Source organism: Hemiscyllium ocellatum, chromosome 24, assembly GCF_020745735.1.
Source record: "Hemiscyllium ocellatum isolate sHemOce1 chromosome 24, sHemOce1.pat.X.cur, whole genome shotgun sequence".
Taxonomy (NCBI): Eukaryota; Metazoa; Chordata; class Chondrichthyes; order Orectolobiformes; family Hemiscylliidae; genus Hemiscyllium; species Hemiscyllium ocellatum.
The window spans coordinates 39,983,796-40,243,459 of record NC_083424.1 but is presented as its reverse complement, the minus strand read 5'-3'; the positions used below and the strand labels follow the sequence as shown (position 1 = coordinate 40,243,459).

Here is a 259,664-nt window from a genome sequence, read left to right as displayed (position 1 = left end):
TCTTGGGGAATATGTAAAATTGTCAAAGTTAGGAAAATTGGGTCAGATGACTTTTATTTTTTTAAATGTACCTTTTCTTTACATTTGAAAGTGTACTGACGTTGCTTGACAGTCACATTGTGCAACAATATGCAAATCCAGTTCACAAGGCCTACTTCCTGTTGTCACAATTTGAGTACAATTTATCTGAATTCAGTGCTACTTAATTAATATAACATGACAATTCAATTTTAGTATTTTAGTGATCAATTTTCCACTTGACTTTTCTATTGACATGGTTCGATTTTCTGAACTTTTCTTGAGAGATAAAATGGCTTTGAATTACCATTTATGGACTGTAATGTTTATTTGTGTCAAAATTTATAACAAAGATTTTCATGTATTGATTTCTAATGGAAAAATTACGTAAAGCAAATTGATAGTTTTATGACAGAAAAATCCTAACGGTAACACCATTGTATCAGAGCTGCTGTAATGAAGATTGTACATTAACCACACAGTTTGCTTCATTACATCATATTTTCAGGTATTTTTGATACCTAACATATACTTAAATCCATGAATTAATGGAGTAGTTATCACTGTTTCATATGCAGTTTTCAATGGCCTTGTTCACAGAAGTCAAATAAATGGTATTTCACACTCTGATCATTATGGGACTTTACACTATAGATGGTGGTGACCAGAATGAATCCTTGACAATTTCTTTTGTTGAGGATGATTTTCCCATGTGTAATTATGCTGTTAGTTTTGGCTGTGGGTTATGTGTCTTATCTTTGGTGATTTTCTCTCAGTACTGAAGTTGATTGGTTGATCAGTAGAAGTGGTGCTGGAAGAGCACAGCAGTCCAGGCAGCATCCGAGGAGCACTAAAATCGACGTTTCAGGCAAAAGCCCTTCATCAGGAATAAAGGCAGTGGGCCTGAAGCATGGAGAGATAAGCTAGAGGAGGGTGGGGGTGGGGAGAAAGTAGCATAGAGTACAATAGGTGAGTGGGGAATGGGATGAAGATGATAGGTCGGGGGGGAGGGTGGAGTGAATAGGTGGAAAAGGAGATAGGCAGGTAGGACAAGTCATGGGGACAGTGCTGAACTGGAAGTTTGGAACTAGGGTGAGGTGGGGGAAGGGGAAATGAGGAAACTGTTGACGGCCACATTGATGCCCTGGGGTTGAAGGCTTCCGAGGAGGAAGATGAGGCTTTCTTCCTCCAGGCATCTGGTGGTGAGGGAGCAGTGGTGAAGGAGGCCCAGGACCTCCATGTCCTCGGCAGAGTGGGAAGGGGAGTTGAAATGTTGAGCAACGGGGTGGTGTGGTTGATTGGTGCGGGTTTCCCGGAGATGTTCCCTAAAGCGCTCTGCTAGGAGGCGTCCAGTCTCCCCAATGTAGAGGAGACCGCATCGGGAGTAACAGATACAATAAATGATATTAATGGATGTGCAGATAAAACTTTGAAGGATGTGGAAGGCTCCTTAAGGGCCTTGGATAGAGGTGAGGGAGGAGATGTGGGCGCAGGTTTTGCAGTTCCTAAGGGGCAGGGGAAGGTGACAGGATTGGAGAGTGGGTTGTAGGGGGCTGTGGTCGTGACCAGGTAGTCACGGAGGGAATGGTCTTTACGGAAGGCTGAAAGGGGTGGGGAGGGAAATATATCCCTGGGGTCTTTTTAGAGGTGACGGAAATGTTGGTGAATGATTTGGTTTATGCGAAGGTTGGTAGGGTGGAAGGTGAGCACCAGAGGTATTCTGTCCTTGTTACAGTGGAGGGGTGGGTCTGAGGGTGGAGGTGCAGGATGTGGACGAGATGCGTTGGAGGGCATCTTTAACCATGTGGGAAGGGAAATTGTGGTCTCTAAAGAAGGAGGCCATCTGGTGTGTTCCGTGGTGGAACTGGTCCTCCTGGGAGCAGATACGGTGGAGGCGGAGAAATTGGGAATACGGGATGGCATTTTTGCAAGCGGTAGGGTGGGAAGAGGTGTAATCCAGGTAGCTGTGGGAGTCGGTGGGTTTGTAAAAAATGTCAGTGTCAAGTTGATCGTCATTAATGGAGATGGAGAGGTCCAGGAAGGGGAAGGAGGTGTCAGAGATGGTCCAGGTAAATTTAAGGTCAGGGCGGAATGTGTTGGTGAAGTTGATGAATTGCTCAATCTCCTCACGGGAGCACGAGGTGGTGCCAATGCAGTCATCAATGTAGCGGAGGAAGAGGTAGGGACTGGTGCCGGTGTAATTATGGAAGATCGACTGTTCTACGTAGCCAACAAAGAGACAGGCATAGCTTGGGCCCAAAAGTGTACCCATGGCTACCTCTTTGGTCTGGAGGAAGTGGGAGGATTCGAGGGAGAAATTGTTAAGGGTGAGGACCAGTTCGGCCAAACGAACGAGAGTGTCGGTGGAAGGGTACTGTTGGGGACGTCGGGAGAGGAAAAAAATGGAGGGCTTGGAGGCCCTGGTCATGGCAGATGGAGGTGTAGAGGCATTGGATATCCATGGTGAAGATGAGGCATTGGGGGCCGGGGAAACGGATGTCTTGGAGGAGGTGGAGGGCGTGGGTGGTGTCTCTAACGTATGTGGGGAGTTCCTGGATTAGGGGGAATAGGACAGTGTCGAGGTAGGTAGAGATGACTTCAGTGGGGCAAAAGCATGCTGAGACAATGGGTCGGCCAGGGTGGTCAGGCTTGTGGATCTTGGGAAGGAAGTAGAACCGGGCATTGCGGGGTTCCCGGACTAGGAGGTTGGAAGCTGCAAGTGGGAGATCGCCTGAGGTGTTGAGGTTCTGTATGGTCTGGGAGATGATGGTTTGGTGATGGGGGGTGGGGTCATGAAAGAGGTGTCCTCAAGTTGGCATTTGGCTTCAGCAGTATGGAGGTCAGTGCGCCAGACTACCACTGCGCCCCCTTTATCTGCTGGCTTGATGGTGAGATTGGGATTAGAGCAGAGGGATTGGAGGGCTATGCATTGTGAGGGTGAGAGGTTGGAGTCGGGGAGAGGAGTAGACAGGTTAAGGCAGTTAATGTCCTGGCGGCAGTTGGAAATGAAGAGGTCGAGGGCAGGTAATAGGCCAGCGCGGGGTGTCCAGGTGGATGCAGTGTGTTGGAGGTGGGCGAAAGGGTCCTCGGAAGGTGGGCGGGAACACTTCAACCCCAGGGCATCAATGTGGACTTCAACAGTTTCCTCATTTCCCCTTCCCCCACCTCACTCCAGATCCAAACTTCCAGCTCAGCACTATCCCCATGACTTATCCTACCTGCCTATCTTCTTTTCCGCCTATCTTCTTTTCCACCTATCCACTCCACCCTCTCACCCTCCCTGACCTATCACCTTCATTCACTCACCTATTGTACTCTATGCTACTTTCTCCCCTCCCCCACCCTCCTCTAGCTTATCTCTCCCCGCTTCAGGCTCTCTGCCTTTATTCCTGATGAAGGGCTTTTGCCCGAAACGTGGATTTTACTGCTCCTTGGATGCTGCCTGAACTGCTGTGCTCTTCCATCACCACTGATCCAGAATCTGGTTTCCAGCATCTGCAGTCATTGTTTTTACCCCCTGATCAGTAGAAGTGACATGGGAATGCTGGTTTGATCAGCAGCCCCTTCTTTCGATCTCTTCCGTCCCCTTTCTCTCTCACTGGCAGTTTTGGTGATTAAAAGGTCTTGATGTCATTTTTAATGATGGATAGTGGGCGGCACGGTGGCACAGTGGTTAGCACTGCTGCCTCACAGCGCCTGAGACCCGGGTTCAATTCCCGACTCAGGCAACCGACTGTGTGGAGTTTGCACATTCTCCCCGTGTCTGCGTGGGTTTCCTCCGGGTGCTCCGGTTTCCTCCCACAGTCCAAAGATGTGCGGGTCAGGTGAATTGGCCATGCTAAATTGCCCTTAGTGTTAGGTAAGGGGTAAATGTAGGGGTATGGGTGGGTTGCGCTTCGGCGGGTCGGTGTGGACTTGTTGGGCCGAAGGGCCTGTTTCCACACTGTAAGTAATCTAATCTAATCACCATTTCAGTCATGATTGGTCATTAATTACCCATGTGTCAATGTTAATACAGCAGGCCTAATTGAAGGTTTGACATTGTCTTTGAAACATTTTCTATGTATAGCTGCTCCCATCACTACATGTCTGAACGTGTTCCCTGATGTCAGTCTGTGTAGTATTTGTGCAGTCTTGAGACAGACATGATCTATGTCATAACCATCTCACTGATGATGTCAGATTATCATAACCTGTATTTGGTATATCTATATCTTGGAGGGTACTCATATTTAATCTTTTGTCCTCCCACTTGATTTGCAAGATTCTCATAAGTTAGATCTGATGATGCTCTCTCTGCGGGTTGTGTTCTGGGCACTATAAGATTTGAACATTTTAGCAGTGTAGAGAAACATGGGAAGAACCACTGCCTGATAGACTTTAAGATTAGAATCAAGTCTGGTATCACAATTCCTGAAAATTCAAGTTTGTAATTTCGCATGGCCCGAGCTTGTATGTTGGATTTGATGCTGTATTGCTTCATCAATGTCAGTTTTTTGGACAAGATAGCTTCCCAAATATAGGAAATAAAGGATATTTCCTCAGACTTCACTGTGTACCTCAATTAGATTGGATTTGGAACATTTGCTGTGGGATGGTAGAGAATGGTGGTCTTTGTAGTGTTTGTGGCATGTTCAATGCTCTTGTGGTTCTATCAAAAAAACAATTCTTCTCCTTATTTTGGTCTGCAGCACTCTGGGTTTGAAGACCTTACTGTTTTTATATGTTATTATCACATTTTAGAGGTGCCAGTCAGTACCAAGCTGCAGCGTTACTGCAAAAAGATTGAAAATAGAATTCATGCGGTGATATGCTCCTGTATGATGTCTGTTTTGAAAGGGAATAGGACTGTGGTGGAATCATTGAATTGTACTGTTATTTGCATATGGCCATATGGGAGAGAGATGATGTTTGTAAATTTAGCAGGGCATTAATGTTACTATAGCACCTTCTAAAATACAGTTTAATTCAATAAGTTGAAAACTTTAGTGAGATTGAAGAAAGCCATATACAAAAGGACATTTGCTTTCTATACTTTTTCTGAAGATGTCTTCCTGTGAAGAAATGTGAATTATTCCTATGACAGATCAGAAACCTCAATCAGACTCTGGAAGCATCTTCTTTGCAATTGGTGGGAGATGATTAAGAAGCATCCTAGCTTGGATTTTCTACCAGTTGGAGGAATTCTATGCTGTTATATGTTTTGGATAGTATGACTCCTTTCTTGAAGATTGTATCGTTGCAATCATCTAGGTCAGTTGAAATTTCTGAATTCTGTCAGAGCTTCACAAAGAAGCCCATGTACCCTAGAGATTAGTATATCTTTGCTGTATTTCAGTGCTGTCATAGTGAACTTGTTAGGACCAGAAGTTTTGTCGTTTTTCATTTTATTTCACAGGAGTTATTACTAAATTGGATATTAGATCACCATCCAATTCTTATGAATGTATCTTATGGAAAGTTGCATGTCCACTATGATTGAATAGCTTTATAAAGTAACACTTAGTGAATGTCAACTGTCCATGTCTTTGAGAACAGCATTATTATTATGGATCTTACCAGTGTATTGAGGCTTCATGGACCTCTTTGATGCCTTGTAAATGGTGCATGTGACAAGTTAAATTTCTTTAGCCTTCTCTGTCCACTATTTGTTCAAATCATGGCTTCTTCTTTGATCTGCACTTTGACTGTCTGGTGGGCAAGTGTTTCTTCTGCGGTCCAATGGTCAGATTTGGAATGATGTCTGTATTGCTCACATTAAAGCAGTCTTCTTGCCTTTGTATGTCCAAGGTTTTCTTGGAACGTATGATTAGAAATGGATTTCAACAATTGTGAGGTATCTTGGACATTGCTCAATAGTGTGACCAATTTTTCCTGTTGTTTCAGATTGATTTCATCTCGAAATTCATTGAGCTTGTTGAGATTTCACAGTGCAGAGACCTCAAATTATTTTGCATCTTTAATAATCCATGACATATCCAATTGGATATCCACATTCACTGTGATCTTATTTTTAATATAATCATTTCAAATCATCCATACGGATACCTGAATGATACTCTATTTTGAATGAAATAAATATTTTATCAAATAATCCATAATGTATTATAATAAATTGGTGTACATTTATGATGGACAATTTCTTTAATGTCAGACAGTCTGAATTACATATCAAATTTGCTCCGTATATGGTTTCTTATTTAGGCAGAGATAGTCATTTTGTAATTTGAGGGAAGCCTGCAGCTGCACATTTTTACCACTAGATTGAGCTTCAAAAGATCTACAAGCTGCAGATTCACATAATTGTACCCTGGCAGAACTAGCTCAGGGAAAATTATTTGCTTCTAACTTTGAATGGGAAAATCCACGGATAGTCCATTAATTGTTACAAAGAGAAATACACACTGAGTTTATTCAAATTAATTAAAGGTAAAGTCATCATAGACTTACCAGTCCACAGGTCTCCTCCCTCATTAAAGGTTTAACCTGAGGGTCACCATTCCCCGCAATGAGACAGGTTGAGAAGGAGAATCCTTCATGGTAACCTCAGAATTGAAGCCACACTGTTGGAGTTAATCTGGATGTTAAACCACCTGGTCAGCCAACTGAGCTAAATCAACTACCTCATCAGATTGATTAGTTACCTGGTAATAGACCAAATAGACTCACAGACTAAAATGTTGCATCACGTTGCCAAGAGTCAGTTAACATTACGATATATAATTAAGTATGGAATACAACATCTTTGCATATATGCCATTCTGGATTTGCTGTTGCTCATAATAAAATAATAATATTTCATAAGAAGAGGAGCTTGTGGCTGTGTAATACATAACATGTATTTTTTTAAGAACACAATATCTTTAATTAACAACACATTGAGTAAGTTCAAAATTTAATTTCTGGTCACGCAGTGTGCCAAAAGCTAAGCCTTTTGATTTTTAATATAACTTCAGCTGTTACAAACAATCGTTGGCAGGTTTTCTTCTTTCAAACTAGGACACAAGAGCATAGCAGGAAAAGATTATGATTGACAAAAGGTTCAAGCTGCTCACATTTAGCAGTCTGTTCATTTTGATGAATGGGAAATCTGAGTAGTTTGTCTGACTTGTGATAAAGGTTTCTGCACACCAAATTCTTATATCCAGGCATTAAATCAGAAAATCTATCATGCTGACTGTCATATTTTCTGTTCAACAAGAAGTTTTTTTTCTACTTTCCAAAGGACTGCCTTTGTTTCTTCATAATTCTTCAAAGTGTAGTAGAGAAGTCTAAGCATGGCAAAGTGTGTTGGACAGGAAATGCATAATGTGTCAACTTTAGTCCATTACTCATCGATGAGTACAAAGAATCTCAAAAAATACAGATGTGAAAAAAAATGACTTTAAAACGTATGTAAAAAGACTGCTATGTAGCATAACCTAATTAACCTCAACCTTCCAACCCTGTGTACCTTAAGTCTATATTGACTTTTGAGTTCCCATATTCAAAATCATGGTATAATGGAAAGTGCCCATATAAACTTGTAACACTCTTATTGTATCCTCTGATCAGTGATGGCAATCATACTCCACTGATAGATACAAGTAATTATATTGCAATTTAGAGTCATAGCATCGTAGAGATGTACAGCATGGAAACAGACCCTTTGGTCCAATCTGTCCATGCCAACCAGATATCCCAACCCAACCTAGTCCCACCTGCTCGCACCCGGCCCATATCCCTCAAAACTCTTCCTATTCATATACCCATCCAAATGCCTTTTAAATGTTGCAATTGTACCAGCCTCCACCACTTCCTCTGGCAGCTCATTCCATACATGTACCAACCTCTGTGTGAAAAAGTTGCCCCATAGGTCCCTTTTATATCTTTCCCCTCTCACCCTAAACCTATGTCCTCTAGTTCTGGACTCCCCCACCCCAGGGAAAAGACTTTGTCTATTTATCCTATCCATACCCGTCATAATTTTATAAATCTCTATAAAATCATCCCTCAGCCTCCGATGCTCCATGGAAAGCAACTATAGCCTATTCAACCTTTGCCTTCAGCTCAAATCCTACTACCCTGGCAACATCCTTGTAAATCTTTTCTGAACCCTTTCAAGTCTCACAACCTCTTTCCGATAGGAAGAAGACTAGAATTGGATGCAATATTCCAACAGTTGTTTACATAAGCTGTGTAATTTATATAATATTTACAAAAGAATAAAATATAGGAAATGTGCAACAATTAACAGCTGTATTTATTATCTTTTAAACCAAAGACAGACGAACATATGCACAAACACATATTCTGCAGCCCTTCGATCTTTTTGTCACCTTGTCTTTTATTATCCCTCTCTGGTAAAAGTTGGTGGATGACACAGGAGGCTGAGTAGGGATAAGAGCCAAAACGGTCACAATCTGTATTCAAGACACAGTTGTGAATGTGAAATTATTAGCCTTGAAGGTGATAATTCTTAAGTTGATGTAAATTACAATAACTGCTTCTGCTACTTCCTTCTATACAACCTGATTTACACAATTGTGGTATTTGGTCTTGATGTATTGATCTTTCTCTTCTGGCTCTCACTTCAACTCCAAAGTTGCAGCAGAGAATATGGAAATCGTCTCTCTTGTGGATGGTTAAGATTCTGATTAAAACCCATTTTGCATACTGTTCTCATAAAGTCAGTCATACCGTCATAAGGGTAGCTCAGTGGTTAGGACTGTTGCCCCACAGTCCCAGGGACCCAGGTTTGACTCTACCCTCAGGTGACTGTGTGGAGTTTGCACATTCTTCGCTTCTCGGCCTCTTGGCTCGGAATATGTGTAGTTCCTGAGGACCAGGGGAAGAGATTCTGCTCGAGAGCTGCAGGTTCGACGCTGCGAACGTGCGCTTGCGGGGGAGAAACCACAGGGATCATGTTGCAAGTCGTCGGAGCTGCTGGAGACCATCGCTGGATCGTGATTGGGTGTTGGAGGATCGTTTGGTTGTACTGACCTGCTCTTGGTGGATCTTTATGCTGGCTTCGGACTAACGCCAATTCAGGTACCAGCCAACCTCAAAGCTATGGCCTCAGCAGCTGCTCGCAGCCCTGGCCAGGGCATTTGCAATGCAGTCAGGGTGACTGTGAAGAAGGTGGAGGAGCACACAGCAGTCGATCGGACGGTGTTCGTGAAGAAGATTTTGCTGGAGTGCTGAGGGTTTGAAGCAGCAGAGTGTGAAGATGAGCAGCTCCTGAAGGTCTTCAAGAAGAAGGAAGAGGAACCTCTGTTCTCCATCTTGTTGGTGGTCCTGTTGTGTGTGCTACCTGCGCAGAGCAGTCGGGTTGTAACAATCCAGATGTACAACCCTTACGTCCCAGAAGCAGATGTCCTGACCTTCTTGAAGAGATATGTCCAGGTCAAAGGAGGGAGTACCGATGTGGTCGATCCTTTTGGGATCTGGACCAGCAAACGACAGGTCAGGGTAACCCTGAGGGTCGATGCCAGTGGAAACATCCTCCACCACCCTCCAGCTTTGCCATTGGAGGAAGCAGAGGTTACCTGACATACGCAGGGCAGCCGAAAGTGGCGGCGGACTGTAAGGTGACCGTCTGCCGAAACTGCAAGCAGGAAGGCCACCCGACCAAGGAATATAAGGAGGCCAAGAACTGTAATCTGTGCGGAGAGGCGGGCCACATGTACAAGGCCTGCCCAAGAAAAGGAGCCTCCACCTACGCACAGATGGCCGGAGGTGGCAACACGAGCCGTGGACCCACTAAGACCAGCAAGGTACCACAAAACAGCATGGAAACGGTGTCTGAAGGCACCCAGAAGGAAGGGCATGTTGTAGCGGAGCAGACGGCAGACAGCGGGGATATGCAGCAGCCGATCCAAGCTCCTTCAAGACAGATGGAGGAAATGTAAGAGGAGGGATCAAAGGAGGGCAGAGGATTGGATTACTGTCAAAAACCAGAAGAGGAAACCTCCCAAGGGCCCCAAAGCCACCCACCGAAGGGGAAAGCGACACCTACACAACGAGGATACAGGCAGCTCTTCCGATGGTGAGGACGGGCACAAGAAGGGTCCTCCCCAGAGGAAGAGACAGAGCGCCGTGGAGAGAAAGGAGGGCAGCACCACCCAAGAAGGAAAAGACGATCCCTCTGAGGGGATGGGTAAAGGCCTCCCCCTACCGAGTGAGAACCAAGAGGTACCCACCGGCCCACAGCTCCAGGTAACTGGGAGCAGCGGTCCTGTGACAGCCCCGCTGTCAAATGGAGAAGTGGACGGTGCGGACCCTGGGCTCGACAGGAAGACACCAGAGCGGGGAAATGGCTCCAGCGTGGAGCCGGACAGCTACCTCAGCCCTGGGAAGGTCCAGCAGTTTGCCGTCACCATGGGGATGCACAGAGCTACCCCAGAGGGGCAAGACCAGCAGCAAATGGACACTGTTAACCCCATAAACTATTAAAATTGGGTTTAAAATTGCCAGTATCAATGTGCGTAGCATCAAATCGGCTACGCGATGTGTTTCTATGATAGCCTTCCTGGCCAGCGTTAAAGCTGACCTCCTGTTTCTGCAGGAGTGTGGGATACCGCACCTCAGCAGCTACAGGAGATGGTCGAGCTTGTGGGCCCATGGTCCGTCAGTTTGGTAGGGGGGCAACGATAGCCGCGCCTCCGGCCTGGGTATCCTGTTGCGAGGAAGCAACTTCACCACCTCCGAGGTTATGGAGGTGGTGGGCGGGCGCCTTCTCGTCGCCGACGTTATGTACAGGAATGCTCCCCTCAGACTGATCAATGTGTACGCCCCAGTGGATAAGAGTGAACGGTTGGCTGTCCTGCATCAGCTTTCACTGTTGCTGGCTACGTCCAGGCCGGTCATTCTGGCCGGAGACTTCAACTGTATCATTGATGCAGATGGACAATCCGGTGGGGGGACAGTAAACCGGACACCACGCCCAGAGCCCTGATGGACACGGTAAAAGATGCCAAACTGCACGATATCTTCAGCATCCCTGCAGACGGAGCGCAGCGTAGATACACCTGGTCACGGACAGACGGGTCTATCTGCTCAAGGATAGATTACCTGTTTGCGTCCCGAACGCTCTCGGTCAGATCCACCGACGTCAAGCCGGTGTTCTTCTGTGATTACTGCCTCCTGCTGGCCGACTGTCACCTACAGGATGAGCAGCAGGCGGGTAAGGGAACGTGGAAGCTGAACACAAGGCTGTTGACCCCGGGAAACATTGAGGAGCTCAAGAGGGACTACGCAGGTTGGAGAACCGTGAAGCCCCTCTTTGATTCCCCAGCGGACTGGTGGGAAATAGTAAAAGGGGACATCAAGAGGTCCTTCATCCTCAAAGGTGTTCAGGAGGCGAGAGAGAGGCGGGGAAAACTGTCCCAGCTCCAGGAAAGTATATAGAACCTGCTCCTGCTGCAGACGTTGGGGGTCGATGTCGTGAAGGACCTGAAGGAGGTGAAGGGCCAGCAAGCCTCGGTCTTTGCCTCAGAGGCTTCCAAGATAATCTTCCGGTCCAGGGTCCGCTCGGTGGAGCAGAATGAGACGTGCTCACGTTTCTTCTTCCAGAAGGTGCACAAAGAGAGCTCCGTGCTCAGCAGCCTGAAGGAAGAAGATGGCTCGATAACGTCATCTCAGGCTGACGTCATGAGGATCAGTAAATCCTTCTATGCCAGTCTGTATGACGTGAAGCCAACCGACAGTGCGGCCTCCCAGTCGTTCCTGTCCTCTATCATGGAGGTCTAAGACAACAGAACACGCGAGAGGCTGGACCAGCCACTATCTCTGGAAGAGCTGACCAAGGCCCTCGAGTCCTTAACAAAGAATAAAGCTCCCGGAAGCGACGGCTTACCGGTCGAGCTCTATTCTGCTCTGTGGGACTTGATTGGCCAGGACCTGCTGGAGGTGTATGTCAGTATGCTTCGGGCAGGTACCATGAGTGAATCCATGAGGAAGGGCATCATCACCCTCATCCACAAGCGAGAGGGGGAGAGGGAGGAACTCAAAAATTGGAGACCAATCAGACGGTTGAATGCGGATTACAAAATCCTGTCAAAGGTAATCGCCAACCGGGTCAGGTCTGCTCTGGGGTCGGTGATTCACCCTGACCAAACCTGTGCTGTGCCGGGCAGGAAGATCGCTGAGAGTCTCGCACTCTTCAGGGATACGATCGCCTACGTGCAGGACAGAGGGTTGGACGCCTGCCTGATCAGCCTGGACCAGGAGAAAGCCTTTGACAGGATATCACACAGGTATATGAGAGATGTTCTCTCCAAAATGGGCTTTGGGGAGGGAATCTGCAATTGGATCAGACTGCTCTACACCAACATTGTCAGTGCAGTCTCCATCAATGGGTGGGAATCAGATAGCTTCCCAGTCAGATCTGGAGTCAGGCAGGGCTGCCCTCTCTCTCCTGCCTTGTTTGCGTGCTGCATAGAGCCATTTGCCGAGTCCATCAGGAAGGATGCGAGCCTGAAAGGGGTGACTATTCCTGGCAGTGGGGGCCTGCAGGTTAAGGCCTGTACATGGATGACGTTGCCGTTTTCTGTTCGGATCTGCTGTCCGTGCACAGACTTATGTGCATTTGTGACCAGTTCGAACGGGCCTCGGGGGCCAAGGTAAACTGAGGCAAGAGCGAGGCCATGCTCTTCAGGAACTGGGCCGACCAATCCTCGATCCCCTTCACCATCAGGACCGACCACCTGAAAGTGCTGGGTATTTGGTTCGGTGGGACTGGGTCGTGCGCCAAGTCTTGGGAGGAGTGTATCAGCAAAGTGAGGCAGAAACTGGGCAGATGGAAACGACAGTCACTCTTCTTCATGGGAAAAACCTGGTCATTAGGTGTGAGGCACTGTCATTGCTGTTGTATGTGGCACAGGTCTGGCCTATTCCCAGAACGTGCGCCGCTGCAGTCACCCGGGCCATCTTCTAGTTTATATGGAGTTCAAAGGTGGACCGGGTCCGAAGGGACTCGCTATACAAAGATCTGGGCAATGGGCGAAAAAATACACCCAATGCCACCCTCATCCTGATGGCCACCTTTGTGTGTGGCTGCATCAAGCTGTGCGTGGATCCCCGGTACGCAAACACCAAGTGTCACTATGTACTGAGGTTCTACCTGTCCCCGGTGTTGCAAAGGATAGGCCTGGCCCCCGCTGCCGCAGAACGCTCCAAGTAGTTGGACTGTTCCGTATCACCTGTCCATCGTGGAGAAGTTTATGAAGAAAAACACCTTTGACCACAAGTCCATCAGGAAGTGGTCAGCACGTAGTGTCCTTGAGACCCTTCGGGAAAAGGAGATGGCGGATCCTATCGAGCAGTTCCATGAGCAGACTGTCAAAGCCATTTGGCAGAATGCCTCATCGCCAGAACTTTCCAACAAGCACCAAGACATGGCTTGGCTGGTGGTGAGAAGGGCTCTGCCTGTGAGATCCTTTATGCATGCCCGGACTCTCAGTCGCACCGCACGCTGCCCTCGAAGCGGCTGCGGGGGGGACGAGACTGTCATACACCTCCTTCTGGAATGTGCCTATGCAGAGGAAGTCCGGAGAGGAATGCAGTGGTGTTTGTCGAGGTTCGTCCCGAGCAGTGCCGTGACACAGGACTCCGTGGTCTACGGCCTGTTCCCCGGGATGCACACCGAGACGAACATCAACTGTGTCTGGAGGATCATCAACTCGGTGAAGGACGCTCTCTGGGTGGTCCGAAACCTGTTGATCTTCCAGCTGAAGGAGTTGACCCCGACTGAGTGTTGCAGACTGGCACATTCCAAGGTCCAGGACTACACGTTGAGGGACGTGCTGAAGCTTGGGGCAGCTGCCGCCAAGGCGCGGTGGGGAAAGACCACCGTGTAACATCTGCCTGCCTAAGGAAGTACAGGGGGCCCATGCAGTCATTTGGGCTCTGCTGATGCCTCAGCTAATGATATGGGCATATGATTGAAAAATGTACAGACCTGTATAAAAATGATAAATTCTGATCTCTGTATGTTAATGTTTACATATGTATGGCATGACCAACTGTACAGACCATCAAATTATTTTATGAATAAAGTATATTTTTGAAATTAAAAAAAAGTTTGCACATTCTTCACATGCCTGCATGGGTTTCCTCCTGGCGCTCCGGTTTCCTTCCACAGTCCAAAGAAATGCGAGTTAGGTGGATTAGCTGTGTTAAATTATCCAGGGGTATCCAGAGAAATGTGGGTTAGGTGTGTGACCCATGAGAAATGCAGGGTTAGAGGGTTAGAGTAGGGGGGTGGGCCTGGGTGGGATGCTCTTTGGAGATTTGGTGTGGACTTGTTAGGCCAAATGGCCTGTTTCCACACTGTAGGGATTCTGTACAGTATGGAAACAGACCCTCCAGTCCAGTTCATCCATGCTGATCAAGTTTTCCAACTAAACTAATCCCATTTGCCTCTGTTTGGCGCATATCCTTCTCAACCTTTCCTATATATGTACCTGTCCTTGTAATTGTCCCTCATCTACCACTTCCAATGGCAGTCCATTCCACATATGAACCACTCTCTGTGTGAAAAAAGCTGTCCCTCAGATCCCTTTAAATCTTTCTCCCCTCACCTTAAATGTGTGCCTTCATGGGATCGTGTTCAAATAATGACCAGAATCGGTGAGTAGTGAAAATAGCCTCTTATATTCAGTAATCACAGCACATGCTCGAGGTGGCAATAGAATCCCAAAATACAGTTCTTACAAGAGCCCCTTTATAGACAGTTCTTGCATATATTAAAATTCCATTACTATAGTGTTACACTTTTTCACAAAGGTTTGAAAGGCTTCCATCCTGGGAGACAGGAGATGGGTTAAAACATGCGTTAAGTGCTGGCTGTTACTTCTGATATCTTTTCGGTTTGCTTGCATAATCAAGAGGTGCTAGTTCTTTTGTCTTTTAAATTTGTAAATGTTAGTAAAAATACTATAAATAAGAAAGGATATTAAACTGATTACTACAGCTACATTGTGAGATTTATATGCTATTTGCCGGTATGAGTTTCATTCATTCATACAATTTCATGGAAGCACTGTTTTGTCAGTTAGTTTCTTTAAAGGGATAATGGCCCATTTAAAAGGTAGTTAACTGGTACTTAATCTATTCAGGTCCAAGATATGGTTGGTAAGGGCTGATTAATATTATAATGTTTCGTGGAGACCTGTTGGGGATGGTATTGTTCTGTGTACTACAATTTTCAGAGGTAAACACTGCTTGTAGCAAGGGTTGATAAGATGTGAAAATGTAGTAAAATGTAGTGAGCTGGTGAGTCAGTTAATAAAGATAACTTGTAGCACAATATCTCATAACCACAATATCTCACACCTTCTCATTTTGAACTCCTCTACCCAAAGGAAAAGACCTTTGCTATACTCCTTATCAATATCCCTCATGATTTTATAAACCTCTAGGCATCATATGTCCAGGAGGGCAGCACTGCAATTCATTCAACTAAAATGAGGTTAAAGGGATTAGAATATCCCTTATTAGAATATCCTCTATTGTCACGTGTACTCAAGTACAGACATACAGGAATACAGTGAAAAGTTTTACCATGTCCCCTCTCATGGCTCCAAGTTAGATATAAGATTAGATTACTTACAGTGTGGAACAGGCCCTTCAGCCCAACAAGTCCACACCAACCTACCAAAGAGCAACCCACCCAGATCCATTCCCCAACATTTACCCCTTCACCTAACACTACGGGCAATTTAGCATGGCCAATTCACTGAACCTGAACATTTTTGGACTGTGAGAGGAAACCGGAGCACCCGGAGGAAACCCACGCAGACACAGGGAGAATGTGCCAACTCCACATAGACAGTTACCTGAGGCGGGAATTAGAACCCAAGTCTCTGGCACTGTGAGGCAGCAGTGCTAACCACTGTGCCACTGTGCCGCCCATAAAAGTGGAATTAAAAAGAAAAGTAGTTGCATTACTTTACAGAAATAAGACATAGTAAAACAGATAATCACAAATTACAAATAAACATTGCATTACAGGAGTTGGGCACAGGGAGTTTCACATGTGGTCTGACCACCCATGCCAGGCTCCAGCTCAACAACCATCCCCACTCTGCTCCAGGCCTCCAGTCCACTCTATACCAGCTCTCAGCTGCTTCAAGGTAAGTTTTAACTGGGCCATGTCAGCCTCTGCGCTGGGACTGCTTAACCCTCATTGGCCTTCCTTCAAGACTGCTTCACCATGCCAGCCTCCACTCCAGTACTGCTTCCCTTCAGCTGGCTTCTGCTCTGGGACTGCTTCCTCTCACTGGCTTCCGCTCCAGTACTGCTTCCCCTTGGTTGGCTCCCATTATGGGACTGCTTCCCCATGACTCCACGATTCACCTCCAAGGCTCACCAGCTCTTCTGTTCCCGTCCAGGTAAGTCAAAGTTATGAGTTGAAAGAATAGCGGGGAGTAGGAAAAGGAAGAGAGAAAGGTAAAGAAAGAAAAAAGAATGGGTGGGCCAGAGAAGCTCCAGCTGGAGTGTCTTATTCTGCCACCATCTTGCACAAATAATTATGAGTTGCAAAGGATTGCGTACAGGAGATTGAAGTGTGATCTGATTAAGATGTTTGAGCTGAGGTGGAAAACGCATGAGGTATTATAGAGATTTTGTTTCCTTTGATAGGGTAGTTTCGAAAAAGGGGTCATAACCTTAAAACTGGAGCTTGTTCCTTTGTTGATATTAAGAGAAATCTGAAACCCTCTGTGCAGAAAGGAACTGAGGTTCAGTCAGTCGAAGTTTTAAAATTACAATCAATCAAATTTTATTAGGGATTATGGAACTGAAAAAGATAGATAGAGTTAAGAAACAGAGCAGCTCAATGGCTCAATTGGCTCAAGGAGTTGAATGGCCTTCTCCTGCTTGATCTTGGTTTCCTTCCATTGGCAGGAAGCTTATCAGAACCAGTATCGTCACTTCAGATCTGTTTCCTTTCAAAAAGAAAATGGAATGTGTTAAAAGTGGATTAAAACAGAGAAGTATTTCGGCTCTACAACTAGCTCAATACTTTGACAACATCAGGAGAATTCGTTCTTATCTCTATGAAAGATATATACAGGAAAATTTGTAGTTGAGATAGTGTCAGGCAATGTATAATTTATATGACTGTACTAGTTTTCACACACTTTTGTGATCATGGTTTAATGATTTTGTCCCTTTCCTCGACATATAAATTGCAGAATTGGTACACATTGACATTCAACCTATGTGTTCCTTGCATTACTTTATGCGTTACTTTAGTAAATATTTTAGTGATTTCAAATCTTTGTATGATTCCAGAAAAGTGTGATTGCTTAAAAGGGTAATTAAGAGTAATTTAGAGTAATTAATCTGTAAAATTAAATTATGGGTTTTAAATTTACAATGGATTTATTGAAGATGTAAATTCATTTAATTTGCAATAAGTCGTAACCTCATTTTTAATCTCCACCAAAAAAATACTGTGCTTTTTTACCGCCAAAGCTTTAGTCTCATTTTCTCTCTTGCTAATCCTCTGCTTAAATCTTCAAAGATCTGATTCCACAAGAACTAGTCACTTATGTCTCATCTTTAGCACAGCATTTCACTCAGTTAGCTTTCTTTATGAGTGAACTGTGATTAATAGCAGTGGCAGGCTGTTTGTTTAAGGAAATTATCACAGTTGAGCCTGATCCTGCTCTGAGCAATTGCCCATATATTGTATGTGTAATTATGACATGGTAATCAGGAGGAGAACTCTAGCCAATTTTATTCTCCTGAACAAAAGGGCACCGAGGTAAGTTTTAGCGGTACTTCCTTCATCTGGAATTGGAATCAGCTAACTTAGCACAAAATGGGATCAAACCAAACACTTCCATGGGTTTTGTTTAACTCCAATATACCTCTATCCTTGATCCCATCCACCCCTCAGCTACCAAATCAAGCTAAATATGAAAAGGACAACCTTAATATCCCAATGATTACTGCGCTCTGTTTCCCCCATATATCCAAACCATTTGTCAAATCAGTTTCTTTTTCTCCCATGAAAGTGTCCACTACATCATTTTTTTGGATTAATGTTGCTTTATGTTCATGCTTCACACACACAATGAAGTTAACATGTTATTAAGGCTTCACTGAGTTTTTGAAGTTCCATTTAAAAAAATACCACTTTGTTCCATAGCCTTGGAATTATGTGACTCCAGTTGACACTACCCTCATAGATGTTGGTCAATGTCAGTACCAACAAGTTTTGTATGTGTCACAGTTGTAAATGACAGATAACATGACACCTGCTTTAACTGTCTTCCGGCAATGCATAATTTACTCTTTTGTGAAACTAATTCCATGCTCAGTTCACAGCTTTGATGTGATTATTTCAGTTTTTGGAAGGAAATTCCAGCCTATAGAATGTTAAATGTCAATTTGTTCAAATGTAGAAAAGACCTGAGGAGTGGTGCATTGAAGCACCTGAGAGGTGATAGGTGAGCATGATTAGGAATGCCATGTAAAATTTGCCCTTTAACATAAAGTGCTTAAAGCATGCTCTTCATTGACATCAACTTTCATAGCTCTACGTCCGGTAAAGTCAGAAATGATCCCAGTCACCACACCACAGTCAGCAATTCCTGTCTAAATATCAGATAGTTAGAAACTGCCTCTTTATTATTCTGCTTGTTGGCTCATCTAACAAGGTATTATTTTAAATGGTGGTAATATATTTGCAAATACCAAAAACTCTAATGTCAGGCAAGCAAACATTTTGAGATTTTGAACCCAGTATTTAGCAGATTATTGCCAACAATGCCAGGATTTTGAATGATGATCTAACTAGGCTGCTTCAAGTGAAGTGGTATTATTATCGAATTTTTAAAGTTAGGAAAGCAATGAAACAAAACAACAGAAGGTAATGAAAGAAACTGTAGCCAATTACATTATACTCCTTGTTTAGACTTGTATTCCTGGTTGCACTTCCTGTGCATATAATATTTAGGAACTAACACAGGGTAGACACTGTTTATACACCATAAACTGTTGATTATTAATTCTTCTCGATATTCAATTACTATTTAAAATTAAATAAGCAATACTTGGAGACGCAAAGTCCGTATGAATGATGGGGGTCGGGGAGATCACTCAAAATTTAATTGACAAAGGGAAGAGGATAATGAGATAAAGCACACCAATGCACAACTGCAGGTCATAATCCACCTACACATTTTCCAAAGCTTGTTTCCTGATCTCTCAGTGAGTCATACCCATTCTGCAGACAAGCAATGTCACTGAGCTGTGAATCACTTCATGTTGCAGTGCAGAATAATTGACTCAGTCAAATAAAATATGTTCCAGAGTGGGTGGGGTAACAGTTTGTATGATGGAACTAGTCATCTGGCAAAGAAAAATCTGCAAATACTGAACGTGGAGAAAATAGCAATTAAAGTTTAACTATCTCCTGAAGAAAAATCTTTGGGAAAGAACATATTTTTAGTACAAATGCAATTAGATTGGCATGATATAGAATCCAAGACATGAGTTATATCTAAGGTCATCTTGAGCAAGGATTAGCAGGAGTTGCCAAGCATGTCACAGTGCTAACATTTCCCCCATCTAAAACGTAACAATTGGCAAAACACAAATCTCTCAGTCATCAACCTCATTTTTTCTTGCACTTGTCTCTTTTAAAATTTTATTCCCTCCCTTCTCACCATGTTCTGGTGTGTACTTTGATGCGTACCAGTGCTGTATGAATGCTGTCGAGACAGTGGTGCTGGAAAAGCACAGCAGGTCAGGCAGCATCCAAAGTGCAGGAGAATTGACGTTTCGGGCAAAAGCCCTTCATCAGGATTCCTAGTTCCTCATGATTATAAACTGTTACCCCACCCACTCTGGAACATATTTTATTTGACGGAGTCAATTATTCTGCACTGCAACATGAAGTGATTTCTGATGAAGGGCTTTTGCCTGAAACATCAATTTTCCAGCTCCTTGGATGCTGCCTGATCTGCTGTGCTTTTCCAGCACCACAGTGTCAACTCTAATCTCCAGCATCTGCAGTCCTCATTTTCATCTGAATGAATGCTGGGCAGACTATTTAAAAGTGAGGCTTGAAAGTATTAAAAACAAATCACAGTTGAACGAGTCATTTTCTCAGTTATTGTCCACAGAGATTCACTGAGGAGCTGGAATCTGAGCCAATCTCAGCAATTCTTTCAGCAATATTTAGGAGACCTGCATTTGATTGAGTCATGAACAATGTCTTCATTCATTTTGTTTTCACTGCTTGTGAGGTGTTTATTCTCTGGATTAACCTCAATATCAAAATGAGAACTTAAGATTTTAGAAAACACAATTTCAATCCTAGATGTGATCTATTAGCGTGAGAGGGGAAAGATATAAAAGGGACCTAAGGGGCAACTTTTTCACACAGAGGGTGGTAAGTATATGTAATGAGCTGCCAGAGGAAGTGGTGGAGGCTGGTACAATTGCAACATTTAAAAGGCATTTGGGTGGGCATATGAATAAGAAGGGCTTGGAGGGATATGGGCCAAGTACTGGCAAATGGGACTAGATTGGGTTGGGATATCTGGTCAGAATGGATGGGTTGGACCGAAGGGTCTGTTTCCATGCTATACACCTCTATGACTCTATGACTCCAGTGCAACAGTAAATTATATCATAGACCACTCATGCACTATATCCCTCTATCATCATTTGTTATGGGTATCTCCATATGTAAAAGTAGAGCCGCATGGTGGCTCAGTGGTTAGTGCTGCTGCCTCACAGCACCAGGTTCGATTCCAGCCTCGGATGTCTGTCTGTATGGAGTTTGCACATTCTCCCCATGTCTGTGTGGATTTCCTCCTTCATCCAAAGATGTACAGATCAGGTGGATTGGCTATGCTAAATTACCCATAGTGTTAGGTGCATTAGTCAGAGGGAAATAGGTCTGGGTGGGTTATTCTTCAGAGGGTCGGTGTGGACTTGTTGGGCTGAAGGGCCTGTTTCCACACTGTAGGGAATCTAAACAAATCAATAAATGCCTGTTGCCTTAAAAAAAGAAGCATTGAAACTAAGGACTAGAGTATTATTTGAACATGAAATTAAGACTTTGCCAAAGGAACATTGGAACAGGAGTAGGCCATTCAACTAATGAGGCTATTCTACTATTCATTCAGTTCATGCCTGACTGGTACCTTAATTCCTTTTGTCTGCTTTGGTTTTATATTTCATAATACATTTGCCTAACAAATATATAGTAATCTCAGTATTGAAATTTCAAATCAACATAGCCTTAATCGCTTTTTGGGGGTAACGCTTTTGAGCTTTCAATTATGCTAACATTCTTGGACATTCTCAATAAAGGAAGTAATTTCTCTCTCTCCTTGCCTTCCCAATTATTTTATTGTTGTAAGCATTTCAGTTAAATGCCTCCTTAATCTTCTATTCTGGAGTGAATATAAATCTTGTGGATGCAACCTGTGTTTAATGGTAGAGTCGACTGTTATTTTTAAGAGAAATTAGATACATTACTAAAGCAAAGGCCTAAGTGGGAAATATAGTCATAGAGATGTACAGCACGGAAACAGACCCTTCAGTCCACTCCATCCATGCCGACCAGATTTCTCAACCCAATGTAGTCCCACCTGCCAGCACCTGGCCCATATCCCTCCAAACCCTTCCTATTCATACACCCATCCAGATGCCTTTTAAATGTTGCAATTGTACCAGCCTCCACTACTTTTTCTGGCAGCTCATTCCATACATGCACCACCTCTGCGTGGAAAAGTTGCCCCTTAGGTCTCTTTTATACCTTTCCCCGCTCACCCTAAACCTGTGCCCGCCAGTTCTGGACTCCCCCACCCCAGGGAAAAGACTTTGTCTATTTATCCTATCCCTGCCCTTTATAATTTTGTGAACCTCTATAAGGTCACCCCTCAGCTTCCGACACTCCAGGGAAAACAGCCCTAGCCTGTTTAGCCTTTCCCTATAGCACAAATCCTCCAACCGTGGCAACATCCTTGTAAGTCTTTTCTGAACCCTTTCAATTTTCATAACATCTTTCTGATATGAAGGAGACCAGAATTGCATGCAATATTCCAACAGTGGTCTAACCAATGTCTTGTACAGCCACAACATGACCTCCCAACTCTGTCCGATAAAGGAAAGCAGACCAAAGTCCTTCTTCACTATCCTACCTACCTGCAATTCCACTTTCATGGAGCTCTGAAACTGCACTCCAAGGTCTGTTTGTTCAGCAACACTCCCTAGGCCCTTACCATTAAGTCCTGCTAAGATTTGCTTTCCCAAAATGCAACACCTCGCATTTATCTGAATTAAACTCCATCTGCCACTTCTCAGCCCATTGGCCCATCTGATCAAGATTAGATTAGATTACTTACAGTGTGGAAACAGGCACTTCGGCCCAACAAGTCCACACCAACCCGCCAGAGCGCAACCCAACCAGACCCATTCCCCTACATTGACCCCTTCACCTAACACTACGGGCAATTTAGCATGGCCAATTCACCTAACCTGCACATTTTTGGACTGTGGGAGGAAACCGGAGCACCTGGAGGAATCCCACGCAGACACGGGGAGAATGTGCCAACTCTACACAGACAGTCGTCGGAGGCGACAGATCCTGTTGTAATCTGAGGTAATCTTTAGATTAGACTTACAGTGTGGAAACAGGCCCTTCGGCCCAACAAGTCCACACCGACCCGCCGAAGCGCAACCCACCCATACCCCTACATTTACCCCTTACCTAACACTACGGGCAATTTAGCATGGCCAATTTACCTGACCCGCACATCTTTGGACAGTGGGAGGAAACCGGAGCACCCGGAGGAAACCCACGCAGACACGGGGAGAACGTGCAAACTCCACACAGTCAGTCGCCTGAGTCGGGAATTGAACCCGGGTCTCAGGCGCTGTGAGGCAGCAGTGCTAACCACTGTGCCACCGTGCCGCCCAGCAATCTTCTTTGCTGTCCACTACACCTCCAATTTTGGTGTCATCTGCAAATTTACTAACTGTACCTCTTATGCTCACATCCAAATTGTTTATATAAATGACGAAAAGTAGTGGACCCAGCACTGATCCTTGGTCACAGACCTGCAGTCTGAAAAACAACCCTCCACTACCACCCTCTGTCTACTACCTTTGAGCCAGTTCTGTATCCAAATGGCTAGTTCTCCCTGTATTCTGTGAGATCTAACCTTGCTAACCAGTCTCCCATACCATACTGAAGTCCATATAGATCACATCTACCGCTCTGGCCTCATCAATTCTCTTTGTTACTTCTTCAAAAAACTCAATCAAGTTTGTGAGACATGATTTCGCACCCACAAAGACTATCCTGAATCAGTTCTTGCCTTTCCAAATACATGTACATCCTGTCTCTCAGGACTGCCTCCAATAACTTACCCACCACCAACGTCAGGCTCACTGGTCTATAGTTCCCTGGCTTGTCCTTACCACCCTTCTTAAACAGTGGCACCACATTAGCCAACCTCCAGTCTTCCAGCACCTCACCTGTGACTATCGATGTAGAACAGTGAGATTGTTTCTTGATTACTCTATTCACAAGTTCATATGGACATTCTGAGTCAAATGTGATCCATGTGTAATGTAAACTTCTATGGTAATAATAATATGGAACAATAGTACAATAGTGTTAAGTATTATTCCAGTTGAAGATATAACCAGAAGCCACTGTTATCAAAAACATTGGCTTGAAGGAACTTTTGATCTTTTATCATACAAAATTATTCCTTATGTTGTTTCATTTGAGTTTCTAACCATTGCTGCTGCATTTACACCAGCAAGGTTTCCTTCTCTTGCTTGTGATTTATAACATAAGTATTTTAAGTACTAAGAATATCTTGTTTACTTTTCAGAAACTCTAACGGTCACAGTGATTTAAATCTGGAAGAGCAAATTTATTTGGAGGACATTTAGAACAACATTGAACATGTCAGAAATGTGGAGTTTAATTAACTTTAAGATCATCATTAATTATGACATATTAGAGTCCCGGCTTCTCAAGTGCTATTTTATTCATTTCAATCAAAACCAGATAATGTTGGCGATACATAACAGGTCCATCTGGGTTCTTTAAAGCCAAAAGGGGATTTGATGTTTTAGATATTAAAATCACTCTTAAAGAGAGAGACAGCTGGTGAGATTTAACCTCAGGTGAGGGGACAGGTTGAGAAGGAGAATCCTTCTGGTAACCTCAGCAAGTGCAGGAACTGAGTGAACACACACTATTATCATCACTACATTGCAAACCGGCCATCAACCAACTGAGATGTATTTTATGTTAAACCTTAAAATAATAGTACTGAAAATACAATGAAGTGTCAAATCATTATTTAATTCACCACTTCTGCAATGCAGCATATATTTGCCAGTGCAATTTCCCCTTCCTTGTTCGGTTTAACATTTTCCATGTTAAATTAACATAATCTTTCTGAAAATAATAAAATGAGGAAATGTTATTCTTGGTGGCTCAGTGGTTAGACTGTTGCCTTAGAGACTCAGGTTCAAATCCCCCCTCAGGGGACTCTCCATGTGGAATTTGCACATTCTTCCCCATATCTACATGGGTTTCTTCTGGGTGCTCAGGTTTCCTCCCACAGTCCAAAGATGTGCAGGTCAGGTGGATTGGTCATGTAAATTGCCCATAATATCAAAAAAGCTGCAGGCTGGGTGGATTAGCGGTGGGAAGTGCAGAGTTGAGTTGGTGCATCTGGATGGGATGCTCTTCAGATGGAATTAAACTAAAGGAAGCGCATTTTACAAATAATTAAATAGACGCTTTAGTTTGAGAATATCGGCAAGTTTTATAAAGCAGAATACCTCTGATACATCAAGATACATCAAGCAGGCTTGATGAGCTGGCCTGCCTGTTTCCACACTGTATGGATTCTATGATTGCAAACATTTCATCTGAAAGTATCAGAGGTATTCTGCTTTTTAAAACTTGCCGGTAATCTCAAACTAAAGCGTTTATTTAGTTATATGTAAAATGTGCTTCCTTTAGTTTTATTCCATGGGCTGGCATAGTGGTTAGCGCTTTTGCTTCACAGTGCCAGGGACCTGGGTTTGATCTCAACCTCGGGTGACTGCGTGGAGTTTCCACATTCACCCTGTGTCTGTGTGGGTCCCCTCCGGGTGCTCCGTTTCCTACCACAGTCCAAATGGTGAGGTATGTTGGTCATGTTAAATTGCTCACAGTGTTCGGGGGTGTGTTGGTTAGGTGCATTAGTCAGGGGTAAACGCAGGGGGAATGGGTTTGGGTAGGTTAGTCTTCGGAGGTTCGGCGTGGACTTGTTGGGCTGAATGGTCTGCTTCCACACTGACGGAATTCTAATTCAATGTGAACGTTTAAAAGACCAAGATGATTTGGATTCGGTCCTGGTTCACTTCCTAAATAATCTTATAAAAATCTGTTAAACACTGATCATATTCGAGTTGGTTCAAAAGTAGCACGGTGTGTGAAACTCAAAGGAGAGAGTAAGGACTGCAGATGCTGGAAGCCAGAATCAATTAATGTGGAAAAGCACAACAGATCAGACAGCATCCGAGGAGCAGCTATACTCAATTCAAATAAAAATAACGGATCAACAGCCCAGTAAAGTTTACTGTACTTTTTTTCTGTCATCTTTGTCAACACTGGGGTTGCAAGTGAGCAACACATCATTGCAGTTGGATCACTGCACATCTGATGAGTCGTGCGCAGCAGGACAGGTCATCCGGAGGACTGCCTTGGCGGGGCAGGCTGTGACAGGAGCTGCCCTCTTGCCGCCCGCCTGGGTTTTCTTTGGCAGGAGGCGGCGCGTCGGCGCGGCCATATTGGTTGTGGCGAGAAAGCGTCAGTTGGGCTCGCGGCCGGGAGCGGTTGGTGAGTGGAGTAGGAGGAGGGAAAAAAAAGGCGGAGGAGGGGGTGGTGAGGGTTCCCGGTGTCGACAGCAGCCGGCCGAGGAGGAGACGAAGAGGTGTGATCAGCTGTCAGTCGGTGTGTCACCGCGAGCTGCTGGGAGGAGGAGCGGAGGGGGCTCCGATGCGTTTCCGCTTGCGCCGTTTGGCCTTCACCAGGAAGTCGAGGTGCGGCGGGTGTCCCGGAGAGGAGGCAAGTACGGGAGGGAGGGAGGGGAGGGGAGGTGGGGCTGGGGTAGAGCTGTTGGCCGGGAGGGGGAGGGTGTCACCCCCCCCCTCCCCAGGGGGGGTCGAGAGAGAGCGGCCTGTGTGTGAAGAGAGAGCGCGGACGGTGTGGGTGCTGCCACCTCCCCCTCTCTCTCTCCCCACCCTCGGGGCTGGAGTGGGGGGGGGGGGTGCTTTATTTTTGAGAGTGGGACCCGGGAGGCTGGGGACGGTGTTGGGGTGACTCACGGCGGTCGGGGTGCCGGCCTGTTCCTGTCGTCCTCCTTCCTCTCCCGGGGTGTGTGTAGCCGCTTCCTGCTCTCTCCATGTCTCTCTCCACCCCCACCCCCACCCCCACCCCCAGCCCGGGCAGACGGGGCCAGACGGTCGGAGTGCGCTGTCCCTGCTGTCCGTGAAGAGATGATGTCGGTGGGTTTGATGCACTTTTCCCTTCTCTCAAACTTCCCGGCCCCTTTTTGCTCGCTCTGTTGTGGGACCACGCACTGCTGACTTCTGTCTGTCTCTGCCTCCCTCCCTCTCCCCTCCTTTCACTTCACTTCTAATCAGCAGATTAGCCCGAGTCGGGCGGAGTCCCTGCACCATATCAGGAGAAGGTTATAATCTCCATGTGTTCCTCCCAATGCCCGAGCAGAAGCTTTATTGTTGTTTGCAATACAGTATTATTTGTATGTGCGTGCGCCTCGCCATCCACCCACCTCTCTCTCCCTTCTTCCCCACTCTCTCTCTCCCTCTCTGTATTGACGCACGGAGTTGGCAGGCGCGTCGTTTTAAATTCTCAGAAACAGCCCAGCCTTCTGCATGTTGCTGTCTGCTGGCCAGGTGTGCAGTATGCGGTTGCGTTACCCTCTATCCAAGACATCTGTGGCTGGATCCTCCTTGGACCTGCGCCCAGATACATCGGATTGCCCGGGTTTGCGTGAAATGAAATCGAGGACTGCAAGTCAGCATTTTCTCAGTGCTTCAGGAATCATGGCACTGTTTAACGGACTGCATCCATTAGGAGGTCTCCAGTTCAGTTGCCCTGTATTCCTTATGATCATAAGGTCAGATCATTAGATTAACTACCTGTCTTAAGGAATAATGCAATGCAAGAATGTGTATACAATTGATGTGTGGTGAACCCCAAACATAGATCTCTTTTCTGCAATAATTTGCAAGAAATCTATAATTTGTTCAGTTTTGAGAGAGCACTGAATCAGTTATCATTTGCCAACTGTTTATTATGTCAAGTTGAGACAATTCATTTTATCCATATCATAACTGCCACATTGAAACTGCGTTCAGGGACACAAGATTAAAATTTTTGCCATTTTGATGTGTGGTCATGAGTGCCTTTCAAGGAGTTTTTCCTGGACTGACTTTCAAAATTTAACCCTGGAAAGAGAAGATAAACCATGATAAAGCACCATATTCTGGGTATAACTATTAAAGTTTTTGTTATTGATTGCCATCAGTTTTAAAGTAGTTAGTAATGTTATTTGATGCACTCAGGGTCTCGGCCAAACTCTTCATGCTCCCTGGTGACTACTTTTCCTGACTTCTTGCTCTGAATGCTCATTAGAATTGGACCCAATCTCTCCATTATATATGCACACGTGGACATGATTTCTAGTTCATCACTGAGCCCTTTCAAATACGCATCCTTCTTCTAACCAGCATCTCATTCCAAAGATTTCACCCTCTCTTCACTCAATCTTCTTATCCGTTGACATCACCTTTTCAACCATCTACATCCTGTCGCTGCCCTGCTAAGTCTCTTTCCCCCACTAGATCCTAATCTATCTTGATTGGCAACCCAGGTAAGGAGCCTGGGCAATATACAGATGCAGAACACAATATTTGAAATTCCCATTTACTTTGCTACTGCAACCACCTTTTTTTTTCTGTTATTTAAAGACTGAATTACATTTGCCACCCTCTGCTTGTGTGAAGGTGGTACACTGGCTCCATTTAGGATGCCCTGCTAAATGTACTTTCTCATGTTAAACACACTTTGGGCTTACTACCCATAGCTTGTTGGGCAGTATCAGTCCAGAGCCTCCAGAGTGGGTAGCCTCACCACAGTTGTGCCTGCTGCTCCCAAGGAGTGGGAGCAAATCTAAATGAGTTCTACAATACCATTACAGTTAATGACCTACAGTCTTAGTACCCCTGCTTTAGAAAATACAGCCCTCATTGGGGAATGGTATCCTGTTGAGAGAGCATATGGGAACTACATGTAATTTATTACTATTACAAATACAATATGTAGAATTAAGCTTCCATTAATCTGCACCATGAATTCCAAATGATCTTAATGGCAATTATGAAGTCACAAATGTGCAGTCAGACTCTCTGAAATATTGTATAGGTATTTCAGATTTATTTATTATGTGATGTTTTTGCTTTACTCTTTTCCACACTCTTTGTTTAAACAAAAATGCAGTCTTTGATGACAAAAATTGAAACGCAGTAATAGACCACTTGATTCAAGATTTTGTCACCTTTCATTTTCCACATAAGCAAATAATCTGATCATATTAACTCCGCCTTCTCCATATCCTTTCACAGATTCCTTTGTGTGGAAAAAGGCCATTCAGCCCATCAAATCTGCACTAGCCCTCCAGATCCAGCCACCACCCTATCTATGTAACCCTGCATTTACTGTGGCTAAGCCACCTAGCCTCTGGAACCCTGGACATTACGGGTAATTTAGCATGACTAATCCATGTAACCTGCACATCTTTGGACTGTGGGAAGAAACTGGAACACCCAGAGGAAGCCCATGCAGAGATGGGAAAAATGTGCAAACTCCACACATAGTCAACCACTGCTCAAATCAGGCCAAGCCTTCTGGCACTGAGAGACAATAGTGCTAACTGCTGTGCCACCCCAGATCCTCCCCCCTTTTTCTCATTAACTTAGCAAACCTAATCTTGACTCTTGACATAGTTCCTACCTCTTGCTCCTCAGAAGCAAATTTCACCAATTTTCTCATTTCCCCTCCCACATTATCTCAGTCCCAAGCCTCCAACTTGGCACCACCCTTACCTGTCCATCACCTTTTCCCATCTATCCTCTCCACCCTCCTCTCTGACTTATCGCCATCTCCCCCACCTTCATCTACTTATTGCATTTTCCACCCACCTTCCATTTATCTTTTGCCGTCCCATCCCAATCCACAAACCTCTTGCTGATGAAGGGCTTGCGTCCAAAACGTTGATTCTCCTCCTCGGATGCTGCCTGATATGCTGTGCTTTTCCAGCATCGCACTCTCGACATAGTTCCTACCTCGAACCTCAATCTTCAAATTGTGGCACATTGAAATTTTCTTTCAAGTTTCTTGTGTCTCTGCCTTTAATAGTGATCCCTGAGCGAAGACGAGTACTCCACTTGCCAAGAATCTATCTCGTGCTTCTTTTAATTTAAATGTTCCAGATATGTTGCTCCATATTTTATTTTATTTTTATTTTCATTAAATGTTCGATAGTAAATCTTATTTGTGTTTCTAATACATCTGTGACTAGCTTTTTGCTGCTTTGAGCTAAGTACTATAGCCTAACTTTTAACCGAAGCTCAGTTGCTTTGCATTTTTGGGCATGGAGAAAGAATCAAAGTAACTGAGCTTCAGTTAATAGTAAGCATATAGTACTGTAATCTCATGCAACACGAGACACCAGGAAGCAAAAGTTTCCTCTTCCTAAATTATCCTAGCTCCCAAAAAGCTTTTTACCAATTTTGCATCTTCTTTCATAGACTTCCACCATTTAAGAGAGGAACAAAAACAGAAGTAGTTGGAGAAAGTCGGCAGGGTCTGGCAGCATCTGTAAAGAGAAAGCAGAGTCTACATTTCAGGTCCAGCGACCCTTTCCAGCTCTTTCTGTTTGCTTCAAAATTCCAGCATGTCCTTTGTTTTTGATTTTAGATTGGAAAATTAGATGAAAATCAACATTTTAAACAATTTGATGACATGTATGTAACAAATTCAATCTTGGTTGCATGTGTTCCGAGACTTGAGAAAACCACTAAATAGCAAGAAAGTGTTCTCATTGGCAGAAGGATTGATAACCAGAGGCCAATGATTTAAGGCAAACAAGAAAAGAACTGGAGAAAACATGCAGAATTGCGCATCTACACAGTTATCAGAGGTCCAGAGTGCGCCCTCTGTGACTGTGGTGTAGGCAGATCAGATAAGGCTTTCAGAAGAAATGAACATTACATGGACACACACAATTTGCAGACCTATTGATAAATGTAGATGTTCTGAATGAATTGACGTGCTTCTGCAGAGAGATGTGTGGACCTGAGGATGAACACCCTTTTGTGACATTTCTATTCTAAGATGACACAATACAACTGGAAGAGAAGCCAAATGTCAGTGTTCATTACAAATTATTTGCAGGTCAGTTTAGCAACGATGTTGCATGATTAGTGCACCCACCAAATGAAGCTAATCACAAATTGAGTTTAAATGTCAGTCCAAGGTACATGTATTTAATAAACCATAACATTAATCATACTTTAAATGGAAGCAAGTTTGGAGTTACAGAAGTGATGCGACTTGCGTTAAAGGTTCTTAGGATATTCAAATGAGCAACTCTAGCTGGTATGGCTATATAAAATATAGAATTTCATGAGAAAATGATGAGACTCTAACACAACAATTGTGATTGCAAGTGTGCATATCATACCCATTTCCAAATTCTTAAAAATCTGAGAAGCAGCAAATTCCATAAACAACATGTCTTTACAGTAGATCAGTGAATAGAATACAACATGATGTAAACTACATCTGGACAACGAAGATCCCACTTACATTGATTCTTTCTCCATGCCAGAAATGCAAAGTAAATGGGATCTTCGTTGCCCAGATTTAGTTTACATGTCGTAGTCTATCACTGATCTACTGTAAAGACATGTTGTTTATGGAATTTGCTGCTTCTCAGATTTTTAAGATTTTGGAAATGGGTATGATATGCACACTTGTTCACTGCTTCACCAAAAACAAATTACTTTTAAGTCCAGCTTCCTTGTGTAACTGAATCTGAAAACCCAAAAGTTTAGTGAAATGTTTTGAAAAGTTACATTACAATGTTTATAATACATGCTAGCACAAGCAAGTGATTCACATTCTGAAGGTAATCTTTTTGAAGACCTTCATTGACTAGGTAGTGAGCTATTGAGTTGATCTAAACTACTGCTTTTCTGTCAAACATGTTTTCTTTTTAATTTACACATTGTTCCATCCTCAAATCCCAGTGGTAATTGTACCTGCTACATTAGTGATTCATTTCCTGGTGATGAAATACTGAGTAAAAATATTAAGCACCGATTTGTTTACATAATGGGTGTTGTGTATCACGTTTTTGCAATAGCTGTACAGCTGACTCAAATTATCTGACTCTGTCTTGTTGGTACACTAAAATCATTCTCATTAAAATATATTATTTTTATTTGCTGAAATTAAGTGCAGTAATATTATTTGCTGAAAAAGTCTTGTTTCAAACTCTGTTTTACCAAGGGGTTATTCAGCAGATGCCCTTCAAATTTGTCCAATGTTCACATATCCTGAATTTGATATTCTGTTTAAGGCAGTCATGATAACTATGCCCTGATTTACTGTTTCCATAAAAAATCTAACTTTCAGTTATTAACATTAATAGCTTTTAGGTTTTCTATTAGAAATTTGACTAACTTGTGATTGTAAGTACTTCAGGCTTTTATTTAGCTCTTGATGGCTTAATGTTTAATATTTCCAGCATTCCTTTTTGTTAGCCTTTCCTGATGAATTTCTGTACACGTTTTATTAAGCACAAGTGTGTTTCAACAAGCATCCAAGGAAATTTTAAGATTTGTGTAATCAAACCAATTCTGAAAAGCCACGCTAAGAATTTTAATCTAAATGTGGAGGTAAATAATGAAAGTGGAAAACTAGGGCAACAGTAAACTGGGAGAAAAGAGCAGTGGGAATGTTTTAACTGTTTAAATAGGGCATGTGTATCAGGGTCCAATGCTGTGCTGATGCCAGACAAACAATTGTGAAGGAGATGAATATCATACCTCTTCTGATTTACCAAGAATTGTTTGAGTTTATTGCCTCATTTTTGCACTGTATATTTTGTTAACTACGAAAAGTATTTTGCAACAATGAATGAGTCACTTGAAATTGAAGCTTCTAAGGTCTTAAATTTTTGCTCTCATTTTCATGCTTCTGATTTTTTAAGTCATGGAAAAAGCATTGCAGTTTTTGCTACATGCAGATTTTGTTTTGTTGTTGTTGAATTTTTGAAACTTCCTAGGATTTGACGAGGTCAATGGAGAGAAAATATTCTCTTTTGGGAGTCCAGTATAAGGATTCATAACGTGTAACCCTCGAATGGTCTAGCTCTAATTTTGCCAGGGAGCTAGTGTCTCGGTGAAAGCTGAAATTGCTGTTCAAAGCTTATGGAACTAAGGTAGAATTTGGATATGTATCAGCTAATACGCATTGCAGGTGGTCAAGTGCAGTGAGATTGAATGAACTTCTCATAAGTATCTCAGAATACCAGTGTGATCAACTATGTGTGATTCTACAGTATGTTTTTTCTGATCTTGTATTCTAATGGGAAGTGGCCTGTCAGGATTGAAGGAGGTTTTGTTTCATGAGTTTGAACTAATGTTGGCTTTCTTGTTGCTCAACTTTTTTCAGTTTCATGTGAGTTCTTTTAGGATGGTGTTTTGTAGAGGGTTGTTTAGGATGTACAGTACAGAATCAGGCTTTTCTGCTCAGCCTGTCCATGGTGAACCTGTTGCTCCACTCAAGCTGCCTCCTGCCTTTCCTTGTCTAACACAGTATGAGCATAATCCTGTCTAGTCACTTCTCCCTTGATATCCTTATCTAGCCTCCTTTTAAATGCATCTGTTATTTTCTTCAACCATGCTGGGTGGTAGCGAGTTCCACATTCTCTCACTTTTTGGGTCGCGGTTTCTTCAGAATTTCCTATTTGATTTTTGAAACTGTTGTATTGATGGCTTCTAGTTGCACTATTCCCCATGAGGAAATATTCTCTTCATTCAAGAGGTTTTTAAAACAAGTTATACATTTTCTTTGTAAGAGGTGAGTAAGGCATAGCATGCCCTCTTGATATGTATGCTCCTACATTTGTGTTGAAAATATCCTGTAACATAAGAATGGACTTTTCTTTTTAAAAGAAATGGTTCAGGTGCAGTCAAGGTACTTTGAGGGGGAAAGGTGGGGTAAGAAAGCCAAAACTGACTGGATAATATGAATGATGAGCGGTTGAGGAAGTAGTAGAAAAACGATGCTTACGATGGAAGTGAGATTACTAACACGTGAGAATTGGGCTGAATATTAAACTTAAGGAAAGTAAGAGAACCATAAAGATGAGGGAATCGGAGAGCAAACTAGGAAACTCTTGGATTTCCCTTTTTAGATTGACTTACTCATAATATACATCAGTAAGTGTATATGTGGAGTTGAATTGGAACCTGAAAGGAGATGTGCACATGGAGGGGGAGGTAATGAATGAACACTTGCACTTTCATTTATCAAGCTAGACTGTTAAAGGCAGTAAAGGGAAGTTGGAGAGCACTATCCATTTAGGTCATGTAATCCTAGCCAAAATTGAGTCGCTTGGAACAATGTCATTTAAGGAAAGCCAATATAAACTACTTGACAGCAAATCGGATTGATGGAACCTTTTGGTGAGGAAATAAATGGTTGAGAGTAATGGGATTGATGTGATGTATATACAAGTCCAAAATGTTGAAGTGGTATTGTGGAGTGGTGGTCATGTCTTTGTCTCTGAGCTAGGAGGCCCATGTTCAAGTCTTACCTGTCACACAAAAATATTCCTGATTCTGTTGATTTAAAAACATGGAGCAGACCTATAGATATTAAATTATGCATCGTGTAATCTTACCAACAGTTTAAGCTGAGCCGTGTGAAATTTAAGGGATTGTGGAACCATGTCTAAAGGCTATTTCTGGATTGGAGGAAGATGTATCGTGGAGCTGTGGGATTGGTATGGAAACTAATGCTTTTTTGGTACAGTCATGACCTAGACTTGAGTCTACAGAACCTCATTTTCAATGTGCAGCTGGTAGACAGTACAAAAGCAAGGAACATTTTTTTTACAGATGCAATATTAGTTTGTCTCAACTGGAGTATTATCAAATTCTGGGCACTGTACTTTATGAATGATCTAGGTTTTTGAGCGAGGATGCAATAAACTTTAGAAACTGTTCCATGCGTGAGAAATTTTAGTTATGTGAATAGATTGGAGCCCTGAAGAGAAGATGTAATAGAAATTTGTCAAAATCATGGCCTGCTTAGACAGTGTACAGTGAAATGGTATGGTCAAGAACTATGGCAAAGCAATTTAAGATGAATGGCAAAGGGGTAATAGCTGACTTGAAACTTACTAATCAAGTGATTATAGTCTAAAGTTCATTTCCTGAGAGAATTAAGAGTTTGGAGATGGGAATGGAATGGGCCTCCTGGCTCAGACAGAGACATTACCACCACTCCACAAGTGCCATTTCAACACTTTGGACTTGTATATACATCACATCAATCCCATTACACCTAAAGCCAGTTTAGGTATAATGAATAGAATGTTGTGGTTCTGCTCGCCGAGCTGGAAGTTTTTGCTGCAAACGTTTCGTTCCCTGGCTAGGGAACATCATCCGTGCTGTTGGAGCCTCGTGTGAAGCGCTGCTTTGATGTTTCTTCCGCTATTTATAGTGGTTTGTTCTTGCCGCTTCCGGGTGTCAGTTTCAGCTGCAGTGATTTGTATATGGTGTCCAGGTCAATGTGTCTGTTGATGGAGTTTGGGGATGAATGCCATGCTTCTAGGAATTCTCTGGCTGTTCTCTGTCTGGCTTGTCCTATGATAGTGGTGTTTTCCCAGTCAAATTCATGTTGCTGGTTGTCTGAGTGTATGGCTACTAGAGATAGCTGGTCGTGTCGTTTTGTGGCTAGCTGATGTTCATGGATGCGGATTGTTAGCGGTCTTCCTGTTTGTCCTATATAGTGTTTTGTGCAGTTCTTGCATGGTATTTTGTAAACTACGTTAGTTTGGCTCATGCTGGGTATTGGGTCCTTTGTTCTAGTGAGTTGTTGTCTGAGCGTGGATGTTGGCTTGTGTGCTGTTATGAGTCCTAAGGGTCGCAGTAGTCTGGCTGTCAGTATTGTGGTGAATTCTCCGTTGGGTGTTCTCTCTACTAACACGTCTAGGAATGGGAGTTGGCTATCCTTTTCCTCTTCTCGTGTGAATCGGATTCCTGTGAGTGTGGCGTTGATGATTCGGTGTGTTTTTTCTATATCTGTGTTTTTGATTACCAAGGTGTCATCAACATATCTGATCCAGAGTTTGGGTTGGATTTGTGGTATGGCTGTATGTTCTAACCTTTGCATAACTGCCTCTGCTATGAGTCCCGAGACTGGTGATCCCATGGGTGTTCCGTTGATTTGTTCGTATATCTGATTGTTGAATGTAAAGTGTGTGGTGAGGCACAGGTCCAGTAGTTTAAGTATGCCGTCCTTGTTGATAGGTTCGGCCTCCTGTGTTCTGTTATGTATGTCCAGTAGGTTGGCTATTGTTTCTCTGGCTAGGGTTTTGTCAACTGAAGTGAACAGTGCCGTCACGTCGAATGATACCATGGTTTCTTCTCTGTCTATGTGTGTATTCCTGATGACGTCCAAGAATTCCTGTGTTGATTGTATGGAGTGTTTGGATCCGCTGACTAGGTGTTTCAGTTTTTGTTGTAGTTCTTTGGCCAGTTTGTATGCTGGTGTCCCTGGTAGTGATACTATGGGTCTGAGTGGGATGTCTGGTTTGTGTACTTTGGGTCGTCCATAGAATCTGGGGGGGGTGTTGCTTTCAGGTTTCATTCTTTGCTGGTCCGCTTTGGTTAACTGTCCGTTTTTTTGTAGATTCCTTAGTGTGTTGTTTATTCTATTGGTGAGTTGTGGTGTGGGGTCGGAATCCTTCATTTGGTAGGTGTTGGTGTCTGCGAGTAGTTGTTGTGCTTTACTGATGTAGTCTGATTTATCTAGGATGACCGTCATTCTGCCTTTATCTGCCGGTAGAATGATTATGTTTTTGACATTTTTCAAACTCTGGGTCAGATATGTTGATGACACCTTTGTAATCATCAAAAACACACCGAATCATCAACGCCACACTCGCAGGAATCCGATTCACACGAGAAGAGGAAAAGGATAGCCAACTCCCATTCCTAGACGTGTTAGTAGAGAGAACACCCAACGGAGAATTCACCACAAGGGTACACAGGAAACCAACACACACAGACCAAGTCTTAAACTATGAAAGTAACCACCGCAACACACAAACGAAGCTGCATCAGGACACTATTCAAAAGGGCCACAACACACTGCAGTACACCAGAACTGCGAAAAGAGGAAGAGGAACATCTATACAAGGTATTCGCCAAAAACGGATACCCACGCAACTTTATCACCAGATGCCTAAGAGATAGACCGAGGAACGAGGACATGCCACAACCAAAAGGACTAGCCACTCTACCATACGTCAGGAGCGTCTCAGAACTGACAGCCAGACTACTGCGACCCTTAGGACTCATAACAGCACACAAGCCAACATCCACGCTCAGACAACAACTCAGTAGAACAAAGGACCCAATACCCAGCATGAGCCAAACTAACGTAGTTTACAAAATACCATGCAAGGACTGCACAAAACACTATATAGGACAAACAGGAAGACAGCTAACAATCCGCATCCATGAACATCAGCTAGCCACAAAACGACACGACCAGCTATCTCTAGTAGCCATACACTCAGACAACCAGCAACATGAATTTGACTGGGAAAACACCACTATCATAGGACAAGCCAGACAGAGAACAGCCAGAGAATTCCTAGAAGCATGGCATTCATCCCCAAACTCCGTCAACAGACACATTGACCTGGACACCATATACAAATCACTGCAGCTGAAACTGACACCCGGAAGCGGCAAGAACAAACCACTATAAATACCGGAAGAAACATCAAAGCAGCGCTTCACACGAGGCTCCAACAGCACTGATGATGTTCCCTAGCCAGGGAACGAAACGTTTGCAGCAAAAACTTCCAGCTCGGCGAGCAGAACCACAACAACGGATACCCGAGCTACAAATCTTCAATCAGATTTTAATGAATAGAATGGCTGCATTGCGACACTCTTCAGTAATTCTGAGTAGATTAGATAACTTGCAGTGTGGAAACAGGCCCTTCTATACAAGTCTACACCGACCTACTGAAGCACAACCCACCCAGACCCATTCCCCTACATTTACCCCTTCACCTAACACTACGGGCAATTTAGCATGGTCTAATCTAGTCTAATCTAATTCACCTAACCTGCACATTTTTGGATTGTGGGAGAAAGCTGAGGAAACCCACACAGACACAGGGAGAAAGTGCAAACTTCACACAGGGAGTCGCCTGAGGCGGGGATTGAATCCTGGTCTCTGGCGCTGAGGCAGCAGAGCTAACCACCATGCCATCATGCCGCCCACTGTTCTGGTTATATTTTTGCACTAATTTATGACCTTTTTTCAAAACAAAATGTTGATTAGAATTGTATGCAGCACTGCAGATATTGCCTGATAAAGGTTTGCTTAAAGTGGGACATAGAAAAGCACAGCAGGTCAGGCAACATCCAAGGACCAGGAGAGTCCATGTTTTACGCATAAGCCCTCGATCAGGAATGAGACTTGCGGGCCAGGTGGCTGAGATAAATGGGAAGGAGGTGGAGCTAGGAGGAAGGTAGCTGAGATTGCAATCCTTGTATAGAGAGGGGAGGAGAACTTCTTCAGGGTAAGCATCCTTGGAAGAGGCTTCATAGTAAGGTTAAAATCCAAGAATGCCTACCTTGAAGAAGTTTTCCTCCTCTATACAAGGATTGCATTCTCAGCTACCTTCCCTGTAGCCGCACCCCTCCTGCCATTTATCTCTCAGCTACCTGGCCCACAAGCCTCATTCCTGAGGGCTTCTGCCCAAAATGTTGATTCTCCTGCTCCACGGATGCTGCCTGACCTGCTGTGCTTTTCCAGCGCCATACTCTTGACTGATCTCCAGAATCTGCAGTCTTCACTTTCTACTACATGAACTTATTTTCCAATTCTATACTTCAGCAATAAATTTTGTTGTTTAGTTTGATTTTTTTAATGACCTTGTCAACCCTGTTATGATCTCTTGAGACTAACTTATCGAAATAAAAATCCAAATTCCCAGTTGTTTACTCAGTGAAGTCACGAGGAAATTTTTTGTAAAGGTTAAAAGAAAGCAATAAATATTGGTAACTACTAATATCTTCTCAAATCCTCAATCAACCTAAATTTGAGCACGAATTAACAGACAAATCACTGTTGATAATTTCAAAATTGTTCCTTAATAGGTGTTAGAAACAAACATCTTGTGAATGGTTCAGGAGTCCATTGTATCAAGATTTGTTTTATCCCTCGGTCGTAAAATTCCTCAAAGCTTTCTCTTCCTCAGACTTTCAGTTTTTCATCTGGAATTTAGCCTGATTCTCAATTGACAGTAATACATGATATTGCAGCAAAAATACAAACGTTTGTAGAATCCTCCTCTTCTTGATGCAGTTCAACCAATATTATCTTCAGCATTTGCTGTCTCCTAGTTTCTAGATCGTGGTGGCATTGTCTAAGCTCGCATCCTACCTTTTCACGTAGGTTCAAGGGATTTTGATTTGTTTCCAAAGAAACAGACTGAAATGGAAAATTGAGGGTCAGTTTTCCCCCACAATCAAGTTTTCTTTAACCCTCTGACTTTGTAATGACGACAGATGTATATTCTATTCTACGATTGAGTGATTATATTGAAAGAATTAGGCAAATATGATTTGTCTCAAATTCTTGTTGGGAAGGTACTGGCAAGTTTCATTGACTGATACAGTCAAAGAAACATCAGTTCTGTAACAATGGATGGATTTGATCAATGTTAGGTTATGCTATTTGGAATGGAATATTCAAAAGGCCAATTTGGTCAAATCTGTTTGTGAATTTGTTGAAGCAAAAAGTGACTTGTGCCATGCTATGGGACAAGATAAAGAAATGCATTGAAGTCAAAAGTTCTGTTTTGAATTTTAGCATGCCTCAAACGAAATGGGAAATTCTGCATTGGCATAAGTGTATTTTATCAGGGATTTATTCAGAATTTCAGCGTTGTTGTGACTCCTTAACATAGTGAAGAAAAGAAAAAAAAGACAACAATATTTAGTACCTTTAACAACTTGAAAACAATGATGGGCAACTACACCTGTTCTAGCAATGCCAAATTGAGAAGCTGTCAGAACTGTTACTACAGCCATTTCACAGGGGACAAAGTGGGAATCAAACAGCCGGTTAGTTATTTTTTTCTGGGAAATTGAATACTTTTTGAGGTTGAAGTAATGACTGTAGGGAAGGGCATCCAGCTTAGTCTTGATTTTACAAAACTTTATTTATAAATACAATTTTGAAGAGACTTATTTACTTAAATTGCAACTCTGGAGTTTTAGATGAGAATTTAAGACTTTATTTAGGAAACCAAATACTTTGATCAAAATGAGTTTGTGTAGGATATGTTATGAAAATCAGTATTTGATGGAATTATAACTAGTACTAAAGAGGTGTTGAACTTGATCAAAAACAAAAATACTAATTTTTTTCTGTTTGAGAGAAATGAGTTGTATGACATGCAAAATTTTCATTTTTTTGGGCATTGGATTTTGAAATAGAGGCAGAGGGATTTGGGATTAGTCCTTTTGACAGTTTTGTTGAAAAGTCAAACTAATTCTGGAACAGTGACCTAAATAAGTAATTGCTAGATGGCATAGACTTCAGCCAATTGTCTTGCACAACCCACTGGTGTTAATGGATAAGCTGTTTATGCTTTTGAGCTTATGACAGGCATGCTAAGTACATCAAAGCTGTTAGTTTTTATTTTGACTTCAGAGCAGAAGAATAATGTTTTACAGCCCAGGTTAAACAAGACCATAGTTCAGTTCCAAAGAAAAGTTTTCTTTTTCCTAAAGAGTTTTTTATTTCACAGGGGTGGTCACCTCAGCACAAGTGATTTCTTTTTCCCCCAGATTGTTTCCAAGCCAAGAGAGCTTGTGCAGAAGTCTTCAAGTTCTTAGAACTAATAAATTTCAGGCCGTCAGAATTGAAAGGTTCATATCAACGGACTCTAAAGAAAGCATGAGAAAAGGGACTTCATAGTTCAAAGGGAAGAATCTGGAAAGTATCCATTTTAGTTAATGACTTAAAAAGCAGAATTGCATAGTGTTAGAAAACAGGTTGAAGCTCTTTACTTGAGATATTTGTAATCCTAGTGTTTGTTTTAAACTTTGTAATGTATATTTTTGTTTAGTAAAGAATATTTGCATTCTGTGACTTTCAGTAGCTAGCCATCACTTTAACAAATTACAAAAATTTAAATACATAATCTATTATACCAATTGTCATTCTAGCATCTTCGAGGAGAGAGAGGACTGCAGATGCAGGAGATCAGAGCTGAAAATGTGTTGCTGGAAAAGCGCAGCAGGTCAGGCAGCATCCAAGGAGCAGGAGAATTCATGTTTTGGGCACGCGCCTGAAGAAGGACTCATGCCCGAAACATCGATTCTCCTGCTCCTTGGATGCTGCACTCATTCTAGCATCTGACTTGTCCAGTGTTGTCATCAGCTGTGATCATAACACTTGTTTGTATAATTTGTGGTTAGTCCCTGTTGAAATTTTGAGAGTGTACTTACATGGGAAGTTTTTGTTTGGGGTTTAATTTGTTTATTCCTGTTCATCCTCGATGACTTCAAAGATTTGTTGAGGGATGTAGTAAGAGCTTAAATCTCTTTTTGGCCAATGGCACTTTGATGCTACATCTTGATTAATATATTCCCATTGCATTTGCAAATGAAACACTAGTGCTTCTAGACTTGCCACCGAAACTGGCTCACTTTGTATTAAAGTGCTGAAGTCTGTTTATATGGCATTCATGCCTTAGTGATTGTGCTTTCATGTGTTTCTGTTTCATCTTCCCAAACCAAGCTAAAATATGCTTGAATGTGTTTATGCAGTAGCCACTAGAAAACTCTTGCATTTTCATTGGCCTGCAGTTAAATACCACATTGTGAATAGACATGCATACAGCCTATGTAATGGAGTCTATTTTCAGCTACATAAAAGTTGTGTTATAGTTACTTGTGTTTTTGCAGAACTGAATTTGGGAAAAACTTGAGAGGAATTCTGTCAAAGTGTGGTGAGTGTGTGCTTTTAAAAGGCATAATTGATACAGTTAGCATTAATATATTAAGCAGGAGGTTTGATGAATACAGGAGGGAAAGAGAAATAGATCTTGGGGGCAAGGCAAAAGTTTAAGTGGGGAGAACCTTATTTGGGGAAGGATTAGCATACTTTGTTTGAACTGGATGGCCTAATTGAGCAAAGTTCAATCTAAATCACTTGTTAGGTGGCAAATAGATGATGGTATTTCACAAATATCCATGTTACATATGCAAGGTATTGATAGAAATCAAATTTGTAGGAAGTACTCCATTAATGACCATTATTACACTGGAATAAGTGGTGGGGTTGCATTTCAGAACATCAGTCATTGCCGTGTTCAATAATTATTTAAAACAACAGTACACAATATAAATATTTTCATGTGTTCATGTTAAACGTCATTTGGTTGTAGTAAACATCTTGATCTGAGGGTAAGCAAGTATTTAGAAATAAATGGAATTTGACGACATGGTTAATGTTTGGCCTGTTATAGCAGTTTCAACTGAAGCTTGATCCAACTTGTAAAAAATAATTGTGCCAAATTGTATTGGAATTTCTTCTTGCATGTCATGAAATTGTAGAATTGCTGTTTAAAATGCAAATGTACATATCAACTGCCATTTAAGTCAGTAAGTGGTGTCACAATGGCTGTTTAATAATATAATGTATGTTGCTGTTGGAGTTTTATATTAGTAGCGTTGGCATAGTAAAACACCCTGTTCATTTCACAGGAGTGGTGTCAAATTTAATTTGACACTGAATCTTTGAGTTATTAGAGCGATGAATTTGAGGGAAGTTTTGAGGATGTTGAGCTGGAAAAAGAGAATTCCAGAGTGTTGTCATTTGTATAAATGCTAAAGTTGAAGTTCTACAGGATCAGCTTTCTGATTGAGCTTCAAAACGCATGGGAGAACAATCTGTAACCCAGTGGTATTGTCACTACCTTTTGAAGTGAAGTCAAATCCCACCTATTTCAGAAGTGTCATAATATCTCCAAACAAGTTGATTTAGAAGATACCTAAAAGTAGGGAAGTCTGTACAAGAGCTTGAGGCAGTGTCTGGAGTATCACTTGCAATTTTGGTCTTCTACTTAAGCATGGACATATTTTCACTTGAGTCAGTGGAGAAAAGATTTGCAAGTTTAATCTCTGAGATGAAGGTGTTAGATTTAAATCACTGTAACTTAGAAGCATGATGTGTAATCTTATTGAAACATTAAGACTTAGAGGAAGCTTGATTAAGTGGTTGCTAAGACAGTGCTTCCTATTGTGGACAAGGGGCAGAGTTTTTAAAAAAAAAGTGGTGTCTCCTTTTTAAGATGGAGGTGGGCTATTTCTTTTATCCATATTATCAAGTCTCCTACTTTACTCGTGTGTTAGTTACATTCCCAAATATTACACAGCTTTGAAATTTTCTGGTCCCCTCTACCCAAGTCTAGGTCAATGAATGCAAGGTAAGCTAATGGTCCTGAAACCAAACATGAAGGACACCACCATATGTTTCTCCCAATCTGAAGTACAACTGTTTGCCTTACTCTTGATTTCTCTCCTGCAAGCCCATTTTAAATAAATAACTAACTGGTATGCAGAACTTAAAACATGGCTAAAAGGAGAGGTATGGATGTTGAAGCTTTTTGTCTTGCAGTTGTCAGAATCCTAGTCCTAAATAAGTGGAAAGTGAAAAGCTTTAAATACTAGTAACCGTTTAAACCAATTTTAGCCAATTTGTGTACGTAATCTAGTTTTAACGTTAAAAATATAGCACTAAGTAGTGCTGAGTGCAGTTGCATGACAGTTGTATGACAGTTGTAAATCTTGTATGCCCTCCAGTTAAATGTACAAGATCTTACAGCATTCCTTTTTGGTTTTTTGTTTGAAGAATTCTTTACACTTCTTTAGTACTTTAGTCAACATTTAATCCTTGAATTGTCACCAAAGTAGATTTTGAATTTGTCAATTTTGCTACTTAGGTTGTGTCATGTAAAAATTTGCTGACCTAGTGCCCTACAGGGCAGCACTGACTATATTTGAAAGGTGTTTTATTGTCAGTATTGTGGATCCAGGTGTGTTGTTGCAAAAGTTGCTGTATAACTGCAAATTTTCTAACTCGAAATTTAGTCAGGGAATCTGAAAATGAATTGGATGTTTTAAACCCTGTAACTCGTTCACAGTATTCAGTTCTTTTTTTTTATCTCTCATAATCTGATTATTTTACTTTTACTAAATTGTTGCAAACACAGAAGACTTCCTCCATCCCGTCCACATTCCTAAACTGAATTCAAATCCAAATTGTGCTGGGGATGGGAATTGGGAATTGTGAATGAAAGCCATTGTCTTGGCTTTCTAAGAATAAACTAACTGAGAGTCTCAATTTGCTAGAATAGATTTAACAAAGCTTTATAACTTGTCCTGTGTCAGTCAAGTTTTACAAGTGTATTTTGAATAAAGCTGAAAGCTTAACCTCTCATTAAAACTCCTTACCGTGTTGTCTAAAAATATTACACACGTGTGTTGTCACAACTGACTCTATGAACTAGAACCATAAGCTGTGATGTTTTGAGATGAGCAAGTTTCTCAAATTTTGTTTAATATTGTGTTGTCACAAGACTAACATTTCTTGGCCATTCTTAAATCTCCTTTAATGTCACTATGAATTTAATTTTCAGATAACTTCTGAAAATTATTTATGGTTAGCAGTTTTCACCAAACAAACGTCCACAGCACCACTGAGGTTCTTTTCTCACTCTGACATTTTTAAACAATGTTAACTATGCTCTGAATCCACAATACCACCTTTTGTATTGTTTTAATCCTGGGCTAATTAATAAAAGTATTTTTGTATTTATTTATTTTTAACAGCAAGCAAGCCTGCATTCCAGACTAGGTCATGACTAGAATGGGCCTGATTTTGTTTAGATCAGGGAGTGTTTAGCAAGATACCCAAAAGTAATTGGAGGAGGGAAAATTCCATACCACTAGCATGTGGAAGAACTGGTTGTGTTTCATTCTGTGTCCATTTCACATTTTTGAAAGTGTTTTAATCTGCAGTTTCTGCATACCTTCCTTTCCTATTACTTGGAATTGTGTGTAATGTACTAAAATTGTTTAGATATCTCTGCTGTACGTAGTCAGTCGTCAATCTATAGTCATTGCTTCTCCAATGATTAAATGTAAGCATATAAAGGGATGTCAGAAGCTACAGACAGTTTTAAGATTAATTTATTCATTTTTAAATTAATTCAGGTACCTTTTGTGTGAACTGCAAGATCCAAGAACAGCAACTATCCAAGAAATACACAATAAAGTCCTGATAGGGAACAAGTCGCTTCGGTGAATTATTTTTGAAGGTATGTTTGACTGCTTAAGAGTATTTTTCTGATAGTGAAAGGTGAGCAACCTTATGAGTTCAAAAAATTTGACATTACATTGTTGAAGTTGATCTTTAATGTCTGTATCTTAGACCCCAGTGTTTCAGCCCTAATCTCTGAAAGTGTACTGACCAATTTTATGTGCAATTTTTGCACAGATGATGTGATTATTTATGCCCACAGGCATTTCTTTACAGAAGAAAATCATACAAACCATGGTTTCAAATTAATTCCCACACTGATTAGATGCTACCAATTGGAGACAAATTCTAGCTAATTGAGACTGCAGTACTAAATATTCAAACCATATTTAAAGTACACTACAAAAAACAGACTATTGTAGAATTTTTTGTATATTTCTTGTTTTCAAACTAGATATAGTTATTTGTTCAGGCATCTACTTGTCTTCTAACCATTACATATTTGTGTATTAAACTGATGGTGACAATGATAAAATCATTGGAAATGACCCAAGCAAGATTTTCACAAATGTTTTAAAATTGGTTCTTTTTTTTAAAAAAACACAAACCTAATACAACCTCACACCTAGCAATATTGATTAGCTTTAAGTAAAGCCATAAGTTTTACTTTTTAGACAAAGTTGAACTTAATAATTTAAGAATAGAATAGAAAGGATGTCAGTTGGATTATTTTTCAGTTTTTGAAAAATATGGAACTTTTCTTTTTCATGAGGTGTGTTGATAAAGGCTAGTGCTTGTTGCTCATTGTAACCGCTTTTTATCTGAGTTGGTCACTAGACCATTTCAGTGGGCCTTTAGGTTAGATTAGATTCCCGACAGTATGGAGACAGGCCCCTTGGCCCAACAAGTCCATACCTACACTCCAAAGAGTAACCCACCCAGACTCATTCCTCATATTCATCCCTCACTATGGGCAGATTAGCATGACCAATTCACCTAACTTGCGCATCTTTGGATTATAGGAGGAAATCCACGCAGACACAGAGAATGACTGTATGGAGTTTGCACAGTCACCCAAGGCAGGAATTGAACCTGGGTTCCTGGCGCTGTGAGGCAGCAGGGCTAACCACTGTGCTGCCCATTAAGGGTCAACTACATTGCTGTAGGTCCGTTGTAGCATGTAGGCCAGATCAGGCGAGAATAGCAAATTCCCTTCCCTAAAGCATGTTCAAGAACCAGATTTTTTTTTTCCTTTATTTGTAATGACAGTTTCACGTCATTACTAATGCTAGTTTTCAGTGTCAGAATTTACATCCCAATAGCTGCAGTTGAGATTTGAACTGATGTCCCTAGTGCCTTAGCTTCAGACTCTGGGTGATACCAATTTGAGTTCAGTGGCTGCCCAAGTCCACTCTGCCACTATCTTCCATTAATGCTACAACTTTCCATGGATTAGCAGCATCAGTGCTTTTGTTTTTTCCAGCTCCCTCAGAGGCAGCTCTTTTCCTCCACAGTACCAGCGGTAGTACTTATTGTTCCCCAGCACCCATGTTGTGTGTGTATGCAGATGTTTGGACACAGTGATAAAATAAGTCTGTAAATCTTTATTTATATTCCACCACCAGGAAGAAAGGAGACACCCATATGGCCAGAGATCAACAGTGCCCTTCTCATGATCAAATAATGAAGGGGAGGGCAGGGATTAAATCAAAATAGACTTGGAGGGGGAAGTAATACACTCCCTAGAGTGCTCACCTTTCCCTGACAATCTCAATGTTGGTCAACATCGTGTGCTCCTTCTCCAGGGATACACGGGCTCTGACATAACCACGGAAGAGGGGTAGGCAATCGGCCCTAGCAACCCCCCTCCACGTCCCGTTGCCTGGACCTGTTTATGGCCAGTTTGACCAGGCCCAGGAGTAGACCCAAGAGGAGGTCCTCCGACCTACCCTCACCTGCACCAGGTGCCCAAAGATAAGGAACATGGGTCTGAAATGCAACCAAAAACAGAAAAACATTTTTAAGAAAATCAAAAAGGGAATGCAAATGCCCACACCCATTTTATACATGGTCCAAGGACTCCACAGTACCACAGAAAAAGTAGTTGGGCTGGGAGTCCATGAACCACTGAAATCTGTGGTTACAGGGGACTGCTGCGTGCAGCACCCTCCACCCCAGATCCCCAAGTGAAAAGGAGAGGACTCCTGTGTAGAGAGCCCTCCTCTGTGGATCCCCACCACCTGGTGGCAAATGGGCATGCCAAAGCGTGTCTGGGCAGTGGATGAGGTAGGAGAGGTGGATGGTGTGCAGCAGCAGTTGGTACAGGGCCCACTGTTTCATGTCCCTACAAGGGGCAAAACGAAGACTCCTAGAGGCAGCTCAGGTTGTAGGGCACAGGCTCCCACAGGACATATGGCACCTTGGGGCCAATGTGAAATTCCATCCAGACAGCAGCATCAGCATTCATGTAGTATATGGTGGAAATATTGTTAAATATATTAATTGCCCAAGCAAATTGCAATGACTACACTGGTAGAGTTGAAATTTGACCATTTTTATTTTGAGGTATGCTGCTGAATGGAAACTTTTTTTATTCCTGTGGTGCATGTGTATTAAAAGAAGTTGGAGGACAAAGCAGAATTTTGATTGTAGTCTTATTTTCATTCTCTCAGCAAGATCAAAATCTTGCTCGAGATGTAGTATTACTCTTGCTAACCAAAGATTGATGGGCGATGCTAGTTTGAGATAGAAGTCTAATTAGCGAGTTTTGACAAGATTTGTAGCTCAGATTAGGTTCTGGTTGTAAATTTGCTTGCCGAGCTGGAAGGTTCATGTTCAGATGTTTTGTCACTACTAGCTAACATCTTCAGTGAGCCTCCGCATGAAGCATTGCTGATGATTCCTGCTTTCTATTTATATGTTTATATCAGCAATGCTTTGTCCAGAGGCTCACTGAAGATGTTACCTAGTACAGTGACTAAACATCTGATCATGAACCTTCCAGCTCAGCAAGCAAACCTACATCCAGGAGTCTAACTATTGCAGTATGCAAGACCAGAAATTGAACTTAGAACTTCCCATTTCTTTGTTGCAACACTGGCTACATGATTGAATGTGTGCTAATAAAACTTGTGCTGCCCAAAAATAGTTGTGCACATTCTGCTCTATTTTATTCCACTTTAAATATATTTGGCTATTGCTTTTTTGTTAAAGTAGTGTATCTACTTCAACCAAAGAAAAGCTATTTAGTAGGAACATTTTTAAAAAAGCAAATCAACAAGAAATATTCAACTCATCCACATTGTTTTTGCTGCCCTGTCATGTGGTACCAACAAAAGTCTTATCAATCTAGAATCAACTAGTAATTAAATTTATCCTTTTACTGATAAGCAGGTTGAGGCTTGTATGGACCAGTGAACTTTCACTTCATAAAGCTGAGAAGCAGACCTATCAAGGTTAATGTCAGTTAATTGTTTCAAATTTACATTATTTCTGGTTCTACTTACATTTAAAAGATTCAGTGTAGATTTATGTTCAAGCCACAGTTTAGTTTGACCATTTGTGTGCCGAAAATAACTCATTCTTTATATTTGGTCAATCAGCAATTTATTGTTCCTGAATACCGCTCTCTTCATATTTAATACACAGTTCTCCCTTTTGAGTGAGGTTGCTGTTGTTGGCACAATATCCATGTCTGTATTTCAATTTTTTTACTGCATTGTGTTTGCAAATATGTTCAGTAACTCATTTTGATTAAATGTCCTTTTGTGCTGAACCTACCTAATATCTTAACTATTGCCTATTCTAGTACTACCTCTGTCCATTTATTCTAATACGTGATCTATTCTTTTTACCACATTGTCTTTCACCTTCAAAGGCTTTCAAAGTGATGGGGAAAAAAAATTAAATAATGAAACTAAACCCACTACCTGTACATGTAAAACATTCTCAATGAAAGAGATGAATTACTATCATAGTAGGTATGAGCTGGTAGGCATTACTGACATGTTACATGGTCACCAAGATGGAAATGAAAGTCCAGGATATTTGATCTTTAGTTAGGGAGGCAAATGGTAGAAGGTGAGGTGATCTCAGGATGGAATAGTATCTTGGAAACGCAAACTGAGAAATCGGTCAAGTGGATTTTAAACAAAAAACAAGTGACAGAAAACACAAGTGGAAGTAGTTTATAACCCCATTAAAAGCCATTTTAGAGTAGAAAGAACTGAAGATTAAGAAATTAGAGGCATTTATGACAGTTTATGCAGTAATCGTTTGATTTGTCCTATCTTATGGACTGGGTAAAGCAAATTTGAAGTAATTGTGCAAAAGATATTGTGGAATATGTAAACATTAATTTGCAGATGAATATAGTGTGGAAACAAGTCAGTGCAAACTAGAATTAATTAATAACTTGATAATGGTGCCTTCAGGAAATTGATTATAATATAAACTTCATATTGAGTTTGAGAATTACTTCCGAAAATTCAAAACTTCTGAATTTGGGTCTGAGTGGAGAAAACAAGGTATGAGGGGCAATTTGGCTAAGGTAGATAGAAAAAAAGTAGATTATCATAGTGTGATGAAATGGCAAATTAATTTAATGTTATCACAATAGATACTACTTCTGTTTGAAGAATAGACCATTGGGAAAAAAATGATCTCATCTGTGCTCAAGATTTGATTACAGGAAGATGCTTAATATAGCTAAAAAGCAATCAAATTGAGGATTGAAAAGGTTTGGAATTTGGCAAAGAAAAATTGGAGGTGGACAGTAAAGCAGGTTACATCAGTACAATGGGATCTTGATCAGATGGGCCAATGAGCAGAGGAGTGGTAAATGGAGTCTAATTTAGATAAATGTGAGGTGCTGCATTTTGGAAAGACAAATCAGCAGATCTTCTATATGTAAGGTCCCTGGGGAATGTTTCTGAACAGAGACCTTGAACTGTAGGTTCATTGTTCCTTGAAAGTAGAGTTGTCAGTAGATAGTCCAGTGAAGAAGGCGTTTGGTATGTTTTCCTTCATTGGTTAGAGTATTGAGTACAGGAGTTGGGGGGCCATGTTGCGGGTATACAGGACATTGGTTAGGCCAGTTCTAGAACATTGTGTGTAATTCTGATCGGGAAGATGTTGTGAAGCTTGAAAGGGTTCAGAAGATATACAAGGATGTTGCCAGGATTGGAGGGTTTGAGCTACAGGGAGACATTGAATAAGCTTGAGCTCTTTTCCCTCGAGTGTTGGAGGCTAAGGGGTCACCTGAGAGATGTAGAAAATTGAGGTGCATAGATTGTATATTTTATCCTACATTTTTTTTCTAGGTTGGAGGTGTCCAGAACGAGCGGGTTTAGGGCTAAGGGGGAGAAAGATTAAAAAGGGACCTGAAGGGATATTTTTTCCAGGCTGAGGGTGGTGCATGTATAGAGCTACCCAAAGTGGTGGAGGCTGGTACAATTATAACATTTTAAAACGCACCTGAATGGGTATATGAATGCGAAGGGTTAAGAGGGATGTGGGCCAACTGCTGGCAAATGGGGCTACATTGGTCTAGAATATCTGGTCGGATGGATTCGTTGGACAGAAGGATCAGTTTCCATGCTATAAATCTGTCTCTATGACTGCAAGTACCAGGAAATTTACCGAGAGAATTTGAAAGCTAATGAAGCTTAAGGCTAATTGTTGGAGCATCAAAAACATCTAAAAGGGAATAGATTGGAAAACAAATCGTGGATTCCTTGGAGGCAAGAGAGGTTATAGTGGGGTTTAAGAAAAGGGTAGGCATGAAATAATGGTCATGATATTTTGTATCTCTCTCCATCATAGAGAGACAGCTCCTCTGCCTTCTGAAATTGTGCCAGACCAATTATCCAGGATAATTGAGGAACTTGAGATATCGTCAGTCATAGGAAATTAGTAGTGTTAGACAAGTTAGAGGACTTCAAGTTTGTCCCATTCTCCAGATAATCCATTTCTTGAATTTCGTAAAAAGTAGCTGGATGCAGCAAGCAGACAGGTTGGGGAGAATGGGTTGACTGAAGGATATCTAAATTTTCAGTTAGATATCACCTGAGAGGTTAACAGAAAATTGAGGCGGATTGAAAATAATGACATAAGAATGAGAATCAGTTATAGGTAATTCAGCCCCTCAATTCTGCTCCATTACTCAAAGTTTGTGACTGATCTTTTCTTGGCCCAACTCCCATTTGCTGCCTGCTCTCCTAACCCTTGAACCCGTCACTATTTTAAAAATCTGTTGTCTCAAATCTATTCAGTGCCCCAGTGTGTCCTCCGCACCATGGAGTTCAATTAGGTGCAAAAATACACTGCAAGAAGGGCAAAAATGCCTACAAAGGGATTATAAACAAATCCAAGTCAGGGGCAAGAACATGTAAGTTAAATATACATTGGAACGTTGTTCATTCTGAAGTGGCCAAATTCACATCAGCAAAGTAGAATCACTTAAGTATCAACTGTCTGGGAAAAGCTGCTATTGAGAGGGACGTGTATACAAGAACCACTATCTATATGCAGCTATAGAAAGTAAATGGAATGTAAGACTTTATTACAAACTAAAATCTCTCAATCTTCTCAACATGCTAAAATTTCACTCTTCATCTATACGTTACACTATTAAATGAAAGGCTAGGGTTATAAGAGACAGTCTAACTATTAATTCTCATTGGCATTGGATGTGAACATAGAGGAATGGTTGTAAGTTTACAGATGACATCAAAATAGGTGGTGGAGTGGATAATGAAGAGTACAATGGGACCTTGATCAGATGGGTTGAGGTGTAGCAGATGGAGTTTACTTTAGATAAAAGTGAAGTGTTGCATTTTGGTAAGGCTATCCTGGGCAGGACATATTTACTTAATAGTAAGGTCCTGGGCAGTGTTGCTGAACAAAGACTTTGGAATGCAGGTTCATAGTTCCTTGAAAATGGAGTTGCATTTGGTATGCTTGCCTTTATTGGTCATTGCACGGAGGATCTGAATTGGGATGTCATGGGCTGTACAAGGCATTGGTTAAGCCACTTTTGGAATGTTGTATTGACTTCTGATAGAAAGGATGTTGTGAAATCTGAAAGGATGCAGAAAAGCTTTACAAGGATATTGCCAGGCTTGAGAGTTAGAACTGTCGGGAGAGGCTGAATAGGCTGGAGCTATTTTCTGTCGAGTGTTGGAGGCTGGGGGTGACCTTTTTACAGAGGTTTATAAAATAGTGAGGAGTAATACTAGGGTGAATAGCCAAGGTCTTTTCCCTAGGGAAGGGGAATCCAAAGCTAGATGGCATAGGTTTAAGATGAGAGGGGAAAGATTTAAAGGGGCCCAAGAGGCAACATTTTCCCACAGTTGTGTATGTATGTATGGAATGAACTGTAAGAGGGAATTCTGCTGTCTGGTGCAATTTGGAAGAACATTGGCCAAATGTTGGCAAATGGGACTAGATTAATTGAGGATATCTAGTCGGCTTGGACGAGTTGGATCAAAGGGTCTGTTTCAGTGCTGTATGACAGTGACTCTTTTATGTCCATGCTAAAACTCAGAATGTGTGCTACTGCCTTCTGAAACCTGCAAATTGACAATAGTTGGTGGCTTTACTTCATAGTCATAGAGATGTACAGCATGGAAACAGATCCTTCAGTCCAACCCGACCATGCTGACCAGATATTCCAAACTAATCTAGTCTCACCTGCCAGCACCCAGCCCATATCCCTCCAAACCCTTCCTGTTCACATATCCATCCAAATGGCTTTGAAATGTTGCAATTGTACAGCTCCACTATTTCCTCTAACAGCTCATTCCATACATGTACCACCCTCTCTGAAAATATTGCCCCTTAGGGGTCTCATATATCTGTCCCTGCTTCTCTCTCTCTTTCTTTCTTTCTTTCTTTCTTTCCTTCTTTCTTTCTTTCCTTCTTTCTTTCTTTCCTTCTTTCTTTCCTTCTTTCTTTCTCTCTCTCTCTCTCTCTCTCTCTCTCTCTCTCTCTCTCTCTCTCTCTCTCTCTCTCTCTCTCTCTCTCTCTCCCCCCTACCGCCCCACTCTCCCACACCTTTGCCCTCTAGTTCTGGACTCCCTGACGACAGGGAAAAAACTTTCTCTATTTATCCTATCCGTGCCCCTCATAATTTTGTAAACCTTTTATAAGGTCACCTCTCAGTCTCTGACGCTCCAGGATAAACAGCCCCACCCTGTTCAGCCTCTCCCTATAACTCAAATCCTCCAACACTGGCAACATCTTTGTAAATCTTTTCTGAAGCCTTTCAAGTTTTACAACATCTTTCTGATAGGAAGGAGGCCAGAATTGCACACAATATCCTAACAGTGGCTGAACCCATTCCTGGAGAAAGAAACAAAGTGTACTGAAGCTTCCGTGTCTGCTCAATAGCATTAGTGAAAACTTTATTCACAAGTTGATTGCTAGTTTCCCGGCATGACCCTGCATGGTAGTTAAGTTCTGTGGAGTAGTTATCCTCTTGACATTGCTCATTTTAAACAAATCAAGATGTTTTGCTGAATACGTTTTTAAAAAAAAGTCCTAGAATCTGATTGGAGATTTTCTGCAGATGATAGGAAGATTAAAAGATCTAAACTGAGATTTTTGCAAATGATCTTAATCCACTGAACAAGAATTTCCATTGTACCAGCACTCTTTCCCTAGATGATTTTGTACTGTGTGAAGTGGCCTCCTTGGGTCAATAACAGAACACTTGATAGATCACGGGTGGCACGGTGGCACAGTGGTTAGCACTGCTGTCTCACAGCGCCCGAGACCCGGGTTCAATTCCCGACTCGGGCGACTGACTGTGTGGAGTTTGCACATTCTCCCCGTGTCTGCGTGGGTTTCCTCCGGGTGCTCCGGTTTCCTCGCACAGTCCAAAGATGTGCAGGCTAGGTAAATTGGCCATGCTAAATTGCCCGTAGTGTTAGGTTAAGGGGTAAATATAGGAAATGGGTCTGGGTGGATTGCGCTTCGATGGGTCGGTGTGGACTTGTTGGGCTGAAGGGCCTGTTTCCACACTGTAAGTAATCTAATCTAATTCAGTAATCTAATCAAAAAGTTAAGATTGTACAAGATTAAGCAAAAACGTGTGATGGCCAATTTAGTGGTCAAAAATAGTGATAAATGTTAGGATTGTGAAGTTTAAGAATATATCGAAGGACCAAGAATCTAATGAGGAAATGAATAGAGTAGAAATACAATCTAGCGAAGAACATAAGTAGATTGTGAAAATGTCTACAGGTACATTAAAAGAAATGTTTAGCTAAGATGAATGTCAGGACATGGAAAGCAGTCAGGAGAATTTAGAATGGTGAGCAGCAAAATAGCAGAAAAGCGGAGTGTTTATTCAGAGCAAGCTTTCAAAGACTTGATGGAATAAGACGACCAAGTGGCTAGGAAGAATGTGATTGAAGGAAATTAATTGTACTAGAAAGATTAATGGGGCTGAAAGTTGATAAACCAGGACATGAAAAATGTTTGTAATTTATCTTCTGCATGAACCTCTGGTCTTTGTGGCAGTATTTTGTGAAACTGGTAGTCAATGCTGTGATCCACATTGGCATCCTGATCACAATGTGCTGAAGATCAGAGTGGTTGCACAGGTGTAGCTGGAGAGAATGCTGGACCTGATAGTCTATAATCAAGAGTTTTAAAGGAAGTAGCTTCAGAGATGATATGCTTTGATCAATTTCCACAATTTCTTAGATTTTGTAATGTGTCCCACAGTTTGTCAGCCTGAAAATGTTACCTGACTATTTAAGAAAAGAGAAAGGGAATGAAAATGGGGAACCACTGATCGATTAGCCTTGCAACGTTGGAATGCAAAGTTCTAGCATCCTTCATAAAGAATGCGTTAAATGGAAATTTGGATAAAAATGATCTGATTGGGCGCTTGCACTGATTTGCAAATGGAAAATCGTTGGCCAAGCTTGTTGAGCTTTCTTGATGGTAACAAAATTGATCAAGGGGTATTAGTATATGTGGCATATTTGGACTTTCAGAAGGCTTTTGAACTTCCCTCAGGGTGGTTGGTTAGCATGATTAAGGCACGTTGAACAGTCGGTAATGTACTGGCTTAGGTTAAGGATTAGTTAAAAAGAAAGCAGTAAGAATTAATGGGTTGCATTCACAGGAGCAAACTGATGAATTGGGTACCATAAAAATAAGTACTTCGGGGGCCTCAGCTATTTAGAAATGGGGACCAAATATTATAACTTCAAATTTGCAGATAAAACAAAGACAGACAAATGTTGGATAAAGGTGTAAAATGTTTTCAGGAGAATTTGGGCATGCTTAAGGATTTGGTAAGCACATGGCATTTGAATATAATGTTCAAAAACGAAAAATTATTCGCGCTGGGTGGAAAGTACTTTTTAAATTGAGGGGTTCAGAAGTGTAGATGTGTAAATGGATTTGGGTGTCTTTAAAAGTCAGTGAAGGCGAACATGCAGGTGCAGTAAGCTATTTGGGAAGTCTCATGAAGCGTTAGCATATATTGCAAGATTTGAGTAGTGACACTTTACTGTAGTTTTATTAGAACTTGTTTATACTATACCTGGAGTAGTTGTGTAGCTCTGGTCTCCTTCTCTTAAAGAAATTGCTGTAGAGGGAGCACAACAAACATTTGGCAGACTTGTTTGAAGACGGTGGATTTGGCCTGTGAAGAGAAGTTGGGCAAACCAAGCTTCAATTTTTGAAGAATGAGAGGCGATCTTGTTGAAATTCACAAAATCCTTTAAGGGGTAGACAGGTAAGATGTTTCCCCTGCTTGGGGAGACAATTTAAAAATAGGCGAATGCTGTTTAAGACTGAGATGAGCAATGTTTTAACTCAGGGTGGTGAATCTTTGGAGTTCTCTACCCCAGAAGGGAAGTTCACTCTTAGTATGTTCAAAGTGGAGACTGATGTATTTTGGAGTATCAGTGGTGCAAAAGATTGTGGGAATACTGTGGGTCAAAAGGCCTATTGTCTGATTAGTTAAGATTTGTATTAAATGACAGATCTGATGGGCTGAATGGCCTACTACTCTTCCGTTCTTGAATGGATACTGCTAGAAGCAGGTGACTGACAACGTAACTGTTTAAAACACAGGGCAAGATGTTTATTTTTATTAGATTTTCTGAAAAGTGTGTTCTCATAGTCTCTAAATCAAATGTAATGTATTTGTCTATGATCAAAAACACATGCTTTTACGAAAAGCAATGAAGTAAGCCCGAATGTGGTAGTGTCTATTTTATTTCTCCTTTATTGTTCAGGACATTTTTTTTTTCCCACAGTTGCTGCTTTAAAGGGCCATTTGTCGATGAAGGGTGAAATTTGTGATCCCAGTACCGATCATTCCAAGGCTTTGAGTGGCAAGAATGCCATCTTCAACACGTAAAGGGGCAGCAAGAGATCCTGAAATTTCAGAACTCTTCTTTAAAGAGGACCCAGAGGAACTGTTTGTTGACTTGCATGAAATTGGGCATGGAAGCTTTGGAGCTGTTTATTTTGTAAGTGAGAACCTTTTTAAACTCATCTATAGACTAGTATCTTTTGAATTGCCCAACACAATTAGTTTACACCACTTTCTAAAACTGTAAAATTGGTGAACAGTACTAGTTTAAATAGTTAATCCTACAGGTGCCTGAATATGACACTATCAACTAATTGGCAGCTTCTGCGTGAGTTTGAGGAACACTAATAATTCAGAATTCTGGGCACTTAATTACTATATGAATTACATGTAACTCACCTAGTATCTTTTTCATAGTCCTAGGGGAAGGAGGATGTATTGATGTTGAGAATAATCTCAACACTCTACAGAAATTATCAGAAAGTGTGGAAAAGAATAAGTAAAAAGGGCCTCCTATTGTTGATAGGAATGACAAATGTTTTTGAGAGGCAGATTAAGAGTTAAAACATTATGAATGAAATAACATATGGTTTATATTCCCATGGGAGGATTAGAAAAAGATTGACCAGAATGCTAACCTGGATGATGGACTTGGGTCATGCAGAGAGACTCTTTGGACCAGCAAAGGCTAGGGGGAGGGGGGCTGGTGGAATTCAAAGCAGTACAAACCTTGGTAACAGAAGCAGTTTCTTGTTTTCTCTAAGTGAATCGGTGAATACAGGGCATGACTTTTATTGATGTGGAGGTGCTGGACTAGGGTGGACAAAGTCAGAAATCAGATTATAGTCCAACAGGCTTCTTTGAAATCTCAAGCTTTTAGCACATAGCCCCTTCACCAGGACTGAAAGCTTGTGACTTCAAGTAAATTTGTTGGGCTATAAACTGGTGTTGAGTATTTTGAGTTTTAAAGTAATCTGTGAAATAACTAGAGAAATGAGAATTGTTTTTATACAAGGAGTTATGGTCTGGAATGCACTGAAGATACTAGCAATTGATTCAATAGTAAATTTTGCAAGTTCTTAAGATGTGAACACTAAGATGTTAAACTGTGAAGTTGCTATGATTGTAGGAAAAAACATAAAAGTTGGGCTAAAAGGACTGCTGTTTTATAGACCCTATTATAGAATAAGTTTGTTGAAATCAGAATTGCCCAGAATGTTGGATTTTGGATACCAACTAACATGGTTGAATTAATCTAGCACACTTGCATTTGCCCTACCTAGAACCTCTGCTCCCCTTTAACTGAATCCTTATCTTCTCGCATGTCCCATGACCAGTCTCTGATCACCAGAAGTTATGTTCTGTGATTGTGGTCCACTTAGGAATATAATGGGCAAATAAGTAACGAACATGTTCAGTCAAATGAAAGGGGAGGCCAGCTGCTGATAAGCTTCTGACAATCTTCTGGTCTTGCAGTGATTGGGTTTCTTGACACTCGATGCAATTGCCATTCTTGTATGGCATTCTGTTAGAGATGGGATTGTGGAATTGATTGGGGCAAACTTGATTTTATGCAATATGCCAGTCAAAATGAGAGGTCTTAACAATGGTGAAGCAAAGATGAAATGAACAGCAGGTAAGTAAGTGGAAAGAAAATCACCTATGTAGCATCATGAATGCAAATTGAATTAGCTAAGGAACAATTGAAGATGCACAGCAGCAGTCAACAGACCAATTGAATGTTGCATTATGATGCCAAAATATTTGAATGCAAGTTAGAGGAAATATTTGACCCAACTTTCTTTTGCTGGTATTCAGTTCTTTCCTGAAGGTTTACAACTGCTGGAGGTACTGATGAACAAGTTTTGGTAAATAAGCACTACTATTGAATGAAGGTTCCTTTTCAATTCATGTTCAAAAGATTTAATATGACTTTTTTTTTGTTGGATTTGTATTCAACGCAGTAATTGAGTTGTTTTAGGCCGTACTTTTGGAAAATGATGCTGGGGATGCCATAGATATGAATGTTGAAAGGGAAATGCCAAAAACATTGCAGTGTTTTTGAAACTTTGAACTGCATGGTATTAAAACAAATTTGGATATAAGTTTGGCTCAGAGATCGAGGCAGAGCATAATGCTGCTGTGGGGTTTTCTTGGCACTGCCATAAAGAGCATTGCTTTCCTTCAAGTACTTTGCAGAATGTACAGTTGACAATACCAACTTAAGTGACACATTGAATAGAGTTGGATCAAATTTGAGGTGGTCATAGACAGGTAAAATAAGCAGACAACTGCCAGAACAATTTACTGTAATGCTGAGAAATGTGAAGTGATGCTTTTCGGGAGGCATTGTAATCTAGAAGTGTAGGATTTGGGAGAGTGCAGGACAGTGTGGTGCGAGGATCACTGAAACTGCAAGTATGTTTAAAAACCAGTAGGACAAATTGATAAGGCAATTAAAAGAAGCTTATAGATATTTGGCTTTAAGCCAGGCATTTAATACACAAGTGGTCATGCTAAATCGATTGTCCTTTTTGACCATTGCACTTAAGTATGTTAAGGTCTTGAAAAGGGTTCAGAAGATGATTTCCATGGCTGGTGCTAAGCATGAACTATTGGAGAGGTTTGAGATTGGTGTCCTTGGAGCAGCGATTAGAGGTTCATAAACCAGGGGAGGGTTTAATAGAGCAAAGCAGGTGACCAAGGTTTTTTCTGCCAAATATGATGTTAATTAGAATTCATCAATATAAAACATTTGGTAAATCAACTCCAGTTGAAATAAGAAATCCCTTAATGTGAAGGGTTAAGGTTTGAAACATGTTACCTGAAAGGATAATGGTATCAGATCCCATAGGATCTTTTGAGAAAGCAATTGGATGCATTCTTGAAGATGAAATTTATAGAACTGTGAATGGGGAAAAAATCTGAGGTGTGAAATAAATTGGGTAGCTTTTTAAACAAACTAATGTTACTCTCTATATGTGGTCTGTTATGCTGTAGGATTATGTAATTTTGATTTGGTTTTAGTTTCACTGTGTGGCATCTCATTTTTCAGGTAGCCTGTTAACTCTTGTGATTTCCTTTTTCTTGTACTGACCAATCCAGGGTTGATCAGCTGGCTTAAAGATCAATGGTAGCGAGCCATTTACTGGGCAATAAAGTGGTGTATTGTGTATTATTGAAATACAATTCTGCAGATTGCCCACAAGCTGCAAGATCTGTTCTGAATTAATCTAGTTTTTTGTTTTATTACTATGTAATGTAGTTCATGAGATTATGCTGGTGACCAGTTGACCAGCATGGAATTGAAGAATGCGAAACAGCAAGAGGCCTCTCAACCCACTGTCTGTTTCTGCCCTATGCAAGACTTGTACAGTTACACCCACTCTGTTCTTTCCCCACTGTCCAGCATATGTTCCTCTCTCAAATATTTCACCCAATTGAAATTTGATGGATCGCTTTCACTATCCTAGCAATCAATTCCAAATTATCAAAATTACTACTTTTATTTTTCTTCCCCTCACATTGCATTTTCTGAACTCAGGAATCCCCTGTCAAAATTGCTCATTTCCTTCACTCCTGCGCAGAAGTGCTTATAGCATTCAACTCTTGGCTGAGTTTTTTTTTGAGGAACGAACATCAGTACCCAAAATGGTTTTCCAAAATAATTCAAAAGCGATTCATGAGCTGGAACTCAGTATGATTTAGATGGACTGCCTGGCATTTACCGATGCCTTTTCTGGTTCTAGTCTGTGGTGTATGCACCTCTCTGTGCTATTTACGGTTTTCTTAGCCTTGGCCTTGTGCCACATTGACTCCAGCTGAAACCAAAAGTTATTTCTGCAGCTGGTAGCACTTCCTGTCCATGCAAGGTTGTCCAGGTCACCAGAAGAACCAATGATTTGCTGCATGCTATCCTCGTGACTGAACAGCCCAATAATAGTCTTACTTCACTTGGGTTAAATTTATTTTACTTTGGTGTATTATATTGTATGAAGCAAAGGCCAAATAAAGCTTAAAATAATTGAGAATCTGACTAATAAGTTTATCAGAACATGTTATGTAGCACTATTAATTGCAATCCTCTTTCATCAAAGTACGTTCATTTCTCCATGCAACAAATTTCCACGTGAGACTAATTTGTTCCTTGCTCTGTCTCTATTGAGTGTAATCTCCTGATTGTGCACCCTTTACAGATTTCTATCTGTTCCACTCACAGAAGTTATGAGCAGTGTTTTTTTTTTCTCTCCCCTGCATGGTTTCCACATTTTTTTAGTTTTCATGTGCTTTTCCCTGCAGGTTTCGGATAATGGTTTCTCTGCGCGTGTTGCCTAACCTGCTCAGTACAGTGTATTTCCAACATTTTGTTCGTGTCCAAATTTTGTGGTTGACCATCTGGGTCAACCCCTCTCAAACTCTAAATTTTTCCAAACAAATATGTTGCTTATCTTGTATTAATTATTGCTTTTTTTTTTGTTGCACTCTCATCTGAGTTAGAATGTTCATTCAAATGCAAATTCAGAGATTACACAATTTGGCCTGAAACTTCAGTTATTATACTTGGAGGAGTATTGATTTAGCAAATCTGTCATTTTTCTAGAGGTTATTATGCTTAGGCTGTTTGACCCCTCAGTTTTTTTTATTTAAGAAATTGTACAGTGCAAATCATTGAAGTGATTAGGAGCTCTGAGCTCTGGTCTACAATTTTCCTTCAATATTATTCCTAAAAACAGATTTTGTATCACTTCTCATTGCAGTTATGGCCATTTTTTGTGCAGATTGACATTGGCTGCAGTGTTTTCCTATGTGTTTTAAATATGTTTTTTGTAAAGTGATGCAAAAACTGACGATTTGGCAGGTGTTATTGTAATTATTTTATTTTATTTTCTGTGCTATCTTACTAGCACTCCTCATTTAGTGGAAGAACATTTATCCAGCAATTTGTCTGCAACATGCCTGTCTTAATTCCTCCTCAAGCTTTCTTTTGGGTTCATTGACTTCCTCTCCTGTGAGAAACACTGCTTACCATTTAAAAATAAAAGTTCAGACTTTATTGAAGGAATGGAGGGTTTGAGTTATAGGGAGATGCTGAGCAGGCTGGGGCTGTTTTCCCTGGACCATTGGAAGCTGAAGGGTGACCTTATAGAGGCTTATAAAATCATGAGGGAAATGGATAGGGTAATTATACAAGGTCATTTCTCTGGGATGGATGTGTCTAGTACTAGAGGACATAGCTTTAGGGTGAGGGGAAAAATTTAAAACTGACCTACAGGGCAACTTTTTCTCAAAATTTGGTACATGGATTGATTGAGCTTCCAGAGGAAGTGATTGAGACTGATACTATTAGAACATTTAAGATATCTGGATGGGTATATGAATTGGAAAGGTTTAGAGGAATATGCGCCAAGTGCTGGTAAATGGGATTACATTAATTTTAAGATATCTGGTTGGCATGGGTGAGTTGGACTGAAGGGTCTGTTTCTGTGCTGTACAGCTTTGAATTTTTTAATGTATTAATTCTGATTGTAGTTCCTACAGTCCACTAATTTTGTTGTTGGTTGTTCCCCTTGGGTTAAATCACTTTTTTCTAATATATTGAGATGACAGTCAAATGTCATTGAAAGCAAGTAAAGTGAAGTTCAATTTTGGTTGCATTAGGAAACCAGAAAATGTTTTTGCCTGTGTCATTTGGAGCGAGGATGCCCAACTTCAATCTCACTCTCTTTCTTTTCATCAGCAATAGCTTGTAGCTAGATCACATACATAATAACATTGCACAGCATTATCAACGTTGTCAAACAAAAGTTGACACTGTGCTGCATTGAGAAAATTAATCCCATTGTCTGAAAGGCAAGCAAGCCTTCCATCCATGTCGTACTATGCAATACTCAAATACCTTGAAGTCCTTTTTACAGACAAGTAAGTATTTTGAAGTGAGTAAAAATTTTAATTAAATTTTGAAGAGCATTTAGAGCTGGATTTGTGTAATGCTGGATCTATTGGAAATGTTCTAACTCTGACCAGAATGTGAATATTCTCACTGCCTGCATTTTAACTGAAGAAATAATTTTCTTCTCTGTGCAGAAGTGTATTTTGGGGAAAACAAAGCACACCTGTTGAAAAAAATTGTGTTTTTAACCTTCAGGCCAGAAATGCTCGCACATCAGAGGTGGTGGCAGTCAAGAAAATGTCCTATAGTGGTAAACAAATAACAGAGGTAAAGTAATTTTAGCTTCCATTATTTTAAAGATTTTAATCCAGGTGCTCTTAAAAAGAACATCATTGTCTTGAACTATCATTTTGAGGAATTAGTATGCTATGCAGTAAATAGTTTCAAACAGCTCAATATTTCTGATAACTTCTAAAATGTGGAACTCATAACTTTTTAAAAAAATTATTAAACATTATTCTTCACAGAAATGGCAGGACATTATCAAAGAAGTCAAATTTCTCCGCCAACTCAAGCATCCAAATACTATAGAATACAAAGGTTGTTATCTAAAGGAGCACACTGCCTGGGTAAGTTTTCAGTGTTTCCAAACTTTATACAATCAAGATCATTATTTTACTGTGAATGTATAAAATAAATAGATATTAAATCTATCTAAAAGTTTAGAAACAATTTTTCAGCAACCGATCATGTCATTTGGTTGCAAGTTACCAAAAGAAGTGCTTTATTGTAACCAGCTGAAAGTAATTTTTTTGTAACTTAAGGTTACATGTGCCTGTAGTCATTACCAGGTGTCATGTGAATCATATTAAATGTAGAATATGTACCATTATTGCAGCAAACTTTAGGTAGACTTTACAAGTTGAAACATGTTTTTACTGTTTTCTTTTAAAAGCAAAAAAACTTTTGAAGATACTGGAAATCTGAAATTAAATATTCCGGCCAGGCAAGATTTGAAAAGAAATAAAGCTAAGTTATTATCAGAACTGGAAGAACTTGGAGATGTGATTGCTTTTAAGTGCAGAAGCAATAGACATGGGTGATACAGTGGTTAGCACTGCTGCCTCAGCACCAGGGGCCCAGGTTCAATTCCGGCCTCTGGCAACTGTCTGTTTGGGGTTTACACGTTCTCCCTGTGTCTGCATGGGTTTCTGTGGGGTGCTTTGGTTTCTCCACACATTCCAAAGATGTGTGCGGATTAGATGGTTTGGCCATGCTAAATTGTCCATCGTGTTCAGGGATGTGTAAGTTAGGTGGGTTAGGCTAGGAGAAATGTCTAGTTGGGATGTCCTTTCGAGAGTTTGTGTGGACTTTTCGGGCTGAATGCCCTGTTTCCACACTGCAGGCATTTTATGAAGAAAAAAATTGAAGGGAATGTATTTGAGTGATTAGATGACTAAAGCAATAGTGGTGTGGAGCAACCAGGTACAATAACTGGGACTAACTAATCTAATAATTTGGTCTCAGAAGTATAAGTCTGAAAACCAAAATGACAAATTTGTGGACAAAACGTAGTGGTTATGATACGAAGTTGCTTACAGCAACGTTGTGTTGTCCAAAAGAAGAACTCAAACCTTTTTACCCAGGTGTTCTTGCCTTTTGCGACAGTCGATTTCCTGTCTTTTGTCTCAAATTTTAATTAAATTATTTACATACCAATACTCAATATAAAGTGTACATTTATGGCAACCCTTTAATTTTTTTTCTTCATCCAATTCAATTTTGACATTAACTCTCTCTCCACTTAACTTCACTTTACTTAAGTTTGACTTAATTCGCATTTAACCCTAATTCTAACTTTATAAGCTTGGGTTGAAACAAATATACCCAATTGAAGTGTAGTGACCATCTTTGCTCTATGTAGCTCTTGCCGTATGGTTCTTTGAAGATGACATCAGGGCATATGTTTCTCAAATGTTGACCTCAAAAGCTCACTCCTGAAAAACTGTTTGTTCTGCAAACCTTTATCATGTGCTCATTCTAGAAACTTTTCTGATACTTCGCCGACAAATTGAACAAACTCTGATATATTTGTTCAATCCCAGGCAATCCTCCAAATGTTTACACCAAGTCCTAAACAGCCACAATCTTTACTCAATTATAAGGTGATATGTCACTTTATTTGGTCAATACTGGATAGTGCAGTTTACAAGACAGGTCACATGTCCTAGCGGCAGTTTGAACTAAGATCAGAATTTAAACTAGCTTGACCAAAATTCACAACATGCTTGATTGTAGCTCTTAATCAGTCTTGTCGCCATTTCTGCTACTGGCCACCTGACCACGGTTATATTCCAAAGTTTGTAAAATGGCTGATGGAAAGATAATGTGCTGATTCTTGATCTTGTGTTGAATTTCACTGGAGCGATGTAGAAGGCTGAAGATTGTGAATTAAAAATGTAGTGTGACCAGAATCCCAGCATATCATTGACTGAACACATTTGTTCAAAGTGTTCACCCAATCTGTTTACAGACTCGGCCATTGTAGATAAGATTGCATTGTAATAATCCTAAAATAAAGTAATTTTGAAACAAGTTGGGGGTAAATTTGGTGTTAGACCTGGAAAATGTCTGTGATTCTGAAGGAGACTGAATGACCTGTATCTCTGCACTTGAAATAGATACATAACGGGGAAGTGAGAGATGGGTTTTGAAATAAGAATGGAGCAAGATGGTGTTGAGGGATCAATTTGTTGGGAATACTGAAAGTATTGGGGAACATGTATTTAAAAGTAGAGCCCCGGCGATGGCAGAAATGGAGGATGATCCATTTTATGTGGAAGCTGCCATGGTGGATAATGTGTACAGGCATGGCAAATGGAATGGATGCAGTCAGAAGTCTTGACATCTGCAATAGATGAGAATTCTTGGGAGTAAGATAAATGTTGGAAGCACTGGCATGGAAGGTGGGACTGTTTCCCTAGTTATGACAGATGGAGAAATGTTATGAATGGAACAAAATACTGCAGGAAATGAGATGGGAGAAAGTTATCCAGATAGCCGTGGGACTTGGTCCACTTATACCAGAAATTGGTCCACTATAAACTAGGTTGTATGAGGATGTTGTGATATGTGTTGAGCTTATTTGTATGTTGATAATACATTATCAAGTCTTCATAGTGATAGAGAACATTGGGAGGATGACACCTTGTAGACTGCAACCTTTCTGTCCATTCATTTGGTCAGCTTCAAAAGGGAACAATGCAGCTACTGGATCCTGTGTTGAATTTGAGTCTCTGGTTGGTGACTGGGGCAGGTGTCTATCGTGGTAACAGAAGGTGACAACTCTCAGCTGTGATAATGGCAGGTGTGGGGGAAGGACTTGGTCCTAGTCCTGCTTCTTGCTTAAGAAGGATGATATTTATTTTCTGCCTCAGGCTCAATGTTTCTTCAAGCAGATCAATGTGACCTATAACTTGTCTGTTTGCCAGGGTAATAGTCATCCATGTACAGAGAGCCTGTTTTTATTTTTGGCCAAGTATGCTTTGTTCTCCCCAGCTTACTCCAGTCAAACATCACTGGGTGACCAACAGTACCACATCAGAGATTCCCTGAAAGTCTCAGAGAAGATGATCAGCTTTGGCCTTAACAGCTGCAAACAAGTGTACGACAATGACCGTGACAAACCCTGCTTCACCAAGGCGTAGCTAATTTTGAAGTATTGTGACTGAAGAAGGTGGAAGCTGTGAGAGCATGAGGAATTCTGTTCTGTGATTGTCACATTTTTGGGTTGGTTGAGAAATGTACATGCTTTAATCATGCACATACAGCAGTGGCAAAGACTGTGAAATGAAACTATTATCCATATGCAAGAGATCCTGCAGCTCTGGAGGGCTTCAGATTGTGCCTTAGCTGTGATTTGTGCCTTGCTACAGGCAGCAAGCACCATGTCTCAGTAAGATTGTTGGAATGTGGGAGACCATAATTCATATAACTTTACTGTCCCTGACATTGAGCAGGAACAGCCGTTTAACATGCCAGGAATACCTTCTGATGATCTTAATACAGGAAAAAACATAGTCCAACAGATGAAGGGCTTATGCCCAGAACATTGACTGTCCTACTCCTGAGACGCTGCCTGACCTGCTGTGCTTTTCCAGCATCACACTTTCAACTCTGATCTCCAGTATCTGCAGTCCTCACTTTCTCCCACATGTATGAAGCTCAACTTGAAATTACATATCCAGAATTTGTCTTTCAGATGACAGCTGAGAGCTCTTGGATCAATTAATTAGATGCAGAGTTAGCAGGTGCGGTTGTGACTTTTCTCTGTCAGCTAACTGTGGCATCAATCAAGATCACGACAGCATCAACCCCAAGAGAAGCATTCCAAACATGCATATTGCACTAACTGTAAGGTTGCATCTTGAAAGCATGACTGCTAAGTGGATGTGAGCATGAAGCTATGCCACTGTGTAGAAAGTCCATAAGCTGTAAGCAATTTAATCAGCGTTTGTGTGAAGAAATAGCCAATGTAGTCAGCACTTCAGGTAGTGTGTATATGTACATGTACCTGGAAAATGCACAGCTTTCAACACTATGTAAGGCATGTGGAATCAGGACATTAATACATTCCAATGTAGAAAGTGAAGGCAGGAATAAGTGATTCACTATCTTGAATGATGACCAGAGATCAGGTGGGAATAGCATTCCAAACAAGCAAGGAAAGGTAAAATATCAAATAAGATTCATGCAAAGTCAGACCAAGTTACTGTTGCGATTCACTTGGATGGAATTCACTGGGATGGAATTCACTGATGATCAAACCCCCAATTCCACAAGCCATTACAAATATGTGAATATCCAAAAAAACCACCAAGCTGTTTGCCTGAATGCTGTTCAAGAATTAAATAAAGCATCCTAACCAGCATTTTGAAAATGTGCAGCAGTGACCACTAAAGATCAAGGAGATGAATAATCCTCTTCCAATATGTTTCAGAGACTTGTACGTTTTATTGCTTATGTATTGAGACAACCTTTTGGCTATTGTGTAACTGGTTTGATTCTTACAAAATAAACCTTTGATTTAGAAAAATAGTTGTAAAATTACGTATTTGTATGTTTAATGGAGCATTTGTTAAATTCCTGTGAACACTGCTTGACAGGATGTGTTGTAGTCATCCTCTGACTTTTCAGTCCAAAAGAACAGATCTGTGTGCTTACCTGGTAGTTAATTTTGATTTGTAAATAATTGTTCCTTCAAATAAAACTCCACAGCATTGTTTTACCTATTCTTGTTTTTTTATATTTTTTTTCTTGATGAGGCAGGTGCTGGTCTGGGAATGATTCTTTGACATCTGTTGGGATAAATCTTTTCCTGTACTATTTTTCTATTCTTTTTCCTCAATTGTGTATATATGCCCCTTGGGTCTCTAATCTGACACTCCCTGTAGAATTGTATAATTCAATCCATTTTGATTGTCTTAATTTTCCCTTAATTATCACTACTTCAAGTTTTGGTTAAATTTCATTCACTTATTATCTGCCCATATTATCGGTGTGACCTGTCCTCTGAATCCGTATTTGAGTTGTATTATCTCGAAGTTCGATGATTTGATTCAATGAAGTTGGATTTGTATTCCCCAGGGTTTTTTATGAATAGATTACAGGTGTTTGTCTTGATACTCTTCTTATTTTCTTCCAGTTTATGAAGCTACCATTCACCCCGAACTTTAGCCGCCTCTGTTCTTTTTTTTTTGTTTGTTTCTCTATCTGGGCCGTCAAAGTCCACTTAACCTCACAGACTTTAATTTTCTTAAAGTCTCTAACGTTCTCCTGTCAAATTTTTGTTCCCTTTTTTTATATAAAATCAACCACATTATCCTCAGCAAAGAACTTGATCAAGTTTTCAATTTGATTTGCCGTTAACAAATTTCTGACCTTCATTTTGTTAGTCCATACTTAATGCCAATTATTTTGACCCAGATTACTGCCTGCTTTTCTCACTCGTGCTAGTTTGCTGACTGGTAGATTTATCTACTTGGTCCCCAGCTTGCTTTTTATAAGAGGGGCTGCAGCATTTAACATGTAATATCCTCCAGCCTCTGGCATTGACTCTGCATTCAAGGAGGAATGTTCAGTGCCTGTGCAATTTGCATCCTCTTTTCTCTCCAGAATGTTTTGGGCATGTTAACGGGGCTAGCTAACTGGCTTTCTATTTTGCAGGCTGCCAGTGATTTAACTACATGTTTCTTATCTATGTTTATAATCCTGATGGTCTCCATTTTGAATAAAATAGTTTATTGAAAATGTGACTGTAAATATAATATTCCTTTTTATAAAATGCAAGGAAATTAGTTGCTGCTTTCACATACATTGCAAAATACTTTTAGCTTGAAGTGTATTTTGAGATGTACAGGTTGAAACCCCAATGTTAGTCTACCCAGGTCCTATGTTGAAGATTGTCCACTAAAGTATAAACTTAGTTCATGTGACTGCACTTAAGAATGCAAGTTCAAAATTTGCTTCTGAATTTATAACCTAGAAGACCATTTGGTCTTCAAGTGGAGCCGTTTGCTTTAGTGTCCCAGAATTTTCAATTGTGATGATAATATAACCAGAAATAATTGAGGCAAAAATCATAGGTTTGTTTAATGTCAAATTTTAGCAAGAGAAAACTGAAGGAGGCAAAACTAACGCAGTACACTGATAAGATAAATGCATTAAGATGGGATGTGGAGGATAAACACTGACACAGACCGGATGATCAAAATGACAGTCTTCTGCAATGTACATCATATGCAGTACTGAAAGTTGTTCAATGTTTACATACTTTTTTTACATCATCTAGATTTTGTCTTAATGCATGCAATACTTTACATGCTCAAATATGCTTAATTAAGATTGTCATGTAATTTCAGATGGTCATGGAATACTGCCTAGGATCAACTTCTGATTTGCTGGAAGGTAAACTGACAATTTCTTCAACCATCTTTAAACATTGAAAACTTGGATTTCATATTCAAATGAAATCCCAGTTATTCAAATTTGTTATGTTTGAGTTTTTGTGCAAAAGAATAAGGATGTTCTTTATGTTCATATGTGCCATCTTGTTTACAACCTGAATTAATCTTCCCATGAGCTGCACGTGCAAAATAATGCTGATTTAGTAGCTTAGCAGATGTTATTTGTGCAAAAACCGACCCTTCAATCCAACTAGTCCATGGCTACCATAATCCTAAGTTAAACTTATTGCACCTGGCTGCAGCGGGCCGATTATGTTTCTTATTTGTATACTTACTCAAATGTCTTGCATGTAACTGTACCCGCATCCACCACTTCCTCTGGAACTTTATTCCACATACTGATCACTGCTTTAAAAAAATAAATTTTCTCATGTCTCTTTTTAAATGTTTCTCTCTCACCTTAAAAATATGTTCCCTAGTCTTGAAATACCCCATTTGGGTGGGGGGTGGGGGGGGGGGGGAAGACACATGCCATTCACTGAGCCACAATTCACATTCAAAGCAAAAAAAAACCAATTGTAGAAACAGCATAAGAAACGTATGAAATCCATTTCCTTCAATTTGCTTCCCTTCTGAGAGCACCCATTTATTAAGCAAGGCATTGATTTACTTAAGACTCCTGTCATGTTAAAAAAAAAAATCAGTTAGCCTTGAATTGATATGGAATGTTTCTTGACCCATTTGCTATTGCACTGTGACCCAACCTTCCTGCTTAAATGAGCCACACTGCCGAAAGAGAACATGTGCCAGGTTAGAAAAGAATTTTAGGGATGCAAACAATTTGTGATAAGCTGATAATTAATTTAAATATGCAAGTAAAAATTACATTTTTAAAAAGTGTCGATTTATCCAGCTAACTAATAAACCCTTTGCCTTTTTGATTAAGCAAAATAGAGAGAAAACCAAGCCCCACTTCCTGTTTCCACTTGAAAATTGGGACCAATCACAGGAGTTGAATTTAATGAACACTGATGTTGAGTTCAGCTTTGTAAATTCCTGCTGGCCTCGGCTGAATTAAAGAAATGTGGGGATAAGAAGTGGCTTGTCTTCACAGCCATTCTGTTTGCTTTGTAAGCAGGATTTTGGGAGGGAAGAGGATGGTAAACTATGTAACCAGCTCACTACTTCTCCCATTTAGGTGGGTGTTCTTCTTTCTCAACTTTGTTTTTTCTCTTCAATGCCCCCACCTTCCAAAATCACTGCCTCCACCCCCACCAATGGGGCATGGTGCAAACTTCACCTGTCTTCCCCCACAACTTTAGAGCCTTTCTCTACCATATCAACTGCTTCCTTCAATGGGATGGTAACTAGTATGGGAAGGAGGTAGCCTGATCTTTGTTTGGAAAAAAAATCTTGCACAATTTTCCACTTATGTCCTATGTTTGAAACATTGATAGCACAACAGATTGAGGCCAGCGGCTGCTTGTTGAGCAAGCCAAATTTATGGAGTCAGTATTGAAACCTTGCCCTGTTCGGTTGAGTGAATGCTAAATTTCTTGGCAGACTACAGTTGTAATAGACTTTGTAGAGGAGCATAATAAATTTGATAATGGCAACTTGATCTCCACACTTCACTTGCAAGGTATGGACACTAGAAGCCATTGTCCATTTTCATCTGAATAAATGAGCGTTGCTGTTATCACCATAGTTTTGTGCTTGCAGACTGATGGAAGATACATTAAGCAAAATAGTGAGCCTACATAATGTATTAAAATCCACTTAGAAAATATTTTTTAAAAAACTGTTGTCTCCTGGAATACGAGCTAACCATCATGGGGAGAAATACGCAGGTATTCAAGTCCAGCAATAATAGACAAAACTAATATTGGAGAATTGGAGATTAAACCACAATTCTGCATCTAATTTTCATTCTGGAAAATGAACCAGCTGATTTTGTTCAAATCTGTAAAGTCATTTGACAGGATACACAATTAGAGGACAAAACTAGGACTCCAGATTTGTAATTCAAACTAATCAGTTGTCAATCCAAACAAAATACCAGTTTATTCCAAAGTAACGCTAGGAGTCTGACTGACCAACCTAGTTGAGTTAGGGGCTCAAATCAAAATATAAAGATATGTTTCACTCAGCAATGGCATGGGAAAAAGGGGACAGGATTGGTAGCTCAGTATTCCAGAATTAGTGTTTTCAGGCAAAACAGGGAAGGAAGTTCGGGGGGTTGGGGGTGGGGGGGGGGAGGGGTGGAAACTTTGATCAAGGGATCTTAACAGTAAGGAAGAATGACATCTTAGGCTCCTCCAGTAAAGTCACATGGGTAGAACTTAACCAAAATGGAACAGTCACATTGCTGAAGAATAATATAGAACCCCCTAGTGGTCCGAGACAAATAGGACAAAGGCAGATGCATTTCAGGAAAGTATAAAAGTAATTGGGTAGTGATTGGGAGTTTCAACTTCCCAACATTAACTGGGTAGTCATAGTGTGAAAGGGTTAGAGGAAGCAAAATTCTTTAAATGCATCCAGATAGCATTTTAAGCCAGTATGTAAGAGGCCCTATGTGGCGGGAATTGGTCAAGTACTTGAACCACTTGCCTGGCTTCATTAATTAAAGTACCATTAGGGGAGCATTTTGCAGACAATGATCATAACTGTTAGATTGAAATTGTTATGGGAATGGAAAAGGATGAACCTGAAATCCAAGTTAGCAACTAGGGAAAAGGCTGATTTTTAATGAGATCAGATATGATTTGAACAGAGTGGATGAGGAGCCGATACTTGAAAATAAACGTGTCGCAGATTTTTAGGATGCATTCAAGAAAGAAATATATGGAGAGTATAAGGCCAACATGGTCCCATCTTTTGACTATATTGGGACATCAAATCCTGTGAACGCTGTATATAGAGGGATATGAAGTGTTGGATTAAGGAAAAAAAAAGTTTACGGCAGACACTGACATTTCAAAACAGAGAAGCCCTAGAAGAGTATAGAATTTGCAAGTGGGAACTTAAATATTAAGAGAGTTTAAAGGGGACATGAAAGGATACTGACAGGTAAAATCAAGGGGTAGGGTGCAGATCTTGGATTAGAAACAGTGATGTCACAGGAGAAGTGGTAAGTAACCGCTAATTTGAATACCTAGTCTAAATAGCTTTCAGATTAAAGATAAATTAGAGTAATACTTTACAGATCAAAAACTAAAGGTCAGTAGGAAATTTAAATTTTAAGACAAATCAAAAACCTATTAAATAAGTTAGAAATGCCAGCCAGGTAATGTGTGTACTTTGTGCTTCATAATGACAATGTGTCTGTTGCAAGTCAGTGTCGTATGGCATGGAACTAGACCCTTTGATCCTCAAGGAACTCTGGCTCTGAGCCAATGAGCTAGAGCACTGCAACACATCAGGGAGGGGGTGAATTACCTGGATACTGTGCTTCAGGAGGTATTCATATTTGGAGGATAAGTACTTCAAATTTAGCTAGTGGTCAGGGATAGGAGAGTGACACGACATGAGGTAGGTAAAGGGATACAGAATTTAGCATTGGAGGGACTTCATCCAATGGATATGAGATACTACTTTGTGTAAAGAAGACCAGGACCGTGGTGAGGATGGTCCAATTGCTGAATGCACCATGGTACAAGAGCCATTCAAATGTGGGGACCAAAACTAGGTAATGTTAGGAGAATCTGTAATTAAGAGTACAGATAATATCCTTTGCGCAGGACTCTTGATCCTGCTTACAATGTTGCCTGCTTAGGGTCAAGGTAAGCATAATTTCAAACAGCTTGGAAGGATATTGGAGAGGGAGAAGGTTGTTATTGTGTTCCACATTAGGACTAACAACATAGGCAAGAGTACATAAAGGGGCCTTTTGGAATACAAAACAAAAAGGAAAACATGCTAAAGAACAGGACCTCAACATTTATAATCTAGCTTATTTATCAAGCTGCTTTCTAATTGACATAGAGATAAGGAAGTTAGGGAAGTAAATGGGTGGCTAAAGGAGTGGTTTGGGAAAGGTGGTTTCTATTTGGTGGGTCCTGGCATTATTATTGGGACAGGAAAAAACTGCACTGTGGGGATGGGCTCCAGCTGAATTGATTTGGGACCAGTGTCCTAATGGAAAAGCTAAAATAGGGTGGTCATAAGGACTTAAAATGAGTAAATGGGGAGAGGGCTTGGGGCAAGTCAATAGTCTGTCAAGTAACAGGACAGAGTTCTTAAAACAAAAAAAAGGATTTCTGCAGGTGTAGCAGGCAATTACAAAACTGTAAGAAGCGTATTGATTAAATGGGAAGAGTGAAAGAATCCAAATTGGGGGGGGGGGGGGGGGGGGGAGAAACGAAACTCAATTGAAGCAGCAGCCGTGGCCTAATAAACGGATGCCGACAGCATAAAAATAAAACAGAAGGCTAACAAAAAGTAGCAAGTAAGCACAGATCCTGCTGAATTGGCAAGATGCCAAGATCAGCTCAGGGCCAAAAGCAGCATAAGAACTGAAAGGGATTATGAAAGGTAACCAGCCAGAAACATCAAAATCAAGGAGAAATTTGATAGTTAGATAAAAGAGAAAACAGGTGGTCAGGAACCATATTGGCCCACTGAAGACTGACATTATCCCCACTTTGTGACTGTGGGGAAATGTTAGCATGTTGAATAGTTGCTTGTGTCTCAGTAAAGTAGAAAAGGAGGATAGCTTGCTGGAGGTCCCAAAGAAATTATTGGATTGGGAGCAAGGATTAAAATTACTGAAAGTATAACATCGCCAAAGAGGAAATTAATGGAAGTAGAGTGACAAATCTCTGGGACTTGATAGTTTACATGTGCAGGTTTTAAAGGAGCACACTGTAGATACCCTAATTATAATCTTTTGTGCTCGCTAGATAGAGGAGTCATCTCTTTCGACTAGAAAATTGCACTTAACGGGTGAAAGAAGAAAGCCAGGGAATTAGCCTATCGTCTATGCTGGAGAAATTGTTGGAGTCTGTAATCAATGATTGGGTCAATGAACATCTTAACTTTTGACTTTAATCAGGAGAGTTGTCATGAATTCATGACAGTTAACACCTGACAAAATTCACTTAATTTTTTTTGAAGAGGCATCTTCGATAGTGGACAGAAAATGACCATGGATGTTAATGTGAACTTCCAGAAGGCATTTGAAGAAGTCCCATATAGCCTCTTAACTAAGGTAGAAACCCACAAAGTTGAGGGCAAATTACTGACATGGCTGGGAAATTAAATGGCTAGTGAGAGAAAGTAAGGATAATGGATAGATAGCCAAATTGGCAGGATGTGACCCACAGTGGCCCACAAGGTTCTGTCCTTGGACTTCATTTTTAATGGTCTTTGTTAACGACTTGGTTAATGGCATAGAAAGTCCTACATTCCAAATCTGCTGATGCGACAGTGTAAGTTTGAAAACCAGAGTCTAGATTAGAGTGGTGCAGGAAAACCACAGCAGGTCAGGCAGCATGCGAGGAGCTGGAAAATCGATGTCTCGGGCAAAAGCATTCCTGATGAAGGGCTTTTGCCCGCAACGTTGATTTTCCTGCTTCTCGGATGCTGCCTGACCTGTTGTGCTTTTCCAGCACCACTCTAATCTAGACTGATTTTCAGCATCTGCAGTCCTCACTTTTGCCTAATTTAAAAATCTCTCAACACCAAGTTATAGTCCAACACGTTTATTTGAAAGCACTAGCTTTCAGAGCACTGCTGCTTCAAGTGGTTGTGATGTCTTATTAAGACACCATTTATAACAAAAGATTAGTGATGCAATAATACATTGAACAAATCTAGATTAAGTCATTCATCTTTTTGAATGGATTGCAGGTTTCAATTCTTCAATCTTAGAACTACTTTTAAGTCACATTCTCAAGATAATTTAAGGTTTTGCAACAAAAGGTGACATCTCAGTTCAGGCAATGCATTAAATGTGTGCAGTTAAAGTTTGTCTGTATACCAATCTTGATTCAGATGGTTGTATTTTCAAAGTGGAATTTACAAATATACAAATTGACTGCTTGCAGGTTCTGCATTTTTTTGAGCAAAATAGAATGTATCTGCAAATCTTCAAATACGAATTTGTCCCATTAATCTGTGTGCACATGTGCAGGAGAGAGACCGTATGTAAGAGTGCACTTGCGAGTGTGCAAGTATGATAGGGCATAAGCTTGAGAGGGTGTATGCGTGGATGTTGCATGTGTGTGCATATGAGAGAGTCTGCATGAGTGTGTGTGTGTGTGTGTGTATCCGTGTGTCTATAGTGCAGTGGGGTCACCTGTAATGTGACATGAACTCCAGTTTCCAGTTGAGGCCATCCTCATGGGTATTGAACTTGGCTATCAACCTCTGCTTGGCACTTTTGGATTGTTTCCTGTCTCGAAGTCTGCCTTGGAGGATGGTCACCCAAAGGTCTGAAGCTGAATGTCCCTGACTGTTGAAGTGTTCCTGGTGATTATCAATGCAGGCAATCAATCCATATAATATTCCCAAAGTCTACTTTGGGAATAGAACTAGTCTGACTCAAGATGGTGATGCAGACAGATGTTAACCTCACGCCTTTAATGCATTCTCTGAGTTGAGATGTCACCTTTTTGTTATAAAACTTTAAATTATGTTGAGAATGTGGCTTAACAGAAGTTCTGGGATTTGTATACTAATGAACCAAAACCTGCAACCTAATCTAAAAGGTGAAAGATTTAACAATCCAGGTTTGTTTAATGTATCATTGCATCACTCATCTTTTGCTATGAATTGTCATATGGTCCTGCTTCACAACCACCTGATGAAGAAGCAGTGCTTCGAAAGCTAGTGTTTCCAAAAAATCCTATTGGACTATAACCTGGTGTTGTGACTTTTTTAACTTTGTACACCCCAGTCCAACACCGGTGTCCCCAAATCAATGCTGGTGGAGACGGTATAAAATTGCAAACTGATACTGATAGACTAAGTAGATAAAACTGTGGCAGATGGAGTTCAATGTGTGTGGTTATACATTTGGATGGATGAAGGATAGACCAGGGCATTTTCTAGACAGTATGAAATTTAAAATATAGTGGATACTCAAAAGACTTTGGGTTCAGGCACATTATCTTTAAAATGGCACGAGGTGCAGAAAATCAACAAAGCTAATGGAATGTTGGCCTTTACACCAAAATAGATATGATGGTGAAGATAGCATTTGGTATGCTTTCCATAATTGGATGTAGAGTTATGCTGCAGTTATACAAGACCCTGGTTATACCCCACTTGGAGTACGAAGAGCAAATTTGGGCACTGCACCTTAGGAAGGCTATGTTGACCTTGGAGGAGGTGTAACGTAGGCTTACAAGAATAATAACTTTACTCATATCTTGACTTCAGGGGTGAGAGATAATACAAATGAGGCCTGTTTTCTCGAATCTTGAAGGTTAAGTGGGGTCATCCAAGTTTTGAAGATGTTAACTGGAAAACAGTGGATAAAGGAACTATCTCCACTGGTTGGGGATTCTGGAACAGGGCCAGACCATTCAGGAGAAATGTCAGGAAATAGTTACACACAATGAAACACTTCCACAAATGGTAGTGGCTATTGGATCAGTTACTTTAAAGAGCTATTTAATATCTTAAAAATGAAAGTTATTAAGGGATATGGGCCCAAAAAAGTATGTGGAGTTATACCACAGATGAGCTATGATGTTGGTGAAACAGGCTCGTAGTCTTGAATGGTCTACTCCTGTTCCTGTGTTCCTATAAAACCGTAAAGGTCCATCAAGAGCCACAGTGATATTTGTGCATAGAGCTATAGCAGATGCAGATAGGGTTCTATTTGGTGCTCACCACTGAGGGGGACAATTTTAAGGCATACAGATATAAAGCACAGAAATAGACCCTTCAGTCCAACATGTCAATGCCAACCAGAGTCGGAGATATACAGCATGGAAACCAGATATCCTAAACTAATCTAGTCCCACTTGGCAGCACTCATCTTTTATCCCTGTAAAATCCTTCCTATTCATTACCCGTCCAGATGCTTTTTAACTGTAATTCTCTGGCAGCTCATTCCATACATGCACCACCTTCTGTGTGAAAAAGTTCCTTCTTAGGACCCATTTTAAATCTTTCCCCTCTTACCATAAACCAATGCCGCCTTGTTCTGAATTTGCCCACTGCAGGGAAAAGATCTGGTTATTTACCCTATCCATATCCCTCATGATTTTATAAACCTATATAAGGTCATCCCTCAGTCTCCACTCCAGGGAAAACCGGTCCAGCCTATTCAGTGTCTCCCTATAACTCAAACCCTCCAACCCTGGCAACATCCTAAAATCTTTTCTGAGCCCTTTCAAGTTGCACACACCCTTCCTGTAGCAGGAGAGACCACGATATTCCAACACTGGCCTAACCAATGTCCCGTATAGCCACAGCATGACCTCCCAACTCCTATACTCAATGCACTGACCAATTATGGAAAGCATACCAAATGCCATCTTCACCATTATATCTACTTTCAAGGAAGAATGAACCTGCAGTTCAAAGTCTTTGTTCAACAACACTCCCTAGGACCTTACCATCGAGTGTATAAGTCCTGCTCTGATTTGTCTTTCCAAAATGTAGTATCTCAAATTTGTCTAAATTGAGGTCCATCTGCCACTCAGCCCATTGGCCCAACTGATCAAAATCCCTTGAGGTAACCTTTGTAATCTACTACATCTCTAATTTTGGTGTCATCTACAAATTTATTAACTATACCTCCTCTGGTCCTATCCAAATGATTTGCATAAATGAAGAAAAGCAGTGGCCCAGAACTGCTCCTTGTGGCAAACCATCATTCACAGGCTTCCAGTTTGAAAAACAACCCTTCCCCAACACTCTCCTCTTCTAACCGCTTCAAGCCAGTTTTGTGTCGAAATGGCTATGTCATCCTATATTCCACATGTTCTATCAGTGCTAACCAGTCTACTGTGAGGAACCTTGTTGAACGCCTGAATCAAGTCCATGTAGATAATGTCCACCACTCTGCCCTCATTGTTCCTTTCGTTACTACTTCAAAAAACCAGTTAGGTTAGTGAGACATGATGTTCCATGGAAAAAAACCATATTGACTATCCCTAATCAGTCCTTGCCTTTCTAAATACATGTACATCCTGTCCTTCAGGATTCCCTCCAACAACTTGCCCACCACCAATGTCAATCTCGCCAGTCTATAGTTCCCTGGCTTTTCCTTACCATCTATCTTAAATAGTGTCACCATGTTAGCCAACCTTGAATCTTCTGGCACATCAACTGTGACTGCAGTGATCCAAATATCTAAGCAAGGGGTGCCAGCAATCACTTTTGTAGCTTCACAGAGTTCTAGGGTACACCTGATCCTGGGGATTTATCCATCTTTATGCGTTTTAAGACTCCCAGCACCATCACCTCTAATATGGGCATTTGTCAAGATGTCACTGTTCATTTCCCTATGTTATGTATCTTCCATGTCTTTCTCCACAGTAAGCAATGCTGTAAAATGCTTGCTTAGTATCTCCCTCCTGTCCTGTGGTTCCACAAATAGGCCGCTTTGCTGATCTTTGAGGGACCCTATTCTCTCCCTAGTTACCCTTTTGTCCTTAACCCTACTTGCCAGAGCTATCCTGTTTCCCCTTTTTGTCCTCCCGATTTCCTCCTTAAGTATACTCCTATTGCCCTTATACTCTTCTAAGAATTCACTCGATCTGTCGATAGCTGACATATGCTTCCTTTTTTTTTTGACCGACAATTCAATTTCTCCAGTCATCTAGTCATTCTCTACACGTACCAGCATTGCCTTTCACTTGAATAGGAACATGCTGTTTCTGGACTCCCATTATCTCATTTTTTTGAAGGCTTCCCATTTTCCAACCTTTCTTTTACCTGCAAACATCTGCCTCCCATCAGCTTCTGCAAGTTCTTGCCACATGCCATCAAAATTGGCCTTCCTCCATTCTATCTTTTTCTATTGCTATTTTAAAACTAATAGAATTATGGTTACTTGCCCCCAAAGTACTGCCCCCACTGACACCTTGCCCTGCCTTATTCCCCACGAGTAGTCAAGTTTTGCACTTTTTCTGATTCAGTACATACTAGACAATTTTCGTCGACATACTCCTCACCATCTAAACTCCTAACACTATGGGAATCGAAATGTTTGGTAAGTTAAAATCCCTTACCATAACCATGCTATTATCCTCACAGATAACTGAGATCTCCTTACAGTTTTGTTTCTCAATTTTCTGCTGACTATTGCAAGTTGTCTATAGTACAATCCCAATATTGGTCATCATCCCTTTCTTAATTCTCAGTTCTACCCAAATAACTTCCCTGGATATATTCCCAGGAATATCCTCTCCAAGTATGGCTGCAATGTTTTTACATTGGGATAACACCATCCCTGCCCCATACTGTTCCTATAGCAGTTGTATCTTGGAACATTAATCTGCCAGTCCTGTCCATTCCTGAGCCACATCTGTAATTACTATGATAACCCAGTCCCATGCTCCTAATCAAGCATTCCCTGTTAGACCTCTTTTTCATTAAAATAAATGCAGTTTAATTTATCAGTCCTACCTTGTTCCCTGGTTTGTTTCTGCCTGCCCTAACTGTTTGACTTGCTCCTTTTCCCAACTGTATCAGTGTCAATGATTTGTCCTCACTATTTCCTTGGTTCCATGCCCCTCTCTCTTCTCCCACTCCCACCCCACCTGACTAGTTTAAATCTCCTTGAGCAGCTCTAGCATATCTCCCTGCCTGTATATTAGTCCCCTTCCAATTCAAGTGTAATCCATCCTTCCTATTCAGGTCAGTTCTACACCAGAAGAGATTCCAATGATCCAAAAATATAACCCCTCGCCCCTCCTCCATCATCAGCTCCATCCTCCTATTCCCACCTTCACTAGCTCGTATCTGCAGGAGTAATCTAGATTTTACTACCCTCGAGGACCTCCTTTTTAAATTCCTGCCGAACTACTTGTATTCTCCCTTCAGAATCTCGTCCTTTTTCCTTGCTATGACATCAGTTTCAAATGCATGAGCTCCTGCTGGTCCCTCTCCTCCTTGAGAATCTTTTGCACACTGAGATATCCTTGATCCTGGGCATCAGGGAGGCAACACACCATTCTGGCTCTTTGCTGTTGGCCACACAAATGTGTGTCTCTGACTAGAGTGTCCCCTATCACAATCTATCACTTGGAACCTGATCTTCTCCTTGTTACATTAGAGTCAATCTCAGTACCAGAAACTTGGCTGTCCATGCTACCTTCCCCTGAGAGTCCATCACCCGATGTGTTTCTCAAACCAGCATACTTGTTTCAGTTGGGGATAACCACAAGAGACTCCAGCACTTGCCTTCCTCTCCTCCTTTTCCTGGCGGTAACACATTTACCTGATTTTGTATCTGCAGTTTTTCTCCCTTTCTGCAACTGCCATCCATCATGCCCCCAAACTCCTGTACATTCCTCATTGCCTGTCACTGCTACTCCAACCAATCCACTGATAGGATTCATAACTAACAAAATCATCAGTAACATGGAAACTCTTCCCCCATCTCCCTCATTTGACTGGAAGTGCACATCACCCTACTAAAGGCCATTTTGGCATCTTAATATTCTACAAACCCAGAAAATAACATTGCCTTATTGCTCTAAGGCTACTGCAGGCTAACTTTGTAACTGCTGCATTTTCAAAATTTAATCAAGACAGATCTGAATAAACCAGTCAAAAAAGAGCCCACTCTATCTATTGTAGATTTACAAAGAAAAAGAGACCAGTTACACTTAACTATGCATTTAGCTGCTCCCATGCTGTGAGCTCTCCCACACGGAATCCTCCAAGGTTAGCTGTGCATTTCATTGTTAATTTCTCTTCCACGAGCTCCGATGTCCAGAGCTACTTGGACTCACACAGCGAAGGCAGTAGCTGTGTACATTTGCTGTTTCAGATGACAGTGTAGGATTCATTCTTGTTTGATACACATGGTCTCTGTTTTTGTCTCTCTTCCTCCTTTTTTAAAAGTGCCATTGTCTTGATTTTTTTTGATAGAAATCAGGGCAAAGAACTGTGATACAATTCTAGAAATTAGCACAGACAGAAAGGAAGTTCTGAATGGTCCAGCAGGCTTAAAAGTAGATAAATCTCCAGGATGGATGTAACGTACCTTGGTTGTTCCATGAGGTAAGGGAGGAAACAGCAGTGGCATTTGAAAACCTTTTGTATTCGTCTCTAGCCTTGGATTAGGTGCCAGAGGACTGGAGGACAACAACGTGGTACCATTAATCAAGGCAGCAAGAGATAACGTGGATACTACCAGAGCCAGTCAAAGCTCTGTTGAGAAAGCAATTGGAAGTAATTCTGATGGACAGAAAGTATTCTGTATTTGACAAGGCAGGGATTAATGAAGCACAGTCAGTATGGCTGTTAAGGGGAGATGGTGTCTGAGCATCTTGATTAAATTTTTCAAAGAGGTGACCAGATATGTAGATGAGGTCAGTGCTTTTAATGCAGTCTATTTGGATTTCAGCAAAGTTTTTGATAAGGTCCAGCAGCCAAGTCAAGAGTCCATGGAATCCAATGAAATTTGACAAATTGAATCTACAATTAGTTGTTTTGGGAGGAGGATGGGAGCCCATGTTAGGGTCCTTGCTCTTTGTGATTTATATGACTGACTGACTGATTTAGATTTGAAAGTAGGAGGGCTGCTCAGTAAGTATATATGATACAAAAATTGATGGGGATGGTAAAAAGTTGAGAATAGCCTTCGATTACAGGAGCATATGGCCAGGCTGGCCAGATGAGCTGTTCAGTGGCAGTTAGAATTCCATCTGGCCAAGTGAGGCGATGCACTTGGGCGGAACAAACACGGCAAAGGAATAAATGAACAAATACATAATGGGCCTTGGGAAGCATGGAGGACCAGAGGAACCTTGCTATCACATGCACTGGTCCCTTAACACTTTTTTTTGGTTCAGGTGGATAGTGTTTGAGAAGACATGTGTACTTGCTCTTATTAGCAGAAGCATAGAGTTTTAAGAACAGGGAAGTTAAACTGAAACTGTAAAATGTTAGGCCACAGCTAGAGTATTGTGTGCATTCGCGAATCTACATTATAGCAGGGGTGTAATCGTGCTGGAGAGGGTGTAGAGGAGATTTACAAGTTGTTGCTTGAGATGGTGTATTTTCTATCGGGAGAGAGGGCAAATTAGAGTTTTTCTTTAGAGCAGAGGAGATTGAGAGAACATGTTTGACATCAATGAAATTGAGAGGCATAGATGGAATAGGCAGGAGGAACTTTTCCCTTCACCTGGGGCAGGAGGGTTTCAAGCAGATGAGAGGGAAAAAGCTTCAGAGGATTCTGGGTTTCTGGAACTCCCGACCTTGAAGGGTGTTGGAAGGAGAAACTCTTGAACATCCAAATACTTAAAATGTTCTAAGGTTATGCACCAAATGCTGCAAAATGGGTTTGGAATTATTAGATTTGTTTTTTTTAACCAGTGCAGACTCAATGGACCAGAGGGCCCTTTTTGTGCTGTAGATCTGTCTATATAGACAGGGTCATTGTCTAAGAATAAGGAGTAAGCCGTTCACGACTGAGATGAGGAAGAATTTCTTCACTCCATTCTGAACCTGTGGGATTCTCTCCTACATGAAGCTGTTGAGGTCAGCTCATTAGATATATTCAAGAGGGAGCTGGATGTTGCCCTTATGACTAAAGGAATCAAGGGGTATGGGGAGAGGGTAGGAGTGGGATACTAAGATTGCAAGATGAGCCAGGATCCTTTTGAATGATTGTACAAGCTTGAAGAGCTGAATGGGGTACTCTTGCATGTATTTTTGATATTTCTCTACATGAGTGGAAGCACACACTGCTGCAGAAGATTATAAATGTTTGCTAGAGAGAGGTACTAGCTTGGGATATAAAGAAATGGCAGGAAATTTCAAATTTCCTTCATTGCATTTGTGGCCATCAAATCATTACATCAATCCAAATAAATTGCCTTCCCTTGTTTCTGTACAATGCTTCCTTCAGCCTTCTGTATTAACATTTTAATGTCTTATTCCTTTTGGAGTACCTTGGCAGCAACCAGATGGAGAGTGGCACAAAGTTCATCTGCATATGAAGTTTTCAAAGACCACATAACTAATACTAAATCCTGTATTTTTTATTGTTTGAAAATCTCTGTCTCACTAATTTATGAATGACTGCCTCTTCTAATATGGCTAAGATAGATCTGTGGTACTGAAGCAATTTTGCTACATGCTGCAGCATATTGGTGCATATATTAAGATGTGCAAACTGAAGTTCCATGCCACTGTATACCTGGTTAAAATTTTTTTTGCTCACTTTATTTGAAATATTTTCCATTTCACAGTATTTGCTTTAAAACTTCACCAGAAAGCAAAGACTAACTTATTCACAATCCAGTCTAATTTAAATGTTATTGAATTATGCTGCAGGTATATATTTGTGATCCCTTTTCTTTTTGCGATCCCTTTTTCTTTTTGCTTTTTAAGTAAAATTCATCAAAGAATTATAAATACTTTTTAATTTCTACTGTTGTTGCATTTTTGTTTAGTGTCAATGTTTCAATATTATGAATGATTTAAGTATACACAAGCATTCGTGTTCATATTTGGAATTTCAAGGCTGGCTTTCTTTCCAGGCTTTTGAATTATGCAGATTTGATGGAATTGCCCAGAAAATGTTGTTTTCCAAAATTTATTTCCTCCAATAGTTCACAAGAAACCACTTCAGGAAGTGGAGATTGCTGCCATTACCCATGGTGCCTTGCAGGGGCTGGTCTACCTGCATTCTCGTAATTTGATACACAGGTGAGCTAATACAACAATAAGACAAATGAATGTTGATTATATCATGAAGAAAATTCTTGAATTCCCTGTCCATATCGTGCAAGAGACATGTTAAACTGATGATTCATTTTTTGACCTGTTTCCAAATGTAGTATATTAAAGGCATTAACTAGTATATTAATGCTAATGTACAGTTTGGATTAAATGTACTCAGTTTCATCATTGAATCCCTTTGGCCCATACCAACCTTCCGAGTAACCTACCCAGACCCATTCTCCTACCCTATACTTACCCCACTAATGCACCAAACCTACACATGCCTGAACACCATGGATTGGCCATGCTAAATTGTCCACTTAATCTGCACATTAATCTGTACAATTAGTCATTAAATGCATAATCTATAATGTAGGTTTTTTCTCAATCTGTTTGCTTTGCTAACTTCTACTGAGATCCTTGAATCCTCCTTTTATATGTTTATTTTGAATTAATCTACATTATCAGTAATTGGCCAGATTTTCCAAGGATTGGCAACCATATGCAGACTGCCACCTTGCTCTTCATGTAAAGGAAGAACTCCACATTTCTGATAGATTTCAGTCAAAGCTCCTTCAGAAGTGCAAGTCATATTTTTGTTCTGACAGGTCCATCTTTGCACAGAACATGAATGCAAACCACGCCCCTTTCCACAGCAATTAGCTGCTGCAGTGTGGTGCAGGAGGTCAGGCAGCATCCAAATAGCAGGAGAATTGATGTTTGGGCATAAACCCTTCAAGAATGAGGTTCCTGATGAAGGGCTTATGTCTGAAATTTTGAATCTCCAGTTAGTTGTTGCACTGTGGTTTAAAGGCGCCATATCACAGGCAGCCACTTTGATAGCTTCTTGAAAAGGCTACGTATACTAAGTAAGTATGACGTTAGACTGCTGTGATGTTACAATGGGCCAGAGATGTTGGGTTCTGTTGACGGAAGGGACAGGTATGTGCCAGGTCGGTGGGGTGTTTTGTTTTAAATGGTCTGAAAGAAGTGTTGTGGAGGTGGTGTTGAATGACTTCAGATAGGAAAGGATCAATTTAATGGTTACTTGTGAGTTAGAATGGGTATCTTAGATACTAATACTTTGAGTAATCATTTACTTCACTGCTGTGGAACCCTCTGAATTTTGATTGAAATGATGCTTTTGGAGGGTTCCAATGCCCAGTGGAGTCTTCAATTACCTAGATAATTTCTTCAGAATCTGCAACGCTGGAGATTCCATAGGGTCACCATAAGCAACTCTAGTCCATGTTGCAGAAAGGACTGTCGAGCTTTTGGATAATCTGGGCCTGTATTTTCAGTGCAGATTCTTGAATGAAGTGTTCTCGAGAACAATGGGCACAAATGGTGGCTTTTTTGCTTGTATATTTGCATTCATCACAATTGTTAGCTTTGCCTTGTAATGCAAGAACCTGTTTCTTGTCACATGACAAAACTGGAGAGAACATTCTTTGGAAGATTTCCCCCTTAATTAACAAACGTTAAAAGTGAAGTGTTTCACCTTTAAAATATTTCATCTGTTTGCACAAAAAATAAATGAATTTCAGAAAATATTATCGATACTACTGACTGGCTATTGTAATTCTGTCCCTTATTTGCTTCACAATTTTATTGTATTCCGATTAGCTGTTTTAAGTATGACTTGTTTATACAACAAGCATGTTGGTTATGCTTCCTAACATACTATTATTGAGATGTAAGAACTAGTTTGATCCCTGCAACTGTGCTGGATTAGTTTATCTAATTTTGATCAGTGGTAGGGTTGCTACAATTAGTATTGTGCTGCAGAAATGGAGAAGACAGTGAGCCTGAAAAATATGCAAATTGTTGGTAATTTGAGATTTGGTTTGAAGTTATGCTGAAAAAGAAAGCAGCTGCATCACACCTTGGATATAATAATCTCTATTTGGGCACAATACCTAATTTATTAGTATTAGAACCGTAAACAGCCAGGAATTTTAATACTCTATCAAGTTTCAAAATCAAACTGTAACAATTCAAGAAGGTAGCTCATCACACTTTTGAGAATCATAAAGAATGGGCAATAAAATGCTGGCCCAGCCAACGACGCCCACATCCCACAAGTGAATAAAAAAAGTTGTTTTATACATTTTTAAGTAATATTTGGCTTGTGTTAATTTGATAAGTATCTGCATGTAATGTATTGGACTGTTTTGTATTCTACTGGAGCAGTACAGAAGAAGTCGGCAAAGTCGCAGTTAAGTCAGAAGTCCAAGAAAACATAGCCTCTTAAAGCCAAACGAAGATAAATTGTGACTGAGATAAGGTGGTGTAGAGTGTACGTTGTCTTCATGTTCTTGCAGTATATTGTAACGAAGGGCATAAGTTAATCTGATCAGAATAATTGTCATACATGTTTGTTGTTTTGTGCAATAAAGGAGCTATTGATTGGAAACCCAACCAGCCTTTATTGTCTGACTATAGAAAGATTGTTCTTCAATCATTAGAGGACACTCTTTCTTCAGGATATGAGTGAAAGGAAATGTGCAGAGTCAATGAAAGGCAATATGTCAGCTTATCTGAATGAGAAATGCTCAAATGGTTAGTTGGCAAAATAGATGACGTTGAACTAAGGAAGCTATTGGTGACAAACTTGCATTCGTATCAGAGCTGCATAGATTATTTGCTTCACACCAAGACAAGTTTATATTGAAGAAAACTTTCCAGGGTGGATAAGTTGCTTCAAGAATAGAAGCAGAAGTTTAAAAATATTTCCAGACTACAGGTGTAACTACTGTCTGAGGTCATTCTTGAGATCATGCTCAATATGTATCAATTTTCAGATGACCTGAGAGAATGAGCTGAAAATGTGTTGCTGGAAAAGCGCAGCAGGTCAGGCAGCATCCAAGGAACAGGAAATTCGACGTTTCGGGCATAAGTCCTTGATGAAGGACTTATGCCCGAAACGTCGAATTTCCTGTTCCTTGGATGCTGCCTGACCTCCTGCGCTTTTCCAGCAACACATTTTCAGCTCTGATCTCCAGCATCTGCAGACCTCACTTTCTCCTCGACCTGAGAGAATGGTTAACTTTTAAGGAAGCCTGCAAACAATTTCAAGATGTACATTGTAATTGGGCAGGTAGATGTGAAATAAAACAAACAAAGAATCCCGAGCAACGCAGCCAGGTTAGCAGCATCTGTGGACAGAGCAACAGTTCACATTTTGAGTCTAGTATGACTCTTCAGAATTTTTGAGTTTGAGGAGTCAAACTAGACTCAATGTTAACCATCTATTCTGTTTTGTTTCTAATTGCCACAGTCTGCTGTATTTTGCTTTTTATACTATGGTAGCACACACAGGAAGGCAGATTATCAACTGAATAGCTATAAATTGAGGGGTCAATATGCGACTAGACCTCGGTGTCCTCTTACACTAGTCGCTGAAAGTAAGCATACAGTTGCAGTAGGCAATAAAGAAGGCAAAATGGAATGTTTGTTCATAGTGGGAGGATTTGAATATAGGAGCAAGGTGGTCTTGATGTAATTGTGCAAGACCTTTTGGGACCACATCTAGAATATTGAATGCTTTTGTTGTCATGTGTATTTTAGTGAGGAAAAATATGAAAATACAGTGAAAGTTTTCCCGCTGTTGCCACAATCCGGTGCGATGTGAATAGTTTTAAGAATAAGAAAAGAAATCTAACTTAGTCCATTGGTCCTGAGCCAGCTCATTAACACAACCTGCACTACCATTTACCCCCATCCCCCTGACCACCTCCGTCTACACTGAACCCAACCAACTTTGAAGTCGTCATTCTTCAGGGACAATCTTTTGCCACTGGCAGGTCCAGTGCAGGCCAATGTCAGTTGCATCTGTCACTGCTGGGCCCATCTCATCCGTGTTGCTATGATGTGCTTTCACTGCCACTGCCAGATCCAACCAATGACGAAGTTGCCAATCCTTAGGTGCCAACTTTCACCACTGCACCTGCCTCGCTGACATCTCCACAAATGTAGCAACTCGCTGATTCCAATGCCAGGTCCTAGGTTTGCCCCAGGGGAAGAAAAGCAGGGGCACTCTTGACACTACAGTGAAGCCCTTGCTTGGGCCACTCAAGTCGGCTGGCAGATGCTGTCAGGCTCGGAACATGATAGATAAATGGGGGGAGTAAAAGCATTCCGAGCAGATGAGCCCAGGCACAGGAGCCCTACTCTGCCACGATCTTGATGACATACTGTATACAGTCTTGGTTTCCTTATCTGAGGAAGGGTGCTCTTGCTATAGTGGGAGCATAACTAAGGTTAGTCTGGTTAGGATTATATTCCTAAAATTAATTTAACTTGAGTTTTGTTGCAATACAGGATGTAATGAGATAAAGAACAAAGGCATTACGTTCATAGGCTATGCACTTTGTCTAACCACCTGATCAATTCATATTTTCCTAAAAAAAACCAAACTTATGAATTATAGTTTAAAGAACTATTAAATTCTTAACCAGAGTTTCCTTAACAGCAGTTAAAACTACTTTAAAAGTTGGGATTGCCTAAATAATGCCTTTTTGTTTATGCGATACCCAAGACCATGCAGTTTATCCCTTTGGATCAAAGCAACATAATGATACATAATCTTGCATATTTTTATTTGCTGTTTTATCGGACAGGAATTTGGAATTCAGCTAATTTTGTTTAACACCTTTTTTGAGCAGTGCATGTTAGATAAAACTAACTTTAGTAATGAATTAAGTTTTAGGATAGTGAGCAGCGAGGTTTTAAGGAGCAACAAAATGGAGGAAAGAAAAGTTTGAGGTTTCCAAAAATGAGTCTTTGCACCTATACGTTCACAACATTTTCCAGGAACAGAATCCTTGGTGAGATTCAAGGTGGATAGATTCCTTGTTGAACAAGGGGTTAAAAGTTGATTATTAGGATTAGGCAAGAACACAGATTTGACTTAAGGGGCTGAATAACGTGCTGCACTTTGTAAAAATGGAGGGGCAAAAATTGCATTGAAGTAATGCCAGAATTAGTGGAAAGCTGAGCATGGAATTACAAGGTTAATGGATTTTTGACCAATGGTGGGATTTGTGCAGGAAGGAACATTTTAAAATTGTATTGTTTCCAGTCCAGAAAAATGATCAGGTCAATATGGGCAATGCAGATTTGGATGGGTTGCAGAACTAGATGAAAATGGAGTGCCTGGATAATGGCCTTCATTGTCTCTTATGCTGGTTGTCAGGAGCTCCTGTAATTTCATTAACATGAACATTTATTGTATGAAACCTTGTCTAATTACACATTACAACTCGAGATCACTGGTGCCAGAAAATGTATTTTATTCTATATAACATCAAGAAACAACTTAAGATGTTGGATGTTGCAAAAATTCTGAGCCTGACAACATTCCAACAATAGTACAGAAGATTTGTGTTGTCGAGCTTGCTGTAGCCTTCGCTAAGCTATTTCAATACAGCTACACTATGGTATCTATTATGAGGCAAATTGTTATGTTTCTTATATACAGTTACATCAGTGGCATCTAACTGAAAATGTGGAAAATTGCACAAGTAAATCCTGTGCATAAAAAGCAGGATAAATCCAATCTGGCCAATTGCCATCATATCAGTCTCCTGACAGTCATCAGTAAAGTGATGGAAGGTGTTGTCAATGGTGCTATCAAGCAGCACCTGCTCTGTGACACTGGCTTTGGGTTCCGCTAGGGCCACTCAGTTCCTGACCTAATTGTAGCCTTCAACTATGGACAAAAAAAGCTGAATTTTTAGAGTTGAGGTGAGAGTGCATTCCTGGCCATCAGGGCTGCATTTAATTGTGTGGTATCATGGAGCTCGAGTAAAGTGGGAATCAATGGGTATTAGGGAAAACTATTCTGTGGTTTAGAGTTACACATAACACATGGCAAGATAGTCACTTGTTATTGGAGGTCAGTCATCTCTGCTCCAGTGCACCTCTGAATGAATTCCTCAGGGTAGTGTCTTATGCCCAGCTATCTTCAGCTACTTCATCAATCACCTTCTCTCCATCCTATGGTCAGAAGTGCAATCTATGATCAGCATCATTCACAACTGAAGTATTGGAGCAGTTCATATTCAAATACAATAAGATCAGGCCAATATCCAGCTTGGGCTAGACTAGTAATCTTGGTGCCACACAAGTGCCAGGCTGTGACCACCACCAAAAGACAATCTAATCACTGCCCCTTGGCCTTTAATGGTGTTACTATCTCCTGACTCTCCCCACTACCAACATCCTCAGAGTTATTGATCAGAATTCCAACTGTATTCACCACATAAATACAGTGGCAACAAGAGCAGGCCAGAGGCTAGGAATAATACTGTGAGCAACTCCCCCCCCCCCCCCCCCCCCCCCCCCCCCCCCAAAAAAAAGCCTGTCCACGATCTCTGAGATACAAGTCAGGAGTGTGACTGGATGAGTGAAATTCTAATGATACACAAGAAGTTGGACATCATCCTGGGCAAAGCAATCTGTTGATTGGCACTGTATCCATTGCTGCATCCACTGATGCTCAGTAGCAGTGGTGTGTACTATCTCAAAGATGCACTGCACAAATTGGGTAGAGATTCTCAGCCATTACCTTCCAAACCCATGATTATTTCCATCTGGAAAGTAAAGGGCAACAAATATATGGGAATGCCAACTTCAAGTACCCCTCCAAGCCACTCACCATCCTGACTTGGACATGTATTGCCATCACTGCTGGGTCAAAATCCTGAAATTCCCCCCCATTAGCATTGTGGGTCATCGCGTAGTAGATGGATTGCTATGGTTCAAGAAGGCAGCTTACTGTCACCTTCTCAAGGGCAACTGGGGATGGGCAATAAATGCTGGCCACACCGTGACACCACTTCCACAAAATAAATAAATAAAAATAAATTGTACACAGCAGGACAAATCCAACCCACAGTTATCACCTCATCAGTCTACCCTTGATCATCAGCAATGTGATGGATTGAATTAACAACGCTGCTAATCAGCAGTACTTGTTTAGTAATAGCTAGCTCAACTACAATTAGTTTGGGTTCTGCCAGGCCCGTTTGGCTCCTGACCTCGTTACATCCTTAGGACAAATGTGGATAAACAAACTGAATTGCTGATAGGATAGACAGCTTTCCCTCCTATCAATAAGGGGTCCCAGCATGCCAATTGCAGGTATTCTTTAAGTTCGTGTAGTAGGCCCAACCATTTTCAACTGGTTCATCAATGACATTTCCTCCATTATAAGGTCATAAGTGAGGATATGTGCTGATTATGCTATTCTCAATTTGACATGTTGAAGCAGTCCATCTTCAAATGCATCAAGACCTGGATGGTATTCAGGCTTGAGCTGACAACTAATATTCAGGCCACACGAGTGCTAGACAATGCCAAAAGCCAACATTACATAACCTAGCTATCACTCTTTGACAACCAATGATGTTATCTTCATTAAATCAGTCACTATCAACATCCTGGTTACCATGATCCAGAAGCAGATGCAGGAAGTCATAAATATTACAGCACGTTCATAAACATTTGCACTCATGACCACCAATATACCGTAGTAGTAGCATGTACCATCTGCAAGATGCACTACAGAAATTCACCAAAATTCCTTGGGTAGCGCCTTCAAAACCAATTCCACTACCGTCTCAAGGGGCAAAGGCAGCTGGTAAAGGAAACACCATCACCTGTAAGTTTCCATCCGTACTGCTCCTGTCGTGATGGAATTTTTGAAATAATTACATGTTGGCACATTTTATCTGCTCCTGGATATAACCATCTTCTGTACTGCTTCCAGTTTAGAAAGCAGCATGGCAGGTTTTAAGCGTGGATATGATGGAAAAATTGCCATTATAAGGTCATAAATGAGGATATATGCTGATTGTGCCTCGGAAAGATTTTGCCTTTACTTCACTGTACACGAAATGGACCACATTGGTCAAGAAGGCAGCTCACCACCTTCTCTGGCAACTTGGGATGTGAAATAAATATCAGCCAGTGAAGTCTATGTCCCATGGATGAATATAAAACAACAACTGGCTTTCATCTGAAGCAAAAACAAATTGCTAGAGAAACTCAGCAGGTCCAGCAGCATCTGTGGGGAGGATGCAGAGTCCAGTGACCCATCAGCAAATGCTGTTTTTGTTTTAGATCTGTGATAGCATTCCCTTAGCACTAGACTGAAATGTCACTTAGTTATGTGCTCAAATCTATGGAGTGGGCCTTAAACTTCACTCCCAAAATTTTCTGATTTAACCTAAGCTGATGCAAATCTAAAAATCGAACTTGGATCAAATTGGTGAAGTCTCAGTTTTCTTTTTTTTTGCAGAGATATAAAGGCAGGAAATATTTTACTAACTGAACCAGGACAAGTCAAACTGGCTGATTTTGGATCTGCCTCTATAGTATGCCCTGCCAACTCATTTGTTGGGACGCCTTACTGGTAAGGTGAATTCAAATAATACTTAAGTTAGAATCTGACTCCTGTAAGAGAAATATCAGTGTTTTACTTTTTTTAGCCCAGTCATAGTATACACCATTGTATTATAATTGCAGCAAAACATAACTATTGGTCTTCAATGGAGTTAATTACAAACTGGAAATCCAGGCTGTCCAGTGGCCAAAACCTGTAGTCCAGAAAGGTCCTAGGTCACATCAGACGTGTGCTTTGAATTGATGGCCTTTAAGTGACGCTATGAGATGGTACAGTTGAAAGGTGCAGTTATAGAGTCATAGAGATGTACAGCATGGAAACAGACCCTTCGGTCTAACCCGTCCATGCCGACCAGATATCCCAACCCAATCTAGTCCCACCTGCCAACATTCGGCCCATATCCCTCCAAACCCTTCCTATTCATGTTTTGGCTGTTTTTGCCACCATTAACAACAAAAACATTACTGACAGCAATTTTGATTTACTTATCCTGTTGGGAGTTTTTTTGGTAACATAACTACGTCTGACTTAACTCATGAATTTGTGAAATAACATAATATCCCTTTAGTCCAGGTTTAGTTCTAAAGTTTTGTTCTTTGTATCAGTGAATATATTTGAAGAATAGAGAATTTTACTTCAAAACAACTAATTGTGTCTGCTTACCAGGATGGCCCCAGAGGTGATCCTTGCGATGGACGAGGGACAATATGATGGAAAAGTAGATGTGTGGTCTCTTGGCATAACATCCATCGAACTTGGTTTGTATTTGATGACATTTTTTATGAAATGTTTGTTTAGTCATTGTTTTCAACTTATCTGTAGCCTTGTCAATTTGTATTGACAGACCGTGTTTTTCCAAAATGAGTGAAGCATCTTCAAGAATTTCAAAACTCTTTCAAACATGAGAATCTAATAATAAATTTTAAATTGTTTGGCATCCTTTGGTAATGTTCCTAAGTAATTGTCAGATGATTGTATCTCTCCTGCTTGCTGTATATTCTTTGCTGCAATCTGTATAACGGCTTCATCTTCAGATTTCTACCTGAATGCATGATCTTTGTTTTATTTTGGGACACACGATTCTGTTTGTGCATTGCATCACTGTATGGAGCAAATTGATGAATTGAAAGTATTAGTTGAATCATTAGATGAATTGAAAAGGTGCTGATGCTATCACTTAATATGCAGCCATTACTATATTTTCCCTGCTGGCTTCTTGTGATCATAAGACTTAAAATTGCCAGAGCTGGAACCACATAGTTTATCAACTACAACATTAAGGCGGTTCAGATGTTGTCCTAATTGTCTTGTTTTAAAAGAAGCAAAAAGCTTCAGCTGCTGTATCAGAAAATATTCTATGGTCCAAACATCAAAACTGTATAATCTTCATCTAGGTGGGCATCTTTTTTTTGTCAGTGGACTTTCAACTGGGGAACCTGGCCTCCTTATTTTTTCATTAAATCAAAATCCATCAGGGTTGAACCAATGCTGAATGTTCTCTTTGCTTTAGTGCCCTTCCTATAATAGTGAACCCAGAACTGTTGCAGTTTTCTTAACTGTACCTTTGTAATTTTATTACTGCTTTCACTTTAAATTGTCTTACGCTGTTTCTAAAATGCTGTCACATTTCTTTTAAGGTATTATATTGCCAACATTTGCACTTAGAGGAAATTTGTTTTTGAACTTCCATTTCCATTATTTGGCATTTGTTCACTGTTGTTTCAGTTTCTTGTTTTCCTCTTAATGTATTATGTAATGCTTGTGCATATTACCTATTCTTAATCATGCTTATCCAGGATCTTTTACAATTTTGCCAGTGTTTGTCAAGCCAAGACGTTTTTGGTTTATCAGCCGGTTTCAAGCCCAAATCCTCTGGGCTACTCCACTTCACACCTCAACTCTGAACAGTTCCTATTTTCTGATTCTTGTTTGACCAGCTCCGCTTTCTCTCTCTTGGGACAATAGACAATTAGACTTTGTTGCTTATCTCTGCTGAATATCACAGTATGCTTTACTCTAGTAAGTCAGGATCTGCTGCACGTGGTGTAGGGGGTCATGGCCTGTACCTCACATTGCAGATTATGGCACTTGGCTGAGAATATGCAAAAACTGCTGATTTGTTTTATTTGTTTACGGGATATAGGCTTTGTTGGCTTGGCCAGCACTTATTGTCTATCCATAGTTGTCCTTGAGAAGGTGGTTTTGAAATGGCAGATTGAACTATTCCAGTCTATTTCGCGTATGTGCTGTTGGAGAGTCACTGCCTAGATTTTGACCCAGTGACAGTGAAGGAACTGTAATGTTGTTCTGAATGAGAGTAGTGTGTTGCTTGGATGGATACTTGTATATCTGCTTGTTTTGTCCTTCCAGATGGTAGAGGTCCTGGATTTTGACTATGCTGCTGCAAGTGGTTTTACACTAATCTTGTTGATGATGCACACTGCTGCACTTGTTAGGCACAGGTGCGACAGTGAATGTTAAGGGTCATTAATTGAGTGCGAGTCAGGCAGACTGCTCTGACCTGGATCCAGCTTCTTGTGTTGGAGTTGTATTAATCCAGGCAAGCAGAGAATATTCCTTCACCCTCTTTACTTGTGCTTTATAAATGGAAGGCAAACATTGAAAAGATGTGCTGAGTCACTTGCTGCTGAACTCCTAGCCTTGCAACTGCTTTTGTCGCCACAGTGATTTGTGGCTGGATTTGTTCGTTCTTTGATCAGTGATAAGCTCCCAGAATGTTGGGACATTAACATTGTTAAATGTCAAGAATGATGGTTAGGTTCTCTCTCATTTGAGATCTTTTTGCTTGGAACTTGTGTGATGCAGATGCCATTTGCCACTTTTCATCCAAACTTGGATATTATCCATGTCTTGCTTTTATATGATTGTATGTTGATGTATGGAGAGCCTTAGTTTTGATTGGAAAAGCTTCGGTGGAAGTGTCCTGATCTGGTACACAGATTGAGTTGCAACCAACGTATTCAAGATGCAAGTTAGGTCTGGTGAGCAAATTTGGCTGGTGCCAAAGTCCTGATTATGGATGTTTCCAGAATATATGATGGCATGGTTTATTCTGGAGTAAAAAGCATTAGTTACATCCAGCTCATGGTAGCAGCAAAGCTTAAATAGCTTCTGTCCTTGTTCTTTTTATCTTCCTGTGTTGTCTGAGGCAAGGGGCCACATCTTGTGGTCCACATCCATTTCTGGGTTTGAGTATGTTGAAATGTTTTGTCATGAATTCTGCATGTGGTGTCAAGCTCTTTGTAGAACTGGTCTTTTGTGCTCCAGAGTGGAGCACAGTGTTGCAGCATAGATAGCAATCACTGTCTTCTACTCCTGTTCAAGTTTAGTTGCAATAGAGGAAGCATATTCTGAACATTTTGCACATGTCCTCTAAATTCAGCCCATGCCGCATTGGCTGAGTGACATCGCTCATGGGAGAGCAGTGTTCACAGATAAATCCATCAAGGACCCCATCGATCATTGCTATCCTATGAGCTTTATAGCCCAGCTCCATCCTGTCACTGTCCTCTGCACATGGTACTGATGTTCCAAATTGCCCTTTCAGAGAGCTGGAATCTTTCAGCTTGCCAGATAAGGTAACCAATAGACAGAAGTTGAGTAGACCGCTCCAGTCCCAATTAATCAGTGAAGCAAGTACTCTGGTCTGCCAGCACTTCACTAATTCAGGCTGCTAACTCGAGGTGGATGGTAGCTGACTAGTGGACTGCGAAAGTCAATTTGAGACTGCCCCCAGCACTGGTTTTCAAAATCAGTCAAGTTGGACTTATTATTTGTAACTGTTGTCTCTTCCATTCTGGTTGTTCTGCTGCAGAGAACTAACACAATGTCCACTTCAAGGTGCAAGCATGGGAAAAGTTCATGAAGACTCTTGAATATTATAGTGCTCCTCTCAGCCTCCATTGGATTTGCTACCAATTTGGCTGCAAGTGTGTCTGGAAAGATGACCTCTTTAAGCATTAGTCATTTAAGATCCACTTGACTTTTGATTTGGCTAGGGCTTTCTCCCATGAGCTTTAAACTCATGCTGATGTGGCAATGGACTAGTTGTCCATAGTTTGCAGCTTGATTCATGATCATTTGGGTATTTCTATGTACTAGTTGCCACTCCGTTGCCCAACACCTCAGAATTTCTCTGAAGCTTTATCCTGAAGCAACAAGGAATCCAATTATGTGCCATCCCAAGGATGTGCAGCAGAAGACATACCAATTGACAGGGAGAGACTTATGCATGTGTCTGACTTTTTTTTAATATTGCTGCTAACCAGACATATCATTACCTCTGACAAAAGCCTATTTCAACCTTGCAAATTAGATAGTTTGTCTACTTGTAGTACAGCTAAGGTGTGGAGTACAGTGTAATTTGGTATTTTGTACGTCTTCCCTGGATTACTCTGATTCAATGAATTCTACTCTGGCTATAGTGTTGGAGGGAGGAAGTTTTCCATGAGAAATTAGCAGGAGATGGCTACCTTGAACCATTGCAGTAGAGATGGCCAATATTTAAAATTTGATTTTGTTCATATTGCAGGCATCTATATTTTTTAGTGCACGTAAGAGGAACAAAACTTTCTATCTACCTGCTCTGGATAAGGAAAGTATTACTTGTTTTCGAAGCAGCAACTAGACACTTCATTGCTGGACAGATGTTAGCAACTTTTTTTCCTCCAAATACTTCAGTAGAATTGTCCCTATCATCTTTTTGTCAGTGTACTCCAACCTCTGATTTGCTTTCAGCAATTTCTCAAGTAGTTACTTTTAATAAAATTAAGTTGAACTCTTATTTGGGACTTAAGATGTCTTTTTACAAACTGTTGTAAATCTCGAAAAATGCATTTTGCCATTTTCTCTTTCAATATCATGATTGCACAATACATTGAAGTAAAATTTAGCCATGTTTACAGAACAGAATTAGTGGCTTAATTTGATACCAGTATTTGAAAATTTGTATACGCTTAATAAGCCTTTTCCCCTTTATATGTTTACCATTGAAAAGATCTTTACGAGGTTGAACAGGTGATCTTAGAATAGGATTACTCTCTATGACAACAGTTCTTATCCATATGGGTTTATTACTGGCTGGTGTGGATATAGAGCAACTTCTCAACATGCACTTACTATTGTCTTTTTCTTAGCTGAACGCAAACCACCTTTGTTCAACATGAACGCAATGAGTGCCTTATATCACATTGCCCAGAATGAATCTCCAACACTTCAGTCAAATGAGTGGTAAGTTTTTATTGATGGAATTATCAAGTCACCTGTTTGTTCATAAAACTAGCAATTACATGATATTGGAATATTTAAATGTACTCACTTGATTTAGATTTCACTTCTGAAATTCAAATCCGTTATCTGATGAGCTCAGATCTTCTATCTATCTTTGTTCAGTGTCTGCTACAAAATAATGTTTGTTCATCTCTGATTATCACTTCAGATTTTTACAGTTTCGATTAGCTGGTATTTTACATGATAACGAAATTTAAAAATGATAGTTGTTTTGTGATTTTGAACCTGACAGGTCAGTATAATTGTGCTGTTGAATGAATCCTGAAAGCAGTAGTCCATTTCAAAGATTTCAGGAAGACATTGCAGAAAATGTCTGTTAATGCTTCTATCTTTTGGATTTTTATTTGGTAGGTCTCAATTTTTTAGGAGTTTTGTGGATTACTGCCTGCAGAAGATTCCGCAGGATCGACCAACATCATTAGAACTTTTGCGGGTAAGAAGTTCAATACTTTCTGTCGTGCTGATCAATTATTCTCAATTTTGTTTGATTTCAATTACTGAGAATTAGTTTTAAAAAATTCAATTAGTTGATCATTAATTTTGGCATAAAGAATTTGAATCTCAATTGTACACTGCATCTGGATGACTCACCAGTTGTGGTATTTGAGTCATGCCAGTGTTCAATCAAACTTTTTAAAATATTGAGTTTGCTTCATAACTTAACGTAGATATATCAATCGATATTTGAGTCCAGGATACTTTTGCGATGTTAAGGACCTATATAATCACCATTTTAAAAACAAAATTAGGTTCTGCCTTTGACTTGTTAATTCTGTGGGCCAGGATTCTATGCAGTGACTGGTTACTACTTTATGTTCATTCATGTTCTGAAAACAATGCAATAATGTAGATTGTTTTCCAAGACAAACTTAAGCATAGCAGCAGTTATTGCTGTTTATTCAACTGGATTATTTAAAGGCTTATAAGACTAAGCTAAAATATGTGGTGAATACTGTAAAAGTTCTTTGAATTCAGAATTAAAAAATAATTAAATTAAGAATTTGTAGCTGGTTATTTGAAAAATTGAAAGCATCTCATTTTGAAGCACTTGAATCAATTAAGTTCATTCTTATACCAAAATAACTGTCTAATAAATTATGCATTTCTTTTTACATGAAAAATGGCAACTACATTGCACTTATCAAAAGATATTCTACTTTCAGTGCTTTTTGTACTCTCAGTGCGGTCTATTTCTCAGATTTATGGTGCACTTTGGCTGACGCTATATCTTTTTTGAAATTGGTATAATCTCTCCATTCTCTAATAGCATTAAAGGCTAAAGTATTCTATTCTTGGCTGCAGTGTCACCCATTCATTTCTTGAAATACCTAATGAAATCACTGTACAGTTTGACTTGGTCAGCCTTTTCCTGTGTCAATTTGTGATCAGTTTTTAAACTGGTAATCTCCCAAAGGTTAATCTTAAATAGAAATGTTGTATTTTAATAGTTTACAGGCATTTCATGTTATTTTAGTACAAGGAAAGCAAAATGGAAGAGTCGAGTTTTGAATAAGAAACAATGCATTTGGATAAAGTGATGCTGGATTGATCGAAGTCAAGAGTGGGGTGCTTGAAAGCACAGCAGGTCAGGCAGCATCTGAGGAATGGGAGAATCGACGTTTCGGGCAAGGGAGTTAATTCTGCTGTTCAACAGATGGAGCCTGACCTCCTGTGTTTTTCCAGCACTGCAACCTTGACAATGCATTTGGACTTAAGTTTAAGTACTTCCATTTTGGGAAATTTAGAGTTTCAAAATAAAGTTGGTTCCTTGTGAACTGCTGAAGAAAGATTGTAGATTGAGGTGTTACCATGTGAATAAAGCAGTGCTAAGTAACCTCTTGAATTCTGAATCACATTGGTAGTTTCTTTTGATTATTGTATTTCATAAAATATTAGTGTTTGAAGACATTTTACACTAAGATAAATTTAAATTTTTCAACTTTTAAAGTATCTAATTGTAAAATTTCTCCTTTTCTGCATAGTGGTCAGCTAACAGATTTTAAGCTCTCCTCATTTACAATGTTTCAATGTCTGAGTTAACATAGAAACACTGAAATCTTGTTTGGAAGGAGACCATTTAGTCCAACACATCTGTGTCTGCTGATTTAATTCCACTTTCCAGTCTGAGGTCAGTAGCTCTGTAGATTTAGCAGTCAGAGATCCTTTACTTCAAAACCCTGAGGGTTTCTATTCCCAACACTTTTTTCTCCATGAACAGCACAGCGTTTTGGGGGAAAAAAACCTCTCCTTAACACCTCCCTAATCCTTTTGACACCTTTTTCAAAATCTTTGTGCTCTGATTTCAAGACATCTTGATATCTACTTTTTTCAACCCCACATAATTTTGTACAGCTTAAACACATTCTGTTGCTGTCCCAAAGAGAACCTCAGGTTATCTGATTTTTCCTTTTGGCTAAAATTCTTCACTCCTGACACCATTCTTGTAAACTTTTCTCCTTTCCAATATAATAATTTTCCTGAAATGGGGTGACCAGAATTGTGCACAGTACTCTAGCTGTTGTGCAACTCATGTTTTTCCATAATTTCCTTATCCTTGTAGGCTGTCTCCCAATTACAAATTGATTCCATTGAGTTTGTGTGCAAGTCATTTTATGCGCAAATCAGAACACAATACAGGTCAAGATAAAATAACTGTTTATAAGTACAAGGAAAAATTCACATGTCAGATCTTTAACATTAATTTTAACACACTCCTGTATGGGGACGCGTTCATATCTGAAGCTGTGTGCTGTGTTCTTGATTCCCCAGCTAGGGGAAACAATCTCTGTGTACACCATGTCAAGTTCCTCGGAGTCTTTGTATGTTTTGACAAGATGGCTCCTAATTCTTTTAAACTCCAGGGAGTTGAAGCCTGATTTCTCAGTCTGCTCTCGGGTACAATCTTCAGCTGGGCTGCCTCCACTGCCAGTTGTGTCATTCTTTTAATATGGAAACTGAAGCTTTGTACATAACTATATACACTTTTGAGAGCTGAGCTCTGTGGATGCAACTGGAAACCGCTTTATAATCACAGAAACTTCTATTGAACATTACTCTCTGATTTCTTTCACTTACCAATTTGAATTCAACTTAGGTGGTAGATACTACAGACTTGGTCAAAAGCCTTGCAAAAGTACATGTAGACTACATCAAAGGTTAACTCTTCAAAAAATCATTGCAAATCTGACAATAAGTCCATGCTAATTGTTCTTGATTTAATTTGTACCTTCTAAATGCTTTATACAGTACCTTTATGGGAAATTAGAAAATTGAGTGTTTGGCTGTCTGACCTGTCATTACTCAAAAAGCCCTTCACCTCCCACATTAGGAAGCAATCGCTCAATGTTAGCAGTACTCTTGTCCACACCTCTGGATGATTTGTAAGTGATAGAATCTCGACTTTTGTTCCTTGCAGGATGCTTATATCAAAGTGGCCTGTCAAAGATGTTAAGTTCCCCCTCCAACATAGATTATTGTATCCAAGATTTCACATTCCTCCTTCACTATAGTATCTGCGTCTGCCCCTTCTTTTCTGAGGGTAAGATAGAGAACAGCAGTTGGGCAGATGAAGAAATGGAAAAGTGGTGAGCTTGGTGTTGCTAATAAGGACCATTGAGGTGAAAATGTGACAAAACACAGTCCACATCATGCCAAGACCTGGAGTGTGGGAGAAAGTGCTCAAGCCATCAAAATTGAACACTGAATCCTGAGGGCTGCAGAGTCCCCAAAGAGAAAATGAGATGCTGTTCTTCCCATTTGTACTGAGCCCATCTCAAGATTGAAATATAGGCCAGAAAAAAAATGGCAAGCAACTGGAAGCTTACGATCATTTTTGCAGACAGATCATATGTGTTCCACAAAACAATATTGTGTTTTGTCTTGCCAATATAAAGCAGACCATGTTGTAAGCAGCAAATCCAGTTGACTACTAGATTGTGAAATGCAGGTAAATCACTTCTTCACCTGCAAGGTATGTCTGGGGACTTGGATAGTGAGGAGGGAGGAAGTTAATTTGGAGTAGTTACACCTGTAGTTCTGTTCGAAGGTGCCATGGGGGCGTGGAGAGGTTTTGGGAGCCAGCCACAGTGTCTTGGACAGAATGGTCTCTGCAGAAGGCTGACAGAGGGAACTTTATCTGGCATCCCATTGGAGGTGGCAGAAACGGTGACTTGTGATCCTTTGGGGAAGTTGATGGGTCGAAATTGAGGATTGGGGAAACCTATTGTGGGAAAGAGGAAAAAGGGTGAGGGCAGAAGTGCCAGGAATGGTCTGGACAAGCTAAGGCCACTGTCGACCAAGGTGGTGGAGAATCCAATTGGTTCATGAGAAAGATTTGTGTTTCTGAGGTCCCCTGCAGAAGATCGCATCAGAAGAAATGTGATTGAGATGGAGCAACTGAAAGAATGGAGTAGAGAAATTACAGGAAATAAGGTGTGAGAATGCGTCCAGGTAATTGTGGGAGTCGGGATATTTGTGGCGAGCCTATCCCCAAAAACAGAAATTGGTGAGGAGGAAGGGGAAGAGGAGAGTCAGATGAAGTAGGTAAAGATGAGAACAAGGTTGAAATTGGAAGTGATTTTTGTTTTTTTGGCGGCCTTTCAATAGTCCCATGTACCCAAACAGGGTGCTGTCTTTTATGGGTCCTTTGAAAATTCATTGTCGCTAGTCACGTGACCAATAACGGTTTTGTCAACCCAGACTGGTTTGGAAGGCCATAGAATCACCCTGCAATAGGAAATAGATGTTGGTCCTTGGCATTTTTATGTAGATCATTGTTCTGCTTAGGTTACTTGTTATGGAACATTAATCTTGGTGACCATTGATTCGTGGAGGTAGAATTCATACAATAGCAATTACGAATTTTGAGGATAACGTCAGATAATCACTTGTAGGCAAGACTCCCATCCCAGTTGACTGAATTAGGAACCTTTCAGAAGCTTAAGGCATTATGTTGAATAGATAAAGGTCACTTGATTCTTGGCAGCCATTTTAGTAACTTTTGGCATCTATTTTTAACAAAAGATGTTTCTAGAGTCTCATAATGAGCTTGGTCATTGGCATTGGAGTAGGCCCAATGTTAATTGCATCCAAAAGTGCCACTTGGCCACCTTGATTTGTATTCGGAGCCCTGGTCACTCCTGAATGCTTTCATCTTACCCTGCTGTTGTGGATTCAAAGCAGTGCAAGGGAGGTGAAGCAATGGGAAAACCCATCAAAAGTAGCAACAAACACCACAGATTAACACAGTTAAGAGTAATGAAACCACTTTAGAACATAGAACAGTACAGCACAGAACAGGCCCTTCAGCCCACGATATTGTGCTGACCACTGATCCTCATGTATGCACCCTCAAATTTCTGTGACCATATGCATGTCCAGGAGTCTCTTAAATGTCCCCAGTGATCTTGCTTCCACAACTGCTGCTGGCAACGCATTCCATGCTCTCTCAACTGTGTAAAGAACCCGCCTCTGACATCCCCTCTATACTCTCCGCCAACCAGCTTAAAACTATGACCCCTTGTGTTAGTCATTTCTGCCCTGGGAAATAGTCTCTGGCTATCGACTCTATCTATGCCTCTCATTATCTTGTATATCTCAATTAGGTCCCCTCTCCTCCTTTTCTCCAATGAAAATGTCCGAGCTCAGTCAACCTCTCTTCATAAGATAAGCCCTCCAGTCCAGGCAGCATCCTGGTAAACCTCCTGTGAACCCTCTCCAAAACATCCATATCTTTCCTATAATAGGGCGACCAGAACTGGATGCAGTATTCCAATTATACTTTAGGTACAATACAGCACTTCATTATTTTTAATTCCCTTTAACCAGCAAATATTTTCACTTTTGAAAGAGTAAAATGTTCCTTAAAATATCATTGTTATTCACAATTCCAGGTATTATAATTTTGTTTCAAAGTTCATTCTTTTTTTTAAGGAGTCACTTCGGGAGTTAGAACAGTGGGAATGGAGTGTAGGGCAGTGGAATGATCATTCTGCAGAATTTGGGAAGTAAGGGTCACCACTAGTGTCCCTGCTGACTACATCTGTGGGAAGTGCACCCAACACCAACTCCTCGAAAACCGCGTTAGGGAACTAGAGCTGGAGTTGGATGAACTTCGGATCATTAGGGAGGCAGAGGGGGTTAGTGACAGGACTTAGAGGTAGTCACTCCCCAGATAAAAGAAAAAGACAGATGGGTGACAGTTAGGGGACAGAAAGGGAACTGGCAGGCAGTGCAGGGATCCCCTGTGGCCATTCCCCTGAACAATAAGTATACCGTTTTGGATACTTTGGGGGGGATGATTTGGCAGGGGAAAGCAGTGGGGCACCTGCTGCTCTAAGGGAAGAGGAGCAGAGCAATAGTCATTGGGGACTTGATAGTTAGGGGGACAGATAGGAGGTTCTGTGGGGAGAGAGACTCACGGTTGGTGTGTTGCCTCCCGGGTACCAAGGTCCGTGATGTCTCTGATTGTGTTTTTCGGATCCTTCAGGGGGAGGGAGAGCAGCCCCAAGTCGTGGTCCACCTTGGCACCAACAACATAAGTCAGAAGAGAGATGCGGACTTGAGGCTGAAATTCAGGGAGCTAGGATGGAAGATTAGAGCTAGGACAAACAATTGTTTTCTCTGGTTTGCTGCACGTGCCACGTGCTAGTGAGGTGAGGAAGAGGGAGAGAAAGGAGTTGAACACGTGGCTACAGGGATGGTGCAGGAGGGAGGGTTTTGGGTTTTTGGATAATTGGAGCTCTTTTTGGGGTGGGTGGGACCTCTACAAGCAGGATGGTCTTCATCTAAACCAGAGGGGTACCAATATCCTGGGTGGGAAATTCACTAAAGCTATTAAGGTGGATTTAAACTAATACAGCAGGGGGATGGGAACCAAAATTGTAGGACAGGTACAGAAGAGGATGAGAGTAGGGAGTTCCAAAATCAAGTATCTGACACTGGCAGAACCTGGTTTGAAGTGTGGGTACTTCAATGCGAGGAACATCCGAAATAAAGTGGATGAACTGGCAGCGTGGGTTGGTATCTGGGACTTCGATGTGGCTATTACGGAGACCTGGATAGAACAGAGACAGGAATGGCTGTTGCAGCTTCCAGGATTCAGATGTTTCAGTAAGAACAGAGAAGATGGTAAAAGAGGGGGAGGTGTGGCATTGTTGATCGGGGACAATATTACAGTTGTAGAAAGGATGTTTGGAGACTCGTTAACTGAACTGGGCTGAAGTTAGAAACACGAAAGGAGACGTCACCATGCTGGGAGTTTTCTATAGGCCTCTAAATAGTCCCAGAGATGTAGAGGAAAGGATAGCAAAGATGATTCTCGATAAGAGTGAGAGAGGCAGGGTAGTTGTCATGGGGGACTTCAACTATCCAAGTATTGACTGGGATCACTACAGTATGAGTATGATAGATAGGTCAGTTTTTGTCTAGTGTGTGCAGGAGGGCTTCCTGACACAGTATGTAGACAGGCCGACAAGGGGCGAAGCCACTTTAGATTTAGTACTTGGTAATGAGCCTGGCCTGGAAGTAGGTGAGCACTTTGGAGACAGCGATCACAATTCTGTCAGGTTTACTTTGGTGATGGAAAGGGATACGTGTACTCCACCGAGCAAGAGTTACTGCTGGGGGGAGGGAAATTATGATACAATTGAGAAAGATTTTGGAAGAGTAGAATGGGGAAGGAAACCGCAGGGGATGAGCACATTAAAAATGTGGAGCTTATTCAAGGAAAACTTCTGTGTGTCCTAGATAAGTATATACCTGTCAGGCAGGGAGGAAGATAAAGAACGCGTGAGCCGTGGTTTAGATCAGATTAGATTACTTAGTGTGGAAACTTACTTACTCAGGAAGTGGAATCCCTGGTCAAGAAGAAGAAGGCTTATGTTAGGACAAAATGTGAACACTCAATTTGGGCGCTTGAGGGTTACAAGGAAGTCAGGAAAGACCTAAAAAGAGAGCTCAGAAGAGCCAGGAGGGGACATGAGAAGTTGTTGGTGGATAGGATCAGGGTTAACCCTAAGGCTTTCCATAGGTATGTCAGGAATAAAAGAATGACGAGACTTAAATTAGGGCCAATCAAGGATAATGGTAGGAAGTTGTGTGTGGAGTCAGAGGAGATGGGGGAAGCACTAAATAAATATTTTTCAGCAGTGTTCACTATAGAAAATGAAAACGTTGGTGAAGAAGATACAGAGATACTTGCATCTATACTAGAAGAGATTGAGGTTCACAAGGTTCACATGGTATTAGAAATACTGCAGAGTGTGAAAATAGACAAGTCCCCTGGGCCAGATGGGATCTATCCTAGGATCCTCTGGGAAGCAAGGGAAGAGATTGGCGAGCCTTTGGCATTGATCTTTAAATCATCATTATCTATAGGAATAGTGCCTGAGGACTGGAGGATAGCAAATGTGGTTCCCTTGTTCAAAAAGGGTCGTAGAGACAACCCTGGTAATTACAGAGCAGTGAGTCTCACTTCAGTTGTTGGTAAAGTGTTGGAAAAGGTTATAAGAGATAGGATATATAACCATCTAGAAAAGAATAATCTGATCAGGGACAGTCAGCACGGTTTTGTGAAGGGTAGGTCGTGCCTAACGGATCTTATTGAGTTTTTTGACAAAGTGACCAAACAGGTAGATGAGAGTAAACCGGTTGATGTGGTGTATATGGATTTCAGCAAGGCGTTCGATAAGGTTCCCCATTGTAGGCTATTATCCAAAATGCAGGGGAATGGGATTGTGGGAGACATAATAGTTTGGATCAGTAATTGGCTTGCAGAAAGAAAACAGAGGGTTGTAGTTGATGGAATATGTTCATCTTAGTGTCCAGTTACTAGCGGCATACTGCAAGGATCGGTTTTGGGTCCACTGCTGTTCGTCATTTTTATAAATTACCTGGATGGGGGCTTAGAACGGTGGGTTAGTAAATATTGCCAACGACACTAAGGTCGGTGGAGTTGTGGATAGTGACTAAGGATGTTGTAGGTTGCAGAAAGACATAGATAGGATGCAGAGCTGGACTGACAGGTGACAAATGGAGTTTAATGTGGACAAGTGTGAGGTGATACATTTTGGCAGGAGTAATCGGAATGTAAAGTACTGGGCTAATGGTGGGGTTCTTGGGAGTGCAGATGAGCAGAGTGATCTCTGTGTCCATATACACAAATCCCTGACAGTTGCCACCCAGATTGACAGGGTTGTTAAGAAGGCATATAGTGGTTTGGCCTTTATTAATAGAGGGATTGAGTTCCGGAACCAGGAGGTTATGCTGCAGCTGTACAAAGCTCCGGTACGGCCACACTTGGGAGTATTGTGTACAGTTCTGGTCACCATGTTATAAGAAGGATGTGGAAGCTTTGGAAAGGGTGCAGAGGAAATTTACTGGGATGTTACCTGGTATGGAAGGAATGTCTTGCAAGGAAAGGCTGAGGGCTTTGAGGCTGTTCTCGTTAGAGAGGAGTTTGAGAGGTGACTTAATAGAAACATACAAGATAATCAGACGGTTAGATAGGGTGGACAGGGAGAGCCTTTTTCCAAGTATGGGGATGGCAAACACAAGGGGACACAACTTTAAAGTGAGGGGAGATAGGTATAAGACAGATATCAGAGGTAGTTTCTTTACTCAGTAGTAAGGGTATGGAATGCTTTGCCTGCAACGGTAGTAGATTCGCCACGTTTAAGTGCATTTAAGTCGTCATTGGACAGGCAAATGGACGTACATGGAATAGCTTCATGGGCTTCAGATTAGTATGACAGTGCGGTGCAATATCGAGGACCAAAGGGCCTGTATTGCGCTGTAATGTTCTATTCATTGATTTTTGAATGGCGTGACTAGGGGCATTTCTTTGGTTATAGGAAGCAGCTGAACTCAGCAGTATAGGTGGAATTACGGGAAGACCAGATGAGCAATTGAGGGTCATGCAGAGCTATGTCAACAATGAGCAGAGTCTCAAACCATCCTTTAAACATAAATGTTCTTTCTTTCTTCAGGGGTGTGTGCTTTGCCAGCTGGGCTAGCATTTATTGCCCATCCCCAGTTGCCCTATAGAAGGTGGTAGGCTACCTCTCAGAATTGCTGCAGTTTGTTTGCTGTAAGTGCACCCACAATGTTGAGGTTCTAAGATTTTGACCCCACGACAGTGAGAGAGCGACAGCATATTTCCAAATGATTGATGGTGGTTTAAGAGAAACTTGCAGGTGCTGATGTTTCCATCTAATTGCTTGCCTTGTGGTTGTGGGTTTGGAAGGTACTTTATAAGAAGTTTTGCTGAATTTCTGTAGTATACTTCTGTTACTATATGGTGGCTGAGGGAGTGAATGTATGTGAACATGGTGCTAATCAGATGGGCTTCTTTATCCTGTGTTTGTGTTGTTGGAGCTCCTCTCATCCATCATGTGCCTTGTAAGTTATGGACAGGCTTTTGAGAGTCAGGACATGAGTTGGTCATTGTAGAATTCCCAAGCACTGATCTGCTGTTTATGCCAAGATATTTATATAGCTAGTTCAATTCCGTTTCTAGTCACCGGTGTTTTTCGTGGCAGATTCAATAATTCTGCTGAATGTCGAGGGGCAATAAATTGATGTTTTGCTGTTAGAGATGGGTATGGCCTGAATGTTACTTTCCGTTTGTCAGCTGAAGCCTAGGTATTGTTCAGGTCTGCATTTGGATGTGGACTGTCTCTGTATCTGAGTTGTCGCAAATGACATTTTTTGGTCAACAATGCCCAATCATCTGCAATTGTCTGACCTTTTGGAAGGCAGACCGTTGATGAAGCAGCTAAAGGGCCAAGTTTAGCCTCCAATTCTATGCTGAGAGATGCCTAGAGCTGAAATGACAACTGACCTTGTACTGCCACAACCATCTTCCTTTGTGCCAAGATGAACCCAACAAGTGGAGCGTTTTTCTATCAAACCCATTGATTCAAGTTTTGCCAGGTTCCTTGATGTTACGCTCAGTCAAGTGAGGCTTTGTCATCACTGAAGTTCAATTCTTTTGTCCATGTTTGGAGGAAGACTGTATGAGGTCAGGAGCTGAGTGCCCTGGCAGAACCCAAACAACACCAGTGAGCAGATTGTGGATAGGCCCGTGCTGCTTCGCAGCACTGGCAACCTCTTCCAGCACTTCAATAATGGATTGATAGTGATCAGTGGCTGGATTGGATTTGGCCTGCTGCTTGTATATAAGACATAACTGAGCAATTTTCCATATCAGGTAGATACCTTTGTTGTGGCATGATCTAGTTGAGCTGTTTCTGTGTTCATATACTGGCTGAAGTACCATACAATGCCAGTGAATGATAGACTTTTAAAATGCAAGCTTGCATTATAAGGGAATAAAATGTTCGAATGAGTTATTTCTCTTGTGCCACTGAACATTTTTCAGACTTTCCATTCTATTGTGGCGATTTCACCACTACATTTCTCAGGCAGCAAGTAAGAAAATAGAAAAAGTATTCTGATTTTAATCAGTACCACTAAAGATAAAGTTGCCAGAGTCTTAATGGACTATATGGTTGTGTTCTCATTGGAAAGTGACAGTTAATGGTTAATCTCAAGGGTCGTCATACCTCAGTGCAAGGACAGGTTGGGAAGGAGAGTCATTCGTGCCAAACTCAGCTGATGCAGGAGTTGAACCTATATTGTTTACATTGCAAATCAACTGTCCAGCCAATTGAGTTAACTGATACCCTTGAACGAACTCACTTTTTGTATAATGCAAATTAAATGAATGTTAGTTTTCCCACATTGCCAGTTCATCTTTAAGTAAAACAAAATGCACAACTAACCTTCTGAAGTTTCTGAATCTGTTAAAAGTTACTTCATAGCATCTTGTTTTTGCCCTGTTGTTAAGTTCCTCAATACCGACCCATGGATGAAAGCTAAATTTTGATAAATCAGTTCACAGGGTGACCATTGGGTTTGTCAGCTTGATTTTTTTAATAAGCAAATTGTTGTCTTTGAAATTATTATATTTCTTTGCCATAAATATTTTCATTATGTTTTATCCAAAGTGTTTTATTGACTTCTGTGATTTACTATAAAAATGCAGCGTTTAAAAACAATACTTCTCAATTATTTTCTCCGTGCCACCATTTTGAGGCTTCAAAATAGTCATGAGCCCTTAGAACTAAAAGCAGGATGGGGGTGAGGGGAGTGAATCTGAGAATTGGGTCCTATTAAAGAAAATATAACTCTAATAATTTGGCTGGAGCCCTGCAGCAGCCATTACTGCCTTTTGAACTTATGACTTTATGGTCTTAAACGTCAGATTGGAAAGGTCTAATTCAAGGTAATTATCCTAAAGTTCCTTCCTGTGAAAAATTAGTTCCAAATCCTAAAATGGAACTGATAAATGGACAGTTAAAATGCTGAATGTATGAGAAAAGGGTTTGATAGAAAATAATTACATGTAATATATACATACACATTTATTGTGTACTAGAGAAGTTAAAGCATTCCAGTGGATACATATAAAAGTAACGTGCAATGGATTCTAAAATCTAACTTTGGGTCTGATGGCAGCTATACAGGAAGAGTTGATCTTTTAAAGTTATTGACCTATAGGGTTAGCTGTTTCCATCTCCATAGATGCAACCAGACAAGAATGTTTCCATTCATTATTTTTAATACTATTGATTGCATAGTTAATTCAGTGTATCATTTTTGCACCCCATACCATTTTGATTGCATGGTTTAGCTTTTAATTACATCCCAGTCTGAAACTTAAGTTCAGTAAACAAAATAAATGCAGGAGGCACAACATCGAGGGCCAAACTGTGCTGTACTTTTCTATGTTCTATATATGTCCTATAAATGGAACTCAGTTGGCCATTCATAATTCATCCAACAAAATTCAATTTTCTTAAATAGCTGAAAGATTCACTCCATAACCCAACTTGGAAGTCGACTCCATTTGCTGTGTGGAAGTACTATTTGGTGGTCCTAATGTCATCTTCTATAATTAATTTGCAACAGTTGCCTTTTCACAGGAGAATTTGGTTTCTTTATGCTAATTCTGATTCTCATTTATTTTGGTGAGCAGAATTTGACTTAATTCAAGATCTGTATTGCCATATATTTTGTTCACATGCTACCAACTACCAAAATAGTTGATTTACTCTCTCCAACCACAAGTAGCTACTTTGGAATTAATGTATATAGAAGCTGATCTGACTTGATGCTGGAAAGAATATAAGTCATGAATGTTAAGAATATCCTTTAATGCTAATGGGCCAATGAAGTTTTGTCTCCTATTCAAGAAATGTACATTTTCCATTCAAAGTTAATATTCTAGCTTATGTTATTAATGAGAGAGAATGAATTGGTCCATTTGTAGAATAGGTTGGTTTCCAGTCATCCACTTGAGCAATGCCTGCAAATAACCCACATGCGTCTACAAATATTCTAGTAACAGTCTTACTGGATAATTTTTACTTAACACTGGCTGGAAAGCACATATTTTTAAAAATTTATCATATAGTTTGAGGGCCATTATCTCAGGAAAGCATAACAAATAAAGATTCTGCTCCAAACATTGAAGTTGTGTTCAGTTGCTTAGCTACACTAAGATTACTTTGGTGTACAAATGACAATAGTGTTATTATTTATGCTGCAGTGATGTTTGCTTCAAACCTAAATGATATTAAAAAGAAGCTATTTTATTGTGCTCTCTTATATCCTGGAAAAATTGTAGGTAGTACTGTATGCAAAGCTATTGGTTTTGGATGTTGATAATTTACTGTGTTTACCTTAGCATGATTTTGTTCGCCGGGAGCATCCGCAAAGAGTTCTTTGTGACCTTATTGCAAGAACAAAAGATGCGGTACGAGAGCTGGATAATCTTCAGTATAGAAAAATGAAAAAAATTCTTTTTCAAGAAACTCGTAATGGACCAATGACTGAATCACAAGAGGAAGAGGAGGTAAGATGAATTAAGTGGTTTAAGTAATAGGTTTTAATCTAAGTGAGTGTAAAAAGGTTCCCCACCACCACCGAAGTTATTGTTGCTTTAATTTTATCATCACCTTCTAGTTTCTAATTCAAACAGCAATTCCTCATATGTAACTCAAACTACTGAATTGAAGAAACATATGTGAAGGACATCAGGTGGGGTTATCTATTTTTGACAGCATACACGGTTTTTTTTTGCAGTAATAATTAGAAATTCTGGCTACCAGTCTTTTGCTGCTACTTTCGCTCTGTGAAGTTAATGTGCATTTTAAGTCAATTACAATACTGAATTGCTGTATTAACTGAGTTCAATTATATACCTCCAGAAAAGAGTTGAGACTTTCTGACTTTTATGGTTTATCCCTGCACTTTTTAAGTACAATTTGTCCGCTAAATTACCTTGGGGGCTCCTTGACAGCATTATCAATGTTTCAAAGTTCATGGTACTGATTATAAAAGGAACTGTTAAAGTTGAACTCTTTATTTATAACAGTCTAAAGTTTTGGATGCATGTATGAAGTTATAGAGTCATAGTGATGTACAGCATGGAAACAGACCCTTCAGTCCAACTCGTACATGGCGACCAGATACACTAAATTAATCTTGTCCCATTTGCCAGCATTTGGCCTATATGCCTCTAACCCCTACCTGTTCATTGACCCATTCAGAAGCCGTTGCCGATTCTTCCTCTGGCATCTCATTCCACACATGACCATCCTCTGTGGAAAAAGATCCCCCTTAGGTCCCTTTTACATCTTTTGTGTCTCATTCTAAACTTCTACCATCTGGTTTTGGACTCCTCTCCCCCCCCCAACCACCCCACCTCACCAACCCAAGGAACAGACCGTATCTATTTACCCTATCCATGCCCCTCATGATTTTACAAATCTATAAGGTCACTCCTCAGCCTCCGACACTCCAGGAAAAACAGCCCCAGCGATTCAGCTTCTCCTGATAGCTCAAACCCTCCACCGCTGGCAACATCCTTGTAAACCTTTTCTGAACCCTTTCAATTTTCACAACATCCTTCCTATTAGCAAGGAGATCAGAATTAAATGCAGTACGTCAAAAGTGGCCTAACCAGTGTCCTGTCCAACCGCAGCAAGACCTCCTAACTCTTATTGACCATTAAAGGCAAGTTTACCAAATGCTGCTACCACAACCACCCTGTCTATCTGTGATTCCACTTTCAAGGAACTAGTAATCTGCAGTTCAAGGTCTCTTCGTTCAGCAACACTCCCCAAGACCTTACCATTAAGTGTATAAGTCCTGTCCTGATTTGGCCATACCAAAATGTAGCATCTTATGTTTAACATAGAATTCTGTAAAATGCAAATTAGCCTAATAATGGAAGCAAGGGGTGTCATGTTTGTATATTCCTGATAGCTTTGTTGGTAATTCACTGTTTGTTGCAGTAACAAGCTACATATGTCAAGGATGAATCAGTTTCATTTGGAATTTTAGCTGAGAAGATAGTGGAGGTAGTTGAATTATTTTACACCGTGTTTAGTGCAGGAAATCTAGGCATAATTTCAGCATCTGATGTGTTATTAACTACTTCGAGCTAGAATCCATGTTTGTGGATACCTGAGAAATGTTATCAGGCTCAACTGCATTGTTCACAGTTGATCAAATCAGCTTTAGACTAACAAAGGAGAAGTATTTACTTGGGCAAATAAAGGTACCTATTGGATCAGACCTTTTTTATTCAAGTGAAATTTGCAGTGTCAAAAGACCATCAAGTGTTAGGGGAGGGGTCAGATTTCTTTAGTTCAACAAAATTGAACAATTATTGATGCATTGCAAATTTTTTGGAACCATCTCTTCAAACAAAATTTCTAAAGCAGTTTTTGTGCCTGAATTCAAAGTTGCTTATTTCTTTCTCAATGACTTAGACCAATCTGAAATAGGTTTATAGAAATCATATAGCTAAACATCTGCTTATGTAATCAAGATAATTATGGATGTGGAAAGCCAATTGGTCCATTTTAATTCATCCACCCAATAAAATGCCATCAGGTCCATTTCTTCCCTATTGCAGCATCCATTAATTAGTAACTGATTCTGGAGTTCTTTGCTTCGAGGGGTAAGTTCTAATTTATCATTTCTGTGAGCAAGTTGGTTGTAGCAATCTAACTTTGTTTCCTAATTGAATCAGTTGTTCTAATTGTAATTTATCTTCAAATAATATTTTAGATTTGTCTTTCCCAGACTTAAGGATATTAACTTTGTTTCTGAGAGGCATTGTTTCGAGTTTTAAAACTTTAACAGACTGATAAAAGAATTCAGCTTGGTGGCCCTTCTGTACAATGACTCCAATGCTTGAACATTTCCTTTGCATCTTGGAAATGTTGATTGAACACAACTCTCAAGTGTCTCTGCTGTGTATTTTTTTAAAAATACTGACAAGACAGGACACTCTCTAATTGTTTTACTGTATTTTCTGGTTTATATTGTAAGATTCTACAATAAATGTTCACTAATTCAAAATTAGCTACATGAATGCCATTTCAGCTTACCTGATCGTAACTAGTTAACAACAGTGATTTTAAAGTGTCTTGCTACCACTTCTTTCTTCTGTCAACCTCCTAAAGGGGCACTTCTAAGCTGTAGCTCTACCTGGGTTGTCCATCCTTGGTTTCTCCTGTGGGAATAATTCTGTTGAACCTGGCTCAATATCTGTACCTGAAATCCACATAGCCTTTTCCAGTAACTTGATCAGAAATATGCACGCAGCCTTTTTTTTTTTACTTTTTACACTCCCTCACTCTGAATACTAAGGCCAAAAGTAGATTTACCACCATCCTAGTTGAAAATGTGTTGCTGGTTAAAGCACAGCAGGTCAGGCAGCATCCAAGGAATAGGAAATTCAACGTTTCGGGCATAAGCCCTTCATCAGGAATGAGGAGAGGGTGCCAGGCAGGCTAAGATAAAAGGTAGGGAGGAGGGACTTGGGGGAGGGGTGATGGAGAAGTGATAGGTGGAAGGAGGTCAAGGTGAGGGTGATAGGCCGGAGTGGGGTGGGGGCGGAGAGGTTAGGAAGAAAATTGCAGGTTAGGAGGGCGGTGCTGAGTTGAGGGAACCGACTGAGACAAGGTGGGGGGAGGGGAAATGAGGAAACTGGAGAAATCTGAGTTCATCCCTTGTGGTTGGAGGGTTCCCAGGCGGAAGATGAGGCTCTCTTCCTCCAACCGTCGTGTTGTTGTGTTTTGCCGGTGGAGGAGTCCAAGGACCTGCATGTCCTTGGTGGAGTGGGAGGGGGAGTTGAAGTGTTGAGCCACGGGGTGGTTGGGTTGGTTGGTCCGGGCGTCCCTGAGGTGTTCTCTGAAGCGTTCCGCAAGTAAGTGGCCCGTCTCCCCAATGTAGAGGAGGCCACATCGGGTGCAGCAGATGCAATAGATGATGTGTGTGGAGGTACAGGTGAACTTGTGGCGGATATGGAAGGATCCCTTGGGGCCTTGGAGGGAAGTGAGGGAGAAGGTGTGGGTGCAAGTTTTACATTTCCTGCGGTTGCAGGGGAAGGTGCCGGGAGTGGAGGTTGGGTTGGTGGGGGGTGTGGACCTGACGAGGGAGTCACGAAGTGAGTGGTCTTTGCGGAACGCTGATAGGGGAGGGGAGGGAAATATATCCCTGGTGGTGGGGTCTGTTTGGAGGTGGCGGAAATGACGGCGGATGATACGTTGTATACGGAGGTTGGTATACCAGGGATATATTTCCCTCCCCTCCCCTATCAGCGTTCCGAATTTCCTATTCCTTGGATGCTGCCTGACCTGCTGTGCTTTAACCAGCAACACATTTTCAACTGTGATCTCCAGCATCTGCAGACCTCATTTTTTACCACCATCCTAGCTGAGAACTATTCATCTGGTATTAAGATGAGATTCCTGTTCCTATATTTGAGAGAATTTTACCTTTTAACACACTTATTAACAGTTGTCAATAAAATGTTCAAGTGCAAATGTGTATTATTTGTTACCTTGTTTGACTACTTTTAGTCTTAAATTGTACCCGTAGAGCATTTTGGATGGCATAAAACAAAGGTCAATTTCCAAAATTTGCTGCTCTGCTGATGGTGAAAAGTACAGTTTAAGATAAATAAACTGTGGGACCCATTCAGCAAATTGTTGAAAAATTATTTGTCACCTTCCCCTTATTGATGATGCCTAATCTTGTTTTTTATAATGTTGCAAGATATTGAGTCTGTCTTCCTTCACTTGTCACCGGGGTGTCTGATTTAAAAACTTAGATTACAGTCTCCGGCAGTATTTTAAGTTCTGTGACTATTGTGAATACTCTTTCCCATGCCTCTGCTGGGATCTTGGGCATCAGGGTTCTGCTTAGTGCTCTAACTGTATAACCCTATTTCGTTTACTAATTAGTGGTCTTTTTAACTTCTGTGCAATGTGAAAAATACTGTTCACTACATGTGATTTTCACATGCATGATACCATTAATGCATGTTGACCTGTACTAACATTGCTTTCCTCTATCTTGCAGGACAGTGAGCATGGTGCAGGATTAGGTAGTAAAGTAGATAGCCTGGGAAGTAATCAATCCATTCCCAGTATGTCGATCAGCACAGGCAGCCAGAATAGCAGTGTTAACAGTCTGCATGAAGTCTTTGATGATAGTTCAGAGATCGCAATGATGCATGATGGTGATAACACCATGCAATCCAATGTCTCCGTCATCCACAAGAAGGTAAGTTTTCAGTATAGTCTGAAAAATTTATCTCATTAAAGTGTTCTGCGCTGCATAAGATTGTTAAATTATTACCAGAAATTGTTAAATTATTCCACAAGTGAAACTTTGTGGAAATCTAGAAAACAATTAATTGTTTGGAAGTAACCTCAGATCAGCAAAACACCATCATCCACTGTCTAGTTTTCTAAATTCACATGGATTTTAATCCCTTAGCACAACTGTTTATTAAAGCTTTGGTATTAGCACTCCAAGATCTCTTCAAAAACTCAGCAGATACAGTGGTGTAAGTAAAGAGTCCAATGTGATGACTCGTGGGAAACATGGAATATGTCAACTAATTTTTTTTTGTAAACTGGTAAAATTGCACTGATTGGCAAGTTTTATGTTTGGCACTCAGCAGGAAATTAGCTTTTCGAAGTGGACACAAATTTTACCCAGTTTGTTTACTGCCCCCAGACTGGAAAATCTGCCCACTAATTTGAGAAGGATGGTGTTATGCATCTGTTCTTAAAAACTATTTATTTCATGTGTATATGATTAATTAGAATTAGGGTTTAGTGGACTAACTAGCTTTTCTTATTTTTATTCTTCAGTTCCTTCATTCAAATTAGTGACTTGTAATTAGTCCAAAGTCCATTCTCAATCCACAGGAAGATTGCAATAAAGCTAAAACAAAATTGAGATGAATGATGTGCTGTGGTGAAGAATTAAATGATGTTTGTGAAATGTCTTTCACTTTTGTTGAAATGCCTTTCTAAGATGAAAACTGATTACCTGATATTTAGTGTTATGGTCTGAGCTGATAGTATTACTGGATTGAAATCTAACTTGATAAGAGTTGTTTTACATTTAACAAGGTGTTCTTTCGCTAAAATGCAAGAATGCAATACTGGTTTTAGCAGATGTTTATTATGCACAAGAGAAAAAATAAAGTTAGCTATCTACATACAATACAATTTGAAAGGTTTTCTAAACACTAAAATAGCATCTGATCTAATCTAACAGTATCACATTAAGTACTTGCACACTAAAGAGAATGCCCTTCTCGATCGCATCCTATTTGTTTAAATTAACTGTTCTTTGAATTCCCAGTCTTGAGAATTTATTAGCTTTTTGCTTGATTATTCACACAATTGAACTCCGATTACAACTTTGAATAATCCCTTCAGTGTTCCAACCAAGCACTACTTCTGGTCTGGAACTTTCAAACATTAATCTATATACCTGAGGTAAGTCATTTCCTCACAGTTCCAAACTATCTTCTTTCTTGGGAAATTGTTTCATAGATTCAACTTCTACCAAGACCTCTGCAAACTGAAAATATGATTTCCAAGCTTAAAGATTTTCCCTTAAGCAAAAAAATCTGCTGTTTATTCTAAACTGAAAACAAGCTCATGCTCCTCAGTATTTAATCTATCCATATGCAAAACTTCCCCAATACAAATTTCCATTATCACCTTGAGAGCTTCCCACTCTGACACTCTTTTATAAAGAAAAGTCATGGGTCCAGAAGTATTGGGGTTAATTGTTAAACCCCCTCATGCATGCAGACCAATATCGAAATACCACTAATTCATTTCCAAACTCTCAAATCAATAGTTTTTTTTACACCGATATCACATAGTTATACAGGAAAATATATTCAGTTGTCTAAGTATAAAAGAAACTTTTGATACCAAGAGTTTTAGAGTTCACAGCAAGAATTTCAGAACTCCAAATGTTGATTAAAAACAAGGACGTATAATGTAACTATCATTTGACAAAACATTCTGAAACTTCTAAAATCTACATAGGAGCTGGCGTAGGCCTAAGTCTCACTCTAGCACCTTTTTTTTGACATTTTCCAGTCAACTGTTACAATAGGCAGCACGTGGTGACGTTTTTCTTAATTTCACAAAACCGGAGTGAAGCACCTCAATGCCATCACATTTAAATGGTCAGAAATGAATCCAGCCACTGATTTTAACTGAAATGTTCATTTTCAAGATTATTAGCTTTCCCATGATATACATTTCTGGAATTCCCATATTTTCAAGTAGCAGTGATACATTTTATTTGTTCAGTTGTTCTTTGTGCATCACTGGTCAGACCAGCATTTCTTGGCCAGGGGACAGTTAAGTGTCCACTACACTGCCACCTGTCAGAAGTCAGTAGCCAAACAAGGATAACAGATTTTCATGATTTGTGCGACAATTAACAATGATTAAATTACCATTCAGCTTTTTAAATTTAAGATTTTACTGTATTCACATTTCACTGTCTGCCATGGTGGGATTTGAACCCATGATCCCATTAGCCTGAGGTTCTGGATTACTCATCCAGTGACATAACCATCATTAAGTCACAGCTTCCCTTTTTGAAGGAAATATATATCTTAATAATTAATGCCAAATTTAACGGAATTGGTTTGCTTTACAGGAGTCATTTCAGATATGAAGTATATCATTTTACTTTCACATACATTCAATTGCTATAATTATGGAATTAAAATTTGTAAATTCAATTATGCAAAACTATTCTGAACTCTGTTGACATTCTGACAAGCTTACATAATTGATGCTGTTTTATACCCCAAATTGGAAATCAGGCTGGATTCACTGTTTTAGAAACAAAGCATAAATTTGTGCAGCGGGTCATTTAATTTCAACCTAATTGTGGCTTTTACCATGTTAGAGTTAAAAATTTCAGCAAACCTTTTTATATTAAGGCCCTCTTGTATGTTTAGGGAAATATTTCCTTTGTACCAGAAGGCTTTCCTACTGAAGTAAATGTTCATCGTTTTATTTGCTTTTATTGTTGTATTAAATATTTCAAGAAGGGTTGTAGTAAATGTAGCGAGGTGCAGCAGCACTATAATATGTTTTTTAGTATTTTGGACGCAGATAATTGCAGGTATACAATTTAAAATTAAAAACTAGTTGTTTGAAAGTCAGCTATTTTGCATATTTAAATAGGAAGCTTAAGCAACATTTGAGAAATTATACATTTTCGGTTTTTTTATGTGAAAAAGTTGACCAAATATTAAAAATATTAATTCAAGTAGATTTCCCCCCAACAATCAGCTTGTAAGTGTTGCAAAAAAAATGTGCTGCTGAAGGTCTGCCTGTGATTCAAGAAGCATCCCACTACTGATCAGCTGACTCCTCTCCTGCAATGTGTTGGTTATTCATCTCACTATTCAGCTGCAGTGACTGGTACAGCTAACTATGCATTTCATATAGTTCTTGCAGAAAAGTCGAGGAAATACAAAGCTATCCAGCAGAGAAAGCACACACTTTGACATTGTATTGTTATATCCCATTTCAGCAGGACCATGTATTCATAAGGGATGAAGCAGGCCAGAAAGACATCAGGCCTGATCTGCGGCCTACAGCATCTCTCCATAGTCAGGCCTCTCTGCTTAAGAACCGAGAGCATTTTGCTACAATCAGAACAGCATCTCTGGTAAGCATACAAAACATTTCTTTTTTTAGTTTCTTCCAGTGAATGTTTAGGCTGTTAATCACATTTAATTTAAGTCAAAGCATTTTTTTGCTTCATTCACTAATTGTAATACATATTTAATCAAAGTCCTAAGAGGTTTTTCTTTATGGAAATATTTTAAAATGCTTAAATGTAGAAGCTTTTCAACATTTTAGACATTGAAAATGTTTTGTGAATTCATGGTTAGAGAGACTAATCTCGAATGGATAATTTGTGGAAGCAGTGAGATGGCTGTATCTAATGGAATTAATGTGAGCCTGACAGCAAATAGACAGTATTTTAATGTAGGCATGTTTTGTATCAATGTCGATTCTATGTCGAAGTGAAGCCCTACAATGCTAATTTTTAGAAAATGGTATTCTAGGTCATAGTTGTAAGCTTTAACAATGTGTAGTTTATTGTAGACTCTTTGAGATTGCAGTAACATTTTATTTGTTTAATTAAATAGAGTTGAAACAAATTTTACTTCAGGACCTTGATAAACAGGATTTTAATTTTGAGACCACTGTGAATAATCCTACTTACCTTGTGAATTTTTGAAAAGAAGTTTAATTTACAGGATCTCTTTTTCAGAGCTCCCATGATGTTTGCAAGCCATGTTACTGTGTATCTTTTTAAAATTAATACATTTTAGCCATTCAACACGAAGTAAAAGGGTAATCCAATCTGTTCATTGTTTGTAATGCTAGTGTTTGTATATACCATGATGCATCGGACTCTAGATTCTGATTTTTGAACTATTTATCAGGCAAAAGTTTTAAAACTTAATTTGTTTCATGAATGGGTATTGCACCGTCTATTCACTGCTGTTGAAGCATTTAATGGTTGTGATTTTTGAATATGCTGTTGAATTAAGGAAATGGTGTTTCAGAAGTGGTTAATTTCAATTTAATCATGTTAAAGTAGTTCAGCTGATTATTGTAAAATGTGTGAACTGAGCATTTGATCTACCTCGGTCCCCATAATGTTGAAGTCTTCCACAGCAGATGGAAATGTGTTGCCACTTTGTTAGAAATCCAGACTCTTCATGATGGCAGCATTTTGGAATTGATGGATTTTCCTTTTTACACTGCCAGATGTCAAAGCCCTGCAGAAACCCTTATCGCAGAATTAGAGACTGAGCATTATTATTTTGCCCACAATCTACCAAAGAAATAAAATGACCAATTGATGATTCAATTTCATGATAAGGGATTTTACCACAGCAAGCTTTTAGAAGTTGTGTGATATAGAGATCAATCTTTCCCTTTTGTATGCTAGGAAGCTTTTTGGCTTCACCAGGTTTTAAAATAGTTTTTTGGTTCTTCATCCATATATTCTTGGGATTGCATATCATTGACTTTAAGTACTGAGTCTCCCCATTGTTCTAATATTATCAACTTCACTATTTTCTATTTGCTTTTCTACTGGTTGGATTGACCAGCAGAGTTCATAAATGATACTGTTTTATCAGACATATAATGGGAAATGTTTATCCAGTAGGCTTAACCCTATTAGCGAACGTGTGTATGAGGACAGAATTAGCTCCCACAACATTTGACCCAATTTTTTTTCAACTGTGCTGTTAGATTTTCAGACATTGCATTATACAGTGTATTTCCATATAAGATGCACATTATAGTGATTGAATATATTTTCAGGTTTTGCTCTTAGATTTACATTTTTAGTTTCACTTTTAACTTCCTCTTTATTCACTATACCTTTTGTACTATAGTGCACTTCCTCAAAATAGATTAAATTTCAAATCTTAGGTCAGGAGTTTTGCAGGTGCTAGTCTACCAAAGTTATGGACCAGAACTACAAAGCAATTCCATACAAATTTTATTTGAAGTTTGAGGATGGGTAGAATTTTGCTGAGGACAACATTCTGTCAGTTGAGTTCTTCAAGATTGGTGTCCTTGAATAATATGTCAATTTATTCTTGAAACATGAGGACAGACTTATATTTTTATAGTCACAGGAAGTTCACTTAGCATCACTCTAGTTGAGCTAGTTAAAATTCATCTACGAAAGGAAATTCAATTTGGTTCTCCATTCAGACTGATTTGAACTCCATTTATTCTGAGCAGCAGTCAAGCCTAATACTACAGAAAATAAAGTTCATGTTAATCTGTTTCAAATGGGATTGCCTCTTCAAAATGCACCTTGTTAAAATCTCTGTGGAGTCTTTTCTGTTTTGTTTAAATGTGATTGATGCTTTTCAACTCCTACTTTGCTCGCTTTAATATTAACTAGGTTTGATTTTACCATAATGAATATCGAAGTGCACAATTTGCATGCAACTTTTAGTGGTAAGGGATAAGTAGTAAGATAAAAAAAATCGTGCTTAACTGCCAGAGCAAGTTTTATATACTTATTTTTAAACTAATACAGCATCTCCTATGCAATGGTGACTGCATTTTTAAAGCTCTTGTTTTTTTCCCTAATTTTCCAAACTAATGTCCCACCTGTTGCATGAAACAAAGTTGAGCTATGGGTGTTGCTGGTGGGGCCAGCATTTATTCATCCCTATTTGCCCTTCATTGCAGTGGTGAGCTGCCGCCTTTGAACTGTGTCCACAAATCACCCGACACAAGGTTATAGTTCAAAAGGTTTATTTGAAATCGCAAGCTGTTGGAGCGCTACCACTTCAAGTGGAATGGCTCCACCTGACGAAGGAGCAGCAGTCTGAAAGCTTGTGATTTCAAATAAGCCTGTTGAACCATAACCTGGTGTTGTGTGACTTCTGACCTTGTCCACCTCTGTCCAACACTGGTATTTCCACATTATTTCTTGAAGAGAGTTTCAGGATTTTGGTCCAGTAACAGTGAAGGAATAGTAATACAGTACCAATGTCAGGAGGAGTACAACTTGGAAAGAACTTGCCAGTGACAATGTTCTAATGCTTCTACTGTCCTTACCATTCTAGGTGGCAGATTTTGTGGGGTTTGGAAAGTGTTGTTTAAGGATCCTTTAAAACTTTCTACAGCACATCAACAGTACATACTGCAGCCATGGTGCTATGGTGTAGGATGGAATGAATGTTTAAAGTGGGGCATGGTGTTCCAATCATTTGCTTGTTCTGGATGATGTCAAGCTGCTTATACTGTTGGAACTGCATTTGTCCTTTGCATTTGTTATATTACTGATTTGCAGATAGTGAACAGATTTTGTGGAGTCTGGAAGTGCTAAGGGATCCAGGCTCTGACCTGCTCTCGTAGTCACAGTATTTACATGGCTGATCCAGTTCAGTTTCTGATCAATGGTAACCCTCTAATTTTAAAATGTAGCATAAGATTAGTATTCAAGATGCATGAGCTCATCTTGTGTTGTAATATGAATGGGAAACACAATGCATATAGATATATATAAAGTTGGGTTTAGTGATAAAGCTGGAGGTTGGTGCCACCCTGTGGCCTAAGGTAGTTTAACTTGCAATTTAGCAAGTTTGACCAGAAATGTTTTGTAGCTATCTTCCACAAAACAGCATTGAGCTGATTTACTAATTAATCTAGGGTGAGGTGGTGGTTGATGTGTGTCTGACATTGCAATATGACACCAGAAAGCTTCGATCCTTGTGGCACTTTCCTCCAGAGCTATGTGAAGGGATGGGTGTGTATATGTGCCAAATTGGCAGGTTGTTTTCTCATAGAAATGCCAAAGTTTGTGTCAAACTATTTTATCAGTCAGTGTATTCTTAGGGCAAATCAAGCACAAAAACTGCTGATGAGCCAAATTGGGCAACTAATACCCTCTGGCTGAATAAACAATACAGAGGTGTGCAATAACATCTCTGAGCACATTAATTAGAAGGATAGGTTAAATACAATTTAAACAATACATGGAGATATTTGTTTGCACCTTAATTTCTGTTTAACATTGGGTGTGACCCTCTGCTTGTGCACGTGTTAACCTCGGTACGCAAGTTATTGTGGCAGAAAACTTTTAAATGTCTGAATTAGCAAACTGGAAATTGTGTGTTTGTCAAATCATAAAGTTATGAGTGCCACTGGCTTGGGAACCAAAATGTGATACCAGTCCTTAGCAGAATATTAGTTTAGAATTTGTATTGAGCAAATGTGTATGGAATTTTAGTTTGTTCTGAGCCACGAATATTTTTAAACGCTTTTTATAGATATAATTCTTACCATTAGAAATGCAGCCTTGTTTTTAAGGAGCAAATATCATTTCTTCAACAGGATGCATTTTTATTTCTTGCTTAGCCAAAGGTCATGTGATTTCTATCTGGAATATAGAACAAATGTGACAGCAAGGTTTTTGGCATTGTGTTGGAAATCTGTGTCGAATCATTTGTTTGCATAGTCAATGAATAATGTGTTTAATAATGCTGATTTTCATTTTAAATTAGTGGTGCCTTGATAATGATTTACTAAATAATAGATTATAGTGCAAATGTTTAAGCTTGAAGAGGCAGCCACTAAACTTGACATTTTTATCTTAGTTACATCATTGGTTCATACATTTGCACTAATTTTAAATGTTTGACATTTAAGGGAAGTAAGGATTCTTCTGTGCTGACCTTCAAGGTAATCCTTGAAACAGTCTCTCTCTTCTTCAGTCAAAATGATTTAGCCTGAACTTTAGTTCACGAGGTGAAACTCTAATGTCTATTAAAAGAATTTAAAAAGTTTGTCTCTCCTCAAACTTAGTGGATTGCAGTGATGCAGAATAGTTGAAATGAGTGGGTGGCCTCGATCCCTTCATTCAAATTTGATGAGTGACCTGGTAGATTAGTACATATCCAAGAACATTTCATGCACATCAAGGACATCCTGATTTCTGTGGCTTTCCCAGAGATAGACAGATGAAACATCCATGTGCATTTTGAAAAGTTTGCAGAAGCAGCTAGCAATTATTTTTACAGATTTTTTTTAGATTCTAAGAAAATGCTTTTTACTCATTTCTTCAATTCTTAAAGATAACTGACCATCTCATTTTATTTTTGGCACTAGGTTACAAGACAGATCCATGAGCATGAACAGGAAAACGAGTTACGTGAACAGATGTCGGGCTACAAGCGGATGCGAAGACAGCACCAGAAGCAGCTGATGGCTTTAGAGAATAAGTTGAAGGCTGAGATGGATGAACATCGTCTAAAGTTGGAGAAAGAAGTAGAGACTCAATGTAACAATGCATCTATTGAACTGGAGAAGCTGGCGAAAAAACATCAAATATCGATGGAAAAAGAGGTAAGTGGAGGCAGTGAGTGAGCAAAATGTATGTCAGTGGCTGATTTTAGGCTTGGAGGAAATATGAGGAAGTGATTAGAGCTATGTAAACATTGAGACAACTGCAGACTCCATCTGTTATGTTTCATAAATCTATGGTCAATCTTGCTAACAGAATTGGAGAACAATGCTTCCCCATTGCTTTTGTATGTTATGTTGAAACACTAAATTCTTTGCTCTATAATACTGTTTCTTGTGGTTAACTTGTACAACTGTCTAACATTTGAATTTTAAATTTCTCATGCAGAAATTAAATATTGCTAGAAAAAGAAATTTTTACCAAAGGTTTTCATTTGCATTCATCATGATAGTTGCAAGGATACCACTGTGAAGCTGAACTAAATTTTCTAATTTGAGAAGAGCATGTTCATTCACAAGTAGACTGTGGTAGTCATGTTGCAATTGGCAAAAGCGCCAGTTAGATAATAACTGATCAAATTTCCAGACGGAGTTTTAAATCAGGTAGGATGCTTGTTTTGTCAAGGAATTACACTGAAGGATGAACTAGATAATAGCTCACTTGAAACAAAAAACAAATTTGCTGAAGAAACTCAGTATGTCTGGCTCATAAGTAATTTCTTCTGTACTGTTGAGTTTTTGTTAGCATGGTCCAGCTGAATGCGGTTAGTACCTTTCATTGAAGATTACTGAAGGGCTGTGTGGATTTTCAATTAAATAGCACACCTGCAAATAGTACAAAGTTACTTCCAAAAGTTAAAGGGACGTGCTGTTTGTAACAGTAATGTACTAACTGCACCCAACTCGTCAATGCTGCAAAACTCGAAACACTGTCCAAAGTTACATAAGACTTTAATTGTACTAGATTTGCTGTATAATCCTGTGCGTACTAAGAATTAGTTGGACAGTCAAATTATGATTGTTGGGCGCTCAGGATGGCACACTTAATACTGGCGCATACATAAATTTATACTTGGTCCTGTTATTTGCTAACAGTGAATGCAGATACACATTGTGCCTATTTCAACTTTGCAAAACAGATGACAGTCACTTGCTGTTTCAATGTTGTTTATACTATATCTGTCAACATTGAAGACCATATTTAACTCATCCTCCAAACTGTAGAGTTGAGAAGTCAAATGTCGAATGAAAGATGCAGTTAATTTTCTGGCTAATGGATTAGTTTACTTTCTGGCTATCAATTAAGTTAGGGAGGACTTTAACTGATATGCTATTTATAACACAGCCAGATACTCAAGTGTTAGAGGAGGAGGAGGAATAAGTGTCTCGGTCAGAAGCACACCTAAGACAAATTATAACGAGAAAGTAAGATACACGTGGAGGAAAATAACTAGGTGGAAGGAGAAATTAATTACATTTTTATCTAATAACCATTCAAAAATGAAATACAGGGCGTTAAATTGGCTGGTTTAGTGTCTTGTTTTTACAGCCATGAGTCAAACTTCTAAAGCCCTAAAAAGACAGTACAGAGTCGGTCTATTCTTCCAGCTTCATTAGATGAAGACCACTAATAAGATGCTCTTTATCTCCAGGTGGGCCAGGATTTAAACAGTTTGTCATTGTAAGTAAGGGGGCCAACCTAATGCTTTCTTTAGTCTCCTGTTTGCAACTCTGGCTTGCTGTGTGAGGACCAAGCTTAAATAATCATCTGAATATCTTTTTCTAAAAAGATGTCTCACACCAAGTGAACATCACACCTCATGCGAAAATGATGGCTTCCAAAACCGGAATTCCTGAATGGGAAATGGGATCCAAGTCAATGTGTTTGTTGATAGAGTTGCGGTTGGAATGCCATGCTTCTAGGATTTCTCGTGCACATATCGGTTTGGCTTGTCCTAGGATTGATGTGTTGTCTCGGTCGAAGTGGTGTCCTTCCTCATCTGTATGTACGCTACATTGGACAAACAGGTAGAAAACTAGCCACCAGGATACATGAACATCAACTAGCCACAAAACGACATGAGCTGAAAATGTGTTGCTGGTTAAAGCACAGCAGGTCAGGCAGCATCCAAGGAACAGGAAATACGACGTTTCAGGCCAGAGCCCTTCATCAGGAACCGAAACGTCAAATTTCCTGTTCCTTGGATGCTGCCTGACCTGCTGTGCTTTAACCAGCAACACATTTTCAGCTCTGATCTCCAGCATCTGCAGACCTCACTTTTTACACAAAACGACATGACCTATTCTCACTAGTATCCTTATATATGGACACCACTTCAACTGGGACAACACATCCATCCTAGGACAAGGCATTCAGACACTCACGAGAATTCCTAAAAGCATGGTAATGCAACCAGAACTATATCAACAAACATTGACTTGGATCCCATTTACCATCCCCTGAGAAAAAGAACAGGAAATGAATCACTAAAGGAAATGATGTCACCACAGGAAATGACACTTCCAACCCTAGGAAACTCAAACATGTAAATAGAAAGCGGGCTCCACCACCAGGGCTTCATTTGGAGGCTCACTGAAGATGTTACTTATTATGGTGACAAAATGTCTGAAAACAAACCTTCCAGCTCAGAGAGCAAACCTACATCCAGAACAGTTTTTTTCTACTACTTTATAACCCCTCAGGAAAGGAGAGGATCCTCTTTCACGATATACTCTTTTGTGAATCGGCATACCCTTCCTTTTGACTGCCTTTTAATGTTTGCATGTTTGCAAGAAGGAGGTTTACATTCACTTACGTTACCTGTTAACGTATTACATCTCCTTATTTAGTCCTCCTTCAGTTTGTTATACTTTCTTGTATTCACCTTGGTCCTCCACTGAGTGATAACAGTGTATCTATTGCAAAATTTATTGCCTTGCATTTGGATTTCCAACTTTTGACCAAGATTTCGCCAGTCAACTGAGCACACTTTGTGTCTTTTCTGGTACTTTATCCTGGAACTCCACTTATCAAATTAAAAATATACTTTCACTAGTCATGGTCCACACTGGGATTCTTGTAGATTGAAGTGCTTCAAAATCAGCCTTATTGCCAATCTCATAAATTGAGGCTAAGCCATTTGTTAACTGTAAATTTGATGCTATGTAGAACACATCGATGCCATTTTGTTATCTATTGGGAAACATATTATATTAATTCTTGTGGTATATTGCACAAACTCGAAAAGCACAAAGATAATCACTCGTAGATCTGAAAAGTGCCCAGCCTATCTCAGATTATCCTGAAGATAATTCATCTTAAAAGTTTGAGGAATAGATGAAGCTAGGTGTCTCATGCTTCCGTAATACAGTAGCAACACAAGTGGTGTTCACCACATGCAGGATACTGCTATCACACAAGTTTTGTGCTCTGAATTTTGGCGTTGGTGTGATGCCAAGTATATAGGCTGTGTCTTCCAAAGACTGGTAGATCAAATCAAACAGAGTGTCCCTTCAGTTAACTTTGCTCACTGTACCCAATCAGCTTCCTCTGGAGAAACATGTAACAGAGTTTCCTCCACCATAACTGAGAGTCTGCAATGGAACAGTCTTTGTTGGGTAATCTGAATGTGTGAAGAATTATGCTAGCAACCAATTTAGGATTGTTCTGGGTCTGGGTCTGGGTCTGGATGGGATGCTCTTCAGAGGGTCGGTGTGGAGTCTGGACTGAATGACCTGCTTCCACACTGTAGGGATTCTCCGATTTCTAATCGATCAGCAATATAAATTTGGTTCTTCCCTTGATTTGTGATTCTTATTGATTGTCCTGACAAGTAAAATGTGAGAAGCTTTAACAAAATGTACTTTCTCCTCAGCAATACCAAAGTTCTATGCTTGAAAACCCAATTTAAAAAGCTAATTTAAAATACAAAAATAGCAATACTCCATACTCAGTTATTATTTATATGATTTTAAAGAGACTGTTAGACATACTGAAAAAATGTTACACCCTTGCTTCTTTGCGTATTTCATAGTGCTGTTTAACTGAGCACATTGCAATTATGGAACAGTCTGACAGCAGCTTAAATTCTTTTCTTAATTTTATATGGGCCACAAATAATTGTTCCTTCACATTGGAAAACCAATGAGAAATTCTTCAGCATAGTCTATGTATGACTGGTTTAAATGCTGAAGACTCTTCTCTGCAACTAAATAGTTTTGTTTTGGTTCTTTTCAGATGAAGGTAGCAGCACAAGATGAGAAGAAAATCCAGCAGCAAATTACAGCACAACAGAAAAAGGAACTGACCACCTTCCTTGAAAACCAAAAGCGCCAGTATAAACTTTGTAAAGAAAAGATTAAAGAGGTAATGATTAACTGATTACAGATGGGATGTTGATCACCACTTATGTACAATTGAACTGGCTGGCTGTTAGTATTTTGTGAAAATACTAGAAATATTCAAGTCTGCCAGCATCTATCGAGAAACATGTCTCTGACCTTTGCTCAAAACTAATGAAAAGTCATAGACATGAAACATTTAGCTCTTTCTCTCCCATCCCCTCCAGCTCCTTTTTTTTTTCCCTCCCATCTCTTCCAGTTCCTTTTTCCCTTTCCCTCCTCTCCCCTCATGCATTTTATTCCCCCCACCCACCCCACCTCCGGAGTCAAAATGCTGCAAATGAAATACTTTTGCAGAGGCATTGGGTCTTCAGTGCAACAACATATTAATGAAGTGATTCACAGAAATGAATTAGGACTCTCAATTTTTATCGCCTGTATAGGAGATGAATGAAGATCACAGTACACCGAAGAAGGAAAAGCAAGAAAGATTATCTAGACATAAAGAAAACCTTCAACACACGCAGGCAGAAGAGGAATCTCAACTACTTGGCCGTCAACGATTGCAGTACGATCGAAATTGTCGTGAGCTTAAGCGCAAATTGATGATTATACGACATAATTTGGAGCAAGAGCATCTACGTGAGGTAAATGTTTGTCAGCAGGCAAGATTTCTTTATACTAAACTTCATTTAATAGCATCCATTTAAATATGGGAACAGCATATATACATAACTTTTTGTTACATAAAACAAAAATACATGTGTTGCTTTGTTAAAGAGTATTGACACCCTCGTGTTATAAGTACGACAATAAATGTGTAAGCTATCAAGCTAGGTTTTACTCTGGGATATGCAATGATTTGTGCAATGTTACCATCAGTGCAGATTATAACAAAGGTCACAACTAAGGCAGTTCCGCCATTTCCGTAAGTGGTCAATCAGGAAGGTTTTTTGTATGCAAAGGGGGCTTACCAGAATGATTGTGTGGTTAAATTTTTGATACAACATTGGATTGCGCAATTCTCTTTAGAGCAAAGGAGATTGAACAGAAGTGCACAGATTTAGATTAGATTCCATACATGTGGAAACAGGCCCTTTGGGCCAACAAGTCCACACCGACCCTCCGAAGAGTAACCCGCCCAGACCCATTTCCCTCTGACTAATGCACCTCACACTATGGGCAATTTAGCATGGCCAATCCACCTGACTTGCACATCTTTGGACGGTGGGAGGGAACTGGAGCACCCAGAGGAAACCCACGCAGACACTGGGCGAATGTGCAAACTTGACGCAGACAGTCGCTGGAGGCTGGAATCGAACCTGGGAACCTGACGCTGTGAAGAATCAATGCTAACCACTGAGCCACCATGCTGCCTGGTGTTGAGACAAAGTAAGTTGGCTGATGGTACAAGGATTAAGGAGTATATATAACATTTTGGTCAGGAGGTGCCTAATTTATGTGAGCATGTACGGTTTTAAAATATATCAAGTGGTGATGATCTGGAACTTGCTGCTGTGATAGTGTTGGGCATGCAGATGATGAATAATTTCAAAAGGAAACTGATACTTGAGTAAAATAAACTTAAGACTTTTGAATAGAATGATTCTAGATTAGAGTGGTGCTGGAAAAGCTCAGCAGTTCAGGCAGCATCCGAGGAGCAGGAAAATCGATGTTTCGGGCAAAAGCCATTCATCCTCTATTCCTGATGAAGGTCGTTTGCCTGAAACGTCAGTTTTCCTGCTCCTCGGATGCTGCCTGAACTGCTGTGCTTTTCCAGCACCACTCTAATCTAGAATCTGGTTTCCAGCATCTGCAGTCCTTGTTTTTACCTTTGAAATAAAATGACAATTGTGAGGGGGGGGAAGATTTAATAGGGACCTAAGGGGCAACTTTTTCACGCAGCAAGTGATGTGTGTATGGAATGAGCTGCCACAGGAAGTGGTGGGTGCTGGTACAATTATCGCATTTACAAGGCATTTGGAAGGGTATATGAATAGGAACGTTTTAGAGGGATATGGGCCAAGTAGTGGCAAATGGGACTAGATTATCTGAATATCTGGTCAGCATGGTCGAGTTGGACTGAAGGGTCTGTTTCCGTGCTGTATATCTCTTCTATGACTGAGTATATGTTGGCTCTCTGTAAGGTAGTCCATTGGGTTTAATGGCCTTCTCTTTCACAATGGCTGTCCCTATGTATGTTGCATGCTCAGAAATTAACTTTGTAGCCCATTATTCAGAATCACAATTTTTAATGTCTCTAATGATTAAAGCAAATGTATTTATTGTGCTGGTGACAAGTATTGAATTAAATTCATTATCAAATGAGTTTGATTTTTATTTAAAGACTAAAGATTATTTAACTTAAGAGCAATGTTTAGCTGTTGAACCTTTTTGAATTACTTTTTATTGCATACATATTTGAGTATTTAATGACTGTCTAACAGGAAGTGAATAAGAAGCAAACTCAAAAGGAGATGGAACATGCCATGTTAATTCGTCACGATGAGTCCACACAAGAACTGGAATTCCGACAGCTTAATATGTTGCAAAAACTTAGGATTGATTTAATCCGCTTACAGCATCAGACTGAGCTGGAGAATCAAACAGAGTATAATACCCGCCGAGAGCGGGAACTACACAGAAAACATGTCCTGGAACTCAGACAACAGCCAAAGAGCCTAAAGGTATGAAGTGTCACTTTCCAAACTCTGCATGTCGTGAAATATCGGAGAGTCTTCAGATAGAATGAATTAATGGCACTCGCTCCACTATACAACCAAAATGTTTAAGTGGCTGTAATTTTACAACTTTGGCAACAAAAGAATTAATGATTTCATGCTTGTATATTACTGTTCCTTTTTCTGTCATACGTGTTATTCCAATGGGTTCTTTATTCTTCAAGGGGCTACTTGTTCAGTGAATGATCAGAATTATTTCTTTAAGTGGCCTCCATTGCTTTATCTACTTTTCTTTTATCTAATTTCCCATTCTACGTTAGCCATTCACCTCTTATATCTGATTTGCTTTGTTTAAAAATAATGTCCTTGGGCTACATCATTGTCAAGCTAAACATGAAATGTTGTCACATTATCATTTCTTTCCTCAAACTCTTTATCATAGGAGTCCTGATTAACCATGTCTCATTCTACAATGTGTCTGTGATATAACCTGTTCCCCACTTAATTTTTAAAAAGTCATGCGGTTTTATGAATTCGTCCTCTAAGTGACTGTTACAGTTTGGTTTGGCCAGTCATATATGAAGAGTAAAGTCAGCCCAAAAATTGTAAAATATTTTGAAGGTCTGGGGTTTAGTTGAGACAGTCGAGAATGTGGTGCTGGAAAAATGCAGCAGATCGGGCAGCATTCAAGGAGTAGGAGAATCGACGTTTTGGGCAAAAGCCTTTCATTAGTTGAGAGGGGCTTGCCTATAAACTAAATTTACTAGCGTTATTCTCATTTTACAATCTGTACACAGACTGATTCTACATTTCTGATTTACTGAACTTGGATCCTTTCTCATTACTTAACCTGGATAATTTATGATCCATCTCATAATTTTTCTTTTGCTTACCAAACTCAAATGCCCCAAATATATTTGTTTATATCTCTTCATGCTGTCAATTCATATTTCTTGTTACAATGTCTATTTAAGGATTTTAAGATATGATTTTAAGATTAATTATTTTGTTGCTTTTAGATTTGCAATTTTAATTTTGTTTTCTGCTATTGTCTTGGAGGCTAAATAATCTTTTATCATTAAGCTCTGGCTCCAAATTATTTAAAAACTTGTGAAACTTTTTTAAAAACTAATTTCTATTCAAAACAGTTGTCTGCTTGTAATACACAATTTTACTTGAACATATAGTGATGTATCATAAGTTATTTTTCAACAGCCAAAGTTCAAATTATTTCTCATTGTGACTCTGATCTTGCTTCCACTTTTATGCAGGCCATGGAGCTACAGATAAAGAAGCAGTTCCAAGACACATGTAAAGTCCAAACAAAACAGTACAAAGCACTGAGGAACCACCAGCTGGAGGTAACTCCAAAAAGTGACCACAAAATGGTCCTGAAAGCACTTAAAGAGGAACAGACAAGGAAATTAGCCATTTTGGCAGAACAGTATGAACAAAGCATCAATGAGATGATGGCCTCACAAGCGGTATGTAATATATTAGCTCTGGATACTGAAGCGTATCTTTTTTTATTTAAAGACCGTTGATGTTTCCTAAGGCAAAATTGTTTTGTAGTTCAAGAATTGTTTAGAATCTTTGCCCTTAGTCTGATGCTTTTAGTTTGATTTATTGCACTTAAATGAATCTGAAGAAGATTTCAAACAATTCATTCACCTCAATGTCTTCCACGTGCTACCTTGTTCTCAGGTTTGCCTTGGTTCAGCAGTGGCAGTTAAGTGATTTCTGGCTCCATCTTAAAATGTCAATTTCAGTGGAGCATGTTGGTAGATGACCCTTTTTATGTTCTTTGCCTTTGTGTATGCTGTTCCAGTTGGTCCAGTTGAAACTCTGCAATCAAGAGTTAATATTCTAGTATACCATGGCAACTAATGAGTGGCCAATTTAATGTTGATTTCACTACATTTTGCCATCTCCTAGAAATGGTACTTTTGTATCAAAATGTGCAATGAAATCTTTGAATTGTTTTAGACTAAAGATGAATTGAAAATTGGTATTTTCGTATGTTCTTTTTTCCTGTGAAATACTGAAGTTTGATTATGCTTTTACCATAAAGTGGAAAGCATGAAATATTAAAACATAGCAACTTTTCCATAATTGTTCATGCATCTTCATTCTTGAAATGTGAGATCTTTATAAGTATTTCAAGTACATGGATAGATTTATTGAAATATCAGGGAGTAGAGGGTAGTGAGGAGCTGATATGAAAGGTGAGTTGAGCCCTCGGACACATTGGCAATGATCTTGTAGAATAGCAGGGCAAACTTGAGAGGGGAAAGTTCCACTCCTGTTGTATTTCTGACATTCTTAGGTTCTTGTAATCCCCAGATTCCAAGATAGTTAATTTATTAAATATTAGTTAGTTTCTCTACTTGAAATGCCTATATTTGTACAACTACTTTGGGTACCCTAACATTCTGAACGTAGATTTGAAATTTTTCAGAACGGCATGAGAAAGATCTTTCCACAAAATTTGTAGCTCTCGAAACTCATTAAAAGCAAAATTACTAGGAATAAGAACATTTGGTTTGTGCTTGTGATCTGAGTTAAAACTTTCTTTGTATATGTTTTATTGTTTAAAGAAAGGACCTTTCTCTAAATCAGCTGTGATAGGGACAGAGGTAGACCATAATTAATACGAATTGCGTTTTATGGAAGAGATTTCTAAACTTGTAACATCATTCTGTATAGTAGTGTTGCTTAATATTGCACATGTAATTTATAAATTAATACTTATCATATCTTAAGCTAAAATTTCTGTGTATATTTTGGGAATACTGACCTCTGCTAATGTACTAATAACTCATTTTAGGATTTCTTTTGAAATCCTCTGACTATTGCATTTTGCACTTCGAGTCATAGAGATTGGGAAGTAATACGTTGTTTGGCTCAATTCTAAGTAGGATCATAAACCATTTGCATTTGTAAAGTTACATAAAGTATGATCTTTTCAATTATTATTCCTTTATATAAAATGAGGCAACGTGCTTTAGAATAAAAGTAAAATACTCAGGGTGTTGGTAATAGAAATAAAAAAAATAGGGAAACTCAACAGGTCTGGCAGCATCTGTGAAGAATAAAATTGTTCATGTTTTGAGTCTAATATGACTCTTCAGACCTGGAAATGGCTAGAAAATGGTTTATGCTGCAGACAGAGGGGTAGGAAGAAAAAGGAAAACTGATTGAGGGTGCCCAGATTAAAAGGGATACTAGTGATAAAGGAGAGATCAGGATGTAAAATGGATATAAAAGAAAGTGTGAATAAGAGAATGCAAGTCCACTCTGCTGAAAGCAAAGTCAACAAGACACAGTTCGGGGTTTGGTAGGGGGGTGTAAAATAAACTGAGGCCAGGTCATGCTCAAGTTGTGGATCTCCATGTTGAGTCCTAGAGGCTATAAAGTACCTCCGCAAAAATGTGTTGTTCCTACATATTCCAATTTTGATTGGAACACTGTGGCAGATCCATTGGAAATGTTTGTATAGGAAAAAGGCAGTTTATTGAAATGACAAGCAACTGTAAGGTCCAAGTTGTTCCTTCAGATGGAGTGCAAATGTTCCATGAAGCAGTCACCAAGTCTGTAAAGGAGACCATGTTGGTTGCAAATACAATAGACTAGATTGAAAGAGGCGCAAGTAAAACACAACTTCACTTGGAACATATCTGGGGTCCTACACAAAGAAGGGAGGGGTGAATGGGCAAGTATCGCATGTTCTGCAATTGCCTAAGAAGAGGACATGATGAGTGAGAGCAAGAGTTAGCAGTGATGTCAAGTCACTTTGAAAAACAAACGATATTATCTAATGGTAATAGTCTAGAAAGTGTGGATGTACAATGAAAGTAAAACAGGCAGCTGGCATAAACAATTAGGATGACAAATAGTATGTTGGATTGCAAGAGGATTTGAGTTCAGATGTAGGGATTTCTTACTGCAGTTATACAGGGCCATGGTGAGTCTGCACCTGGAGTAGGTGTGCAGTTTTGGTCTCCCTAACATAAAAAATGATGCACTTGGAGTGTAACAAAGGTATACTAAGCTGATTGCTGGGATGACAGGACTGACTTTAGAGGAGAGATTGGTTTGGGTGGGCCTGTATTTGCTAGAGTTTAGAAGGTTGGGAGGGGATCTGATTGAAACCTACATAAAATTCCAAATGGGTTGAACAAATTAGATGCAGGGAAGATCTTTTCCCTGACCAGGGAATCTAGAACCAGAAGAGACAGTCTCAAGGGAGACTTGGATACAGGGGACCATTTTCGGACTAAGGTGAGAAAATCTCTTTATTCAAAGAATAGTGAACCAGCGGAATTCTCTACCACAGAAGGCTATGGACGCCATGTCACTGGTATGTTCAAGAAAGAGATAAATGTTTAGATTTTAGGCATCCAAGGGATATGCAGAGAAAGCAGAAAAACGGCATTGAGATTGAGGGTCAGCCATGAAATACTCGAGGGGTCGAATGGCTGCCATCACCACCTTTTCTAGGCAACAGTCCCTACAGAATGCTAAGTATGAAGGGCGAGATGATTTTGGCGATATCCTTTGAATGTGGAGCCTGGTAGGGTGAGAAGAGAATATAATGAAACCTATTATCCTTCAAGAGATGGGAAGGAGTCAGAGCAGACATGTGGGAGATGGGTCAGACATAGTTGAAGACCTTGTCAACCCCGTGGGGGAAATTCTCAGTAGAGGGAAAAGGAGAATATATCAGTCACCTTGGTGGAAACAAATGTGACAGATAAACTAGCAGAATGGAATGGAATCCTTGCAGGAGGCAGGGTTGAGTATGTTTAGTTAAGATAACAGTAGATATTGGTGTATTGCCTATACCAAGAAGTAGAAACTCTAAAGTCGAGTAAGAGAAGAAAGGAATCTGAAATGGACCATGGGGTGAAAAGAGAAGGAAATAAATTGGAAGGAAAACTGATTTTTTTCTGATTCTGGAAGAAAGCAGGAAGCAGCACTAACAATGCCATGAATGTGTTGAAGGAAGTGTTGTGGGGCCAAGTAGAACAAGGACTGTTTCATTTAACTCAAGATGGGCATAACTGGAACCATGCAAGTATCTTTAGCTGCAACTTTGACTTGGAGAAAGTATGTATTGAAATCTGAAATGAAACAAAGTGCTATCAAAACTCTGCAGGTCTACAACATCTGTAGAGAAACGCGTGAAAGGTTTGTGTCCAATATGACACTCAAGAACCGAAAGGGATTGGAAAATGATGCTTTTTATGCAGAGGGACGAAGAGTGATTGGGACAGATTTAGGGTGTCCACAGCAAAAGATCAAAAATGCTAATGGTGGCCAAGATGGGAAAAAAGGTATAAGTGATAGGTTGAAAAGGGGAAAATGTCCACTCTGAAAATAATGTGCTATTCCTTCAGCTTACATTAACCTTTATTGGAATGCAGAACAGAAATGGGAGCAAGGTTGTTTATTTAAATGGTTAAAAATCCAAGTCATTCTTACAGATCATAAGAGATGGTGAAGAAAACCAAGTCAGGTGCTTTAATATCTATTAATTTATTAAAAATGTTTGTTTAATGTTGATGCAATTGGGAAAACCTGTCTATGTCCACTAGTCATATTTTGGTTTCCTCAGTCATAACTCAGTGATTTCATGAACTTTAGTTACCTTCACAGTCGAAAACTACTCCAAAATAAAATCAGAATCGATTACGCCCCGATGATGTCTATTCTTTCTTTTGAGGTATTGTGATTAACTTTTCTGGATGAGTGCAATTGAATTGATAATATTTTTTAAATTTAGCTGCGGCTAGATGAGGCTCAGGAAGCAGAGTGCCAAGGTCTGAAACATCAACTTCAGCAAGAAATGGAGCTACTCAATGCCTACCAGAGTAAAATTAAGATGCAGACTGAAGCACAGCATGAGAGAGAGTTCCAAAAACTTGAGCAGCTGGTGTCAATGCGTAGAGCACGTCTTGAACAAAAGGTCAGTTCAATTTAAAACTGCATCTGCAATAGTTGGTGTATTTTCTCAAAAACTTCTGTAAAATGTGGAAAGCTGTGAGATCATTTCACTTTATAAAATAGGAAATAATTTTGTTTACACTCAGCATCGCAAGATCATCCAAGTTTTCACTGTATAGAAATCTGGCACAGCATTTTGAATGCCATGCTTGGATCTTCTGTTAACCATGATTTAACCATCTTGATGTTTTAACGTTAGTAATCCATGTATGTTTATGAAATTGCCTCTTACTCATTGACAAGGATTCAGCAAAATTTAGCTTGAGTCCAGTTTGCACTGGGAATAACCGCACCTTGTTGAGGCTGAACCATAAAGATGCAATATTGAAAGGCAAAGGGACCTTCACTTGACCATTGAGGCTAGTATTATGACAACATGTGAAGTATATATGGAGGCAGCACAGTGAACTCGGGTGAGCAATGCTGCCTCACAGCACCAGGGACCTGTCGTCAATTCTACCTGGGGCAACTATCTGTGGAGTTTGCACATCTACCCTGTGTCTTCCTCCCACAGTCCAAAGATATGCAGGTTAGGTGGATTGGCCATGCTAAATTGCCCTGAGTATCCAGCACTACACTCTTCGACTCTGATCTCCAGCCTCTGCAGTCATCACTTTCTCCTATATGTCAATCTTTAAACTGCTAAAAACAATCCCCACAGACATGGGTTGATTTCTGTTCAGTATAAAAGTGAATCCTCCATTTATCAGATGAAAATCTGAGGCAGACTACTAATTTAAATGTAGCATGTTGAGGTTGAAAGGAAAATTGACTTGTGTAGACTATATGTTGAAAATATTTTTAGGGTTTTTGAAATGGGGATATCTTGTACATTTCAAATTATGTTGCAGACTGCAACATTTTGTCAATTTTGAGTTCATGCTCAAGGCTAAAAATGTGTAATTTGTAAACACCTACATCTGTAATATTTCAGCTCTTCGTGCAAAGAACCTTTTGCAATGCAATTATGTAGGCAAATGATTAGCTAATTGAATTACAATCCCACCTACAGAAGATTACTAATCTGAATTTGCACATTATCTTGATTAGTTAAAAATGTAGGAAACTCTAAAGAAAGTGCCTGTTTTGTTTTTGAAACATTAAAATGGGGGATAGAAAGAAGCAGAACTGGATGAAATATTCTAGAATGTGTTAATCAACCTATTTTAGGAGTCTTATGATGCAGTTCATGACGCAGGTGCGATTTGAACCCAAGTCTCCTGATTGAAGGAGGTGTCTCAAAAGTTTCAACAGGTGAAGCTAGGTTTTATGAACTGTTACAATGCAGTAGGTCCAAAGTGGTATCTTCCAATAACAGGATACTGCTATCGAGGCAAAAAAAAATGTTCTTCCCACTAGACAACTGGGTCAAGTGATGTTTTTCAGTGTGGGTGTGACACCTGGTATGATGGATGTCCCAACAACTGGCAAACCTTATTAAATGGCGCGTCCTATTGTCCATTTGCAGTGCGTAGCATGTTGATCCTGCTTAATTATCCCCCATACTGGCAGGTTTGAGTTTTATGCACCATTTAGATGTGATTCTGTTATTAGGAATCATTCATTAAATGATCCAGACTGTGCCACGAGTTGCATAACACAGCTTTATGCATTTCTATATGCTCAGAGGTAGATATAAAAGCACAGGATCTTTATCTCATGTAGGCAAGAAGGAATATGCATACACAGGACTTCCATGCGGGGGTTATGGCAGCTGCCAATCCTTATGACAACATCTTACTAATCAGAATCTACTTGTCTAGTTTGAGAATTAAGATCATGAATTAAGGTTAACTTTTTCATGCCAGTGATGACCCAATCAATCAGCACTCTCTCTCTTTTTTTCACAATATGAAATAACTTTTTTTTTCAAGTCTGTTTCTGGACTCCAAATTCTGATGAATGCAAGATGAAAAGATTCTATTTGCTTTCTTTTAGCAACGTTAAAAGAATTAATGCATAGTTGATTTTATTGCTATAAAGTACCAGGCTGGAAACTTCTTTGGAGCTGTTCCCATGACATAACTGAAAGAGCAACACAGTTACTCATGTTAGACAAAGTTTTGTCAAATACTAAGTGAGGTTATAGCTGCAGAGCAGGGACACAAAGGAATGTTCCAGCCTGCATATGGAAATAAAGGTCAAACCTGGGTGTGATTTTGCCCTGTAAATTGCTATTATTCATTGAATTTACATATGAAGAAATACTATTTGAATGATATACCACAGGAAAAGGTGCAGTTACTTTGCACTTTCAGAATCCAAGCTGAATCAATGTTTCTAGCAGTGCTGCATATCAGAACACGAAAAATGTTGCTGGACAATTTTCTGAGCTAATTCCCCATTCTTTGTTTTTGTTTAAGATTGAAGAGGAACTGGCTGCACTTCAGAAAGAACGCACTGAGAGAATACGAAATTTATTAGAAAGACAAGGACGGGAAGCTGAAAGCTTTGACATGGAAAGCCTCAGACTTGGGTTTGGAAATTTGCTTACATTGGACTATCCCAAGGAAGACTATAGATGAAAAACATTGCCATAACTTTGCCCAGATTCTAATCCTGGGCTCATTTCTTCTTGAGGGCAGACATCACCTCTGGACTAGTGCCTGTACAGTCCTTAATTTCCTTATCAGGGCCCCATTGTTAATGTTAACAAGAACGCTGACCATTTGTTGGTCATCTTTTAAAATGAGACAGTATTGATATATGTGCAATCATACCTTTTGTGAAATTGGAAAGCAGGATGTACATCGCTTATGATCATGCATTACAACTAATTTGTAAATCTGTGCAGAAAGACAAATGTTATATCTGCAGCCTTATCTTAACTCGCTGCTAGCTTTCTTTCGGTATTTATTCATCAGGAAATTTTATTAAGATTGAATAATTTGATACTAAAGATTTGATGTACATGTCAATCATACAAAGTGCTTCTGGGAAATAGTTTTAAAAAGCAATGCTGGCAAGGGTTTCCTAGTCCAGTGTTAATCATATGTAAAAAAAAAATCATTTTCTGCTGTGGCAGATGTGCATACTGTATGTGAATCCTGGGACCCAAGTAGCACAATAGGGCCAAGGCACTATCACATATATTGTATAGATGGAATTCAGGAGAGCTTTTACTTATTTTCATAAAGTATTTTAATGGTTCCTCAAATTAATTTTATAATAATTTTTGTTCAGTCTGAGGTAAACCTGGCTGTAAGTGGGATCTTCTAATAGAATTTTCTGTCTAGACCATAAATGTTGCTTACTCATACTCCAAGCTGTGTATTTTCTTACAAAACAAACCAGTAAGTTGCTTTACTATTGCATGCACTCCAGTTTTTTTCAGGTAAAATAGCATGACTGTCCAGGCAGACATAAGCTTTTAATCATATTTGTAAATAAAAATGCTCACCATGCTGTGTTGAGAGTTATTTTAGCAGTTTGTATCTTAAAATCAGCAGTCATATTTTTCCTTTCAGATGTAGTTTCAAAAAATGCTGAATGAGAATCTTATACAGCCTAAAATGACTTCAAGTATTTGAGTTTAATTTTGCATAAGCAGATGTGTTATTCAAATTAGGATAATTTTGCAGCAGTCTCTCCAATTGGAAAATCAATTAATTGAAACTTTCACCTTATGAACATTTAAATTCTTCCCAAAGAAAGTGCACATCTTAATAATTTGTGGATCCCAACATTGAGACATTGATTCAGTTACCTTGGGGTTCAGGAAAAGTGTAATAGTCTATGATTAAAATCTGGCTTATTTTGAAAAATGTTTTTGGTATGAACATTTTAACTTATTGAAAGGAAAAACATTCCCAACAATTTTTTAATGCACAAAGTTTATTTGCTTTTTATAAAGCATATGTCACTAAAATGTCTTCAAATAAAAAGCACAATTTAATAAATTGAACACTAATGATGAAATTTAAAACAAGACAGTTGGGTACAAGCCATTAATGTTGCAGCTGGTACTAGAAATTGTTTTTTCTTAATCTATCATCAACATGTGCAGACTACATTTCCAAACAAAAAGAACTTTACCTATGCCTGCAGTTGCACTCAACTCAATTACTAAAGGTAGTTTCTTGATATTATATCCCTCAAACCTTTTAAAGTATTAGAGTTTGAGTCTTGTACTTTATTTTCCTAAACCACTTGGCTTGAAATGTGAAAGTGACTACACCAAGATAACTTGTTTTATATAACTTCCCATAAGTCATCTTTGTGACCTCTAAGTTTCCACCCTGTAATCACTGCTCCTGTAAATCTGACTTATGGGGCTGCAGTTTTTCTTGGTTCATTTCCATCTAAAAAAAAATGTATTTTCATAAGGAGGGGCCTATGCAGGCCTCAATTTGGGCAGATGTATGCTGAACTTGCTTTAAGAGCAGTAATTCAGTGGCTAACTAGATTATTTGTCTTAACTCATCATTAATTTCTTAAATTAGCAAAATTTTGAGCCTTTAATTGAAAATTAAAGGTATTCACACTGATTTTAATCACAATTAACTAATTTTGAATTACTGGAAAGATAGTGTAGATGAAATATACTGGATTTTCAAAACCCCAGTAAGGTTCTTCCTCTTCAGATGGGTGAAGCCTGCAGATCATTAACAACTTTGAGAATTGTTATATTTAGCCTTTTGTCCTGAGCTTGCAATTTAACCATGACCCAAATTGCAAAATTTGAGTTAATACTGAACAGACAAAATGATTTTCTACAACTTTATTGAAGAGAATACTTCAATATAGATAATATCATTTACCTGGGGGTGGGGAAATACAAGAAACAGCCCACACTTAAAAGCCACAAACCAGTTTCAATCTTAATGCAGCTAAAATTGGATTTATTGTAGTTGTTATCTACTGATGATTTCAAAAAAAAAAATTCTGTGCTAAGTTCAATGTGTTGACCATAAGTTAATATTCCACTTTGCTTTGCAGATTTGGTTGTTATACTAGTGACAAGTAGTATCCTGAAGTAGGTTGATAGCTTGAAGGAAACAAATCAATGTATACTTTAGTCATTTTCTAAATCTGCATCCTTTAAACAAGAATGATCATTATGTCTGCAACAAATTAAACTAAGGCACAAAGTCAAAGTACAGCTGAGAGAGGTTTTAAATCAAAGAAGAAACAAATGCAACTGTGAAAGTGAATGTTTATTAAGGAATATAGAGCATCAATAATACTAGTTTTCAGGCTCTATATATCCACTTGTCACTTTTTTTGACAATCTATTTTTCTAGAAGTATCAAGAATTTATACTTATTTTCCAGACAGTTGTTCATATAGTTTTGGTACATAGTTATCCCATTCAGCCTGGTAGCACGTCCCAGCAACTGGTGCACCCATATTGTACTTCTTGCGGAATGCTACGGTTTTGAATGTTCCACGGTTATCACCTGAACGGTTGGTCAAACGCTGCTCATCACATGTCAGCACCCCAGGTTGTTCGTAAACTAGCCAGACATAGCGGTGAAGACCTAAAGTAAATTTTGTTAAAGAAACTTGCAAAAACAAAGATCATGTAGAAAAAAGTATAGTTAATCCCATGCAAGAATGATGGTTGTTCCCATGATCCACAGGAAATTTATTGGCTAGAATCAGGAATGGATCTATGAAGTTTGACTAATTCACAGTGGTGGTAACAAGCAAAGATACACTTCAATACCAATAGGTAACAGCAGAGCCTTGTAGGTAGCAAATGGAAAAATTATGACTAGGGTTTCTAGTGCCACTACAGGTTGTCCTGGTATGGGTTTCATGTTACTGAAAAATTGTGGATTGTTTGGATAATGCAAACTTTCTTTTCAATGGAAATAGTTATTTTCTCTATCAGTTTTCCACAGTGAGGTTGCATCTGTCACATTATAGCATAACAACCTGTACCTGTAAGTGCCTACAGTGAACAGCATACTGCAATAGGTAGGAGGAAGTTTTCTGGTCACTGGTCTAAAGTCTATAAATTTGTGTAAATAAAGCATTGATACCAACAGTGCTTGCTACTTTAGGTGTTATAACCCATTTGGAGGGGCTCAGTACACATGAATCAATAGTGAGCTAGTTTCAGATGTTTTTCAAGCATCAGTTCCATAGATTTATCATTTGGATTTAATAGCTTCTGTAATTGCTTGGCTGAGATATGACATGACTGCAAGTTACTGTCAAGTTTATGAAGGCTGGAACTGAAAGTGATAGTTGTACTAGCAACTAAGATTGCCCAAGGTTTGGATATTCAATGCTAAGGTAAAATGGACAGCTATATCCTGATTTTCAAAACATCCAAATTCCCATCATGGATATACTGCCTAAAACTAATCCATGTGGAGCTTTGCAATCAACAGAAGCAATTAAAAAAATTACAGGATGGTTTGAGGTTTGGTATGACTGGCAGGTCCATGATTTGTATTTGTTTTTTTTCCATTCTGTTGCTTAATTTGTGCTCTTTAATATCTATCAGGCCAAGACTGATATCTGGCTGAGATAAGACACTACCCGACTCTAAGATTGTCTGTTACAACTTCCTATCCAGAATCATTCTAAAATGCAAAGATAGCTTGGTGACAAAAAAAAACTAGTCTTTACCTTGCCCTAAACCCCACCCAAAAGCTACAAGAGTAGAGAGTTTGGTCTTAAATTTTACTCACTACAAATCAGCTGCATTTCTCCCTTCTACAGTCTACTCATCCAGCTTTCTAATACATCCCTTGACCTAGCCTGAAAAGTCCAATGTGACTTAAGTGTTAAATTGCAAAACAATAACTTTGGCTCTAGGTGCTGGCAAGTCTGCTTAGCTTCTCTCCAAACCACTCACCATTGATTTGAAAGTACATTGCTGTTCCTTCACTGCCAATTGGTCAACAAGGACAGAATTCCCTCCTTAAAATGTAGGTCAACACCACCACTTATGCATATGCTGCCCCTTCAGCAACATCTTGAAGCATAATGTTGGGTGTCAATAGAAGATGTTCTCAATGTGCGTGAAACCTAAAATTAATCACTTGTGGCATAACCAGTTAGTTAATTTAAGGAAACTACTAAAGCCTAAAAGCCATTCATTTTTAGTACTCATTCCAAACTTAATCTGACTTTTGGAAATAGGGATAAAGTTCACAAACTTGTCATGTGCCAGTGATAGCTAGGGTGTGAAGGCAAAAGCTCTAAAGACCAGTTTTGTCCACTTTACCTTCAGAAAAAAATTGCAAGAATGGTTCCAGGGATAGAAAATTTCAAGATTGGATAAGTTAGGTCCAAATTTTCTTTACAGAAGGCAGAGGGGGAAAAAAGCTGATAGAAGTAATAGACAAATGTTTAGGCGAAAGTGTGTACTGCAGATGCTGGAGATTAGAGTCAAAATTAGAGCGGTGCTGGAAAATTTGAATTAGTCATCATGCCAAGTCTTACTATGACGCTCCCATTCTAACTACTCCATCTTTATTGGCAACCCAATGTTACATGCCTAGGCTGGAATATTGTTCTACAGCTCTCCATCTCATTATCCTCCCTCAGGATTGTCAACAAGTTTTTACTCTCTCTATATACAGCTCAGTACTATGTGTTACTTTCAAGTTTCCATGGATAATTTAAGTGTTTTAAAAGAATTGCAAGTTATTAATTGAATGTCCAGTCAAATAGAGATTTCAGTTCAAGATGCAGTGAATTGTTAGAGCGGTCTTTAGATCCACACTCCAACAAGAAAATTTGGATGCAAGTTTCCTCACTGAGGTGGAAGGTTCTTTTTCAGATGTTTTGTCACCATACTAGGTAACATCAGTGAGCATCCAGATGAAGCACTGGTGGCAAGGCCTGTTTTCTACTGGTGTTTAGGTTTCCTTGGGTTGTCGTCATCTGTTTATTTTTAGGGGGTGTGGGTGATTGACTTGGATTCCATTTACTATGTGTTTGTTAATAGAAGCATGGCAATCTAACTGGAATGCTAAAGAATTCTCGTGCGTGTCTGTTTGGCTTGTCCTAGGATGGATGTGTTGTCCCAGTCAAAGTGGTGTCCTTCCTCATCATCTGTATGAGAGCATACTAGTAGTTTGAAGTTCCCCATGGACAAAGACAAAATCAGGACATATTAACATCCACTAGCCAAAGAGACATGACCTACTCCGTATCCTTACATACCGATAAGGAAGGACACCACATCCATCCTAGAACAAAGCAAACAAAAACGCACGAGAATTCCTAGAAGCACGGCACTGCAACCAGAACTAACAAAACACGCACTTGGATCCCTTTTACCACCCTTTGAGAAAGAACAGGAAGTGACATCACAGCAAGTGCTATCACCAAGCCAAGGAAACCCAAACAAATAGAAAACAGGCCATACCACCATCTGGAGTCCCACTGAAGTTACTAGTACTGTGACGAAACATCTAAAAACCTACCTGCCAGCTCAGTGAGCAAACCTACTCCTAGGACCTCAACCTGAGCTACAAATCTCCTCCAAACTCACTAAAATTATTTGGAGTCTGGGGAAGTAGCACACTAAATTTTTCTTCCACTTGAAAGGGGAAAGTAAAAAGAAGTTTGTGTTGTCGGGTGCAATGCATTGCAGAAAGTTTGGGAATACTTCAACTGAAATTTGCAACAAGATGTCAATACCAATTAACATAGCTCATTAAAATTGTGTTGACAAATTAATAGACTCACCAGTTCCTTTCGGAGGACCTGAGCCAACATAGTCAGACTGAATATCTCCACTTTTCATGTCATTTCCTTTCATGTTGATTAAAATGAAGTGGTGCCACTCCCTAAAACAAAAGAACAAATTTAATTGTTTGGGAACCATGTCAGTTTTTTTTTAAAAACATTTCAACATCTACTGTTGGAAGTACAGCAAACAAGTGGGGTGTGGAGAGCACATAACCACAAGGACATGGATTAAAAAAAAGGGACTTCCTAGCAGTACTAGAGTGCCCCCTGAAAGACAGGACCCAGAGAAGAAACCCAGCAGGCTATCAGACAGACAGTAGCAAATACATTAAGCAGAAAGAAAAGGAGGGAACACCTTCTACACAATGGAAAGGAAAGCCCTGGAAGGACTCAAGACAGAAAAAATCAGTCTTAGCTGCAGACAAACAGCACGTGACCAGCCTGACCAGAACAATACGTTGCAAAAGCAAACATGTGCAGATACCCATCAACAGGTGGCAACAGACCCAAAGCCACAGCTAAAAAGCCACATTACAGTATCCTTGAGGAAACTACACAAGACGGGCTAAGTTAAAACAGACCTCCAAAAAAGAATGAAACTTGAAGGATCCAACATATCCAGTTTCTACAGATTGTCAAAAGGTACATAAACAAAGTTCCCCTACCACCCTGCAACACAGACCCATAGTCTCACTTCCCAGTGTACTTGCATACAGATTATTAAAGAAACCGCAACAAACTGAAACACCTAGAAGACTACTCAAGCCACTCAACCCAGGAATTCCTTAACAAAGACACCAAGATAGAGGATGATGAGATCATGATTTCCTTCGAGGCGACAGCCCTTTTCACAGTAATAAAACAATCACCCTAGCCAAAGGAACACTAGCCTCACTGCTGGACGAACTAAGGGCACAAACACCTGACAGCATCCTCAAATAGTAGGCTTGTGCTTCACAACTGACAAGATCAACAAATAAAGTCAACAGGACGGGTGTTCACCAATATCAGGACTTCTGGCAGAAGCAGTCACGCAGAGGTTAGAATGAACAGCCCTCCCCATAATCCAGTCCAAGCTTTGGGTCCGCTACGTGGATGACACCTTTGTCATCACGACATGCAACAAAAAGTTAGAAGAAACACAAACAACATCCTTACTGGTATAAAGTTTGCCAAAGAGGAAGACAGTAACAGACTCCCCTTCCTGGAGATCATAGTAGAATGAAAAGTCAATGGAGAGCTACAGACCAGCTTTTACAGGAAAGCAACACACTGACCAGATACTCAACTACAGGAGCAATCATCCAAACACAAACTGAGATGCATCAGGACATTTAAAAACAAGCAACACTGCAGCACCCAGGAACTAACTACAAGAAGCAGAGAAAAAAAACACTAACGTATTCAGGAACAACAGGCACCTGATAACCGCAGTCCTGATAGTCCTGCAGAACAGACGTAAACGAACATGCCCAGAGACACTCGCCATACTACCAGACAGACATCCCAGATGACAGCCAGACTACTCCAGCCCCTAAGCATTATGGTAGACAAACCTACCACTACACTGAAATAGGTACTGATGCATTTAAAACACCAAGAAAAACCAGCAGAATGACCATCATATGCAAAATACTCTGCAACAAACATTATAATGGACAGAAAGCTAGCCACCAGGATACGTGAGCACCAAGTAGCTACCAAAAGACATGACCAACTATCACTAGTACAATGAAGAGGGACACCAGTTCGAATGAGACGATACATCCATCCTGGGACAGGCTAAACAAAAGCACGTAATGGGAACTCCTAGAGGCCTGGCATTCAAACTGAAACTCTATTAACAAACAGATTTGGACCCCATTTACCTATCTCTCAAACAGCTGGAAAATGATATCACCCATCACAACAAACTGAGAAAAATAGCAAGCAGGACAGAGCTTCACTGGAGGCTCATTGATGACATTACCTAGCATGGTGACGAACAAATCCACCAGCTCAGACAGCAAATTTCAGTCTGACAACAGCAGTTAGACTATCAGATCATTTCTTATTCAAAAAGTACATAAAGTAGGCAACCTGCTCCCTAAAATATTCCACTGCTACTTTCAAGTCTTAGAAATGAATCCTAACACCACAAGTTTAGACTGTACAATACATTTCTAATAAGCACTTCAATTTGTTCTTCATATGCGATAGCTGTTACATGTAATCCTTTAGGGCGGCACGGTGGCACAGTGGTTAGCACTGCTACCTCACAGCGCCTGAAGACCCGGGTTCAATTCCCGACTCAGGCGACTGACTGTGTGGAGTTTGCACGTTCTCCCCGTGTCTGCGTGGGTTTCCTCCGGGTGCTCCGGTTTCCTCCCACAGTCCAAAGATGTGCGGGTCAGGTGAATTGGCCATGCTAAATTGCCTGTAGTGTTAGGTTAGGGGTATGGGTGGGTTTCGCTTCGGCGGGTCGGTGTGGACTTGTTGGGCCGAAGGGCCTGTTTCCACACTAAGTCTAATCTAAATCTAATCCAAGCCTTAACATAGGAAATTTATATAAAATAAACTGCTCTGGAGCCAATAGCGAGAAGCAAGCTGGAGAAGAGTGATTATATAACTGAAGTGAAAGCACCCCATTCCTTTATAAGCAAATAAATGTACTTTAACACTCCTATAGTATTAACTATGTTCAAGACAGCTCAGGGAATCCCTGATGGGCTCAATCTGCAAGCCTCTTTCAGTTCATCCCAGATATCGTACTGTGGTAGTTTGGAATGTAAAACTAAACTGTCAGGAAGAGTATAAGTTATTACATTTATCTATCAATGGCATCAGTTACACTACACCACTACAAGCCAGGCTTGTGCTCAGGTTCTAAAACCATTGATAAAGTAGCAGTGCCAGCTCTTACCCTCAAGAGCTCTCAGACTACTCCCCTTATTGCTGCAAACAAGCTGTCTCTATACAGAATTTGGGATTAAAAAATTACAAAAAAAAGGCAAAGTTTGTCACAGAAGAGAAACTCATCGACAGGTCTGAGTACACTTGACTAATTAAGTACATGCACAAAGTGGAAACCCTCGATCAAGCAGGCCAGATGGTCAATTGCTTTGGCTCATACGTAACAGGATTCATCTAAACAGTGTGCAAAACGTCATGAGGTAACCTTGCTCAGCTAACATGTCCAGTAGCATTATCCTGCAAAATGCCTATTTAAAATCATTTACATTCCCAGAATGCAAAGGTAAATTCATAACATTTGTGGATCTCAAGCTCCCAGGAACACATTCAATCCATGACATGCTGGTGTTCACTCAAATCAGACCAGAGTTAATCTTTAGGTGTAGGTTTGCTCGCTGAGCTGTACGTTTGATATCCAGATGTTTCATTACCTGGCTAGGTAACACTACTGGTGACCTCCAAGTGATGCGAAGCTGTTGTCTCCTGCTTTCTATTTATATCTTTCTCCTGGATGGGGTTCCTGGGGTTTGTGGTGGTCATTTCTTGAGCAGTTGATAGATGGCCTCTAGATCTGTGCGCTTGTTTATGGCGTTGTGGTTGGAGTGCCAGGCCTCTAGGAATTCTCTGGCATATCTTTGCTTAGTCTGTCCCAGGATAGATGTGTTGTCCCAGTCAAAATGTTTTTTTCCATCCGTGTGTAGAGCTGAGGGAGAGGGGGTCGTGTCTTTGTGGCTAGCTGGTGTTCACGTATCCTAGGGACTAACTTTCTTCCAGTTTGTTCTACATAGTGTTTGTGGCGGTCCTTGCATGGAATTTTATAGATGACGTTGGTTTTGTCTATGGGTTGTACTGGGTCTTTTAAGTTTTAGTTTTGTTTGAGAGCATTGGTAGGTTTGTGTGCTACTAGGATTCTGAGGGGTCTTAGTAGCCTGCCTGTCATTTCTGAAACTTATTATATGGTAAGGTTGTTAGGGTTTCTGGCTATGTTTTGTCTGCTTGTCGTGGTTTGTTCTTGAGGAATCTGCACACTGTTTTGAGTATCCGTTCTTCTTGAATATGCCATATAGATGGTTCTCCTGTTTTTTGAAGTTAGTCTGTGCTGCAGTGTGTGGTGGCTCGTCGGAATAATATTCTGATACAGCTTAGTTTGTGTCGGGATGGTTGCTTGTGTAGTTGAGTATCTGGTCAGTGTTTGTCGGTTTTCTGTATACGCAGGTTTGTAATTCTCCCTTGTCCTTTCTTTCTACTGCGATGTCCAGAAGTGAGAGTTTGTTGTCAGTTTCTTCCTTCTTGGTGAACTTTATGTCTGTGAGGGTGTTGATGTCAAGTGTCTCTATCTTGTTGTTTTAATGACGACAAAAGGTGTCACCTATGTATTGAACCCAGATTTTTGGTTTGATGTTTGGTAGGGCTGTTTGTTCTAGCCTTTGCATTACCGCTTCTGCTATGAATCCTGATAGAGATCTCATGGGTGTGCCATTGGTTTGTTTGTAGACTATGTTGTTGAAAGTGAAGTGGGTGGTGAGGCACAGGTCCACTAACTTCATGATATTTTCATTGGTAATGTGATTGATGGTGGTTGGGGTGTGTGATGGTCTCTAAAAAAGTGTGGAGGGTGTTTCCTTTGCTAGGTCGATGTTGATGGAGGTGAACAGTGCTGTTACATTGAATGAGATCATTGTTTCGTCTTCCTCCATTTTGGTGTTTTTGATGATTTTTAGGAATTCCTGGGTGGAGTGGATGGAGTGTTGTGACTCTTCTACTAGGTACTTCAGTCTTGCGTGTAGTTCTTTGGCCAGTCTGTAAGTTAGTGTTCCGGGTAGTGAGACTATAGGTCTGAGGGGGGCTCCTGGTTTATGGATATTTGGTAGTCTGTAGAACTGTGGGGTATTGGTCCCGTCGGGTTTCATTTTCTGGAATTATGTCTTGTTTTAGTGTAATTTTCTTAGGAGATATGTAATTTTGTTTCCCAATTGTGGGGTTTGGTCTAATGCCACCTGTTGGCAGGTGTTGGTGTCTGCGAGTAGTGCATTGGCTTTCTCTATGTAGACCCTTCTGTTCAGGATGACTGTGAGCCAACCTTTGTCTGCAGGTAATACAACGATGTTTTGGTCTTTGAGGTTTTCTAGGGCTTTTTCTTGTGTTCAGTTTGTTTCCTTCCCTTTTTCGGCTCAGGGGTAGGTGCAACCGTCTGATAGTTTGTTGTGCTTCAATGTGGTTTCTAATGCCGCTAGGAAACCCTTCTTGTCAGCATCTCTAATTGAAATTTATAACTAGTACCGCTTCTGTTTCTGATAAGTTCTTTATTCATGCCTGTGTTATCGGTTTTGTCTTTTGAGAGTTTGTCCAGTTTTTCCTTCAGGTCCCAATTTATCTTTATCTGTGTTTGTCGTTGTTTGGTGTTTGTGGCTCATTCTACCGCATCTGTCTATTCTTGATTTGTTGCTTGTTTGAATAAGTTTTTGGTACGCAATTTCCCGGTTGTATTTTCAGAGTCTGTGGTGAGCATCATTGATTAGTTCTCGGAGCATTCTGCAGCTGTTTTATTATTAAATTTCTGGCTTGAGGTGTTTTTAAAAATCGGCAGTTTATATTGGAGACATTTTGGCAGTACCTGATTTCTTAAACATTCATGCAGGAAGTACAGTTGTTCGCAGGTGGAACACTCGGATAGCATTCCTTTCCCATCTTCAGGCCAGTTGTAGCGTGTTGCGCCCAAAGGTTTTTGCAAGGTTTGTAGCTCAGGTTGAGGTTTAGGGTGTAGATTTGCTCATTGGAGCTGTAGGTTTGATATCCAGATGTTTCATTACCTGGCTAGATATCATTATAAGTGGCAACCTCCAAGTGAAGCGAAGCAGTTGTCTCCTGCTTTCTATTTAAATCTTTCTCCTGGATGGGGTTCCTGGGGTTTGTGGTGACGTCATTTCCTGTTTGTTTTCTGAGGGGTTGATAGATGGCATCTAGATCTGTGTGCTTGTTTATGGTGTTGTGGTTGGAGTGCCAGGCCTCCAGGAATTCTCTGGCATGTCTTTGCTTAGTCTGTCCCAGTCAAAATGGTGGGTTTTTTTCATCCATGTGTAGGGCTATGAGGGAGAGGGGGGGGGGGGGTCGTGTCTTTTTGTGGCGAGCTGGTGTTCACGTATCCTGGTGGCTAACTTTCTTCCTGTTTGTCCTACATAGTGTTTGTGGTAGTCCTTGCATGGAATTTTATAGATGACGCTGGTTTTGTCCATGGCTTGTACTGGGTCTGAAGTTTGTTAGTTTTTGTTTGAGCGTGTTGGTGGGTTTGTGTGCTACTAGGATTCCAAGGGGTCTGACTGTCATTTCTGACACTTCTTTGATATACAGTAAGGTGGTTAAGGTTTCTGGCTGTGTTTTGTCTTTCCAGAAAAGGTTAATCTTTCCGCCAGCTTCCATCCTGTTTGTGTCCCTTGAACGCTTCAAGTCGGTGAATGTAATTTACAAAGGAATGTTTTCTGTCACTCACATGAGCATCTTTCAACTTCCTTGCTATGTCACTTTTAGCCTTTGTTTTCTCCTAGCCTGCAAGGGTAGAGAGACATTCATATTCCAGAACAGTCAAGACCAGGGGAATGGAGCTTCAAATTCTAATCTACTCAGTTTGGTATACATGAAAATGTATCAGGATTGTTCTTTCACGTGCATATGCCACTCAACTTATTAAATTACAAGTTCTTTTCCTATTGAAAATGTTTGAAGAGTCTTCTATATAACCATAATTTGTTTCTGACATCCAGTTGTGAAATATATACACCTCCAGCCCCCAGCATGAGAAAGAATATTGCCACACATTCCACAAAGGTCATCACCTTATTTACACTTAGAACAGATGTCCTTAATTCTTCTGAACATCTTGCAAACAATATGTCCACTAGAAAGTTATTTTATTTAAGTGACCAAATGAGTCACTCGAATTACTAAAATATAGATTGAATTTAATATACATAAGGAGTGAAACTTTTCACACTAACAAGATATGAATTATGAAAATGTCTCACCCTCAACCTTTTCACTGTAGGCAAAGAATAACGATCAAGAACGTCCCTTATGCTACCTACCTAAACTTTGGTATTTTCCTGCTCGGAGCATCAGGGTCAGTTAAAATCAGAGTGTAAAGCTTGGTTGGATCACATCCAGACCAGTTAATGCTGACCGGACGGTTCTGTACCTGCCAAGAACAATTTAAATGCACTTATAATCAGACATACAAAAGGTGCTGGAAAAGTAAACTTATATTAGACTCAAGTTATTTAAAAGGAAGCCTTTGAACTCAATTATTTGCACAAGAATTTAGATTAGCACATTGAATGGATGCATATTTTATCATCAACATGAAAACAGACCCTTTGGTCCAACTCGTCCAAGCCAACCAGAGATCCTAATCTGACCTAGTCCCATTTGCCAGCATTTTGCCTATATCCCTCTAAACCATCTGTTAATATACTGTCCAGATGCCTTTGAAATATTGCAAGAGCACCCTCATCCACTACTTCCTCTGGCAGCTCATTCAATACATGGACAGTTGCCTACATGACTAAGTTACTCCTCAGGTCCTCCTTTAAATTTTTCCCCTCTGCCCTCTGGTTGTGGACTTCCCCACATTGGGTAAAAAGCCCTTGGCTATTCACCCTATCTATGCCACTTATGATTTTATAAACCTTTTAAAGGTTACCCCTCAGCCTCCCAATGCTCCAGCCTATTCAGCCTAGGTTTTTGTTCAGCAACACTTCTTAGGGCCCCAACTATTAACTGGGAAAGTCCTCCTGTGGTTTGCCTTATTAAAATAGACAATAGACAATAGGTGCAGGAGTAGGCCATGCAGCCCTTCGAGCCTGCACCGCCATTCAATATGATCATGGCTGATCATTCCCAATCAGTATCCGCTCCCTGCCTTATCTCCATAACCCTTGATTCCACTATCTTTGAGAGCTCTATCCAACTCTTTCTTAAATGAATCCAGAGACTGGGCCTCCACTGTCCTCTGGGGCAGAGCATTCCACACAGCCACCACTCTGGGTGAAGAAGTTTCTCATCTCTGTCCTAAATGGTCTACCCCGTATTTTTAAGGTGTGTCCTCAGGTTCGGCACTCACCCATCAGCAGAAACATGTTTCCTGCTGCCAGAGTGTCCAATCCTTTCATAATCTTATATGTCTCAATCATAGCCCCTCTCAGTCTTCTAAACTCAAGGGTATACAAGCCCAGTCGCTTCAGTCTTTCAGTGTAAGGTAATCCCACCATTCCAGGAATTGACCTCGTGAACCTACGCTGCACTCCCTCAATAGCCAGAATGTCTTGCCTCAAATTTGGCGACCAGAACTGCACACAGTACTCCAGGTGTGGTCTCACCAGGGCTCTGTACAGCTGCAGAAGCACCTCTTTGCTTCTATACTCAATCCCTCTTGTTATGAAGGCCAGCATGCTATTAGCCTTCACTACCTGCATGCTTGCCTTCATTGACTGGTGTACAAGAACACCCAGATCTCTCTGTACTGCCCCTTTACTACCTCAATGGAATTAATTCAGGTAATCTGCCTTCCTGTTCTTGCCAAAGTGGATAATCATACATTTATCCACATTAAACTGCATCGGCCATGCATCTGCCCACTCACCTAACTTGTCCAGGTCACCCTGTAATCTCCTAACATCCTCATCACATTTCACCCTGCCACCCAGCTTTGTATAATCAGCAAATTTGCTAATGTTATTGCTGATACCATCTTCTATATCATTAACATATATTGTAAAAAGCTGCAGTCCCAGCACGGATCCCTGCGGTACCCCACTGGTCACTGTCTGCCATTCCGAAATGGAACCGTTTATCACTACCCTTTGTTTCCTATCAGCCAACCAATTTTCAATCCAATCTAGTACTTTCCCCCAATACCATGCGCCCTAATTTTACTCACTAACCTCCTGTGTGGGACTTTATCAAAAGCTTTCTGAAAGTCCAGGTACACTACATTTACTGCATCTCCCTCGTCCATCCTCAGGAGTTACATCCTCAAAAAACTCAAGATTAGTCAAGCACCATTTCCCCTTCATAAATCCATGCTGACTCTGTCCTATCCTGTTACTACTATCCAGATGTGCTGTAATCTCATCCTTTATAATAGACTCCAGCATCTTTCCCACCACTGAGGTCAGACTAATGGTCTATAATTTCCTGCTTTCTCTCTCCCACCTTTCTTAAAAAAAGTGGTATAACATTAGCCACTCTCCAATCCTCAGGTACCCATCCCGAATGTATCGAATTCTGGAAAAATCATCAACGCATCCACAATTTCCCAAGCCACCTCCTTCAGTACCCTGGGATGTAGACCATCAGGCCCCGGGGATTTATCAACCTTCAGACCCAACAGTCTCTCCAACACCAAATCCTGGCAAATACAGATTCCCTTAGGTTCAGGTCCATCAGTCACTGTTACCTCGGAGATCGCTTGTGTCTTCCCCAGTGAACACAGATCTGAAGTACCCATTTAATTCTTCTGCCATTTCTTTGTTCCCTGTAATATATTTCCCTGTTTCTGTCTTCAAGGGCCCAATTTCAGTCCTAACCATTTTTTTGCCTTGCACATACTTGAAAAAGCTTTCACTATCCTCCTTTATATTATTGGCCAGTTTACCTTCATACCTCATTTTTCCTCTGCATATTTCCTTCTTAGTAATCCTCTGTTGTTCTTTAAAAGCTTCCCAGTCCTCAGTTTTCCCACTTATCTTTGCTATCTTATGCAAGATGTTATAATAGATAAGAAAATTCAGCAATCAAAAAAATGGGGTCACATTGTACAGTTACAGGATTTAAGGGTGGCCAAACAACCTAAGATCATGACAACTGCTAATGATTTATGTAAAGGTCTTGGAAGCACATTGTTTTAGCTCAGTGTGGTCAGAATGTTTTTTAAAAAACTGGTTTGATCCTATTGAATGGAAAGGTTACACAGCTATGCTCGTTCAGGGTTTTTAAAAAAAATCACAGCACCAAGTTTAACTGGAAGCACTAGCTTTCCAAGCACTGCTCCTTCATCAGCTGGTTGTGGCTCATCAGCACAACCACCTGTTGAAGGAACAGCGCTCTGAAAGCTAGCACTTCCAATTAAACCTGTTGGACTATAACCTGGTGTTGAGAGATTTAAAAACTTTGTACACCCCAGCTCAACACCGGAATCCCCAAATCATTCTCGTTCAGGGCAACAGTCTCTAAACTTGTGCTGGGTCAGGGAGAATTAGGAGTGAATCCCGACCCAAACTTCCGCTCTTAGGAATGACCGATAATTGTAAACTCTTGAAGTCATGCGGCAGACCTCCGAGCCAAGAAATAATGCATGGTTTTCCTCTCCGCCAGCCCCTCGGGGAAGAGGACAGGCTGCAAGATGGCAGACAGCTGCAGCAAAACATACGCAGTTTGTACTGCAGCCAACTGTGCTGGGAAACTGAACCAGCTGACCGTCAAACACCCACCTTTTGTTAATAAAAACACAAATGCGGTTTTAACTGCAGCCGAGTGAGAGAGAGAGAGAAGCTCTCTCTGCACATAACGGTCAGATCTCTCTCTCTCTCTCCGTGAAGTCTGCAGTCACCCTGACCCTTTCTCCTCCCTCCCTGAACACTAACTTCCAGAAGCTGCTGCTCCCACCCCGAACGGGCGGAGCCCTGCGCCAACGCCGCCCGGACTCCCACCGCGTCCGGTTACCTGCGTCGGAGTCAGCACTTTGCCCAGATCATCGATCTGCACCGCGCCATAGCTGACGTGCAGCGGCTGGCCCGGCTTCTCCTCCACTTCATGCAGGGCCAGCGGGCCCGACCACTCGTGCAGATCGACAGACATCTCGCGGCAAATAACGGCTCGCACGCACGTGCGCGCTCCACCCGCGCCTCCTTCACCACCTCAACGGCACGACGGACCACGTGCTTCCACGGGTCCGCCATTTCTATTGGCTGAGCGCCGCCCCGCCCCCTTGCGCCTCCTTCCCCGCCTCCTGTCGACCCGCATCCCTCCAACGCCTGCGCATTGCTGCCCAGATTTCAGTATGACCCCCTGGAGAGATGATGGGAAGGTTCCTGTATTGGATTGGGGTTGATAAAGTTAAAAATACCAGGTAATGGTCTTGACCCCGACAGGTCGACTTTCCTTTTCCAGCTCCACATTTTTTAGCTTCCAAAGGTAGATTCCCTACATCTGAGTCAGAGGAACTGAAATCAATAAATGCTCACAGTGGGTCCGGCAGCATCCATGGAAAGAGAGCAAGCTAACATTTCGAGTCTAGATGACTCTTCACCAAAGCTGAAGTGAAGTGTGGAGGGGACAGTCTTTATGCTATAGCTTGGAGGGGAAGGTAGAGGTAGTGGGTGTGGGGTGCTGGTGGAGAAAAGATGTTGGTAGTTCAGCTTAAAGTGATCAGACCTGTGAGAATGACAATGTATGCCTAACTGCCAGACTGGAAAGAATAGACAGTAACTGGGATGTGGTGGGGAGGGGGAGGCAGACATGATGAAAAGCTAAAAGAAAAGGAAGACTAGGTTCACAATTTAAAGGTGTTGAACTCATTATCAGGTCCAGTAACACACCTAGTCTGAAGATGAGATGTTGTCGTCTAGTTTGCACTGTGATCACTGGAACACTGCAGCATGCTGAGGACAGATATGTGGGCATGAGAGCAGGACCTGGTTCCAACTTCCACCCTCCTCCAGGGATGTGGACAGATTGACAAAAGGTGGAAACGTGAGCTGTGAGGAGGATCAGCAGACTCTTCAACAGGATTTGGTCTGGCTAAGTGAGAAATAGGCAAAAGTGAGGACTGCAGATCCTGGAAATCAAGAGTCCAGATTAGAGTGGTGCTGGAAAAGTACAGCAGGCCAGGCAGCATCCGAAGAGCAGGAAAATCGACGTCTCGGTCAAAAGCCTTTCATCAGGAAAGGGCTTTTGCCCGAGACACCAATTCCTGATGAAGGCCTTTTGCCCGAGACATTGATTTTCCTGCTCCTCAGATGTTGCCTGGCCTGCTGTGCTTTTCCATCACCACTCTAATCTAAATGAGAAATAGGCAGATGGTATACAATTCTGAAATTATGTATTTGATTTTTTTCTTGGAGCAATATGACATTCACACATTCTATCCCTTCCTTTTTATTTTCAGGTAACAATCAGCCCCACCACTGACCTGTAAGCCTACCAACTTCTTAACCTTCGATTTGCAAATTTTTCATTGAATTGAACTCACCCTTGCCCCCACTGCTTAGTTTAAAAGCCCTGTCTACAGCCCTTGTTGTCCAATTCAGCAACACTCTGGTCCCAGCATGATTCAGTTGTTGCCTGTCCCATCGGAACAGCTCCCTCCATCCCCAGTACTGGTGCCAGTGTCCTAGGAATTCAAACCTATTTCTTACACGCCAATCTTTGAATCACATGTTTACCTCTTTATTGACCCTGTGCCACTAGCTCATGGCTTGGGTAGTGATCTAAATTATTACCTTTTTAGTTCTTTTTAATCATAGAATCCCTACAGTGTGGAAACAGGCCATGAGACCCAACAAGTCCACACCAACCATCAGAAGAGTAACCCACCCAGACCCATTCCCTGACTATTTACCTATGACTAATTCACCTAACCTATACATCACTGAACACAGCTTGACCAAATCACCTAACCTGAACATCTTTGGATTGTGGGAGGAAACTGGAGCACCCAGAGGAAACCCACGCAGACACCGTGTGAATGTGCAAATTCCACACAGACAATTGCCCAAGACTAGAATCAAACTTGGGTCCCTGGTGCTGTGAGGCAACAGTGCTAACCACTAAGCCACCATGCGGAGATTTAATTTAATTTAACCTCTAGCTCCTCATATTTCCTCAGCAGAATTTCTTTCCTTGTTCTATCTACATTGTTGGTACCTACCTAGCCACAACAACTGGACCTTTCCCCTCCCACACCAAGTTCTTTTGTACTTCATGGATGTACTTTATTCCTGATGAAGGGCTTATGCCCGAAACGTCGAATTTCCTATTCCTTGGATGCTGCCTGACCTGCTGTGCTTTAACCAGCAACACATTTTCAGCCAAGTTCTTTTGTAGCCCAGTTGAGATACCCTGAACTGGACACAAGGCAGGCAGCACAGCCTTCAAGACTCTTGATCCTGGCCACAGATCCTGGTCTCTTTTGCCCTGACTATGCCATCCCCGATTACAACGTCATTTTTCTTTTTTGCACTGTTTTGAATGGTCTCTGGACCACAGAGCTATTGTAAGTTTGCTCACCTCCCTAAAGCTCCTGCTGTCATCCACATGGAGTGAAAATCTCAAACCTGATGCCAAGCTCAGGCGCTAAGGCTCCTACAGCGCATCTCCTGGAGCCCTCTATATGCTTCACTCATAGACACACCCTCCTATCCCTGACTGAATTAGAGATAGTTAATCTAAGGGTTGTGACAACCTGCTAAAACACAGCATCCAGATAACTTTCCCTCACCATGATGTAGCCCTATGTTTGAAGGTCAGACTCTAGCCTATCAATTCTGAGCCAGAGTTTTTCACGTAACCAACTCTTGCTACAGATGTGGTCTTTATGAACCATAATGGGGTCCACCCGCTCCCTCCACCAGCCAGGCACAATACGTTGTGTCTCTAGTTTACTTACTTAATTTTTATTTTTATAAATACTGTTCCTTTAGTTTTTAATCCATAAAATATTTATCTTATTTACCTTTATTCTGAAAGTAACTTTCTAATAATCAATTGGGCAGCATGGTGGCTCAGTGGTTAGCACTGCTGCGTCACAACACTAGGGACCCTGGTTTGATTCCTGCCTTGGGCCACTGTCTGTGTGGAGTTTGCATGTTCTCCCCATGTCTGCACATGTTTCCTCTGGGTGCTCCAGTTTCCTCCCACAGTCCAAAGATGTGCCGATCAGGTGAATTGCCATGCTAAATTGCCCATCGTGTTAGATCCATTAGTCAGGAGAAAATGTAGGGAAGTGGGTCTGGGTGGGCTATTCTTTGGAAGGTTGGTGTGGACTTGTTGGGCCAAATGGCTTGTTTCCACACTGTAGGGAATATATACACATATATAATCTAAAAATTAGCAGCAATTACAAACTGATGAACACATAGTTCTCCTGTGATGTCACACTTATACTGGGTCCCTGTTCCTCAGCTTCAATTTGTCCTATAAAAAGACTTTACAAACTTAATCTTATCTTAATGGGTGGCTCAGTGGTTAGCAGCTGTCTTGTAGCACTAGGGATCTGGGTTCAAACCCAGCCTGGGTGACTAACTATGTGGAGACAGTTACCCTGTATCTGCATGGGTTTACTCTGGGTTCCAAGCACAGTCCTTTAGTGGGTGGCACAGCGGCACAGTGCCACAGTGTCACAGCACCTGAGACCCGGGTTCAATTCCCGACTCAGGCGACTGTGTGGAGTTTGCATGTTCTCTCCGTGTCTGCGTGGGTTTCCTCCGGGTGCTCCGGTTTCCTCCCACAGTCCAAAGATGTGCGGGTTAGGTGAATTGGCCATGCTAAATTGCCCGTAGTGTTAGGTAAGGGGTAAATGTAGGGGTATGGGTGGGTTGCGCTTCGGCGGGTCGGTGTGGACTTGTTGGGCCGAAGGGCCTGTTTCCACACTCTAAGTAATCTAATCTAATCTAATCTAAACTATGGACCACAAAAGCAAGCAAAAAGTACCTCTTCCCTGTGCAACGAATCCCTACACTGCAAAGATATAATCCCAAAGATATATACTTGCTCAGGTTGTGCCTCACACTATGGAATGTGATCTCTCCTTACTGACCTTGCTGAGTTTCCAAGGAAAACAGTGTTAACTTCTCGATCTTCATAACTGCTGTTCTTCAACCCTGGAAACCTTCTTTTAAATCTTTTCTGTAGTGTACGTCATGCCTTCACATCCTTCCTAAATTTATTTGCTCAGAATTGAGCTACTGTATTCCTTCTCCATAGCACCATGAACTTTCCATAACTTCTCAAATCTCTCATGCCTCCTCCCCTGTTCATACAGAATCCACTTTGATATTGCTTTAAGAGCTGGATGCACTAATGAGCCAATGAACAGGAAGAAACCATCCATCTTATTTCCTTGCAGTTTAACAGAAACATGCTAGAATCTGGATGCATAGATAGTTATATGTCCGTATTCAAATGCAACAAGATCTAGACCAAATCCAGTGTTCAGCTGACAAGTGGCAAGCAACATTTGCACCACACAAACGCTAGTAAATGGCCATCTCCGTTAACATTCAACATTGCTATCATCACTGAATCCCCACAACAACTTGGGGGTTACCATTGACCAGAAACCTAACTAGGAATACTGCAGCAAGTAACTCACCTCCTGACCCCATAAAGCCTGTCCACAATCTAGACACAAGTTGTATAGTTGTTTAGAATTGTTGCATGACCTTGATTAAATCCTGCACTGGGCAACTCGCATTCAACTTGTTTTTCTGTACTTGTTGTTTGTTACACTGTATAAGAGAGAGAGTTTTGTTCCGAGTTGTTGGACTTCAACGGGATCGAACCGGGATCATAAACGGTGCCAGGAGCGAACCTAAGTCTCCAGACCAGCTGTTGACTGAGGAGTCCCTGACAGGTAGAAGGGTGTGAGACTTATTGCTTTTTTTCTCTTTTTTTTCCATTTTTCTTATTGCTACTTAACAAATGTCCATATTTGGGCTGTTGTCAAGTCTTCACTTAACTACATTTAACCAAATCCAAAGAACATATTAGATACACTTTGTGATTGAAGACAAGGTCAGGAGTGTGATGGGAAACTCCCCACTTCCCTGAATAGGTGCAGCTTCAATAACACTCAAGAAGCTTGACTCAATCCAGAAAAAAGCAGTCCATTTGATTGGCATCACATCCTCAAGCATCTGCTCCCTCCACAGTCGACGCTCAGTTGCAGCAGTACTATCTAGAAGATGCACTGCAGAAATTCATCAAAGATACAGCACCTTCCAAACGCGAGACACTTCCATCTAGAAGGACAAGGGCAGCAGATACTTTGGAACACCACCACCTGCAAGTTCCCTTCCAAACCACTCACCAATCTAACTTGGGAATATATCATCATTCCTTCACTGTCATTATGCCTAAGGGCAGATGGACTGCTGCAGTCCAAGAAGGCAGCTTGCCATCACCTTCTCTGGGGTACATAGGGACAAGCAATAACATTGGCCAATGACACTCACATCCCATGAGTGAATTAAAAAAGTACAAGTTGCATGTTGAATTGTCAATAAACCTGTTTTGGATTTTTAAATCAACAGAATCCATGCCACCTAATCTGCATCACTTTCCAGTAAGACAAGGTACACAATATTTATTATGGAAAGAACCTGTGAAACCTTTAATAACACTAGAAAGTCTTGGGAATTCGAAAAACTTATTTATTCAAGCTCCACTTGTTGAGTTTGGTGGATTCCAAGATGCCAAATGGAAAGATGAAATGCTAATTCTCTTGTCAAGAGGAAGAAGATGCTTACATTCGGATGAGATGTGATGGCTCAGTTAGGGAGTTTAAGAATTATAACTCAGCCAGGAAATACCTAAAGAGAGAGCTAAGAAGAGTCAGAAGGAGACATGAGAAGTTATTGGCAGATAGGCTCAAGGAAAACCCTAAGGCTTTCTATAGGTATATCAACCTGATGATTACAAGCATCCTTGAGCATAGATAAGGAGAGATTTCTGGGCTACTGAATGTCAGTCAGGGATGAGGTTGTTGGAGGTAATCCTTTATTCTGTAATTAAATCTAACGTTCATGAGAAGACAGGAATCTTGTTTTCTACTTCACCAATTGGCTTCACAATTAATGAACATTCCACACCTCGATATGGATTCCTTTTTTCTATAGCTGAGAATCCCTGTCCACTCTGGCTATTAAGGTACCTAACCATGGTTGATGGAGACCTTGACTGTATCTATTCCGTTTTTCACAAAAATGTCATCTATGACAACTCTCTTCTAGAAGCATGGCATGTTTCCTCTTCTCAATTTGCATCCACTAGCTTTCAAATTCAACAGATCATCTCTGGACTCAACAAAGCCTAGACATTGCTCTGAAAAGACCATCCTGTACCACACCCTGATCACTCCTCCATTGTCCCCAGCACTCCATCTTCCTCCCACAGCATCTTCCCATGAGTTTAGGAGATGCAAAATCGGCCTCTGGAGTAGGTGGGACTTGAACCCAGGCTTCCTGATCCAGTGATAGGGACACGACCACTGTGCCAAAAGAGCCCTTCTCTGTGTTCAAGTACTGAATCAATCAATATTCTTCACCTGTGTGTCCGTAACTTGCATAATAAAATTAACATGACAGGTAATGTTGCCAGAGGAGCTGAGGTAGGGATGCTGCACAAATTGAGTAAAGTCTTTCCAGGAAGGGATGGCAGTAAATGTGATTAAGGGAACTGGAGGTCAGCTGGAGAACTTGGGGAAATAAATAGTGACATCTTGAAAAATGTCCATATTATGGAAGAGGGAGTGGTGCTGGACATCTTAAAACGCATAAAGATGGATAAGTCCCTGGTACCTGATCAGGTGCATCCTAGAAATTTCTGGGAATATAGGGAGGTGATTGCTGGGCTCCTTGCTGAGATATTTATATCATTGATAGCCATAAGTAAGGTGCCGGAAGGCTGGAGGTTGGCTAATGTAGTACCACAATTTAAGAAAGATGATAAGAAAAAGCCAGGAAACTATAGACTGGTAAGGCCTGACATCAGTGGCGGGCAAGTTATTCGAGGGGATCCTGAGGGACAGAATCTACATGTATTTGGAAAGGCAAGAACTGATTAGAGATAGCCAAAATGGCTTTATGTGCGGGAATTCATGTCTCATTAATTTGATTAAGCGCTTTGAAGAAGTAACAAAGAGGATTGATGAAGGCAGAGGGGTGGATGTGATCTATATGGACTTCACTCAGGCATTTGATAAGGTTCATCGTGGTGGACTGGTTAGCAAGGTTAGTTCACATGGAATACAGGGAGAAGTAGCTATTTGGATACAGAAATGACTTGAAAGTAGGAGACAGAGGGTGGTGATGGAGACTTGCTTTTCAGACCAGAGGCCTGTGACCAGTGGAGTGCCACAAGGATCGGTGCTGGGTCCACTACATTTTGTCATTTATATAAAGAGTTGGATGTGAACAGAAGCTATGGTTAATAAGTTTGCAGATGACACCAAAATTGATGGTGTAGTGGACAGTCAAGAATGTTACCTCAGAGTACAACAGGATCTTGATCAGATGAGCCAATGGGCTGAGGAGTGGCAGATGGGGTTTAATTTAGGTAAATGTGAGGTTCTGCATTTTGGAAAGGCAAATCAGAGCAGGACTTATACACTTAATGGTAAGGTCCTGGGGAGTGTTGCTAAACAAAGAGACCTTGGAGTGCAGGTTCATAGTCCTTTGAAAGTGGAGTCACAGGTAGATACAGGCCATAGGTTTAAGGTGAGAGAGGAATCATTTAAAAGGGATCTAAGGGGCAATGTTTGCATGCAAAGCAAAGTGTGTATATGGAATGAGCTGCCAGAGGAAGTGGTGGAGACTGTTACAATTACAACATTTAAAAGGCATCTGGATGGGTATATGAATAGGAAGGTTTTAGAGGGATATGGGCTAAATGTTGCAAATGGGACTAGATTAATTTAGGATATCTGATCGGCATGTATGAGTTAGACTGAAGGGTCCTTGCTGTATATCTCTATGACCCTAGCAGTGGGCTTGTTTTCAGAAATGGAGTTAGAGAAGTCAGAAAAATTAGGTAAATGAGGTGAAGGTGAGGCAGGGCAAGAAATTTGAAGCAAAGTTGACCAAATTAATCAGCTTGGGATGAGAACAGGATAAAGCAACATTACAGAGAGATCAACTTTCTGGCAAAATAGGTGAGGAAAAGGCCAGCTACCTCAGGCACAATGATGCATTTTATTTGAAGGACTCAAAGGAGAATTGAGAGTAAGTCAATCTGGACAGATATTCATGATGGTATTGTGGAATGATGATTGCTTAGGCCCTTTAGTTATAGAATGACGGAATGATAAAGTGGAAGAAGGCCATTTATTTGAAATAAATAGTCTCATTTAAATTATGAATTATGAAATATGATAAACAACATGAATCTTCTTTGTAAATTAAAACTGCAAAAGAATCCCAGGAAATTAAAACATAATAATTGAAGGAAAACACAGAAGAAGAACATACTTTGAAAGTGTGAGTGACTCCAACCTTTTTTTCTGCAATTGACTTTGGAGTAGATGACGTACAGGGGAATGATGAGCAAGCAAGCCATTTCATGCTTTTATTCAGTTCAATTTAGTGTACATTATTGATTAAACCTTAATTTGATGGCTCATTTCAACCCATTCCTTTTCAAAATAAAATGTTTCTAAATTTTATATGATTCTTTACTTGGTTAATGTGGAACTGGAAGCACAAAGTCTCAGTAGTCATGAAGCTCCTGCTGATACATCCATCAGAATAGGGTACAATGTCAAAGGACCATGTAGATGCAGTCATAACCCTCCTTATCAGTGTTCCATGTCCCATTGTAATGGAGTATTATGTTACACTATCATTTGTGAACAATGTGAATGCTGACTGTTCATATGACTAAGAACGTGTTCTGTTCCTTATATCCCCAATACCGGTTCAATAGACAATAGATGCAGGGGTAGGCCATTCTGCCCTTCAAGCCAGCACCACCATTCATTATGATCATGGCTGATCATCCTCAATCAGTATCGTGTTCCTGCCTTATCCCCATAACCCTTGATTCCACTATCCTTAAGAGCTCTATCCAACTCTTTCTTGAAAGTATTCAGAGACTTGGCCTCCACAGCCTTCTGGGGCAGAGCATTCCATACACCCACCACTCTCTGGGTGAAGAAGTTTCACCTCAACTCTGTTCTAAGTGGCCTACCCCTTATTTTTAAACCGTGCCCTTTGGTTCGGGACTCACCCATCAGTGGAAATGTGCTTCCTGCCTCCAGAGTTTCCAATCTTTTAATAATCTTATACATCTCAATCAGATCCCCTCTCAGCCTTCTAAACTCAAGCATATATAAGCCAGTTGCTCCAATCCTTCAGAGTAAGACGGTCCCGCCATTCCGGGAATTGACCTCGTGAACCTATGCTGCACTCCCTCAATAGCCAGAATGTCTTTCCTCAAATTTGGAGACCAAAACTGAACACAATATTCCAGGTGCGGTCTCACCAGGGCCCTGTACAGCTGCAGAAGGACCTTTGTACTTCTATACTCAATTCCTGCAGGTGTAACTGGTGGGTTTATTGTCGCTGTTGCTATGGTGCAAGAAATTGAGTCCTCATCCTGCTCTTGGTATCTTGGTAGCTACCAAGTGTCCTTGGTGCAGCTACCCCAAGATATCCCCATGAAGAAACATAAAATGACTCATCATTCATCATCCAAAATTGATATTTTGATGGCCACATTGATTAGCTTTTGATTTGAACTGTCAATTCAATTTCAGTGAATGTTGAGACATTCCTGGTCTCTCTTTTATTCTTCTGAATCTGGTTTAGCAGAATGCAATTTGCAGGCCAATACGCCACCATGCGTGAGGTGTATGCTTTGCTTTCTTGGAAGAAATCTACATAACGACTGGTAAGGCTGTGAACAATGACTCTGATGAGCTCATTTGTCATCATCTGTAATATCTGAATTATTGATCTGAAGATAGTTGTGTATGTACCTATATCTCTATAAGCTTTAGGAGAAAGGGGCCTGATGATGTAAGGGAATGTTAGCGGCATAAAAAAAACATAGAGTAACCTTATGGCGATATCACAAAGTTGTTTCCTACAGAGCATAAATAGCACAATGTGTGTGGAGTTAGTCAGATAGACACGTCAGATCATTAGAATGGAGTTAACAGTCTCTTAACATGATAACAATGCTCAGTACCTGGTATATTTCAGATGGTTCTTGTTTTTGATTACTCCTTGATCAGTCTGTCTTGAACACAGATTCACAGGTATGGCCTCAAAATCACATAAAGTCATGGAGTCATCAGCATGTCAATCAGGTTTCCCAAACTAAATTAGTCCCATTTTCCTGTGTTTGGCCCATAACCCTCTAATACATGATGCACTCTACCATCTCATTCATAAGAGGCATGGATTAGGTAAATAGGGTATGGGTGTCCAGAACTAGAAGGCATAGGTATAGGGTGAGATGGGAAAGATTGCATTTTCATTCATTTGTGTTGCCTGTTTCAGGGAGCTATGGACTTGCAGTCCAAGATCCATCTGTATATCTTCCAAGGGTTCTGACATTTACGGTATACTTTCCCCTTGTATTTGACCTCCCAAGTTGCATCATCTCAGACATGTCCAGATTGAACTCCATCTGCCATTTCTCCGCTCAACTTTCCAATTGGTCTATATTGTGCTTTATCCTTTGATAGCCTTCCTCACTTTCCACAACTCTGCCACTTCCGTGTCATCTGCAAACTTACTAATCAGATCACCTACACATTCATCCAAATCATTTACAAATATTACAAAGGCAAGTCAGAGTAGGACTTATACACTTAATGGTAAGATCCTGGAGAGTGTTGCTGAACAAAGAGACCTTGGAGTGCAGGTTCACATTTCTTGAAAGTGGAGCCACAGGTAGATAGGATAGTGAAGAAGGTGTTTGGTATGCTTTCCTTTATTGGTCAGAGCATTGAGTATAGAAGTTGGGAGGTCATGTTGTGGCTGTACAGGACATTGGTTGGGCCACTTTGCCAGGATTGGGGGGTTTGAGCTATAGGGAGAAAGCAGGAGAGGTTGGGACTGTTTTACCTGGTGTGTCGGAGACTGATAAACCTTGTAGACATTTATAAAATCATAAGAGGCATGGATAGAGTAAATAGACAAAGTCTTTCCCTGAGGGTAGGGGTGTCCAGAACTAGAGGGCATGGGTTGAGGGTGAGACGGAAAGATTTAAAAGGGACCTAAGGGACAACATTTTCATGCAGAGGGTGGTGTGTGTATGAAATGAGCTGCCAGAGGAAGTCGTAGAGGCTGGTACAATTACAACATTTAAAAGGCATCTGGATGAGTATATGAATAAGAAGGATTTAGTGGGATATGGGCCAAATGCTGGCAAATGGGACTAGAGTAATTTAGGGTATCTGGTTGGCATGGACGAGTTGGACCAAAGAGTCTGTTTTTGTGCTGTACATCTCTATGACTCTATGACAAAAATGAAATGCATTCGTTCAAAAATACAACTAAGGAATAGTTAAGTTCTGCATGAGAGATGTTTATTGATTATATAAAGCATATCATAGAACATGTTTATTAAGTTATTCACAACAATTCTTGCACTGGTGAGTTATTGATCAAACCATATTGAAATGGAAAACTTCATTTCTCAGTGACACTTGTATTGTAAATGACAGTTGTATTGACATTCGTAAATGTATTATATATAATGCAAAATTAATGATGCAGATAAAAGGTACATTCACAAAGTGCAGTTTTTGTGATCAGAAACAGTAAAAGGTTCAGAGTCATTTTGAAATAATTGGAATTACACAAGAATGAACACCTTGGTCGCACTGACAAGACAAATACATTTCAGAAAGTTCAGTAAAGCAATTTTTAAAAAAGTTTTTGCTGAAGCACTAATGTCATGAAGACCATTACAACATCAGGTTATATAGTTATGTCAATGTCATTTGATATATTTCACCTTTATTATGGACCAAGCCAGACCCCCTCAAAACATTTCAAGAAGGTAATCCAGATCCTAACTTTGCTAGTTGTTTTCAGCAGGTGTAGAGTGGATATTCCAGGAGAGATCAGCTGGTCAAACCACTTAGTTTTAAACAAAACAGAATTTATTTACAGGATTGCTGAATGAAACACAAACAACAGAGAACAAAATACAGAATAACTTAATCTCTCTGAAAACCCAACAACTCATCCCAACTTAATGATGCTGTTCCAAATACTTGCAACAATCCCCATAAACACCACTTGGCACAAAAGGTTAAATCAAATACAAGTTCTTACAGGATAGAAGGGAGAGAGAGAGAGTACCAACTTAGACCTACTTCTGTGAGTCCAGCAGCCTTTTTTTCACACTACTGCTAAAAAAAACAAGCCAGAGAAAAGCTGAGCTGGGAGAACTGGCAACACCCCATTCATTGCACAAGTGTTTCTTTTTAAACTTGAAAATTTCTTCTTGGGGCAGTATCTGTTTTCTGTTATCAAATTGGCCCTAAAACCCTTCAGTCCCCAGACTTTTCGGAGTCTGTATCATTTACGACCTCTCTGAAAAAAAAGCCAAGGATTTCATAATCTTGTTAAAGGAGCAGCTTTGTCATACCTTGCACAGTACACACATTAACATGCAATGCCATTTTTAGTCACAGTTCAATAGTCAGCTGTAAGGGCCTTAACTACCCATTTATCCTACGATTGGTACTCTTTGGGATATGGAGTAGTTTCTTCATGAAGACTGTGCCCTTTTTAAAAATACTGTACTACAGAATCTGTCACATTCCTCACCTCAAAATACCTATGAGGGAAGATTATGGAAATCTAAGTATTCAATTTCAGAAAGAAACAATTAAGAAAGAACTTAAAATCTGTTAAATATCTGGTTGGATCTGATTTTTAAAAAAATTTCAGGAGAACATCCTTCCTCATCCTTCCTTGTGGGTGGCACGGTGGCACAGTGGTTAGCACTGCTGCCTCACAGCGCCTGAGACCCGGGTTCAATTCCCGACTCAGGTGACTGACTGTGTGGAGTTTGCACGTTCTCCCTGTGTCTGCGTGGGTTTCCTCCGGGTGCTCCGGTTTCCTCCCACAGTCCAAAGATGTGCGGGTCAGGTGAATTGGCCATGCTAAATTGCCCGTAGTGTTAGGTAAGGGGTAAATGTCGGGGTATGGGTGGGTTGCGCTTCGGCGGGTCGGTGTGGACTTGTTGGGCCGAAGGGCCTGTTTCCACACTATAAGTAATCTAATCTAATCTAATAAGTACAATATTTTGGAACAATCTGCTAGAGAGGATATCAGAAACAAAGCAATTGAAATTGTTCAAATTTGGGTTGGAGGATGGACTGAGTAATCCTTCTCTTGCCCCACTTATTTTTTAGCATTTTGCTAAAATTGTTACATGCCTTTATTTTCATCACAAAGCATTGTGGGAAAATCTTTACACTAAACATAATAAAATTATTAAAATCTCATAAAAGAATATGGAAAGAAAATTTTCTTCAATCATTGTCCTTAGTGAACACATCATAATTGATGAGCAGGGCCTTAGATGAAATGAAGGCAGTTATCATGTCTACAATTTCAAATAAAACAAGAAATTACAACATACAAATGAAGTTAGGGATGTGAGAGTAGCACAGCAGAATTCAGTGATTGTTTCATTGATTACTTGTGACTTATGTCCTCAGCTCTAACCTCTGCACAAATTCCATAAATTATTTTATATGTATCTCCACAGCACAACTGTCCTCAGTTATGCTCTTGGCACAAATTTTCTGAGAAAATCTTTGTAAATTAGGTAGATCACAGGCAATGTGTCTGCAATGTGTCTAACAACAGCAAGCACATTGAAATTACAGACATACATAGGTGTTGGGAACAGGAAGAGACCATTTGACCTTGAGAGCCTGCTCTACATTTGATAAGTCCATGGTTGACCTGATTGTGGTCTCAACCAACTTTCCTGGCTATCTGCAATATCTTTATATTCCCTTTTGGTCAAGAAGCTAACTAACTCTGTCTCAAGACTATTCAATAATCCTGTCTCCACTACTCTCTAGGGAAGAGAATTCCATTGATGGCCCTTTGAGAGAAAAGAAATATCTTCTTACCTCTGTCTTAAATGGGAGACCACATATTTCTAAAGTGTGTCCTTCAGTTCTGCTGTGCCTAACAGGTGGAAACTCCCTTTCAACATCGGTTTGTTCCCTTGAAATTTTCTGTAATCCAATAAGATCACCTCTCATTCTTCTTCACTTGAATGAATACATACCCAGCCTTATTACATAAGATAATTCCCACATCTCAGGAGTGCCTTCTGCTTCTGCAGTTAGGTAATTTCTTAAGTAAGAAGACCAACACCTTGGTGTGGTCTTACCTGTGCCCTGTACAATTGTAGTAAAATATCCCTATTTAATACTTCATTCCCCTCATAAATGACAATATTCCACTTGTTTTCCCAATCACTTTGTAACTGTATACTAACCTTTTATGATTCAAATACTAGAACACCCAGGATTGCTCCATTCAATAATAGACCAAAGTTAATCCTGTCATTTGTGATGTCCCTAGGGCCTTTTGAAGTGTTATTATAAATTGTGTGTTATTCTAGAAGTGATAGATTATTTAATGCAATCGTTTTCAGGCTTCCAGTCAACATTGATTTCACCAAAAGTCATTGGCTACTTAGTCATAGAGTCATAGAGATGTACAGCACGAAAACAGACTCTTCAGTCCAACTCGTCCGTACCGACCAGATATTCCAACCCAATCTAGTCCCATCTTCCAGCACCCAACCCATATCCCTCTCAACCTTTCCTATTCATATACCCATCCAGATGACTTTTAAATATTGCAATCGTACTAGCCTCCACCACTTCCTCTGGCAGCTCATTCCATACACGTATCACCCTCTGCATGAAAAAGTTGCCCCTTAGGTCTCTTTTATCTTTCCCCTCTCAATCTAAACCTATGTCCTCTAGTTCTGGACTACCCTACCCCAGGGAAAAGACTTTGTCTATTTATCCTATCCATGCCCCTCATGATTTTATAGACCTCTACAAGGTCACACCTCAGCCTACGACTCTCCAAGGAAAACAGCCCTAACCTATTCAACCTCTCCCTATAGCTCAAATCTTCCAACCCTGGCAACATCCTTGTAAATCTTTTCTGAACCCTTTCAAGTTCACAACATCCTTCTGAAAGGAAGGAGACCAGAATTGCATGCAATATTCCAACAGTGGCCTAACCAATGTCCTATATAGCCACAACATGACCTCCCAACTTCTGTGCTCAATACTCTGACCAATAAAGGAAAACATACCAAACGTCTTCTTCACTATCCTATCTACCTGCGACTCCACTTTCAAGAAGTTATGAACCTGCACTCCAAGGTCTCTTTGTTCAGCAACACTCTCTAGGACATTACCATTAAGTGTATAAATCCTGCTAAGATTTGCTTTCCCAAAATGCAATATCTAACATTTATTTAAATTAAAATCCATCTGTCACTTCTCAGCCCATTGGCCCATCTGATCAAGATGCCGTTATAATGTGAGGTAACCTTCTTCGCTGTCCACTACACTTCCAATTTTGGTGTCATCTGCAAACTCAACTAACTCTACCTCTTATGCTCACATCCAAATCATTTATATAAATGATGAAATGTAGTGGATCCAGCACTGAGCCTTGTGGCACTCCACTGGTCACAGGCCTCCAGTCTGAAAAGCAACCTTCCTCCATCACCCTCTGTCTTCTACTTTGCTTCAATTCAACTACTATTCATAACTTAACTTAGTAAATGCAATCAAGTACTGTATAAACCAAAGCAGTCTGTAGGTTAATGTGAAATAACAAAAAAAGGATCATGAGTTTGAATTTCCACAAATATCAATGACCTGTTCATTAAAGTATTTCTACAGCAACCTTTTCTCTTGATAATATGGTGCTAATAAAATACACCACCCTTTCCCTTATTTACCAACTCTTTGGTAAGATGTTTAATTATGAGCCTATTTATCTAGATAACTAGTTTTGATTTGGAGAAGGATTTCACTTTTTTTTACTTGGCCTTTAGCAATCTTCTTTACAACTGTTGTACGCTATATTTAATATTCAAAGGGTGAATTATCTAATGTGATCAACAATAATTGTCACAGGGTTAATATTATATTTCGAAATTGCCTAAATCCTGGCTTTCTCTGAATATCCAATACTAATTAGCTGTAAAGGTAAAAGGGCTTCACACTCATTAGAGAGAGGTAACTAGTGGTGGCTTAACCTGAGGGTCACTATACCTCAGGTAAGGCGAGAGATTGAGAAGGAGAATCTTTCATGGTGATTTCAGCTAGTACAGGAATCAAACTCACAATGTTGCTGTCACTCTGACTCACAAACCAGCCTTCTCACTAATTGACCCCCTTTACAATAAGTTTTGTGTCTACCCTAAATGTCAAATAGATATCATGTCTTGTGCTCATCCAAAAATCTTACTACTTTCCACCTTTTATCTCCCTAGTGTTCCTTAGGATTTCTCTCGAGTTGCTCACTAAATATAAAATATATTTCTGTCTTCCACCCATTTTTTTTTTAGAATTATTCCCAGTCTTTAGCATTGTCTTGCCTTTATTTGTTATATCCAAGAATGTCTAGGCCAGGTTTTCATGAATGGGATGGGAAGCTTGGGTTGGAAATGTTATTAATGGAAAATAAAGTTATTGGCCATTTGTTCAGCCAATTTATTTATACACTTGCCAGAAGGCATCATTTAAATACTTGGCTAAGCTTCAATGCACTCAGGCCTGTAGGCATCGTTGACACAAATTGCAAACAGAAATAGCTTGTTTGATTGACATCTTTATTATCTTGAAATAACCTGATCTTTGAGGAGTGTTTTTCAATGAATATATGTATATTTACTTCTATAAGATGAAGTGATGTGAAGTACACAGAACTATTTTAGTCATTAATTACTGAGATTGATTGATAGCTTTATGAGAAGATATGGGAACAATGTAATACAAAAGGAAAGTTGAATGGATGTTTTGTCTTTGGATTTTGACTTGGGACAACTCTCTTGCTTGCTTCAATACTACTTTGATGTGCCCCATAACTAACGGAGCAGAACCAACTCTATAAGCAATGCAGGGAAAGAGAGTTGAAATTCCCATCCCCTTAGTGGAACCAGCAAGTATAGGAGTGCTGCATGTGGGCTGGCTACCTGTACCCTTATTCCAAGTTGCACAAAATAACTAGAGCAAATATGGTGCAGGAATCCCAGAATCAGTTCTTCCTGTCATTTTCAAAGGCTTCCTTTGAAAATTGGCTCTCTGGCTGAGATCGAAGCCTCTCCATTAATCAAAATACTGGGGAAGCCTCATCAATACACAGAACAAAACACACATTTATGCTGCACCAGCAGTCCTTGCCATCATGAGTAAATGATTGCATATGACTGCATTCTGAAAAAGATCTCAACTAATTTCCATTTGCCATATAATCTGAGCATTACCACATTTGCAATCTTCAAAGCATGCAGACAACAGGACTAGACTTTCACAAAGAGGAAACACATAATTATTTGTTACACCTGCAAACTTGTAGGAGACACAAAAAGCAAGTTAGTGTCCCGCATCTGTCACTTGTTGATTGAAAATCAAGAAGGTAACACGTAAATCTTTAAAATATATTTTTACTGATAACTGTATTGGTATTTAAAAATGAAACCTACTTATACTGAATTTGTAGTTAAGGAAGTGATGAAGTTGCTTTTGTTTCATGCAACATTTTTTGTTTGTCATTGAACAGCTAAAGAAAAGGTCTTTTGTTTGCTTGCAGTTGATGTTGCAGTTACTTTGAAGCGACACGATGGGAAAACAAAATACAACAGCTTACACCATTTAACATATTACTGAACAATCTCCTTACGTAAAAATATAAAAGTTTAAATAGGCTTTCTTTCTCATTTTTTTTGTCAGCATCAGCAATCATATGGAATTTACTGCTCAACAAAGTTCAATCTTCAGGACTGAACAAAACTTCTTGCAGAGGCCATGAACAAAGGTTTCTTTGTGATGTAAACTTCTCAATCAAGCACAGAATACTCTGCAGAAAACAAAAGGGACAAAGGAAATTGCAAAATTAGTGGAACTACACTTAAGGATAATCTTTAGAATGCAATAGACAGAGGTGATAGGATAGCTTTCCCTGTATTTTTGAGGAGTATTTTAACTCAGTTTTGATTGCTGTGATCTTTAAAGAACTGACACAAATTGGCTTCCTTGTAAGTTTAAATCAAAAAAGATTGTCATTTAATTTCATGATGCCCTAAATATACACAACAAACAACCACTACCTAGACACACACACGCATCGAGGTTGCACAAGAAAAGATGAGTTACAGTTATATTATGCTCTTATCATAGAATAGAATCCATACAGTGTGGAACAGGCCCTTCGGCCCAACAAATTCACATCGACCCTCCAAAGAGCAACCCACCCAGACCCACTACATTTACCCCTGACTAACGCACCCAACTGAACACTATGGGCAATTTAGCATGGCCAATTCATATAACCCGCACATCTCTCCACGCAGACATGGGGAGAATGTGCAGACCTCAAACCCACCAACCTCCGTGTACATCACATCATCCTTTGTCATTTCCGCCACCTACAAACAGAACCCACCACCAGAGATATATTTCCTTCCCCACCCCATCTGCTTTCCGTAAAGACTGTTCCCTCCACGACTACCTCACTAGGTCCATGCCTCCCAACAACCCACACTCCCCTTCCAGCACCTTCCCCTGCCACCGCAGAAATTGCAAAACCTGCACCCACACCTCTGTCCAAGGCCCCAAAGGAGCCTTTCACGTCCATCAAAGTTTCACCTGCACTTCCACACGTCATTTACTGTATCAGTTGCTCCCAATGTGGTGTTCTCTACACTGGGAGACAGAACGCCTATTTGCAGAGCACTTCAGAGAATATCTCCTGGACACCCGCACCAACCAACCCCCATGGCCGAATACTTCAATTCCCCCTCTGTCGAGGACATGCTGGTCCTGGACCTCCTCCATCGCCACTTCCTTACCACCCAACGTCTGGAGAAAGAATGCCTTATCTTCTGCCTTGGGACCCTCCAGTTCCACAGCATCAATGTGGATTTCACCAGTTTTCTCATTTCCTCTCCCCCAACTTTATCCCATTTCCAACCTTCCAGCTCAGCATCGCCTCATGACCTGTCCATTTTCCTTCCCACCTATCCACTCCACCCTATCGCCTTTACTCCCAACTTCATCCACCTATTGCACTCTCAGCTACTTTCTTCCCAGCCCCACCCCCCTCCCATTTATCTTTCCACCCCAAGGCACCCAGCCTCATTCCTGATGAAGAGATTTTGCCTGAAACATTGATTTTCCTGCTACTCAGATGCTGCCTGACCTGCTGTGCTTTTCCAGCACCACACTCTTGACTACAAACTCCATACAGACGGGCACCTGAAGCTGGAATAGAACCCAGGTCCCTGGCGCTATGAGGCAGCAGTGCTAACCACTGAGCCATCATGCCGCCCAAGACTACTAACATAGGAATGCAAAACAAATGGCTTGTTTAAAAAGTTTTGAAGATTGTAGTGAAATTAATTTCCTGCATTCTGTGAGAATATAACGTCACAGTACACTTAGTTCCAAAGGTTCTATGTTTGACTGTACCAAAATGTTAGTAAAATTCAATTCTGTTCAGCAATAGAGGAGTGGCTGACTACAAATTCTTTGATAGGTCATTCAGGACAACTGGAAGGCGATCACTAAACACGAGTTCAAAGGTTACAGTTATTTGGAGAAGGAGACAGAGATAGATGCCATGTTATGACTGCTGCAGTTATCTGTGCAGCTGGGAAGGTACACAATTCCTGTGTATGGGCCTCAGTAAGGAGTCAAGAGCAATTGGATAGCCTGTGCTATTTCAACTCAGCAGGAATTTCTAGGAATTGGTAAGTGGCTAGGTATTAGTGTCAGGTCTCAGGGAAAGTTCTGGAGTTACAAAACTGGGAAAATTGCTAGGCTTTTTTAGAGGGAAACGTTGAGGTGCTTGTAAAAAGTTTATGAGTATTAACACAGCTACTGAGAGGGTGGGATTTGAAAACTTCTCAAGCAGTGAACTGTTGCATTTTGGTAAGGCAAACCAGGGCAGTTCTTATACACTTAATGATATGATCCTGGGCAGTGTTGTTGATTAAAGAGATCTAGGGTTGCAGGTTTACAGGTGCCTTCATTGGTCAGAACACTGAGTATAGGAGTTGGGGCACAACGTTGTGGCTGCACATGACATTAGTGAGAACACTTTTGGAATACTGTGCACAATTCTGGTCACCCTTCAATAGGAAGGATGTTGTTAAACTTGAGAGGGTGCAGAAAAGATTGATAAGGATGTTGCCAGGACAGGAGGGTTTGAGTTATAGGGAGAGGCTTAATAGGCTGGGGCTGTTTTCCCTGCATTGTCGAGGCTGAGGGATGACCTTATAGAGGTTTATAAAATTATGAGGGGCATTAATAGGGTGAATAGCCAAGAGTTTTTTCATAGGGTGGAGGAGTCAAAAACTAGAGGGCATAGGTTTGAGGTGAGAGGGGAAAGATTTAAAAGGGACCTGAGGGGCAACTTTTTCACGCAGAGAGTGCTGTGTGTTTGGAGGCAGCTGCCAGAGGAAGTGGTGGAAGTGGGTACAATTACAATATGGATGGGTATATGAATAGGAAGAGTTTAGGGGGAGATTGGCCAAATGCTGTCAAATGGAATTAGGTCAGATTAGGCTATCTGGCCAGCCTGGATGAGTTGAACCAAATGGTCTGTTTCTGTGCTGTATGACTCTATGACAGTCTTTACCCGATGCAACTGAGCAAGATTAGAACTTAGGACAAAGAAAACAGAGCTTGGTGATTCTAGCAGTCTGTGAAGAAGTATACTTGTGAATAAATAGTTGAGTGTGGTTTTTGAATACAGAGGAAATGTAAACCCAGGAAAGGAGTGTGATTGGCTCGAGGAAAAACAGTCATTGAAGCTGGCCATGACATTCCAGATTTTAGGAGAGAATTTCAAAACTAACTTGGCAAGCATGAAACATTGTTGTACCCTGTGGGATTTTATGACCCACTCTGTCACTAATATTGAGGGAGAATTGCTGATAAATCCACAAATTCCATCTTTATTTTATTTGCAATAGAGGATGTTTGATCATTGTCAAATTACCTATATTAAGCACATCAAATGTGTGTGTTAGAAATAGATTGTGCATGTCATGTCGATTGCTTTATTGTTCCAATGTGTAGTAAAAGTTTTCAATTGTGTAGTAAAATTTATTGTTGTTTGTTTAAAACTGTGGAATCATGTGGCTTTATTCATTCTGTAAATCCCCTGCGACCCATACTTTGCCTACTTTTGAAAAAAATGTTAATGCTCCCCAGCAAGATTAGAACATGGAGCATATAAAATTGTGATGTTACGTACCTACATCAATGCTCACTGAACCTTCCTTAACAATGACTTATTACTTTCTATAGATGACCAGTGCCAAACATTATAAGGTAGGCATTATGAGATGTGAGAAATAAGATGTATTTTTTCATTTTGGCATTGAAATATTACTGCTGTCTGTACACAAAGAATGTACACAAGGAATAACTATGAGGTTGATTAGTTCATGTAGGTTGATTTGATTAGGATTAGTTTTTAATTTGCTGGCTAGGGAACTGTAGAACTGGCAACACTGTTTTTCAGCAACTATCCAATTAAGAACCTACCCCTTAGTCTCAGTTCACATACTGTGCATTGCAATCAGGCAATAATTTTACAATAATGGCCCAGATATTCTGATTAATGTCAGAAGCCCTATTTCCATCCCTGATTGGACACTTTAGACAGTGCTTGCACTGAAGATTTTTGTACTCATTTGTAGGACATGGGAATTGCTGGGGCCAGCATTCTAGTTGCCCTTGAGAAGGTGATGGTGAACTGCCTTCTTGAACCATTGCAGTCCATGTGCTGTTTTTATGCTCACAACATTGTTAGGGAGGGAATTCCAGGATTTTGACCCAGCAATGGTGAATGAACAGTGTATAATTTCCAAGTCACAATGGCGAGTGACTTGGTTAGGAATTTGTGGGTGGCCTTCCCATGTATCTGCTACTTTCGTCCTTCTTAGTGGGAGTGGTGGTGGACTTGAATGGTGCTGTGTAAGGATCCATGGCAAATTCCTGCAGTGCATCTTGCAGGTAGCAAGTACATGTTGCTGCTACTGAGCATTGGTGGTGAAGTGTTTGTGGATGGAGTATAAATTGTGGATTGTTTGTCCTGCATGGTGTCAAGATTCTTCAGTGTTATTGGAGTTTCATTCATCCAGCCAAGTGGGAGGTATTCCAACACAATCCTTTCTTTGTGCCTTGTAGTTGGTAGACAGGCTTTCGGGAGTCAAGAGGTGAGTTACTCACTGCAGTATTCCTAGCCTCTGACTTGCTGTTTTTATGGTGATTCCAATCATTTTCTGATCAATGGTAACCCCCCCTGGATAATGATAGTGGTGGATTCAATGATGTCAACACCATTAAATATCAAGGGACAGTGGTTATATTCACTCTTATCGGAGATGGTCATTGCATGGCATTTGTGTGGCTGATTATTACTTGCCAGTTTTCAGCCTTTAGACAGGACTTTTCCAGGTCTTGACTATTTGGACACAGACTGCTTCAATATCAGAGGAGTTGCCAGTAATGCCAAACATTGTGCAATTACCGGTGAACATTCCCAATTCGGACCTTTGATATTGGAAAGGTCATTGACATAACAGCTGAAGATGGTTGGACTTAGAAGGCTACCCTGAGAAACTCCAGCAGAGATGTCCTGAAGATAAGATGACAGACCTCCAACAACCGCAATCATCCTCCTATGTGCTAGATATGACTCCAACCAGCAGAGAGCTTGCTCCTCCCCCCAATTTGAAGTGAGATAGTGGACAAGTTTACATTTTGCCACATTATACACCATCTTTTTTATCCATGCAAAATGTTGAGGGGACTAGACAGTAGACTGGGAACATTGTTCCCATCGATGGAAAGACTGAGAATCAGAGAACACTGACTTAAGGTAATTGGAAAAAAGAATAATGTCAACATAAGGAGAAAACTTTTTCCTGTATTGGGTTTTTCAGATCAGGAATGTGTCATGTCAAAATCTGCTAAAGGCAAAGCAAATTATAGCTTTTCAAAAGGAATTGGATCATTATCTGAAAAGGAAAAACAAGTTGTAGGGCAATGGGGGGGAAGGACAAAGAAAATTGCTCTTTCGGAGCAATAGCCAAGGCAAGTTAGGCTGAATGGTCTCCTTCGGTGTTGTAATCAATCTAAATAGCATCCTAAAAGTACTAAAAGATACCAAGGCAGTTCATGAAATAAAAACAAAATTTGACACTGTGTTGTGTAATCATACATTAGGGAGAAGGTTCAGACTTAAAAGAGGAAAGTGATACGGAGAGGACAAGTGGTATATAGTGAGAGTTGCATAGCTTAAGATATGATGTTGGAAAGCATAAATACCAATGTTGGAGTGATTAAAATTGAGAATATTCAAGAGGTTAGATTTGAAGGAGTACAGAAAAACCGGACTGTTATAGAATCAGAGAAAATCATTGAGAGAGGGAGGGTAATGCCATGCAGCGATTTGAAAGCAAGGAGAATTTTAATATCAAAGCATTAATTAACTAGATCTAGTGCAGGTCAGCAAACACAGGTAGCCAGGATATAGTATGGGCTAGGGAATTGGTAGAGTTTTCAGAAGGTAGAACAGAGGAGGAGAGTTGGAAATGAATTGGTTTAGGTTAAATCGAGAGGTTACAAAGGTGTGGATTAGGGTTTCAGCAGAAAAGCTGAGGTTTGAATGGAGTTTTTTTCATTAAATTGTCCTCCTGGCCAGAGTTCTTCTGTTACAAAACTCTCCATAAATCCACAAATTCAACAGTGAAGAAAATTGGCGAGGAAAGTGTACCCTTTTTTGCAGTGGTCACAGCTGCTTTGAAAAGCGAAGTATGTGTGATAATGATTAAGGTGGCAATTGGGTAAGAGGTTAGGGTGCTAGATGGGTAGGGTGCACTATAAATAGGGTGCCAGGTAAACAATGGAATGCTTGAGGAAGATTGTGGGGGGGGAGTGTTGCATCTGTTGAATGGGTTTGGTGGGGGGGGGTGTGCAGTTAGGATGGGGATTAAGTTCAGTAATGCAGGGTTGCCAGATGTAACTGTGTGGTATCATTGGGACCAGGGGAGTTTATGTCAAGAGTCAGGATAGCAACCAAGGGTGTCAGATCCCCAGGCTGGGGTGGCAGTGGAGGAAGAGTTTAAGGTTGGGAGTGGTCGGGTCAGCAGCAAGAGTTGTAAATCTGTCCCATCTTCCACTCTTTGATAGGCCTTTTTCATTCAAGCCACTCTAGTTTAAGACCTATTAAATCTCTAACTTCTCTTAGTTTTGATAAAGGGACTCATAGTTAAATCATAATGACAGATGCTTTTGAATCTGCTAAGCTTTCTCCTACTTTTTTCTTGCTTTTTTTTCAAATTTCAAATTTCAAATCATCTGCAGTATTCAGCTTTTTGAAAAGCAATTTGACTTTTGACTCCTGACTGGGTAAAAGTTCACTACAGCATTAGCTCATCCATCACCAGTTTTGAAATCACAATTGCACCAAGTTCAACAGGTCTACCAACATTTTGTTTCTGTCTAATCTTCTACTTTACGTTACACTTACCTGCCTGAGGACTCTATTGTTACAAAGTTGAAAGAGTGTATGTTCACTTTAAGATAGAAAGTGTTTTCTGAATTTTAAAGTAAATTTAAAATACAGCCAGCTGCTAGAACACAGAAGAGACAGGCTGTTCCAAAATATGTAACATTTAGCTATTAAATGGATACCTGAGTTTTGTATGCTGTTTTGACAACCATTCAAATTTAATCAATTAATTGAAATAATGCCCAGGTTACTAAAACCCAATTGAGTTTGAATTTATTGTATTGACAACATCAGACCAATGACAGGGAATAATGCTGGGGGCATAAAAAAAACCGGGCACTTTAAAAAATGTCAGAGCATCTGCCATTGATCTGGAGAGCTAACTGCCCATGTATCACTTTGCTCTGAAGGAAATTTCAGAAGGCACTATCTATCAAAAGGTATCTTTGCCTGTATAAGCAGTAAAAAGAAGGAAGTCAACCCAAGGAGAAAACAGCAGAGTCAGGAAGAAGACGAAGGAAGGCTGAAGGGAGAGGAGAAGACCATCTGTATGGACTTTGAGAAATTAAGTGAATGTAATGTTTAATAACTGTGTTATTGAAGCAGCATTTTTATAGAGTTGGGGTCAGATAGGAATTAGTTAAGAAAAGGGAGCTTAGATTTGCTAATAGTTTTGTGTAGTGTTCACTATTGGAGATAGAAATTACTTTTTTAAATAGTGGAAAGTAGGAGTTTTCTTTCACTCACACACACTTTTAATAGATTAGGAGGTGAGGTGAGTCTTTCTGGTCTCAACCTCCGCATCATAACACTATCAAATATTTAAAACTGATTCTCATGAGTTTTGTTTCATTGATCAACTTCAAATGACTGACTATTTCCACACTATATGCTCTCCATTCCTGTATTTGAATAATTGGAATCTTAATTCCAAAGGATGATTACATAAATATTTGACTGAAACCCAGTTTGTGGATGTTTCAAAACAGCATGCTAAATATTCAAGAGATTCTGTTAGCAGTTCAAGCATTTCTGCTACATGTAGAATCCCTACAGTGTGGAAGCAGGCCATTCAGCCCATCATGTTCATGCCAACTCTCCAAAGAGCATCCCACTCAAACCCACCCTATCCCTGTAACAATTCATTTCCCATGACTAATCCATCTAGCCTGCACATGGACTGTGGGAGGAAACAGAAGCCCCCAGAGGGAACCCAAGCAGTCACAGGGAGAATGTGCAAAATTCCACACGGATAGTCACCTGAGGCTGGAACCAAACCTTGGATCACTGGCGCTGTGAGGCAGCAGTGCTAACCACTGAGCCACCATACTGCCCATATTCTCACTTCTTTAACTCCATACTTACTCATCTGAGTCCTTCTTGTTTTCTTCAATAAAAGCAATAGATTCTGATCGAAGGCGATTTGTAACTTCATATGTACGAAGTGTAACACCAAATATGTCTTCATGGTAACGGTTTTCATCCTGAATTATTTAAAGAAGACATTGGTAAGACTTAATCCTAGCAAGACATTTTGACAAGTGCCAGGGAAAGGAATCTTCATATTAACACTTTATTTTACAAATAACTTTCACGGTTGTTGTGATCTAAACTATGGAACATTGAACATAAAACAAGAAGTGCTTTATTTTGTTAATGAAACATCTTACTTTACTTATTAATTTTTTGTTTTATACGACATTCGGAGCCGTGAAATCTTAAATATATTCCAAGATTTGGAAGTGTACACCTAACCTGTCAGAATGGGTAATACATTTTTGATTCTAAATGTCTAAGCACAAATGATAATGTGGAAAAGAAAAGAAATGAGTTTGTAAACATCTAAAATGCTAGATATTAGGGATGCCAGCTGTCAATCCTTCAGTTCGATTACGATTTTGTCTTTGTCTACTGTTGTTGTTTAAGACTCATTTTGAGCAATAGTCAATTCGTATGAAAAACTGCAGGAGAGAATTAGAAGGGAGAACGTTGTGACTTACAGTGCCCCAAGACATTTATTGAAAATGTAAAGTTTAAGACCACTTCAGGAACAATTTACCAGCTGTTGAAATGAGATATGTGAAATTAATTGGTCCTTTTCTGGCGTGAAGACCTTGAGTTACATGTCAGGACCATACCTGAAATGTCAGAGTCCTTAAGAAATAAGATATCAGCCCTAAATTACTGTGATGAGATCTATTTATTTACAGTTTAAATCCCACTATTCCTTCAAACTCATGGGAAGGCTGACAGCAATCTTATATTTTAATTACACTAGTTATTCAGCAACTCATGTGATTCGTAACTCATGGCATATTTCCACTTGCTGCAAATTGCTGTTTTCTTTATGCATTAATACAATCCCAGCAATTTCTCACCATTGCATTGAAAAACATGGAACACATTATTTTGCATTTTTTTTGGAGCAAAGCCACTCAAAAGCTGCTAAAAGGGAGAATTCGGAATATTCTCCAAAATGTTGGCCAAAATATGCCCTTTTGAAATGTCAAATTCAATGTCAGTTTCTCATATAAAGTGCTTTGTTTTCATTTTTGCTTCTCAGATCATGAGGTTTCCATAGTGCAAATTCTGCACCATTTGTAGCAAACTTTTTATAAGTTGTTTCCGTACCTGAAACTTGGCTAGAAACACAAAGAGATTCATTACATGATCATGATATGACTTGGAGGTGCCGGTGTTGACTGAGGTGGACAAAGTTGAAAATCACACAATACGAGGTTATAGTTCAACAGGTTTATTTGGAAGTACGAGCTATCGGAACGGCGCTCCTTCATCAGGTGGTTGTCCACCTGCTGAAGGAGTGGCACCCCGAAAGCTAGTGCTTCCAAATAAACCTGTTGGACAACAACCTGTTGTTGTGCGATTATGATAACACTTTTTCCACAAAAACACAATTGGGTAGGAAACATTTCAAGCTTTCCTGAGGATATGAATGGCAATTTGTTAATCTTACTCTCAGCTTGCTGATGAAGACCCCAGCATCTTCCAAGGACATCTTTCCATGCTTTTTCAAGATGTGCTGAATAGTTTTCAGTACATCGCCTGCCATGGTAACATCGCCACAAACATATATGTGTCCAGCTTGCTCTTGAAGGACTTTGAATATTTGGTTAGAAAGCTGTTCATTTAAAATATCTTGTACGTATTTCTGAAACCAGACAGATACTTCAGCACAGTTATTGCAAATAAATTCTAGTTTGAAACTTCAAATTTGGAACAGAATTAAATGGACCTCAAAGTATTGGAAAACGTGACCAATGGTGATTTCATACACAAAACACCCTCATATCATATCATTTGCTTAAACGTTACATCTCAGTGAAAATGTATTTCCAAAGTTTATTAAATTGCCCAAATCTTGTACAAGAACGAAAACTACATTTGCTGAATTACAAACTTAATCAATGGCCAACGCAGGTAAATTGTGGAGCATTTGGAATTCTTGGCTGTTCCATAAACTCAATATGCTTCTCAGAAATCCCATAGAGATGGCAATAGTCTTTTTTTAAAAAAAGAGCTGTATTTTGGGTGATAAATAGAGTATTTTGATCAACAAGGATTTGTCATTTATAGCATTGAAAATTCCCAATGTTCCCAAACTTCTACATTTGCATTTTAAATTAATTTTACATGTGTAAGTAGACATGCATTTTTTAAAAGTTGCAAACAACAAAGCTGTAATTAAATAAACTGTTTTCATGTAAAGAAAATACATTAAACCGTATTACATTAAACAACTACCTTTGGTTTTGTTGGTTCACGGGAGTAAGCTGTATAGAGTTCCTCAAAGACACCTTTACTTTTTACGTGAATGGTTTCCTCTCGGTAGATGTGGTCAATTTTTGATTGACGACAGCCAAACACAAGTGTCATGGGACATACTTTTACACCTGAAATATAGAAGCGTGATATCACAAATGTTCACAAGGTGCTGTCATTAATGTATATATAAGACATACAGGGGAGCATATTTCCTACCACATTTGACTTCAACGGAATATATTCTTTTTGATATCATGTCAAACAGATTGCAATTTACTCTGACTCATTTTGCAACCAGCAAATTTCATCCTCTGCGCCGCTAAGCAATTGAAATAAATATACTCCATTGCCACTGAAGGTCATGAAGGTGATTTAGGCACTACAAAAAATTGAGGCGAAGGCTGTGAACACTGTATGCCCATATCTTCTGAAAGAAGTTGATTAATCTAAAGTTAAATATGGAATGAAGAGCAGGACAAAATTGATTATGTTTGGAGGGTTTCATTGAATCGATAAGAAGAGGAAAGAAGTGTTTCCATGGACTCTGTTTCTTTCAAATGAATCTTCCCAGCTCCTGAACAAAATGGGCCACGGTAAGAATGTTGGGAAAATGGGATGAAATATCCAGCAAGGAGCTTCCAAACATCAAGAGCAAAAAAATCCCATTTTCCAACCAAGCATTGAACAGCAAGATAAGATTCTTGTTAGTGAAACATCTCACTGTTATTTAATCTTGTTTCATTGCTATGTAGCTTTCCATTCTCCAACCCACCAGATAGAGAGTAGGAGCCAAGGATTCCTGACAGGAAAATTAGAGTGGTTACCTGGTGACTTTAGCTCATTGTTTGCTCCTACGGACTTCTACCTTGGACTCTCGAGAAACATCATCTCAGGGCACACTCTACACAAACCCCAAGTCTACGGATATTGGCAACAGACACAAATCAGTCTCATGACACAGCTCTGATCCACTTGCACTTAAGTGTTACACTTTGGAGCACACTGGAACCTCTCTTTGCAATGCTACTGCAGGAACACTTTGTATGCAGTGAGGGGCATCCTGGGGTCTGCACTCAGTCTCTGAACATTGCTGACTTTTGTATCTACTTTGAAGCTCACAACATCCATGCCTTGCCTTACCTTACCTTTTGGCACACTGCATCCATTGTCACGCTCTAAGGGGTCTTAATATTTCTGTCTTGCCTTGCTGCTCAGAGTGGCTTCAGGCAGGCAGCTTGTCATGGTCATCAAGAGGGGTGGACATGTTGCTGTATAGCATGGTCTGTGTCAATCTCATACTTGCAGCATGTGACAGCAACCTATGTGACAAACACACTGCATGTCCCTCAATCAAATGCCCATGTCTAGAAATTCATGGTGAGTATTCATCAGTCATGACAAGGGCAACTGTTGTCAGTCAGGAGTTTTTGGTACAGTAGTCAAATACATAGTCCAATCATAGTCCAGGGGCTCGAACACAGTCAGTCACCCTCTTGAGCAGTCGGGATCAGGGTCTAGATTTCAGTACAGTGTGAGGACTGGACCGCATTTAAAACTGCAGGTCCTGCACAAGCAGTTGGGAGATTTGAGGAGTGCCTGTTGGCAAGGTGCATGGAGATCAGTCAGGGGTCTAGCTAATCAGTTGGGGCTGTCTTGGTCAGTCCTTGGGATACAAGTCAAGAGGTATTATCAGGGCCCACTGCAGTGGTAAGGAATTGGGTGGAATTCAATACTGAGGCAGCAACCTGGGATGCAGAGAGTCTAGGGAAAAGGTCAAGAAGAGGGAAGATGTGACCTAGTTGTGAGGGGGTGGTGAGACGCTAGTACATGGGAGGACTGCAGGAGGGGTATTAATCACCAGAACCGTGGACACAGTGTGGGTGTGTGGAGCTCAATGATGGGGCAAAAGTGAGGACTGCAGATGCTGGAAACCAGAGTTTAGATCAGAGTGGTGCTGAAAAAGTACAACAGGTCAGGCAGCATCCAAGGAGCAGGAAAATTGACATTTCGGGCAAAAGCCCTTCATCAGCTCAATGATGGGCAGGTCTAAGCTGTAGCGGTTTTTCCCAGAGAGTGTGGTGCGCGGGGGCAGTGGGGTGGGGATAATAATGATGCAACATGAAGATGTAATTCCAGATGAGAGCTCAACAAATAGTGCCAGGAAGAAAGGAGTGTGTAAATTTGGGAGGTGTTGGGGGAGTGGAGCCTTGATGACCAGGCTGTGCCTGAGACTCATAATCTACAGCAACTTCCAGATTCAGTCAACTCCGAAATGCAAACAATGACTGCAAAATAGTTGCAACCACTGTCAGAGTCGGTGGAGTCAATGTGTTTTTCTAATTATCCCAAAGTCAGGCTCCACTCCTGAGTGACGGAAGGTTGATCTAGAGACTATTGCATTAACCAGGCACTTTGACATTGTCTGTAAACATAATGTCATGCATGTGAAACACAAGCAGTGTTTAACTATAAGGGGTACAAATCCTGGTCACAAGGAAACTTGACTGTGCCATCGGTTGTTACTGATTGAAGATAGTTATTTCTGTGATGCAAATATAATCATAGGCCACCTAAAAAAGTGGCCCTCAAAGTGCAAAGTTAATGAAAGATCTCATAAGTTGCACAGGGGCATATATTGTTTCTTTTATCACCCTGAACAGTAAGTATTCTGCAACATGTTTCTATGTGTAATGGTGATCTGAGGCTTGGAGCACAAGGTCTGAGTGCTAATGCAGCACAGACAACCTCCTACAGTTTCTCTGTGACATGACTAATGTTGCGTTCAATGAGAAAAAGGTTGAATGGCAAAATATCATGTAAAGAATGTCCCCTGTCACACTGTGTAGAGGAGTAGTGGTAAATCATCATTGTGAGTAATTCGAATGCTGATTGCTCACAATACTAACGACATGTTCAGTTTCTGGTGCTCCCCCATATGGGTTAATTTCCAAGTCTGGCTGTTGGGTCCAGCTCAAGCAGACGTTATCATCACCGTTATTGCAATGCAACAAAGGCACAGACAAATAGAAATGGTATGAAAGTGTCAGCAAGCTCAGGAACAGCAGCAACCTCCAAGGGCCTTTGTACACCATGCACAATGATGAAGTCACAGCTGAAGGTCACCTCCACATGCTCCGGAAGACCATAGCCTTTTCTCCTCAAAGCTATTTTCTCTAGATAAGTAAGGTATTGTGTCGGCACAGTGAGGATATCTATTGACTCTGAATCATGCCAACTGCAGGAGTGGACATTGCCATCTGATGGAATGGTGGCCATCCTTTCCTTGTGGCCATTGAGGTAACAGTTGCATTGAACCTTTTTGGTACTTTGTGAGTTCTTCTCAATCCTCCCCGCCACAAATGTATCAAGATTGATACCAGGCCATTTGTGCCAGATCACATTGTTTCATTTTATGATTTGGATTTTGAAGGCTTTCCATTGTTTGATGGTCCCACATTGAACAATGAGGAAATGCTGGCTACATTGGGCAATGGATAAAGTCTAATGCTGATTTAGACACGTTATAAGATGGGATGTGGTGAAGGTCAAGCAATCTATGTAGCTTGGTGCTTTAGATATAGGAATGTACACTAGTATGTGCAAGAAAGTCAACCATTCCATTTATGTGCCCTGAGAAGAGTTGGTTGTGAATGTCACCCTATTGCATTCACAGAGAAGTGCAACTCCAGACTGCCAACACTTGACCAGGTGCTTGGCAGAGGTTCACTAACATTGCTGGCACCAAAGATCCTGGGTTAACCCAGCAGTTGCCAGGAGAATCAGATGAGATGGATGCCATAGGGGCTTGGTACATGGTTAATGGGATGAGTTGGGGACAAAAGCGTAAGAGTCCTCAGCTGGCCTCATGGAGAGAAATCCTCAATCAAACTTGACCACCATGACACTTTTTGGTAAGGTACAGCCTTTTTCTCTTTCATATCAATGACCTCATCCAGTACAGCAGTGCTAATCAGTATACGTTTTGATGTTTGTTGTGAAATCGAACATTGATGCTTAGTCTTACAAGAGGAATTACTTTGTAACTACTGGCATGCTTTAAATTCTTCTTTGCCATGCCTTATACTGACAACCTACCTTTATGCTCAATATCATGCAGCCGCTGCTGCCAGAAACTTCGGAAAGGAGCAATTCCAGTTCCCGGTCCAATTAAAATACACGGAACCATTGGATCTTTTGGCAATCTGAAAGAAGGAGCTCTGCATACAAATACATAACATAACGTAAATAGGTCTCTATCATTGTATCCTATTTCTCTGATTATTAATTTTTGATTGTTGAATGAAATTTTGATAAATGACTTGAAATTTATTATTTCTACATGTTCTGTTGACTTAAGTCTGATTCTCTGTAAAGCCAACAGTATAACGAGAGCTGCAATTATTCCCCAGCAACTATAGTTACTGCTCCCTTCTCAGCAAATCCTTTTAGTGAGTGTAGAAATGATAGTAATTACTCTCCTGTTATATGTCGTAATGTGACAATGAGATAAAAGCAGTGCTACAAATGAGTATTCTGGGAATCAGCACAAGTAGAGTATAGGCAGTGAGTCCCAGGCCGCATTGGGTCTGCGAGACCAGACATGGTGAATTGTAGGATAACACCCAGAATTGTAGGATATGCTCCAAAATGTATAAAACAACAATTTCCTTAGTGCAGTTTCATGTAAATAGAATAATGGTGGGCCTTGGCGTATGGGTGAATAAAGATGTACTGATTTCAATGTGAAGCGGAAGTTTTCACTTGCATCCTCAAGAAGTCATTAAACGGCCACCCTTTGCCATTATTTTAAAAAATCACATAAGCCCCGTTAATAGATTGCTACTACTATGCAATTTGGATCTGTGTGCCTATCTTTTTGACCAGTATGTCTTACCTCTTTTTACAGGAAAAAAAACCTGAAGTTGCCACATGAATTTCTGTTCTGATTGTCGTAAATGAGATGTGAAATATTTATTGATATTTAAGTGCCAATGGCTTCCTCCCTCTTTTGCTGCTCCAACCAATGATTAGCCTGACTCCTACTAATATTTCTGATGTGCATTGAATCCACAATAGAAATAGGCACATGTGCACTTTACAACAAACACTGTACTTGCACAGTGTTCTGGAGAAGAAGAAATCATTACATTTTCTCTAATTAATCAAGAATTCTCATATTTAATGGGTGAAATTCACCAAGGAATAATTGTGTGGCTAAGATGGCCCATTAAACATAGGTACAGGTAAATGTCAGATATCTTCTTTCTCAAAGTACTTTTCAAACTTCAAGAACCTATGTTTGTGTCAGAATTTGCAGTATTGTATGCAGTTACACAGTCTGGACAGTATTAAATTTCAAACTTCCATGAAAACCTGATTACCCTCTGACAAAGCATGGCACTATTTCATCTGTGTCTATCCGGTTAAACCAGGAAGAGCAGACTCCATGATGTAGTGACCCTTCACCATCTGTAAATATAAAGACGTTGGCTCATTATCAATGATGACCACAATATATTTAATTTAAACAGCTGGTTATTCTCCATTCTCTTTTAGTTTTCATCCATACTTGATACACAGCATTTCATCAGTCAAGCCAAGCTCTCTAGACTCTGAAACTAATCCCTAGGGTGGGGCAAGAAGTGGTCCTCACTGACTTACCCTTTGAGATAATGAATATATCGCTACAAAATCAAATCATGTGATTCTGAATGTAAAACAAATACCAAACAGGTGCTAGACAATGTACTTTAAGATACAAATGGAGGAGTACAAGATTAGAGGGCATAGATTTAAGGTGAGAGGGGAAAGATTTATGAAGGACCTAAGGAGTAACTTTTTCACACAGATGGTGGTGCATTTATGGAATGAGCTGCCACAGGAAGTGGTGGAGGTGGGTACAATTACATTTCAAAGGGATGTGGATAGGTAAATGAGTAGGAAGGGTTTAGAGGGATACAGGCCAAATGCTGGCAAATGGGACTAGATCAGATTGGGATGTTTGGTCCACGCAGATGAGTTGGATTGAAGGATCTGTATCCGTGCTGTGTAATTCTGTGACTCTACATTTACTGTTAATTCAGTCATGGTTGTGCATGCTAATTCAAAAGTAAATGTGCCTCCAAGGTTCTTCCTGAGCTCCTGATCACCTTTCCTCTTGTTACTTTGCTGTGTTGAAATTCTGAATCATTATGCCAAGTCCATTTAACTTATTCTTCCCCGAAACCAAAAAAATGCTGAACCTGGTAGTAACTTCTCTCACCTTCTGCTTTATCTATAATTAAAAATCCAAAATTGGTACTACCCAGTTACTACAACTTGATTTATCTTGTCATCTCTCCTGTTCTATTCAATGTCCATTATGAACCATACAATGAATTTTGAACCTTTGAGGAAGAGGTGGGGCTATTTCCTGATAGAGCAGAGAATACCTCGTGCAAGAGGTGGATATTGCATTGCATTATTAGGACATTATTTTGGATTTATTCCAATTTCCCAGAGGAATAGAGCAATTTTTCTCTTTTTTTTCAGTTATCCCTGGATTTTACCTTTCTCCACCTTTCCCTGGAGACCACATAGTTTTGGTTATGGTGCAGAGTCTTTAGTTGGCAAGAACCGGAATATTGTTGACAGACTGGATGAACCAGAGGGTCTCTCCCCAGCTGTCATTGCCCATACGTTATTCCCTGTTTCATATTGGATAAATGCTGAGGTAAAGCCTGTGGCATCCAACAGCTGTCAAGTTATGGTCTTGGAACACATGCGACTTAATGACGTCATTGAATATAGCTTCATTTTTTTTCATCCTGGCACTTGGGTGCTGATATATACTTTTACATAAGAGCTCCTAAACATTTTCTAATATTCAAAATATAAATAATTAAAAACAATGTAGTAGCAATGAGAATATATCATTTTTTTTAATGCATGTACCTCGTGTGCGATACGAAACAACAGCCACTGTAAGGTGAATCTCGTCTGGGTACATGTCCAGGGATGAACTGATTGAGTAATATCGAGGCTGCAGCAGAGGAAGCTGGGTAAGTAGCAGAGTTGTTGGCACCCGAACCGAAGGAAACTCCTCCAGTACTTCCACTACTGTTGGGTTATTGTACCACTTCCATTCCTCGTACTCCTGTAATCCCTGCCAATTAAATGCATGGTCTTTATTAAATCACCACTGCAGGCATGGCATTTAAAGTTAGAGTTTTTTAATCTTCCAAATGTGAACATTTTCCTTACATCACAGAGGACGGTTTCAAACAGAAGTTGTTGTTGTTGGAAGAGAAGGGGTTATTCCTGGACCAAGGAAGAATTCATATTATTAGCTGACATCAGTTCTGAAAAAGTGTCACTGGACCCGAAATGTTAATTCCCCTTCCCCCATTGGATGCTGTCAGACCTGCTGAGATCTTCCAGCAATTTCTGTTTTTGTTTCTGTTTTCCAGCTTCAGCAGTTCTTTTTTACCTCATATTATTAGTGACAGTAATAGCACACAGTGTAAAATTACTGCTTTGAGGTGGGGTGATTGCTGGTTGGGTACATTGTCCAGATATATGGCTCTTCCTTGACAAAAAGATAGTAGTCATGATTAAAGTTAAAAATCATACAACACCTGTTCATAGTCCAACAGGTTTACTTGGAATCATTAGCTTTCGGAGAGCTTTGGGTGGTTGTGGAGTATAAGATCGTAAGACACAGAATTTATAGCAAAAGTTTACAGTGTGATGTAACTGAAATTATATATTGAAAAAGACCTGGATTGTTTGTTAGTCTATCATCTTTTAGAATGAACATATTGGTTTCAGTACTTTTGTATGTAAATCGCAGAGCATTTAAGAGTTAGATTATCAAGTGAACTTTTAATAATTGGTGTCATGTCGGCCCAGATAATGCATTGAAGGTGTGAGGTGCCCTGTCTGTGCCACAATGGTCAGACTGATTCTAATCTAAAAAATGCATTTACAGAATCTTACCTGGTGTTGTGTGATTTTTAACTTTGTACACCTCAGTCCAACACCAGCATCTCCAAATCATGGTAGCCATGATGTGGAGATGCCAGTGTTGAATTCACGTGGACAAAGTCAGAAGTCACACGACACCAGGTTATCGTCCAACAAGGTTATTTAAAATCCTGGAGGAGCAGTGCTCAGAAAGCTTGGGTTTTTAAAACAACCTGTTGGACTATAACCTGGTGTCGTATGACTTCTGACTTTGACAAAATATGTTTTTTACAAGCCGCTGACTAAACTAATATACAGATCTCGTGGATTTGTGATAAGGAATGATCTGAAAATTTACAGCCACACCATCGACAGCTAAAATGGATTAAACAAATGTAGCTATGCAGAAATCCTCTGACAAATTTTGTACAACATTTGGACTCAAGAACATGTGTTTATGTGCAGGATTAGAGGACATCCCTTTAATACATGTTTTAACATGCTCAATAACCAAGTACTTTATAATTCAAAAAGGTTATTTAGTTGTGCAAACTATCTTACCTGTGAGAGTTTAGATACTTACAGTGTGGAAACAAGCCCTTCGGCCCAACAAGTCCACACTGACCCACCGAAGCGCAACCCACCCATTCCCCTACATTTACCTAACACTACGGGCAATTTAGCATGGCCAATTCACCTGACCTGCACATCTTTGGACTGTGGAAGGAAACCGGAGGAAACCCACGCAGACACGGGGAGAATGTGCAAACTCCACACAGTCAGTCGCCTGAGTCAGGAATTGAACCCAGGTCTCTGGCGCTGTGAGGCAGCAGTGCTAACCACTGTACCACCATGCCACCCACTTAGAAGTTTAGAAGTGTGCTGTATTGCAATTCTTAGCTGACATCCAATGTTGGGTGCATTTTGATTGTGAGGCAAGTTTTATGGGAAAGAGATCTTTATAGGACATGGGTGTGACAGACAACAGGCGAGAGGTGTACGCTCCTATTTGTCAAAATATAAGCAAAGTTAAAACTTTTAAAGGACTTAAAACAAAGGAGTGATGAGAGACTTACCTTGCTGAGAACTTCAAGTCTTTTCTTATGCTCTTCATTTCTTGCCAAGAGAGCAAACTGCTGCAGTAAGAGTGGGCTTGGAGGAGTTGTGATATCCAGATAGTACTTAAAAACTTGAAAGATGGTGCAAGGTGGAATGCGATTCTCATCACTCCAGCTGTTAATAATGCCTGAGGGGACAAAAGACAAGCTGCAACCAAGAATAAAGCAACAGGGTAGATTTTACAATTGGGGGAAGGGAAATTACGATGCTGTAAGACAGGATTTGAGGAGCATAAGTTGGGAGCATAAGCTGTCAGGGAAGGATGTGGTGGAAATGTGGAACTTTTTCAAGGAACAGATACGACGTGTCCTTGATATGTATGTACCTATCAGGCAGGAAAGAAATGGTCGTGTGAGGGAGCCTTGGTTGACGAGGGAGGTTGAATGTCTAGTAAAGAGGAAGAAGGAGGCTTACATAAGGTTGAGGAAACAGGGTTCAGACAGAGCAGTGGAGGGATACAGGATAGCCAGAAGGGACCTGAAGAAAGGGATTAGGAGAGCTAAGAGAGGGCATGAAAAATCCTTGGCGGATAGGATCAAGGATAACTCCAAGGCATTTTATGCGTATGTGAGATACATGAGAATGACGAGAACGAGGGTAGGTCCGATCAAGGACAGCAGTGGGAGATTGTGTATTGAGTCGGAAGAGATAGGAGAGGTATTGAAAGAGTACTTTTCTTCAGTATTTACGAACGAGAGGGACCGTATTGTTGAAGAGGAGAGTGTAAAACGGACTGGTAAGCTAGAAGAGATACTTGTTAGGAAGGAAGGTGTGTTGGACATTTTGAACAACTTGAGGATAGACAAGTCCCCCAGACCTGACGGGATATATCCTAGGATTATGTGGGAAGCAAGAGAGGAAATTGCAGTACCGTTGGCAATGATCTTTTCGTCTTCACTGTCAAGGGGGGTGGTACCAGGGGACTGGAGAGTAGTGAATGTTGTGCCCCTGTTCAAAAAAGGGAATAGGGATAAGCCCGGGAATTACAGGCTAGTTAGTTTTACTTCTGTGGTAGGCAAAGTAATGGAAAGGGTACTGAGGGATAGCATTTATGAGTATCTGGAAAGACACTGCTTGATTAGGGACAGCCAGCACGGATTTGTGAAGGGTAGGTCTTGCCTTACAAGTCTTATTGAATTCTTTGAGGAGGTGACCAAGCATGTGGGTGAGGGTAGAGCAGTGGATGTAGTGTACATGGATTTTAGAAAGGCATTTAGATAAGGTTCCCCATGGTAGGCTTATACGGAAAGTCAGGAGGCATGGGATAGAGGGAAATTTGGCCAATTGGATAGAAAACTGGCTAACCGGTCGAAGTCAGAGAGTGGTGGTAGATGGTAAATATTCAGCCTGGAGCCCAGTTACAAGTGGAGTTCCGCAGGGATCAGTTCTGGGTCCTCTGCTGTTTGTAATTTTTATTAATGACTTGGATGAGGGAGTCAAAGGGTGGGTCAGTAAATTTGCAGATGATACAAAGATTGGTGGAGTTGTGGACAGTGAGGACGGCTGTTGTCGGGTGCAAAGGGACTTAGATATGATGCAGAGCTGGGCTGAGGAGTGGCAGATGGAGTTCAACCCTGCCAAGTGTGAGGTTGTCCATTTTGGAAGAACAAATAAGAATGTGGAATACAGGGTTAACGGTAGGGTTCTTAGTCAGGTGGAGGAACAGAGGGATCTTGGGGTCTATGTACATAGATCTTTGAAAGTTGCCACTCAGGTGGATAGAGCTTGTAAGAAGGCCTACGGTGTATTAGCGTTCATTAGCAGAGGGATTGAATTCAAGAGTCGTGAAGTGATGTTGCAGCTGTACAGGACTTTGGTTAGGCCACATTTGGAGTACCGTGTGCAGTTCTGGTCGCCTCACTTTGGGAAAGATGTGGAAGCTTTGGAGAGGGTGCAGAGAAGATTTACCAGGATGTTGCCTGGAATGGAGAATAGGTCGTACGAGGATAGGTTGAGAGTTCTCGGCCTTTTCTCGTTGGAACGGCGAAGGATGAGGGGTGACTTGATAGAGGTTTATAAGATGATCAGAGGAATAGATAGAGTAGACAGTCAGAAACTTTTTCCCCGGGTACAACAGAGTGTTACAAGGGGACATAAATTTAAGGTGAAGGGTGGAATGTATAGGGGAGATGTCAGGGGTGGGTTCTTTACCCAGAGAGTGGTGGGGGCATGGAATGCGCTGCCCGTGGGAGTGGTAGAGTCAGAATCATTGGCGACCTTTAAGTGGCAATTGGATAGGTACATGGATGGGTGCTTATTCTAGGATAAATGTTCGGCACAACATTGTGGGCCGAAGGGCCTGTTCTGTGCTGTATTGTTCTATGTTCTATGTTCTAACTCTTATGTGCTGAATTCCCTTACAGTCCACGTACATAAGCAGAATCTGTCCAGATTCCCTTAGAACTGGAATTAGAATAGGGATGCAGGAGTGATGTGTTTTGGGAAGTAAGAATGTCACCTTTATTATTATTTATTTAGTAAATGCAAATTTCTGAAGTAAAGCAATAGCTTCCTAACTTGCTGAGTTAAAGGTGATTAGTCTCCAGAGACAACAGTCCTCAGTAGAGTGCTGCATTGTTTGTACCTCACCTGAACATGTACAGAAGAGGCAGTATGCTGAGGTTCCAATGGAGGAGATTGGCTCTACAGGAGACTCAACATGTCCCAAAGCTGCTTAGTTTTATGGTGGGCCAGAGGGCCAGTTCTTGTGCTGTACTAGTCAATGAGTTGCTTCAAAGCTAATGGAGGATTTTATAATTTCGTCTTCTTTGGGAACTGGCTGTAGCTCCAGCAATGGTCTGTTCAAATCTAATGTTGCCGGGACTACAGAGCTTGGTCAGATTGGTCAGCAGCTCTCTACTGTAGGGCTGCTTCCCAGTTGAAGACGGACATCATTTCCTGAGGCAATTAACATCCCACTGAGCACAACATGGTCGTTTTTCCATGAACAGGGTCCTAACTAACCTTTTATTCAGGAGGATGGGGAGCACCATGCCCCGTAAAACCCAAGCCAATGCTTTTGACTCTCTCGGGGCAGTCACCTCCTCTCATTCAGCATGGGTATCTATTAGGCTATCACATTAGTGAAATATGAATCTACATAGTGGCACTTATTAAGGTAATTGGATGGTATGAAAATCTGCACTGTCTAACTTTGCTTTCAATAAACTTCAAATACATTGGGTAGCTGAGTATCATTTTGCCTGACAAGCTTCATAAAGCTTTGCTGAAAATGTATTGCTGGAAAAGTGCAGCAGGTCAGGCAGCATCCAACATCCAAGGAGCAGGGGAATCGACGTTTTGGGCATGAGCCCTTCTTCAGGCCTGACCTGCTGCACTTTTCCAGCAATACATTTTCAGCTCTGATCTCCAGCATCTGCAGTCCTCACTTTTTCCCTTCATAAAGCTTTGTCCAGGTGTGTAGGTATTTTGCTTTGAAAATTCAAAAGATTTGTTCTTTAATTACCTAAAGCTGTGTTTCTCTCTTCCAAAAGCTCAACTTTTATGATCTGATTTACAGGAGGGGCATCTTCCAACCGCTCAATCAAGGCATTGACCAAATCTTCATGGTTACCGGGAAAGACGCCAAGATGATCACCAGGCTGGTACTGTAACTCTTCCTGCTTGTTTGTGTGTATCCGGAGCAAAATTGTGGAACGGCTAATTGGAAAGAGAAGACCGTGCTTCAAATACTCAGATTAAAGATTTAAGGTTAAAGTAAAAAAAACTATGTTCCTTTTTTTTCATCTGGCCTCAAAAGTCTTCCAATATCTTATGATAATTGTGACTCTTACTGAGAAATGATCTTACAGACCCAGCAAGCAATGACTCTTCATGTGTCATCCAGAGGTGGTGATTGTCTCTGGGCTACTTGACTATGAAGGCCGACAGAATAAAGTTCAGTTCTGCTCTGACTGATAACTATCTATACGTACTTTCCAACCAGCGTCTCTCTGTACATATTGACCAGGAACTAGAATTATGATAGTTTTGCTCCTGGTTCCATCACCATAAAGTCACTGAACAGGAGCCTCAGCTGAGATAATCTCTTACAGCACAGTATTTGAATGAAGACTGAGATCCACTGGTCCATTTGTCTCTGTATCACCTTGGACTGTGCAAAATGTTAGCCGCTCAGCCAAATAACCAAAACAACTCACAGTTCACTTCAGCTCTGATGGCGAGTCACCTACACTCGAAACATTAGCTTGCTTTCTCCCCATGGATGCTGCCTGACCGGCTGTGATCTCCAGTATTTTTTGTTTTCAGTACAGATTCCAGTACCTGCAGTAATTTGCCTCTAATTCAAAGCAAGGTCTGTCATTATAGTACAATATAGGAAAAATGTAACAGAGCTGCAATTGAAGAATTTAGCACAGGTAATGAGCTAAGTGAAAAATAAATTAAACTTTCTCTCCTCAATTCTTTTGAAGAGTAACAGTTCAACTGGAAAATGATAGTGATAAATGTGTATTATTTTACCACCATAATTAACTAAAATAAATTATTTCTGAGTGTACTATCTGAATTTAGACATCAGCTGGTGGAGCCCTTACTACAAGTATTGAATTTAACACATTGTTAACAAGGTTAGAACTTCTTGTCTTTTCAGATGAAAACTCCTGTTGGATGATAGCAACTATTCAACCCTAGGTAATGGTAAAATGCTCAATTTCAACTAGTCGTTTCTAATTTATTTGTACTCATTTGTAACATAGATCAGAGAATATAATCAAAGGCACCAGCATTTTAAATAAGGTAGAATATAATTTCTGCAGGGGTTTTTCTGGTAACTGTAAATTTATGATGGTTGATTAGGAGATCACAACAGCTTAATTACAGGAACAGCTTGTTAGTTCGAATTAAGAAACACCCATTACATATTGCGTAAGTACATTGTAGTTATCTGCAATCACACTAATGCACAATTGATTCAATTTCAGAACTTTATGAACTGTTAAGTAACTGGTGCTCTCATAAGTGTTTTATTTTGCATCTTAAGCTAGTTCTTTAGTTTTCACAGACAGATGAAAAAATAAATTCCTTTCTTGAGCTTAAGGGCACCAGGCCATCCTCATGCCTTTTTCCCTTTCAATATTTATTTTTATTTTTATTATCATTTTCCCTCCACTGATGACACTTCACTGGGAGAAGACTCTGTGGGCGCCAGTCACCACGTTCTCCAACCTAGTCTATCAGCAAGCTATTCAGACATGAAGGGCATCAACACTCAGCCAGTCCTGACCTTAGCCATTTTTGATGGAACCCTAATATCCAACAAAGGTATTGAACTACAAAAGAGAGCAGGACCAGTTGCGGGTCACTTTCACCCAGCTTAGGAAGAGTGACGAACACAAGAGTTCTCTATCATTACCTCAGCTGAGGTAAGATCATTCATCAGAAGTTAAATTGGTATAATTTAGGTTTGAATTCCACACAGGACAGTATCTTTGCAGCGGAATGCTAAAATTATCAAAATACCATTATTTCCAAAACATTTCTGTACTGAGCCGTCTCCTTCTTCTTAGTATATTTTAGGGAGGCATGTTCTCATTATACTAATGCTACAATTTTAATAGCGAGATCCTTTCCTGATGCCTCCTCTTTTGATGGTATCTTAGTCCTTCTGACTAGTGGATCGGCATGGTGGCTCAGTGGTTAGTACTGCTACTTCACAGCGCCAGGTATCCAGGTTCAATTCCACCCTCGGGTGACTGTCTGCACGGAGGTTGCATATTCTCACCATGTCTGTGCGAATTTCCTCTGGGTGCTGTGGCTTCCTCCCACAGTCCAAAGATGTGCAGGTTAGGTAGATTGGCCATCAAAATTGCCCAGGGATGTGCAGGCTAGGTGAATTAGAATGGGAAATGCAGGGATTGGGTAAGGGGGTGGGTCTGCGGCAGGATGCTGTTTGGAGGGTCGGTGTGGACTCAGTGGACCAATGCTCTGCCTCCACATGTGAGGATACTATGATATTGCAACTGGCCTCTGATCAATGGAGAACAATGTTAATTTCTTAATACTATTTTATGTCTAACTTTTCTCCTGTATTACACTGGTATCCTTCTGTTTGTATCCTTCTTAAATCTAACACAACCTCCAACTCCAGATTTTCTATTCCTCCAAGTTCCTGGTGGATTTCCATATGACCATATTTGTATCTAGAATTGTCTCTGCTAGATATCATAGGTATCTGCCAGAACTATTGCTGCTTTGATCTTTAATACTTGAGGGTCATCTCCTCCTCTTCGGATGCTGCCTGACCTGCTGTGCTTTTCCAACATGCTCATCAATGCTCATCTAAATATGTTTTTAAGTTTGCAGGAATTCTATTTTGGAATTTTCCAATTTTCATTATCTTCTTTACATTCTCATTGTTTTTACCTCTACTTTTAGCACTTTAACAATTGATCCCACTGCATTTCTTGCTCCCTTGCACATTCTACAAATGTCTGCTTAGGTTTCCTTCATGTAACCCAGTTTTTTACTGATAAGCTTCAGGCTTGACTCCAAAGCATTGAAGATTGCCATTGTGACAATATCATACTCTTCTGATCGTTCTTCTGACACATTGGTGTACACAGTCACAACTGTACCTATTGAAATACTCTGTATTATGAAAATTCAAACCTGTTTTGACCACTTCATCTGTCCTGCTTCATTCTTAAATGAGGCTAAAGTCCTTTTCATTCCATCCTCTATAAATGTAGGCACTAAACGCTGCATTTGTCATTTTTAATTAATTTAAATCCCCTTTTGGAATCATATTTACTTCTAAATTATTATCTTCTTCCTTTTTTATTCTAAGCTTTCCTTTGGCCACTCATGTTGTCCAAAATCCTTATCTTTTTGAAGTTTAAGTTTTTTTTAAACTTCCATCTCTTTCTGTTCTACTATTCCTTACTTTACTTGTGATTCAGTTTTTCTCTCTCCTCATTTTCCACCTTCTGTTGTTTTACTTAATTCTCAATTTCTGTTATTCATTTCCTTTTATTTGTGCTCCCTTTCCATTTCAATGTCTTAAAAAGTTCTTTGTCCATTTCCATTGTTCTTTTCTGCCTCTCTCCTCCCACTTAAATCATTCCATCTCTAATTGAATATCAACTAATTCCAGCCGACATCTCAATTTCAGCTTCCTTTCTTTCAATCTAAATGTTAGGTAGTCACTTGAAACCTTTTGTCCCTACAAAATCCTGATTTACTTCTAACTTTAATTTATCTGCTAATTTTCTCGGTTTAGCTTAAGTTAAAGATTTCAAATAATCCCATGTTATTTATTCCACTTCTAGAAAATTCTTAGCAACATCCAAAGCCATCTTCAAACTAAAAGCACTGAAGTTCAATGCAACGTAGCCATTTTATGTCCAGAACCACTATGTACCAATTATTTTATAAAAGAAAGCCACAGATCACTCTTGAATCCAGTGTATGCAAAACCAGAACAATCCACTAGTCATGACCCTAGCTCATTGCTGAACAAGTCAGATAAGTCAGACCAAAACCTGGCTGGATTGATTATATTTCACTTTATTTTGATTTTCTGAGGTTGTCTTTCACTGAAACAGAAGCACACAATGCTGCAGATGTGCTTTTAGCAATAAAACAGAAGATAACAGAGAATAAACCAAACTAGTTACATATAATACAATTTGGAAGATTTAAAACACATGGCATAATACAGTCCCATCTATGCCAAGGCTATCACTTTACCATGCTCAAGTACAGAAAATATTCCCTTCTCTAAGTTATAATCTATAGAGTCATAGACTTATACAGTGTGGAAACAGACCCTTTGGTCCAACTCATCCATGTCGACCAGATGTCCTAAATCAATTTAGTCCCATTTGCCAGCACATGGGCCAAATCCCTCTAAACCCTTTCTATTCATGTACCCATCCAGATACCTTTTAAATGTTGTAATTGTACATGTCTCCAGCACCTCCTCTGGCAGCTCATTCCATACATGCACCACCTTGTGCTTGAAAAAGTTGCCCCTTAGATCCCTTTTAAATTTTTCTCTTCTCACCTTAAACCTATGCTGTCTAGTTTTGAACTCCCCTGCTCTGGGGAAAATACCTTGTCTATTCTCCCTATCCATGTGCCTCATGATTTCATAAACTTCTATAATGTCCTCAGCCTCCAACATTCTAGGGAAAACAGCCCCAACCTATTCAGCCTCTCCTTCTAGCTCAAACCCTCTAACTCTGGCAATATCCTTGTAAATCCTTTTAAGTTTCACAACATCTTTCCTATATAGATCCTTTGTTTTTAGAAATGATCATTGCCTGACACTTTTGTGATGTGAATATTGCTTACTAGTCATCACATCAAGCCTGAAAGTTGTCCAGATCTGCTGCATGTAAGCACAGACTGCATCAGTCTCTGAAAAGTCACAAATAGTCCTGAACATTGCCAATTACAAATGTTTATTCTTCTGACTTGACAATGGAAGGAAGTTCATGAAAGAAGCAGCTAAAGATGGTTAGGCCTAGAACACTGTCCTGAGGAACCCCTAAAGAGCTGTCCCAGACTCAAATGAATGACCACCCTCAGCCTCAACCAACTTCTATTGCAATGGAACCAGTGGAGAGTTCTCCTCGTAATTCCCATTGGCAAAAGTTTTGTTTGGGTTCCTTGATGCAAAACTCAATTATACACTGTTCAGGGTGGAAACACTTCACCCTCACTCCAGTTCTTTTGTCTGGGTTTGGATCAAATCTGTAATGAGGTTAGGAGCTGAGTAGAACTGGTAGAAGCCAAACTGAGCCTGAGTAGGGTATTGCTCTGGAAGTGCTGCTTTACAGAACTATTGATTATACCTTCCATCATTTTGTTGTTGAACAAGAATAGAGTGATAAGGTCTATTGACCAGATTGGATTTTCCTTGATATTGGAAACAAGACATACCTGGACAATGTTTCCAGGTAGAAGCTAGTGCTTTCACTGTATGGAAGCCACTTGGCTAGGGGTGCCACCAGTTCTGGAGCACATTATTGAACCTAGTGGCAGAATGCTGTCATAGTTATTAGCCTTTACTATCCAGTGCCTTCAGTTGTTACTGGGATACAAAAGTGGATGAGGAATAGGACACAGCGAGTAATTGTCAATAGATATTTTTTGTGCTGGAGAATAGCTTTTAGTGAAGTTCCCCAAATGTTGGTATTAGGATTTGCTGGTACATGTAAATGATCTAGAGCATAAAAGACACAGTTCGTATGTTTGCAGATGACACCAAAATTAGAGGTGTAGTGGATAGCGAAGAGGGTTACCTCAGATTACAACAGAATCTGGTCCAGATGGGTGAATGGGTTGAAAAGTAGCAGATGGAATTTAATTCAGATAAATGCGAGGTGCTGCATTTTGGGAAAGCAAATCTTAGCAGGACTTATACACTTAATGATAAGGTCCTAGGGAGTGTTGCTGGACAAAGAGACCTTGGAGTTCAGGTTCATTGCTCCTTGAAAGTAGAGTCACAGGTAGATAGGATAGTGAAGAAGGCATTTGGTATGCTTTCCTTTCTTGGTCAGAGTATTGAGTACAGGAGTTGGGAGGTCGTGTTGCGGCTGTACAGGACATTGGTTAGGCCACTGTTGGAATATTGCTCGCAATTCTGGTCTCTTTCCTATCAGAAAGATGTTGCAAAACTTGAAAGGGTTCAGAAAAGATTTACAAGGATGTTGCCAGGGTTGGAGGATTTGAGCTACAGGGAGAGGCTGTACAGGCTGGGATTGTTTTCCCTGGAGCGTCGGAGACTGAGGGGTGACCTTGTAGAGATTTTACAAAATTATGAGGGGCATGGATAGGGTAAATAGACAAAGTCTTTTCCCTGGGGTCGGGGAGTCCAGAACTAGAGGGCATAGATTTAGGGTGAGAGGGGAAAGATATAAAAGACCTCTGAGGGGCAACGTTTTCACGCAGAGGGTGGTACGTATATGAATGAGCTGCCAGAGGAAGTGGTGGAGGCTGGTACAATTGCAACATTTAAGAGGCATTTGGGTGGGTATATGAATAGGAAGGATTTGGAGGGATATGGGCCGGGTGCTGGCAGGTGAGACTAGATTGGGTTGGGATATCTGGTCGGCATGGACGGGTTGGACCAAAGGGTCTGTTTCCATGCTGTACATCTCTATGACTCTATGTGTAGGGGACAATTTCAAAGTTTACAGATGATACAAAATTTAAAGGCATTTTATACTATGAGGAGGACAGTGTAGAACTCCATAGACAAGTTGGTAAAATGGGCAGATATGTAGCAGATTAAGTTCAGTGGGGAGAAACATAAAGTAATTCATTTTGGTATGAAGAATTTGGAAGACAATATAAAATAAGGGTGCAATTCTAAAGGGGGTGCAGAAGCAGAAGGACTTGGGTATACATAAATGATTAAAATTGGCAGGGTAGGTGGAGAGAGAAGTTAATAAAGCATGCAGTATCCTGGATTTTGTTAATAGTGACATTGAGTACAAAAACAAAGAGTTTATGCTGAACTTGCAGGAGTCATTTATTATACTTCAGCTGGATTATGATATACATTTCTGGGAGCCACATTTTGGAAAGGTTCTGAATGCATTGGAGTGTGTGCAGAAGCAGTTTACTAGAATGGTTCCACAGATGAAAAACTTCAATGTGAAGATAGATCGAAGAGGTTGGTATTCTTCCCCTTGGAGAGGAAAGGGTAAGAGATTTTATAGACATTTTCAGTATCATAAGGGGGGTGGACAGAGTAAATTAAAAGGATCAAGAACAAGAGGGCACAGGTTAAAGTATTTTGTTAAAAAAGTAAATACAATGTGTAATCAAAACTTTTCTCACAACAAATTGCTCCAGTCTGGAATGTACTGTCTGAAGTGTGGTTGAATTGAGTCGAAGAATGTGGTGCTGTAAAAGCAAAGCTGGTCAGGCAACATCCGAGGAGCAGGAGAATCGTTGTTTTGGGCATAAGCTCTTTATCAGGAATGAGGCTAGTGGCCCAAGGGGGCTGAGAGATAAATGGGAGGAGTGGTGGGGCTGGGGGGGTAGGTAGCTGGGAATGCAATAGGTAGATGAAAGTGGGGTGAAGGTGATAGGTCAGAGAGGAGGGTGGAGAAGGAAGATCTATCCATCACATTCCCAGCTACCTTCCTCCCAACCCCACCTCCCCTCCCATTTATCTCTCTGCCCCTTTGGGCCATAAGCCTCATTCCTAAAGGGCTTATGCTCGAAATGTTTATTCTCCTGCTCCTCCGATGCTGCCTGACCGGCTGTGCTTTTACAGCGCCACACTGTTTACTCTGATCTCCAGCATCTGCAGTCTTCACTGTCTCCTCCTACATGTTCAATTGAAACATCCAAGAGGGCTTTAGATGATTATTTGAACAAAATCATAGCAAAAGGGCGTGGAAAAGTGGCATAATACACATTTGGTTAACCAGTTCCAACATGACGGGCTGACTGGCTTCCTTCTGTGATGCACCAAGTCTGTGATTTCATGATTGACCAATTGTTCTGGTCTGGCTGCCCCAGTTTTTTTTTTATGTTAACTAGTTTAACTTTCTGCCATTTGAAAAAAATGCAGCCAAGAATGCATACTCAACCTTTAATATGGTTCATATTTTTTTTCTAATTTGTGGCATTCCTGTATGGGAATGTACTCTTAAGTGCTATGCCTTTTGTTACGGATGTTCCATCAAAATACTTTAAGAACGTAACCCAGACCTTAACTTTTTCTTGTTTTAAAAGGAGATGTGAAGTGCATGTTCCAGATGTGATGCGACTGGTCAAACCACTAGATGTTAAGCAAAACACAACTTATTTAACCATTATTGTTAAAACACAAACAAAAGAAAGAGGAATTTAGAATAACTTTACTATTGGAAAACATAACTGAATAATATATACAGTAACTATTACTAATTACATGTTCTAATATAGTAACATCCCATAACACATCCCTTGGCAAAAAGGCAAATTCAGATACAAATTCTCAGATGTAGTTCTCCAATCCAGGAGGGAAAAAAAACATTAAGAGAAAATTCATAAAAAGTAGCAGCCAAGAGACATTCATGGAAGCTTCCAATTATTTTGAGACCCTCAACAGCTGCTGAGTTACTGATAAAAACCAAAACCCAGAGATTGGATCTGTGAGACCTGGCCACATCTATTCAGGCTGTTTCCAATGTTCCAACTTAAAAAAACTTAGGTTGTTAACTTAGGTTGTCTTCAAGTAGCCAGTTCTGCACCTCTGTGTTATAACATCGCTTTAAAAATAAAGGACAAAATAAGCTTTTAAAGTGATAGCATCATCACCCTTCTGGACTATGTATGTGCATTGTCGTCAGCTGTAGACATTGTTTTCTTGACTATAGTTCATCATCTGATCATATAATGAAACTTGACCCAGTGTCCTTCTACAAATTCATGAGCTGACCATTGGCAAAAGTAGTAGCTTGCCAAAATGTCAAGTCTGGATCACCTATTTCCCCTTGGAATACTTTAAGGTTTACTTCTATTGTAGACTGTTCATCTTCATTAACTTCTTTAAGTGGGCATGATATTTGATTTCTTGGGTTTTCCATGCAAATGCACATTTTCTGAAAAAGGCCTATTGTATTATAGATGAAACATTCATTTTTAATAGCTGGGCACTGTCTGTGAGATATCTTTCCTTAACAGCAGTGACAAGGATTATTAGTACCTGATGCCTGTTAACACATTCAGACTCACATACAACATCCATCACCTTTCACAGCTGGATGTGGCAGGTTTGCAGATCATATTCTGTTCAGTTGGTTGTGGGCTCACTCAGATCTTTTCATTTGTTGCTTCTTCTCTTTGACATGCAAGTAACCAATTCAGATTCACTGAAATGACCTCGTGTTTTAAGGTATGGTATGGATTGTGCCAGCCCTGCCCTTTGATCCTCTTCATTGTTGGTTGTGGAACATTGCTATGAGAAGATTGGCTGCCAATTTCCCACTTTATAACAAAGACTACATTCTAAAAGTATTTAATTGGCTGCAAAGCTCTTGAGAAATCCTGAGGTCTGGAAAGATACTACATAAATGCCCAACACTTCCATTTTACAATGGAGACTTTGTAGCTAAGATAAGCTCAGCGTAACAGGAAAGCAACAATTACTTAACATTTTGATATCAAGTGCAAGCTTTCCTTACTCCTAAAGTCATATAATGAACCAAAGAGGTTTTCTACCTGGATTTTGGGTTTTGCAAGTTGTGTCGAGATAACAATCTTGCAGCATAGACTTTCTTTTTGTGAATGCTGTAGAGAGCTTCAGCGAAAGAAAAAAAGCAAAAAATTACTGACAATAATCAAGAAAAACTTAAACATGCATCAAAGTATTTGTCGCATCACATACCTCCTGTAAGGTCAGGTGCTGTAGTCTGGCAGGTCAGGCGAAATTTTGCTCTCTTCCAGCTGCGATCATTACTTATTAAGGAGTTGTTCGCTTTTTCAATATTAACGTCATCCCCCACACAGAAGACATCACAAGCTGCCTAAAAACAGTGTAGTTATATGTTAATGCACTAACACGTGCAACTGATTGGGCTCATGGTAACCCAAGAAACTGACGATTAACCGATCTTCGAGAGTAAAGGTTGCTCATTCCTCTTTACTAAACCTATCCACACCCCCACCTCCCTCTTCTCTATTTTAAGCAGTCTATAAAATCCACCAAACTTTTAACATCCATAACATTGTTGTGTGGCTTGATGTAATCTTTTTTATTTGGCACAAGATAAATGCAAGTTACATGTGTTTATTCAGACAGGGAAAGATATGACTTCCCTGCTTTGTGACCACATTTGGTTTTGTGAAATCAAGTTTGTAATCCGTTTATTTGTTACATGTTTTGATATCGTGTCTCATTAGGATTATTCCATAAACAGAGTTTTGAAGTACATGAGCGCTTCTGGGCAACTGACCTTCCTGTCTTCCTTTCTTTGACTGTGAATAGCATTTGACCATTTATTTCCACTGCTAATGTAGATTTCTAGCTAAAACTGGACACTCTGGTGGGAGCAGGGAGTTGAAGAATTCCATGGAAAGGTTCCCACTATCCCGCTGAACACTCCTATCACATGAACTTGAATGCTACGCTTCCCATTCTTTAACACTGCCTTCTTTGGCAATTCCAATATGTTTTAAATTTTTGTTTTAATACTTGCCTTTCTGTTAGTTGCAGGATGTGAGCATTGCTGGCTAGGGCAAAAGTATTGCCCATTCCCAATTGCTCTTGAGACAGCAGTGGTCTACTAAACTTCACATGTTCTTATGCACTCTAAATGCTTTTCAATACTCTGCTGTATACTTTTATATTTCCTGCTATTAGGTTTTTATATTCTCATAAGAATATTCATTTTGCTGTATTATTGCATGCTATGCTAATGCTATAACATACTTCAGTACGAATGCAAGCAATACTTTGCTATAATACTAAAGCTTCATAAGTGTCCCTGAAAAATAAAGAATGTTAATTTTGATTTTGACTGATTAGTTGAAATGGGTTATATTGATTTAACTGCCTTTTATATAGCTCTCCTGATTTTCATTTCACTGGAATCTGATATTGTCTGATTGACACAATTGATCACATAGAAAAAAAATCCCTAAGGAATCTGTGGTCACCGCACAGCACCTGGCAAATGTTATAAAGTCAGAAGTATTTTCCTAAACATCAATAACCTTAAAAACTTTCTTAGCCCAAGTCCTGAATGATTCTTCTTGTCCGCAGAGTTCATCCCCCTCTCCCATCCTCATAATCCGTTCTCCTCCCAATTCCTCGAGCAATGTGTCAACAGCTCGAGCAAAAGCACAGAAATGTGGATAGGCTCGAGAGCCAAGGCCAAAAGCAGAAAATCTGCAAAACAATGTATTCAAACTTAATATTCACAGTGCAGCAGAGATCACTCTCTTTATAATTTACCAATACTTCAGACAAAATAAAATGGGTTTTCTTTAGGCACATTTGTTTTTAAAAAGGACATTTCCAGTAGATTTTACAACCCATGATGATATAGATCATTAAAAAAAATTGGCTTACTTAATTTTCCATGTTCTAATTCTGGAAAACCAATTAAATAATTGTCAACCATTTCATTTTAAATGAAACCAGGGTCTCAAAGTCCAGTACAATTACTGGTGGCCATTGTGTTTACCAATGTTGGCACTTTCTGCAGTGTCAGGGGGTGAGCCACCATTTAAGTTGGGCCTCCGTCATGCGAGAATCCATTTGAAATAACTGCACAGAGACCAGTATCCTGTCACTTTGTCACTCTTTATTTACTTGTGAACAGTACACTGGCTGTGGCCAGCCAGCTCAAATACAGTCAGCTGAACTGAGGAGATTTGCATTTCTTGGCTGTATTTTTTTCTCTTTTTTTTAACCCCCCCCACACTACTGCCTAACTGCGATAGTGCTTATTTTTCCCCAGCACCCATGTGTATGTGCAGGTGTGAGATACAGTGAAAGGCACAAGGTGCACAAATCTTTATTCAATTTCCACCACCAGGAAGAAAGGAAACACCCGAGTGGCCAGTGACAAACAGTGCCCTTCACATCAAAGGGCAATGCTGTGTGATCAAGCAGTGAAGGAGAGGGCAGCGATTACATCAAAATAGAGTTGGAGGGGGAAATAATGCACTCCACTTCCTGCGGCACCCACCTCTCCCTGAACAACTCCAGGGTGTCAGTGGACACTGTGTGCTCCTTTGCCAGAGACACCCAGCCTCTAAATCTCCTGGTTATATTAGTCAGGGTTTTCTTGATTGATCTACTTTAACAAGCCCAATCAATGGCCTCATTGTCAATGAGGTCATCCTGGTTCCAACCACTACTTTTGCAGGGTTGTAAAACCAATGCAAGTTGAATAAGTGTTTTTTTTTGTTGAATTATTAGTTGAAAAGCACTTACCTAACATTAGCTAAAGGGCCAGTACTCTCAAATTTATCTCTGTGTTCTGGTTCATCACTTGAAGATTTACGAGCATCTGAGTTTGAGGATACGCTGTTGAAACGAACCTTGTAACTCCTGGACAGAGATTTGGCATATTAAATACAATGAAAACAAGCCCAGTAATGGCTGACAGGTAAGAGAATGCTTCAGAGTGTAGCATTCTATCAATATTTGTTATCAGCAACGGCATTTCAAACTCACTCACTTCCTTTCTGCTGAATTTGAATTAGGGTGTCTCATTTCCATCAGGGCAGACCCAAATTTCTAGAAGAGTGAAATGAGAAAAAGTTTCACGATGAAAAACTATTTATCTAACCTGCATTTACTTACAATGACTCAACACAACGCTTACATCAGATGGCCTGATTATACACAGTTGCGTTACAAAGAGCATGATTGCACTTTCTATAAAGTTTCTATAAACTTTCAATACTCCAGCTCAGTTAATTCTGATTCAATCAATGAGATTTGTCTAGTGAGTTCTTCATAGCTTTAATGCACATTCCATTGCATATGGAATTGGGCGATGATGTACATTTTCAAAAATCCAAAACTTTGTGATACTAACCTCAGAAGTAAGAAGAGGCATTTAATCACCTTTCGAAAGGTGGTTGTGACAATTTTTCCATACAAAATTAACACAATTGTCACAACTCATGTTGGTATTCAGAACATTTAAACTAGAATTGATGTCTACATTTTGATTTTGAAATTCTACTGATAGTCATTTAGAAGTGGACTGAAATAATATTTATTTATTCTCATACTTCTCCATTCTCGGGTGGGTCACCATTGCCGAAAGTGCTTGTAACCACCAGCACCAATGCTTCATGTTCGAGATGCACAATATCATATTCATCCATGGACATCGCCTGGAAACCGAGTAAAATTCAGGCTGTCACAACAAACTTTATCTCCATTCTTTTCCAGATAGAAATTTTATCTCTAAATCCCATATATAAATCTGTACCTTATTTATAGAACACATATGTCAAAATCAGAACTAAGTTATAACACTGAAAATTCTTGCTGCCATCTTTTCTAAAGTGTCCAAAATTAGCAATTAATAAGTTAAGCACACAGGTTGAATATTTGAGGACATGTTATGAATCTTCATGAAGAAAAATTGGTATGAGATGTATTATTCAACTTACGGAATGTGTATAACTTCCAATGAAATGGTCATTTCTTGACAATGCTGGGTAATAGGCATCTCTTATTAATAGTTATCTGTAACCCATTTCACTTCCATTTTCACCAATAATTAAATATAATGTTCTTAGGTTAAGAAATTCTCAATGACATTACATGTTTTGAGAGCAGTCTGGTCTATTTTAATAGCATTGGATGACAGTGAGTTAATAACCTATTTTGCTGCCAGCGTTTCATTCTGTTGACTTTACTGGACATACGTCCATAAGAGGTGAAGAACCAGATGCTGACCCACTAAGATACGTTTTCCACTTTCAGCCAAACCCATGAAAGCTGGAACTCCAACTGACCTCGGCACTATCACACAACACCCCATCCCCATGCACCCCAGCTCTTTGTCCTTCTATTATGTCTCAGTGAAATAATAGCAAGCACATCTCTTCACTATAGAGCACATAGTTTATCACCTCCATATCAATGTATTGATCAAACTATAAAGCTTCTAATGCATTCTATTTTAAACTTTCAAGAATATTAGTTATTCACTGCTTCAGATTTTTATTTGTAATGTGGACCAAGGGTCAAATGATCCAGGGAGCTTTCTCTGACATCTCAAGTGTTTCCAGCAATGAGATATTACAAAGCCATGTCCATATATTCTGGGACTCTGCTTTCTACTGCGCAGTGAGTGGAAATGAACCAGCTAATATTTGGTGTTGTCCACTTAGAGTCATATAGTCATAGAGATGTACAGCACGGAAACAGGCTCTTCGGTCCAACTCATCCATGCCAACCAGATATCCTAACTGAACCCAGACCAACTTGTACTAAAACACATGTACTTTTCTCAGATGATATTTGTATCACTGTGAAATAAGCAGGGTTCTGTATGTATCAAGACAGCCCAAAGTGGATGGTTGGACCACAAATGAAGTCACAAGTTGAAGTTTTGTTGTCACAAGCATCAAATGACCACCAAGAAGCTTCAACTGAATTGTCACAGTTGTACTCCTGTTGTAATCTAAGGTAACCTTCTTCACTGTCCATTACACCTCCAACTTTGGTGTCACCTGCAAACTTACTAACTGTACCTCTTATGCTCGCATCCAAATCATTTATGTAAATGACAAAAGGTAGAGGTCCCAGCACTGATCCTTGTGGCACTCCACCAGTCACAGGCCTCCAGTCTGAAAAACTACCCTCCACCACCACCTCTGCCTTCTATAAGCTCCACATTTCTATTGTGCCCATCCACTGCATCCTAAATCTTGTCTAATAGCATCATAATTGCCTTTCCCCCAGCTGTAGATCTTGCCCTCTAGTGTATACCTATCCCTTTTCCATTGCTAAAGTAAATATCATTGAATTGTAGTCACTATCACTAAAGTGTTAACCTACCTCCAAATCTTACACTGGCCGGGTTCATTACTCAGTACCAAATCTAAAGTGGACTCGCCCCTTGTTGGCCTGTCTACATACTGTATCAGAAAAGCCTCCTGCACACAATGGACAAAAACTGACCCAGCTAAAGTACTTGAACGATAGTATTTCTAGTTAATATTTGGGAAGTTGAAATCCCCCATAATAACTACCCTGTCAATCTCGCTCCTACTGAGAATCATCTTTGCAATCTCTTCCTCTACATCTCTGGAACTATTGGAGGCCGATAGAAAACTCCCAACAGGGTGACCTCTCCTTTCCTGTTTCTAATCTCAGCCCATACTACCTCAGTCGACGAGTCCTCAAACATCCTTTCTGCAGCCATAATACTGTCCTTGACTAACAATGCCACACCTCCAGCTCTTTTACCATCTTCTCTGTTCTTGCTGAAACATCTAAATCCCAGAACCTGCAACAACCTGTCCCTGTTCTACCCACGTCTCTGAAATGGCCACAAGATCGAAATCTCAGGTACCTACCCACACTGCAAGTTCACTCACCTTATTCTGGATGCTCTTGGCATTGAAATGGACAGACGTCAAACCAACTTTTTGCCTGCCAGTTCCCTCTTGCGGTCCTTATTTCAGATATCCCTATGATCACTAATTCTTAGTGGAGCTTTTACTCTGAAGTCATTTATTACCTATTGCCTCATTACCTATTACCATATCCAAGACAGCCTGCTCCCTCATTAGCTCTATAACATTTTGATCTTAGAAATTATTCCAAATTTATGAATTTGTCCTTTCCATTCTGATTAACCCAATCAATCAACATGAAGATTAAAGTCACCCAGAATTACTGCTCTATTCTTTTCACATGCTCCTATTATTTGTTGATTTATAGCCTTTCCAAAATAGTGGCTACTATTTGGGGATCTGTCCACTATTCCTACCAAGGTCTTATTTCCCTTTCTGTTCTTTTACTTCCACCCAATGGACTTTATATCATCTGAGCCTAGATCATCTCTCACAACTGTTTTCATTTCATCTCCTATAACAGTGCTGCCCCACAACCTATTATCATCCCTCATGTCTTTCCTAAAAGGTCTAATATCCCTGAGTGTTAAGTTTCCAGTTTTGATCTCCTTCTAACCATGTTTCTGTAATGGTTATGAGATCATATTCATTTACTTTGATTTGCACCATCAGTTTGCAAATCATTTAATTTTGTTCTAATATCAAATTTCCATCTACGTTTATGTTTTCTTGGTGCAACATGACAGTCACACATTCTGTCCTTTCCTTATATTTTATGGTAACAATCAGCCCCATCACTGACCTGCAATCCTATTTCTCCATGTGATTGAATGCACCTCCCCCACCCCAACTATTTAATTTAAAGCCCTACACTTTATAGTTCTCACTTAGGGATTGCAACAATTTTCAAGCATCCAAGTGGCGTGACCATGGGATAAGATTTGGAAAGAGCCAGTGTATATAATTATCATTGCTAAAGTGGGGACGACATTAAGTTCACTGGACGCAGTGTTGAGAATAATAGAAAACTGGGCAGTGCAGAGCACAGACCACTGATATAATCCTCCTGATTTGCCTTCTCTTCTTATAAACAGAGGAAAATGTTTGGGAGATTCTATTGCAATTTGTCCAGTCCACCTTGTTATTCACTGTACCAACAAATGTGAACACAAACCCAGAAAAGCTTGCCCATAGAATGAGAGACATAATTATTGTAGCGGAGAGTCAGAGAGTCAGAGATGTACAGCACAAAAACAGACCCTTCGGTCCAACCCGTCCATGCCAACCAAATATCCTAAGTCAATCTAGTCCCATTTGCCAGCACTCGGCCCATATCTCTCTATACCCTTCCTATTCATGTACCCATCCAGATGCCTTTTAAATGTTGGAATTATACCAGCCTCCACCACTTCCTCTGGCAGTTCATTCCATACATGCACCAACCTTTGTGTGAAGAAGTTACCCCTTAGGTCCCTTTAAAATCTTTTGCCTCTCACCCTAAACTCATACCCTCTAGTTCTGGACTCCCCCAACCCAGGGAAAAGACCGTGTCTATTTGCCTATTCAGCCTCTCCCTATAGCTCAAACTCTCCAACCCTGGCATCATCCGTGTCCATCTTTTCTGAACCTTTTCAAGTTTCACAAATCCTTCCTATAGGAAGGAGACCAGAACTGCATGCAATATTCCAACAGTGGCTTAACCAATGTCCTGTACAGCCACAACATGACCTCCCAACTCCTGTACTCAATACTCTGACCAATAAAGGAAAGCATACCAAATGCCTTCATCACTATCCTATCTACCTGAGACTTCACTTTCAAGGAACTATCAACTTGTACTCCAAGGTCTCTTTGTTCAGCAACACTCCCCAGGACCTTACCATTAAGTGCATAAATCGTGTCCTGATTTGCCTTTCCAAAATGCAGCACCTCACATTTATCTAAATTAAACTCCATTTGCCCTGCCTTGGCCCATCTGGTCAAGATCCTGCTGTGCTCTGAGGCAATCATTTTCGCTGTTCACAACACCTCCAATTTTTGTGTCATTCTCAAACTTACTAACTATAGCTCTGATATTCACATCCAAATCATTTATATAAATGACGAAAAGTAATGGACTGACCCTTGGGGCACACTGCTGGTCACTGTGTCCAGTCTGAAAAGCAACCCTCCACCACCACCTTTCATCTTCTACTTCGTGCCAGTTCTGTATCCAAATGGCTAGCTCTTCCTGTATTCCATGAGATCTAACCTTGCTAATCAGTCTCCCATGGGGAACCTTGTTGAACTCCTTACTGAAGTCCATATAGATCACATCTATCGCTCTGCCCTCATCAATCCTCTCTGTTAGTTCTTCAAAAAACTCAATCAAGTTTTTGAGACATGATTTCCCACACACAAAGCCATGTTGACTATCCCTAATCAGTCCTTGCCTTTCCAAATATATGTAAATCCTGTTCCTCAGCATTCCCTCTGTTAGGAAGCATTATTAAGGGTAGGTTGTGTTCAGAAACTTTATTGTTAGGTAGTGCTCACGTAAGGTAGTATTAGCAAGTCTGGAAACTGTTAGCTTCACTAGACAACAGTAAGCCATTATGTTACACTAAGAACAGACTGAAACACTGATGGCATAATGGGGCCACAGGGAGGGTGAACAGATAACAGGACATTGAAACCGTGTTAGATTGCACGTAGCTCATACTGAGGTAACTGAATCTTATCTCTTCTGGAACCAATACTATTAGAGAATACCGCTTCTTACCAAATAAGGATGTAGCACTGGGATGTGAGGGGCTAAAAGCTAGACAAAGAGAACAATAGAGCAGAAGGCGCTTTCTCCAGTGAGCAGTAAATATCTCACTGTATTTACGTACGTCTCTCTCTCTCAGTAAAAGCTTATATTTTGAATCAGATCCAGTGTCTCTCTCCTTCAAACGAACACCGGGGACGGTAGCTCCGTCCTAACACCTCCAACAACTTGCCCACCACCAACATTAGGCTCTCATTGTGAAATAACTTAAATGCAATCAATTAAAACAAATTTGTTTCTCACCTTTGCATCAAAGGCATGCTTGAAGATTTCACATAATGTTTTTGCATAGACTTGGGACTTGCCAGTTTCTGTGGCATATAAGATGGTGGCTTTTACTCTTTTGGCCATTGCTTGTCCCATCAACTTTGTAGAGAATTTCACTGCTCTTTTCAAAAGAAAACACTGAATTATTAGAACTAGATGTCTTCAAATTTTAAATAATGACAGCATATTACAACATTTTTTTGCAGGATCACGCTTGAAGCCCACAGCCACAAATTTCCTTCAGCTACAGATTATAACTTAGTTTTGTATGATGCGAATTCTGTACTTTGTTATGTATCATGATGCTAGTGGGCATTGCTTAACTGTTTCCAACTGTCGCACTATGTAACTCATCTCCTCAGAGGCCAAATCAGAGTTTAACTCATGCGCACAGATGGTGAGAAGACAATTCCTGGCTTCAATGGTTTGTTTTTCCAAAAGGTGCTGGGGTTATAAATATGTGAAAGACATTTAAGGTGGTTCAGAGAAGGCATACTCATTGCGTTAGAGACATGAAAAGAAAAATCATACCAAACCTTTTTTCAAATTCCCATGCAAAGTATACAAATATGCCACTAAATGTCTTTAAGTACAGTAATACCACATCCTTCCATTTTTCAGTGGATACTACTTTACTGGCACATAACTTGGATTGCATTAATAGGTCAGTCCATTTCCCCATTCATTCAACTGAGTCTATTCTCATCTAATTAGGTGAGGCTTTGTTAATGCACCAAGGATACAAAAGTCTTCTCTTATTATAAACTACTGGACTTTTTGTATTGCTCTCAATGTTCAATAAGTGAATAAAATCATCAAAGGTTGTTTCTAAATTTAAAATCACTGAGCAAATGTATTTAACAAAAGGCAAACAGGCATACAATAATTACATATTCACATCTAACAAGTTAAATGGAAAAATAATGAAAAGACTTGGCAACCAAAATAAAATACTCAATGATCCTTTAGAAATAAGTTACATTTCTCCTTATATTTCTCACCACCTGAAGAGCTTTACCACAGAAGCCTCACTTGCAAGTTGGAAACCAATTCCATCTCTCCCCGAAAATTTCAACCTGACTGCTTTCTTCTCGGATTTGTTCAAATTAACTCTCCGATTCAAAGAGTTTGTTCCCGGAGAAAGTGCACAGAATTTCCCGGATTTTGAATAATCACTAACTAAATTTAAAAGGAGGTCTTAATCATCACTTCATGCGTTATTTTAAATTTCAATTATTTCTCTATCAAACTTGTAGTTAATGAAATTTGCAAACATTGCCATGATTCAAAGACTCTGGTTCTCACTGTCTTTCTCAGACTGGATTTAAATGAACAGCCACCAAGCAAGAACTAAAGAAAGTTATTTTTGACAGTCACAACTATAGATCATATAACTGATCTGTTGAGCAACGCGGATTGATGGCTTTTACAGTGAATGGCTCTGATAAATACTTACTTTGCCAATTTTTTAAATCCAATGGCTCTCTTTTTGGTGGGAGTCCCATTAACTCCTTTCCACACATGATTCAGCCAGGGGTCTGCCTGCATTGGGAAAACTAGTTAATCTAGTTGATCTATGAACATGAAACGATGCATATGTTTTGTTATAGGTAGGAATACATTGATTCTGAGATTATTGCACAGGGCTAGAATTGACAAGCAACAAGTTTTAAGCTCTTGAGGGACATTTCAATTAGTTTTCACTCTAACAGCATATCAAATCTACATACATCATTGACAGGTAACATCTGGTTTAGGAGTTTTAAATCAGGTCACATGCCTTTTAGGGGGCAATATGTCTGAACAATATTTAATGTAATGCCTTCTTGCTCTGTACTTAGGTTGTTGTATGATGCATGTTGATATCAAATCCATGCAAAATTTCAACTATTAGAACATAGAACATAGAAAAATACAGCGCAGTACGGGCCCTTCGGCCCTCGATGTTGCGCCGACCAAAGCCTACCTAACCTACACTAGGCTAATAACCTCCATATGCTTATCCAATGCCCGCTTAAATGACCATAAAGAGGGAGAGTCCACCACTGCTACTGGCAGGGCATTCCATGAATTCACAACCCGCTGAGTAAAGAATCTACCCCGAACATCTGTCCTATACCTACCACCCCTTAATTTAAAGCTGTGTCCCCTAGTAACAGCTGACTCCATTAGCGGAAAAAGGTTCTCACTGTCAACCCTATCTAAACTCCTAATCATCATGTACACCTCTATCAAATCTCCCCTAAACCTTCTTTTCTCCAATGAAAACAGCCCCAAGTGCCTCAGCCTTTCCTCATACGATCTTCCTACCATGCCAGGCAACATCCTGGTAAACCTCCTCTGCACTTGTTCCAATGCCTCCACGTCCTTCTTATAGTATGGCGACCAAAACTGCACACAATACTCCAGATGAGGCCGGACCAGAGTCTTATACAACTGCAACATGACCTCAGGACTCCGGAACTCATTTCCTCTACCAATAAAGCCCAGTACACCATATGCCTTCTTCACAGCACTATTTATCTGGGTGGCAACTTTCAGAGATCTGTGTACATGGACACCAAGATCCCTCTGCTCATCCACACTACCAGGTAGCCTACCATTAGCCCAGTAATCCATCTTCTTGTTACTCCTACCAAAGTGAATGACTTCACACTTAGCTACATTGAACTCCATTTGCCACCTTTCTGCCCAGCTCTGCAACTTATCTATATCCCGCTGCAACCTGACACATCCTTCTTCGCTGTCCACGACTCCACCGACTTTCATGTCATCCGCAAACTTGCTCACCCAGCTTTCAAGCCCCTCCTCTAGGTCATTTATAAAAATGACAAACAGCAATGGTCCCAAAACAGATCCTTGTGGAACACCGCTAGTACCTGCACTCCAAGATGAACCTATACCATCAACTACTACCCTCTGTCTCCTTCCAGCCAGCCAATTCCTAATCCAAACCTCTAATGCACCCTCAATGCCATACCTCCGTAGTTTTTGCATTAGCTGATTTATCAAAAGTAATTACTGATTTATCAAAAGTGCAGTATTACTTACTTTACATAATGCTTACTTACCAAAATTTTTTTTCATAATGCCACCAAAACAAATTTGAATCACAAGTGAGAGGGTGAGTTTGTAGGAATCATATAACCTGACTGACTACAGGAGGTAAAGAGCCCTTTGGGCAGAAAGCATAAAGCACAGAAAATATTGAAGGATGCCAGATTCTAGAAGTCCTTGCATGAATTAAACAAACATTGAATAACTTATTACCAATTAATTAAAATGTCAAAAGGACAAAAAGTCAGAATTGCTTCTTAAGGGGGATACAGTTGTCTGCAAACTGGGAGTGTAACTAAGGGCAACAAATTTTAAGGAACAATTTTATAGTTCTGAAGAAGTGTCATATTGGATTTGAACCATTAACTCTGTTTCTCTCTTCAAGGATGCAGCCAGATCTGCTGAGTTCCTCCAGCATTTTCTGTGTTTGCTTCAAATTTGCAGGAAAATTAAGCTTATTTAAGAATACCTGCTTTATCGCTCATGTTATAATGGGATATTATTAAATGTCCTCAAAAATTGCCAGGCATGCCGCTTGGTTCCAGGACATTTTGGGAATGGACAACAAATATAGATTTTGGATATGACTTCTACATCCATGAAAGAATACATTTTAAAAAGATACATGAAAAACAACTTCTGAAGGTGTGGGAAAGGAAGTTTAGTATTGAAATGTGACCGAAGATTGATTGATAGACTGGAAATAGTAGAGAACACAATACTAATTCACTTCAGAAATCATGAACTTTTATTAGTAATATATAATCTTGTTTCATATATTTCTGAGTAGAGGTTTCAACTGCAGCTGCTGGAGTTGTTTAAGTCACATGTTGCATGTGAAATCCATGACTGACTGCTCAGTGAGATGGTTTGTATTCACAATCTTTCAGTCAAATAATTCCTGGTCTATCCACCCAAACTTTGGAATGTAAGGATTCTTATGATGAATGTCTTGCAATGTCCCACTGTTTTCCATATCTGCTCAAGATCTTTCTATCCATTTGTGCACTGAGCTAATTATCTACAGCATTGAACATAGAACATAGAATACCAAGTGATATTTTGCCAAGCTCTGCCTGTTTTGTCACTTGTAGAGTAATTTCATGCAATGTGCTCTCATTTTAGATTATATCTTGGTGTTCTGGAGCTTCTTAAGTGTCTTCTGCCTACATGAGCAAAGATTAGCTGTTTATTTAACAATCACCATTTGTGGGACCTAACCATACACATTCATTGACAAAATAAGAGAAACTACATTACAAAAATGCCTCATTGGCAACTTCTAAACACAAAATTCTATTTATAACTCATATCATACCATTTAAAAAGAAAGTCTAACCAATATATTCGTTACAATTTTTAGAAGAAAATTATTTAGCTTTGGACATCACTTTGTAATTTGTGTATTCGTGCTTTTGTTGGTTCTATCCTGGATGACCTCATGTGTAACTTTACTGTTAACTGAGTCATACTATTGTAAATTTCTCAAAGCACTTTTATTGAATGATATAAATTATTGAGCTATGTTGTAGTATGTTCTGCCTCTGTCTTCAGCACAGTTTACAAAATAAAAAAAAGTTATCCAGAGGAGACTGCCTCTAAGTAACAACCAACATAAACTAGACAACAGCTCCAACATGAAAACTGTTCATACACTTCTCCAAATATTTCAATTGTCTATGTTTTTCTTTTCTTTGGGATAGTAACTGAAAACCTTTGAACAAGTTCCATTCACTGTGATTAGTATTTTCAAGTCCAACACTTCTTTGTCAGTTCCCTAGTTTTATCCCTGGAATTACATTTCTGCAATTTAGTACCAGATGTCCCAATTTTCATGCTTACATCAAGAATTCAGAATGCATCGAGTAGTGAATATCTGAGGTGTGCTTGTCCTGCCAACAGTAAAATGTTTCCATGTCTTATGGACATGTGTTAGCAATGCATTGGTCATGCATAATATTTACTATAAATCACAAAGCATCAAGAAGTATTGATAAAGAACTAGAATGATAAAAAGAAGGTTTAATCAGCTGGTTAGTAACAAAGCTGAAAAAGGCAAGCAATTGTTCTCATCCTGAGGTTTACCTGATATTCAAATGATGGACTTAGCTGATAGTTTAGCATCTCTTGATGGAACACAGGTGTGATGCTTCCTGACATTGGTGGAACAATCCACACCCAATCTGCAGGACACCCTCCTCGACATCTATACTCATTTTCCATGTGTTTCATGAATGATTCCGTAGCAGAATGGTGATCCACTATTGTCACTTTATCTGACTAAAGAGGGGCGAGAATATTGAACAATGAACTCACAATATGTATTTGTTGGAACAAAATGGCATTACCTGAAGCTTATACTTGCCTGAAAGCTGTATAGGACTGCAATATTTATTTCAACTAATGCTTGATCTTTCCAAAGGGAAGATGTCTTTCTAGTATCAAGGCCCATTTGTTTTCCTACATTCTGCAAAAAGGTTACGTACAAACAAGTTAACAGTGGTAATATCTTTGAAATAAAATCTTTTTGCTAAACATTAGTACATCCTATTAAATGCTAGCAATTGGAATAGGGCGCCTATAATATTTCATTGCCAAATGGTTGAGGTAAAAATTGTCCAACAGTCTTTTTTCATCTTTCTATCTGTTTATAAGTAAACATTATTGACATTATTTTAAGATCATAGCCAAATATTAGTCCAAATTAAACCCTTGACTAATTTGACTATGATATTCTCATTGAATATATGCAGAATAATGTGTGGGATTGATTTGAGTGGACACTATAGATTTATGATGGTCAGATTTTCATTATGGTGAGTAAGATTTATCTGTACTTGCCTGAAAATATCTAAGATATGGTTCTTGAAAACCTTGGTCATTTGTCAAACATTACACAAAATGGAGTTTGGTATCTGACTGTGGATGTGACTTGAGCAGTGAACCATTGAGGAACAGAAAGAAAACAAAATTGAGCAAAGGAAACATAAGCAACAGAGTAAGGAAAATTGGATGAGCTGAAAAGATGAAGGCATTAAGGAGAAAACCTTGGAAACTGCGAGTACAAAGAAGGCCTAACAGCAGGAATTATTTGTAATAGTTGCTAATTTTAATTTTTTTCAGTATATATGACTGAGAAAAACAGAGCAAGATTCCATATTTCCATCTTTCATTTGGCTTATTAATGTTTGATACAGAGGAGAACTGAAAGCACAATTATGAATACCAGCTGGTATGAAATTCATATGGGAATAGAAGAGGCCCATGTTTCGATTGTGCTAAGTCTATTGTATTCAGGGTGGACATCTGTAAAAGTGCCATAGGTGGTCTAGGTCCTGGACCAGAGGAGGGATTTGAAAATCAGTCAGCTTTCTGAATCCTCTTGCTGAAAGCATGCTTATATTGGCACTGGCTTAGGTTGGAGTTGTGTTTAGTTTTGGTGCATCCAAGTTAAACCAACTGCAACTGTCCTCTGACTTGTTTCTTTTAAATAAAAACTGTTTAATTCATTCATGGGATATGGGCAGCATTGGTTAGACCAGCATTTGATTCAATTTGATTTATTTTTGTCACATGTACCTACATATAGTGAGAAGTTTTGTTTCTCATGCAGTACAGCAGATCATATCATTCAGAGACACAAAGATCATGTGGTGAACAAACAGAGTGAGGAATACAAAGTTATGGTTGCAAAGAAGGTGTACTAAAAGCAAGATCAACATAAGATTTGAAAATTGAGAAAGTTCAGAAGTCTAATAATAGCGGGGAGGAAGCTGCTCTTGAACCTGTTGATACGAGCGCTTAAGCTTTTGTATCTTCTACCTGCTGGAAGAGATTGGAAGAGATTTAACCACAGTGGAGGGGTCTTTGATGCTGTTGGCTACCTTTCCACAGCAATGAGGAGTGTATACAGAGTCAATGGATGGAAGGTTAGCTTGCTTGGTGGTCTGGGCCGTGTTCAGAATTTTCTGTATTTCCTTACAGTCCTGGGCAGAGTATGTGCCATACCAAGCCACATTCATTGCCCATCCTTTGTTACCCTGGAGAAGTTAGTGATGAGCTGCCGACTTAAACTGCCTCAGTCCATGACATGTAGGTAGAGCCAAAATGCTGTTCAAGAGGGAATTCCATGATTTTGTTGCAACGACACTGAATGAACAGCAAAATAGTCATGAAGATTTTCTAGTTGAATAAGGAGGATAGTTAACGTGGTCAACTAATTTCCAGCATGAGGCAAAACATTCAAAAGAGAAAGGAAGAGAAGAAATTTGAAAAGACCAGCAAATTATATTTTTCTAAAGTCTATTAATGACAGGGTGGGGGTGGCATAATTCCAAGAAAACTTTAAACCCACAGAACTTAGCAGCATACAAATTACTGCTTTTAAAGCAAATTACATATTCCGCAGTTTGTAATCATATACCAGCAGTGAGCATCCTATCACTACAGACATATTTTAGCGATGCAAGTGTTTTTCTAATGTTCTTTTGGCCAGGCATCCCACTTTAGACTCACAATATATTTGTATTCAACCAGACCCTGCTAAACACATTCTAATTCAGCTGACAGGCAAGACTGCAGGATGCAAACACAAAGTGCTGCAGACTGGAAATCTAAAGTAAAACCTGAAAATGCTAGAAATACTCAATAAGTAAGGCAGCATTCATGGAGAGAAAAACAGGGTTAATGGTCCAGATTTTTTGCCAGGTTAGGAGCCCTTTAAAAATAGAGAACAATACTGGGACGCTCATCCCTGTTCTGTTTCCAGAAAGTTTCATTCTTGCGATATCGGGATATGGGCAGCACTCCTGGCCTTGTCAGGTCCATCTGGGACAATAGTTCAACCCCCATAACATTTTAGTGGAGGAGGGGTCCATTCTGTAAGAATGTGGTTCATGGAACCTCAGAGATATTGTGAACCACAGAAACTGGACCAAGTGGTAGAACCAAAAATAACAGCTACTTGCAACTGATATTCTTTCATTGACAGACTCTGAAATATGAAAAATAATTATTTCAGTTATAGTAGTTAGATTCTGTAATTTGAGTGAGATGTGTTTTTACTGCAATCATTGATTTTAGGGCTTTTCCTACTAAGGTAAGTTTACCATTACATTGTGTAAGTGTTGGAAGATATTTGGGTACTTTTCTGAGCTGGAAATGTGTTAACATGCATTAAAAATTAAAGAAAATACTGCTTGGGATTGCTGGCCTAATAATTTGATTTATATATCCAAAGTCCTTTTAAATGAAAAAAAAATTCAGCAACTGGCAGAGAAAGAATGTTCTTGACTGCTTTGATTGACAGCACATCTGATGGAGCTCAAAATAAAGGCCATCTGGTTTTTCAATTTCAATAAACTCAATTACTTAAACATCCCAGTGTTTGGTTTTACAACTGAGTTCATTATGAATGTCTGGGTGAATTTCAAAAGCCATTGAACCACTTATCTCAGCATAGGGATGTGTTCACATTTGTGTTGACGGTATTAAGTGTTTAATAAAGGTTTATCTGTCTTTGATGAGGTATGTGAATAAGCTCTTTTTTTAGCAGTAGATTGAAAGGGTCTAATTTATTCTTGAATAGCTTCACGAATGAGAGGTTTTATAGCACAAAGTGCTTTTGAATGATGGTTCTGTTAGTTTTTAATAAATATTTGTTCATGGGCTGTGGCTTGAGAGAGAGAGAGAGAGAGAGAGAGAGATGCACTTATATTAGAACAGCTGCTGGATTTTGAGTGATACACTGTATCCTGGACCTTCAGGCACCCTTTGCCTCTCCTGGGATATCTCTCATGCCCCTGCCCCTCCCCCTGACTTTATATTCCCCAAGCATATCTATCAGCAGCTCCAATGCTACACACCAAAGTGACTGATTCATTTTGGGATTAAGTCTGCAATACAGCTTACATTTTTATCTTACATTTTTACATCATTTCTGATGAAGGATTTTTGCCCGAAATGTCAATTCTCCTGTTCCTTCGATGCTGCCTGACCTGCTGTGCTTTTCCAGCACCACACTCTAATCTCCAGCATCTGCAGTCCTCACTTTCACCTACATTTTTATCTGTTCCCATCACTTTTAAGGAAAATGAAAAGGCCAGAAGATGCTCTGCTTCTGTTTGTAATGTGACATTGAATTCACACCACTTCCATTTGAAATGCAGCACGTAAAGCTCAGTCTGCAACTAGTAATTCAGTATTGCCTCAAGCTGCAACCTCATTTTGATCTGCTGGAAGTGGTTGTTTGGCTGTGAATCAGGATTAGTAAAACATAGCATGATGTAGGTGCAAAAAGACAAGGACTTAATATGGAAATGTCCACAGTGGAGAGGAAAATTGAGCAGGATGTATAAGTGGCAACTGAATTGCTATTGCTCATTTGATGCCAGACATTACAAATTCCAGCCAATTCCTGTGGAATCTACAACAAAGATTGAAAAGTATGAATGCAATAGTCACAGAGATTACTGTGTCAAGATTACTTTAGATACTTGAGAAAATGAATATGTATATATGTAGCAGTGCATACATAATAAGCTGGTTTCAAACCAGGACGATACATATTATTTGTGACAAAACAGTGTTTAGAAAGAAGCTACAGGATCCCACAGCCATTGTGAAACTAGCTTCATTGATTTTAAGCAGATCTTTAATACTGAATGCTGAAGTTGAGCAATTTATGTTTGTGGGGCAACAGATAATAAACCTATTGATTGGTGTCACTTTCAGATTCACTGACTGTCTGTGTTTACCTGACACAGTTAACATTGCAACTCTTGTGCCAGCTTGTTAGTGATGTTCTCTTTATGAACAATCTGCTAACTTCAGCATGATTGAAGGTTGTCAGTGTTGGTCTATTATATCAAGTGAAAGATGGAACTGTAGGCTGTTAGATCCAATCAGATCAATTGGATGGTGGAACTGGAGCTGTCAGAATCAATTAGATATTCGGTTTTCCCATGCTGCATGAAGTAGGAACATCTTACCAGGAGCTAAAATTAGTTGACAGTTGCCGTACCAGATGTTTGCCCCAAAATAATTTGCCTAAAGTAAATCAGCTGCTAAAGGTAATCTTTCGAGGCCTTTAACATTCAAAAATAAGGAGAGTGTTTTCCAGCAGGAATGAATTAAACTTTATTGTATCAGCATTAGGAAATGGCATTTACAGAATTATCCATATCCAACTAAAAAAGAGTAAGTTGGAGAAATGATGACTTCGCTTACTTTCTGAAAATGACAGTTATTCCCCTGTTTAGGTTCTTACAACAGTGTAATACTGAGATGTATGATGTGCCCCATAGGTCCCTTGTAGGTGAACAATCATGTTCCTTGACAGTGAAGGAGTTATTTATTGTATCGTTTATATATTGTAGGTGGCAATCCTTTGTTACCAAGCAGTTACGGTGGAGATAGCCATTGCTATGAATGAAAAATGTAAGTCATTTGATTAATAATTAATAAGTTGGTTGCAATGCCCAGACAGGAAGACTTGTTGTATCTTTGGTATATTTGTATTCAAAATCGAAGCAATGCTGCAGGGGCATGTTCATTGACCACTGCATTGGATATTCAGTGGTGAGCAGCTTATATCATAAACATTGAAAGACCAAACAACTAAATTGTAAAGTGTGTTTGAATATTTGCAAGGGGGTGGCTGCAACAATATTGAAGTAACTTGGGACAATTTAGAAAACAAAAAGTTTCACTCAATACTTGTACTCCCCATTGCGAGGAATATCAATACTCATCCCTTCCACCACCTACAGAATCAGCTACAGCAGCCGACCAAGATAATTTCAAAAATTCTCCCTTACACCTTTTATAATTAAAAGGATGGAAACAGTGGTGTGGGAACATCAAGTCAAACATCATCCTAACCTGAACATCATAGAATCAGAGGATCACAATGATCAGCAGCAGAAAGAGACTATTCAGCCATTGTGTTTTCCTAGGCTGTCCAATTGAGTTTTATGACTTAGTGCCATTCTCCTGCTTTATCCCCATACCCTTACACATTGTTTCTATTCAACTAATTATCTAATTTCTCCCTGAATGCTTCTATTGAATGTAACTCCACAGCTCTTCCAGCAGTTCATTTCTGACCCAAACCATTCATATTAAAATCTGTTTCTCAGATCACATTTATTATTTTTTGCAAATTGCTATGTATCTGTGTTGTCTTGTTCTCAATCTACTTTTGAGCAGGAACAGGTTCATAGAATCCTAAAGTCACAGAGATGTACAGCATGGAAACAGACACTTAGGTCCAACTCGTCCATGCTGACCAGATATCCTAAATTAATCTAGCCCCATTTGTCAGAACTTGTCCCATATCCCTTTAAACCATTCCTTTTCATATGCCCATCCAGATGTCTTTTAAATGTTGTAATTGTACCAGCCTCCATCACTTCCTCTAGCAGCTCATTCCATACAAGCACCACCTCCTGCATGAAACCTTGTCTACTTTATTCAGGCCTCCCATGATTTTGCTATCCAAGCAACTTCTCCAATCTATGTTCAACCCAAAATTGCTCATTCCTGGAATCATTCTTCTAAACTCCTTTTGTACTCTCTCTTATACCTCCTCATCCTTCTCATTATGGGGCACTTAGAACTGTACACAATATTTTAGTTGATGGTTAACAGGTGTCTTGCATAAATTCAACATACTCTCCTTGCTTTTGTACTCTACATCCCTATTAATACAGTCTGGGATGCTCTGTACTTTATTAATTAGAGTCATAGAGATGAACAGCATGGAAACAGATCCTTTGGTCTAACCCGTCCATGCCGACTAGATATCCCAACCTAATCTAGTTCCACCTGTCAGCACCCGGCCCATATCCCTCCAAACCCTTCCTATTCATATACCCATCCAAATGCCTCTTAAATGTTGCAATTGTACCAGCCTCCACCACTTCCTCTGTGGCAGCTCATTCCAGACACGTACCACCCTCGGTGAAAAAATTGCCCCATAGGTCTTGCTTGCTCCAACTGTTCCGCTACTTTCAATGATATATGCACATCTTTAAGAATTGTAACCCTTAGTTTATCTTGTTTCTCCGTATTTTTCCTAGCAAATGCATCACATAATTGATTTGATTTAATTTATTATTGTCACAAGTACCTAGGTACGGTGAAATGTTTAGTTTAGTGCGCAGTACAGGCAGATCATGAGATACAAAGGTCATGGGGTAATTGAACAGAGTGAGGAATACAAAGTTACAGCTGCAAAAAAGGAGCACAAAAAGCAAGACCAACATTAGATTTAGGATTATAGAGGCCCATTCAGATGACTAAAAACAGGGAAGAAACTGTTCTTGAATCTGTTGGTATATGTGTCCAAATTGTTTTTTGTGTGCATCTTTTGCCTGATGGAGAAGGTTGGAAGAAATTATAATCAGGGTGGGAGGGATCTTTGGTGATATTGGCTGACTTTCTGAAGTGTAGATGGATTTCTCCATACAAACATTATCCATCCACTTATTTATGTCCTCTTGAGGCCCTTCACAGACCCTTCTTACAATCACAATCTATTCAAGCTTCGCATCATTGACAAACTTGGAAATTGTTGCTAACACACCAAGATCTGGGTCATTAATGGACTGTAGCAGTTCAAGAAGGTAGCTCACACCACCTTCTCAAGGAAGATTAGGAATGGGCAATAAATGTTGGCCCAGTCAATGATGTCCATGTTCTGTGAATGAATGAATGAATTTTAAAAAAATTATAAGCATTGGAAAAAGCTAAGTAACAAAACCGGCCACTGGAATCTCCAGGACAAACCTTCCTGTCTTTGAACCTTCCATGACATAAAGTAATTGAAGTCTCATGGGGTGCAGAGTATTCTAGCTGGGTGGATAGGGAACTGGTGGGGCAAGAGGAGACAGAGAGTATCGTGGAAGGGAGCTGCTTAAAATGGAGACCTGTGACCAGTGGTGTTCCACAGGGATCTGTGCTGGGACCACTGGTGTTTGTGATATACATAAATGACTTGGAGGAAGGTGTAGGTTGCCTCATTAGCGAGTATGCAGATGGCAGATCGGTGGAGTGGCAGATAGTGAAGGGGATTGTCAGAGGATACAGCAGAATACAGATGGATTGGAAAATTGGGCAGGAATAGCAGATGGAGTTCAATCTTGACAAATGCAAGGTGATGCATCTTGTAAGATTCAAGTCAAGAGCAAATTATACAGTAAATGGAAAAGTCCTGGAGAAAATTGATGTACAGAGAGATCTGGGTGTTCAGGTCCATTGTTCCTTGAAGGTGGCAACACAGGTCAGTAGAGTGGTCAAGAAGGCATATGGCATGCTTTCCTTCATTGGATGGAATATTGAGTACAAGAGTTGGCAGGTCATGTTACAATTGTATGAAACTTTGGTTTGGCCACATTTGGAATACTGTGTACAATTCTGGTCACCACATTACCAAAATGATGTGGATGCTTTGGAGTGGGTGCAGAGGAGGTTCACCAGAATGTTGCCTGGTGTGGAGAGTGCTAGCTATGAGGAGAGGTTGAGTAGATTAGGATTATTTTCATTGGAAAGAAGGAGGTTGAGGGGGGACCTGATTGGGGCCTATAAAATCATGACAGGTGTAGACAGGGTGGATAGCAAGAAACTTTTTCCCAGAATGGAGGACTCAATTACTAGGATCAAAGTTCAAAATGAAAGGGAAAGGCTTAAAGGAGATATGCATGGAAAGTTCTTTATGCAGAGCGTGGTAGGTGCTTGGAATGCATTGCCAGCGGAGGTGATAGGGGCTGGAACGATGGTGTCATTTAAGATGTATCTACGGCAACACAGTGGCTCAGTGGTTAGCTCTGCTGCCTCACAGCACAAGGGACCCAGGTTTGATTCCAGCCTTTGGCGACTGTCTGTGTGGAGTTTGCACATTCGTCCCGTGTCTGTGTGGGTTTCCCTGGGTACTCCGGTTTCCTCCAATAGTCCAAAGATGTGCAGGTCATGTTACAATTGTATGAAACTTTGGTTTGGCCACATTTGGAATACTGCGTACAATTCAGGTGAATTGGCCATGCTAAATTGCCCATAGTGTTAGACACATCATTTGGAGGGAAATGGGTCTGGCTGGGTTACTTTTCGGAGGGTCGGTGTGGACTTGTTGGGCTGAAGGACCTGTTTCCACATTGTAGGGAGTCTAATCTAATGTAGACAGACACATGAATAGGCAGGGAGCAAAGGGATACAGATTCTTAGAAAATAGGCGGGAGGTTTAGAAAGAGGATCTGTATTGCGTAGGCTTGAAGGGCCAAAGGGCCTGTTCCTGTACTGTATTGTTCTTTGTACTTTTTCTCCAGCACAGCATAGTTTTCCTTAGCCAATATCAACACCCATCCCACCACCACCCCTTACCTTCCCTTCTAACTTTCTGTTTCTGTTATTGCCACAACATCACTTTTCCCCATGGCAACCTGCATCTGTAACTCCCCAATCTTATTTACAGAAGAACCTTGATTATTCGAAGGACATGGACGGGCAGTATCTCATTCGGTTAATCGAATTCCGGATAATCGAATGCAGATAACGTAGTTTAGCTGAGCATCGGGACATTGCAATCTTGCCAAATAATGCGATATCCGGACAATCAAAAGCCGGATAATCGAGGTTCCTCTTAAACTCCATGCATTCACACACATGCACAGTGATCCTGATTTAGACTAAACTACTTTCTCCTTACTCCAACTTCACCTATTGACTTTACTATAGCTGCATCACTGTTTCTTCATTGTCATTATGAAAATGACCTGGGATTCCCTACCTAACACCATTGTGGGAGCAGATCATTGCCACAAGGACTACAGCGCTTCAAGGAGACTGCACTCCACTGCCTTCTAAAGGCAATTAAGGATGGAAGATAAATGCTCATATCCAAGAACAGCATTTTTAAGAACAGCTTTGTTTTGATAAGTTATTTAAGCCTTGTCAAAATGTCACCAGATGAGTGATAAACAGAAAGAGAAAGCAGTTTTTTAATAGTTCCAAAGTTACAAGGAGAAACTTCTAAAAATAAGGCTGTAAAAGATTTAGACAAGTTCAAAATATCAACAATTTGGATTAATAGTTAGCAAGCATTTTACCTAAAAAAGATAGATTTGCATTTCATGACTTCAGAATGTTCCAAAACATTTCACAGCCAATAACATGGTTTTGAATTGTAGTCACTGAAACATTGTTAGAACGTCTACAACAATATTGATCCAGTAGTGCTTTTTACTTTGCAGCTTCATGTGAGAGTAGGTTGTACTAATTAAACTCAAGGTTTTGACATTAAGTGTTGCTCTCAATGATCACTCACTGGAAAATAGGATCAAGGGTTCAGCTTAATGATTTGTAATAAGTCTTATCTCACCAAATGTTTGGTTAGCATTCTTTAAGAGAAACTAACAATAGTGCAAAAAATACCATTATCTGCCCAAAGCTTAAACAGCAAGAAAATACTCCCAGAAAGGTTATTTTGACTATTTACAGGGAGCAAAGGGATACGGATCCTTAGAAAATAGGCGGGAAAATAGAAAATAAATGACATCACTGCATCTGTAAAATATCCGTGGAATATTAGTATCCGTAACAATGTGTAATCACTTTTATATTCACTGATATTTTTGGGCTGTCAGATTGTTTTTTAACTGCAGCTAGTGGTTGACTTTTATTACTTTGCTAGGTTGCATAAATGAAGTTCAAATTTTGTTGTGTTGGCATCATTTGAAATTCACTGCATCAACCTGCATTCAGAAGCATGTCAAATCTGTGTCAATAGTTCTCATATTCCCTGAATGAGATATGGAATTTAAAACAATTCATCCTGCCCAACACCTGGGGAGAGTAGAAATTGACTGGCATTGAGCAATGTCACACTCAGGGGCAAAAATTGAACCATTTCACTCACAGAGGTAATATTATAGACATTTTTAATCAACTTGTTCAGACATGTTTCAACATATCTTTGGAACAGCTAGAATTTCAACCCAGGCCTACCTGGCTCTAAGGTACCTTTGCACTTACCACTTAATGGTATAATATGAGACAGTATGGAACCAAGTTAAGGTCAATTTTTCAATTAGAGGGCACAATTAGATTTCAACAAGTGAATCAATTTGAAACGTTCTAAGTAAGGATTATATCCAGAAGAAATCAATTAATCTCTGTGGCTGTACACTTGTTCTGAAATGAAAGACGTCCCAAATATAATATAATTAAATAGTTGTGTATTAAAACAAATTGTCCTTCCATATTTAGAGATATTACTTGTTATAAATAATACTACAAAGCAGAATATCAACATCAATCACATAGAGGCTGGGTGCTTACTAAACAATAGCAGGACTGTATCTTCAAACGTACATCATTAGCTGCAGAGTACTTTAGGATGTTTTGAAAGGCATCATATAAATGCAAGTAATTTCTTCTTTTCTGTCGTGAATTTTGTTTCAAAACAAGTCATTCATTTTTCCTTGTGGTAAAGGTAAAGATCAACAGAAACATACCGATGTTATTCTAAAAAGGAAATAATGATTACCTCAAGCACATTGTACCGGGAGGCATCACAGAAGTCTCGGACTCCGATTTCTGTTCCCATATACCAACCACTAAAAGGACAGGCTGTAAACTTGAGACCTCCAATATCTAGAAGCATGTTTGAGACAGCTGGCAGGCCATACCACTTCAAGTTCAGATCTTTAAACCATGTGAACCTAAAAGACATTTTGGAGGTTAAAGAAATGTGAACTTAAGATGCAAGACTCCATTTTGTTTTTAGCTGTTGTTTTTTGATTCCAGCTTGTGATTATTTTCTTTGAGTGAAATACCTCAATCTTTATACTCATCAAACCCATTCTTGACCAGTACTTTGAATACCTGAACCAGAGACGTAGCTGGTTCTTGACAGGCTGCAAATGGCTCTTGTAAAACTGAAAGAAATAGGAACAGAAATAGGCCATTTGGCCCCTTGACACTGCTTTGCCATTCAATAGATGATCCGTACCTTTCCTGCCCTTTCCTCATGACCTTTGATTGTCCAACTGATCAAGAACTTATTTATCTCAGCCTTAAATATACACAATGACTCTACCCCCACAGCTCTCTGTGGCAAAGAGTTCCAAAGACTCATAACCCTCTGGGAGAAGAAATTCGCACTTAGCTCAATATTAAATTGGCACCCTTTAGTTCTGAGACTATGCCCTCTGGCCCTAGACTCTCTCAATAAGGGAAACATCTTCTCAGTGTTTACCGTTGAGCCCATTAAGTACTTGATATGTTTCAATGAGATCACCTGTCATGCTTCTAAATTCTAATGAGTGCCATCCTGTTTAATCTTTTCTCTTAGGACAATCTCTCTACACCTGGCATCATCTGAGTGAACATTCTCTGAACTGTCTCCAATGAAATAATCCAATTTTTTTAAAATAAGGGGACCAAAAACGCTCACAGATGTGGTCTTCCCAGCACATTGTTTTGTTGTAGGAAAATTTCCTTACTCTTATACTCCAATCCCTTTGAAATAAAGCCCAAAATAATTCTATGTAACTAAATGCTCAGAGCCAGCAGAGACTGCTGACTCTATCTCTCACTTCTTCCTTCCACTTGCTGAGAGGCACAGCAATCAATATCAAATTTGTGCTCTTTTCCATCTAACATTTACCCTTATTTGGGTTTCCATCTAGAAATAGCAAGTGCGGAAAAAATAAATCATTACAGCCAAATGTACAAACCTTGCTACTTTTAAGTATAAAGCCTAGCAAAATCAATGCATCTGGCAAACAGACTGTACATAACTGGAATGTACAGTAGCAATAATCAAAAATGTTAATTCTGAGCATTTAAAGCACCTCTTGAGATAAGAATAATTTACTGTCTCATAATGGAAGCTAATGTTAGAATTTTACAATAAAATGTTTCCATACAACAACTTGTAACAAAACTGTACATACTTGGGGTGCCTGAGGGGTACTTCCAGGATTAGTTCTGGGGGAATCTCAAACAGTTCAGGATCATTTCCATTGGCTTGAAGCAAAAGGGGGAGGACATCAAATCGACCCATAGGTCCTTTCCAACCTTGTTGCATACAAACCTGTGTCAATAATAACCCACAAAGAAAATATAACATTCAGTTAAGCAATATGGAAACATCTATAAACAAGACCAAATACTGTAGGGTGATACAAACTGCTATTTGATATACTGAACCTCAGTTAGCTCCACGGAAGCTGGGTCTCCAATAACAGAGCCATCAGGTTGTTTATACCCAGCATATCGTATCAACTGACTGTTCCAGATTCTGAAATCATGCTTGCCATCTATTTGTTGTGGGAATATTGTGATGGCAGACCTGTAAAATTATCAGGTTATTGTTATTATTGTTGAATTATGTTACACTGACATCTATTGCCATTAATTAAAAATGTTTGTTTCTAAAATAAAATATTCTGAACTCTCAGTTAAATCTGAGAGTTAAATTTATTTCTATACAAAATAGTTACAAGCCACTTAAAATAAACATGACTCTGAGCTTCAGAAGGAGATATGAGGGTAATGATTAAAAGTTTGGTCAAAGACAAGGTTTCAACAGTATCTTTTAAATAAGCAATGTGAGATAAAGTAGTAGGGTATTTTATGGAGAAACTTCCTGAGCTTAGAGCTCAGGCAGCTGAAAGCGTGGCCATTAAAGATGAAGATGTTATAACTGAACATCCTCAAGAGACTAGAATTAGAAGATACAGATACCTTGGAGAGTTGTGGAGCTGGAGGAGTTTACAGAGATGGGAACAGAGTAGGGAGGAGTGGAAAAGCCTTGGATAGATTTCAAAGCAAGGATGAGAGTTCTAAAATTGAGATACCATCCAGAGCCAGTGTAGGACAACTGATAGGGGCAATGGGTGAAAGGAATTGGGTGCAAGTTAGAATGTAAACGGAAGAGATTTGGATGGCCTCAAGTTTTCTGAGCACAGAAACATGAGAGGCTCGTGAGAATGTGTTAGAAAAATCAAATCTATAAGTAAAAATGACATAGACAAGAATTTCAGCAGTAGATAAAATGAGACAAGGCAAAGTTGGGCAATGGAGTGGAATCAATTATTGACCAAAAAGAGGGTTAATCAAAGGAGGCAAAAGACATGGCTGAAGTATCGAATGAATACTTGCAGCTATCTTTATCAAGGGTGGCCTGTGATGATACTATGGCTTTAAGGGGTATATTTTGTCCTGGATTTTTTTCATGAGAGAGGTGACAAGTGGTCTGTTCCAATCCAATCAAGTAAACAGGTTGTGAGGCCTTGAGTTTTTTTAAAAGTTGGAACAATAGAAGCAGCCTGAATGAGTAGAGGCATGCTCCCACAGGATCAGGGTTTTAGTTTAGCTTTCAGTAATTGTTGGGGTTTTGAAGCCACCATAAATCTCTCCTTGCTACCGCAAAATACTTGAGTAGTCTCTCTGTGCCAGAATTTCCTCTTGATATTCTTTACTTCAAGATTGGAAATACATTATATGTGAGATGATCTATTTTACAGAATTTGCCTTTGCCAAGAATGTGTTTATGTGATGTTACTATACTGGAACAGTTGCTGTTTAGTAATTAAATAACCTATTATTCTGTTAAATTTTCCAATAGAGTTAAAGTTAGGGCAATTCTTTTTTTGTATGTATTTTGAGTGTGCTTTGATGAAAGCAGAGCTGTATAACTAATCAAATTACATCTAGAGCATTGCACCTTACACTTGCCTTTAAATAAGGAAACATTAGGGTCTAGACTATCTCCTTGACATATTTGAAGGTGTTTGGACTGGTCCATCACAGCTATGGTCTTTAACACCAGGCTATAAGATCATAAGAAATAGAGACAGGAGAAAGCCCTTCAGCCTCTCAGAACTGCCTCGCCATTTCCATTTGAGCATAGCTGATCTGCCCTATGCCTTAACCCCTCCTTTGTGCCAGCTTCTTATTGTCCTCAATTTCTTGATTTTCAAAATCTATCTCATTCCTCTTTAAGTACTTATAATGGTCTAACCTCGATTGTTCAAGACATTGACTACCTTCTGAGAAAAAATTCCTTTGCAGCTCATTTTAATTGAGTGTTCCCTTTTTCTGTAACTATGTCCACCAGTCTGAGATTTCTTCTCAACATATACCCAATTAAGCCCCGTTAGAATCTTTGATGTTTCAATATGGTCACACCGCAATCTTTTAGACTCTAATGAATAAAAGACCAACTTAGCCATTCTTGATAAGTCAACCCTTTCATCCCAAGAATCAGCCAAGCGGATCACTTTTGAACTGCCTCAATGCCAGTATATCCTTCCTTAAAATTGTATACAGTACTCCAAGCCTCATCAATGCCTGGTACCATTGTATCAAGACTTTCTTAATTTTAAAAGAATAATTCCTTTGAAAATTCTACTTGCTTTCTTAATTACTTGGTGCACTTGCATGTTACCTTTTTGTGTTTCATGCCCAAGGACACCCAGATGGTTTAATGCAGCACTTAGTCCACTCTCTCCATTTAAGTAGCAGTCTGCCTTTTAATTCCTCCTAGCTAAACCTCACACATTCTTATATCAAACTCTAACTATCAAGTTTTTTCTCACTCACTCAACCTATCCATATCCCTAACAGATTCCTTATGTCCTTATCACAAAATATTCTACCACCTATTTTTGTATCATCAACAAATTTGGATACAATCTAGCTCATTCGCATAGTCATTAGTATAGATGATAAATAATTGCGATCCTAGGCCTAAATCTCCACCAATTACATCTTTCCAATCTGAAAAGATCCATTCATCCTAACTCTTTATCTTTTGTGAGCTCCTATTTGGTGCAATAACCTTTTATGCATCCTGAGGAATACCTTTTGGAACCCCAAATACACCACATCTACCAGTTCCCTTTTATTAATTCTGTTCATTCAACATAGAAAGAACTCCATCAAATTCATTAAATATGATTTTACTTTCACAAAACCATGTTGATTCTACTTGATCGCACTAAAATTTTCTAAATGTTATATTATTTCTGTTCCTGTTGAACTTTAATAATGAACTCTAACATTTTCCCAGTGACAAATGTTAAGCCAATTGGCTTAGAGTTCCCTGGTTTCTGACCCCTTCCCTTCTTGAACAATGGTGTCAGTTTGGCAGTTTTCCAATCCACTGCAATCTTCCAGAAAGCCAGTGGCTTCCTTAATATTTTGACCAATACCTCTACTAGAAGACTTACTTTAAAACCCTTGATTACACACCCAATCAGGTCCTCTTGACTTGATGTCTTCAGTCCCATTAGTTTGTCAAATATTTGACTGTTGACTAGAGACTGTTAGAAGACTTTTTCTCCCATTAACATCATGTCATGGTGAAATATTAGGGGATTCTGTTACTAGAAGTGTTTATAATTGATGAGGAGGTATTAGATCCTCGGTATTTAAAGTTGACAAGGCATTGGGACCAGCAAAGATGCATTCAATGATATAAGAGGAAGTGAGAATGGAAGTTATAGATGGATAGATTATTGTCCAAGAGCCAAAGTTTGTAGATGATGCACAGTGCAGAGCAATGTGAAGAGATACATTTTGATAAGAGGAGGCAATATAAGATAAAGGGTGCAAATCTAAAGGGCTTCAGGAGCAGAGGGTATAAACGCACGATTCATTAATAGTAGCAGGATAAGTTAAGAAAGCTTGCAGTATCCTATCCTTTATTAACCAGACATGGAATACAAGAGCAAGGAGGTGGTGTTGAACTTATATAAGAATGGATTCTGAGGAAGGGTGACCAGAGCCGAAACGTTAATTTTGATTTCTCTTCCCAGATACTGCCAGACCTGCTGAGCTTTTCCGGCAACTTCTGTTTTTGTTTTTGATTTACAGCATCCACAGTTCTTTCAGTTTTTGTCATGTTTAAGCACTTTGGAGAGGAAAGGAGTTTGGAGATCTATTGATACTTTTCAAGTTTAGAGCAGTGTTGAGTTATCTTTTGAGGGAGAAGGGTATTTATGACAGATTTAAAGGAAAGGGAGAATGAAATTTTCCACTGTCGTATGTCGTGATATCTTCAGCTGATCAGAACAGTAAATTACAGGATTAGGAAATTACTCAGCCAGACCCAGTACAATTTATTTTGAATTGTTGATGGCCTCTGTTAAACTATTGGCAAATTCATAGTGACTAAACAACTTTGCACAGTAATATTGAACAATGTAATTTATATTCCAATGGTATTGGCTCTGACTAACAAGCACAAACCAACAGATCAACTTGATTAATAAAAAGGGCTACCATGGCACTAACCTGAGATTCCCCTTGTTGGTTGCATATTTGATGTGATTACAAACATAGTTGAACATTCCATGAGCACTGGAGCAGTCACGTGCATCAAAGACCTGCAAACATTGCAGCAATTAAGAAACGCTCATTGAGACAATCTATCAGATCCTATTGTTTCTTGTAAATGTTATGTTCGCTTGTTTCACAATTTTCCTTTTTTCTTCTATAATATTACTCACCACTACTGCACCAACACAATATTTGGTACATGCTACAGAATATTATAAAACCAATGCTTCTGAATGATAGAGAAATCCCACTAAATTAACTTTGATACAATTTCAGAACCTTATAGTTATGCCAGTTAAAATCCGGAGGGCTTGAATTGAAAAGATTATGCAGAATATCCATTTCCTATTGAATAGATTTCTGACACAAAGTCTATGGATTATGAACATTTATCAGAGTAAGATAACTAATATGTTGGATGGCAATCCCGTCTGGACGTATTAAAAAATTCTACTTCAAGATCTTTCTCTTTCCAATGCTGTACATTTGCAATATCGTGGGTTTTTTTAAAAGATAATATTTCGAACATTCACAAATGTTCTCTGGACTTCTATATGGTCTCAGTTCTTTGCTCAGTAATTGTGATTTATTGATTAATTGATGGAAGCATGTCAGGACAGATCTCAATTTAATGACATCGTAAAATAACACGTCACAAGTAGGCAACATGCTCAATATATCTAAAAATCAACAGAGAGGCAAAGATGCTGTTAATTCACTATCAGCTATTACACACTATTGAATAGCAACCTTGTTTATTCATTGTCTCTTATTATTAATATTTATTCATAGCAATCCATTCACAATCATGCCACATCTTTGGAGTGGACAATAGAATTTTTATCATCATTTTTCTGGGTAAAATTGTTCAATATATATTGGTTGGGATTTTGATTAATTAGAAACTACTACAAATAAAGTGAAAAATATTTAGGGGTACATGTACCATATCTCAGGGGAAACTGCCAGGTTTGAGAATCAGTGCTACAGGATGATAGGTATGTTTCTACCTTACATTTCATATGAGCACAGTTCTTTACTAACAGCCTCAGCATTTACTCTTGGCAGCTTACATTTTATCTAACACCTGACAAGGTTGTTACTTATGCAATTCTTTTTATGAAAAGTTCATTGCAGAACCATTATTTTCATGATGTACATTTTACGGACTAAAGTCATATCGGTGACCATATATCACTGGATATAAGTGATTAAAGGACATTTATCTTATGAAAATTTATAATATGACAATTACATGCTTGCTAAAAATTGAAAGAAAATTGGGTTCTTTCTCTATATTTGCCTTTTTCCTGCTTCATCTACCTAAAGTGCCATTCACTTCCCATTGTAATTGCCCCATATTAGTACATTCTCAAACAATCTGTGGTAAATCCCAACCTGTAACTTAGACCACTGGATCCTTCCAATGCAGCGGGTAGCATTTCTCCAGGCATGTTTGGCCCCATAAATTAGCTCAGTGTCTTTAAGTTGGTAAGTGCCAGTCATTTCAATCTCCTTTGTCACCTGCTCAATCCTCTGAAGATGGGCCTTGGACCCATGCCTATCGTTGAAAACAAAGAAATTAATGATTATAATAAACAGGACCCAATGTAACTGAATGTTTAATTGGGAGAAAAAAGTTTAATTCACTAAGATCTGTGCCAGTCTTTGCATTTTTAGTATGCTTTTTCTTTTAGTTTTATATTGTCCTTTACCTCAGTTGCCAAAAGCTTTATTTTTTGCAAGGGATATAAATATATTCTGCATCATTAAATTATTTTTAAAACATCCACTGATATTTTACCTAGTTACAAATTTATCCAATTTACTGAGGTCAGTAAACCGACAAGTTACCCATCATATATCAGTATATTCTTGGACTTCACAAAAGGATTTTACTTAAGTAAATTGATGAAATTTGAATCAGATAAGACATAACAGCTCCACATTTTAAAGTTGTGTAATTTAAATAACTACCATCTGTCTCAGGCAGTGTACTGATTAGTAAGCTCTACTTCTCTATATACCAGCGTCATAGTTAGAATTAGAATTATAATTAGGTTCATTGTCACATGTACTCAGGTTACATAATGACATGAGTACAGTGAAAAGCATATGATGTTGTCATTACATGGCACCATCTTAGGTATAAAGTACCTAGGTATAAATCTTAGGTACAAATACTCGAGAAAATAAAGAGAAAAGTTATACTGCATTACATAAACACATAGTATAAGTTAGGAAAATAAGAAATAAAGCTAAAAATATAGACATTGCAGTCTTTCTATAAGGGTTTCCAAATGGTCTGAGCAGGTGCCACCAGTTCCGAACCAGTAGTCATAACTCCCATATAACATCGCCCGATTAACTTTGAGCAAAAGCATAAACAATCTGCAGTTTAGTGCTGTGAACTTCAAGGAACTGGGTTGATCAATCTCAATTTCATTTCATGAAACTCTTGTGTAACTTACAGTAAACAAGCTTATGGCTTAATACTTCTCATGAGGATTTTCCTGAATCAAATTACTGAAATTTGGATCAGGTTGGACATAACAGTTCCATTATGACCTTTCTTTAGAAGGTCAGGTAGAAAGCTGATCGTCTCCATGTTTTGAAAAAATGGGGCAGAGTGAGGGACATGTGAAACAAAAGGCAAGATCAGGGAACGCTTAAGGGATGAGGGAGAATGTCTACAAAACAGAGGACAGAGTTCATAGTCTGAAGTTATTGAACTCAGCGTTGAATCCTGAAGAGTGTAGGCAGAAAATGAAATGCTAGTCTTCCAGCTTGTAATCAGCTTCAATGAACCACTATAACATGCCGAGGATAAAAATGTGTGCATTAAAGCAAAAAATATCATTCAAATGGAAAAAGACTTGAAGATCAGGGACATGTTTTCCCTCCCAGTGTCTGTATTTTTAAAAATTTAATCCATTTTTTCTAATCAATCTGTTCAGACATGCTTTTACACACCTCTGAAACAGGTTGGACTTGAACTCCAGTCTCCTTGTCCGGGAGAAGGGACAACACCTCTGCACTACAAGAGGGCCCTTTCTTCTTTTTATGTTTTTGCTTTCATTCAGAGCTGCTTTTATTCTGCTATTAACACCTAGTCTAGATCAATGCTCTGTCCCCTCTGCTTAAGTATTACCACATCCTTTGCTCGTTTCTCTAATTTCTCTTACTCTCTATGCTTTTCTAACCTTCCATTTTGCTCCATTCATGCACCTTCACTTTTATACAGCACAAAACTCATCACTTTTCCATCTCCCCTCAGTACCAAAGAGTCATTTGGATGTGAAACATGAACTGTACTTTTCATCATCACAGACGCTGATAAATCTGTTGAGTTTCACTTGCACCCTTTGTTTTTATAGATACAGAAGTTCCCCACTTCAAATAAGCATAAATCAAATAATTGCCTTTTGATAGATGTATAGTACTGGTTAATAAAGTCTTCTGCCAGTGGAAGTAGCTTCTCCTTTGTTCGGGTTTCATTTGGTTTCCTCACTTGCTGGTTTGGCATCATAACTGATCCCAAGCAAATTTGCTCTGTACACCCAGCTCCCTGTAAACACAAAACGCATTGGATATTTTCTGGACCTATAATGCATTTCTTTATGTTAAAAAGTTGAAAGATTGTCAGAGAATTTGAAATATTTGAATCTGACCTTTATCTTTCCAGAACTCAGATGTAGTGTATCATTTAAAACAGCACCTGTTTCCCAGTTCTTTATCTTAATAAAACAGGGACATTTCGTTGGACTGCCATTTGACAAATCTTTTACAGGCGACTCTTCCTGGAATGTGATGATTTGAAATAAATGAATTATTCACCTTGGTTCACAAAAAATAACTGAAAACGGTATTTTTAAGCGGAAAGCATAGGAAAAATATTGATCCTTAAAAGGGATGGATTAACATCCAAGTACTTGTCAGGCTGCATATTTAGCAAAAATAACGCAGTACTTTCTGTTGTTGGCAAACAGTTTCCTTCTAGATTACACTAGTGAAACAGAAGTTTCAGTTCTAATATTTGGAAGTGGTTAAGATCCAGAGAACCAATGTGTCAGGCATGCAAGAGATATCAGGATAGTAATTGGCAAATTAGGAAAAAAATGATCTCTGATTCATGAAGATTATTTAGGAAAGTTGCAGAATGATTGAGTCCCAACGTTGTGGGAGCAGGCCATTTGGCCCAGGCTGACCTCCAAAGAGAATCCCACTCAGACCCAACCCCCTACCCTATACCTGCACCTCTGCATGCCCCATGGCTAATCTACCTAGCCTGCGCGTCCCTGTACATCTTTGGACTTCGGGAGGGAACCAGAGTACCCAAGGGAAACTCACACAGACAGAGGGAGAATATGCAAGTCCCTGGCATTGTGAGGCAGTGGTGCTAATGGAAAAGTGTTTCCAGAAGCTAATATTTGCAGTGGCCTTATCATCCACCATGATTAAGATGGCTGGTGGATAATGGTAAAGAAAACAATAAGCAAGTACAGTGTAAGAATGAAAAGATATATGATTTACTTTTGATAATTTATGCTCCAATCCCTGAAAACATTCTGGCAGATAACTTACATGAAAATAATAGAAGCTGCAACTGTGTTTAGTTTATATTGTTACACAGGTGTTCAGAAGTAGGATAATTACATGAGTAACTAACGGAATTTAACTCTCTTGAAGCATGGACAATGAGGAACAGTTTACATTGGCATTGATTTGAAATTTTGTGTTTGTATAATTTCTGCAAAGAAATAGTAATAACCTGAGACTAAATTGAAACTAAGAAAAATGCCCTTTTGAGAAGACTGATTACATTGACAAGTGCACTATTCAGCTGAAAGATACTTTTCTTGGATGTGTATTGAAGAACCAGCTGTTACAACAATATTTCAGCCAAATGTTATTGTTTGGGGTTTTCAAAGGTTTCTACGCATGTTTTGTCAAGGCACTCAAGAAAGGGAACTTCTAGTCCATAAAACCTCCTGCACATCCCTGATTTTCATTGTTCCATCTGTGGTGGGTTGGACCTTCACTGACTCGGCCCTAAACTCCGAAATTCACTTCTGACATCTCTCTGCTTCTCTATCACGCTCTCCTCCAATTTAACTTATGCTCTTGCATCAAGTTGATCATTAATCCTAGTCGCTTTCCATGTGGTTTAGTGTCTTTTTTTTCTCATAATGGTCCCTGGAAGTGGCTTGAGATGTTTTTCACTTGACAAATCCAACTCTACTTCAGGAATGTTTGTAAAGAAGACTGTCCAGTGGAGAAAGGACAGACAATGATGGCATTACTGGACATTACCAGATGTGCAATACGGAAGCACTAATCCTTACAGATGGGAAACTCCAGAATTTCACTAAAAGCAGCATGGCAAACCAATATATAGTCAAATAAAACAATCTTCCAACTTTGCGTTGCTGCTGGAATTTCAGCAGCTACTGAGAGGAAGGGTGGTGTTAGAAGGGCTTTCCTGATGAAGGGCTTATGCCCGAAACATCGAATTTCCTATTCCTTGGATGCTGCCTAACCTGCTGTGCTTTAACCAGCAACACATTTTCAACTGTGATCTCCAGCATCTGCAGACCTCATTTTTTACCCTGGTGTTAGAAGGGGCCATGCTGGACATTTCCCTGCCACCAGACCATTTCTCACATAGTGAGAGAACTAAATTATTGGCTGTTCCCACCTCAGTGTCCCATGGAAGGGCAGCTCTTGCTGTGGGTATGGTTGTGAAATCCCAGCCCACCCCATCCATTGCACTACCAGCACTATGCAGACACCAACCCCCATATTGCTAAGGTCTGCCCATTCTACTGCCATGTCCTCTACTCCAAAATACCTGCCTTCAAAGCTGATAATCTTTGAGATGCTCTTTCCTCAGTTTCAGCCTCAACAGCAGCCACCATTAGCACAGGCGCTGCTGGGCTACCAATCCTTTGATTAAACCTGACTACTCTAGTGAGTGGGTAGTCATGCCACGTAATTAGGCACCACTGGAACTAGGCCACTCTAAATCCTGTCAGCAGCAGAAGCAGGATCACTTGGCACTTTCAGAACTGGCAGCAGCACTTCAGGAGTCATGGCAAGTCCTTACCCAGAATAAAATGTCTGGAAATATTTCAAAATCCTATTTTGCACTGAGTTAACATTTATTTAAAATGCCGGTCTTTTGTCTCAATGTATATCTTTTCTCCCATCTTCTGAAGACATCACTGAGCTGTATTTGAATGAATGCTGGCTATGCTCAGTTATCTCACTTTTTTGCCCATTATAAGTGTGTGAGTTAAGACAGAATGGCACTAAACCACTCTACCATGAGGGATGTAGAAATTGAATCCAATCTTAGCATCAAGAAACATACACTGTTCATATATGTATTTTCAACCTTGGTTATTCAGTCATGATCAGAATCAAGGGATCTAGCTGGCTGATTTTATACCTCCCTCTTTAGCTCATGAAGACCGAAAAGAATTTTAATACCTTTTAGCTGAGATCAGTTTATTCTGCTTGAGGTGTTTGTTGCACATAACATAATGAATGGGAGAAAGTGAAGCCTGCAGATGCTGGAGTATCGGAGTCAAAAAGTGTGGTGCTTTTCGAAAAGCATGAATTTGAGAGCATTTGATCGAGGTTTTAGCGGCATTGAAATAATATTAATAGAGGAAAAGTATTTAATAATTTTAACATTCCCCATTCAGTTAATAGTCAAAAAGTGTGGCGCTGGAAAAGCACAGCAGGTCAGGTCTGAAGAGCAGGAGAGTCGACGTTTCGGACATAAGCCTTTCATCAGGAATGAAGAAGGGCTTATGCACAAAACGTCAACTCTCCTGCTCCTTGGATGCTGTCTGACCTGCTGTGCTTTTCCAGCGCCACACTTTTCGACTATTAACTGAATGGGGAATGTTAAAATTATTAAATACTTTTCCTCTATTAATATTATTTCAATGCCGCTAAAACCTCGATCAAATGCTCTCAAATTCATGCTTCAAATTTTTAACATTTCATGTTTATAAAATGTATCAATGAAATAGATAATTAATCAGGTATGATAGAAACAGTTACTTAATACCATTTTTGTTAGCAGTCACACATTCATTGTCTTACATTTCATTTTTCTGTGATGTGAATGATAAATTCTCTTACCTGTTCGGAGTAAGGATTAGGAAGCACTGTCAGCATATTTTTGTTTCTCCACAAATCATGAAATACTCTGTCGTTCTTGGATTGAAGATGCAAATACTGCTGGCCTTTGTCTGCCTCTCCCCTAAATGTGAACATTATTTTTATTATTTAGTGGATAATAAGTCTTTTACTCATTTTCTGTTTCTAATGCTTTAGAGTAGAATTTCAATGCAACTTTGGACAACCATATAATTTTGAGTATGTGTTCCACACTATCTATGCACAAACCTGGAAGAATTTAATCTGGCATTAACTAGCCTTTTTACTGCACTCCTGATGTCAATCACAGTCTTAAATTCTAACAATCCACACTGTGTTCATTACAGTAGCACCTATTACATATCATTCCCGTGCAGTATCTCTATTATGCATGGAGCTTTAACCGAAAAATTCCACATTCATTTTCAAGGAATTTATTACCTCAGTGATTTATATTTTCCTAGTTCTTATCTAAGTATTCCGATCGACTCCTGATAGACTTAAAAATGTTGTCTCTCCTTTGCAGCCTCAGTCTGCTACTCCAGCAATGCAGCCTCCTTCTCTCTCCACAGCCCACTTCATTCCCATTTCGTGGGCCTCTTTTTCTCTACAGTTTTGCAGTCCCTTCTGTTCCCCTCCAAAATCCCTTTCTTCTAATACCAGAGAGAACTTTTTCCCTCTCCTCCTACAGCCCCTTTCTATCCCAACTCACCTTACAACTCAGCTCTTCTTTCCCTCACGCTGCTTACATTTGTATCCCCTTTCTTCTGCCCCCTTCCACCCCTTTCAACTCCCTTTCTCCCCTCACTCTTGCAGCACCCTTTATCCTCCTGCTTCAGACTCTACCCCCACCTGCCCCCCTCCCTGCACAGCCCAGAACTGGCCAGAGGCAACCACCTCTCCCTACTACCCAGTGTAGATGAAGTAAACTTGATTACTCCAGCACCTTTTCCTGAAGTAGACATGGAGACATAAGAAGACAGATAGACATAAAGAAAAAAAAAACACAATACAACATTAAGAAGCCAAATAAATGCACAATCATGATGGCAACAAGTTGAAAGGAGGTGAACACTAATTGCACAATTATACTTACTACATAATTTCAATTTAATGGTCCTTAGGCAGTGATTACTGTCAATATCTTATATTTCCATCATCAGAATTTTTTTGTGTTATATTAATGCCGTTCAACAATGTACATATTTGCTAAGTACATTAAAAGCAACATTTTAAATAGGTCAATGTTGGAAGCATATAACTGCCACCTCACCCAGCCGGAGCCATAACCCTCCATATCACGAAATTGCTTCATTATAACAGGAAAAAAGCCTACTTGCAGTCCGTTTATCAACGAGTGCGGATCTTAATTAGACTTGAAAATCATAAATTATGCTTCAATGCTTGAGCTCCTGCCTGATGTTTTCAACTAAGTTAAGAAAGGGTTAATTATACAATGTTTGACAGTGTATTGATGGTGTATTGTCATTGGTCATGGATAATAACAAAAACCATGACAAAAATAATTTATTTTCCAATTAAAATACAGCATTATACTTGTATTGCTAACATGCTAGCATCCCCATCCATTGAATTGTCCATTTCCTTATACAATTATTCTTAAATCATCTTCATGTTCAATATGTCTTGTGATCAATTTTATTTTGTCAGCTACATAGGTTGTGTCAGAAATATTGATGATAATCACTAATAAAAGATGGGAATGTTCATTTAAGAATGTGGCTAATGAAGAATATGCAATGAAGAGTCAGTTAATGACAGACATAGATCAGAATTTTCCACAAATAGTTAGTCAAAGGAAAAGAAATGGATCTTAGACAACATACACAAAATAATGACAAGTAGAGATGAGGTAAACCTTGGAATCCTCCTGATATTCTTATAAAAAATTCAATTATACTCCAGTGTGAATAACTTCATTCACCAACTGTGCTCACTGCTGGGATCTCACGCTGTTAAACTGTCCACAGTTTTCTAGTAACAAAATCTCCTTTATCAGTCAGACAGTCTTTAATTGCTTATCTACCTCAATAAAATGGGGGGGCATGTATAACCATGGGAGCACAAATTTGATTGCTGACTTTGAATGCTAAATCCTGGGTACATTATGTTCAAATTGTCATGGTAACAGTCATAACCTGGGATCACCTATGCACATATTGAACTTCTTTAATTGAAAGAAAAGAAATGTAGTGAAAAAAGACAGAATGTAAATTCTGAGCAATACAATTCAGTGATTGTCTGCAAAGCCTGAATGAATTATTCTCAATTTACAGTGAGACCATGGGATGTCACACCTGATGGATCAAGAAAGTTTCAAAGGGATGGACTTCAAACTGAGAAATGTGCTCCAAACTGAATTGTAATCCACTGTGATAATCTCAGACTGTGAACATAATGGGATCAAAGAGCAGGCTGGGTGAGAGATATGTATGTGTTCCCTTTTGAGGATTATTCAAGATCAGATGGCAAAAGGTAGTTTCAATCCTGGACTGTGTGTGTTGTGTGCTGTGGGGGTAACAACTGACGAAACGCATAGTCATCTCTGTGCTGCAGGTAAAAAGAAAGAAAGTCTCTCATTCCTTTAGTTTTTGAAGCCAGAAAGCAATGAAAACCTTAATCAAAAGAAAACATGATTAAAAACCTAACATAATGGTATAATATCCATGTTAACTCTTCATAGAATCCAAAGACTGATCCTTCTTCCTTTTCTAACTTTTCTCTTTATTGGACTCAACTCCTATTTCAAATTTGTGTGTGTATTAATTTTTCTCATGCTTCCTAACTAATAAACTTACTCTTTCATTAAGTCAAAAAAGGCTGGTTAAATTGGCTCCTTTAAAAACATAAGTTCATTTGGTCTGGAAGAAAGTTTTTCCACCAGTAAAGGAATACTTTTAATATTAACCTCATTCTGACCAAATGAGGGGGATGGATGAGCAAAGACATTGATCCAGTTCATCCCTTCTCAACTAGGAGGTTGATGATTTGTGATCTCCAATTGTGATAACTTGGGAAATTTTGGCAATGCACTGGTCATAAAAGATTCAGGAATGCAAATTAAGGTTTATGATTTACAATCATGTATTATCTCCAACTAAAGTAGGCATTGATCTTTAATTTATAACTCCAATGTTTCTTACTCACTTTTTTGCTTTCTTAATATATTGAAATACCCACAACAAAGACAACAAAAAGTGTGTACTCAGAATAGTCTCACATTTTTTTCTTTTGAATACTCATCTACACAGAAAAGCATTTCTGATTTTAAAAATAAACCTATTAAATGTGTCTTCAAGTTTATTTTTGGAGGAAGTGCAAAAAACTGAAGAGGAGAATAATTTCATTGATTGAACAGTATTGAAAGATTCTGGAAAATTAGATGCACTGCACATGTTCAGAAATTATAGTCACAATCCAATCAGTTCTAACAATAAACATTAAGTCTCAACTCAGACTTTTGAGAAATGCTGAGGTGTTCAAGTAAAAACTTCATTGGAGTCATCAAAAAGCATAAAAGACAATTCAAAATAAATGCAATCAATTTTTTTTTGTGAAATGTGCACATGTAGTTATTTTTAGTTTTGAATCCTTATTTTAGACATTAGATATTTCAATTTCTGAAAAAATGCTAGACTTATTTTTTGGAGATTTCAAAAAGCACTGATAAATTTGCCAAAACCCACTGCCAGGTTCTTAAACTTGGTGGCCATTTTGTATGGAGTGATGAGTAAGTTTATATATTCATTTTTTTTTAGAATAAATGTCCTCCTAAAGATTAATGAAGGGATACAAAAATGCAATAGTAACAAATCAAATGATACAATAGATAATATGTGCAGCTGTATAATATTTTGAATATCAGTCCAGTCTACGTTAAAACCTTTGTGCAGAGGTCAAAGGCTAATAGTCCATTTTGATAATGGCTGTACTTTCTGACATCAAGTCACTTACACATTAGCAGTGATGTCTGTTATAAATGTAGGAATAAATGTTTTTACAAAAACAATTAATGTTACAATTTTAAGAAAAGAATGCATAAGGCCACAGACTTAAACCATTAAACAAGGAAGAAGATTTTAATGTTTAAATATCGGCTTAATATTGTGCACTACACAGTCAGCAATTATTAGTGTGTTGATGCCAGTAACAGTTCCTTCAATGATTTGGGATTCTATTAGTTGAAGCAACAGTCATTGAACATGTGACGAGATATATTTGAAACCAACTGAAAAAATAATTTACATTGGCTGTTTAAAAAAACACATGTCCCTATATATTAAAGCACACAAATACAATTAGAATGTTTACTTCAAAGTTGACATTTTTTTATTGGATCTTTCTGTTTCTAAGGTTCCATCACATTTTTCTTAATTTATACCCCCTCAATGAGGACAGAGATTATCAAGTACTTTCCATGGATAGCCAAAAGGCTATAAAAATGGTGTTATATCAGTTGAGGTAGGAAGCAAGATCATGACAAAGAATGAAAGGAAATAACAGACTTGAATTCTTATAAAAATATACAAAAAAATAGCAAAGGTGATGGTAATCCAGAGTTCCACTTCAAGATGCTAGTTAGGATACAGTGAATGTACAATGCTGGACAGCACATTTACTTAAGACCCTGGAGTGGATTAAGAGGTTTATGAGGATGATACTGGGGATCTGCAATGTGAGATTGGAGAAGTTAGGATTATTCCACTTACAGCAGGAAGGTTTAAGTTATAGCAATTAGGAAAAATAGTGCTTCTTCTGGCAAGTGAGCTGGTAACCATGCATCATAGATGTAAAATCATTAGCAAGTGAGCAAAAGGAGATTTGTTTTCACCACAGGGGATTTTTAAGGTGTGGAGAGTACTATGTGAAAGAGCAGTGGAATCAGATTTGAAAATGAGCTTTCAAAAAGCAATTTGACATGCTTGAACAGAACTAAATCACCAGGCTGAGAGTAAGAATTGGGTATGGGATTAGTTTGGGTCGCTCATCCAGACTGCGTTCACAGACACAGTGATCTAAACAGCTTCCTTCTATGCTGTAAGATTTTATGATTCTTTAATGTAGTTAAATTCAGGATACCAGATTAAAACTGGTTATGTCAGAATGAACCTCCGACACTGAATCATCAGTAATAACACTTGGAATGATACCTCAGAACTACAGTGGCCCAAACCTTTGATTTACTTAACTGAACAGCCCCTAACAAAAAGTGCTCATGCCTCAGATTGGTAGCTGTACATCACTCCAAATACATTAGCCTTATGCGCAGGGTTGGCTGTTATGGAGACACAGGCCTAACCTTGACTCACTCAGTAGAATCTCTGCCCCTATCATCAAGATCACCCTGACCAGAAACCTGACTGTGGCCAACCCCCTGCACTAGTATGGGAGGCTGTCCTTGCCTTACTCTGTAGGACCTCCTGACTGATGGTGCCTCCATAGACTTTGGTGAGGACTATCCTCCTGAGAATTTGAGACAGAGCTGCTTGCTTGCTGCACATGCGGTGTGTTTGCTATGCAAACTGCTAGCATGTGGTGCAGGTATGAGATCGATGTAGTACGTCATCAAACAGCAAGATGTACACACCCCCTGCACTGAGGACTGCTGGCCATCATTGCAAGCTGCTTGGTCATGTGACTTCACTAATTGGCAGGGCAAGACATGGATGCTGCAAGCAAGCTGTTAGGAACTAACTGTTTGAGTGCTGAAGAGCAAGCAGCCCTGAGAGGCAGCCTGGTCCAATCCCTGATCTGGATACTCAGCCATGTGTGCTGCAGCCTCTCAATAATAGCTGCTGGTGTGTCTTGCAAGTCTGTGCTTCCTATGTGCCCTTTAAATTTATTAGAGATGTGCCATAGTGGTTGTAAGGGGTTTGCAATTTCAGGCGCCAATGTCTGTAGACGAGGAGTGCATGTGGCTGGTGCCCTTGAGTTGTGCTATTCGATTGTGTTCAGTAATACACAACATGGAGGTGACTTGGAGCAAGCCGCCAGCTAAATCTGTCAGGTAACTGTTTTGACGTCATGTTGAGTTTTCTTGTTTGCCATATTTGGTAAGATAGGAAGCTGAGTATTAATGATGTGAGTTGGGTCATTAACAAGGCATTTAACAAGAAATACTTCCCCTTAATCGGCAATTTGCTGCTGCCTCACCAGAAATTTGCCCATGCTGCTGATCAAAAGCAAAAAAGGCGGGGTAAGATGCTCCCAGTGTTGAGATGGGTCTTGCTGAGCTTCTTGTCCCATTTTGCCACAAAACTCAGCTCAGCCCACGTTGCTCAGAGCTCTGTAAAATTCTGCCCAAAATATGCACAAAAACGAAGCATGGGAAATCTATCTAACACTAAAGAATGCTGCAGAATGTGAAAAAAGATGCTGTACATGCTGTTCCTTGCTTGGGCTGAGATAAGAGAATTGCTCCCTATCCCTAATGGATACAGTCTCTTGCTGAGACCCTCTTCTTTTTTCTCCTCTTATGTTCCTTTTCTGTCATGTTGCAGACCAAGGGTCAGAGAAGTGGGGCATTCAAAATTGGGAGCAAGCAGTTCCAAGTGGAACCATGGAAATCAGGACAAAATCCTTCAACAGATACTACACAACTCACTGAAGATATGACCAACTTTAAGTAGCAGTACAATCCTCCAAAAGTTTCTACTAAGACAGCAAAGGTCAGTTGAAATAAATCAACAACTAAATAAGCTGTCAGTGTTTCATGTTCCTTAAAGTAGCATGGAGTTCTTTCCAAGATTAAAGGATGGAATACCATTGAGCCCAAAAATAACAAAGTACCCAATTTCACTGCTCATATTAATATCAACTCCAAAGTGGAACATGGTGCAGCCCACAACAGAAGTGCTTTGGACACGAAATGGTATCTGTAACATTAAAATACAGGCATTATCCAACAGGATGATGCAAGCATAGACTCCTCAAGTTCATTAATTATTTCAGAGAACAAATCTTTAAACTATTTTAAGGACTTCACTTCTCACCTCTTGAGTATTCTCCTGTGTTCCCTATAAAAGACAATAAGGCAATGCCTGGCAACAAGGTAGATAATTATTTGCCCCATTTGTGGCCAATTCCTTCACAACTGGAATATTTCTAGCATTGGAAAAGGTTGCCAATGTACGAGGGACCCACTGGATAAATCCCTGGTTCCAGAAGAGTGGGGGAGGGGGGGTGGGGAGGAGGTGGCAGTCTATCATGGGGCCCCAGACAGTAGCCAACATCTCTGTGGTCAACATCACATGTCCAGGGCATGTCTAGCACCAGATTCCTCATGGTGACTTACTGAGTGGTAATGTTTGCAGGTCTAAGTGAGTGTGACATGTTCACCCATTGGATGACAATACCAGTGACTTTCTATTAATTATCTACCACTGACAAAGGCCAACATCACTATCTGCTGACGTGGGTTTGGTTGCCACTTTGGGTCCCAACAAGAGGATTTGCTGCTTCTCTTAAATATTCAGCTCTAGCAATGTGAATAACTTCCTACATCTCCACTGTACACCCTGCAGTGACCTCACACTGATAAACTACCCATTGTTTTCCATTATCCACATTTCCTTTCTCAGTCAGGCTGCCTTAGAACTCTAACTGAAACAGTGAGTAACTATGGTAGCACAAATCTGAACACTGAATTTAAAGGCCATATCCCAGGAACACACAAACAAAGTAATTCAAAAATATGTCTCTCTTTAAATTGGCCTTCTATTTTTAATTTCAGTCTTTATCTCTCTCTTTTGCTTTCTAATGTTTCTAAACCACAAAACAAAGACTACAATAAATGTGCACTCAGAATGTTCTAATATTTTTTCTCTAGTAGACACAATCCACACAATAACAGCTTGTCTGATTTAAAACTAAACCTTTTTACTTTATCTTCAGCTTTGTTGGCAGAAACATTATGGAACATAATAGCAAAGTATTTAGCATTATAATGGATTGAACAATCCTGATGAGTTCTAGAAGGTTAGGTGTGCTGCACACATTCACATATAGTCAGAATTCAACTAACTGGTCCTGAAATATTCTTAAGCACTAGCTTTTGAGAGCTTCTGAGGTGTTCAAGTAAATTCTTTAATGTTAGCATTAAAAGACACAAACAATTCCAACAATTCAAGATAGATTTAATCACATTATTGTAAAGCATGAGACTTTCAATTTTTTAGCCCTTAATTTAGACATTAAGTATTCAAATCAATGAAGGAAATATAGAATTGATCTTTGAGAACTTTCAAAAACATTTTCAGAGATTTATCAGAATTCAATTATCCATCCTTGGCAACTATCTGTGTGGAGTCTGCATATTCTCCCAATGTTTTGTGGGTTTTCTCCAGGTGCTCCAGTTTCCTCTCAGAGTCCAAAGATGTGCAAGTTAGGTGGATTGGCCATGCTAAATTGCCTATGGTGTACAGGGATGTGCAGGCTCGGTGGATCAGCCATGAGAAATGCAGGGTTACAGGGATAGGGTGAGCGGGGATGTTTTTTGAAGGGTCAGTGTGGACTGAATGGGGTAAAAACCTGCTTCCATACTGTACAGATTCTATGATTGTATGATTCATTGGTCAGATTGTTGAAACTGATGTCCAGATTATGCAAAATGATCAGTAAGTTTACACATTCATTTTGATTATGAATCTGCTCCTAGGGATTCATGAAGGGTATTGTTGACAAAGAAATTTGATCAAACAATTACAGTAGAAAGTCAGATGACACAATTAGAAATGCATACAGATATAAGCTTTCTAATATCAGTCCACTCTACAAGAATCTACATTGCAGAGATGAAAGGCCATCAGTCTCTTTCAATGAATCAAATATTCTACTGTTTAAGCACCAGACATTGGTTAAATGTGGACAATGTGCTGAAATGCATTTGAAAACAATTAAATAAAATGCTACATTAACATGTCACAATTAGTTATTTGCTGAATTAGACACATATTCCTGTACAGTACAATTTAAAAAATTCAAATAATTTGTTAATTAAAATGTTTTAGTTTTAGTTTTTATGTTCCAAGATTCTGTCATGTATTTCTTAATATTCATCAATTCAACCATGAAGCAACATATTTTGCTACAACATACTTTATCTACATTTTTGCTATTTCACTTTCTATTATCAGTTGGAACTCCTTACATCAACAGTATGTATCATGAGATGTTGTCATTTTCTTCTGTGTATAATGCACTGATAAGCTGTCTTTAGTTAACCACTGTTTTTCTCAGTTTTTAATAACAGCTCACCAACAATATTGAGCTTACTATTCTACAAAACATAATACTCTGGAAGATATTCTTCTACCCCTTATTTGATGGAATTGATAACACCTTTGAAAACATAGTGAGAAAGGAATTTGGGACAAATATTAAGTGTTAAAATAGCATAGTGCTTTTTCTTCATTTATTCCACATTATAGACCATTCACTAAAATGAAAGCTTATAGAATTGGAGGGCCTGCTTACCAGGCTGGTTCGATGGTAGAAGACAAAGAGTGTAAAGAAGGGATCCTGCGTTTGCACTTTATTGAAAGGAATTTATAAGTGGGATCTCACAAGAAGCTATGTTGAATTCTTATCTATTTGTTTTATTTATTAATAGCCTAAGCAACTCTCTGAAGAGCCACACACTCAAGTATGATGATGACACAGTGGTTGGTGTCATAGTCGCATCTTTTTTAAGTGACAAAATGCTTATGGCAGTAGAGGCTCAAAAAGTCTTGTATGTTTATCTACACAGATCAAAATGTAATAGTAAGGTGCAAAAATACTCTTAAAGGCATATGAAATGTTAGCTTTGTACCTAGAGGGCTAGAATGTAATGGGGTGCAGGTTTTTCGACAGCTTTATAAAGTCTTTGATGGGTTACATGTCAAGTAAGTTCTGTGCACTATGCCTTAAAAAGGAAATATTGTCTTGAGAAGGCAGACAAGCTGTTCAGATACATTATAATGTTACCAAGGTACTTAAGGTGAGATTTCAAGGAGGGATAAATTAGACTTTTATTCTCTGCTGTATAGAAAGTTAAGGAATGAATTATAACTTAGCAGATTTTGAAAATAATTCATTGGTTAAAAAGTAACTTTTGTCCTGGTGAAGGAATCTAAGGCATAGCATCATGAAATTGCATAATGATAAAATGATTACAGCATAGAGGGAAGCCGATGGTTTATTGTGTCAGCAACTGCAGTTTGATAAGTATCACTCCCCTTTCCCCATGCTCTATAACCCTGCAAACCTTCATCTTCAGATTATTAAGCAATTCCATTTCTTGAACAACAGTGTGTCATTTGCAATTTTCCCTATCCTCTGGATACCATTTATGCACATCAGGAAGATTTGGAGATTAAAACCATTTCCACTGCAACTTCCACATGAAAGTTAAAATCAAGGCCAGGTCTTTCAGGAAAGGAGTTAAGAAAACATGGAGCGACTCTCTTCCACAAAAAAAATGATAAAAGGTATTCCAATTTATAATTTCAAACCAGAGGTTGATGCTTATTTTGTAGCAAGTGCTTAAACTGCGTGAATTGGGTTAGAATACAGATTTACATTGATTTCATTGAACAGTTAAGGTTTCAAGGTTTAATTGAGGTGCTGAAATGCCTTCTCCGGTTCCTGTATTCTGTAGATTTTTTAAAAAGAACTTGTTGGGACTCACTTAGAGAAATTTCATTCAGTTCACTAATTGCGGAAAATCTTGAATATGTTTTGTTTTATAAAGATAGTGTGACATCATGGCTTTTCTCTTTCTCCTCCATTAGCATATGGAAATTTTTTTTTACCATCCCTGCCCATTTTCACACCCAATCACAAATTAACAAAGAATGTGATAAAATAATTGGATCAAGTTGTAAGGCTTGCCTACCTGTCCACTTGGACTTCAGCATCACACTTCCCTTGTTTTTTTTTGTTCTTTAATAGATTTAGTACAGGTTCAATTTCTTTAAGGAGTTCATCATTTTCAGTTGTTCCATCATTCATCAAGTTGTCTGTGTTGGTAAAACAGTCCTCTGATCCCTCTAAAGAGTTTTCATTAATCAAAGACATCATTCCCTTGACCTGAATTACGGAATTGGATTCTTGTGGGATTTCACTGTCCCATGTCTCTAATTCTGGATTACAGATGTTCCTCAACTTTTTATCTTCAGCTTTGAGGTTGTCTTTGCCATAGGGGCCTTGAATGGGAGAATCACTTGTTTTAGTGACAGGAACTAAAGGCTTTGTAACACGCATTGCTCTTTGTGTCCCATCACCAGTGAAGGTGGTCTCCAGGTGAGTGGAGAACCCTTCTGGACCTCTCAAAATCAACACAACAAAAGTCTCTGGAGGTATGTTCTTCAGCATCTCCAGAGCATATTCATAAGTTACATCGACCAGAGGCTTGCCATTAGCAGCAACAATGATATCGCCAACCTGCACCAAACCACTCTCTTCTGCTGTCCCACCATGGATAATGTCAGAGATGATCACAGGGGGATTACACAACCGTTGCTTCACTAAGAATCCCAGACCACCCACCTTACGCTTAAATAGTCGGACAGATATGATGTTTGGTTGCAACTGCTGGACTTGGAACTCATTCTCCTCCATGATTCAGGTGTTTCTCAGGGGATAAGCTACTTGACTTTACTGAATCTTCAGGTACTCAGCCTTTTATCCAACATAATTAATCTGTGATCACATTGGGGTTCTTCCAGTCTTCATAAAGCCCCTTTTTGTTCATTTAAAGATACACTCTAGTATAGTAATAGTTGAGGAAGCCAACGAATAACTGTTCTTGCTGTAATAAAATAAGAATGTTTTTGTTCGTAACATTTATTTTTAAGAAACTTCACTGAATACATTATTAGAATAACTTTAACAATAACATTTTTCAATTTCAATTATAAAACTAAATGGTTATCTCGAGACAGGTAAACGTCTAAGAATCAAATATTTGTTTGTGTCCTAGGAGTTCGAGAGGGCCCTTTACAGTTAACTCCATTCTGCTGATGGTATTGCCGCTGAAGCAATGCAGTGGAAAGTGAAAACAACAAAATTCTCTTCAAAATGGTCCCCAAATAAATTCTTAGCATTGACAACATAGACTGGTTAGTTGTTTTTGAAACTTACATAAAAAGTACAAAAGGTCTAACATGACTTTGAAAATGGATGCCAATTGCCAGATTTATACTCTCACTGGGAAAGGTGTTGCTATCATGAAATAAATGAACAATGATGAAAAAACCTTGATTCGCATTAAAGTATTGAACATCACCCAAAATGTAGTACCCATCAGTGCCAAAGCTCAAGTTGCAGTCCCTGTGTCCAAAGTTGTGCAGTCAAATCTTTAAGCTCATATCTTCTTTCTACCCATTTTGATGTTTAGGAATTTATTGTGGTTGTCCTATCCAAGTTCATTTTCCTAAAACTTTTCCTGAAATAAAAGCCAGTCACAGAAAGGCTAATTCTGCTGTACAGCTGCATGTGGTCACTCCTACTGAAATGTAGGTATTGGGATATCAAAAAGTAATCACAGTTTCCAACATTTGTTCATACAGTTAATGAACCTAAAGGAATATTCCATGTTGTCTATTAAAGAAACAAACTGTTTCTTTTAGAATCAATACAGTGAATAAATTACAGATAATATAAAGAATCTTGTGAACATTTCTGAAACTGCAAAATAACATCATTTTAGTACCAGGAGTTTAAATATAAAGTCATAAAAGTACATATTCTATGTATTTTTAAGGCACATCAAGGCGTTCACAAATTACACATCAGTATACTAAATAATTTGCTATGCAGTTTATCCTCCCACTCTTCTCTTCACCCACATAGCTTATTGTTTTTGATAACTTGGATCAATCTCGTTTACCTCAGTGGTTTCGTATCTTTTCAAAACCATTGAAAAATCTTCTCGCTGTAAAGAAGCAAAGTAGGCTTCTCAGTAAAACATATCCTTGTTATTCATCGTCAAGTACTGAAAGGACTTACTGAATCTTTGTCGTATAATTAAAGAACATGGAAATGCACAAGTACTCGTTTGTAAAAGTTAACTTAGATAATCTATTTGAAAGACATACACTCTTCAGAAAATGATCTTGCTTCATAGCAAGTTGTACATATGTCTGACAGTCTAACAATGAATCAAAAGCAAACCATCATGGATGCTGGGAATTTGAAATTAGAAGAGAAAGATTAGATTAGATTCCCTACAATGTGGAAA

General features: G+C 39.8%; 3 protein-coding genes across 12 annotated transcripts; 1 reads left to right on the top strand and 2 right to left on the bottom strand.

Annotated features, from left to right (window-relative positions):
- Positions 1 to 26,179: 26,179 nt before the first annotated feature.
- On the top strand, positions 26,180 to 141,014 carry taok3a (TAO kinase 3a). 7 transcript variants are annotated; one of them, XM_060843711.1, is made up of 23 exons: positions 26,180 to 26,550; positions 28,693 to 28,828; positions 44,683 to 44,786; positions 55,329 to 55,484; positions 56,011 to 56,226; positions 62,215 to 62,286; positions 62,487 to 62,588; positions 68,880 to 68,925; positions 83,675 to 83,771; positions 92,092 to 92,205; positions 92,863 to 92,954; positions 97,353 to 97,446; positions 97,858 to 97,939; positions 111,257 to 111,424; positions 115,951 to 116,154; positions 119,464 to 119,601; positions 124,593 to 124,829; positions 128,965 to 129,093; positions 129,512 to 129,715; positions 131,516 to 131,755; positions 133,021 to 133,233; positions 137,535 to 137,717; positions 140,119 to 141,014. In XM_060843711.1, exons 5-23 carry the CDS (start codon positions 56,095 to 56,097, stop codon positions 140,278 to 140,280), a joined length of 2,709 nt encoding a protein of 902 aa, XP_060699694.1. In that variant the 5' UTR covers positions 26,180 to 26,550; positions 28,693 to 28,828; positions 44,683 to 44,786; positions 55,329 to 55,484; positions 56,011 to 56,094; the 3' UTR covers positions 140,281 to 141,014. The 7 variants fall into 7 exon arrangements, with proteins under 7 accessions (XP_060699694.1, XP_060699689.1, XP_060699693.1 ...); XM_060843706.1 differs by lacking the exon at positions 55,329 to 55,484; XM_060843707.1 differs by lacking the exons at positions 26,180 to 26,550; positions 55,329 to 55,484 and adding an exon at positions 27,043 to 27,185.
- A 1,879-nt stretch (positions 141,015 to 142,893) lies between these two features.
- pebp1 (phosphatidylethanolamine binding protein 1) lies at positions 142,894 to 157,290 on the bottom strand. The gene is made up of 4 exons (XM_060844033.1): positions 157,079 to 157,290; positions 153,445 to 153,554; positions 146,411 to 146,511; positions 142,894 to 143,235 (listed from the first exon to the last, which is right to left on the bottom strand). The coding sequence occupies exons 1-4, from the start codon at positions 157,211 to 157,213 to the stop codon at positions 143,018 to 143,020; spliced, it is 564 nt and encodes a 187-aa protein (XP_060700016.1). The 5' UTR covers positions 157,214 to 157,290; the 3' UTR covers positions 142,894 to 143,017.
- Positions 157,291 to 183,263: 25,973 nt separating this feature from the next.
- Positions 183,264 to 258,165, bottom strand: nos1 (nitric oxide synthase 1 (neuronal)). Of its 4 annotated transcripts, none has more exons than XM_060844030.1 (28): positions 257,319 to 258,165; positions 253,586 to 253,596; positions 246,404 to 246,513; positions 242,937 to 243,048; positions 242,671 to 242,812; positions 240,647 to 240,809; positions 239,204 to 239,295; positions 235,112 to 235,253; positions 234,856 to 234,995; positions 233,445 to 233,619; positions 222,270 to 222,371; positions 221,990 to 222,184; positions 218,304 to 218,389; positions 216,824 to 216,968; positions 211,468 to 211,572; positions 210,906 to 210,964; positions 210,659 to 210,775; positions 209,431 to 209,605; positions 208,103 to 208,241; positions 207,937 to 208,015; positions 198,215 to 198,408; positions 194,706 to 194,875; positions 192,619 to 192,829; positions 191,067 to 191,154; positions 189,781 to 189,902; positions 185,665 to 185,813; positions 184,877 to 185,071; positions 183,264 to 183,386 (listed from the first exon to the last, which is right to left on the bottom strand). In XM_060844030.1, the coding sequence occupies exons 1-28, from the start codon at positions 258,041 to 258,043 to the stop codon at positions 183,264 to 183,266; spliced, it is 4,266 nt and encodes a 1,421-aa protein (XP_060700013.1). In that variant the 5' UTR covers positions 258,044 to 258,165. The 4 variants fall into 4 exon arrangements, with proteins under 4 accessions (XP_060700013.1, XP_060700015.1, XP_060700011.1 ...); XM_060844032.1 differs by lacking the exon at positions 253,586 to 253,596 and adding an exon at positions 247,203 to 247,215 and having other exon boundaries at positions 246,404 to 246,499; XM_060844028.1 differs by lacking the exon at positions 253,586 to 253,596 and having other exon boundaries at positions 242,671 to 242,816; positions 242,920 to 243,048; positions 246,404 to 246,524.
- Between the last annotated feature and the right edge of the window lie 1,499 nt (positions 258,166 to 259,664).

Coding starts and splice junctions, on each gene's coding strand:
- taok3a (XM_060843710.1), top strand. CDS start 56,095: ATGCCATCTTCAACACGTAAAGGGGCAGCAAGAGATCCTGAAATTTCA. Junction 92,206..92,862: donor TTTGTTGGGACGCCTTACTG/GTAAGGTGAATT, acceptor TCTGCTTACCAG/GATGGCCCCAGAGGTGATCC. Junction 97,447..97,857: donor ACACTTCAGTCAAATGAGTG/GTAAGTTTTTAT, acceptor TTTATTTGGTAG/GTCTCAATTTTTTAGGAGTT.
- pebp1 (XM_060844033.1), bottom strand. CDS start 157,213: ATGTCTGTCGATCTGCACGAGTGGTCGGGCCCGCTGGCCCTGCATGAA. Junction 146,512..153,444: donor AGGAAAATACCAAAGTTTAG/GTAGGTAGCATA, acceptor CTTTTGTTTTAG/GGAGTGGCACCACTTCATTT. Junction 143,236..146,410: donor AGGTCCTCCGAAAGGAACTG/GTGAGTCTATTA, acceptor AATTTACTTTAG/GTCTTCACCGCTATGTCTGG.
- nos1 (XM_060844028.1), bottom strand. CDS start 258,043: ATGGAGGAGAATGAGTTCCAAGTCCAGCAGTTGCAACCAAACATCATA. Junction 189,903..191,066: donor GTGCCATGCTTTGTCAGAGG/GTAATCAGGTTT, acceptor ATTTGTATGCAG/AGCTCCTTCTTTCAGATTGC. Junction 183,387..184,876: donor TCTTCATCAGCAAGCTGAGA/GTAAGATTAACA, acceptor TAAATAATTCAG/GATGAAAACCGTTACCATGA.